This window comes from Eleutherodactylus coqui, chromosome 4 (genome assembly GCF_035609145.1).
Source record: "Eleutherodactylus coqui strain aEleCoq1 chromosome 4, aEleCoq1.hap1, whole genome shotgun sequence".
NCBI lineage: Eukaryota > Metazoa > Chordata > Amphibia > Anura > Eleutherodactylidae > Eleutherodactylus > Eleutherodactylus coqui.
This window is the reverse complement of record NC_089840.1, coordinates 97,075,616-97,363,973: the sequence shown is the minus strand read 5'-3', so window position 1 is coordinate 97,363,973 and position 288,358 is coordinate 97,075,616. Positions and strand designations below refer to the sequence as shown.

The window sequence follows — 288,358 nt, the reverse complement described above, 5'->3', positions numbered from 1 at the left end:
AGCGCCTTCCACTGAAGAGGTCCCACCCCTGTCAGTGACGTCACTGGGGGAAAAGGTAGCACCATGTCAGTGAGTGGGAGAGGCATTACGAGCCCCGAGGAAGGAAACCATGCCCCCTTTATGATGCAGGGGTGACACCATGCAGCAGAAGTGATTAGGGCTGCCATAAAAACACTTAAGCATAAGTTGCATATACAGACATAAAGGGGAGCAGCAATAGCAGTTGGGGGCCGATTGATAGAGACTGTAGTAGAGAGGCGAGAGATACCTGAGACTTATGTGTGCAGGGTGTGGGAGCATAGGGGAGGGAGACTCCTTCCCCACTATTTCCTGGACACCAAGAGACAGTATGTGTTGTCAAGGTCTGAGCAGCAACTGCTGTGCAAACAACAAGGAGTGGTGCACCAAGAGAGAGAGAGAATAATGGCAAACCAATAATAATGAAAAGTGAATAATGGCAAACCAAATGCAAAAGAGAAATAAGATGCTCTTGTGCATTACAGAGTGAGTCAAGTGAGAACGAGACAGATCTCCTGCATTTATGAGATATGCCGGGAACCAGCATGGACAAGTAGGTGAATACTCCAGTATGAAAGAGAGTTGCTATAGCCAGTAGTTGGTATGTGCATGCTGATATAGACACTGGGGATTGACTGAGATAACAGGAGAAATAGTGAGCAAGAGAGAGACTGGTATGAGCATGAAGAAAGCTTCTGTGAGGCAAAGCCAAGATGTGGGGAGCCAGTAGCCGAAACATAAGTGCTCCTATGTACAAGACTGGGAGAAAATCCATGTGTGCAAGCAGAGAAGAGCTGACAATCGAGAAAGAGGAAGCCAGAGAGAGAGTGGGCCAACCCAAAGAAAGTCGTAGGATGGAAGTGACAAGGAAGCTTCAGTCATTGATCTTTGCATCCCTAAGAGAATGGAGACCTTACTACAGATAGAGACTGTATTCGTCATTCTATGTACTATAAGGCTGCTTTCCCATGGCCAAGAAAATCACCAAGATTTGTGCATTGCAAGAGGCACAAATCTTACGCTCATATGCATGAGCGATTTTTTTTTTTCCCACATCGCATTGCAGTCCTGAAAAAAATCACAGCATGTCCTATCTTATTGCGTTCCCTCGGAACACCTCATCCATTGTTTTCAATGGGGTTGGGAAAAACATCATATAATGTGCAAGGTGCATGCGATGCAAGGATTCCCATTGAAAACAATGGGAACCACGCTGGAGGATCGCACCTTCCCTGAAGCGATGTGAGGCGTCTTTTACACAAAAATGCCTTGCATCTGCAGGGAAATCGCACATTCCCAAGCACGATATGGGGACCAGTTTCATGGCTGATATTGCGCTCACACACGTGAAATTAGCCTTATTGTGAATCTGAAGTTACACTAGGCCCACTAAATGTATTGAAAAAGAATGTGAGGTTTACAAATCACAAATAACAACTTACCTTCAGCCATCAGTAGAGCTTTAATTGATGCACAATCCTACCATATGTGTTTCATATCAGCATCTATATTGTTGCATCTCCAGCATAATGTATTGGAATCCTTATACATCTTTGCCAAGCTATATGGGGTAATGTACCATCTGTAGATTCATTTTCTAGAGTTCTCCAAATGATTTGAGCATCTGCAAAATTTACGGATTGTAGCAAAACTTACATTCCAGGTTTCATCTGGAATAGTGGTTTTAAAATCCACTTCCCATTTTTGCAAACAAGGGAAAAGAAGAGTTTTCTTCTATTAGCACATCTTTCCCTATGAATACAGAATAATTATTACCCATGTCTTAATAGCCACACATACTAAATTAGCTAAATATTGGAAAAACATCAATCTCCCTCCCCACCATTTCTGACATTTTTCCCTGTGTCAATGAAAACTTTATCTGAAAAAATTATTGCATACAGCTTGAATATCCTCCCAAAGTTTCTTAAAAATTGGAACATTTGTCTTAGTTCTGCTTATAAAAAGTACAGTATATCTCTGCAGATAAAACTCAGCATTACCTATTGGGTCTATCACCAATTATTAAAGAGCTTATGTGATATTCAGTTGTAGGATGATCAGTGTTTTGATGTAGAATACGTCTATAGCTTTGGAACTGTACTCGGGCCAGTGAGCGTTACAAAAACATGAAAGTTTTAAAATCAAAAAGATTTCTAGACAACATGTATGATGACAGTGTTAATTATCTCATTGTAAATAGGAAATACCAATGTACCTAGCAACAAGCGTCACCATCTTGAGGTACTAAAATCGATGTGCCGGCCAACTAAAAATAAGCTCTGGACTCTGGCATGCTGTCATATCATGTCATGTGTCGTTTGATTCGTCTCATTGAGTTCTACAATTATACAACAAAAAAAGCAAATAGTGAACATTTGAGAAAAATGTGGTGCAAATGAGTACAAAAAATATGCCTAAAAAATAGATTCAAAATGGCTGAAAATGCATTTGAGAGGATAGAGAGGCTCCTAAGAATTACAAAAAGTCTAAAATCATTAATGCTGAACATCAAAAGGCTTATCGCCTCAAAGTTAAAGTGGATGTGCTACTGGAGCCCCAGTGGGCACAACTAGCACCCCACTTTTGTGGCCAGAGTTGGAAAATGATTTAGAACTCATGAATGTGGATGCTAATCACCTTGGTGATGATAAAGAGGCTCTGGCATAGTTATCACGCACATATAAGAGACGCGGCGATTGCAGTAGAATTTGGCTATCGGTGAATACACATTTTAATGCAATGTTCTACAATCATAAAGTTAGAAATTCTTGCAACATTTGTCACTGAGTGTAGTTTGAGAAAGATGTGAAGAAGGCCACGGGCAAAGTGATTCCGTAGCTTCGCCAAGGGAAATGTTGAACTTTTCCAATTGTGCAATTACTGTCAGAGTAATTAGTCTGTGGGAAACATACCACCGTTGTGAAACTACATATATCGAATATACAGCCAAGCCAGATTTACCACCTTTGGAGGTGATTACAAATAGATTGATTTCACCACGACTACCATTTATGAAGTTGAGATGTCTCAGATATGAGGGACACACAATTGTTGGCCAAGTAATAAACGTGCTAGTTGATGTCAACCCTATGGTTACTTCTTTACTGACAAAGTTAAGTGATGATCATGCCTTTAATTTTAACATCAAGAAACAACTGAGTCATAAATCCACACATTTCAGCAGTTTGGTAAAGTAGAGAGTCGTTAAGCAATGGTCAAGGCTTCTTAGAAATCAGCCACTCTACAAGATGTACAATATCGTGATAGATTCGAGTCACTTGGACTAAAGATGCAGTGCTGCTCCTTCTTCTGATTCGACTTCTACAGCAACAAAACAGAGACGAACCAGCGAGAAGGGAGTAGAAGAAAAAGAAACTATGGAGATTGATGATTTAATTACAGAGGGCACATATATAGATTTAACTTTTGGCCGTAATATTGATGTTGATCTCTTACCATATGTATGTTAATTCTCACAGCACACACCCATTGTACATCTACTTTGTTTGGAAGACGTGGAAACTTGTTTAGAATTAAGAAATTAAATTTTTAAATTTGTAAAACTACAAACTTCTACGGACTAGATAATTAATTTCAACAATACCCATCACGCAGTTAATATTCTACAGGCCTAAAGAATTGCAGCCATGACCTGACCATAGTCTTGTATTATTTCTGATTCTAAATAAGCCCTATTATAATTGTTCCTTTATATATTCTTCACCATATGTTTGTGTTCCTCTATTTTTCTTCTGTTATATACAATGCATGTATATTGAATATGTCTATAATATTTATGCAAGTATGTTATATTGTCACCCCCATTTTTAAAATGTTGATAAAAATAATGTTCTAAATAGAAAAAGGCTGTGAGGTGGTCCTGGATGGGCTGTTCTGATTAAAGACTATTACATCACGTTTCAGAGTCAGCAGTGCTGGGATTGAGGAGTGATGAAAGGCACATCCTTTCGGGCGAATAGCCCAGTGTGCAAGACTGTGCCAGAGTAGGCATTAGGCCCACATGTTTTTAAGTTTAGTATTAGGAGTTTCGGACTGCATCATACAATGTAACGTAACATTTAAATACTGAGCCTTTCTATGGAGTGATGAACTGTAATTAAGATTCTGTTTAGCAAAAGGTTAATTTGCTGCTTTAAAATTTTTTCTGCATCTGTCTGTCATTACTGTTCTATCAAACACCATCCCACCTGTATTTTACACAAAAACCAAAAACTTGCTGCAGTCATAAATGCCAATACTGATTCAGTAATGAAGAAGTTAAAAGTAAGTTTATTCTTTTCTTTATGCATGTTTTATTACCTGATTATTTTATTACAGTTATTTTTTTAGTCGCAGGAAGAAACTTTAATTTTTCAATGTTATTTTTTAATATTCTGCACAGGAATATCTATATATGCATTCCAATGTGCAATGTTACTACATTGGTGTATACAATAAGGACTCCCCAGGACAGTCTTGGGGATTGGTGATAGAGCTTTCCTCCAACCCCTTAACCCATTAGTGACGAAGCCTGCTTGCACCGAATAACTCTGTAAAGGTTTTGCATATCCAAGTAATTCTGACATTGTTTTTTCGCCACATATTGTACTTCATTTAGGCCGCCTGCAGACGAGCGGAAATCCCGCCGCGGGATTTCCCGCGGGATTTCCGCCGCTGAAAGTCTGCATAGGAGTGCATTACAATACGCACTCCTATGCAGACGGCCGCGGTTTGGCCGCGCGAAATCTCGCGCGGCAAACAAACCGCGGCATGTTCTAATTTTCTGCGGGGCACGCACTCACCTGGCCGCCGGCTCCGGTCTGCGCATGCGCCGGCTGCGCGGCAGCCGGCACATCAAAGAGCCGGGGCCGCCAGGCGCGGGTGAGTACGCGCTCGTCCCTGCAGGCTCTGGGGTCGGATCGCGCGGCGAGATTTCTCGCTGCCGGATCCGACCCGCTCGTCTGCAGGCGGCCTTAGGCGGTAAAAATAGTCCGATAGAAATAGTGAATATTTGTTAAGATTGCAAAAAGTGGGGAAAGTTTGGAAAAAAATGTATTTTTTCACATTCTCAACTGTAATATCTCAAATATGTGCAAGCATACTGGACAAATTTTTGCAAAGATATATATTTTTATCTGTTTACCTTATTCTGGCGCACATTTGAAAAATGTGGATGTTTTTTTTTTTTTCAAACATTTAGAAGATGTACGAATTTAACATGACTTAAATCCACATTTAGGGCTTAAACACAAGGGGCGTGTTTTTGGACCCTTTTTGTTTGCATGAAAATCAATGGTTTCATTTTCACTATCAGGATTCTTGCGCGTCGATACTACACATGAGAACAGATAGGACTCGCCCTATCTTCACGCTTTTTTTTTCACCAGAGTTTGAATAGTCAAAAAAACCCCGGTTCACGTGTTAATAGCTGTAGCACAAGCATGTTAGCACATACGCCCGTCTGTTTAAGCCCTTGCGGATTTACGACGTATGGATTGCCAATTTTCCTCTGGGAAGCAGTGAATATGTCCAATGGGAAAGTACCTGTAGGGCTCCTTCCCATGAGCGTATGCGTAAATGTGCACACCTCAGCGCAATGTATTTGTGTGATGAATGCGTTGATTTGTGTGTGTGTCTGCGCATTGCACTGTAGTTTTTTGCACATACAGGGCCAGTTCATATGCGCACACAACATCCCCTGCCCTGATATAAAAGACTATTTAGCCTAATGAAGTCCACATCTGTTCTTTTCCCCGCAGGTGAGAAAAGATAAGACTTGTGCTCTGTTTTCCGTACGTAGTGAATACTGCATGCATTAAATATCGGGCGGCACCTATCTACCCGCAATTATTTTCAAATCTTGCTTTTTGATGCATGTTACCTTGCTTTAAATGGCTATTTAGCCTAATGTGTTCTGTTTCAATGGGATTACACAGTGTTGCACAGATAACATTGAATATCGCACACATTTGCGCACCCTCTGTAGTGCCCCAGAGTTTGGTACTACTGCCCTTCTGTGGTTGTACACAGGTTCATTTCATGTTTTTTGTCATGCATTATGCAGTTGGCGTTTTACCGTTGTAGTGATGTGTTTCATGCCTCACTGTGTGATGTTTTCTGGCAATGTTCTCTAGTACCTTAGCAGTACAGGTCACCAAGCAACAGCCACGGGAGTAGTTAGTGAGGGTTAGCCAGAATAGAGGGCCTGGGATTAGCAGTTTAGAACCCCTATGCAGGCTGGGTTAGAGTGGCAGTATAAAAAAAGAGGAGTGGGCAGAGCTAAGTAAGTCTAGCCAACTCAGAGGAGTCTGAATGAGACCGGGAAGTGATCGCAGAGCCAGCCGGTGCGGTGGGAAGGAAATAACATCTCAAGTGTGAGTACTCGAGAGTGAGAACTGTTTAGCCAAGAGCATCAGAGGAAAAGGAAAACAGTAGTTGTGAAGTGGAAAGGAAACTAAGTCAGCCAGCCATAGGCACAGCCAGGAAGAGAAGCTGGAAGGAACAGCAGAGTGTAGTAATGTTGCTTTCCTGTACCAATTCCCTGAGGAAAATGCAGAAGTGATTAATGCCTTCAAATGTAACTGTGTATCACAAAGTCAACTCATGTGAACTGTTGAAATCTGAGCTTTCATCTGCCCTTGCAGAATAAAGCTATTTTGGTTTACTTTGCAACCTGACTTCTGGAGTCCCTTTCCACTATCCTAACACCTGCACTGAGGTACCACACTATGTGCTCCATAGGAATAGAGGTTCTAACCCCGTTATATTGATTTCTCCATAATTTGTAAATTATTTTTGTTCAGAATGGGTCCCTACTAGAGATGAGTGAACGTGCTCGTTTAGGACAATTACTTGATCGAGTATCGCTTTTTTCGAGTAACTGCCGGGGGCGCCGGGGGTGAGCAGGGGGTTGCGGTGGGGAGTGGTGGGGGAAGAGAGAGGGAGAGAGCTACCCCCTGTTCCCCCCTGCTAACCCTTGCTCAACCCCGCCGCCCCCGGGCGCCCCCTGAATCTTTTCGCCCGAGTAGGCAGTTACTCGAAAAAAGCGATGCTCGATCGAGTAATTGTCCTAAACGAACACGTTTGCTCATCTCTAGTCCCTACCCATATAGCTACTGGAGTCATGACATGTTGCCCTACCTGACTCCACAGGTAGCACCCCGCTGGGGTATCACCTTCTTACCCTGCGTGCTGTGAAATATTACAGTATGTATGAGAGCACCCTCAGGCTTCCCCCTCACAGCTTCCCCCTCCCCCACACACATATAATTACCAGCAAAGGAAGCATTTATTTGTTACTAATGAACAGCGGGTGAGGGCATAACACAGAGATTAGAACCTCTTGATTTCAATGGGTTCATTTTCACTTTTTTTTTTTTTTTGCACCTGTTGCATTCGTGGGTGCAAAACAATAGGACCTGTCCTATCTTGCTCCCAAAGAGCCCCATAGAGGTCTATGAGAGGTGTGCAAACATGCACACCTGTCTGCGTAAGTATGCGCTAAACACAACGCATACCTGCCATCACCGGCACTGCATGACGGCTAAAATACATCTATATACATGAGTGTGAAAATCCTGCGTACATTACATGTAGAATAGAGCCCATTGATTTTTAATAGGTTCATTCTCACTTTTATTTGCGCCTGCAAACATGCACATCTGCCTGCTCAAGTATGCGCTAAACGCTGCGTATACCCGTGATCACCGAAACTGCATTAGGCTAATTAGTCATTTAAATCAGGGTGGGGTAACTCCCCAGTTCTTGTGATTGAGCGTTGCCTGTGTAAATACGCTCTGTATTTGCGCAGGCATTAGCACAGAATACACATGTTCTCTGCAAAAAAATTGATAGCATACTGCATATCACGCTCATCTATTTACGTCCTTAATGACACCATTGAATAGGTTATGGCAGAGCTGTATATATGTATACACACATGTAGTTCTATAAGTCTGTAGACATGTATTACATGGTCTGCTCCTGAATATGAATGTATATTATGTTTATTTTCCTTGTGGTTTGTTGAAAACACAGTATTATTATATATACAGATACAGTATACAGTTTGTAGACAAATCTTATATTATATATACAGATACAGTTTGTAGGCAGATCTAGTATTATATATACAGATACAGTGTCTGTATTTGCAGGCATGGTGCGTCTGCTCCTCCACGTTGTGTTATCCTGACTTCACCCCGCTTATTCCTCGTCTCTCCAGCTGTTGTACTTCTCTTGTTTCAGCCCGGTGCAAGTCATCAATATCCCAGAACTGCGTTGCAGCTGAGCTGATATGGCTTTATATTTAGTCACAGGGAAAAAAACTTCATAGAAAACACACAGCTGCTGTAGATTTTATATTTGCAGCCATTCACATGGCGCACATGGAGATTAGGAGATGAATAACACTCATTGTGTTGAATAAGCAAAATCAGAGACTATGACAAATAGCACAACTCATTAATTACTAATATTTACTTCCACCGCTTTCCATATCGCAACTTATTCTTATTCTAGATTTCCGGTGCGTCGTTAAAGGAAATGCTGCAGCAGCGAATTCTAATCACTTGCATTCGCTACATCATTTTCTCACCAAGTTTCTGTTGTTACTTTTTGTGTACGTTTACATGTGGCATAAAAATCTGCTATGAATAAATTGTAGATTTTTGATGTGGATTTGTGTCTGGATTGCACAGAAGTACTGCGGATTTTTTTTGCTTTTTGCATTGCAAATCCTGAAATCCACATTTGAGTAGAAAGCCGCACTGTTGACTTCAAATCTGCATTGCAGAAAGAATGAAGTTATCCAAACACAGATTACCCCCTTGTATCAGGCTAAAGCCCCATTTACATGGGATGAGTGCTGGGCAAATGATGCCTACAGTGCGTCCCAGTGAAGCTCACTCATGCGCTATCACACAGGAGTCTGAATTGCTGGCTTGGGGCGGGAGCTCAGTGCGCTAGCTCCCGTCCTGTCCCACCTCCTCCCCTTGCAGTGTATATCGGCCGGGCGTGAAAACCTGATCAATATACGCTGTCAGAATAAGCCCTTACACTGTGCAACTCTGTGAAAAGAGAACCCAACTGAACCTCAGGGCTCAGTCACACGGGCGCATCGGCACCCGTACACCGGCGCCGATGCGCCCGTGTGACTGTCAATTAGAAGACGGCCGTACCTGAAGACAGCCGTCTCTCTCCAGCGCTGATCATGGAACACATGACCGGCAATGGAGCCGGTCACATGTTCTTCCTCCCGGCGCTGCAGAGAGACGGCCGTCTTCAGGTACGTCCGTCTGCTGGCTGCAGTAACACGGGCGCCAATGCGCCCATGTGACTGAGCCCTGAATTGGTTGAATAGCCTTTTAAGTCATGGCGTAGGAGAGGGAGTAATGTCGCGTTCGCATGTGAACAGACCCTGCGTGCGCAAAAAGTATAGTATTAGCATCAATACGCAAGCAAATCTACATCATCAACATTGTTCACTGCGTAAATACGTTATGCCGAAGCATGCGCAGTTGTGGATACGGTCGTCTGAAGCCGCCCTAATTCACATGCAGCTCTCAAGTAACTGTCAATGCAAATTCATGGCTGAAATCCAAGGCTGAGGCTAGATGCTCCGGCTTCTCATGGATTTCAGTGCAGAAATGCTCTGGATATTATATCAACACCGCAGGTCAATTTACGCTGTGGACTTTGCGGATGAATGTGCGGATGAAATTTCTTCTGATGTCATACACATTGCTTGTACCGTTGAACGCTGTAGATTTTCCACAGCATTTACTCTATGTCTGGACATACCATAAGGCTTCCCTCAGACAGTTATTTTATGCCGTTACTTTTATATCGCTTGTAAAGCATGCCTTGAATTTCATGGATGTCATTTTTTATGCACATGCATTTTTTCTACATTCTTTTCCTATTAAGAGGTCTACAGAAAACCCCAAATCTTTTGAAAAAAGGACCCCCCAAAAAACGTGCACGAAAAGTAGGGAGAAATGACACAAAAATATTTGTAGTGCATTTTCTAATGTGTCGCTGACTACCTCTGCCATCTGGACATTACCTTTTTTTGGAAAAAAAGACCAAAATCCCCAGGAAAAAAGCTGCATTTTTCAGAAAGACAGTTTCTAAGAGGCGGCTCAAACCAACGTATTTGCGCCACAAATTGCACGCGTGGAATTAACACGCCAAACCCACAGAATAGAACCTATTGATGTCAATGGGGTCATTCTTATTAATGATTGTTTTGTACGTGTGCCAAAAAATAGGACCTGCTCTATTTTCCTGCATATGTATTTGCACGCCAAAGGGCCCCATAGAAATCTATGAGAGGTCCGAAAATGTGCGCACAATACTCAAGGACATGTGCAATATGCTACACAAAACTGCAGGAAGAAGAACACATCTGGACCTCATTAGGCTAGATAGCCTGTTAAATCGGGGAGGGGGGTTGTACGCGTATACGAACGATCCTGCATGCGCACAAACATAGAGTACTGTGCGCTGACACGCACACAAATCAACCTCATTCATTGTGTAAATACTTTGTGCTAAGCCGAGTCTATTTGCACATAGACTCGTTCGAAGCCACCCTAAGGCCACATTCACACAAATGTCATTTTAGCGTTCCGCTAAAAAATCACGTCTATCGGAGCACTGAATCACGTAAACGAAGAATAACTGAGACCAAGTCTCTGCGCATTCACACGGATGGCTTCAGTGTCTTACAGTTCACTGACACCGCAGCCCTGAAATCCCTGAGCCCCCAGAACCATGAAGGGTGTGCCACTGGGATTCCCTTCACTGTCCTGGCGGCCATGGAGATGAAGGAAATCCCAGTGGGGATTCATTGTTCTAGATGTATCATGGATACTGAATTTGTAAATAAATATAGTTCAAACTTAGTCTGGCCTAATTTTGAACTATATTTATTTACATATTCAGGTTGGATTCCGCATGCAGGAGCCTACAGCGGAATTCGACCCTATGCCCCGCCAGTATTCGCGCGTACCTGTAATTTTTCTCTTATTCCTGTACTGCAGATGGTTCACGTGGCAAACCATTGCACATGCACAGTACAGTTTTTTTTCTAATCCCTGCTTTTCCCATGCCATTGCTGGGCGATGACGCGGGTACCCGCAACCGTTCTGGAATGTCACTGCAGCACTCGATGAACCAATCACAGCCATTCAATGCGATGGCTGTGATTGGATCATCAAGCACTGCAGTGATTGGCAGAGCCACAGTGCTCGAGAATCAATCAGAGCCAGCACCTCCTGGAGTCAGGGTTTTCGAACCTTTGACCATGAAGCATTGACTGAAAACTACAAGCAAGTGTGCTGGATCTGCAGAGAAGAAGTGTGGTGGACTGGAAAGCATTTGATAGGTGATGTATTGTTTTTTTGTTTTTTTTTAAAGGCAGATGGGGCTTGTTTTCGGGTTAGGGATTATATTTCAAGCCTCCCAAAAATCCCGGCAAAAGAGTACCACAAAGCTCTGTGACTTTCTAGCAACAAAAAAAATCACAATATCACCACGAGAAAACACAGCATATTTGCACACAAAAAGTTTGCACAAATTAGGCAGAAAATAGAACCCATTGATTTCAATGGGTTTGTGCGCAAGCGTGTATTCGCATGTGCAATTGCATTATACACAAAAAAGCAGCATGATATATTTTCCTGTGCATTTGCACCAGAAGAGAACACATCTTGAACTCGTTAAACTAATAGGCCTATTCAATGGCTGGGAGCATAGGTATGTGGGTTTTTTTTGCATGTGCAAAAAATACATTAAAATACACTAAAACATGCGTAAAAAGGCAACAAACATTGTGCAAAAGCACCAGGCAAATGAGCATACAAATATGCATGCACTTGTGTAACACAGGCCTAACTAGTCTACCAGGTTATTAAAGTGAAAAAATGGTAGTCGTGGGACAACCCCTTTAATATGTAACTCTCATGATTATGGGGTCTATTTGATCCTTGTCCCATATGGGGCTTAAACATTATTTTTTACGATCAACTTGTGAAGAGTTATGAAATGATTGTGTACAAACTCTGACAGGTATCTCATGTGGGTGATTAGATGAGCACTATGTGACATTGTGGAGGGCGAATTGTACTAAGCTTACACCCTGAACTCTGCACCACCTTTGGGGAATGTATCTGAGCAAGCTCTGGTTTTGTCTTGTCTTGTCCTCTTTTGTGCAGAGGCTGGCACCTAATCAGTGCTGTACATCTGCCTTCTGGCTGCATTTTTATCTTTTGGAACTAGTATTCAAACAAATTATCCTTTAGTTTTTGGTCCTACAAAAGCACCGTGCCTTTAAATGATGGCACTCAGTTCATGTATAACCAGGGGTTAACCACTGCTTAATGTGCCCTGTGACAGAGCTATTAATAATCTGCCAGGTGGGCAGATGATTCTCATTGGTTGCCGGCAGATTGTACTCTGATTGGCTGCAAGAAAGTGGAGTGACAGTTGGGAGGCAGTTGATCGTGCAGGTCTGGGGAGTGAAGAGAGAGCGAGGTAAGAGAGGAGTCGTGTCATAGTTATAGTGAGAAGACAGTCGGTGAGATTTCAGTCAGATCAGAAAAGTAAAGTGCACAGAGAGTTTGTCAGTAAGTTGGCTGTTAAACAAGTAAACCATATAGTTAGTCAGTGTGGCCATGTGTGTAGTTGAGAGGAGTTAGTCAGACAAGTGAGAGAGTTAGATTGTAAAAATCTTCGGGTGTCCATCAGAGAGAGGGAGAGGGACAGTGTAAGGCTTCTTTCACATGAGCACATATCGGCCTATCATTTTCATGGCCAGCCGATATGCTCTGGCAATGAAAGATCACATGGGCATATTTCTGAGACGTAAAAACGCCTGGGCAAGCCAATATAGTGCTGGACGTTTTTATGTCGAGCCCAAAACATAGTCCTAGAACTATGTTTTAGGCTGAGAATACGTCTGCCGCTGCATGGGTTCCTATGGGAGCCCATGGCAGCAGCCAGAGGTGGGAGCGAGTTTAGCAGCATGGAGACACCCCATACTTCTACCACCTTAAGACTTAGTTTCCTGCTGGCTGTTATTTGGTTTGTTTTTTTAGTTTAATACCCAAGTAGGGAATCTCCTTCTACCACGAAAAGGGAAACTCTTTTCTTATCCAGACTTCTAATTGACTGGGGACATTTAGGGATAATATTTGGGTTTTTGCAGAGTTAAGTATATCATAGGAGATGTTAGAAAAGGATTTTATTAATTTTGTAACTTCTCTTAATGACTTGAGTGTATGAGATAATGTCAAAACCACATCATCCACAAAGAGGCCGATTTTGTGTCGTCGGAAAGAGATAGATATGCCCCGTATATTCATATTCCTCCTTACTGCTCTGCAAAGGGCTCCATTCTCAAAATAAACAACAAGGGGGTGGGCTGCCCTGCTGTCTTCCGTTTGTGATCAAGAACAAATTTGACAATACCCCATTAATACCCTAGCAGATGGGCTTGAGTACAGGGCCTGAATTGTATTTTACCTGTAAAGCCAAATTTTTGGCATAGCCCCAATAAATTTTGTTGAATGCCTTCTCTGCATCCAGGGTTAGGACCAGAGAAGGCGCTCGATTTTCTCCCCCTCTATGTAGTAAGGCCAGAGATCTTCTAATAGCATCTGATGTCTGCCTACCCTGCACAAATCCTGCCTGGTCACTGTGTACTGAGGATAGAATTATTTGGAGAAGGCATTGGGCTAGAGCTATCGCATAAAATTTGATGTCACTGCTAAGCAGTGAAATGGGCCTTAAGTTCTCTGGTGATATAAGTTTGTCTGGTTTCGGAATTGCGACCACCGTAGCCTGAAGCATCTTCCCTGGGATCTTCCCTTTTTTCATTATTTCATTAAAGGTCTTTGCTAAGCATACTACCGTATCACCTGCCAGTCAAACAACTGATAATTTTTGTTTGATAACCCATCTGGCACCAAGGCTTTGTCTTTTTTTTTGAGCTTTAAATAATTTTGGAAATTTCCTGTTTTGATATGGGTAGGTCTAGGAAATCTAGTTGTTCCTGCTTAAGGTAGGGTAGATTCTTGACAAGATCCTGTGGCTTGCTGAGTAAAAGGTGAATTCCTTAGAGCTGGCGTTTACATTTCTGAATGTGTCGTAGAGTTCTTTTCTGTTCATCCACAGAGTTAAAGTCAGTTTTGATAAGCGATACAGACTGTTTATATCCATATCATTATCCAGGATCATGTTGAAATCTCCACATATCATTAGATTGCCCTATTGCTTCTTCCTTATCACCTTATTCAAAAACTGAGTTTGCGCTTTGTTTGGACCATAGGTGTTGGCAATTGTTAGGAGGAATCTACTTAGCTTACATACTAGAATGACGTGTCTTCCTTCCTCATCCTCTATAGTCTCTAGTGGTTGGAAGTCTACAGTGCTTTTTATGGCTATCAAGACTCTTGCTTTTTTCTTGGGCGCATTGGCCATGAATATTTCCGGGAATTCCGGATGGGAAATTTAAGGACAGATGTTCTTTGCAAAGTGCGTTGCCTGTACACAAAGTATCTCTGCCTTCTGTAGAGAGGCTTCATTGCAAAGAGGTGCTCGTTTGACGGGAGAATTTAAACCCTTTGTGTTAATTGATGTGATGGTTACACTCATAGTGGATTCCAGGACATTTGGTTTGAAGTCGGTATGAAGAAATTATATGTCTTGCTTAAGAGTTGTACTAGAAAGTGTATGATATCACAATGGGCATGGCTAATGCATGGCTAATGCATGTTTGTTCTTTCTTGTGGGTAGTGGAAACTTCGAACTTTTGAACAAAAGTGTCAGAGAACTTGTAAACTGAACTTGTATCTAACAAGATAGGAAATGGGAAGATGTTGTTATGTTTCTTCGTCAGTGGGTAGCATCCTAGTCCACTGTGGAGGGACATTTTGTTAGGACAAAAAAGTCTGGCCTTCTTTTTAAATAGACCTCATTGCTGAGGGGATTGTTTATATGTTCCTGATTACTTGCGGATCATTCATCTTGGATGCATATATTTTGAATTTTTGTGCTAGCCACATTTTGACCATTGTGATGGGCTAAGTTGGAGGCTCTGTCCCTCTTCAGGACTATATATCACAGATATTAAAGATAATTAATTTGGTTGGGAATCCCCATTTGTAAAGGATTTTGTTAGCATTTAATGGTTTTGTAATGGGTTGGAATTTTTTATTTGCTAGCATAGTTGCTTGGGAGAGATCGGCAAAAAGCTTTATGTTTCTAAAGGGTACTGGGAGATTTCGTAATTTTCTTGCTGCGTTCATCATTGATTCCCTAATGTCGAAGAAATGTATACCCAGTATTACATCTCTTTGGAGGTTTTCCACAATGCTCCTCGGACGTGGCAACCTGTGTGCTTATTTCACTACCCGTGTCTCCAATTTAGAGGCCGGAAGAAGCATTTTAATTAGATGCTCCTCTAATGCTGGAAGCTCCTGTGGCGACAGATTCCGCAACTCCCCTCAGCTTGATGTTATTGCTTCTATTGCAGTCTTCTAGATCTGCAAGTTTGGCTTTTATTGCTTCCAGATCTTCTACAACATTATAGTATGCATCAATTAGCTCATCTTGGATTCTGTATGGTCCACCCTTTCTCCCAGCACGGTAGTTGAGGAGTTAACCATGGTGCTAAGAATCAACATATTTTTCTGAAGGGAACCCCTCAAAGCCATAACCACATCTCTAATGAAATTCTCAGAGGCAGCTTGATTGGAGCATGGCGTTATGAGTATTGGATCTACTTCTGTGTTTAAGCTGTGTACTTCTGCCTGAATAGTGTCTGCTTTCTGTGCATTGCTTTCCTTCCTGGGTCTGTTTTTCTGTGGGTTGCCACAAGGAGAGGTAGAGCTCTCAGTGTCCTGTGCTTGCAGCGGTGATGTGGATGAAGCCCTGTAGCCTCTACAGTATGGCTGCCATTTTCTTCCTCTCTTCCCACCATCTCCTCTTATCCTCTGCTTCTAACTAACGAGGGACAAGAGACTGTCCGCTTACCCTCACCTGCAGCCTAGAGTCTCCCCAATCCGCCACCTCCAGCGTCTCCTTCTCCTCTGCCGCTGGCTGTTCTGCAGCCTCCTTTCCCCCCCCCCCCGCCTACTCTTGTGGGGAAAAGAACTCCATGAGCCATCTGGGACCAGGTCTGATGGCTTTCCTCCATATCATTTTGTGTGTTAAGTCAGCTGTTGAGCCAATTTCCCACTTTCTCTGCTTTTTTTACATTACATGAGGTCTGATGCGAGAAGAGCTGCGTTACATGTGACTGCTCCCGCTCTCATCCAAGCCACACCCCTTAGGCAGGTGTAATTTCTTTCTTTTTCCTTTTCTTTTTTTTACGTGCTAGCTTTCTCTCTTCTCTCCTTTTTTTCCCTTTTTCTTCCCTTGAGCCACTCCTTCCACTTTTTTCCAACCTTTCCTCCACTTTTAGTTACGTTGGAGTATTCTTGGGTTATAGCTATTATACCTACAATAAAAAAGTCTGGAAGCTCTATGGTGAACACAAATTGTATATTTTGGGTCATGTTAGTCTTATTGCTTCACAGATTCTTTCTTAATATATGTACCTTAACATTGTTAATGCTTCCAAAAAAATATTTAAACCATAAATGCATTAAAACAATGACAAAAATGGTCGCAATAATGGACATTCCCTTTAACATATAAATATTCGCTGTGACCCAGAAATAAGCAGCAAACACCAAACTAGCTGGGCAATGTTCTTACTTATTTATTAAGAATACATTTGCCATGTGTTACAGTGAATTCTCATATTACTAAATTGATTTAGGAATGTTGCCATGATTTTTGTACACAAATATGCTTCCTGAAATCACTTCTTATGGAATACGCAGCCAGCAAATTAACCAAATGTCGTTTTAACCTTTTTTTTCTATTCCAAGAATTCTTGTTCTACATTAGTTGGCTGGATCACTAAGCATCCATTATCTCCCTCAGAAGACCTCGTTTTTATTGATCGTCCTTCAGTTGTGTTCTTTGGAAAATAATTATTGAAACTGAATCAGTAATTTGTAACTCTTCCTTAAGAAGCAAGATAAGAAGTGAAATAAGTAACAAACTCCATGATGTCTCTTTTTTCTCTTCTACTCAAGATGCCTTTTATTTAGTGAACAACATCCAACAACAGCAAAGAAAATGTCATTTTAGGAATCTGCTAATTTACTGTATTCTTATAGTTTCACACAGAGTAATAGATTAAAGGGGTTGTCTCGCGGCAGCAAGTGGGGTTATACACTTCTGTATGGCCATATTAATGCACTTTGTAATATACATCGTGCATTAAATATGAGCCATACAGAAGTTATTCACTTACCTGCTCCGTTGCTGGCGTCCCTGTCTCCATGGCTCCGTCTAATTTCGGTGTCTTCTTGCTTTTTTAGACGCGCTTGCGCAGATGGGTCTTTTCCCTTCGGCTCGGCAGGAGCGCCGTTCTGGCTCCGCCCCCTTGTACGCGTTATCGCGTAGCTCCGCCCCATCACGTGTGCCGCTTCCAGCCAATCAGGAGGCTGGAATCGGCACGTGACGGGGGCGGAGCTACGTGATGACGCGTACAAGGGGGCGGAGCCAAAACGCCGATGCTTCCGAGACCAGCCAAAGGGAGAAGATCCATCTGCGCAAGCGCGTCTAAAAAAGCAAGAAGACACCGAAGTTAGACGGCACCATGGCGACGAGGACGCCAGCAACGGAGCAGGTAAGTGAATAACTTCTGTATGGCTCATATTTAATGCACGATGTATATTACAAAGTGCATTAATATGGCCATACAGAAGTGTATAACCCCACTTGATTTCGCGAGACAACCCCTTTAAAGTGTCTCTCCAGACAATCCTCTGTTAAGACGGTGTCACAAGGGCACAAGCACATTCACGCATGTATTTGCATTATGGGCGTTGCACTTTTGCACATGTTTTACTAGATTTTTTAAAGACAGCTAAGGGGAGACCTAATAACTATTGAAGCAAGGGGCTTTCTTGCTTGCGGATCGCCGGGCTCTCCATCTGGGAAATGGCGCACCACATGTGAAGATAGATGCACCAGAGACAGCACTTTCTTATAAATTTGGCGCCTGCCAGCATTTATTTCAGTACAGCAAACAACAAAGTTCATGTACAGCATACAGAAAGTTCATATTCAAAGTCCAGGGTACACAACCCACTGGGTCACCGTCACCAACCCCCCCTGGGGCATCTGGAGGGTGTCAGAATGGGTGACAGTCCGAAACAGATCCATACAGGATCTCTCTGGTCCAAACGGGACCTCAGGTTTTTAGCCCTTCCAGCTCCACTGAGTTGTAACTCTCCCTTGAGTGTTGCAGGAAATGACACTTTTAACTTTAGCTTCTGCCATACCCCCAGATGTTAACCCTTTCTGCAGTATCAGAATGCCTGTCTCTAGCCCTCTGCAGGCCATCCTGTGTACTGCACTCCCACATTATGTATAAATATATAAGGGGACAATACAGAGATCTCTCCCATGATCTGTTTATATCCAGGACTGTAACTGTAACAAGGGGGCATCCTCTACATCTAGAGGACAGAAGGCTTCATTACCAACAAAGAAGGGGGTTCTTCACTGTAAGAGCAGTGAGACTATAAAACTCTTTGCCTGAGGACGAGGTGATGGCGAACTCAATAAAAGAATTTAAGAGAGATCTGGAGACCTTTCTTGAGTGGAACAATATTATATGTTATAGTCAGAAGGGTTGTTGATCCAGGGATTATTCTGATTGCCAGATTGGAGTCTCTTAAATGGGGAAAATTGGCTTGTACCTCACTGTTTCTTTTTTAATTTCCTCTGGATCAACACTTGGGGGTTAATAGACTGAACTGGGTGGACATGTGTCTATTTACAGCCTCACATACTATGTTACTGGATTGCAAGCAGGTTTTAAGCCATTTTAAAGTCTGAATCAAAATCTGCAAAAAGCCTGCGGATTTTGGTGTGGCGTTTACAGTGGCTTACGATGTGTTGTGCAGCCTATTCTGTCTCGTGTGAAAGGTCCCTCAAGAATGTGGTGCCACAACGACCAAGACACGAGTTCCACACTGAGGAGCTGGCGGGCTAGAGGTGTCACTTGTCATGGTGGCTCTACCAGACTCCTCCCCAGAAGGACACATGGAACCTCAGCCAAGTCATCGCTAGGCCTCTTCTAGGCAACGCTGGGACAGAGGTTACCTGTATAAGGGTGACTACCCACTACAGTCTTTTTTCACTGCGAAATTCGCAGCTTTTTTTTTCCTGCAGGGGTTTATGGGACTTGTAATGTTAAAATCGCAATTGCGCAAAATCACGATTTCGCGGTAAATTGCGATTTTGCGCGATCGCGATTTTAACATTACAAGTCCCATAGACACCTTCAGGAAAAAAAACACTGCGGATTTCGCAGTGAAAAAAAAACTGTAGTGGGTAGTCACCAAAAGTTTGGTGAACTTGAAGTTGTCAAGCGTGACACCATCGTTCCTTCACACCGTTGAGTATCCGTCGGTTGAATAAAGAAAGTCCACTGGGAACGGGCAATAGCCAGTGAACTTTATTGTATAATTGGCATACAATACAGCTTACTCGCACGTGCAGGAAAGACAGCTTATTGGTGATCGGTCAGGGAAGAGAACATAGGATGAAACGGGGCCTACAGCCTCAGTTATCTGCAGTGCTCCGCTCCTGGACACACACACTCCGGGACTCTGAATTACTCCGGAGGAGAAACATGACACTCCACTGACACTCACTCAGAACTCTTGAAGACGACTACACGGCGGACTCCTTACTCCTTTCTCTCCTCAGAGGTGGTTCCTGGCATGGAAGGACTCAAGGTACCTTTCCTCTTCTTCCATCATTTCACCACATGAGGGTTTAAGGTACCACCATGTGGCCAGCACTCCTACTCCACCCCCAACCATTGAAGATGATGAAAGACTACAAAGCTCTCAATCAATTATACGTATAGAACGTAGACATCACGTGACTAGACAGAATTGTTACTTTCCCAGGCATATCCCAGCCACTTTCAGACATTAACCTCTTGCATGCTGCAGCTGTGCAATATACATAAGAGCAGACAAGACACTTTGCACAGTGCATCCACATGGAAGACATGAAATGTATGACATTTATGGAGGGACCAGAAATAGGTGTTTCGGGCCACTACAGGGACCTATTACGTGGGTGGAATTGTTCAGTAGGATGCTGTGGACTTTGCCATTCTGCAGAAAATTCTGCTTCAAAATCCACAAGTCTAACATGCTGAATTTGATATGGAATTGAAAATGGTTTAATTCTGCATCAAAATCTGCATTCAGACTTTCGGATTTTGGTCAGGGTTGCCAACTGGAATTTTTTTTCGGGACATTTCATCTCAAAAAACAGGAACAGGCAACATTTTTTACAGACATATTAGAAAATCATAATCAATGATAAAGATTTGGCTGGTCTCACGTGAGCATATGCTACTGCATATTCTGCATGCTGTTTTGCACATGTAAAATGCAGTACCAATCTCCCATAGACTTTCAATTGTGCTGCTTGCACCATGCATGTGAAATGCACATGCAAAAAGAATCACGGTATTCTCTAAATTGACACATATTACGCGTGCTTACACGCCAGGATATTGTATAAGGATTGGCGGCACACAGCAAGTATGCGTGTAAAAATGGGCAATGTGACTCCAGCTTTATAAATCATGCTAGTAGGCCAAATACTGATGTGATCTCATTACCAGCATTTACTGTGACAATAATTAGAGTCATAATAACCTGTCAACAGTCTAAGAAAAGATTCTGGACGGTTGGCAACTCTGATTTTGGTGCGGAATTCTGAAGCTGCAAATTCTGCTGCATCCTGCAAAAATATTCAGTCCAGTGTGAACGGTCCCTTTAACTCCCCCAGTGTAGCTTTACCAGTATGTTTAGGGTAAATGCCCTGCGGGAATTTGAACCTGTACCCCAGTCTCACATCTCTGGTAAACTAAAACAGGTTTTCCTCAAGAACAGCCTTGTATTCAATAACATACAACTTTCCTTTAATAGTGACCAGTTTTCAAGTCCCTGCTGATAAAATGCATCCAGACAACATGATGCCGCCATCACCATGCTTGACTGGGGGAATGGTATTCTTGAGATGATGGAAAGTTGTGGTTTTTTTGCACAACACAAACTACCATGATAACCAAACATTTGACGAGAAAACCTTCTTCCATGTGTTTGCAAGGGTCTGCCACATGCTGTTTGGTGAACTCCAAACACATTTTCATTGTGTTTTTTCTTTAAGCAATGGCTTTTTTTTCTGGCCACTCTTCCATAAAGTTCCACTCTGTGGAGAGTATCACTTATAGTGGTCCCATTGACGGATAGACGGTGGAGATGGAAGTATCTTCGAAGTTCATTGATCGGTCTGTGATTTTAGTGTGTGATCTTCTATTCTTAGGTTTGTAGTTGAGCCATATTCTTTCTATTTTGCTATAATGGATTTAATGGTGCTCCGTAGGATGTTCAAACTTTGGGATACGTTTTTGTAACCCAACGTTAATCCGTACTTCACAACTTTGCCCCTGACCTGTTTGGAAAGCTCATTGGTTTTCATGATGCTTGCATGCTTACCCATGTCACAGACTCAGAATAAGTGTATTTATGTGACAACATGTGATAGATCATATGTCATTTCATTGCACACAGAAGGCACCTTATTCAACTATTCATGTTACTTCTGGAGTTAATTTGTTGGACGAGACCTTATCTAAGGGTTCCATAGCAAAAGGGGTGAGTTTACAGAGTTGAGTCACATTATGACCACCAGCTAATACACAGAGTAAGGCCGGCTTCACATGACCGGATTCCTATTGTGGAATCTGTGATCGGGGTTTGCACGGAGGATCCACAGCAAATCGCACACATTGAAAGGCGGGTAAAATAGTTTTTTTGCTCACACTCATGGATACGAATTGTGTATTGCGCGAACGGAGGAAAAAATTGCAGCATGCTCTATTTTGCTGTGGACTCCACACAGACAGACTCCCTTGACGTTAATTAACATTGCATATGGACTGCAGGTACCTGTGTCATGAATTAGGGATGGCGCGGGAAATACAGAATTACAGAATAATTAGATATGCAGGATTGCCTGCCGACTTCACAGCTAGAATCCACTGCGGGATCCCACATGCGAAATCCAACCTTGTCATATGAAACTGGCTTAACTGCTGTTTACCATACAGACAGCAGCTAGATGGGCTTGGAGTGATAAAGTGCTGGTGCCTTAGGTAGCTGAAGCCATGCTGACTGCAGTGCATCCAACAGTTGTTGGCGGGTGCATAGGATATGATCCATTTAGCAAACACGACCATCGAGGTGGTACCACAGACAAAGCGTAACTTGAAGCTCCTGGGCCCCAATGCAAAACCTGTAACAGGGCCCCCAACTGTAATGTTTTATTCATAGTACTGGGCTACCTATATGGAGAAGAGATGCCTTATGGGCCCCCTAAGCTCCTGGGCCCAGGTGCAATCATATCCCCTGCATCCCCTATAGTTACGCCAGTGACCACAAATGCTCAATTGGGTTCAAGTCTAGGGAATTATGGGCCTAGGAGAGTACTTGAAAGTCTTGTTTATGCTCTTCCAACCACTGTTGGAAATTTCTAGCCATGTGACATGTCATATTGTCTTGCTGGAAAATTCCATATGCTCCAAGGAAGACAAACAGCATGTATGGGTGTATGTGGTCTGTAGGATGGATTCATAACCAAATTGGTTCAGAGTGCCTTCCACATGGATGAGCAGGCTCAGAGAATGCTAAAAAGGAATTCCTCAGACTATAACACTCCCGCCATTCTTCCATCAAAGGTTGCAGAGTGTTTGTTCTCTGATGTTTGCCGCCAGAAACACCTGGAATGTCTATTTGTTCAATGAGGCAAAAACAGGACTTCTCACAAAAGGCAACCCTTTGCCGATTTGCAGTGGTCTCATTCCGATATTGACGTGCAAATTGAAATCTTTTCCTCCAATGCACCTTTATTAGTTTAAGTGTGGTAACCACCCATCTGCCGGAGTATCTGTGGAGTGACCCCTACCCCCTTCCTACTCTGGAGTGCTCCCAGTCCAGGAGCGGTGCCATGCAGATAACGTGGACTGTAGGACCGGTTTTCATCCTGTGTATCCTCCCTACCTCTAAACTCTTTTCTTCTGTCACTAAAAGAGAATTGTACCTGCATTGTCTGAATACCTATGTTGTAAAAGTTTATCCTTTAAGTAAAAGTTATAGCGGGCCCTAATTGTTCCTAGGGGCACGCAGTACTATGCACAAGTCTCTGTGTTCTTTTCTCCACCACATAGCATACCGGTGTGTGGGAATGGTGGCGTCACAAGTGATGACTACTACTACCCCCATAAACCTGTTTATTGTCATTCCCTATCCGAGGGGTGTCGAAGGTAGGCTGCGATCCTACTCTGGCCTTGGCTGCGTGATGTCTTTCAGGGACCAGAGCTTGGTAAGTGCCGCCGTGACAAAGCAACACTTATCCCTCCCAGCTCTGCACAGTAGTCAAGTGTCCAGGGTCATCCCTCTGGGGTGTTGCACATATGCATTAGGGTTTGCTGAACTGTTATTTTAGACACACTGCTGTGAAGGCGCAACACTCTAACCTAGTAGAAGATTAAGGTTCAATATGCGACATTGAAAGCACTTATTTTTTATTATTTAACAAAATAAAAACCAGCAAATGAAAGCGTGTTTTGGGGTCGAGCCCCTTAGTCAGTTCGGCTGGATTAACGCCTTAGTGACGAAGACTGTTTGCGCCTTAGTGACGGAGCCAAATTTTGAAAATCTGACATGTGTCACTTAACATAGCATAACTCCGTAAAGGCTTTACATATCCAAGTGATTCTGACACTGTTTTTTCGCCACATGTTGTACTTCATATAGCTGGAAAAAATAGACTGATAATATTTATGAATATTTATTAAAAGTGCCAATATTGGGAAAATTTTGTAAAAATTTTCATTTTTTTACATTTTCAACTGTAATTACGCAAATATGTGCAAACATACTGTACAAATTTGTGCTAAGGTATATATTTCCATCAGTTTACTTTATTCTGGATGCACATTTGAAAAACTCGTGTTTTTTTAACTATTTAGGAGACATACAAATTTAACATTACTTTTCCGCATTTTAAGGAACACTTTGTTTTCCTATACCCCCAAAAATGACCCTATTTTAAAAACTACACCCCTTAATGTATTGACTGAGGGGTGTCATGAGCATTTTGACCCCACAGTTTTTTTTCAGGAATTAATTCAAATTAGAGGAGAAAAAGTAAAATTTCATATTTTTGCAAATTTTAAAGACATTTTAAAGACATATTTTTTTCCTATAGTTTACATGAAAATGAGGATTTACACCCCAAAATGGATCCCCCTGTTTGTCCTGTGCTCATAAATATACCCATTGTGGCCCTAATCTTATATCTGAGTGCACAACGGGGCCCAAAATGAAAGGAGTAGTCAGTGGCTTTCAGAACATAGATTTTGCTTGAAGTCCTTTTAGGCCCCATAGCACACTTGTAGAGCTCTTGAGCGCCCAAAACCATAGAAAACCCCCACAAATGACCCCATTTTGAAAACTAGACCCCTTAACGAATTTATCTAGGGGTGTACTGTATATTTTGGCCCCACAGTTTTTGAATGAATTCAAGCAAAGCAAAAGGAAAAAAATTCTGATTTTTGTTTTTTTGGCAATTCTGTCATTTTAAAAACAGCTTTTTTTTGTACAACACACATATAAATGAAGACTTGCACCCCAAAATGGATACCCCTGTTTGTCCTGTTTTTAGAAATATACCCATTGTGGCCCTAATCTTATGTCTGGATGCACAACAGGGCCCAAAATGAAAGGAGTAATCGGTGGCTTTCAGAACATAGATTTTGCTTGAAGTCCTTTTAGGCCCCATTGCCCACTTGTAGAGTTCTTGAGCGGCCAAAACCATAGAGAACCCCCACAAATGACCCCATTTTGAAAACTAGACTCCTTAACAAATTTATCTAGGGGTGTACTGCGTATTTTGATCCCACAATTTTTGAATGAATTCAAGCAAATCAAAAGAAAAAAATTGGGATTTTCGTTTTTTTTTGGCAATTCTGTCATTTTAAAAACAGCTTTTTTTGTACAGCACACATATGAAGGAAGACTTACATCCCAAAATGGATACCCCTGTTTGTGCTGTTTTCAGAAACATACCCATTGTGGCCCTAACCTTATGTCCGCAAGCACAACAGGGCCCAAAATGAAAGGAGTTATCGGTGGGTTTTATAACATAAATTTAGCTTGAAGGCCTTTTATGCCCCATAGCCCACTTGTAGAGCTCTTGAGCGGCCAAAACTATAGACAGCCCCCACAAATGACCCCATTTTGAAAACTAGACCCCTTAACGCGTTCATCTAGGGGTGTACTGTGTATTTTAACCCTACATTTTTTGAATAGATCTAAGCAAAGCAGTAGGAAAAAAAATTACGATTCTCATTTTTTGGGCAATTTAGCCAATTTAAAAACAGGTTTTTTTTGTACAGCACACATATAAATGAAGACTTTCACCCCAAAATGGATACCCCTGTTTGTCCCGTGTTCTGAAACATACCCATTGTGGCCCTAATAGACTTACAGGACACATGGCTAGGCCTACAATGAAAGGAATACCCGTTGGATTTCAGGGTACAACTGAATAAATTCCAGACCCCATTGCCCACTTATAGAGCCATTGAGCGGCCAAAATGATAAGTAACCCCCTCAAATGACCCCGTTTTGAAAACTAGACCCCTTAACGAATTCATCTAGGGGTGTACTGCATATTTTGACCCCACAGTATTTGAATGAATCTAAGCAAAGCAGAAGGAAAAAAATTACAATTTTCAATTTTGTGGCAATTTTTTAAATTTACAAATAGATTTTTTGTACAGGGTACATAGGAATGAAGATGTTCACCCCAAAATGGATACCCCCATTTGTCCTGTGTTCAGAAACATACCCATTGTGGCCCTAATTTACTTACAGGACCCATGGCAAGGCCTATAAAGGAGGGAACACCCGTTGGATTGCGGGGCACAACTGAATAAATTCCAGGCCCCATTGCTCATTTGTACGTAATAAAAATTGACTCCCTAAAAATATTCCCCTCCCCCTATGCGCTCTTTTCGGTGCTCCCAAATCTTAGATAAAAGTAATAATGTGAACAGTGTGGTATTTCTGAAGACAGGGGTAATTACGGAGGCTGGTTGGAATGGGCCCATGTGGCCATAAAACTGGGTATCCACCATCCTCTCATGCTTTTTGGGGGTCATTTCTTGACCTCAGTGTTGGGTATGGGGTGTAAAAAGTGGCGTTCCGTGAGTCTTCGTAAGCTTGCGGAGGTGCGGCGGTCTCACACAGAAGGTGCTCAACAAGCTGCTCCTGGAACTGCATGAAAGCGAGCGTTCCCAGGGCTTCTTGTAAAATACGTATTACAGGTAGTGGTCTGAATAACGCCAGGTTCACAGGACCGGATGTGGAATTTGCTTGCAGAGGTCTGCGTACGGCCGCGTAATGTACTGCACGTAACTGCGTACTTTCACGGGGCGGTCATGCACAGTACACCTTTTTTTTGTTTGTATTTCACTTACCGATTCTCTGAAAGCCTCATTGGAAGATTGCAACCTCACCAAAGTGATGGGAGGCGTTTTTTACAGAAAAACGCCTCGCATATGCTGGTACTTTGCATGGGCACAAACTCGATATCGGACTGAGTTTCACTGCCCAAAATTGTGCTCAGCCTCAGTATTCAGGTTAAATTTTCCTGTTGTCATTTTTGCGATAAATAAGAGGGTTTTAGGTTGCAGTTTGGGCACTCGGTCTCTAAAAGGTTCACCAACACTGGGCTAGAATATCTACTATTTCTGCAGATGTGTCTACCCTTAAGGTGCATTTCCATAGGTGTCAGCAAGTCACGCCTCACATTCTCATGCTTAACTTGCATCGCACAGGACTTGGACACCCCACATCTGCATTTTGTTGTTATGTCCACCAGGCACACTAGGGCAACATGCCTAAACACGGATGCAAGGCAGCATTCACACAAACACCATAAGCACAGACAAAATGCATACTGAACACCAAGGTAGGACTGCGAACTGGTCTCATGGGCTGACATAACATATCCCTACTCTAACAGGACAACCACCATGTGAAACCTGCCTATAAGCAGGCAATCAGTCCGATAAGGATGACCCAGCGCTAGAACCTAGGCACCTACCTATCCCTGGATTGCAAACGATCCACAGCAGGACAGGACACAGCTGACACCAACTCACAGAACAGGACTGTTCACACCTGATGTCTGGAAACCTACACAGACACTGAACATGTCGCTGTTCTGATCAACACACCAGGGACTCGCATGCAAGATAGAACAGGACTTTTTATACAGCCTGTCTGGCACCTGCACAGACCCAATGAATATAACACTGTTCACACACATGTCCAGCCACCTGCATAGACACGCATCACACATCATGCATAAAGGCAAAGCTCTAGGGTGACAGAGAAACCCAACACAGAAACCCCATTCAGAGATTACATGCATGCAGATAACCCATTGCTAGCGCAAGTGTCCTTACACCAAGGGGAAAGAGTCAGACACCATACTGACATACAGGGAACAGTATCAGGTATCACCCACTTAACACACACATATGACATCAGACATCTGAAAGCCACATATGTAAGAGGGAAAGGAAGGGGGGTCTGCATATGATGCAGACGAGGGCTACGGGTGTCCAGACCATCCTCAGGCAAGGTGAGAGACACACTACAGACTAGAGATGTATAAAACTACAGAATGCATAAACATGATAAAATGACCAGCATTCTCTGGCAAAAGAAGCTGGTATTTATGTGCAGCAGACCAGGGGGATTGGTTGGAGAAAAAACATTGCGCCAGAAAAGATAGCACATATGCAAGCGAAATTATACGCTGCCCGAAAAGATAGACTACTATGGAAGCTGGGAAAAGGGAGGGGGAGGTAGTTTAGCAGCATCCAATGCAGGGAAATGCTTACTGGTGCCTCTATTTGGGCACTTGAAGTCATTCCTAGGATTTATGCCAAGTGAGGGCTTTCCGGGTTGTGGCGTTTTTTTTCGCTAATACATCGCACCTGGCCGTGTGAATGGGCGAGAAAATGCTAATTAAGCTTGGGCCTTCATCACGTCTTTTCTTCATCCATGCGATTTAACGGCACGTGTGGGTGACCATAAAAATGCATATGCTTGTGTGAAGAAGCCCTAACAGTTGTATTCTCGATCAAGACTCAATAGAACATGCTGTGACTTTTCCATCTCACAGCATCGCTGTGAGGGAAAAGTCGCCCACATAAGTACACCCATTGCAAATAACAAGTTGCATTTTTGTGTGAGTTTTGTGTGTCTCACAACACATGTAAATGCCCCCCTACCTAATCTCCAATTTGTTTAAGAACTACAGTTTCTCATGGAACCAATTAAACAAAATGTTGCAACATGCCTGACATCTCTGTATGTTGAGCGATAGATTAACAAGTCCTAGAGGTGCCATCTAGTGTGGTCCAAGGTATTGATTTTTTTTCGTAAAGAAACCGCAGTGAAGAAGCAAAACTGAACAGCAGATAACTGTAATACTGCACAGTGGAGTGCTGGTGGTGACATTTACAGCACGTCTGAACTATAATCTGCCAGTCCAAAGTATAACATAGCTCTGTTTCCAGGAGTGATCTTTGATGTTATTACTATCTGTCTAAAAATATAGTTATTAGCACCAGTAATGCATACTTAAAAGTTTTATTGCTCTTCAATGTGAACAAAAATTCCACCCAGATACAATGCGAACAATATTTCCTAGCAAATGTAATTAAATAGAGGAAAGTATGATACATTAAGACAGAACTTTAAATTGGTAAGAATATTAACAATGGGACTTTAAAAATTGATCCATTACTTATGAAAGACAGAAAAAGCCTGGAGAGGACATGGCGTTGACGCATGTATCTGATGGTTCATTACACTACATCGATCTCCATTTGCTGTCAGTGCAAATTTGCCTGAAGCAAAAAAGAAAACAGCAATTGTCCTGTGTCAGTTATGTGCACTGTGCCCATAGGAAGACCTCTATCAATTACAGATCAAGAGAATTAAATATGTACAGAAATATACAATGCGAAAACATTAACAAAAAACTCCCTACTAGCAATATGTTAGCATTTTATCTCTGAGTTAGTTCTTCCTAAATCATGGTTTTCAGTGAATATCCATGAATCAACAGAAAGCAACAGAGTATTATAAACTAATGAATAAATATGTAATTCACGTTAGATAATGCAATAAGATTCTGTGATCAGCGGCAGCAGTAGTTGATCCATTTCAATGGCTGTAGCTCAGTGGTTAGCACTGATGCCTTGCAGTGCTGGGGGGGTCTAGGTTCAAATCTGACCAAAGTCCTCTATCCACAGCATCTAGATAGAGTTATAGTTATGACAAATCTTCTTATTTAGCCATTCCTTAGTTATTCGTGAGCTTTCGGTCATTGTCTTGTTGCATCACCCATCGTCTCTTCCGCTTGAGGTCACAGATGGCTGCCTTTACTTTCATAAAGAGTCTAGAGGCTAAGCTTCAAAGCAGCCCGACATATTGTATGATACTTCCTCCACCACACCTCACAATTGGGATGAGATTTTGGTGTTGGTGTGCAGTGTTCTTTTTCCTCCAACCTACTGCACACTGATGAGGAGCAAACCCCCCCCCCCCCCCCCCCGAAATAGCTGTCTGTATATGGATTCTGACTTGGTTTTCAATTTCCAATCACTGCTCTACAGACCTGTATAAAGGGTCAAGCATTGGTTTGAAGGAATGCTGACATCCAATAGGTGGCGCTGCAGAGGTATTTTTCCATCTTCCTTATTTGTACTTTTTCCTTCAAACATAGTGTTATGCATTCGCATATGCTAAAAAAGTCCACTTTTGTCTCTTTTGTTCATGGAACAAGTCGACAGAGCCATTGCAGAACATCCAAATATATCCTGGCAAACTTGAGACTGGCCCTAATATTTTATGGGGACAGCTATTGCTATCTTCATGGAACACCATTCTTGTTCAGTGTTATTCAAGAGTGAATATATGAACTCAGGTTCTTGCAGAGTCTTCTGTAGGTCTTTTGCTGTAACCCTAGGGTACTTTCTCACTTTTTTTACAATTGCCCCTTTTTCTCTTGGATGGACCTTAACAGGACATCCACTCTTAAGAAGAGTAGCAACAGTCCCGAATGTTCTCCCTTTAAGATAATTTCTCTAACCTAGGATTGATTTACACCAAGTTATTTAGCAATACATTCACAACCCTTTACAGCTTTTTCTCTAAAACATATCTTCTGAGAGTTGTTTACATCAAAACTTTTACACCAACTTTCTAGGGAAGAACAGGTTTGTCAGTAGCCAGACTCTGATAGCCTTTCTTTAATGAGCAAAGCACTTGTAGAATCCCCACTTCCAATCTTCCAATCTCATCTCCTTAATTAAAACAGTCATTTACAAACAGGTTCGCTTACTTTTTCTTCCTGCACTTCTGGTTACTTATTTGATGCACCCATTGAAAGACTCAAACAGTACAACTGTTCATGTTTTATCAGTTTACTTAGATTGTTTTTTGTCTACAATTGTGAAGTGACTTGGATCGCAATCAGAACACATTTCACAAAATACTAAATATACATATATGCACTCAAATTTCCCTTTTCCTCTTCTTCCTCTTTGCATGTGCAAGTGCCACAGTACAGAAATTAGAGAGACACATTAAGAAAAAAAGCACAGAATGACACATCTGCATATGCCGCCTACTGTACACAACTTTCTACTCTGCCTATTACTTTTTCAGTCGAAATTGATTTGAATACTACACCTCTTTTTTTTTAGAATTGGAACTGATGTCACTCCTTACTAGATTCAGATAAACACATATGTGGCATTCAACAATAAGCCATCTGCTCATCAGCTCACATAATATGGACTACCAAGCACAGAATCACGAAAACATCTCAGTTTATGCCAGATTGGTTCTGTAAAAATATTCTACAGTTGGAATCCTCAGTGCAGCATTAGTTGTTACATTATGTAATTAAAAAGAATCTATCATTAATATTTTCCTAATTACATGTAGTATTTGACAAGTGTATTTCCATCTATCAGTTTTGTAGATTGATGATACAAAATATTTTTTCATTATACAGGGTGATTCTCTCATTAGGAAGCCCAAACATTCATCAACAACGTTTTATTTTTTGTCTGGTTCCCCATGAAAATTTATCTTTATTTACTTTATATGTTGCAAAACAAGGTCTACCTAGAGCAGTGGTGGCGAACCTAGGGCACGCATGCTAGAGGAGGCACGCAGGGCCCTCTCTGCTGGCACGCACCGCCAACGGCCGCTCACCACTAGTGAATACCTGGAGGGGCCGCAGCTCCCCGGTATTCTTGTATTATGTCGCCACCAGAAGTCAGGGGTGGTGACATAATACAGGGGTTTTACATGTTGTAACGCCCCCAGCTTCTGATAGGCTGGGGGCGTGTGGCCTTAGCAGAGGAAGCGTCGGCAGCAGATGGAGCAGAGGGGACGGCGAAGGAGCAGCAGCGGACCGAGGCAGAGAGATCAGTGGCGCTGTGTGGTGTCACTGGTACGCGGGGGGGGGGCGCTGTGGGGTGTCACTGGTACGCGGGGGGCCACTGTGGGGTGTCACTGGTACTCAGGGGGCTGCTGCGGGGTGTCACTGGTACGTGGGGGGGCGCTGTGGGGTGTCACTGGTATGCAGGGGGGCGCTGTGGGGTGTCACTATTACCACTGGGGTATGTTTACATGTGGCAGAAATGGGCAGGGGATTTTGCTTAATTTTGTTCTCTGTTTATACAGCCGAGGTAATTCTCTAACCTGAGGATTCCCCCTTGATGCTCTTCCGTGTTATTGAAAACTCCTTTATGGATTGGTGTATTGAATACACAACTTTACTCAAGGCCTACCTGGACTGGAGGTGTGGACGGCTGTCATCCGATAGCACTTATTTAGCACTATATGGGGCTATCTTCAGCTGCCAGAACGAGCAGAAACGACTAACAGAGCAGGAGAGCTTCCAAGTGAAAGTGCAAGTACTAGAGATGAGCGAACGTACTCGTCCGAGCTTGATGCTCGTTTGAGTATTAGCGTGTTCGAGATGCTCGTTACTAGAGGCGAGCACCACGTGATGTTCGAGTTACTTTCACTTTCATCTCTGAGACGTTAGCGCGCTTTTCTGGCCAATAGAAAGACAGGGAAGGCATTACAACTTCCCCCTGCGACGTTCAAGCCCTATATCACCCCCCTGCAGTGAGTGGCTGGCGAGATCAGGTGTCAACCGAGTATATAAATCGGCCCCTCCCGTGGCTCGCCACAGATGCATTCTGACATAGCTCAGGAAAAGTGCTGCTAATGCTGGAGCTGCTACAGGGAGAGTGTTAGGAGTGATTTTAGGCTTTAAGAACCCCAACGATCCTTCTTAGGGCCACATCTGACCATGTGCAGTACTGTTGAGGCTGCTTTTTGCAGTGTTGCAACTTTTTTTTTTTTTTTTGTATATCGGCCGTGCAGAGCATTGCGTCCTTAGTCTGCAGTAATTTTACATAGTATAGGGCCAGTAGTGCTGAGGCAGGGACAGTGAAAAACGTGAAAGACATATACTGTCTATATAGGCAGTGGGCTTTTCCAAAAACATTTGGGACAAAAAAAAATTGGGGGGCTGCCTGTGACCGTCCTGACTGTACTGTGTCTCTGCTGGGGGTAGTAGTCCTAATTAATACGCAGCCAGCTAAGTGTTACAGCAGGCTTGCGCAAAATTCTTTCCTGGCTCTGCTGTGCGTTCCGTAAGCGAAGTCAGCCTCCAACCACAGGCCAATAAGTGGCACATTTAATTACAGTGTTCTGTTTCTGCACTACTGGTAATACACCATGCTGAGGGGTAGGGGTAGGCCTAGAGGACGTGGACGCGGGCGAGGACGCGGAGGCCCAAGTCAGGGTGTGGGCACAGGCCGAGCTCCTGATCCAGGTGTATCGCAGCCGACTGCTGCGGGATTAGGAGAAAGGCACATTTCTGGCGTCCCCACATTCATCTCACAATTAATGGGTCCACGCGGTTGACCTTTATTAGAAAATGAGCAGCGTGAGCAGGTCCTGTCGTGGATGGCAGAAAGTGCATCCAGCAATCTATCGACCACCCAGAGTTCTGCGCCGTCCACTGCTGCAACTCTGAATCCTCTGGCTGCTGCTCCTTCTTCCTCCCAGCCTCCTCAATCCATTACAATGACACATTCTGAGGAGCAGGCAGACTCCCAGGAACTGTTCCCGGGCCCCTGCCCAGAATGGGCAGCAATGGTTCCTCTCCCACCGGAGGAGTTTGTCGTGACCGATGCCCAACCTTTTGAAAGTTCCCGGGGTTCCGGGGGATGAGGCTGGGGACTTCCGGCAACTGTCTCAAGAGTTTTCAGTGGGTGAGGAGGACGATGACGATGAGACACAGTTGTCTATCACTCAGGTAGTAGTAATTGAAGTAAGTCCGAGGGAGGAGCGCACAGAGAATTCGGAGGAAGAGCAGCAGGCGATGAGGTGACTGACCCCACCTGGTTTGCTAAGCCTACTGAGGACAGGTCTTCATAGGGGGAGGCAAGTGCAGCAGCAGGGCAGGTTGGAAGAGCCAGTGCGGTGGCCAGGGGTAGAGGCAGGGCCAGACCGAATAATCCACCAACTGTTTCCCAAAGCGCCCCCTCGCGCCATGCCACCCTGCAGAGGCCGAGGTGCTCAAAGGTCTGGCAGTTTTTCACTGAGAGTGCAGACGACCGACGAACAGTGGTGTGCAACCTTTGTCGCGCCAAGATCAGTCGGGGAGCCACCACCACCAGCCTCACCACCACCAGCATGTGCAGACATATGATGGCCAAGCACCCCACAAGGTGGGACGAAGGCCGTTCACCGCTTCCGGTTTGCACCACTGCCTCTCCCCCTGTGCCCCAAAATGCCACTGAGATCCAACCCCCCTCTCAGGACACAGGTACTACCGTCTCCTGGCCTGCACCCACATCCTCACCTCCGCTGTCCTCGGCCCCATCCACCAATGTCTCTCAGCGCAGCGTCCAGCCGTCGCTATCGCAAGTGTTTGAGCGCAAGCGCAAGTACGCCGCCACGCACCCGCACGCTCAAGCGTTAAAAGTGCACATAGCCAAATTGATCAACCTGGAGATGCTGCCGTATAGGCTTGTGGAAACGGAGGCTTTCAAAAGCATGATGGCGGCGGCGGCCCCGCGCTACTCGGTTCCCAGTCGCCACTACTTTTCCTGATGTGCCGTCCCAGCCCTGCACGACCACGTCTCCCGCAACATTGTACGCGCCCTCACCAACACGGTTACTGCCAAGGTCCACTTAACAACGGACACGTGGACAAGCACAGGCGGGCAGGGCCACTATATCTCCCTGATGGCACATTGGGTGAATTTAGTGGAGGCTGGGACAGAGTCAGAGCCTGGGACCGCTCACGTCCTACCCACCCCCAGAATTGCGGGCCCCAGCTCGGTGGTGGTATCTGCGGCGGTGTATGCTTCCTCCACTAAACCACCCTCCTCCTCCTCCTCCTCCTCCAACGCAACCTCTGTCTCGCAATCAAGATGTGTCAGCAGCAGCACGTCGCCAGCAGTCGGTGTCGCGCGGCGTGGCAGCACAGCGGTGGGCAAGCGTCAGCAGGCCGTGCTGAAACTACTCAGCTTAGGAGAGAAGAGGCACACGGCCCACGAACTGCTGCAGGGTCTGACAGAGCAGACCGACCGCTGGCTTGCGCCACTGAGCCTCCAACCGGGCATGGTCGTGTGTGACAACGGCCGTAACCTGGTGGCGGCTCTGCTGCTCGGCAGCCTCACGCACGTGCCATGCCTGGCCCACGTCTTTAATTTGGTGGTTCAGTGCTTTCTGAAAAGCTACCCACGCTTGTCAGACCTGCTCGGAAAGGTGAGCCGGCTCTGCGCACATTTCCGCAAGTCCCACACGGACGCTGCCACCCTGCGCACCCTGCAACATCGGTTTAACCTGCCAGTGCACCAACTGCTGTGCGACGTGCCCACACAGTGGAACTCTACGCTCCACATGTTGGCCAGGCTCTATGAGCAGCGTAGAGCTATAGTGGAATACCAACTCCAACATGGGCGGCGCAGTGGGAGTCAGCCTCATCAATTCTTAACAGAAGAGTGGGCCTGGTTGGCAGACATCTGCCAGGTCCTTGGAAACTTTGAGGAGTCTACCCAGATGGTGAGCGGCGATGCTGCAATCATTAGCGTCACCATTCCTCTGCTATGCCTCTTGAGAAGTTCCCTGCAAAGCATAAAGGCAGACGCTTTGCGCTTGGAAACGGAGGCGGGCGAAGACAGTATGTCGCTGGATAGTCAGAGCACCCTCATGTCTATATCTCAGCGTGTTGAGGAGGAGGAGGTGGAGGAGCATGAGGAGGAGGGGGAAGAGACAGCTTGGCCCACTGCTGAGGGTACCCATGCTGCTTGCCTGTCATCATTTCAGCGTGTATGGCCTGAGGAGGAGGATCCTGAAAGTGATCTTCCTAGTGAGGACAGCCATGTGTTGCGTACAGGTACCCTGGCACACATGGCTGACTTCATGTTAGGATGCCTTTCTCGTGACCCTCGCGTTACACGCATTCTGGCCACTACGGATTACTGGGTGTACACACTGCTCGACCCACGGTATAAGGAGAACCTTTCCACTCTCATACCCGAAGAGGAAAGGGGTTTGAGAGTGATGCTATACCACAGGACCCTGGCGGACAAGCTGATGGTAAAATTCCCATCCGACAGCGCTAGTGGCAGAAGGCGCAGTTCCGAGGGCCAGGTAGCAGGGGAGGCGTGGAAATCAGGCAGCATGTACAGCACAGGCAGGGGAACACTCTCTAAGGCCTTTGACAGCTTTCTGGCTCCCCAGCAAGACTGTGTCACCGCTCCCCAGTCAAGGCTGAGTCGGCAGGAGCACTGTAAGAGGATAGTGAGGGAGTACGTAGCCGATCGCACGACCGTCCTCCGTGACGCCTCTGCCCCCTACAACTACTGGGTGTCGAAGCTGGACACGTGGCCTGAACTCGCGCTGTATGCCCTGGAGGTGCTTGCTTGTCCTGCGGCTAGCGTCTTGTCAGAGAGGGTGTTTCGTGCGGCAGGGGGAATCATCACGGATAAGCGTACCCGCCTGTCAACCGACAGTGCCGACAGGCTTACACTCATAAAGATGAACAAAGCCTGGATTTCCCCAGACTTTTCTTCTCCACCAGCGGACAGCAGCGATACCTAAACAATACGTAGGCTGCACCCGCGGATGGAAGCATCGTTTTCTATCACCATAAAAAACGGGGACCTTTTAACTTCATCAATCTGTGTATTATATTCATCCTCCTCCTCCTGCTCCTCCTCCTGAAACCTCACGCAATCACGCCGAACGGGCAATTTTTCTTAGGCCCACAAGGCTCAGTCATATAATTTTTGTAAACAATTTTTATACGTTTCAATGCTCATTAAAGCGTTGAAACTTGCACCTGAACCAATTTTTATTTTAACTGGGCTGCCTCCAGGCCTAGTTACCAATTAAGCCACATTAACCAAAGCCATTAATGGGTTTCACCTGCCCTCTTGGTTGGGCATGGGCAATTTTTCTGAGGTACATTAGTACTGTTGGTACACCAATTTTTTGGGATCCTCGCCTACAGTGTAATCCAATTAATTTTTTGCCCACCTGCATTAAAGCTGACATTACATCAGCTGTGCTGAGCACTGCATTGGGATATATTTAGGTACCGCCGGTGGCTTCCTGGCACCCACCCATGCTGTCGGTCCACACGGAGTTGTAACTGCATGTGTCCACTTCTAAAGAACCCCAGTCTGACTGGGGTATGCAGTGTGGGCCGAAGCCCACCTGCATTTAACATGACATTACCTCAGCTGTGATGGGCAATGCAATGGGATATATTTATGTACCGCCGGTGGGTTCTAGGGAGCCACCCATGCTGTCGGTCCACACGGAGTTGTAACTGCATGTGTCCACTTCTAAAGAACCCCAGTCTGACTGGGGCATGCAGTGTGGGCCGAAGCCCACCTGCATTTAACATGACATTACCTCAGCTGTGATGGGCAATGCAATGGGATATATTTATGTACCGCCGGTGGGTTCCAGGGAGAGACCCACGCTGTTGGTCCACACGGAGTTGTAACTGCATGTGTCCACTTCTAAAGAACCCCAGTCTGACTGGAGCATGCAGTGTGGGCCGAAGCCCACCTGCATTAAACATGACATTACCTCAGCTGTGATGGACAATGCAATGGGATATATTTATGTACCGCCGGTGGCTTCCTGGCACCCACCCATGCTGGCCGTCCACACGGAGTTGTAACTGCATGTGTCTACTTATAAAGAACCCCAGTCTGACTAGGGCATGCAGTGTGGGCCGAAGCCCACCTGCATTTAATCTGACGTTAGCTCTGCTGTCCAGGGCACTGCAATGGGATACATTTATGTACAGCCGGTGGGTTCCAGGGAGCCACCCATGCTGTGGGTGCACACAGAATTCCCATTGCGGAGTTGTACCTGCCTGTGACTATTTATAAAAAAACGCGGTCTGACTGGGGCATGCAGACACCTTGACAGAATGAATAGTGTGTGGCACATAGGTTCCCCATTGCTATGCCCACGTGTACAGCTCCAGATGGAGGTGGCACAGGATTGGATTTCTCATTGCTTCTGTACAGCATTGTGGGCTATCGCCCCGCCCCTTTTAAAGTGGGCCGCTGCCTAGCCGTGCCAACCCTCTGCAGTGTGTGCCTGCGGTTCCTCCTTATGGCAGACGCACTTATAAATAGACATGAGGGTGGTGCGGCATTAGGGCAGCTGAAGGCTGCGCAGGGACAATTTGGTGTGCGCTGTGGACACTGGGTCGTGCAGGGGGGGGGGCGGTTGGACAGCATGTAACCCAGGAGAAGTGGCAGCGGAGTGTCATGCAGGCGGTGATTGTGCTTTGTTGGAGGTAGTGTGGTGCTTAGCTAAGGTATGCATTGCTAATGAGGGCTTTTCAGAAGTAAAAATTGTTGGGAGGGGGGGGCCCACTCTTGCCGCTATTGTGGCTTAATAGTGGGACCTGGGAACTTGAGATGCAGCCCAACATGTAAACATGTAGCCCCTCGCCTGCCCTATCCGTTTCTGTGTCGTTCCCATCACTTTCTTGAATTGCCCAGATTTTCACAAATGGAAACCTTAGCGAGCATCGGCGATATACAAAAATGCTCGGGTCGCCCATTGACTTCAATAGGGTTCGTTACTCAAAACGAACCCTCGAGCATCGCGAAAATTTCGTCCCGAGTAACGAGCACCCGAGCATTTTGGTGCTCGCTCATCTCTAGCAAGTACTCTTTAAGTGCTCAGTGTATTTTTTGTAGATTAGTTGAAGTGTGTTTCTTGACACTTCTTCCAGTACACAGTAGGAGCCGACCACTTTACCACCCTAAATTAATTGAAATGAGTTAGTGATTCTCCATGCCCCTTTACTAATTAAGGCCTGTAGGACAAGTGCATTTGCATTTTGACCTGTAATTCGCTGAACCCTACATAGTTTCCTGAGAGGAGCCATTCAACATCTTCGTTACTAGAAACACTAATTTAAATATTTTTGATGTATGGCACCTTGCGCCAAAGTATTATTATACGGTGATATATAAAGTATAACTCCATTAAAATGCATTAATACTATATCTGGAAATTATGTGATACAGATCCCAAATACACTTGTATGCATGAAGCCTTAAAGGGATTTTCCCAGAGAGAATACTATTGATGACCTATTCTCAAGACAAGTCATTAATAGTTGATCGGTTAAGGTCCGTCGCTTGGGACCCCGACCAATCAGCTGATTGTGCACCTGCTGACAGCACACATATTACACAGAGGTCGGAGTGGAAGCAGCGAAAGTCACTGCTCCGTCCTCTGTGAAGTGGCTGGTGCTTGTAACTGCAGGCACGGCTCACGTTGATTTCCGACAGAGCCGCATTTGCAGTTACAACCTCCAACCAGTACACAGAGGTTAGAGCAGAGACTTCCCCGCTCCGACTTCTGTGTAATTGCAGCACTGTCCGCGGATGCACAGTCAGCCGATCGGTCGGGGTTCCAACTGACAGGCTCCAGCCGATCAACTATTGATCAATAGTATTCTCACCGGAAAAACCTTGAAATCCTCAACTGCTATTAAAAATATCTATTTTAGAATTTTCCACAAAGCAAAGCTATAATACTAGAATAGTAATGTTCAACTTTTTATATGTAGAAGAACACTGATTCTTTTATATAAATGTCTATTCATGTATAAATTATATATATAGAAATTCTTAAGCATTTCTTATAATGATGTTCAGTAAGTAACTGTAATGTTATAAAAATGCAGAAAATTAATACTTCACAAGTGGAACTGGTATCACATGGTATAATAATGTATAATGAAGAGAAATTCAAGTACCTAGCAACGGGATAAATGCACTCCAAAGCAATTGATCTGCATTTATTATGTATTAAGTTTACAGTGACTATCCTAGTTCTGTGCATGTGCCAAGTTTCTGACATGTCTACTGAACAAGATTTATTTCTAGTCTCTAGAAAAATAATTCAAGTGTTCTAATGGTTGAATTGGAGTTGACAAACATATTTATTTATTCACAACCTGATTTATTGTAGACTCGCTTTCAGATCATTGTGATATATTATTTACTGTTTCTGAATGTGTCAGTCACAAAATAATGTGTAAATTAGATATGTCAGCCTTTTCCTTCATACATAATAATCTTACCAAAATGTTGGCTTGCCAAAAGTCAGCCGAAAACAAACACAATATATTCGATAAAAGCAAGAGATGTTATGATAAATCCCAAACAAAGAGCACATAGAAGAATTGTGGTGTCCTGCAGAAGGTCTTCTTGTGTGATTGACATTGTAAAAAAGTTTATTCATAGTTTATGTTTTTTACACATTATTGGGACCAAAAATAGAGGGCAAATGCTTGTGATGAATTAGAACATGGAGAAAAATATAGAGAATCCTTGGATCCAGAAGGAGTCTTGTCTTTGGAACAAAGAGTTTTGTCAGGGAGCTTTAATGGGTTTATAAAGTTACTTTTTGAAAATTAAATGTCAGGTGCAGATGTCCCCAAAAAATAATTGAAGCAATACTTACCTGTGCTTGGCCCTCGCGATCCAGTGCTGTAACCCCACTGTTAACCCAGTCTCTGTTGACAATGGAAGGCTGCCTACCCACTAGCGATAGGTTTTCTTGCGATGCGAGAGCAAACATTCAATGACTGCTGGATCCTGCCTCTGATTGGTCACAGCGCTCAGCCAATCAGAGGCAGCGCGTTCTGGGGGGCAGGGATTTTTCAATCCCCAGTATACAGAAGACAAAAGATGACTGCCGGGGACGGAGAGAAGAGCGGACTGTTGTTCTAGGTGATTAAAATTTTTTTTTACAGCTAAGGCTGATTTTCAGGGAAAGACTTATATTTCAAGCCCTTCCTCAAAAATCATTGCTGCGGGGGTTGCCTGCAACCCATTGCTTTCAATGGGGCCGCAGCATCGCCGGCCCCATTGAAAGCAATGGGACAGCATCGCGGTCTCCTGCCGCAGCTGTCACAGCTTTGGCAGAAGTCCGCAATGCACTCGCAATGTTTTCAATGGGGCTAGCGCTGTTGCCGCCGGCCCCACTGAATACAATGAGCAATATCACAGATTTTTCTTAGCGCTGTGAGGCACCATTGAAAATCATTGGCTTCATAATCGTGCGTTTTTGCTGGCTCTCGCATCGCCAGATAGCATATCGCTAGTGCTTAGGCGCCCGAAGTCAGTTAACCACTGCTTACCAATCAAAGGCCGCCGCATCACCGTTCGGAACTCTTGTCATCATGGCACCCAGAATATGAAAGTTGATGCTAGGTGTTCTGAATGGTGATGCTGCAGCCTTTGATTGGAAGGCAACGGTCATCTGGCTTCCACTGCCAACAAAGACCAGGTGAACAGCAGGGCTGCAGCGCTGGATCACAAGGGCTGAGGACAGGGAATATAGCTTGATTTATTATTTTATGCCATCTGCATCTGACATCTCATTTTCAAAAAGTAACTTTACAACCCATTTGCTGTTGAGGACTTCTCCCAAGCTGCAGCCATTCTGTGAAACTCACTGCCATGAACTAATATTTTTGCCCCGAGCATTCCCACCTTCAACTGTGTCTTAAAAACCTATTTATCTATAGAGTTCTATTTCATATAACCTTACTTCCTAGCTCATGCATAACCTAATCTGGTCTCCACTCCACCCTACTATATGTCCTCAACAAGCTACCCCTGCCACATCACTTTATATACATGTTGGGTCAGATACTGGTGGGGTGACGGGTTCATGCATAATTCTTTATATTCCCTTTGCCAATAAAAGGAGCAGGTCTGCTGAAAGAAATTAGCACCAGGAATCTATTATGTCATTCATCCTAGATTGTATTGGAATAGATTGTATAGATTGTATTGGAAAATACCTTTTGCTTTTTTGTCTCATTCTTAGGGCATTTAATTTGAATGTTTGATTACTTTTACTACTTTGTTACTTCCCTAATTCTAGGATTGCTGAATATTTTAGCAGTATATAAATAAAGATTATTCATTTTAATGGGGTTGGCCCAAAATCAACATTTGGAAGTTGACAAGAACAGTTGTCCTGTGTTACTTGTCTGAATGGAGTGGCGGTTAAGCATGTGCACTGTCACTCTATTCAAACTCTATGGAACTGACCAATATCAAATCAAAGTGCTCAACTATCTCCATTAATCGCATAGACTTTGAATGGAACAGTAGCACACATGCTTGACTATCAGTCTATTTAAATGGGGGACATGGCACCCCTGTTCTTATGATTGAAGGGGATCCAAGGATAGGTGATAAGTATTGATTATGGGCCAACCACTTTAAAGATAAGCATTGGTAATGCAGAAAATAAATACTGAAAAAAGTTTTCATTTTGTTTTCGGGTTCAATAATGCATATTTCATTATAAAGTTTTTTTCTTCTCAAGAAGATAAGAATGGTAGTTATAATATCTGCAATAACATTTACATAGTGTTAGAATGTGCGACTGGCAACTTAACCATTCCAACAGCCATAGCGCATATTCAGGTCCCCTTTCTGGCAGTATGTGCACTGACTATAAAAGCTGCCTGGAGACCATGCTCTTAAAGAGCCAGTGCACTCAAACAAAATGTTTTCCTGCCAATCACACCTGCCTATATCAGGCATTCTCCTGATCTTTTGGTCCGTACAAGGTGCTCTTACAAGTTTGTTTTAATTCTCCAGTTCTTGACATTTGGATTATACTAACTACTTTCCTGTCTCCACTCCTGACCCCAGCTACAATTCTGCCTGCCCTGATCTGGCCTATTTCACCATGCTAAACGTATTCTGTGTTATCTGACCTCCAGTTTATTCCTTCTACTTAAGTTTACCACCAGCCCGACTCAGGTTGTCTTACTATGCTCCTGTTCATACCCTCATCTAGGCCTCTAGTAGTGCCAGGTGTCACAGAACTGGGGCTACTTCCTGAGTAACAACCTCGAGATACCACAGTGAAGCCAACATCCCCACTGGTGGGGCTAAAGTGTGAAGACCAGAGTTTTTTAGGTGTCACTTTAGTATCTGGATCAAAACTAGACCAGTGTGGGGTTCAGTGGATCTACATCCACTGTGTCTGACATAGTTCTAGGTAAAAAATGACAATTCTGCTTTTTTCAGCGGACACACTAAACACTGTTTTTTAGTTTTAGTTTTCAACTTAGCATTGCATTGCTATCCTGTAGACACTGCCTAAAGAAAGAACCTGTCGGGCAAAAATATATTCTAAGTAACAAGGACAGTCTTACTGTTAAACTGTTTCACTGAATGGAAATTTTTGACTTCCTGTTTCTATTGATATCAAATTTATGTATCTGAGTGTCATTAAATGTGAGTTATAAGTGTTTCAAATCGGGAAGATCATTTGTAATAACCCAGTATATAGAATTTGACAATGTTATATCTACTTCTAATAAGGCATATGCATATCACGTCACCCCCCATGAAATTCCTTCCTATGTGCCAGCGCTGCTGTCATTTTAGTGCGCCTGATCATTCCATATTTTTCATTGACAGCCTTTCATTCGAAGAGCTGCATGTAATGCTACATTTCTTGTGTCGTGCTCACTACAGGGGAAATTGAAAGCTGGCAGAATCTTTGCCAGGGGTCTCAGCTGTAGCGGATCTCATTCTGAAGGGGATGTTTGTGATATCTGAAATGAGCCAACCTATTTAAGTGCACAGTGTTTTTGCTTAATAATACTTGATTTACACTTGTACAGTATATCATACAGTATATACCACTGTGCTTTATTTCTATATTTTTTCATAGTGTTGAAGTAAAACATTACATTCTAAAGCAAAATCAACCAAAAGGCCTACTGGCAGAGATACAGGAAAAATGGTAGAAAACTAAGTTTTCAGTCCACAGTAGAAGCAATAATGTTTTAATATAAAGCTAAGAACAGAGTACATTAAAATATTAGGCAAGATAAATAATTACTTTGCTACAATAGCTCTATTTAAATAAAAAATGCAGCCATAAAATTGACACTCCTAAACAGTGATGAGCAATCAGTTGAATAATCGATTTGTGTTGATTTGGATCGACCCGATTTAACCAAAATCGTTGTGAATCAGGACGGCCGATTCCGACTTCCACCAAAGCCAATGGGAGTAAAAATTGGTTTCATTATTTTACTCTACATAAGGGACCCAAAGCAGCCATAGCCTCGCAAATTGCATGGGAATACAGCCACACATCTGGGGGAACACTGTATTTCTCCCTAAAATTGGTCAAAATATTATACAGTGGTGTGGGAGTCAAAGTACTGGGATGTCACTGAAAACAAAAGATCATAAATTGCACCAAGGAAGCCAGCAGGTGTGCTGCTTGTTTTAAAAGCAATGTCATAAATTTTACAAGGCTAAATTCTGCCAGTTGAGCACAATACTTAAAGAGGCTCTGTCACTAAAAAAGTAAAATGCTATACGTATCTATTCCTCCCCATCAGTCTACTTACCAGATCTTCACCTCCCTTATCTTCTCCTGTCTCCTGCAGTCCAGGGGCTCACTTCAGCTCCACTTGCCTGATTCTGCTCCTTCCTGTGAGGTTACGTACATTAGGTTGGCAGTCTGCCAATGTACGTTATGTCACAGCTCACAGGCCAGCAGGAGGACTGCCTATCTTCTTCAGAGATTGCTCATGCGAGCTATCTCTGAAATAGATTACAATTCCTTCCTAGGCAGTGAAGCTACAGCACAGGGATGTGACCTTCACTGACCCAGCAGGAAGGAGTTTGTGATAAAGCAGCCTTCATAACAAGCTGGGCCCAGCCTGCAGTGAGCTGACCTTGGGCAATGGAGAAGCTCAACCAGGAGAAGATGTGATAAGAAGACAGACAGGGAAGGGATAGGGAAGTTTCGATTATTTTTTTTTTTATGACCAAACCCCTTTAAGCTTGGGCTTCCTCCTCCAAGGAAAAGCAGTAGAGTTACCAAAAATTAAGCCAGGGAGTTGGCAGGCTTTGTGCTTGTTTTAAAAGCAATGTTATAAAGTTTGCAAATTCTAAATTCTACCAGGTGAAATGAGTAGCCAAGCACGGGCCTGCAACAAAGGAAAGTTGTAGAGCTACAACTGTTACTTGTGCTTTAGAAAATGTTCATCTTGGGGCAAGCAAGAGAAAGAGTAGAGCAGCAGTATCACTACCACTACTAACAGCACCTTGAAGGCAGAGTGCGCTCTTCATCTGTTATGGATTACAAATTGTGGATCCACTGGACCAGCCAACCAAGCCTTGACCTGTCCTGGTGTGGTTGGCAGATGACTCCTCAGATAGGGGAACTGTTGCCAGGAAAAGGGAGACAGACCAGTGGTTGCAGAGCAGAAGCATAGCTTGAAGATTCAGGGCCCCGATGCAAAACCTGTAACAGGGCCCCCCAACTATAATGCTTTATTCATAGTATTGGGCTCTCTATATAGAGAAGAGAGGCCTTATGGGCCTCTTAAGACTCTTGGGCCCAGGTGCAATAACATCCCCTGTAGTTACACCCCTGCTGCAGGGGGAATGGAAGACCCCTACCTATAAGTAAGGCGATTGCCCAATTAAGGGCAACCCTGCGCTGGAACCTCAGGTCTGACTATCCCTGATGGAGTAGCAAACATAGGACCTGGCAGCAGACAGAGGAGCACACAGATGCAGGACAGAGCAAAGGCAAACCATAAACAAGAATGGGAACTGACAGAAAACAAATGTACAGACAGATGCAGAGCTCAGACAGCATAAACAGAATCCAGACACAAACTAACAAATACAGACAGAACTCAGACTGCAAACACAGAACTCAGAGAGCGGGACAGAACCGAGACAGCACAGACAAAACTCAGACTGACGTAGGTGACCAAAGAAAGCTGAGTGACCATAGCCACGCCAATGCACCAAATACTGAAGAGATCTCCTAACCGGGGAGAGTCCACTATACAACCTACCTTAACATGAACATCTCTATCCACCACGACCGGAGTTGGCGGAGAAGAACCATTGCCAGAGTCCACAAACTTTTTCAACAGTGGTTTATGAAATAACGTTATAAATTCTTATCGAGCTAGGAATCTCTAAATGAAAAGACACCAGATCAATTTTTTCCATAATTTTGAATGGACCGGTAAATCGTGGACCTAACTTGAGTGATTGTTGTTTGATTTTAAAGTTCCTAGTAGACAACCAAACCAAGACCCCCACCAAGAAATCAGTCCCCTCCAAAAGTCTGTTATCCACCACCCTCTTAAAATTTTTAGCCATCCTCTAAAGATTCTTCTGAATCTCTTCCCACACCGTCTCAATGTTAGAGGAAAACTCATTCTCCTCATGTAGTTCTGATACTCCCTTAGAAAAGGGACCAAAGCATGGGTGGAAACCATAATTACAAAAGAAGGCCGACGTCCCTGTCAAAGTCAACGGTCTATTGTTTGGCGCAAATTCCACTAGAGGCACGAACTAAGACCAATCCTCCTGTCTCTCTGAGACATAACACCGCAAGTATTGTTCCAAACTTTGGTTACATCTTTCCATCTGTCCATTAGTCTGAGGATGAAAGGCCGATGAAAACGAGAGCTCAATACCCAGGTGAGAGCAAACAAAACGTCAGAACTTGGACACAAATGGAACTCCCCGATCGGAGACAATGTTAGCTGGTAACCCCTGTAATCTCACGATATGAGTGACAAATAATTTGGACAAACTTTTAGCATTGGGAAGACCAGGAAGCGCCACAAAATGGCATATCTTGCCAAACCGATCCACCACTACCCAGATGACCGTATTACCTTCAAAAAGAAGCAAATCCGTAATGAAATCCATCGACAAGTGAGTCCAAGGTTTCCTGGGGATCAGTAAAGGCATTAATCTTCCCGCAGGAGACTAATGAGGCGACTTAATCTTGGCACAAACTTCACAAGATGAGACAAAACTGAACACATCGCATCACAAAGATGACCACCAAAACCTTCTTGCGAGTAACTTCTGGGTATTATTGATTCCTGGATTCCTAGCCAACACGGAATTGTGTACTTTTTTTAGTACTTGCAGCTTCAAATGAACAGGAACAAACAGCTTTCCCACCATCAACAAGTCCTGTGCATTACGGACCTGCTCCTCCAACTCCAGAGACATTGTGGATACCACTATCAGCTCCAAAAGAATGGGAATGAAACTCCTAGAAAGAACATCAGCCTTAAGGTTTTTACTGCCCGGACGATATGTAGCAAGAAAGTCGAAGAGCAAAAAAAACAATGACCACCGTGCTTGTCTCGGGTGAAGTCTCTTCGCTGACTCCAGGTAGATTAGGTTTTTATGTTCCCTAAAAAACACGTTACTTTATGCTGCATCCCTTCCAACAAGTGTCGCCACTCCTCAAATGCCCACCTAATCGCCAACAGTTCTCTGTCACCAATATCATAATTGTGCTTGGCCAAAGAAAACTTGCGAGTAAAAAAAGCACAAGGCTGAAGATCTTGCAATGTATTGGTACCTTGAGATAGCACCACACCTACCCCCACTTCCGAGGCATCCACCTCTACTACAAATGGTCTGGACAAGTTCGGTTGTACCAAAACCAGAGCCGTCACAAAACATCCTTTCAACGTCTGGAAGGATTGTAACGCGCTTGGGGACCATTTAGAAGGAAAACAGCCCTTCCTAGTCAAGGGTTTAACCAAAACCAAAAAACCTTTGATAAACTTTCGAAAATAATTTGCAAACCCCAAAAATCTCTGAAGCGCCTTCCCATTCTCGGGTAACACCCGCTCTTGTACTGCTCGGACCTTCTCCGGGTCCATCTTGAAACCTTTCAGAGTAATAATGTGTCCCAGAAAGGAGATCTCCTGAACGGAAAAAATACATTTTTCTCTTTTTGCAAACAAATTATTATTGCGTAAAGCCTGAAGGACCTGACAAACATGAACAATGAGTGTCTCAAAATCTGACGAAACGATTAAAATATTGTCAAGATATACTAGGACAAAGTGGCCAATTAATTCATACAGGACTTCATTAATGAAAGACTGAAACTCTGCAGGTGCATCAGTTAACCCAAACGACATCACCAAATTCTCAAAATGCCCCTCTGGAGTGTTAAATGCTGTTTTCCATTTGTCCCCCTCCTTGATCCGAATCAAGGTATATGCCCCTCGTATCTCTAACTTGGAAAACCAGTTGGCACCATTCAACTGAGCAAACAGATCAGGAATGAGAGGCAATGGGTACAGATTACGCTTAGTGATCTTGTTTAGCTCTCTGAAATCCAGACAGGGTCGCACACTTCCATCCTTTTTCTTAAAAAATAAAAGCCCAGCGGCTAACGGAGAATTTGAGGGATGAATGTGTCTTTTCTTTAGACTGTCCTGATTATAACCCTTTAAAGACTGTCTCTCTGGCATGTACATGCGACTCTTGGGAAATTTACTGTCCGGAATGAGTTCAATAGAACAGTCCCCTTTTCTGTGAGGCGGTAATTTGTCTGCCCCTTCTTGTGAAAACACATCAGCAAAGTCAGACAATATTCAGGTAACTCGGCTTGCACAGAAGACACTTCTACCGAAATACAACAATCATTACAGTAGGGGCTCCACTTAACAATGTCTCCCTTCTCCCAATCTATCACGGGATTATGCACCTGTGGACTCTTTGACACAAACAAATTTCATCCTATCTCCATAAAAATGATCCGGAAGGTTGATTTTCGGCTCCCTGATAGAAGCCCCTAGGATGGGTTGTTGCTGTTTGATTTCAGCAACCTCCAATATCAGCGCCTTCAGCTGACCAGTTAACACCTCAATGGGATTCATTCTAACATAGATAAACAATATCCCACCGAATAAGAACATCTGTGAACTCTGTTACATCTGCAAATGCTGTGCTGGAGCAGCACCTGCAATTATGCACGATTATAGCCCAAAGTGCAGCAACTGAAAAAAATAACACAAAATAAATGGGAAGTCTTTCCCAAAATACATGATGATGAGGGAGAGGGCCCTGCCTAGCTCGGCAGACTGATCGATATGATAGATGCAGGCCTGCACTCGTTCCTGGGACATAAGTAACCCTACTTGGCCAACAAAATAAAGGACAAAGCAAACCCCAAAAGGAAACACAAATGAAAAACCACAATTAGCTGGTGGTAAAGCCGCAGCACATGGAGCCGTCCTCTGTTCACGTCACAGCGGAGACTATGCTGTCCTGTCCACGGGAGCCACTTACTACCAGCTCAGACAGCGAGCAACTGGCAATTCACAGCACCTTAGCTCAGTATCCAGCCCAAGTAAATACCCAGCTAATTAATCAGAGAAGTGACTACATTACGTCACACCTACTGAGCTTGAAGGTGCAGAACCAAATCTAAAACCCGCACTAGACTTCATTAATCTGGCAGCAATCTCATAACTGCTGCAACAAAAGGTGATGGTATGGTTTTTATGTTTGTCTCACTGTCTGCCCATGTTGGGTGAAGCACCTCATTCCCTTCCACCTCCTCTTCATCGTCATCTAACTTTGTAGTTCACAGAAAACCACTGCAAGTTGCATAAGGCTGGCAAATGATTTGAAGTGGCCTGACTCATGACTGAATTATGTCTGAGGCAACTGACAAGCACTGAGTGTAATTGCTGTTTCCCTGTTTGTTTGTTTTTCGGTTTTATATAAACAGAAAAGCACTGCCAAATAAATAAGCCCCAATCCCTTGGTGGCGTGATATGTGAGAACTGAAGGCCACACAGTACAGCAGGTATATTTGTGCACTGTCCCTGTATGGAGTAGTGTAATTGTATTCCCCAAACTTCACTGCTGCGTAAGGCCTGCAAATAGTTTGCAGCTGAACAGTATAGCAGTGAATGTGGACCTATCTGAGGGCATGTTTGTCATATACGCAGAATGTTTTAGACCGAGCTCACGTGAGCGTGTCAGTATAGAATACTTCGCACAAATGTTTTGCACGTGGAATACGCTGTACCAATCTCTCATAGGTGGTCATGTTACTGCTGACTTGAATTGTGTGAAATACACGTGCAAGAAAAATCTCAGCATGTTCTATCTTGGCGCGTATTGTGTACGCATACATGCTAAGATAGTGCATGGCGACGGACAGCACGCAGCCAGTACACAATATCATTGCATACTGGCTGCATTCCATGTATATATCTCACAATCTGCATGCTGCCAGATACGGTCGCCTGAGCCTGTCCTTATACATAGCATGCAGGAAGATTGTGTTAGGAACAGTACTGTTCATAACCTCTTTCTGGCCTTCTGCATAATCTTTGACCTAGGTGGCCGAGGACAAACTCTTCTCAGATGATCTGCTTGACCTTGTTCAGCTATGCTGCACCAAACCTACAGGCAAATGAACAGGTAACCTCCTCTTGGTTCTAGACTCACATCAACTGACTTTCGTGCACTAATTTGTTCTTTATATATACCCTTCATGCAGAGGCGTAACTTAAAGCTCATGGGCCCCAATGCAAAACCTGGAACAGGGCCCCCAACTATAATGCTTTATTCATAGTACTGCCCCCCCTATATGGAGAAGAGAGGCCTTATGGGCCCCCCAAGGCTCCTGGGCCCGGATGCAACCGCATCCCCTGCATCCTCTATAGTTATGCCCCTGCCTTCATGTTCCCTTGGTTGTCCCTTGTTTGTCAGTGTGTTCTGGGTTTACCCTGGCTCCTTGCCTTACCTTGTTTTTTACCCTGTATCCAATTCTAGCATTGTCTTTTCTTTAAGAGATATATGAGATAGATAGATGAATAGATAGATAGTATATAGATAGCAGATAGATAGATAGTATATAGATAGATAGATAGATGAAAGAGGGAGACAGACAGACAGAGACACAGACACACACACACATATATATATATATATATATATATATATATATATATATATATATATATATATATATATATATATATATATATATATATATACTTACCCCAGGGCATGGTCCACTTCTCCTCCATGTGACAGCAGCAGGAGAGGCAAACTCAGAAGCTTCTCGTTCAGCAGGAAGCAGGGGACAGCACGTGATCACATGATCACTGTGCCCTGCCGTCCCATGTGACTTCCTCCCTCCTCCTCTGCCGGCCCATGTGAGTTCCTCCCTGCTCTGCTGGTCTTCCTCTCAGGCTGGCCGTTCTGGCTGCTGCATGATAGGAATTTTGCTGCAGACAGAACGGCTAGCCATTAATGCACTGAATGTGCATGTGGGTATGGCGGCGGGTGGCCTCGGGAGCCTCCTGAGCGCAGGGGCTGGGTCGCCATGGCGACCCCAGCAACCCCCGATGCTATGCCTATGCCTGCGGTCTTTTATGCCCCAGTAACGGGTTCAGTGCCTACAGCTGAGTTTTCTGAGAACCAAGCTGAAGTTATGGACTGGATCGCCACCCTGTACAGATTAAGAGCCTGGGTGGGAGATATACTCCATCCACAACCTCACCCTTTTACTACCTACAATATATATATATATATATATATATATATATATATATATATATATATATATATATATATATATATATATATATATATTTGTGTGTGTGTGTGTGTCTGTGTATTTGCAAGGTGCATGAGTGCAATATGTTGGCGCTATACAAATAAAGAAATAAAGAGTGTAGTCTATCTTCTTTCTTCTGCTTTCTGGGAGCCTGTTGGCACACAGACACCTTCAGTCTGTGAGCGGAGAGGATGGAAGAGGCAGAGAGGATGTTGTGTGTGTTCTAGGCCTCTATGCTGACCACCAAGAGAAACCGCAAGCCTGTGTGAGTTCACCGTGCAGCGCTGAATGCAGTTCCCAAACTGTGAGTGTGTACCGGTAGAGAGTTCTGAGAGTAAGAAGAGTGTCCGGGAACAGATCCCCGCAGATAACTAACCTGTGGATTCATCTCCTCTCCCTGTCACACCACAATCCTCCTGCACCAGTGTCCTGGCGGTGGCTATAAATTGTTTTGAACTGTTTCTACTTTGTACAAGTTGATTTCTCAAGTAAACGGCTTTACTGACCGTTCCCGGTTCAGCCTTTTAAAAATAACCTCTGTGTGCATGGACTCATTATTGTATCTTCTGGAATTCACCGCAGAGGACGGAACAGTGGCGTCACAAGTGACAAAAGACTAGGTAAACCGCAGTTAGGTTAACCTCCCTTTAAAAGTCTATCCTTGGCCCCTTGGACATGTCCCTGGTTACCCTCCGGGTGGCAGACTGTAGAGCCACCATGACAAAGCCCAAACTCTAACCCACTGTCTCCTAGGCTAGGGACAGCTCCTCGAAGAAATGCAGAAATAGAAAAACACTACTTAATAGAATTTATTGATTCATAAGTCAAGCAGGGTGATGGTGGTGGTTATAGAATGGTATGGGGCATGTTTTATGGTACAAACTCTAACATTTATCATTGACTTTAGATCCATTTTATTTCAAAGTTGTTTTATTTTTATGTAGGACAGGGTTATTAATTATTTGCACCAGAATTTAAAGTAATTTGCGCCATGAGCATAAGGGCGCCCACCCACTGGCGTTTTTTTTCCCTGCGAAATTCGCAGCATTTTTTTCTCTGCAGGGGTCTACGGGACTTGTAATGTTAAAATCGCGATCGCGCAAAATCGCGATTTCGCGGTAAATTGCGGTTTTGCGCGATCGCGATTTTAACATTACAAGTCCGATAGACCCCTGCAGAGAAAAAAATGCTGCGAATTTCGCAGGGAAAAAAAACGCCAGTGGGTGGGCGCCCTAATTCTGTAAAAGTGTGGTAAAACGTGGATATGGCTTGGCCAGGATTTAGACACACAAAAAATGCTACATCTCTACTTCCCAAGACACAAGCATAAAAAGGACTATAATTTCATCCAGTATGCATAGTTAATAGCATAAAAGTATGTTATGACATCTTTATCAAAGGAGAAACTGTATTTGTTCTTTAGTTGCAGCCATTTTATCATCACTTTTATGGATCATTTACTGACATGCACATACTTGAGGAAAATTACTTAATATGCTAATATGCCATGATAAATGATGTTCATGTTTAGACCTTATTTCCCTTTTCAGATTTAATCACTGTAACGGAATTTTAACTTGAAGTTGCTCCCCAGTGATTGTAACTAGTCAGAATTGAAAAGAGCCCCGTAGCACTTCTTCATAAGATTCAGCTTGTCCCTATAATTTTTAACAGTCTTGATATGTTGATAACTTGAAGTTAAAACCTGTTTAACATGCAGATTTTCGCCCACAAGAGCAATTAAGAGTTTTCCTTCATAAATATCAGTAAATGGCAGAGCAGCACAAACACCCACTGTCTTGCAGTTTCAGAATCTTCAGCATGAGCACGGAAGGAAGATTGGATGTATTACTCCGCAGCTTGGAATAGGATGACTCATATAACAGGTGTCCAGTTGTACTGCTCATGAAGGCTGCAAACAAATCCAAGACACGCAAGGTTAGCAACTGGAACACTTAAATATAGAATAATATATACAGTAGTTATTCATACAAAATAAGTACAACTCATTATAAAAAAAACAATCCCTCCCCTAGAAGGAGTTGTCAGAATCGAATGAAACTTTCTCTGTGTGATTGTACCGTGGATATAAGTGATTACAATATCAGAGCAAACGGATTATTGACTGAGGGAAACTAAATACTTGAATGGAGGCTCTATTACCCTGTTTTACCCCTTCTAGCTTGGATACAAGATGTTATACAGGGAGCATGGAGGCTCTAGTACCCTGTGGTACCACCTCTAGCTTGGATACAAGATGTGATGCAGACGGGCATGGAGGCTCTAGTACCCTGTTGTACCGCCTCTAGCTTGTATACAAGATGTGATGCAGGCGGGTATGGAGGCTCTAGTACCCTGTTGTACCGCCTCTAGCTTGGATGTAAGATGTGATACGGGGAGCATGGAGGCTCTAATACCCTGTTGTACCGCCTCTAGCTTGGATACAAGATGTGATATGGGTGGGCATGGAGGCTCTAATACCCTGTTGTACCGCCTCTAGCTTGGATACAAGATGTGATATGAGGGGCATGGAGGCTCTAGTACCCTGTTATACCGCCTCTAGCTTGGATACAAGATGTGATATGAGGGGCATGGAGGCTCTAATACCCTGTTGTACCGCCTCTAGCTTGGATACAAGATGTCATATGGGGAGCATGGAAGCTTTAGTAACCTGTTGTACCGCCTCTAGCTTAGATACAAGATGTGATACAGGGGTCATGGAGGCTCTAGTACCCTGTTGCACAGCCTCTAGCTTGGATGCAAGATGTGATACGGGGGGCATGGAGGCTCTAGTACCCTGTTGTACCGCCTTTAGCTTGGATACAAGATGTGATTCGGATGGGCATGGAGGCTCTAGCACCCTGTTGTACCACCTCTAGCTTGGACACAAGATGTGATACGGATGGGCATGGAGGCTCTAGCACCCTGTTGTATTGCCTCTTGCTTGGATAAAAAATATACTGGTGGGCATGGAGGCTCTAGTACCCTATTAGGTCGCCTTTATAATGATATACAAGTGTGCCTATTGTATCATCTGATCCCTAGATAGACTCTGATACCAAGTGTCTGGATAGAAAAAGACAGAGCAAAATATAGGAATCAGATTCTTCTATACTGTTTATAACAGAGACACAAATACTTGTGTCCCTACTAATATATAGGGATCAGGTAATGATGCATTCTGGTATGTGGCAGAAAGAAGGCGATTATTTTTTGTCAGCACTTGATATATTTAGTGTAGAGAGCTCCTATCTTTCTGATAGCCACCATGTACCCCAAGGTACAGAGCAGTGAACAATTCAACTAGGATAGCAACGTACTCCGTGTAGTAAGGGCTGATTACTAAGCTGATGAAACTACAAAGCCCAGTGCGGGCTATCACTACTGTGCTGACTGTAACTCTTGATTACTTGTTTAGGTGTAGGTATTCAGAAGGCATTTTGACAGAGAAAGAGCCTTAATACATCATTTCTTTGATAATGCAGATTGTCTTGTAAAGTTTTGCTCTTTGCCTGATTTGGTATAATACATGAGATTATGCCTTCTGACCCACAAGCCTTCACCTCAAAGCATAGAGACAATTCCAACAAGTTCCAGTTACAGAGAGCCCCAGTCCCTAGTCTGTATGACCCAGAGGCGTACCTAAGGGCTCAGGGGCCCGGGTGCAAAAGTTCAGCTCAGGGCCCCCCCTTGGGCCTCCACCCCACACTCCCCCGTACACATACCTACATCGTGCTACAACTATGATCTAGCCCCTTGGCGTAATCTTTCCAAACATGACGCATTTCCTGAACATGAAAATTTGTTTGTAGCCCCGCAGGCCACTCTCACACACACCCCTTTTTACCGCTATTAGCGCGGTGTCCCGAGCGCCGTACTAACCGCGGTACAACACTCCCATAGATTTTAATACGTTTACTCAAATCTGCGCTTGAACATGTTATTTCTAACGCTGTGATTTTCGAGAGCTGTCTGTTCTGTTCCTGCGTTTTCGTGGTTTTTAACACACCTCCTCACCTATCACAATGATGGGGTCCATTAAAAAGCGCTGTCAAATACTGTAACCTGTGTTCAAAAATGCTGCTCGAAATTCCGGTAAAAATGACACAATTTCAAGCTGCATTTTCTGAACAAGTGTGTGAGAGTGGCCTTAGGGGGGGTCATGTTTATGTTGTACTTTAGAACCACAATAAAGAAAAACACATAAAAAACCTGCATGCAGTATTTAAAGACCGCGTATGTTATTAAAGGGGTTGTCCCGCAAAAGCAAGTGGGTCTATACACTTCTGTATGGCCATATTAATGCACTTTGTAATGTACATTGTGCATTAATTATGAGCCATACAGAAGTTATCAGAAGTTATTCACTTACCTGTTCCGTTGCTGGCGTCCTCGTCTCCATGGTGCCGTCTAATTTTCAGCGTCTAATCGCTAGATTAGACGCGCTTGCGCAGTCCGGGTCTTCTGCTTTTCTCAATGGGGCCACTCATGCCGGAGAGCAGCTCCTTGTAGCTCCGCCCCGTCACGTGCCGATTCCAGCCAATCAGGAGGCTGGAATCGGCAATGGACCGCACAGAAGCCCTGCGGTCCACCGAGGGAGAAGATCCCGGCGGCCATCTTCAGCAGGTAAGTAAGAAGTCACCGGAGCGCGGGGATTCAGGTAAGCGCTGTCCGGTTTTCTTGTTTAACCCCTGCATCGGGGTTGTCTCGCGCTGAACGGGGGGGCTGTTGAAAAAAAACAAAAAAACGTTTCGGCGCGGGACAACCCCTTTAAGGAGCTGCAGACACTATTAACAACCGCATGTGGTTTAGATGCGTTTTTTAATTGTGTGTAAAGTGTGCAAATAAATACAGTAAATCCAGGGAGATGTATAGCTTATACCAGAGAGAAATAGATAGATAGATAGATAGATAGATAGATAGATAGATAGATAGATAGATAGATAGATAGATAGATAGATAGATAGATAGATAGATAGATAGATAGATAGATAGATAGGAGATAGATAGATAGATAGATAGATAGATAGATAGATATAGTATATAGAGAGATAGATAGATTAGTATATAGAGAGATAGTAGGTAGATAGATAGATAGTATATAGATAGATAGTTAGTATATAGATAGATGGATAGATAGAAAGACAGACAGATACACACACACGTATATATATATATATATATATATATATATATACACTTACCCCAGGGCCCGGTCCACTTCTCCTCCATGTGACAGCAGCAGGAGAGGCAAACTCAGAAGCTTCCCGTTCAGCAGGAAGCAGGAGGCAGCACATGATCACATGATCACTGTGCCCTGCCGTCCCATATGACTTCCTCCCTCCTCCCCTAGCAGCCCATGTAAGTTCCTCCCTGCTCTGCCGGGCTTAGTCTCAGGCTGGCCGTTCTGGATGCTGCATGATGGGAATCTTGCTGCAGACAGAACGGCCAGCCATTAATGCACTGAATGTGCATGTGGGTATTGCGGAGGGCGGCCTCGGGGGCCCCCTGAGCGCGGGGGCCGGGTCACCACGGCGACCTCAGCAACCCCTAACGCTATGCCTATAGTATGACCCTCTGGGAAGTCTCGCTCTGTCTGTCACTAACTTGTTTGCTGGTTAACCAGCCTAGTGACGCCCCCTGTAGCTGATTGGCTGCGCAGCTGGCTGGTGTGCAAGTCCTGGCAGGTCACTAAGGTTCTCCCACAGCAGGAGAATTGTCAGCACTGGCGGGGGCAGGGCATGCACAGCATCCAGAGGCAGCGTTGGCAGGGGAAGACAGCGGCTAACCTGTAAGTGGTCGAGCGCCGGCAGCACATGCACAGGATACAGAGGCAATGTTGGCAGGGAAGGACATCGGGAAACCTGGGAGTGGTGGCAGAGGATGCACAGGCTGCGCCGTCAGCGGTGCCAGCACAGGGACAGTCAGCGGTGGCAGGACATTGACAGTCAGTGGCGGCAGGAGTGGCACAGCCATCCAATGTCCCCAAAATGCTACGGATAGGAGCGGCTGTGGCGTCCCCAGGACACATACTGCCAGTGCCGCAAGCACAGCTGCAGCTGTGAGGCTGCGGAGGCAGTGTTGGCTACCGCTTGCACAGGGGAGATGCTAGGGGGACGGCTGCTCCGGGGACAATCCTAACAGCATTTGTATAGATTGTTGCGTGGGCTGCACGGTTAGGGTCAGGGGTTGGTGTTCAGGTTAGGCTTAGATTATTTATTCTAAATGCTTGCATGTTACCCCTGTTAGGGTGACCACCCACTACAGTTTTTTTCACTGCGAAATCCGCTGCATTTTTTTTTCTGCAGGGGTCTATGGGACTTGTAATGTTAAAATCGCGATTTCGCGGTAAATTGCGATTTTGCGCGATCGCGATTTTAACATTACAAGTCCCATAGACCCTTGCAGAAAAAAAAACCGCTGCGAGTTTCGCAGTGAAAAAAAACTGTAGTGGGTAGTCACCCTAACATGGAAGTATTTACAGCTAATAATCTAAGCCTAACCTGAACACGAACCCCTAACCCTAACCGTGCAGCCCACGCAACAATCTATACAGACGCTGCTGCTAGGACCTTATACAAGTCACCCAATCGGGAGCTGGGGGTGTGACAGGGGCGTTCCTCTATTCAAGCCCTGTCAAACCCCTAGCTTCCGGTGGTGACAACATACAATAATACTTAGCTAGACCAGAGAGGCAACATTGGAGCTGACTAGTTGATGATATGAGTCAGCCTATTAGACCTACTCTCACTGTCTTAAAGCTTGAGGTGGTAATAATAGTTTAACTAGAAAACAAAAGAGTTATGGCTCTCAGAATGCATATCTCTTAACAAAAAATTAATGAAAAAAAAAAGCCAATAAGTGATAAAATGTTAAGATTGAAAATGAGACTTGGATTTTAAAAATGTTAAAAGAAATATAATTGTCAGGATTCAAACCTGCAACCTCCTGCACTCAAGCAGTAACCATTCATGTTGAGCTATTCAGCATGCTGGATAGCTCCCCTGATTTCTAGTTCCATGTTCCTCATCCCTTGTCTCCTATTCCACGTTCTGGCTCCATGTTTGCCTGTGTAGTCCAACCCATGGTCTTGTACCTTCTCCAATTAACCTCCTATATAAACCTGGCTCTATTCCCTCCTTCCTTGTATGTTTATTGTGCCTTGTGCCCATAACCAAGCTGTCTTCCCACATACCTGCCCCTCTACAAACAGTTCATCCACTACTAATTAAACTCTTCGCTACTGCTTGAACCCTTTGTGCTGCACCAGCATCTTGTGAACCAGACCCCGGCTATTTCTTCCTAACTTCGCTACTGCTTGAACCCTTTGTGCTGCACCAGCGTCTTGTGTACCAGTCCCAGGCTATTTCTTCCTAACTTCGCTACTGCTTGAACCCTTTGTGCTGCACCACCATCTTGTGTACCAGACCCCGGCTATTTCTTCCTAACTTCGCTACTGCTTGAACCCTTTGTGCTGCACCAGCATCTTGTGTACCAGTCCCCGTTTATTAACAGCACCAGTTAATAAACACAACATGTTCGCTCTGTTCTGCTGTTTACATCTATAGTATGCCCAATGTGACAAATAAATACACTGTATATCTCTATGTAATAGAGGGACACTTAACAGCAAATTATATATATATATATATATATATATATATATAAGTTACGGAAGGGGGCTGTTGCATGGGAGCTTTAAAAATGAAGCAGGCGAGGGCGGTGACGGAAGGGGGGCAGTCACGTGAGGAGCGTCGGAGATGAAGCAGGCAAGGGCGGTTACAGAAAGAAGCAGTCGCATTGGGGCCTTCGAACAGGAAGCGGGCGAGTGAGGTTCCGGATGGGGGCTGATGCATGGGGAGCTTCAAAAATGAAGCAGGCGAGGACGGTTACAGAAGGGGGCAGTCGCGTGGGGAGCGTCGAAGATGAAGCTGGCGGATGAGGGTACGGAAGGGGGCTGTCGCTTGGGGAGCTTCAAAGATGAAGCGGGCGAGGGCGGTTACGAAAGTGGGCAGTCGCATGGGGAGCATCGATGATGAAGCGCGCGAGGGTGGTCATGAAAGAGACTTCCTTTTGCTTCAATTGTGTCAGGCTTGCTTTCCCTCTTCGGACAAAAACACAACACTGCAGACTGCGCTATTTTCCCATCCAAAAACAAAACCAGAAACCCTAATAGAACGGAAGCAAACGGAAGCCCTTCTATCTGCTTTCTGTTTTTCTGAAACCCCACTGAAATCAATGGGGGGAAACAGATGCGTTTTCTTTCAGTTTCTCTCCTCCAAAATCGGAGTAGAGAGACAGAAACTATCAGTAAGATTAGGGTACTTTTACATGAGATGATCTGTCAGTCAACAAATGCCTGACAGCTCCTCCCAGCGATAAGCATTCCTGTGCCTTTATGCAGCAACGAGTATCGCTGACTGAATAGTGATAGAGCGGGATTGGGGAATTGTTCCCACCCACTTCCATTCACAGTAAGCAGGCGCTTGTTTGTACATGAACAACTTGCAAACAAAAAGAATATCTTAGCAAACAACCTAATATCCCTGAAAGCTCGCAGTATCATGATGTATTTTTGTTAGCCATTAAAAGTTATCATATCTACAAGATTACTTGGTTTTTCTCACTGAGAACAATCACACTAGGGTTATCTCAACACATTAAGTGGTACCATATCACTAAGCTCACTATAGAATCGGTGGGATCAGACTACTGGCATCCCCACACGAGTTTCTAAGGCAATGGGTCTGTTGCATGGGCGACAATACTACTCATCCGGAGTAGGTGACTCAGGTCAGTATTGCCTGGCGACCTATTCTCCCAGTCAGAACCTCCGTCACCTACTCAGGAGCAGCATTGCCATCAGGCATACACGAGACCCATTCTCCAAGGAACTTCTGTAACTTTCTGTCGCAGGAGACGGAGACAGAACGATGCCAAACAGAGGTGTACATAGAATTTTGTGTAGGGGACAGGTTTACAGGGACAGTTTTGTCCCTTTTGCAGTCAGGCAGATGTAACAGTCCCTCATAAACCAGGACCGTTGACTGTTATGCGTGTGGCCACTCCACTTCCCAGGGCATTTTCTCTGCATCTTGCTAACATCACAGCTGCCTGTATTCATCAGTATACTCAGCGGTTTAGGTCGTCATTGGATATCTGGTTTTGTCACAGCCATTTCTCAGGATAATATAGATATGAACAGAAGAGAATCTAGGAAATAGTTATAAACTACAGATCACAACTTTGTAGACAGGAGAGACTTTATCTACATATATTGCAACGCAAGTAGAGCGGCATGTCGGTCCCGCTTTTCCAAACTGGTTAACTTGTGCTACAAATGACCAATTAGGCCCAATGTCCACGTGTGGATTTTATTTATAAAATCCGTGCGTGGCCCCCGCATGCGTGATCCGTGCTTCTTGCTGCCCATAGCATGCAGATAGGATTTCTTTCTGACGTGCGGGTCGCACGCCCAGGAAGATATCATAACATGCTCCATTTTTCTGCGAATCTGATGCAGGGACGGCTTCCGTTGAAGCCTATGGAAGCCGTCCGTATCCGCGGCACAGCCACAGCTGTTTTTGCAGTGTGCTGCAGAAACGCTGGAAAGCAGGAGATTTGAAAAAAAAGCTGTGCACGGTGCATGCGCATGGCACGCTGCCGGCGTGCCGAGCACATCCGCTGGCCAGGAGAAAGAAGAGGCCGCCTGCACAGAGGAGAGCCCCGCAGCATTCGGGGAGGTAAGAAAAATGTATTTTCCCTCTCCATGGCCGAGGGCACACATGGATACCACGGTGGGATTCAGCTGTGATATCTGTGCATGCAAGTGGACATGAGGCCTCAATAGTTTATGCAAAATGATCGCTCAAAAGCCATCTTTTGAGCGATCATCTTTGTGTCTAAATGCACTTTACTTAGCGCTGTCAGCGGTTTTGCACAGTCAACAAACTTTGCATAAATCAACAGCAAATGCAAATCTAATAAACTTGGTAGTAAATATATAATACACAATATATATCCTTCTTTCTCTGCTGATCGGGCTCCTTTCGGCCACCTGCACATGGGCAGATTTGCATTGTGGAATCCGTGACGGGCGTCCGCCTCCGGGAAAAGTGATTCTTCCTGCACACGAGCAAGAAACCAATTGCTGTTTCTGCTCACGGAGGAAAAATCGCAGCATGCTCCATTTTTGCGCAGATTCCGCATGGACAGCTTCCATTGAAGTCAATGGAAGCCGTCTGATCCGCAGCCCTTTCGCAATTGACATTACAGAAAGGTCATGGATTCCACGTCATTGCCAGGTGATAACGCGGAAAAAGCAGGAGTTTAAAAATAAATTGTACTGTGCATGTCCGATGGCGTGCTGTGCGGATCATCTGCAGTACAGATGAAGAGAGAATAATGCAGGTACGTGCGGAGGCAGCTGCTGCCAGGGCCGGATTCTGCATTGATTTTCATTGATCCATTCATACTTGCGAATATTCATTGCATGTAACATGCACGCAAAAAAACCCTAGCATGTTCTATTTTACCGTGCATTATGCGCAATAGAGCCCATTGTTCTACATGGGTGCGTAATCGATGCTGTACACACACAAATACATTGCGTATGTGCGTTTTTTAGACACACCATTGTGAAGTGACAGAACGGGAAATGTAAACAAAAAAAATAACCGGGTGAGATACGCTGTCATGCGCCGTCCAAAATCACTGCCATATGCAGCAATAGGCTGGTTCACCGCTTGGGCCAGAGCGGAAAAGCGTTTTACAGTTACGATCGTGTGAGCGCGGCCTTAGGCCTCCTGAACGCGACAGGGTCAGATCCTGCATGCGGGATGCCCAGCCGGTGACCCCGCTTACCTGTCCTGATCCTTCTTTTCTGTACTGCGGGAGCGCCTGCCGTCGCGTATGCGCAGTTCAGATAAAGCCGTGCCGTTGCTAGGTGATGAAATCTGCATAGAATGGAGCAAACTGTGATTCTTCTGCCACGAGCGGAATTTTTACGCTCATGTGCAGGAAGCAGTGGGTCTCCATAGGAGGCTATGGGCGGTATTTGCTGCCGAATCCGGGGGTAGCCGCCGGCCCTGGATTGTGCAAATCAAATCCGCCCGTGTGCAGGAGCCATTACATGCAGATTTTTTTGCAAATTACTCAGAAAATCGGCTGCAGTCTCCGCCCTCTTTCACACAAGCGTCATTTTGACGCAGAGTAGATGGTTTCCTATGGGGTTTTTCAGACAAACGTTTTTTGATGTGCCGAAAAAAAATCGTGTGTCAAAAGACAGGACATAGGCGCAACTTTTTTACACCAAGATTTCTCTCCACCATAGATAGGAGAAGTCCTACCTTTTGACGGCACTAGGCTGGAGTCCTATGGAGTCCATGGAGCTGGCTGGCAAAGGGAGGGGGAAGGAGTTTAGCACGCCGAGCACTAGAACAATGAAGGGAATCCCAGTGGGACTTAAAAATAGCGTCAAAAAAGTTAAGAAAGTTTAAAGAAAGAAAACTCCAGTAAAAAAACAAATCATATTTTTCCCCACAAAAAAAAAAAAACATTTAAAATGGATAAAATAGCATTTTTTAAATAGATGCAGCACATAATAGATATTACCGCGTTCGTACCTACACAGACTACGAAAATATTCAGTTTTTTTATCGCGCATGGTGAACGCCGGAAGAATAATTTTAAAAAGTAATACCAGAATTGCTATTTTTCTTTTGTTCACCTTCCAAAAAAAACATCTTAAAAAGCAATCCAGAAGTCACATGTTTTCATGCCCGGCCGATATACGCTGTCCCTTTCTGCAGGGGGAGGAGGCGGGCTGGGAGCAGTGCACTGAGCTCCCACCCCCTCTCCACTGTTTACAATGGGAGGGGCAGGATGGGGGCGGAGCGGAGTTCCACTCCATCCTGCCCCCTCCCATTGCAAATAGCGGAAAGGGGGTGGGAGCTCAGTGCACTGCTCCCGGCCCGCCTCCTCCCCCTGCAGAAAGGGACACCATATTTCGACCCGGCATGAAGACCTGGCCGATATACAGACGTGTGAATAAGCCCTTGAAATGCAGCGACGCAGATTCAATTTTTTTTTTATTAAATGGTGCTTTTATTGCATAAAAGAAATAAAAAACCTCTATAAACTTGGTCTTGCAGTAATCCAGCGGATCCAGATTAGAAAGTCATCTCAGTATTTTTGCTGAATGGTGAACGCTATAAAAACAAAATCAAAAAACAATGGCGTAATTTCTGTACATTTTTTCCATCTCACTCCAAAAAATGTAATAAAAGTTCAGCAGCACATTATATGTGCCCCAGAGTGCAGCCATCAAAATATACAACTCGTCCCCAAAAAAACAAGCCATCATACGACTATGACAGCGGGGTACGGCTCTTGTAATGCGATGATGAAAATAGTTGTAAGACACAAAATAGGCCGGTCGCTAAAGGGGTTAAAGTATGCCCAGTGGTGTAAATAATGCTGCTAGTGGGGGCTGCAGTGTACCATACCACCACAACAATAGCCCATCACGTGACGGGCTCACCTAGCAGGGCGTGTCTGAGACGGCACAGGTGCGAGCTTCACACCCGGTCATTCTCGGGATTGGTTAAACAATAGCCCCGCCCATTTCCCCCCTTCAGCGGCAGTCTGCGCGAACACAAACAAAGCGCAGGCGGCAGACTAGTAAGTGGGCGGGGCCTCGCCGTATAGCCACAGGACGTGGGCGTAACACTACAAGTGAAGAAAGAGCGGCAGCGGTGGGAGGGGTCAGCGGTGGGCGTATCTTTTGGGAAACATGACAAGGAAATGGGCGGGGTATACTCTTAGTGTCTGTTCCAATTTGGGTGTGTCTTGCAGGAGAGTGACGGGTAGTGGGTGGAGAATGAGGGTAGGCGGGAAGGTAATCGGACCAATCAAAGCAGCGTTAAAGAGCAATGTGCATGAGATTGACAGAGACACTCCCGGCTGCTTGAGAGAGTGGGCGTTGTCGTCGTGCAGGCCCCGCCCCTCCTGGCCGCTTTCCTTGTGTGAATAAGCTGCAGTTTGAATCTGCAGGGAAGGGGAGGAGTCAGCGGCAATGTGGTGAAACGGACACGGAAAGTGGCAGAAGCTCTCAGCACTCCGGGGATGAGCAGCGCCGCGGGCAGTGCCATTGTCTCGTAGGCATCAGACACAATGACGGCTGACAGGCTGCCGAGTGCTGGCAGTGCCACCTGCCCCTACCCGGGGCTGCTCCCGTCCGCACACTGAGTCACAAGCCGGCTCAAGTTGCCGCTACCTGCGCCGCCGCTCAGGTTACACCTGCCTGTGGAGTCCGATGGTGTCCGGCGCCCCCGAAGGAAAAGCTCGCTGATCGCACGGTCCACCGATGGAGGCAGCCGGGGCAGCCAGGAGTGCCGGCAAGGGCAGCGGGGATGGAGGGGGCCCCAGCCCCGGGTGCCCCGCGCTGACCGCCCATAGCCCGGAGCTGCAGCAGCAGTACAAGTTGGAGGACTTTGACACTGTGGCTACTGTGGGTGAGTCGGCACGATCTATTGTGTGCTGCTATCGCGATTGTGTGCGATGTGAACTTCATCTGTACAGATGTCACTCCAAGAAGCATGACATGTCGGGACAGTCCTTACTGCTGCAGCATCTGCTGCCTGTATATGCCGTATATATGTTGTACATCACCTGGATGGGGCAAACGATGCGCTAACTGGACCGTATGCCGCGTCTTTTGACCGTAGAAGATGATCCAGGTGTACGTATGCCTGTGGCGGGGGTGGGGTTCGCCAATCGGGGAAGGGGAATCCCCTGGATCCGTTATAGAACCGTCATAGAACCGAACAGCGCCGACCGGACACCGTTGACCTTTTTAACATTAGAGAGTTCTTTTGATTTTCGCACTAGAAAATCGCAAGCGGCAGCGATGTGTCTGCGAGAAAACGCTCAGAGATCACGGGAAAAAAGACGTGATTTTGCAGCAATTCTTCTCGTGGCGACGTCACGATCGCCTGTGTGACGGAAGTCTTAATGATTTGTGTGATTTCAGGCTGGGCTCACGCGGGCAAGACGCACAAAACCTCGCACGAACATGAACGCGGTTCTTTGGAACGGTCTTAGTCTAACTTCACTCGGTGTGATATCGCGCTCGCCAACATACGATATATTTTTCCCCGCGAATGTGAGGTGTTTTTATATTAAAACCACCTTGCGTCACTTCGGGGTAGTAGCGCTCCTCCGCCGTGATCGTCAGCGGCGCATCTTCTACTGTTTTTGCTGGGGCTGCCGCCGGCCCTGCTGGAGACCATGCCCGATGCGAGGGCACGCGCCACTTGTTTCCTGCATCGCACCGGCCAAAGAATGGGGTTTATATTCGTGCGTCTGACAACACACGAATGTCGCTGATCTTCGCGGCCGCGTGAGGGCGGCCTTATTCACATGAGCGGTTTTTTTTTCTTTTCCTTGCTGCAAGGAGTAAATTCGCCGCACGTTCTATCTCTGGGCGCGTAATCTGTTGTACCAAACTGCTATCGGCGGCCATGTTGTCGCTCACATGACTTGTGGGAAATACGTACACAATATGAATCGCAGCGTCTTCTATCGGCGTGTATCACCCATATACGCGAGTACGCCGTGTTATTTGATGGCTCTGTACCGCGCACGTATATCTCACAGTCTGCCTGCTGGTGTGAGCCCGCCGTCGCAGTAGTGCTGCCGTCTCTCCATTACCACCTGGAGCCCCTCACCGCAGCAGGTAGGTACACAACGAGCGCTAATTCTGGGTCAGACACATCGCACGCCGCGCGTCGCAACGGTTCTCATTGAAATCAATGGTAGACACTTACCGACCCTCTGCGGGTAAAACGAACACTGGCAAGCACGGATATGGCGCTCCCCCGCGTGCAGGTAGCCTTAGGCCCGGACGTGCCGGATTCTGCGTTGTCTACAAGATGTGTAGCTTCGTATCAGTTGGAAGACGTTGGGTTTCTCGGGTGGACTGTTGTGATGGCGGCACGTCCGCCGCATTGTGTGATGGCGGCACGTCCGCCGCATTGTGTGATGGCGGCACGTCCGCCGCATTGTGTCAGACTGGCAGATGACTATTTAATGTGTACAGCTGATCATGATTCTGTCCCGGCACGTTATGCCGTATTTTGGTGAACATTGGGGCTTATTTACTAATACTGTCTAGAAGTAAAGGCAGGCTCACAGGAGCGTAATTTAATAGCATATTACGCACATGATGTGCGCACGTATAATACGCGGGTAATGTAGTCAATGAAAGTACATTCATCTTCATTGATCCGTTCACACTTGCATATAATCCGTGAGTAAAAAAACAACGCAGCATCCTCTATTTTAGGGCTTATTTAGACGTCCATATTTTTGCACCTATTTTGGCGCGTAGAAAAAACCCATAAAAATGTGAGCATGCGAAGCATTGGATTTCGGTTGCTTCATTCAGACGAACAGTTTTTTTTTTTTTTTGCCGTGTAAAATAATTCTGTGGCAGCAGGAAGAAAGGGAGGGAGTTACCCTGCGTACAGCGCTGGGAGAAGAAGCCAGCTCGCCCTAATTGGGCATTAACTGGCATTCTGAGCATTGTATAGCGATCGTTTCCATCGCTTCTGTGTGTTCTTTTTTTCCGTACATGCAGCAGTGTCCGTGTGAATGGCGTGAAATACCCCAAAAAAGTTTGGGACTCAATTGTGTCAAACTTTCATTCATTATACGCTGTCATGCTCAGTTAAACATCGCACACAGCGGTTTACCATACGCTCGTGTGAATGAGCCCCTACAATGCACCAGACTTATCATTGACTAGTCCAAGTTTAGGCCGTGCTTCAACATTCACACAAACGTAAAGGTGCAGCACATTTTTGCGCATGTAATACACCGTGAATGGAGCCCATTTATTCACAGCGGTGTATTTTTCATGCGGCTTTCGGTCACGTGAAAGAAAACCGCAGCACGCTCTCTCGGTGCGTATGACTCACTAAAATAGCCCATTGAATTCAGTGGGTGTGCGTTAACAAAAAACGAAGGAAACCTTCGTATTCGCTGTGTAATTCCACACAATATCAATGAGATGGCGGGCGTTTTCGTATTCTATGTCGCTCTGTGAATACCCAGCGTGTTCACGGACCGGAATACGCAATACGGCCGTGTGAAAGAGTCCTAAGGCCTCATGTCCACGGGGAAAATCAGGCCCGCTACGGATTCTACATGGAGAATCTGCAGCGGGTCCCTCCTGCCCCGTGGACATGAGGGCTGAAAATAGGAATTTAAAAGAATTTACCCATCCGGAGCGGTTCGGGAAAGTCTTCTCTTCCTCACGGCCAGATCTTCTTTTTCGGCCGGCAGATGAACTTGTCACGGCTGCGGCACGTCGCCAACGTGCCGCGCGCATGTGCCGTGTACAACCGCCGAGCCGAAGCAAGAAAGATGCGGCCGTGAGGAAGAGAAGAGCTTCCCGGTCCACTCCGGATGAGTAAATTCTTTTAAATTCCTATTTTAGGTCTCCCGCGGATCCGGACGGCTTCCATAGGCTTCAATAGAAGCCCGCGGGAGCCGTCCCCGCGGGAGACCCGCATGAAAATGGAGCATGGTCCGGATTTTTTCATGCTCCATTTTTTTTAAAATCCCTTTTATTGACCATCCGCGGGTATTTATCTACCCTGCGGGTGGTCAATGCATCCCTATGGGGTGCGGATCCGCGGGCAGGAGAAGAGTTAAAATCTGCTGCGGATTTTAATTCTTATTTTGCCCGTGGACATGAGCCCTTAGGCCTCATGTCCACGGGGAAAATCAGGCCCGCTACGGATTCTACATGTAGAATCTGCAGCGGGTCCCTCCTGCCCCGCGGACATGAGCGCTGAAAATAGGAATTTAAAAGAATTTACCCATCCGTAGCGGGCGGGGAAAGTCTTCTCTTCCTCACGGCCGGATCTTCTTTTTCGGCCGGCGGAGGAACTCGTCACGCAGGCGGCACGTCGCCGACGTGCCACGCGCATGCGCCAGGCACATCCGCCGAGCCGAAGCAAGAAAGATCCGGCCATGAGGAAGAGAAGACCTTCCCGGCCCGCTCCGGATGAGTAAATTCTTTTAAATTCCTATTTTAGGTCTCCCGCGGATCCGGACGGCTTCCATAGGCTTCAATAGAAGCCCGCGGGAGCCGTCCCCGCGGGAGACCCGCACGAAAATGGAGCATGGTCCGGATTTTTTCATGCTCCATTTTTTTTTAAAATCACTTTTATTGACCATCCGCGGGTATTTATCTACCCGCGGGTGGTCAATGCATCCCTATGGGGTGCGGATCCGCGGGCAGGAGAAGAGTTAAAATCCGCTGCGGATTTTAATTCTTATTTTGCCCGTGGACATGAGCCCTTAAGGGTACTTTTGGCGGGGCGATTATTGCCTGAATTATCGCTGCAAAGAGCGAACTGTGGCGCTGGTCGTCGCATGTACACGCGGCCACTGTGAGGGCACAGCGAGAGATCGCCCACCTGTCGGAGAACTAAAGACCAAGAATGTCTGAGCAGCTCCTATTTAGGCACCTGCACTCTGTGGAGGCGGATTCCGCTCTGGCAGCTGCGGCGCTGCATGTACATACTCAGTCGGCTTCTTTTCTATACTGCGGATGGACCCGGGGGCTCACCGTCACAGATGCGCAGTACAGATTTTTTTTTTTTTTTCACGCACTGTCGCTAGGCGATAACGCAGAATCCGCAGCCCATCCGCAATGGAAGCCATCTATGTGGCATCCATGGAAAAATGGAGCATGCTGCGATTTTACCTCCATTAGCGGAAACTGCAATAGGCTTCCGCAAGTCAGGAGGATAAATCAATTTCACGTAGCATTCTATGGGCACTATTTGCTGCGGAACCGCCGTGCGGATTTCGTAGCAAACATCTGCCTGTTGGCAGGAGGCCTTATTGTGGATGCGGGCGATCCTGACCCACTCCACCTCCATTCTCTTGGATGACAATATCCCCTGGGTAAGCACGGGAGCGATTGTCGGGCTGCAGTCAGTGGGAATGGCCGTCGGGGACTTGTATGCCCGTTAGTCGTCCTGTTTAAAGGGGCATTAAACATTGTATCTTGGTGTTTTTCAGCTTTTGCTGAATTGCAAGGTAGCTGTTGTTCTTGTATGGACTTTACAGTTACAGAGTTAATGATAGCAAGTTGTGATAGCAACCCTAAAAACTAGGGCACTGCCATCACCATGTATCACCTGAACCCCCATGTATGCGCCAAATTCCGAGGTCTAATCCAGCTGGGAAACATGGCGACTACAGTAGAGGACTAGAAATACCATTCAGTATCACGACGGGCATGCTTGAACAAAGAGGGAGAGAGCGCAGACAAGTTTGGAGACGAGATGCCCATTGGATGGCTCAACAACAATTTGCATACAACACGGGAAGCGCGAAAAAGATCATCTATTGGGATTGGACTCTCCAGGGAACTAATAAAAGTGCAGTCCGTTCCATCCGTACATCCCACGTCTTAGGATAGGATTATTTTGAAGTGCGAGATTCAGTTGACAGATTTGCTTTAAGATTGGTCAGTCAATAATATATAAAAATTATTTTATCTTCTCAGATCTACAAATTTTACAACTCTAATTCCAAAATGGTTTGACCCTGTGTGAAATATAGAGAAGTCTAAAGAGAACATAATGCAATGGCTTCGAAATCTCATAGAACCATATTTTATTCACAATAGAACATATCAGAAGGGGAAGGCAGACATTTTTCCATGTAATAAAACACAAAAACAAAACAAAACATTTGGAAATTGATGGCAGCAACACATCTCAAAAAGTTGGGATAGGGTCAACAAAAGATTGGAAAAGTGGTATTAATGAAAAACAGCTGGAGGGTCAATTTTCTACTAAGGCTGCCTGCAGACGGCCGGGTCGGATCCGGCAGCGAGAATTCTCGCCGCGGGACCTAACCCGAGCCCCTGCAGAAAGCAGCGTGTACTCACCCGCTCCCTGCAGCTCCGAATCTTTCATGTGCCGGGTAGCCGACGCATGCGCAGACCAAAGCCGGCGGCGGGTGAGTGACGTTTCTGTGCAGGGCTCGCAAAGCCCCGCACAGAAATAGAACATGCCGCGGTTTGTTTGCCGCGTGAGATTTGTTAACACAATCCTATGCAGGCTTCCAGCAGCGGAAATCCCGCGGGAAATACCACTGCGGAATTTCCGCCTGTCTGCAGGCGGCCTTAGTCACATGATTGTGTATAAAGAGCATGTTAGAGAGGCAGAGTCTCTCAGAAGGAAAGATGGTCAGATCTGTGAAAAACTGTGTCTAAAAATTGTGGAACAATTTTCAGAAAAATGTTCCTCAACATAAGGGCTTATTCAGACGACCGTATATCGGCCGGGTATTTACGCCGCTCGATATACGGTGTCCCTCTCTGCAGGGGGAGGAGGCTGGAAGGGAAAATGTCTCCTTTTCCCTCCTGATGTGTTCTGCTGGGAATAAAATATGGCTATATGGAATTTTAAAATCATTGCATTCTTTATTTTTTTTTTCTTTACTTTTCTTTTAATTTTTACACAGCGGGGTTGTAGTTGGTAACTCGGATTATTAGACCTTCGCCTGAAGGTGATTGAACTGTGATGGCGGCTTTCCTGTGCTGGACATCTACTCAGGCATTTGTCACTTGCCCTCATCCTCTTCTAGTATTGGGTCATGACACGCTGCCTCTTGGTTCTCTTTCTAGATCAGTTAGACTACCTTCACACATTCGGTACTCGGGTGCCGATTCCATGATTATCCTTTGCAGAAAGTCAGCCGATCTGATTTCATTTCAAGTGAATAGCAAATTTCATACACCAGTCAAATGTAGCAGTAGGCGGCATGCTCTATTAGGCCCCCTGTTCACGGGCGAGGCAGAATATCGCTAGCGCCACCGCCCGGGAGCAGGGGAGCGAACTGTCAGTTCTCTGCTGTGAGCCAATCTGACAGTGTGTGTGGGGGCAGGGGTGGGGGGTGTTGCTTGAAATATGAGTCATGGCTAGCCAGTTCATAAATCCTGTCTCCACAATGCAGTGGCTGTTGATTGGCTGAGCCGTGGTGCTCAAAGTACCAATCAATGCAGCGCTGGATGAACCAATGCTATGGCTGTGATTGGATCATCGAGCGCTGCATTGTTTGGCCAGCTGAACCGCGGTCGGAGAACCCGTCGCTTCCTGGAGGCCGGCTTTATGAATCTCTCAACCAGGAAGTGATGTACGGGTGAATACGTGCCACAAGAAATTCCATTTCTCAGAACTTTGCAGCCAGTGTTTATTTTTTGTTTCCTTTGTTCTTTTTAATTTGTTGTAACCCATAAATCTAGTATCGGGACATCTCCTGTCGGTGTGCCACCTCGCCGTGTGAACGGCTGATTGTGTACAGTGAGGAGTACAGCTGGTTGGATGCCCAAGAGAGACAATAGAACTCCCCAGGGCACTACGGGAGGATCTAGGGCAGAGGTTGCACTACCGGAGGAGTAGTAATCCTCCTCCAAGCACTTTTGAGGTGTATTTTTAGTCAAGGAGTACGCAATTTGCAATACATATACATACCTAATGCTAAAAACTATTTAGGTAAGACAACCCAAGGACGTGACATTGCACAACTCTTCTGATATGATCTGCTGAGTTGTATGGAGGTTGTAATCTCTAACCATCCCTGAAGGAGGAAAGGGTTTATGGAGTGCTCAGACTTGTTTGGCCTATTAGTTTAAGGAGTTGCCCAATGGCGGGGATTAGTTATGTCCCAGGGTCTCCAGTCCTCCACGACCTCCATACTGCTACTGGGTAGAGAGGTCACATGCCATCTAAGGGTTCCTTTTTTAGGCCGGCCAACAATTTATCCCTTTTGTATCAAGCGCCAATTGCCAAAGCATGTTGATTAGTCTTCATTCACTACCGTGCTCACGGGGCACATGATCTGGAGTATGGGGGCGTGACGCCCGCCCACCTGCACAGAGGAGACGACGGACGACCAGCCCGCATGCGGACTGGTAAGTAATGTTCTCATGCCGCAGGCAGAGTGGGATCCCGCGTCAGGGCTCCTGTCCACGGATCCTGACCCGCCCGTGGACATGAGGCCTTATTCTGCATTTTTGATGTCGCCCCCACCAGTTTTCTATTCATGTTTGTCTGTAGCAAAGACATTGTTCACTTGGTGTGTTTAGGGTCGTTGTTGTGTTTGAAATGTCCATTTCAAGGGCATTTCTGCTTTGGCAAAGGACAACATGATCTCCTCAAGTATTTTTCTATATTCAAACTGATCCATGATCCCTCTTATGTGATGAATCGTTTTCTGATTGTAGCAGTTTTTACTGATAGGTTCAGATCTTCTTTGAGCTTTCTGGTGGTGATCGTTGGCTGGGTCTTCGGTCCATTCGATCAGTAGTTCCCCGCTTCCTTCCGCGTCTTTCAGGTTTGGGTTGCTACTTCAAGGGATTTCAGATCGTTTTAGCTGAGCATCCTATAATTTGGTGCACTTCTCTATATGTTTTTCCCCCTCTTATCAACTTCATCAGAAGTTGTCTGGAGTGACCCATTTTCACCAGTATTTCAAAAGGAAATGCACTATAACCAACAGGTGCAACATCTGCCGCCCTCCTACTTTTAAATAAGGGCCAACATTAATCACTGTTGTTTTACATAATTGGTAACTTCACCAATTTAACTCCCCACTGCTGTTATTTTCAAAACTCCCCTTTAAAGGGGTTCTGACATGAAAAAAAAATTTGTACTCGCCTTGCCTGGCCTGGCCCGATCGCCAGGCATGTCCCCTCCAGCCGGCATCTTCTTCTGTGCCTTTAAAGCAGAGCAGGAGCGGTCAAAAAGACCGCTTCCTGCTCTGGTCCGTCCGTCAGGCACTTCCGAGGTCAACGGACGGACCGCTCACAACAAGCACGTCACAAGCAGTGCTTGCTGTGGGCGGCCCGTCCGTCCTGCTGAACTCTGGAGTGCTGCACATGCGCAGTGGAGACGCAGCCCGTCCTGACTCCTGTCAGAGGGCACCTCTCCACTGCGCATGCGCGCGATCCCGGAGCGGTGCGGCTCGTGGAGGAAGAAGAGGATGACCCCCCCGATGACAACAACAGAAGAACAGGTAAGTATTATCTTTTTATGCTTTAGCAGCCATTAAACCATGGGTTCCCTGGGTCCATTAGGCACACCAGGGAACAATGGCTGCTAAAGCATAAAAATATTATTTGTGTCAGAACCCCTTTAAATTAATGATTCAATTAGTCTGAATGAGTGGTGCATCCTAATTGTTGGGGCTGTTCTTCTTTTCTTCTTCTTTTTAATTATTATTCTATTACTCCTATTACTTGCTACCTAGAAATATCCCATCCACCAATAAGTGCGTTTTTTTTTTTCAATCAAGTTAATGGTGTTGGACTGCTATTCTTTTGAGCACTACTTCCATTGATATGAACAACTCTTTTCTCACAATGTTGTCACATTTCCAGTAGCTTTCCTGGAGCCAAAGGATCTGCCCAATGGAAATCACAATAGTGAAGTCAACAACAAACCACCATTCATCTTCTGATATGTCCTACAGTAAATCCATGAGATCATTTGTGCTCTATGTGCCCTCTTTATAAAAAAATATATATATTTTTCACGATTGACAGTTTTGTATTCTATTGTGCGTTTTGCTGTTATTGAAAGATATTTGTTCTAAGAAATGGGTTTTGTGCAGTTTTTTTGTGTATTTCTTTAACAGTTCTGATCCGTTGCAGGGCACAAACTCCCTTTTTAAGGCATATTAAAGGGAATTGAACCTCTGCATATTCTGTATCTTCTTGAACTCTATACAAGTGATCGATGTCTTGCGGTGGCTTTGTAAATTGTAATCTCTGTATTGATGGGATGAAATAAGACTAGAGATGAGCGAGCATACTTGCTAAGGGCAATTACTCAATCGAGCATTGCCCTTAGCGTGTATCTCCCCGCTCGGAAGAAAAGGTTCGGCTGCCGGCGCGGGTGACAGGTGAGTTGCGGCGGTGAGCAGGGGGGAGAGGGAGATCTCCCCTCCGTTCCTCCCCGCTCTCCCCCGCCGCTCCCCGCCCGCCTCCGGCAGCAGAATCTTTGCTCCCGAGCGGGCAGGTACTCGCTAAGGGCAATGCTCGATTGAGTAATTGCCCTTAGCGAGTATGCTCGCTCATCTCTAAATAAGACCCAATGAGCAGTCATTAGTAATCTGTTCTATATGCTAGTTATTGCCTCCAGTCCAAATTGGCATTGGGTAGATCAGATGATTGCCAGAGTGATAAATGTGTGTACCGAAATATACTGCTACTTCTGCATATTTCCTTAGTAAACTTAAGGCCTTTCGGGGCTTTTTGGTGTTAGTTTATAAATTCAAGAGTGTGGCATGAAAGAGCATAAACGTCTTGATGTATGAAAGAAAGGCCAGAAGTGTTTTATGTGTCCTTTTATATCACATCATGCTAAAGTTCCTGGAAGTATTGCGCTCTCTAGAACCTTCAGTCTTCGGGAACCTATCACTTAATTTTCAAGGAATTGCCAAAATTGCCCTTTCCTTGATATAATTAGAGTTGTTTCCTGCGGCAGACCTCCACCAATCCGCTATTAATGATCTATCCCGAGGATAGGTCATCAATAGTTTAGTCCTGAAAACCCCTTTTTAACATGTTGGGTTCTTTTCTATTGATATGTTATTTTCCGGCTTTTACTGTGAATGTGTCATCGGAAAATAACCTAGTATATAAATCAACCTTTTCATGTCAAAGGACCAATTAAGCGAAAACAGATTTTTCCATCACCTGAAATCCGTTTTGAAATAACTATAATCTGTGGCAATTTTTTCCCACCCGTTTTATGCTCCATGTAACAGAATAGTAAAATTTAGGTATAAACCTTTTTTTGAAATGTTATCCCCAAGCAAAGTGTTCATGGACTGGAGCTTTTTGGAGAATTCTATAAACTCTTTTGACGGCAGGAGGACTAAAATATTATAGGTTGTAGGAATCTGACACATCCAAGAGCAACCCGAAAGTAGTCCAAAAATTTGGCCAGGAATCTTAATTAATTTTTTTTTCCTTTTGGCTTCTGGGATTGTTCAGCCCCACTGTATATGTGGGATCGGTGTGTGCATAGACAGTTTTCATAACCTTTCAGTCATGTGGAATAATCAGGTTATCTAGAATTTCTAATCGGTTACGCTAAACTAATCTTTTTTTGTCTTCAAGCTTGCAAAATTGTTTAATGTAGGTTTTATGTTGTGTATACACAAAGAGTAAATACATAATTGACTATTGGCTTCCATACCGATAAGACATGTTTGAGTAAAGCATGTGACGGTTTGTAAGTCGGAGATTTAGCATGGAGACGGTAAGCCTACGGTTGGAAACCACATGGCTCAGATTACACTGTTTGAATGGAATCTATACCCAAGGAAAAAATAGTCTCAATTGCTTCAACTGTGGGGATTATTTTAAGACTAATTCCTTGCATATTATTGAAGGCTCTGCAAGCCGATTTAGGCCGCGGTTTTTGTTTAATATGTTTCTATACTGTTTTTAAGATCTGCAAAGTAAAGGAAGGTCACAATAAACTTGACACTTCTTATAAGGCCCTGTGCCCACGGCCGTGTCAGGCTCTGCAAGCAGATTACCGCAGCGGAGTCCGTCATGGCGTCCCCCCAAAAGACCCCATACTTCTGGATCTGTGGCACGAAGTCCCGCATGACTCTCCGGAGCGCATGCGCAGTACAGCGCTTGGCGCGCCTGCAGTGTTATGACGCAGTGGGCAAGGCGCATGTTCACGCTATACTTCTGCTATGCTACATCAAAAAAGTATAGCGTGATGGGCGGCTTCCATTGACTGCAATGGAAGCTGTCCACGCGTACTCCCGCAGCAAATAGGACATGCCGTGGAATTCCGCAGCATTTACATTAAGCTATTGGGTTCAATAGAACCTAACAGCTGCAGTGAAACGCCGCGGTTTACGCGGCAGTCCCTTAGTGTTTACTCCCAAAGCATGCGAAAAATACAGGTACATCAAAGACAGTATAATTAATTTCAGCATAAACATGTGATGAGAAATGCTGAGTATTGCGATATATAGTATGAAATCGGGCCTGGACAAATGTTTTTGAAGTCTAGGAGTCACTATAAAAGTTAGGCGCTAGCAACCACATGATGTGCAACACCAGTCGGCTTTTGTAGTGTTTCCCTTATCGAATGCCGTTGAAGGCAAATGATATGAAGTAACTACGGTAGGAGAATCGTAAGGAAGTTACTGTTTATATTACACAATAATGCGGTCTCCTAATACATACAACCCCAATTCCAAAAAGTTGGTACGCTGCATAAAAAGGGAAAATTAAATGTTAAGAAAGAGAGAATACAATAAGTTTGAGATCTCGTATAACCATATTTTATTCCCAACAGAACATCCGGCACAAATCAGAATTGGAAAGTAAGAAATCTTTCTATTTCATTTTTTTTAACCCCCTTAAGGACTAAACGTAAATTTACCACTCTAGGTTCTGGGCTTTAATTCCGCCCGATTGCAGAAATATGGCACAGGATTAAAGCCTCTGCTCCAGCAATCAAGCAATAGCAGCTCAGGTCCTCAGCAGTTAGTCACAGCTGAGACTCCGGAGGAGACGTTGTTTTTAACTGCTTCTCCTTTCCCTAGTACATAGCGCTCAATGAGAACTATGTACTAGAAATGTTCTTCCGCTACACGACCCGGCCCCCCCTGTTGCAGCACAGCTGCAAGGTCCTAGAAGACCCGGATCAGCCCTGTTAGTGACTGATGTCACAACAGGGATCTGTTTTCCCCTATAACTGGGGCTCCTATGAATGCCCCGACTACAGTGGAAAAGTGTGTTGTTGTTATAAAAAGAAAATTGTGAATGACCCTCAGAGGTTTTATATCACATCACCGGGGACATAGATGGTAGTAAAATAGTTACATAAATAAGTAAAAAAACAAATTACTTTGGTGGATTTTCATTTCATAATGCACCAATTTATTTATTTTTTTTGTTGGTGGACAGTCTGGACTGCAGGCGGCCGGTTCAGCGCCCGGACTCTTCTTCTGTGAAGCCATATTTTTCCACTTCTCCTATAATTCGAAAACGGTTGGCGCTTATCGTTGCGTTACTAATGTTTAATAACTAAACGTAGAGTGGTTTACAAGCACAAACCTTCTGGATAACACATGCATACATGTTTTTGACCTGTGGATCTTACGAATAGGTGTCCCGTAGACCCTGTTTGTTCCAACAGAGGTGCCTATGCATTGCGGGCACTCCTATTATTCTCTATGGTGGTACAGAAGCGGCTTCAGTACGGGAAACTATTTGTATAAAAATTAATATCCTATCTGTCATAAGCAAAAAAACAAATCACTGATAGCCTAACAAATAGGAAGTTATGACCCAAATCGAGGTGAAAACGACTTAAATATTAAGTTGTTAACGGCGTTGAGCTTAGGATAAAATGGTTAAATAATGCTGTGCTTCCATCTAGTAGATGAGCTTGAGCTTTCACAGCAGACAGGACAATCCAACAGCCCTAAGTGACCAGAAAAGTGCCAACATTTTCACACTGCACTAATTATCTTTGCTGTGTGTATCACGAAGCAATATGTTTAAATATCTCTTGCCCTGAAAACTTGGCCTGCGAGTGACTCATGAGGACTGGATTTGGAGAACAGACATGTAACACATCATCTAGTATTTAAGCAGCAGATGCTGATCCTTATCTTTGTGTGCCATGTACCAGAACACTGAACCCAGTGCGGCGCTGGATACTAGAAACCAGGAATGGATTAGAAGTTCTACGCTGGCCGTCTGTTACACTTTATACATTCCTGTAAGATTAAATATTTCCAACAATCTAGGATATTAGTGTTTTAGGTAGTTTTTGGGTAAGGTCTGATATTGCATGGTTTTACTTCCAAAACAGTTTGACCGTTCACCACTATGGGTGGGTGCAGTTTGCCACACGCAGCTTCACACTTGGGTTCTTCTACACAGGATGGCTGTCGGACACTTAAAGGGGTTGTCTCGCGAAAGCAAGTGGGGTTCAGCACTTCTGTATGGCCATATTAATGCACTTTGTAATATACATCGTGCATTAAATATGAGCCAAACAGAAGTTATTCACTTACCTTTCCTGCGCTGGCGTCCCCGTCTCCATGGCTCCGTCTAACTTCAGCGTCTAATCGCCCGATTAGACGCGCTTGCGCAGAAGGGTCTTCTGCCTTCGGCTCGGTTCGGCAGCAGCGGCGTTCTGGCTCCGCCCCGGCTCCGCCCCCTTCTACGCGTCATCGCGTAGCTCCGCCCCATCACGTGTGCCGATTCCAGCCAATCAGGAGGCTGGAATCGGCACACATGATTGGGCGGAGCTACATGATGATGCGTAGAAGGGGGCAGAGCCAGAACGCTGCTGCTGCCGGGCAGACCCGAAGGCAGAAGACCCTTCTGCGCAAGCGCGTCTAATCGGGCGATTAGACGCTGATGTTAGACGGAGCCATGGAGACGGGGACGCCAGCGCAGGGAAGGTAAGTGAATAACTTCTGTTTGGCTCATATTTAATGCACGATGTATATTACAAAGTGCATTAATATGGCCATACAGAAGTGTATACCCCCACTTGCTTTCGCGGGACAACCCCTTTTAAGAGCTTGACAGGCCCCCAAGTAATTATTGTCCCCATTCAGAGTAAAACCCAAAGACTCCAACAAGTGAGCGACGCTCACTCCTTGCCCTGTTGGATCCTGTGTTTATATGGGACGCCACAATCGCCCATAATTGCTCTTTTGCGCGACCTATTTAGGGCCTATCTAAAAGTACCCTTAGAACTTGCATACCCTTCTAGAGCAAACCTAGGATGAGCTCTGGGCTTTCATTAAAGGAGGATTGTCTAGACCAGCCAGCAATAAGCTTTGGCTGTGACCAAGCTGAACTGTGTATTACATGGTAGGCCAATCATATGGGTTGGAGGGAATTGTGTTAGAGCTTTCATTAAAGGGGTTGTACCAGAATCACAAGTTATCCCCTATCCATACGAAGGGGGATTACTTGTTGATCAGTTAGGATCTCACTGATCTCAAATGGAGTAACGGTGTCCCCCATCTTTTTCACTGTGGGGTTACTGCAGCCCCCTCAGTGAGTAAAATGAATGTAGAACTAGCTGCAGTAGCGCTTCATTCACTGTTAAGATGGCTGAGCTGAGCTGGTGCCGCTCTGTTATTTCCGTGAGCCCCATTGAAATGAATTGAGCATTGACTGCGCATGCTTGCCCAGCGCCCCATTCACAATGATGTCACTGTGGAGGGGAGTGACAGGATAGCGGGACACGTTCTTGAGATCGGCAGGGATCTCAGTGGTGACATCCCCACCGATCAGCAAGTTATCCTCTATCCGATAGAATTGCCACATGAGCTTCTTTATAATAGCGATGCTTCTTCTGTCCAAAAGCCAGGCAGCTGGGTAGAAACCGAATGGACCCCATGATAGTCAATGGAGTCTTCCCGGCGCTGTTCGCTTCTGTCCTGAGATTAAGCCATTCGGCGCTGGGATTCCCTTTTCCCGCTTCCCAAATGGAGCAGGAACATGGAACCCTGAGAGCAGATGTGATGGAGGAGATATGATTGAACATTTTGCCAGGTCCTAAAGAAATGTGTTGTGTGCGGAGCTACAGACCAGTTATATATGACAGTGGTAACAAAGTAACAATGTTGACTTTGAACTGAAAGGTCTCTTGGCCACAAAACTTGGTGCTGTGTGGGATATTTATTTATTGCTGTTTTGGAAAACAGCGGTGATTCAGTCTTAATTATATTTCTTGCTTATTTCTGAATAGTATAGATTATACACTGATCAGTCCTAACATTAAGACCACTGATGGGTGTAGTTAATAACACAGATTATCTTGTGATAATGGCATCTGTCAAGCGCTGGGATATGTTAGGCAGCAAGTAAACAGTTTTTGAAGTTGATGTGTTGCTAACGGAAAAAAAGGCGAGCCTAAGGATCTCTGTGATTTTTGACAAGGGCCAAATTGTGATGGCTAAACAAACGGGTAAGGGCACCTCCAAAACAGCAGCTCTTGTAGGGTGTCCCTTGTATGCAGTGGTTAGTGTCTACCCAAAGTGGCCTAAAAGAGGGCAACTGCTGAAGTAGCAACACGCCTGTGATGACAATAAATGAGTGTATAATTAATAAAATAAGGCTAACTTGGTCTTATCTAATAGGCTCTTTACACCGGCTGAGATGTTCTATGGCAAGAACGAGGTGTGTGTGTGTGTGTGTTGGGGGGGGGCTCTCATCCTTGGATTGGGTGTCATATCTACCACCTAGAGCAGGTCAGACTGGTTTCAGAGGACGCTAGATGAAAATTGAGCAATCCTCGAAAAAAGAGAGATGGGCATCCGTCAGTCCAAGGTCAACCTCCCCCATTCTAGTTAGGGCGAATATAGGACAATTCCCTGTTTAATATTCTTTATATTCTCCCTTATTACCTCACTGTCCAATCCTAACTCGGGAATTTGTCTGAAGGAGTTGTCCGGCCACGCAGGGGGAAATTTCTTTATAATAATAATGCTTTCTTTTCACTAACCATTTAAAAACACAGCATACATGGGTTCAAAACGCCAGGCATATTACCTGTTCTTGCTTTGTAAACTGATGCTGAAAACAGATTTCAAAGATGGTGCCGTTGTGCTGCAAACCCACAATGCGACATTATGCATGGTAGTAATCCCCCCCCCCCCCCCCCCCCCCAACCCTCCTGTCACTTATCTGGTCTGGAGAACGCATTCGGAAGCACCATGGGACAAAGGCAAGCTGGCAGAGGCTGAGTAATGTTCTGGGGTCCTGGCATTCATGTGGGTATTACTTTGGCATGTAAACATTATTGCAGACCATGTACGTTCCGGTATTATTGTACTTTTGTCACCACCAGAATAATGGGTGGAGATCATAAGTGACAGCTTAGGGCTAGGGTACGCCCCCAAAGGTACAGATTGGCTGCCTATAGGAAGGTCCTAGCAGCGTGGGGAGTGAGTTTTGCCTTGGATGGAGGGTTGGTGTTAGTTTCAGTGTGAGGCTTACATTATTAGCTGTAAATGGTCCAGAATGGAAACATTTACAGCTAATAATTTAACCATAACACTTAAACCCTCACCCAAACCTTCCATCCAAGCCAAGGTTTAGTTCCTAGGCTGCTAGGACTTGCAATGTGTCGGCTACCCACTCTGCTGCGGCTCTCCGTCTTGGCACGGAGTGTCCCTGGTGGCCTCCCAGCAGCGCTGCAGGAAACAAATCATCAGTGCTGATGTGAAGTCGGCGCTGAGGAACTGCTGAGAGGCGGAGCAGCGTGGGGAAAAGGCAGACCGCCCGACAAGTGAAAGCAGCAGGCATGGAGACGGAGAGCAGAAGAGCACGTAGCAAGCGAAGCAGCGGGGAAGTGAGCTGAGGCCTGTAAAAAGGGAGACAGCCAGTGGGGAGCAAGGAACAGTAACTGCAGCATCGGGAAGGTTACATTTGGGCCGGGGAAGAAATGGACAGCGAAGAACCAGGGAGAGTGACAGCAGCAACGGGGAGGTGAAATCGGGGCCGGGCGCCTAGAATCAGAGCAGTGCTGAGTGACAGAGCAATGAGATCGGGGGAAGGTTAGTGGGCTTCCAGAACCTGCACAGGAGCCAGCTCTGCAGCCAATCAGGAACAGGGGGCGTCACCGGCCTGTCAATCTTGTCTCCACCAATACTTCCGGTGGTGACGAGATACAATAGTACCGTGCATTCCTCTGTGTTAACAGTATTACCTAACAGCAGAGGCCTCTTTCGGCTGGATAATACATCCTGCCATGCTACAAAATTCTTTAGCAATGGTTTGAGGAACATGACTGAGATCAAGATGTTGACTTGAGCCTACAATAAACCACATCTCAATCCAATTGAACATCAGTGGGTTGAGCTAGAAAAAGAAGTCTGATTCATGGAAGCCATACCTTCCAACTTACAGGACTTAAAAAGATCGCTTGCTAATATCTTGGTGCCAAATACCACATGACAATTTTTGAAGGTCTTGTGAAGTCCACAACTTTACACCTCAAAACCATTGCAATGGAACAAGCTGGACCTACAAAATATATTTGGCAGGTGGTTTTTAATGTTGTAGTTGTTCGGTCTAGATTAATCGATCAGTGAACACAAATTCTGGCCCAATCGCAAAACAGACGGCATCAAAGAGATTGGTTGGGGGTCCCAGCAGTGGAGCACCCCGTGATCCTACATTTATCGGCTATCTTGTGAGTAGATAATACATGGCTTTAGTGGAAAACCCTTGCCCCTTGTATTATTTTGAATGAGTCTTTCTTTAGCTTTTTGCAGCTGTTAAAGGCTGCAAAATGCACAGATGATAGTACTACCCACTGCTCACGTGAATGGGCCGTATTCCACATGTGGGAGGTCCGCAGAGGATTCCGCCTGGCCTCATTAAATTGTACTGCGGATGGCCATGGAAGCTCTCAAGTGGTCATGCACAGTACAGTTTTTTTTTTTTAATCTGTTTGAATTTCCCATGCCATCACTTAACGATGACGCCGATTCCCGAAGCCCACGCAGTGTTAATTGCACATGAGCTGCTGATCGTATGCTTCCATTGACCCTAATGGAGGCTGGCTGCGCGGATTCCGCAGGCAAAATGGAGTATTCTACGATTTTTCTTCTGCTCACAAAATACACAATTCATATTCACACGTGTGGAGGAAATATAGAAACTACATGCCTTTTCAAAGCCTGCATTTTGCCGTGGAAAGTCCTCACTGACTCAGATTGCGGAATCCGTAATGCACATCTGGTGGTGTGAGACTGGACTTAGAAATATACCAGCCTTTGTGTCTTGTGCTTCACTTCTGGTTTTCATGAACGTTTTATAAGCAAAGCTTTATAGCCTGAAGTGCGTTAGCATTCCAATGCTTGCACCTAGAGCTGGCCTGTCCTGGTCTTTCTACTAATGTTAATGTGAACTCTTGAGGTCCCCTCAGGACATGTTTTCTAGAAATACGGAAATTTGTTGAGGTACTTTTTTAAGCAGATCTCTCACTCATTTTATGTTTTGTAGGGAACAATAACTAGGAATCGCGGTCTTGTATTACAGCAGATTCAAAGATTGTAATGAATAAAGAAGCGAACGCAATAAGTAAAATAATATGAATTTACTTAGAATAACTGCGCTTTTAACAGGTCACAGAGACATGTCAAGAAATTTTGATCAGTGGGGTTTCCGCTGCTGCGACCCTGCTGATCACTAAAATGAAGGGTCGTAGCACTGAGTACTACTCCTGTTCGGTCACTTTTTTGTTACTTGCTGGCTACGCACCCGTCTTCAGCTGTCAGGAGGAACCAGCAAGTAATGAAGACGACCAAAGGGGAGTAAAGGCCCTTTTACACGCAACTATTATGGCTCAAAATTCGTCCAAATGGCTGAAAATTGGTGATAATCATTACATGTGAACGCGGGCATTGCACGCATTTCGTTTGAACGATGGATTTTAGTTCACTTAAAATCCATGTTTCACCTGCTGAAAAACTGAGCTAATAAATTCCATTTGAATGTATTTCAATCATCTTTCAAAAGACTGCACAATATTTTCCCCCGCAGCATGTTTATACTAGCTGCAAGGAGAATAATGCTGGGCTCTGCAAACAACTCCCAGAGGTCCTGTTACATGCAAATGATAGTGTTAATGGCCATTAATGCAATTAACACTTTATGCAAATAGATAGCTAAATCTTTCGATTAGTTTGACAGATTAGTTTAACATGTAAAAGGGCCTTAACATTCAGGAGAGTGCAGCAGGCCCCTCGTTCTAGCAATCAGCAGTCAGTGCTAAAAGTTGCATACACAAATGACCCAGGAATTCAATAAGAGAAGCAAAGTGTCTCGTTCCATTTTCTGCTCCTCTTTTCCCTCCAGTTAGTTCCCTCTTAAATTCCTTAAATTTACCCCTATCCTTCTCTGTGCTTTTTTAGCTAATCTTGCCTAAAATATCAAGATGACGAATAACAAGATGGGCAACAAGTTGTTTGATCAACTTCGCATGATTAAACAATTGTGCATTATTAAAAATTGGTGATCAGATTTGCATGACTAAACAATAAACGGTGATGCGCGCTTAAACGGGGTGTGAGGTCTGCATGATTAAAGAATAAACAGCGATTTGGAAATAAAGATGATTGAACTTCCATAAACTCGATCATGTTCGATACTAGTTGCCCATTAATTGGAGTGTTGAACCATAAAAAAAATCAATTCTTGGGACACTTTTCCACGGGCGCTTAAGTGGCTGATAGTTGGTGATATCACTCCTGCGCTTTCATACGGGAGCCATGATCGCTCAGTGAATAGAGGTGAAACGGCTGGATATCGCTTCGGCAGTAATCGGGCGGTCGTTCATAGATGACCAATGGCTTATTTACACGGGCCGATCGTTGTTGACATTTTTATGCCTGCACCAACTGAACGCCAAATGATAAACAAACAAATTATCATTCGTTCAGTTGCTGGTAGCGTTTACACGTTATGATTTTCGTGTAGATTCCCGCAATCCAGCGAGAATCTAAATGATGATGGTTTTGTGGACCTGTACCTGGCCTTCATAGGGATTGTATGCTTGAGACATGACTCTTGCAGAATTGTCAAACCACTAGAATACAACTTGACTTGTTTACATTACTTTCACGCTTAAAGGGGTTATCCAGGCAGCGACCGCCCGTTGCACTACTCCGACCCGTGTGGAATGGCCGGCGCACGAAATTGCTAGCACAGCTCTCGTTGCCATAAATGAGAGCTGCACCTGTAATTGCAGGAGGAGCTTCCATTGATTTCAGTGAGAGCTGGGCTTGCATTTACGAGTGCTCACCGCTATACGGGTCGGCACAGCGCTTCCAGTTCGAGCCTGGGATATCCCAGCGGGCACTGCCTAGGTAACCCCTTTTAAAGAGGTGATCGCCATCACTAACAGTCCCTTTTTTAATATGGTTTGACTCTTGAGATCCCCAGCAAATAACTGATTTACTTGGCTTGTAGGGTTATATTCAAATGCTCATAGAGAGGCTCCTAAACAGGGGGAACCAATGTCTATGATGTCCTGATAAAATATCAGGAATTGGAATATCAAGATGAAACTTTTTTTTTTCCTATTTGGTGTTCATTCTAATTATTAGGAATGTTAAATACAAACTTTAGAAAAGTTTTATAAAGTCCATTATTTTTTTTATTGTGACTTTCTATGTAATTTTATTGCTTTTCTACGTTTTCTGGTTATTTCTACTTTTTTTCCTTTCCATCTTGGGTTTGCAGCCTGGTTATCAGACTCGAGGACAGGACGCCTGTCAGCCTGTCTATTTGGGAGCGTTACGAGATTTTCCAGTTTATTGAAGCAGATCAACCAGCAACTCAATAACTTTCCTCTCTGCTGAATGTCCAGGGAAGGAGAAGTTCTCCATTACTGACAGAACGAGGTGTTAGTAATGTGGAGACACTTACCGATATTTTAGGCCTAATTCTTCGTAAAATAATCAATAGCCGTGTCCGGGGGCTTTGTCACAGGACTTCTGCAGCAGACAATCCAGCCTGGATTATATTGCAATGAATTTGTAGTAAAAGGCGCGGATTTCATCCTAGACGTTGCAAAGTGTGAAATCTGCGGCACAAATTCGCCGTCTGCTGTGGATTAAAAACCTGCAACACAGATCGATGTGCACAGCTTTTTTTTTTAGTATGTGGATGAGATTTAGGCCAGGGTCACGGAAGCGTACGTTTACGTGGTGTATGCACGTATATTACTCAGTAATTCGCAGGTAATCAAATACATTGCCTAAGGCTGGTGTCACACGACCAGATTTGAATTGCGGAGTCCGTGATAATCACCCGCACGGGCCATCTGTGGTATTACACACACACATTAAAAAAATTGGATCATTTGCATATCCGCTCAGATAAGCAGATGGTGATTGCGATTTTCGGCAAGCGGAAATAAAATTGCAGCATGTTCTATTTTTGTGCAGACTTTGCACGAATGACTTCCATTGAAGTAAAAAATGCGCAATTTATATATCTCGTGTGAACCTAATCTCTACAGCTGGCCATACACGTAAATGGCAGAGGTATTGGCCAACTGTCTATTGTGTGTGAGTGGCCAGTATGTCACTCCTGAAGTTTGCCATCAAAGTAGGCATCAGCATTTTAACATGCTTCTATGTTCCTGTGGAAATAAGTGGCACCACATAGGTTTATCCTAGAGGATATCCAGGCAGCACTCACTCGGATACATCGGAGTGGAAGCACTGCTCCGACCCCTGTGTAGTGGCCGGCGCTCGTAATTGAAGACGCAGCTCTCATTGAAATCAATACGAACAGTGCTTGTAAGTGCAGGCTTGGATCCCATTGATTTTAGTGAGAGCTGCGACTGCAACTTCGAGCGCCAGCCACTACACGGGTCGGAGTAGTGCTTTCACTCCGACCCTGGTGGATCCCGGCAGCCGCTGACTGGATAACCCCTTTAAATATGAAAGTAATGTAATTTAGCTCTGCCTGAAAAATCCCTTTAACCCTGCTGCAGTAAACGTGCACATTTGGCCAATCGCAGGGCTAAGGTATATACAGTTTATCGCCAGTATAGGGGCGTGTTCAGACAGCAAAGTCGCTGTTGGATTTTTTCTGCTCAGCCGCGGCTGAGCGCAGATTTCTGATGCAGTTTGGTACTTCAGTATACCGGGGATACACACATGGATTTACCCCTTTTCAGTGGGCAAATGCGCATACAGATCTCCTATCGCAGATTAAAGTGGAATCTGTGCCAAGGAATCCCGCGTCACTTTATTTCTTTTTGCACAATGCGGACTCCCATGGAAGGCAATGGGGTGCAGATCTGATGCAAAAAACAGCCATGTGAGCACACCCTAAAGGGATCACCCTACCTGGGAAATACATTGCCATATGCCCTCTGATTCATAGCAGTCCAGTATAATATTTAGCGCATACTGAAAGAAAGCAAAGGCAAGGAAATCCTGAGATTTACGTCTGCCTTCACAGTAGTGACTTCCATTCAACTCCATCAGATCGCTGAACAGCAAAAAATGAAGCGCCGAATCCGACACATGACTGGCACCGACGTCACCTGACTGATCTCATTAAGGCTGCCTGTCCACGGGCGTATTTTCATTGCATTCCTCGCGGAGATAATCCTGCCGCGGGGGACGTAGTGAAAGCTTTTCATAGCGTTGCTATGGAAAGCGCTTCCCCCCCCCCCCCCCCCCCCCTCCACTGTCCATGAGGGGAGAATCATAGTGATTCTCCGCTCTCGGGTGGCAATTCGCAGCATGCTGCGAATTACTGTGATTCTCTACGGTCAGCCTATCTGTCAGATAGGCTGACAGCGGAGATCCATCTGCCGGCTACTGCTCTCGGGCGGTGGTATCCCGCGGCAGATCTCCGCAACGCCTTACTAGAATAGCCATTGGAGTTCTTCGACTTCTCAAGCATTTTACTGGACAAAATAGGTCATCGTGCCGCGCTATCTGTCCGACGTCTTATGTGACTTGACTGGAACCGCTGACGCATGTGAACATGGTGTTAAATGTAAATGACCATAGCTGTGGTGCTGCAATCTGCTCGTATGTTTCTACACCATATGAATTACATGTACAGGGGGTGGACAAAATATGAAAGCCCCATACAAATGCATTGAATTTTAACCATTAGCACTGAGGTGCCCTTTTGACCCATGCTTGGCTGAGAGCTTTTCCGTCAAATTTGTGTTTACTTCACCTCTTGCCCTGCTCTGGGGGGTTTTGGGAGCCAGATGGTAACAACAGCTGAGTGGCTCAAACCCCTGACCAATAGAACCTTGTTACTCAGGCAGATGTTCACATCTTGTCGGCAGCATTTGTGTTATAGTACCGCCACTTAAATTACATAGGGTTCTAATAAGACATGTAGAGACTGATTTTGCATGCATTTCGTCCAGTGTTTCCATTTTTTTTCTCCACTCCCTGTATGTTCAGATATATATTAGGAGTTTCCTAATACAACTCCTAGTTCACTCGCAGGTATATGGGCCTTATTTTATCCGCATATACCGTGTATTAGTAACCTTTCACCGCTTGATATTCACTTTGTGTGTTCTACCCGATCTTTTATTATTTTTAGCCTATTCTGATATCTCACTGAAGGTTTGTCTGTTTTTGACCCTTTGTTGTGCTGCGTACCATTTGTTGTAGGAGTCATGTTTTCGCAATGGTTGCATTTGTACATCTGATTCACGGAGGAAGTACAGCAAGCCTTGTGATGAAAGCAGATGATAAAAGAGGTTCAGCAGCTGCACCACTTCCTCAACGGTAGTTTTAAGAACCCGATCCTGTATTTGTGAACTGGTTTCCAGAAGCCAATACACCGCTATTACACTTGTTACATGGCTTAAGAAACTATTAATTAGAACCTTGTTGATTGTTTTGCAACGTGAGTCAAGTTTCCTCCCACACTTTATTGTATCAAGAAAGATAATATTGTTGGGCTTTAGATGTTACAAAGAATCTATTCTTGTTTGTCTCAGTGTTGTTTTCAGGGTCACTTGCAAGGTGTAGAGGACACTCCCATCTCCAGCAGATGTATCGTGGTGAATAACAGTAAGGCCTCCTTCCCACGAACGGATTTACGCCGCGTAAATTCGCGGCAAAAATCTGCTGCGTTGCCCCCTGCTATTAGGTTCTATTGAACCTAATAGCACAATGCTCACGATGCGGAATTCCACCGCGGAATTTCGCACTGTGAAATCTCCCGTCCTCACCCGCAGCATGTTCTATTTGCCGCAGGTGTACGCGCTGACTGCTTCCATTGCAGTCAATGGAAGCCGTCCGTTCACGCTATCTCCCGCTGTAACACAGCGGAAGATAGCGTGAAAACGCTTCCCCGCCGCCGCATCATATGACGCGGCCGGCGCGTCACGTGACACGGCCGGCCGCGTCATGTGACGCGGTGGGCGTGTCACATGACGCGACGGCGGTGGGCGGGGAAGCGTCTTCACGCTATCTTCCGCTGGTAAGTATGGGGTCTCTGGGGGGCGCCGTGACGGGCTTCACTGCGAAATATTCTGCAGCGGAGCCCGTCACGCTCGTGTGAAGCCGGCCTAAATGCAGGGCTTATGGGGCTCTAGCCACTGGCAGTCCTACCGATCCCCAGAATGGGTGTAATATAAAATGTCCATCCAGTTCTGCCTATTACCCACCCAATGTTGATCCAGAGGAAGGAAAGAAAAAAACAACTTGCCCCATTGCTTATCAAAATACGGCAATGTGCCAACGGTTCCCGAAGCTTCTTCCTCATCCACTGTAATGGTCATTGGGAGAATAGACCACCATTTCTGTAATGGTTGAACCAAATAACGCGAACACAACAGCACTTGTGCGTACCTTATCACATAAGGGAGGCTCCTTTGGGTGTGTATTGCGAGCTCCCAAAAGGAGTCTGGATCCATGACTTCTATAAAGTCCAGCAAGAAATAATGTGTTGGAGCCGCAAAGCAGGGTACTCAAATACCTCAATGCATAGTTAAAAGAATTCCATCTTTATTGAAGCCATACAAGGGCTTTATGCCAACGTTTTGGCTGTCACCGCAGCCTTTGTCCTTTTTTTTTAGGTCTGTGGCTCCTTACGTGGTTTTATCATTAAGACATTTATCCCCAATCCACAGGATAAGGGGATAAATGTCTTATCACTGTGGGAGGAGCCATTGTGCAGTTTGGTAGAAAGTACTGTATACTTGATAAGCCTACAGCAGCCACTAGGACCTGTGGTGATGTCACCGTCATGTGTTTTAGCGCATACTCAAAGAAAGCAAAGGCAAGGAAATACTGAGATTTACATCTGGCTTCACAGTAGCGACTTCCATTGTTCAGCTCCGTCAGATCGCTGAACAGCAAAAGGAACTGCAGCGCCGAGTCTGCAGAGCTGGTGATGTCTGGAAATCTGTGTGTGTGTGTGTGTGTGTGTGTGTGTGTGTGTGTGTGGGGATCATAATGGATGTAGCACAGCTATGTGTGTGGATCATAATGGATGTAGCACAGCTATGTGTGTGGATCATAATGGATGTAGCACAGCTATGTGTGTGGATCATAATGGATGTAGCACAGCTATGTGTGGGGATCATAATGGATGTAGCACAGCTATGTGTGGGGATCATAATGGATGTAGCACAGCTATGTGTGGGGATCATAATGGATGTAGCACAGCTATGTGTGGGGATCATAATGGATGTAGCACAGCTATGTGTGGGGATCATAATGGATGTAGCACAGCTATGTGTGGGGATCATAATGGATGTAGCACAGCTATGTGTGGGGATCATAATGGATGTAGCACAGCTATGTGTGGGGATCATAATGGATGTACCATGTAGCACAGCTATGTGTGGGGATCATAATGGATGTACCATGTAGCACAGCTATGTGTGGGGATCATAATGGATGTACCATGTAGCACAGCTATGTGTGGGGATCATAATGGATGTAGCACAGCTATGTGTGGGGATCATAATGGATGTACCATGTAGCACAGCTATGTGTGGGGATCATAATGGATGTACCATGTAGCACAGCTATGTGTGGGGATCATAATGGATGTACCATGTAGCACAGCTATGTGTGGGGATCATAATGGATGTACCATGTAGCACAGCTATGTGTGGGGATCATAATGGATGTACCATGTAGCACAGCTATAATCCATACATAATGGGTGTGGCACATTGCACATTCAGAAACACTGGTGCTATAATTTCCTAATGATTACTAGTTATCTATATATTTCCTAGAGTCATTAATTTTATAGCCTTTATATATTTCATGGTAAAATAATAGTTGATAAGCGTCTATTTGAAGAGATCTGTCTACATTTTGCAATTGTAATGAATGGTGTTGTCCATAACAAAAGTTTAGCAGATTGACTGAAAATAATTAGTGCAGAATCTCTAACGTACGGCCAGCTTTAGGCTTTTCCGTATCAGATTAGCATACGCTGCCTGGTGTAAAAACTACACTTCCTAGATGGAATCACCAGGGCTCACTCTAGAGACATTATACCGGAAGTAATTTAGATTCTTGATCTGAAGCCAGTAGAATAATAGCTGGAGCTCTGGACTATAATACCCGCTCCAAGTCCAGATCAGCGTCATGTAAATACCCAGTAACTGCATTATATTTTTTTAGATTGTGATCATCTATCAGGGATTTTACTGTATTTCATTCTCTATTTAATGTACAATGTAATTGTCTACTCTGAGGGTTCCACCTTGATGTGGAAACTTGTGAAGACTCCTCCAGGGATTATTGTATTGGAGACTATAAGTTTGTTCAAGGCCTACTTGGACTGGCGGTTTGGGTGCCTGTCATCTGACAGGCATTGCACACCAGGTGGGTCCCCCTCTCAATTGTCTAATTGATACAAAACCCATTGATTGGAGCGCTAACCACAAACTAATTGCTGTCCCCTCGACTCATGTCAGATGCATTCCTGCACTGAGGACAAGTAAAGCCAATCAGCAGGTTGGTAATAATTACCTAAGGGGTACATTTTAAGTTCGCTAAGGCCCCCTTCACATGGGTGTATTTGCGCATACAAAATTTGTGCGCAGTATGCAGAGTACAGGACCCATGCACGTATTTACCTATGGATTTCGTTCACGTAAAAACACCCGCAGAAAACAGCATGCTCTATTTTCCTGCACATTTGAGCCCCCAAAGTCCCAATAGAAGTCAAATGCATGTAAAATACACTAGGAGATGCGTGAAATACTACACAATTGTGCAGAAAAAAGGGCACATCTGGAAGTCATTAGACTGATTAGCCCTTTCAATTGTTGAGTCTTTGTACGCAAATGAACGTACTTTGCAGGTGCATGAAGTACTGTAGAATATGCTGATTTGCACGCGAAAACCATCAGTCATTTTGCATATACGCAGCGTTCACGTATGGAGATACACACGCGCCCGTGTGAATGGGGCCTAAGGCATTGCATTACGTTACTTATACAGCACCGTCCCGTATGCCGTGGTGTCAGTGCCTGTTTGGGACTTTTAGACAGAATAGAGGAGCTGCAAAGAACCGCATTCCCTATGGAGAGCACGAAGCCGGCGGTCATTATGTGGTCGCGCATCCAATCGTTTCTCCTGAGAATAACAGCTGCTTTATTAGCACAGTTTTGGAATCCTGAACGGGTCTACAGTTGGTAAAGAGACTACCCTCGCGGGAGAACCTCTCACTTTTTTCTGCAGACTACGGCCTCCCTCACAAAGATGTTTTTGTACGGCGTTTAGCACTGCCTTTTTTAGCGCTGCACTAAACGCTGTACAACACTCCCATTCATTTCAATGGGACTGTTCACACAAGCATCAAAACGCAGTGTCTTTTGACAGTGATTCAAAGATGGATCTTTGTCTGTTTTCAGCCCTGTCGCCCATTGAAATGAATGGGCAGCGGTTTCAGCGTTGCTGAAAACTTCGTACCACGTTTTTGGAAGCACTAAACAAAAAAAACAAAAACGAGGAATACTCACCTAGCTGGTGCCGTCCGGGTCCCATGCCGCTGTGGTTTTCCGGAGCTCCGTGCAGGCTGCCCAGGGCATTGTTATGCCGACAAAGCATCTATTGCTAGTGATGGGCATTGAAATCCCCGCCTCCCAGCAAGAGGTTGCTCTGATTGGTTCACAAGCGCCGCCAATTAGAGCCACGAATGATGCACTAATCACAGCCATTTGATGAATGCCTGTGATTGGCTGAGCCTGCTGACATTCAGCGGACACAGTAAATCAGAGCAATCTTTTGTTGGAGGCGGGGATTCAAACCCAATCACTAGCAAAAGATCCTCTGTTGGCGATGAGCTCTGGAGAAGAGCGCCAGCAAGGTGGAATTGGCTGTTTTTTTTTTTTCTTCTTGAAAACTCCACTAAAACCGAACCGCAGTAAACGCCTGTGTGTAGGAGGCCGCCTTCAGTGCCTTTTAACCCCTTGAGTGGCACGCCCGGAAATTTTCCGGGACGAGCTCCACTGCTCATAGCGACATAGCCCGGAAGATTTCCGGGCTATGTATCACTATGGGAGCTGCAGAGCACAATGCCACAAGCTGTGACAGTGTGCTCTGCCTGCACAGTCCCACAGAGAACAAAGCAAGGGCTTTGAAAAACCAGCAGAAGATATTGCCGATATGCCGGCAATCTCCTGCTTTGTTCACAGGTTGCCATAGTGACCATCGGCTTGTCAGAAGCAAGCCGATGGTCTCTGTGGCAGGGAGAGCTGGTGCTTGGCTGTGAGAGGACAGCTTGGTACCAGCTCTTACAGCAGAGATCAGAGAAAACCTCCGATCTCTGCTGTGTTAACCCTTTACATGCTACGGTCTATGTGACTGCAGCATGTAAAGGGCTGTCACCATCGGACCCCCGGAATGTGATCAGGGGGTCGTGATGGGTCCCTGTGGAAGTCCCCTAAAGGGACAAAAAAATAAAAAATAAATAAAAAAAAAAAAAAAAAGTTTAAAAATTATAAAAAAAATTATAAAAACACTTGTCTCCCTTTTACTTTGTAAAAAATCAAAAATACAATCACATGGGGTATCCATGCGTCATAATGACCCAGAGAAGGAAGTTAATGCATTATTTAACCCCTTAATGACATGGCCCCTTTTTTTCTTTTTTTCCCCATTTCTTTTTTTCCTCCCCCCTGTTTAAAAAATCACAACTTGTCCCGCAAAAAACAAGCCCTCATATGGCCATGTCAATGGAAAAATGAAAAAGTTATGGCTCTTGAGACGCAACTGCAAAATTAGTTGAAATTCAATGATTAGACCATTTTAAAAAACCTGCCCTGGTGGACACGACAGGGTGGTAGGAAACCCGCCACTCAAGGGGTTATATGGTGTAAGCCTGCATTGTACGTACTTCATTGACGGACGGAGCTCATAGATGGGTTAGAAGTTGTACTTTATACTTGCGCATATGTTTTCAAGATTGTTCTAGTTCACTCAGAAGTAGATGCGATTCGGGAGGAAAATCTCCAGCAACTCCGAAACTTGTCGATAACCACAGGACGTTCCACCGTATTGGTCCAGGGTTTTCAGCCTATTTAAGAAGGGGATATCCTGTATGGCCTATACCGTGCAGACAACAGTTTTATCAGCTCATCCAATATTTATCAGACTGTACATTATCGGGCCAAGTGTAATGCCTATTAGATGTGCATTAGTAATAGCGCTCTGTGAGTGATGGACTGCAGTGTATCATATGGTAGATGGCTCGTCTTGGGGAAACCTTTATGCAGGCTTTCTGGCGTGTCTAAGTAAGAATTTATGGCATCCACGTCCAGCTATATTTCCCAGTTATCTATTGTTCTAAATGTGAAGATGTATGGCACCAATTCTAGGAGCAGACTGGATGGAGTGCCGGAGCGGCCATTATAGCCTGCTGATGCCATCATACACTTACTGCACATACAGCCCAGTAATTACTATTAATGGTCCCTAAAAGACATCCAATATAATCCAATGAGGCTGTTACTATTAATAAAGGCAGATGCGGTGGCCGAGGATTCTCCCTTCTCTTTAGATGTAATGACAATATTATGGGTTAGATTACGGATTATTCTGTGTATAAAGCTGGTTAGGACTATCCATTTGACTAAAACTTCTTTAGGGCTCCTTCACACGCAGTATGGTTACAGCGGGTTTTGCGTAGTAATACGCTGTGCTAATCTGCCATAGGCTCCCATGCTGCAGCTCATACATATTGCAATTAATAAAGATCATGTTCTATCTTGGCGCATATTATGTGCATATACACGCCAAGATAGTGCATGGCGATCGGCGCCACACAGTAAGTATGCGGTGTCATGGTATACATGCGGCTGTCTCATGCGGGTGGCACACAGCGGTTTACGCTCGTGGGAAGCTGCCCTTAATTACAGTTGGTTTAGATACATACAGTATGTTTTTCATAAAACTGAAAACGGACCATGTCCATGATCCGTCCCGGTCATCTCTGAGAAGTGGGACTGTGTTCTCTTCAGTCCCACCTCAATTGTGAGGTCTGAGAATGGGGACTATTGGACATATATAGAGATTAGAGAAGAGCGAGCACCAAAATGCTCGGGTGCTCGTTACTCGGGACGAAATTATCGCGATGCTCGAGGGTTTGTTTCGAGTAACGAACCCCATTGAAGTCAATGGGCGACTCGAGCATTTTTGTATATCGCCGATGCTCGCTAAGGCTTTCGTTTGTGAAAATCTGGGCAATTCAAGAAAGTGATGGGAACGACACAGCAACAGATAGGGCAGGCGAGGGGCTACATGTTGGGCTGCATCTCAAGTTCCCCGGTCCCACTATTAAGCCACAATAGCGGCAAGAGTGGGCGCCCCCTCCCAACAACTTTTACTTCTGAAAAGCCCTCATTAGCAATGCATACCTTAGCTAAGCACCACACTACCTCCAACAAAGCACAATCACTGCCTGCATGACACTCCGCTGCCACTTCTCCTGGGTTACATGCTGCCAACCCCCCCGCCCCCCACGCACAACGCAGTGTCCACAGCGCACACCAAAGTGTCCCTGCGCAGCCTTCAGCTGCACTCATGCCACACCACCCTCATGTCTATTTATAAGTGCGTCTGCCATGAGGAGGAACCGCAGGCACACACTGCAGAGGGTTGGCACGGCTAGGCAGCGACCCTCTTTAAAAGGGGCGGGGTGATAGCCCACAATGCTGTACAGAAGCAATGAGAAATATAATCCTGTGCCACCGCCATCAGGAACTGCAAACATGGGCATAGCAATGGGGAACCTATGTGCCACACACTATTCATTCTGTCAAGGTGTCTGCATGCCCCAGTCAGACCGCGGTTTTTATAAATAGTCACAGGCAGGTACAACTCCGCAATGGGAATTCCGTGTGCACCCACAGCATGGGTGGGTGCCAGAAAGCCACTGGCGGTACATAAATATATCCCATTGCATTGCCCATCACAGCTGAGGTAATGTCATGTTAAATGCAGGTGGGCTTCGGCCCACACTGCATGCCCCAGTCAGACTGGGGTTCTTTAGAAGTAGACACATGCAGTTACAACTCCGTGTGGACCGACAGCATGGGTGGGTGCCAGGAAGCCACCGGCGGTACATAAATATATCCCATTGCATTGCCCAGCACAGCTGATGTAACGTCAGCTTTAATGCAGGTGGGCAAAAAATTAATTGGATTACACTGTAGGCGAGGGCCCCAAAAAATTGGTGTACCAACAGTACTAATGTACGTCAGGAAAATTGCCCATGCCCAACCAAGAGGGCAGGTAAAACCCATTAATCGCTTTGGTTAATGTGGCTTAATTTGTAACTAGGCCTGGAGGCAGCCCAGTTAAAATAAAAATTGGTTCAGGTGCAAGTTTCAACGCTTTAATGAGCATTGAAACGTATAAAAATTGTTTACAAAAATTATATGACTGAGCCTTGTGGACCTAAGAAAAATTGCCCGTTCGGCGTGATTACGTCAGGTTTCAGGAGGAGGAGGATTAATATTATACACAGATTGATGAAGCTAAAAGGTCCACGTTTTTGATGGTGATAGAGAACAATGCTTCCATCCGCGGGTGCAGCCTACGTATTGTTTAGGTATCGCTGCTGTCCGCTGGTGGAGAAGAGAAGTCTGGGGAAATCCAGGCTTTGTTCATCTTGATGAGTGTTAGCCTGTCGGCACTGTCGGTTGACAGGCGGGTACGCTTATCTGTGATGATTCCCCCAGCCGCACTAAACACCCTCTCTGACAAGACGCTAGCCGCAGGACAAGCAAGCACCTCCAGGGCACACAGCGCGAGTTCAGGCCACGTGTCCAGCTTCGACACCCAGTAGTTGTAGGGGGCAGAGGCGTCACGGAGGACGGTCGTGCGATCGGCTACGTACTCCCTCACTATCCTCTTACAGTGCTCCTGCCGACTCAGCCTTGACTGGGGAGCGGTGACACAGTCTTGCTGGGAAGCCAGAAAGCTGTCAAAGGCCTTAGAGAGTGTTCCCCTGTCTGTGCTGTACATGCTGCCTGATCTCCACGCCTCCCCTGCTACCTGGCCCTCGGAACTGCGCCTTCTGCCACTAGCGCTGTCGGATGGGAATTTTACCATCAGTTTGTCCGCCAGGGTCCTGTGGTATAGCATCACTCTCGAACCCTTTCCTCTTCGGGTATGAGAGTGGAAAGGTTCTCCTTATACCGTGGGTCGAGCAGTGTGTACACCCAATAATCCGTAGTGGCCAGAATGCGTGTAACGCGAGGGTCACGAGAAAGGCATCCTAACATGAAGTCAGCCATGTGTGCCAGGGTACCTGTACGCAACACATGGCTGTCCTCACTAGGAAGATCACTTTCAGGATCCTCCTCCTCCTCCTCAGGCCATACACACTGAAAGGATGACAGGCAAGCAGCATGGGTACCCTCAGCAGTGGGCCAAGCTGTCTCTTCCCCCTCCTCCTCATCCTCCTCATGCTCCTCCTCCTCCTCAACGCGCTGAGATATAGACAGGAGGGTGCTCTGACTATCCAGCGACATACTGTCTTTCCACGCCTCTGTTTCCGAGCGCAAAGCGTCTGCCTTTATGCTTTGCAGGGAACTTCTCAAGAGGCATAGCAGAGGAATGGTGACGCTAATGATTGCAGCATCGCCGCTCACCATCTGGGTAGACTCCTCAAAGTTTCCAAGGACCTGGCAGATGTCTGCCAACCAGGCCCACTCTTCTGAAAAGAATTGAGGAGGCTGACTCCCACTGCGCCGCCCATGTTGGAGTTGGTATTCCACTATAGCTCTACGCTGCTCATAGAGCCTGGCCAACATGTGGAGCGTAGAGTTCCACCATGTGGGCACGTCGCACAGCAGTCGGTGCTCTGGCAGATGAAACCGATGTCGCAGGGTGGCAGCGTCCGTGTGGGACTTGCGGAAATGTGCGCAGAGCCGGCGCACCTTTCCGAGCAGGTCTGACAAGCGTGGGTAGCTTTTCAGAAAGCGCTGAACCACCAAATTAAAGACGTGGGCCAGGCATGGCACGTGCGTGAGGCTGCCGAGCTGCAGAGCCGCCACCAGGTTACGGCCGTTGTCACACACGACCATGCCCGGTTGGAGGCTCAGCGGCACAAGCCAGCGGTCGGTCTGCTCTGTCAGACCCTGCAGCAGTTGGTGGGCCATGTGCCTCTTCTCTCCTTAGCTGAATAGTTTCAGCACGGCCTGCTGACGCTTGCCCACCGCTGTGCTGCCACGACGCGCGACACCGACTGCTGGCGACGTGCTGCTGCTGACACATCTTGATTGCGAGACAGAGGTTGCGTAGGAGGAGGAGGAGGGGGGTGGTTTAGTGGAGGAAGCATACACCGCTGCAGATACCACCACCAAGCTGGGGCCCGCAATTCTGGGGGTGGGTAGGACGTGAGCGGTCCCAGGCTCTGACTCTGTCCCAGCCTCCACTAAATTCACCCAATGTGCCGTCAGGGAGATATAGTGGCCCTGCCTGCCTGTGCTTGTCCACGTGTCCGTTGTTAGGTGGACCTTGGCAGTAACCGCGTTGGTGAGGGAGCGTACAATGTTGCGGGAGACGTGGTCGTGTAGGGCTGGGACGGCACATCGGGAAATGTAGTGGCGACTGGGAACTGAGTAGCGCGGGGCCGCCGCCATCATACTTTTGAAAGCCTCCGTTTCCACAACCCTATATGGCAGCATCTCCAGGCTGATAAATTTGGCTATGTGCACGTTTAACGCTTGAGCGTGCGGGTGCGTGGCGGCGTACTTGCGCTTGCACTCCAACACTTGCGCTAGCGACGGCTGGACGGTGCGCTGAGAGACATTGGTGGATGGGGCCGAGCACAGCGGAGGTGAGGGTGTGGGTGCAGGCCATGAGATGGTAGTGCCTGTGTCCTGAGAGGGGGGTTGGATCTCAGTGGCAGGTTGGGGCACCGGGGGAGAGGCAGTGGTGCAAACCGGAGGCGGTGAACGGCCTTCGTCCCACATTGTGGGGTGCTTGGCCATCATATGTCTGCGCATGCTGGTGGTGGTGAGGCTGGTAGTGGTGGCTCCCCGGCTGATCTTGGCGCGACAAAGGTTGCACAGCACTGTTCGTCGGTCGTCTGCACTCTCAGTGAAAAACTGCTAGACCTTTGAGCACCTCGGCCTCTGCAGGGTGGCATGGTGCGAGGGGGCACTTTGGGAAACAGTTGGTGGATTATTCGGTCTGGCCCTGCCTCTACCCCTGGCCACCGCACTGCCTCTTCCAACCTGCCCTGCTGCTGCCCTTGCCTCCCCCTCTGAAGACCTGTCCTCAGTAGGCGTAGCAAACCAGGTGGGGTCAGTCACCTCATCGTCCTGCTGCTCTTCCTCCGAATCCTCTGTGCGCTCCTCCCTCGTACTTACTCCAATTACTACTACCTGAGTGATAGACAACTGTGTCTCATTGTCCTCCTCACCCACTGAAAGGTCTTGAGACAGTTCCCGGAAGTCCCCAGCCTCATCCCCCGGACCCCGGGAACTTTCCAAAGGTTGGGCATCGGTCACGACAAACTCCTCCAGTGGGAGAGGAACCATTGCTGGCCATTCTGGGCAGGGGCCCGACAACAGTTCCTGGGAGTCTGCCTGCTCCTCAGAATGTGTCATTGTAATGGAGTGAGAAGGCTGGGAGGAAGGAGGAGCAGCAGCCAGAGGATTCAGAGTTGCAGCAGTGGACGGCGCAGAATTCTGGGTGGTCGATAGATTGCCGGATGCACTTTCTGCCATCCACGACAGGACCTGCTCACACTGCTCATTTTCTAATAAAGGTCTACCGCGTGGACCCATTAATTGTGAGATGAATGTGCGGACGCCAGAAACGTGCCTCTCTTCTAATCCCGCAGCAGTCGGCTGCGATACACCTGGATCAGGAGCTCGGCCTGTGCCCACACCCTGACTTGGGCCTCCGCGTCCTCGCCCGCGTCCACGTCCTCTAGGCCTACCCCTACCCCTCAGCATGCTGTATTACCAGTAGTGCAGAAACAGAACGCTGTAATTAAATGTGCCGCTTATTGGCCTGTGGTTGGAGGCTGACTTCCCTTACGGAACGCACAGCAGAGCCAGGAAACAATTTTGCGCACGCCTGTAGTGAGACGTAGGTGCGTATGACTGAGCTAGTGGAATTCACAACGCAGAAGCAGTCAAGTGGCCAAAGGCCAGTAGTAGGCCTTAAGTATTTTGCTTCTATTTCTTTTAAATGCTGAACTGATACAGCAGACAGATACTGTAGGCAGCGTATAATATTATGTATACTGTTTCCCTCTGGCGAGATGACCGTGATCATGTAACAGAGACAGCAGATCCAGGAAACAATTTTGCGCAAGCCTGCTGTAACGCTTAGCTGCGTATTAATTAGGACTACTACCCCCAACAGATAGATACTGTAGGCAGCGTATAATATTATGTATACTGTTTCCCTCTGGCAGGATGACGGCGATCAATTTTTTGGAAAAAGCCCACTGCCTATATAGCCTGAATATCTCTTTCCCTGCCTCACCAGTACTGGCCCTATACTCTGTACAATGACTGCAGACTGCGGACGCAATGCTCTGCACGGCCGATATACAAAAAAAAAAAAAAATTGTGCAACACTGCTAAAAGCAGCCTCAACAGAAGGACCGTTGGCGTTCTTGAAGCCTAAAATAACTCCTAACGCTCTCCCTATAGCAGCTCCGGCACCAGCAGCACTGTCCCTGATCTCTGTCAGATCGCATCTGTGGCGAGCCGCGGGAGGGGCCGATTTATATACTCGGGTGACGCCTGATCTCGCCAGCCACTCACTGCAGGGGGGTGGTATAGGGCTTGAACATCACAGGGGGAAGTTGTAATGCCTTCCCTGTCTTTCTATTGGCCAGAAAAGCGCGCTAACGTCTCAGAGATGAAAGTGAAAGTAACTCGAACATCGCGTGGTACTCGTCTCGAGTAACGAGCATCTCGAACACGCTAATACTCGAACGAGTATCAAGCTCGGACGAGTACGTTTGCTCATCTCTAATAGAGATGTTTTTAGAGGTTTGTAGTTGCTGGTTCTTCCGCAGCCTTTTCACATTCTTTCCCTAAAGAACATGAACCGCTCACAACTGGGAATATTGCTCAGGTATTGGCTCTACTGCCAGAATCTCACCATTGGGGAGTAATGCAATGATGCCATAACTGTTCGCTGAGACAGCAGAGGAGTTTAGGCGTTGGGATCAATTATCCCAGAGCTGGTAGATGATTTGCAGTGGTGACCTCTTATCGTATGAACTACGGCAGCAGCTGCTCACATCACCGAACTTACAGCCCGAAATATTGAACGCCTTCTAAGACTTTCTGAAGGTAACCGCTTACCAGACAGAAAAGTTGCATCACTTTCTTCTCTCCTCCAAACTTAAGGGCTAATGCCCACAGCTGGATTTATGCCGCGTTCCCCACGGCGGAATAGCGCAGCTATTAGGTTCTGCTGAACCTAATAGCTCAGCGCTCACATGCATGATTCTGCCACATGAAAAAAATCCCCGCATGTTCTAATACACCGTGTTTTTCCGCCGTGGGAGGTCGTCATTACTATAGTATTAATGGAGACGTAGGGATTTCCATGGCGGAATTACGCGGGTGTATCCTGCTCCGTCCGTGGGCATGAGGCCTAAGGCTGCCTGTCTACGGGCATTATTGAATTGCATTCCACGCGGCGATAATCCGGCCGCGAGGAACGCAGTGTACGCTCTCCATAGCGTTGCTGTGGAGAGCGCAGCGCCCCCCCCCTTCCCCCGTGCATGAGCGGAGAATCATTGATTCTCTGCTCGCGGCCGGCAATTCGCAGCATGCTGCGAATTGCCGCGATTCTCTGCGGTCAGCCTATCTGTCAGATGGGCTGACAGCGGCGATCCGTCTGCACGCTCACGCTCCCAGGCGGCGGTGATCTCGTGCGGAATCTTGCAACACCCATGGACAGGCAGCCTAAGACGTGCGCTAAACCTATAGAACTGATTCCTTATCCTGTCAAGTTCATGGAGGTTGTGTATACCCAAGTGCCTATTAAGGAAGGTTAAAGGGGTATTTCCATCTTGGCCAATCATAACTGAAATGGTAAAACCCCTCTGTATGTGGAGGCTGGCATGGCTGCAAAAACAGAAACAGCCGTGCGGGCTATGCTACACTGTTTCCATAATGACCATTGAAGTTAGTGAGCTTCACTGTTGCGTAGCTCGGGCCCTGCGCTGCACGGTTTCCATGACTTGGGCGCTGCGCTCCCCTGTTTCCTTGACTTGGGCGCTGCGCTCCCCTGTTTCCTTGACTTGGGCGCTGCGCTCCCCTGTTTCCATGACTCGGGCGCGGCGCTCCCCTGTTTCCGTGACTCCTATTCATTTTTATCAGACTTATGGAAACCATACAAGACGGCCCGCTCTGCTGTTTCTGTCCTCTTGAACAGTCCAGCTGCTGCATATAGCTGGGCCGGGAGGTCAGAACTTGAAATAGTTGTAGGTTCCACCTTTGGGTCTTCGTCCTATTAGACTTTTCTAGTATATCCTATACATATGCCATAAAACATTGAGATGAGCATACCCGTTAAGGCCTGAAGCATAGAGCCTATATGAGAGAGCGAGGCACACAAACTTGTACTAGAGAGGTATAGGCACTCAGTGTGCCATCATATGGTGGTGGAAGCTGTGCATGGAGAAGACCAGATCTGTAAAACAAGCCGTTCAGGTGTATGCAATTTTTTTTCTGTTAGATTAATAAGGATTTTGCCAAACTAAAGATCCATATGCATAAGAAATCCAGAGGTATCGTAGGTTTCCTTAGCCTGCTGCTTGGCTTACTTCTCCATGTAATGAAAACCTAATACGGCTGTGTGTTGAATGAAGTGCCACTTTTATAGCACCATTTCTGGCGGTTTAAAAGTCTCTGGCTCCAGATATCTTACACAGAGGGGCGAGGGAGTTCATGTAGCAACCAACTGCGCCGAAAAGAAGAGCATTCCTCTAAAAGCCGTAAATCACTGCCACATCTGAGCTGTCCGAGAGGATTCTTAAGTGCTAATAAAGTATTTAACCACAGAGATGGGATTTGTGACCAGTTTATAAATGTGTCACATGTTCCATGAGGAATCTTTGGCAACTGCTTGGAACGGTTTTCATGCATGACTCCTTCACATGTTCAGCGACTTAGTAGCTAAAATTAACCTGTTTATGGTGAAGGGAAGTTTTGAAGTGTCCACTTCTGTAAGTTAAATATGCTCTGACTATTAGTAGCATCAGGTATGTGAAGAATGCCTTTTGGCCACACGCCCGTCGATTCTCCAAAAAACAAAGTCTATTGAAATGGCTTCTCAAGTACTTAATATTACAGCTGCTTTGATCACGCAAAGTATTTATAGTGGAGAACACTAAACTCCTAAAATGTCACACCGAGTCGGCACATTAGTTCCTAGCACAGAAATGGGGTTATTCGAATGTGTCAGAAAATAACTCTATTGTTGCGGATGTTCCTAATGCTAATATTGTGACCTATCAGACAATAGCTGCTGATATGTGTAAATATGAACAAATGAAGTACGTTCCACCCCGCGATGTAACTATGCAACTGTCTTGTTCCTATTATGGCCATCAAACTTCAGACAAAACTTAGCCAGGGCTAGATGCATTTTAGAAGCCAAAGTAACCAGTAATAAGGTTCAACTTTTCCATATGGTTTACGAGCCTTTCATTAAAGGGGTTGTCTAGTTATAAAGTACTGATGGCTTTTTCTCTGGGTAGATCATTAATGGTAGATTGGTGGGAATCAATCACTTGAGACCCCTGCTGATGAGCTGTTCACCAGCCTTTGGTACAGCGATGATGACTGCAGGAAGCAGAAAGCTCCGGTATTACCGCAGTAGCCAGGTTTGATATTGCTGGTTAAGTTCCTTTTAAAGTGGATGAGAACTGTGCTGCAATACCAAGCCTGGCCACTGCAGTAAGAACAGAGCTGTTTGCTTCCTGCCGTAATCTGCTCTGTGTACAAACACGCTAGCAAACCACTGATCGTGGGGATTACAGGTGACGGAGGATAGGTCCTCAATACTTGACAACTGGAAACCCATTTTAAAGGGGTATTTCTTTATCATAGGCTATCACTCGTGGCTGAGCAGGATTGCCTTCCAAGTATGGGGTCTTTGCGGTGGGTCCGTAGGTGACTATAGAGGCCTATTATTGATCCGCAGGTTCTTTAGCAGTGGGGACATCTGTTTCCAAATGGAAGACGTCCCGACAAAGGTTGGCTTGACGTGCTTTCCACTTGATAAGCTTCTCCCTTTCGCCCTCCATTCGTGGCTCTTCGAAACTCGCAGTGCTCTTAGTAATGGCTGACCATTGATAGTTCAGTGTGCCCTACCTTAAAAATATGAATCTTTCTAAATATCTTCAGTTTTACAAAATGCACTGATTTAGAACACACAATTTTCCTATGCCCTTGCTAGCTCACCCTGCGCATGCGTGGTCTGACCACTCTCACTGCAAAGGGTGAGCATGCGCAGTGAAGACAACTGTTCCTCTGCTCAGCCTCCATCCCTGGCGTTCATTATCTGCTGCTTGACCCATGGCTGTAGCCAAAAATATTCCATGAACCACCAGTGAGAAAAATACTAATGAGGGTCACAACTAAAGGGAGGCCTGTGTCCAGAGGACTTCAGGATGCTTAGTCACGTGAGCTGAACAACAGGACTACCGATCTTCTGTTTGAAGAAGGTAGCGGAAGTAAAGGGATCAAAGTGCATTGAAGGGAGGCACAGATATTGCTGTACAGGGTTTTGAGAATAAGACTTATTATGGGATAGCCCCCTATGTCTGAAGCTACAGTTTTTTTTTTCATACATCTTCCATGCAAATTTCAAACAGCTGAAAGTTTGTAAATTTGGTAAATAAACCTAATTTGCAACAGGAGTTGAATAATTTTGTCTGCAACTTTATATCTCCTCAGCATTATTAAATACAGTTAGACTGCGTATTGACAGCCGTCTTCCTATGAAAGTTATAGTGCATATTAGTACGGGATTCTAGTCTTCCTCTGGTGCAATGAGAGACATAGGAGCTTGAGACTTCATTATCACCTCCTAAAAAGTTGGACACAGAAAAAAACTGACCAGAGGAAGGTTGATGTTTTTGAACTTTGGTGCTGGAGGAAACTCCTACGAATTCCTTCACCGCCATGATCACGAACATAACAGTCCTAGACCGCGTCAAACCAATGTTTTCATTGGAGTTCAAAATTATGAAACAGACTCTCGTACTTTGGCCACATAATGCGAGCTAATTCAATAGAAACAATGATAATGCTTGAAGTGGCCAGCGGCAAAAGAAGATCTGGCCACCAAAGAACGCGCTGGTATGATACTATCAAAGCCGACGCCAGCATGCACATGATCGAACTGAAGGATAGGTTGGTCCATTGAATACAGTGAAGGAAATAAGCCATTGTCACATTTTCAGACTGAAGGGACCAGAATGGATCTTGTGTGGTTTACTTTGGGAATATTCTCTTTCGTAGTTGCATCTCGCTGCAGACAGTTGGTGCCATACAGCTGCATCATAATGGGACATCGGGGTAATGCATCAATGTAGGGTTGGACTAGTGGAAACCATAAACTGGCTGCCTCTCTACTATGGATCCACTGAAGACTCCTTCACACGACCGTGTTTTGCACGTGGAATATGCTGTACCAATCTGCCATACGCTCCCATGCTGCTGATCACACTTATTGCGCAAAATATGCACGCAGGAAACATCGTAGCATGTTCTATCTTGGAGCGTATTACATGGCAGTCGGCATAACCAAGCTTGGAGTTGGGTAGGGACTATCAAACAGTGATCCAGGGCTTATTCTGGCGGCCACTATGGAGTCTGGAAGGATTTTTTTTTCCCCCGAGGGGGCTAATTGGCTTCTGCTACATTTTTATTTGTTTGTTTACCTTCCTCTGGATCAACAAGGGGGGAGGAGAGTGGAAGCAGGCTGAACTAGATGGACATGGTCTTCTTTCAGCCTAACCTACTATGTTACTATATTGTGTTTTTGTGTGTTCTTGACTCTCTTACCTGACATACAACATGTCCAACACAAGCAGTTGTTGTTAATCACAGATGTAAGTTAGAAACCTGTCATTATTGTACTAATACTGATGATGCGGTTTTTTTTTTTTGGTTTTTTTTTTAATACCATTTTTATGCTTTTTTTAATGAATTTTAAATGGATGTGTGCCATTGACTACGAAGAACTTGTCATATTGATAACTAGATGTGACATATGGAGTTCCACAAAGTTCTGTGCTTACTAAGTACTCCGGATTGTACTCCTCCTCCTCCGCATCAAACAGCGTATGAAGCAGCCGAGGTCTAATAGACTTGGCTGGCACAGTAAAGGGGAAAGTGATAAGTCTTGGTGGGAGTAAGATATTTTCTTAATTCTGAAAAGGTCAACAGCTGTCCTTACATTTCACAACAATTAATACAAAATAATCTGTCATATCAAATGGATTGAGGTAGAAAGGAAAATGCAATCTGCTTCAGACTAATAGGCTAAGACTTATGGCACTAGTTATGGCACTAGTTTTAGCCACCTCTTTTATATTGCTGAACTGGTTGTGTATTACATATTTTCACGTTTTAGCTCTACACGCGTTAGGGAATGTTAGGCCATACTGGTACAGACGAATAGTGTTTGTATGTTAGCCAATTAGCAGTCTGTGATGCTTAAGTACATTATGGCGGATCCTGAAATAGCATTTAGCCTTTCGGAAAGTCACTTTAGTCTGCTTTGATCTAGATTGCTTTGATGGATTTTACAACAGTCTTGTCATTCCATTTTACTAGCATTGCTTAAAAAATCAGTTCGGCTTGTATCCAGCACTCTCATCTATTTGATATACCGATCACTTTTTTTCAAATCCAATGCACATGGTGTAATATTGATTGATGTGCATATAGTCCTTATCTTGCTGATTGATTCATGTTTGGCCGTACAGACGGAATGGGGTTTTGGGTGATTTTTGTGCACTGTCCTGATGGATTTGAAGTTTTTGATGGGCTCTCTGAATTTGTAGCTTCACAGGAAGGAACAGAATAACTCTAACACCATGCTACAGAGTATCCAAGTGGGGTAGGATTCTGAGTCACATTCTGTGACACTCGGTCATTGAGTTTTTTTCCACTTTTCCAATCGGATATCTATGCCGGGTCCAGCCTTGTGTGGTTTTTAGGACTTTTCTGCCACATGAGCCTATGCCATTTGTATAATCCAGCCCTTTTCTGGCTGGTGGGGTAATGGCTCTATGGAAAGTACATTTTTAGACATTTTATTTCTTATTTTTTCACACCATTTGAAACTAATTTTTTAGTGGTCAGAAATGCCTTTCAACTCTTGATTTCACTGGTCCACAATCTGTGCCTTGGGAACCGCATGTGGGTTCAACACTGCCACTGCTTGGTTTCTATGCTTGTATTTTTTTTCAAGGCACTGCAGATTGGAGGACTGACATGTTAGCAAACTCTGACTGCTACTTCTTAGCTGCTTCCCTAGCCTGCTCTCTTTGGGGAGAAGGAGCATGCTGTGAGGGGGGACCATTACACGGTGAGGGATTTGTGAAACGCAACCACTCAATTGTTTTCTGCGACAGGAAGAAGGCAGCACATTGTCATTTGTAAATGAGTCTTCTACACAGCGGAGTGCAGTCTATAGAAAACAATCAATACTATCCCATTGTCAAGTGGGCTTTCTCCACTGCCCAGTGTCCGTGTCAATGGCTGATGCAGCATTTGATTGACACTGGGCTGATGGCGAGAGAAAGCCTGTGAGCACTACGGAGATCGGTGGCACCATTCTTGCAGGCCCTTGTATCTGTTGGAAGCATTTGCAAACACTTAGCGCCCATTACTTGTTCTATGTTTGCTTTGGTGCCATGAATGACAAAAATGGACTGCTATGGAGTGTAACTGGGTTGCCTTAGTGATGAATCTAGGTTTAGCTTGGGTACGGACAACAGCCATGCCCATGTTTGGAGACCTAGCAGTGAGCTTGTCAATCCTGCCTTTGCTGTGGCGTGGCACGCTGGTGTGATAGTTTGGGGGGGCCATCGCATACAATAGTCGACCACCCTTAGTAGTGGAACGAGGGACAATGACAGCTCGGCAATATGTTCAGGACATCCTGCAGCCACATGTGTTCTTCTCATGGTGGCTTCCAAGAGGTGGTAAAACAGGGTACTAGAGCCTCCATGCCCACCCGTATCACATCTTGTATCCAAGCTAGAGATGGTACAACAGGGTACTGGAGCCTCCATGCCCAACCGTATCACATTTTGTATCCAAGGTAGAGGTGGTACACCAGGGTACTAAAGCCTCCATGCCCAACCGTATCACATTTTGTATCCAAGGTAGAGGTGGTACATCAGGGTACTAAAGCCTCCCTTTTAAATGTTAACTTTTCCGCAATAAGTTAACCTACTTTAATCACTTCCTTGTATCAATGTTACAATCACACACAAAGTTTTTCATTTGATTCCGACAACTAGGAGTGGGATGTTTTTCTGACAATGAGTGTGTGACCTTCAAGCTCAGCATTTGCCTCTCCTACTCATATAGGGAGTCATAAGAGACCTGACAGATCTGCTTCATCTTCCATGGTCATTAGACTTGCTGGTAAGTGTTTTGCTTTGGTGACAGGTCCACTTTATTTGCAGATGACAGCACTTCATATGCTTAAATGTGCGGAATGGAAAATACCATGTCGCTTGTGTATTATTTATAATGCCATTTTGACGCCTGACAGCAGACATCTCTCCACGCCCATGTGAACATTGTTGACATTCGCCACTTCAACACCTCCGTGCTCTGGGGAATGGCACTTAAAATTGCACTCTGGTTGCCACCTAGGGTCACAAATCAGATAAACTGCAGTGACAGAATTACATAGGCCTTCATACGTGAACCAGTGTTTGCAACGAAAATACTACTGTGGGGCTAGATTGTAGTATTTCCTATTAAATGTGGCAGAACAAATTCTAAGGGGTCACTGAAGGGGGGGGGGGGGGATCCCAAAAATGATCTGGCATTTGACTTTAACCCTTTGCCACAAGTGACTTGTGTGGGATGTTGGTATAAAATGACTTGCGTATAGGGAGGATTAACATTTTTAGCCCTAATGTTTCTGTGTATAGAAATCCTGTTACAATATCCTTTTACAATACTGTTATTTGTACTGATAGTATTTTGTGTTTGCATTCCATAAACCGGCTAAAGTAAACTTGTGTATTTTATCTTTGCCATCTCCATGCTTATTCATCACTGGCAAGGAAATGTAACATTTTAGTGCAGTTGCTACAAAGTGCCAGTATAGTATTATAAAAGCATCTTTTTTTTTTCTTTTATACAGTTAGTTTTGTGTAGTTTTTCCACTTTTTGCTTTCCTTACAACTGCGTCCGTCTCGTCGCCTGCATGTTGGGAGAGAGCGTTAGGCACACTAGCATGCCTTTCCTAATGGCAAATTAACAAGTGATGAAACTAATAGGCCATGGATACGGCGCTGCAGACTGGGTATTCCAATTTTAGATTAAATTCTCCATGGAATTACAAGAGGATTGCAATTATTTCAGTGACATAATTCACAAGTCTATCCTGTTTTCTGTTAACCCCTACTTTGCAAGAATGATTTTACAATACACAGCCGAGTCATCTTCAGGTATTTCCGTCATGAACAGTCATGATAATTTTAGTATTGTCCTACATAATAAAGGAAACCTACAAAGAAGGGTTGGGGGGGGGGGGGGTTCATACTCACTGGGTCCTCCATTCCAGAGCTGTGCCCCCGAGAAATCCGTGCCCATACAGCTTTTGTGAATGGTGAATCCTCCATTTATAGGTGTTGCCTTTCATTGTAATCCTACCTGTGATGAGGAGGGGATGACTGCTGAAAAGTTCTCTCTATAGAACAGGAAGTATCAAGCTATTAGGCTTACTGGCCAAAGGGAAAACTGCAAGATATTAAGATTTTCCTTTATATCTAGTGACCTGATTTTGAATCCATAGCCTGTTAACTCAGGCTATGGATCTTCTCTGTGGATCTCGCCTCTTCAAACGAGCAGGAAAGTCCACAACGAGTCCATAGCAAAACCTGCAACAAATCTATGTGACTTATCCACTGCTGAAATTACATGTAGATGTCCCCTCCAAAACCTCACATACTAATGAGGTTCCCTGCCTCTCTTGGATCTTCTGCTGTCGCGAGGGGGTCCACGTTAAAACTCTATTGCCCATACATATGGGAAAGCTGTCAACAAAAAACACTCATTCAGCCAACAGCTTTCTCTCCCCATATCCTCATGCACATGCATTCTTCACTCGTAGTGATGAATGGGATTAATTGCCAAATTGGTTTATTTAATATACCTTTATACGGGACAACTGTCAGGTGCAAAACTGTGCTTTCACATAGGAGTGATGGCCATTCAGTGAGTGGAGGTAGAGCGCGCCGGAGATCTCGCCTCCATTCATATTGAAAAGGCAGTCATTGAAAGATTGAACTGAGCGAGAAGTCGCTTTGTTTCAGTGAGCTGAAACGAAGCAACTAACGACTAGTAAGTAATTTCTTTCTCTGCCTTGGCCATATTGCTGTAAATTGCTGTTTCAGGCGATTATTCGAGCCACAGTCCCCCATGTAAAGGTGCCTTTTACCTGGATTGTTAGAACATGTAAACCGGATAACTTCATGGTAACCCTCCATTGTGAATGAGACTCTGTTATTGCCATGCACTATTGTAAGTTCATTCTTTCCGATACTGTAGGTGACGTGACTGGTGAGAGCCCAGTTAATGACACTTAACAGTCCTGGGAGAACGTTCAAATCACATGTGATCATCATTTGTCACATTTTAGGTTTTTCCACTTTTTTTCTCTTTTTATACTATATTCACAACTGTATTGAATATTTGATTAACTCTTTGGTAGTATTTCAGAGTTGCATTGAACTTTTTATTGTGACATATGATTGCGAGACTTGCCTACTTTATGGCTGGTGTTCACTGATAATGACCGGAATATCTACACCTTCTAAAAGCATAAAGGTGAAGCTCCTACTGCTTTGTCGTCACTCACTGCCTATGTACGTCATATGTCCGTCATGGTGTGATTTACTATGTCTAAGATTGTCATTCCTTTTGGATTGTTATGGAATTTATCAGATAACTAGATCCTTCAGCAAAACAGTAGTGAAGAGCAGTACGGAGAGAATCTGTCTTCTTTTGACACATTTAATGGTTAAAGGGGTTGTCCCGCGCCGAAACGTTTTTTTTTTTTTTTTCAAACCCCCCCCCCCCCCCCCCCCCCGTTCGGCGCGAGACAACCCCCGATGCAGGGGTTAAAAAAAGAACACCGGAGAGTGCTTACCTGAATCCCCGCGCTCCGGTGACTTCTTACTTACCTGATGAAGATGGCCGCGGGGATCTTCTCACTCGGTGGACCGCAGGGCTTCTGTGCGGTCCATTGCCGATTCCAGCCTCCTGATTGGCTGGAATCGGCACGTGACGAGGCGGAGCTACACGGAGCCCCATTCAGAAAAGAAAAAGACCCGGACTGCGCAAGCGCGGCTAATTTGGCCATTAGACGGCGAAAATTAGTCGGCTCCATGGAAACGAGGACGCTAGCAACGGAGCAGGTAAGTGAATAACTTCTTATAACTTCTGTATGGCTCATAATTAATGCACAATGTACATTACAAAGTGCATTAATATGGCCATACAGAAGTGTATACCCCCACTTGCTGCCGCGGGACAACCCCTTTAATATTGATTCTAATTTGAGGCATTAGGATGCTTGGAATTTTCTGTACAAAGGCCCTATGTATGATATATGCCATCTACTGTTGGTATACGCACTCCTGTGAAATCAATACATACTGATATGGGGCTGCTTTCATGAGCAAGGCACTAAATTACCATTTAATGTGAGTTTTCATTGAACAAAACCCAGTCATCCAGCTGGGCCCTGCGTAAAATAACAAATGAGTATAACCTCGGGGGTTCGGGATGCACCTGATAACCAGCGTAGGCATCACCGGTGACTTCCAGGTAGATGGGCAGAAGCAATTGACTGCTGTGGCCAATTACAGGCCACATCTCGCGTACCCAAACTCCTGGCATCAAGGAGGCTAGTTTATGAGCGCTGATGCTAGGAGTGCAGGCAGTGATGCTGCAGCCTCTGATTGGCTGTTGTGGTCACGTTTCCACCCAACTTGTCTACTGGGAAGTTAACAGTGATGTCGGCTGTCAGCTGCGTCCCGAGGAAGGTGAACATACCCTTGTTTGTTATTTTAGGCAGTGCCCAGCTAAGGGATTCTCTGACTTTTGTAACAATGGTGGCAGTCGGAGGACAAAATAGCCTTAAAAGAAAAAATGCTCATATGAATACCCCCTAATGCTGGAACATTGCAGTAGCTGGAGAGATCAGTACAATGTTCTCAATGCCAGGACTTCACCAGAGGTTGCAGAGTTCTCTTAACTGAAGAATAAGAACAGGATGCTGGAGTAAGGCCATTTTCCTGGTGTACACAGTTCAGTATGTTGTATAGAATGCTCTTAATGTAAAACAGATACTGGAATGTAATCCTAGTATATGATGGCACTGCTGAGGACTGTGTATATGGCGAAGACAAATGGGAAAACATTTAGCTTATTCCTGGCTTATACGAGTACTTCTATTCCGCACATTACATTGGTGACCGAGCGGAAGACATCCTGATTAAAAATGAGCAATATTTATTTTCTAGTGCATCACCACTTTATTGGTGTGATCTCACTCGGAGGCATAACCACAGATGTGTAAACCAGTGGATTAGTCAGTCATCTAATTATAGTTTACCAGAATATCTGGAACATTTAAAGGGAACCGGTCACGCCCCCACATCACTATAAACTAAGTTATGGTTCTGTTGGGGGACATGAAAGGGATTTGGGGATTGTAGTTTTTAATAATCACATTCTCTCTGGTTGGTGCAGTGCCCGCCGCTGGAGATGGCACTGACACTGCAAATCTGGCTCTCAGTGCCGTGCGTGCGCTTTCCCAATCAAGTTTATGGAAGAGAGTGCATGGCACTGTGAAAAGAATCTGATTTGAAATATCAGTGCTATCTGTAAAATATAAGGGAAAAAAGAGAATGCAATGATTTGGAAATCTCGTATAACCACATTTTATCCACAGTAGAATATAGAACATTTCAGAAGGGGAAAGGGAGACTTTTTGTTTCCAATTCATAAAAAAAAAAAAAATCCATTTAGAAATTGATGGCAGCAACACATCTCCCAAAAGTTGGAATAGGGCCGTGTTTACCATTATGTAGCATCACCTTTGTGATGTAAACATCTGGGAAATGAGAACAATTGCTGGTATTTTGGGAGAGGCATCTTGCCCCATTCTGGTCTGATGTAGGATTAGAGCTGCTCAGCAGTCCTGTGGGTCTTTGCTGGATTTTTCATTTCATAATGTGCCAAATGTTTTTAATTGGTGGACAGTCTGGACTGCAGGCGGCCAGTTTAGCCCCCGGACTCTTGCTCTGTGAAGCCATGCTGATGGGTGCAATATGTGGTTAAGCATTGTCTTGCTACAATATGCAAGGCCTTCCCTGAAAGCGACATTGTTTGGATGGGAGTATATGTCGTTCTAAAACCTCTATATACTACTCAGCATTGACAGTGCCTTTCAGGATGTGTAAAGTACTGTAAGTACTGATACAACTTCATACCATCAAAGATTTGGGCCTGTGGACTACTGTGGATCTTTATAGACCAAGAGTTTCTAAGACTGTCTTTTTACAGACCCAAACCGCCTCCGTATTCTGTAGCAAATACCACTCACGGAGCGCGATGAAGAAATGATGATTCCTGCACGCGAGCAGATACAAATTGCGGTTTTCACTCGCAGATGAAAAGTCACAGCATGCTCCGTTTCCCTGCGGTGTCCGCACGGACGGCTTCCATTGAAGTCAATAGAAGCCGCCCGACCCACGGCAATTGTGGAGGGGCTGCAGATTCCACTGGAAAGGCAGAAGTTAAAAAACAACTAACCTTGGTATTCACGGCTTGCTATCGCGCTCGCCTGTATGAAGTTAGCGTAAGACTGCTTTTTTCCATGAGTTCTGAGCATAGTTCTCAATCTCTTCTTTTGCCCCTGCCATATATCCATATGTTTCAGCACCACTTTTGGTCTGTATTGACCTGGAATGACCCACCACTGAATGTTTACAGGAAAGTAGGGAACTAGATGTCATCCCCTTCCATCGGAGCAGCGGCAAAAGTTGTTAGGTGGCCACCTAAACGTTCAATCGAAGGCTTTATGACTCCCCATTCATCTATTTACATAGGGGATTATGGTTTTTACTTGTATGTTAGTTCATAGAATGTTACTTCCTGGGGGGCAAGGTAAACCTCTTCCAATGTCAATGTAGTAATTTACAAATAAATTGTAGGTTCTTGATGGTGAAGAACTGTTTAAACCCAACTGAACCAAGTAGAAATAAGGCTGTGCTTAGCAGCCAGAGCAACGTCCGTGCTAATCGAGGGCAGCAGGGAAATAAATTTTCATGGACTCCTTTTCGACAGGTGTCCACTCATTTGAGCAGCTGCAAAGACCTCCCACCCCCCATGCCGTAAGTATATCCCTTCTCTTGGAGCTACCGTTTGGCAAGTTCAGGTGAAGATGAGACGAGCGGACAGGAGGCGCTGTGCTGAAGCATGATTGTAGAATACGCTTTGTATTTTACTCATGCCACCTTTTGGAATAACCGCTTCTCAATCCACATGTAAAAAGTTGCGCGTACAACTAGAATTGCATGGAAATTAATAAAAAGAAATAGTGTACCCCTTTCATGACCAGGGCTCCTGTATTCAGATCACATTCTGTGGTTCTGGCATTCCCACGTTCAAAAAAAAATCATAACTTTTCTATTTTTCCCTCAATAAGTCTGTATGAAGGCTCTTTTTTTTGTGGGTCGCTTGTAGTTTTCTATCGGAATCATTTTGAGGTTCATACAACTTTATCTCTCTTTATTCATTTTTTTTCACTTGGAGACGAGTTTACCAAAAAAAAGTGCAGTTATGGCACTAGGGGATTCAAAATATGATATTTTAATAAATTAAACCTTAATGGACGCAGCAATACCAATTTTACATTTTTTTTTATTTTATTTTTTTATGTGGCAATTGGAAGAGTTTTTTTTTTTTTTAATTAATTTATTTTTAATGTGAAAGAGCCCACAGGCAAATTTTAATGACCAATCATGGCAGGCCGTGGGGCCTTCAGAAGGCCCCAGGCTGCCATGACACCCAGACGGCAGCACCGCAATCTTATCATGGCAGGGGAGTTCAGGACAATTAAATCCTAGACGAAACCTTTAAATTCTGTCAGAATTGACAGCGGCATTTAACCCCTTGAGTGGCACGCCCGGAAAATTTCCGGGGACGAGCTCCACTGCTCATAGCAACATAGCCCGGAAGATTTCCGGGCTATGTATCACTATGGGAGCTGCAGAGCACAATGCCACAAGCTGTGACCGTGTGCTCTGCCTGCACAGACCCACACAGAGCAGTGCAAGGGCTTTGAAAAACCAGCAGAAGATATTGCCGACATGTCGGCAATGTCCTGCTTTGTTTACAAGTTGCCATAGAGACCTTCGGCTTGTCAGAAGCAAGCCGATGGTCTCTGTGGCAGGGAGAGCTGGTTGTTAGCTGTCAGAGGACAGCTAGGTACCAGCTCTTACAGCAGAGATCAGAGAAAACCTCCGATCTCTGCTGTGTTAACCCTTTACATGCTGCAGTCTATGTGACTGCAGCATGTAAAGGGTTGTCACTGCAGCATGTAAAGGGCTGTCACCATCGGACCCCCGAAATGTGATCAGGGGTCCTGATGGGTCCCAGTGGAAGTCCCCTAAAGGGACAAAAAAAAAATTTAAAAAATGTTTTTTAAAAAAAGTAAAAAAATAAAAAAACACTTGTCTCCCTTTACTTTGTAAAAAATCAAAAATACAATCACACATGTGGTATCCGTGTGCGTCGTAATGACCCAGAGAAGGAAGTTAATACATTATTTAACCCCTTAATGACATGGCCCCTTTTTTTCTTTTTTCCCCATTTCTTTTTTTCCTCCCCCCTGTTTAAAAAATCACAGCTTGTCCCGCAAAAAACAAGCCCTCACATGGCCATGTCAATGGAAAAATGAAAAAGTTATGGCGCTTGAGATGCAACTGCAAAACTAGTTGAAATTCAATGATTAGACCATTTTAAAAAACCTGCCCTGGTGGGCACGACAGGGTGGTAGGAAACCTGCCACTCAAGGGGTTAAGTGGTAACAGCCACGATCTGCGTTATTGCGGGCGTGTGTCAGCTGATACCCGCCGTAGATGGAGCATATATACATGTCCTAACCACAGCGGATATGTAAAAAATAAAAATCTATGGCCAAGAAGGAGTTGTCGAAATCGAATGACACTTTCTCTGTATAATTGTAATGTTAATATAAGTGATTACAATATCCAAGCAAAAGGTTAAGGTCTCATGTCAACGGGTGAGAGCCTGCAGCGGAACCCCACCCTGCCCACCACAAGAGGACATTATTTACCTGTCCGGTTCCTCTTCTTGGCTGCGTGGGTTTTCCATATTCTCCACTGCGGATGCGGGCGCGCCGTCACACACGTGCAGTGGAGTTTTTTAAATCTGCTGCATATCTGCGGCCCATCTGCAGTGTCAGCTGTGGGTGGGCTGTGGATTAAACAGCTTCCATTGTCTTTAATGGAGGCCGTCCGTGCGGGACCGTCCCATGATTGCCCTGCGTTGATTCGGCAATTCAATTTCACCCGTGGAAATTGGGCCTTATTTATTGTGGAAACTAAACCCTTGAAAGGAGGTTCTAGTACCCTGTTAAGTCGCCTCTAGCTTGGAAGTGAGATGTGAAACAGGCAGGCATGGAGGCATACAGGTTCTGTATGGCATCCTGCAGCATATCTGTCCACATTTTCTATAGTTAGGATTCTAGATTGTGCAAACTCGTAGGCCATCAAAGTTGGCACTCCACATGGCTCCATACATGTTCTATTGGAGATAAATCTGGCGACCAGACAGGCCACAGTAGTGTGACAATGTTGCTGATGCATTCCTGTGACTCCCCTGTGTGTCTGGTCGAGCATTATCCTGCTGCCTCTTGGAAGCCACCATGAGAGGAACACGTGGCTGCAGAATGTCCTGAACATATCACTGAGCTGTCATTGTCCCTCGTACCACTACTAGGGGGGACCGACTGTCGTATGCAATGGGCCTCCAGACAACCACACCAGCAGTGGGGCAGTGTGCCAAGAACATGGCCGTTGTCAGTGCCTAAACTAAATCTGGATTCATTGCTGAAGACAACCTGGTTGCAGCAGTCCAGTTTTGTCGTTCATGATGCCACTGCAAATGAAAGTGATGATTTGTGGGTGTCAAAGGCAGTACACATAACAGGCACCGTAGGACCAAATGTCCTTCAGGCAAGCACCTGGAAATGGTTCCGACAGACACAGTGGTGTAACGATGCCGCCACCTATCTCTGGATGACGGACAACAAAACAGTTGGAGCGGTTTGTGCTTGTTGGGTGATTAGACGATCCTCTCTACCGATGTCTCTTCACAGTGTCTGGACCCTGGTCTGCTTGTATGTGCGCCCTCACATATTTACTGTTCCCAACGCCTCCTAACAGTCTGGTTAGAGCACCTTAAGTAGTGGGCAATTTGTCGATACAACAATCCAGCTTCTTGCATTCCAATAGTGCGCCCCTCTCAAACTCTATTAAGGCCGCCTGCAGACGGGCGGAAATTCCACGGCGGGATTTCCGCCCGTGGAAGCTGCCATAGGATTGCGTTAGCAAACGCAATCCTATGCAGACGGCCGCGGTTTGTCTGCGCAAAATCCCGCGCAGCAAACCGCGGCATGTTCTAATTCTGTGCGGGGCAGCTGGCACATGAAAATAGCCAGAGCTGCGGGAGCAGGTAAGTCCGCGGTGCTCTCTGCAGGCGCTTGGGTCGGGTCCCGCTGCGAGAATTCTCACAGCCGGATCCGACTCGGCCGTCTGCAGGTGGCCTAACTGGGTGAAATCTTTTCAGTTGAATCGTACAGGTATGTCTAGTAGTCAACAAGCTTTACACAAGTGGAAAAAAAAGGTCACTACAAACAAATAGCCTCTGAGAGCCTTCTTATAGTCCAAGAGTGGAACCACTTTTAGGGCTCCTTCCCACGGACGGATTTCCGCTGCGTAATTCGCGGCGGAAATCCGCTGCGTTGCCCGCAGCTATTAGGTTCTATTGAATCACCCAACCTCACCCGCGGCATGCTCTATTTGCCGTGGGTGTACGCGTGGACGGCTTCCATTACAGTCAATGGAAACCGCCCGTCACGCTATCTTCCGCTGTAGCACAGCGGAAGATAGCGTGAAACCGCATCCCTGCCTACCGCCGCCGCGTCATATGACATGGCCGGCCGCATCATGTGACGCGGTGGGCGTGTCATGTGACGCGGTGGGCGTGTCATGTGACGCGGTGGGCGTGTCATGTGACGCGGTGGGCGTGTCATGTGACGCGGTGGGCGTGTCATGTGACGCGGCGGGCGTGTCACGCCGAAGCGTCGTGCAGGAGCGGGGACGCCGGATCGACGGAGCCCGTCACGGCCGTGTGCAGCCGGCCTTAGGCCCTTAGGCCCTCAGTTGGCAACACTGTTCACCTAATCACCACATCTCTAAACATTTTGCATATCTGCCTAAGATGTAACTGCATGCTGAATTTAGCAGCGAAACGACAGCTCCTTCTTGGTGCTTGATTTATTTGTTTATTTATTTTTTTCTTTCAACAATGAGTTTATATAGCTGTTTGTATGTCAGAAAGGGGTTAATATCTGTAATACATGACAAAAAATAAAAAGGTTAAATTTGCTTAACAAACTGCCCTATAAAAAATACGTGGAAAAATTCCTTCGGTATGTCGTAAAATTTTAGTATTTAGATCTTTTTTTTTTTCTTTTTTTTTAACTTTATTTATGAAATTTAGAGTGGGTGCAGAAAATAATAGGTGAGGGGAGGATATGGGGGTTATAAGAAACAACATTTCTCACATCATTAATGTTATATTTACACTTGAAATACGATTAATCAAAAAAGAAAAGTAAGAAGAGAAAATAACCAGGTGAACAATTCTGTGTCCAAACGGTGAATGAAGTGGCTGCCTTTTTCTGTCTCGCAGCGAGAAATCCCAGCACAATGTGAAGCACTAGCCAGTGAATTGCATCTGCCTACACATTGAGCTTTGTCTGTGTTTTTGAAGCTCTGGCTCCTAACACGCGAGATAACGGCCCTAGCCAACCCCTTCTGAAAAATACATTTTGTTAAAAATGACTGCATTATATGGGATTGCCCACAACCTACTTTACTGCAAGCTAGCCTAGAACTTCATTACTTTTGTGTTTACAACATCTGCTCCGCGTGGTTCTGAGATTTAGGGCTTTTTTTTTTTTTACATGTGACGACCTACCGGGTGCAGATGCCCCACAGTCATCCAACTGCTAATCACTCCCGTGCCTTTACACAGGAACGAGCATTGCTCGGTGAATGAAGGTGGAGCGCAACAGAGGTCTTTACAGCCCCCCACCGCCATTCACAGTAAGCAGGCCATCGTTCAGAAATGAACGGCTGCCTGTTTACATGGACCGATCCATCGTTCAGTTTTCTGCTTACTTTTTCAGCTGGACCAATCAGTACAGCAGCTCCTGACAGACTCATCAAGTTGGTGAGCTGCGAACTGAACGTTTTGCTTGCTTAACGTGTAATTTATGTGGGCAAGTCAAAGAGGAAGGAATTTAGTGTAATTGTTCCCTTTCCTATAGAGATCCTCCGGGCTCTCCCTTACTAAAGTTCCTTCCCCTCGGTATATGTGTCACAGTTAATGGATAATCATCATTTTTTTTTTCCCTTGCTGATGTTATAACATCTGTACTTCATTAGCATTCTATCTTTGATATACTAGAACTCCACTCTTTATGTGTTAAACAAAGGTTGTGCCTACCTGGACCAATATTGGGACACAGGGGTGTGTCTCAGACTACCTCATACTATGTAGATACTGTAGATAATCTGTAGTCATAGCTCTGCCTAATGAAACTCCACTAAAATACTGCCAATCAGTAAGATCTGAGAAAAATTAAATAACAGGTGATCATCACCTGAAGGTACTGACTTGCATATTCTATTTCACCTCTCTGAATAGTAGTTTTAATAAGTAGGAAAAATGACTCCATATATTAAAAGGACATGAACTTTCTCACTTATGCTCATCTAACAGCCTATGTGTTTATCGTAGATCCTGTAATATACTTACATTAAAGGGGTTGTCCCGTGAAAACAAGTGGGGTATACACTTCTATATGGCCATATTAATGCACTTTGTAATATACATCGTACATTAAATATGAGCCATACAGAAGTTATACACTTACCCACTCCGTTGCTGGCGTCCCCGTCTCCATGGCGTCAACTAAAGATGCTGCTTAGTCGCACGAACAGTCGAGCTTGCGCACCGCAGGATTCTTCTGTCTCCCTCCGGGCTCACGAGCTGCGTGTTGGCTCCTCCCTCTTCTCCGCGTCATCGTAGCTCCGCCTCCGTCACGTGTTGCCGATCAGCCAATGAGGTGGCTGTATCGGCAGTGGAACGCAAGACAGGAGAAGAAAATCCATGGTGCACCATGGGAGAAGACCCGCGGTGCACCATGGAAGAAAACCGCGGTGCACCATGGGAAAGGAGCGGTGGCCATCTTTAAAAGAAGAAAAGAAGAAGCTGCCCGAACGGGGATGCAGGTAAGCGATTTTTAAATAACACACGGATTGTTTTAAACGGGGCACAATGTGGGGGTATGTAAAAAAAAAAAAATAACATTTTAGCATTTCGCAGCGGGACAACCCCTTTAAATATTTTTTAGTTTTACGACTGAAAATCAAGTGGCTGCCACTAGGGGTCTCCCTTCTAGCAGCCTTCCAATCCACTGCTTGTCATTCATTAGGCATTTGGCTTTTCTAGTAACTGAAAGACTAGGACACTGCTAGTTAACTACATGCTAAAGAAAGGTGGGCATCCATATGCTGCCTTGTAGCTGATTGGAACAGGGCTTGGTAAGACAACATGGGAAGTGTGGGAGAGGAAGTCTTGGCTCATATAGTACTGGCAGATAATCGTAAAAAGGCCCTCTTTCAGAAATGCTGCTCTGAATTGCAAAAACAGGTACTGTATATTGTAGAGCTCAGCATCTCTCCCTCTGTTATATCAGAGATGGGAGAAGTTTTCACAGGGTGCTGGGTGTGGTATTTGAGGGCGTGGCTAACCTAGAGAGCTTGGTTACCTGGAGGGTGTGGCTAACCTACAGAGCTTTGTTACCTGGAGGGTGTGGCTAACCTAGAGAGCTTGGTTACCTGGAGGGTGTGGCTAACCTAGAGAGCTTGGTTACCTGGAGGGTGTGGCTAACCTAGAGAACTTGGTTACCTGGAGGGTATGGCCAACTTAGAGAAGGAGAGCGAAAGACAGATGGGTCATGTCCTATTGTATAATTGGGCTGCCAATGATACCTTGGCATACTTGCCACACCAAAGCATTATTGGCAGCCCATCGTGTGGTCTAAAGGTTTTTTTACTTTTGAAACTACAACTCCCAGTGTGATGTTAACAATGGTGGGGGCACACTAAGAGGTATAGTATAGCAAACTAGGTGCACAGTATCTAACTGTGGTAGACCTTACATGTGAATGTAATACAGCTGTGTTTGCAGTCAGAACCAGAGTACATAACGACAATGAGCGACTCACAGGTGACATTCTCTGGACTCCTTCCTGTTCGTCTCCGTCTGCTCCTAACTTTCCCCAGCTAATTCTTGCCTCTGCAGAGTTTGCAGCCCAAACATCGTTATCTCTTCAGGAAATAATAACCTCACATACTGTGTCACCAGAATACGTGCTACTCACTGTGCCCCCAGAAGTAATCTGTGTCCCAGGTAATAAATAACACACTGTGCCCCCATAAATAATCTACTGTGTCCCAGGTAATAAATAATAACACACTGTGCCCCCAGAAATAACCTGTCCCAGGTAATAAATAACACACTGTGCCCCCAGAAATAATCTACTGTGTCCCAGGTAATAAATAATAACACACTGTGCCCCCAGAAATAACCTGTCCCAGGTAATAAATAACACACTGTGCCCCCCAGAAATAATCTGTGTCTCCCAGGTAATAAATAATAACACACTGTGCCCCCAGAAATAATCTGTGTCTCCCAGGTAATAAATAATAACACACTGTGCCCCCAGAAATAATCTGTGTCTCCCAGGTAATAAATAATAACACACTGTGCCCCCAGAAATAATCTGTGTCTCCCAGGTAATAAATAACACACTGTGCCCCCAGAAATAATCTGTGTCTCCCAGGTAATAAATAATAACACACTGTGCCCCCAGAAATAAATTCTAATACACCGTTCCTCAATAATAACACTATGACTTCCTTATAATAACACTGTGCCTCCGAAATAAACTATAATACATACTGATCCCCAGAAATAATCTACTTTGTAACCCCAGACATAAATTTGTGACTACACTGTGCGCCAAAAATCTTTTCCACTCCATTTGTACTCGGACTGTCACGAAGCCATCTAGCCATAACTCGTTTCTATACACTTTCCTCATCCTGCCACTACTTCCAATACTCTCCGCAAAATAACGCTCCCTATTGTAGCCTCCACATCGATTTAGGTACCAATTGTGACCCCCTCCCCCACTACCCCCACTTCACAGTAGTTAGGCTTCCCTGTGGCCTCCCATAATAGTTGGGTCCCATGTCTGTGGCCCCGTCACTATGTAGTAACAGTAAAAAAAAAATAAAAATTATACTTTCCTCTGGGCTCCCCATTGTGGGCCGCTCCTGACACTGTCCCGCCTGTCTCTCCTCTTATCCAGCCGCCGGTCACATTGGCTGCAGTTTTCACATAGTTAAGGCAATCTACAGGGTCACATGGTGGTCAGATTATGTGACCACCCAAAGTCACCCGCATGTTCCTTACAGACCCCGGAATCCTGGCCATGCTCAGGAGAGACCACAGAATACCCGAATGCACTACAGGCTCCAGAATAACCCCTATGCTCTCTACAGATACTAGACTCTCTCACATCCTCTGTAGAGGGCACAGAGTTAAATCACTGTCACTATCCTGTGGCACCACATATCAAACCCTACTGTGCACCCCTCATATCCCACATATGACTTTGTGACCTGAAGTTATAGACCCTCCAATATGTAGCTCCCCCATGTTTTGCATTAAAGGGGTCATCCTGGGATTTTGTTAACTTTTTCTATTCATGATCGTCAGGGACCTGCTACCCGGATGCCCGTCGATAAATAATTCCTGGTGCTGCTATCGCTATGGTCAGTCAAAGAAGCAAAAAACGCAGACCATAGCAACACCAGCATCAGTTAGCAACTGATCGGTAGGCATCTGAACGGCAGGTTCCCGCTGATCATCTATTGATTGTCCCAGAATACCCCTCTAATCTGTTATCCCCTGTACTATACTGCACCCCATTCCGTATTATGGCATTGTTGTCTGGCTGCGCAGAGGGCTCCAACTTTACCACCCCAAATCTGCTGCTCCAGCGAGATTAATTCCCATGGGTGTGTGAGAGCCTGAAAGTAGTCATGTGACAGGAAAGTCACACCATCACTTCCCAGAAGCTTCCCAGAAGCTCTTACATTCGACCTGCTACTAGGATCAGAGGGAAGTAAATGAAGCTGCCAGCATAAGAGAGGCGAATATAGTATTTTTCCTTATTTTTTTTTTTCGACAACTGTAGGAAACCAGGTGACCAGGAGAAGGGGCAATAGACCCGGGTGTCTCCTAAGAAATCCGGAGACGCTGGGGTCTATTGCCCCGGGTCTAGTCGGAGAGCAGAATATATCATCAGATATGTATATTCACTATGGTTACTTTCACGGATTGACTATAAACCTCATGAAATATTGGAGATCCTCCACACTTCTGATAGTGCTGACAAGTTATCTGCAAAGACTGCTGGGATAGCTTTTTTTTTTTTTGTATGCATTTATATTGCCCCCATTGACTTTAATAGAAGCCGTATTAATATTGTATGTATGCAATGAGCTTCCCCGTTGGGAGCCAGCCAGAATTGTATAATTTATCTTATGTCAATGTGCAATGAATTGTTTATAGAGGGGGTCTCCGCCAGCTCGGGGACATGCCTCTTAAGATTTTTGTGTTCTCGTGGTCATCTTACTAATATAAAACTGCCATGGGAACAAATAATATAAACTACCAACACAAATGTGTACCTGATAGCTGACGTACTGCAGTCTATTGTAGGCCAGAAGTTGTAGACTCCTCCAATTCACCCAGTAACACAACTTTTTTTTTTCTTTGGAGAAGAAATGTAAATTTTGCACATAAACTCTGCAGGGGCGCCGTCCTAAGTGGCTGACTTTCAGTATCTATATAAGGAATACTGTGGTTCTGTTAGGAAATATGTGGAGAATGAAGCATGGCTCATTCCCGAGGTCCCCTATTATTACCTTTACGAGACCTAGTACTTTACTGTTCTCTCTTCTGAAGGTGAGACAAACCCCGTGTCATACAGAAATCAGACCGCTGAGCTAATAAAAGTTTAATAGCATCCTCGCGTTCGCTTCTCCGCTACAGTAAAAACAATGTTGTTTACAGGTTTAGTCATGTTAGGCTTCTGTGCTTGGGGACTTTATCACATGATTCATTTCTCTGGGGAGCTAACTAGTTCCAAATACCAAATGAATGAAGAAAAATATCTACCTTTCTCTTTTTTTTTTCTCCTCTTCAAAAAGACTCCTTATTCTGAAGCCTTACTTTATTTCCGACTCTGCACCATTTACAGAATTGGCAAATAATACTGAAATTGAATGGATATTATTATAAATGTTCATTATTCATTCCTCCTATTACTGAGGAATACCAAACTGTTTTATGATGTCCCCTGAGCGGATTATTAGGAGACTCTTGACTTTCCTCGTGATTTGTCCTCTTAGAACTTTTCCACTAATTTGACACATCCTACATGTTATAAAAAAAAAAAGTATACATTTAAAGGGATTCTGTCATCGGGTTCATGCTACCCAAGCCACGGGCAGCATGAGCCCAAGATAGGGATGCCTGTCACCACAGCTTCAGAATAAACACACTTCGAAGTTTGACTTGGAAGTGAGCTTTGAGTTACGGGGTAGGATGCGTCAGCTGCTCGCCACCCGCTGCATACAGAGTGACAGGTCTCTCCCTATACATGGCAGTGGAGACCACTGTCAGTCTTCATGCTGCGGGAGGGGAGAGCCCACCTACTAAACCAATGATCGTGTAGCTCCTCTCAGTGTTTCACAAAACTGACTAAGAGGACCGAGCCTGTACCACTGTCGCCAGCTATAGCTGCAACTGTAATTTACTTCCATACCAGACATATCCTAGTGAGCAGCGGAGCTGTGAATTGCCCATACAGTGCCATCCAGATCCTTTTTCCACTGACTACCAATGCTGCGGCATAAGAGGTTTCCTCTACATCACGGGTGCATAACAAGCAGACTGGTGGCCACATATGTCATTCTGTGCGGCCCCAATCAGCTGGACGCAGAATTATCTGTGTGGCTGTTCACGTATAGTTTCCATGTCAGGGTGAAGAGGACTGGCAACAGGAAGGGACAAGTACTACGGTGCACCGTATAGCCATGTCTGGCTCCACTAGATATTCGGACAAAGGTGCACTGTGTAGTCATGTCTGCGTCCCCTATATATTAGGAGAATAGTCTCTTGAGCCATTTGGCACTCCAGAAATGAGTGTGAGTTAGAGGCATTGTATATGCATGCGGCTCTTAAAGGGGTTGTCCCGCGAAACAAAGTTGGGGTATACACTTCTGTATGGCCATATTAATGCACTTTGTAATGTACACTGTGCATTAATTATGAGCGATACAGAAGTTATTCACTTACCTGCTCCGTTGCTAGCGTCCTCGTCTCCATGGTGCCGTCTACTTTTCAGCGTCTAATCGCCCGATTAGACGCGCTTGCGCAGTCCGGTCTTCTCCGTGTTGAATGGGGCTGCTCGTGCTGGAGAGCTGCTCCTCATAGCTCCGCCCTGTCACGTGTGCCGATTCCAGCCAATCAGGAGGCTGGAATCGGCAATGGACCGCACAGAAGACCTGCGGTCCACCGAGGGTGAAGATCCCGGCGGCCATCTTCACAAGGTAAGTAAGAAGTCACTGGAGCGCGGGGATTCGGGTAAGTACTATCCGTTTTTTTTTTTCAACACATGCATCGGGTTTGTCTCGCGCCGAACGGGGGGGCTATTGAAAAAAAAAAAAAAACCCGTTTCGGCGCGGGACAACCCCTTTAATAAATTGCCAGGCCGTTACCTTGACATTATAACATGAGCTCCTATCTATGAATAGAGAACATTCTACTGTGCAACACATGCCAGTCATCAGAGCAGTAACCGCTAGGAGGAGATAGCGGGGCTGGGCTGTGCTAGTGAGCATGCGGTATCCTCGTCTGTGCCTGCCCATAACGCTGGGTGATCTTCTGCTCCTGACTGCCCTCCCAGGTCATCAATATTAGGTCAGGATGGTCAGCACAGGAAGCGCCTGACCATGATGGTCATTACATCAGAGGAGTTCTCAAAATCAGGACAATAAGGGTCATGTGACACTCCCCGATCGAAGCACAGCACTCATTTAAGGTAAACGAAAGACATTGTTGAACACTTCACTGAGGCCGGCTGGGGTAAGAGGCTAGAAGTTTGCAAAGTCCTGGAATGCCCCTTTAATTCTGTACCCTGAGAAGTTGGAGTTCTTGACGAAAACTAAGAAAACTTGCGGGAGGACACAGGAAGAGGATTTAATTCTAAGCTGTGGCTCTCCATCATTGGTTATGAAGCCAAATATAGTCGGTGTTAGAGTATACAGTTTACATAGCGGACAAGATACACGACTCGGTACACAGGTGGAAATACTTCCCAGATACAAGACCGTTCTATATGCAAACAGTTATTATTGCCATGATGTTGTGGGGCTTCATTATTACTCTTATTCACATTTATTTGTGTACAGTACATGTTTACTGACTGCATTAAACACTCTTACAAGTATTCTGTATGTAGTCACCTGAAAAAGTAAGTGAACCCTTTGGAATTGCCTGTATTCTTGCATTGATTACTGCCTCAATATACTCAATAAAGGCCATTAACAGTGCAATGGCTTGTGTGATATTAGATTAGTAAGATTGTGTTTGCTATCCAACTCACAATTATAGACAATCGGACCACATTTATTTGTAATCCATGCAGAAAACCAGGTAATTTCCAAGGGGTTCACTTATTTTTCTTGTAACTACAGAAACCGCAAGCCTTGCCCATCCTAGCATTAATGAACACTAGTTGTTATTAGTACCGTGTAAGTCTTAGTGCATAGCTTGCTGTGGGCCAGATATAATAAATCACATTCACCCTTATAACGTAAATGACAACGTTCTACGCAGCCAGAGCGGTACGGCGGGCAGCGCCTTCTGAGTGTTGGTAATTTGCTCTTTAGTCCATTGTCCAGCTGACTTTCTTGCAGCTTCGGAGGCTTACATGTATACACCCAGCCCCTGCGAAGGACATTATTAGCTGGAATTGTGTAACCAATATTTGCACAAAGCATTTAGTGATACAATGGAGATTAGAAAACGCTCCTGTTCTGCTTCCTGCCATGTTACACTGCACTTGGGATAAGTATTGGATGCTTGGCTCATAGACAGTGCTTTAGAATAGTGGCGTTTGTTACATTTTGTCACGAGACATGAAACCAATAAAGCTGCACAGGCCTGATTTATACATTTGCCTTTTTTTAAAAAAAATATATTGTACCTTCACACCAGATGATTGTTGGGTGCATGAATGCCCACCATCTGTCCCACAGACTGCCGCCCACCATCTGTCCCACGGACTGCCGCCCACCATCTGTCCCATGGACTGCCGCCCACCATCTGTCCCACGGACCGCCGCCCAACATCTGTCCCACGGACCGCCGCCCAACATCACTCCTGGGCTTTCACAACCCCGATTCCAAAAATGTTGGGACCCTGTGTATAATGTAAATAACCATTTGTGATTGGCAGTTCTCTCAGTAACCGGTGTAATAGTTAAAAAGCGGCCAATCACAGATGTTGGGTAAGTCTAGCCGCAGCTCGTGAATAATCTGGACTCCTCTCTGACTGGGAGCTGCAGGCACAGGCTAGAACCTCCTAAAAAACATGCATATGGCTCAATGGGTGACCACTGAGGCAGCAAGATTGCCACTACTTTATTCGTCCCTCAGTGAGGGTGGCATAAAGGACACGACCGGCCTCTTTAGCTGAGAGTAGTTGTGCTCGGTTTTGCTTGTGTTTGTAGAGCTTCTTTTATATACCACATTTTTTTGTTTTCCCATCCTGGGGTGGGGGGTATAAAGGTGACTTTTAGAGCTCAGCCGTGAGTATGTCATATAAAGTTGACAGTGTGAAAGACAAGAGAGCATAAATCCACGTCTGCCACCCTCAAGATTTGTCCCTGTACTTTGTAGACAGTCATTGCAAAACAAATCCTTACTGGGAACTGCAAGTATTTAAACTGGGAGGGAATGTATATAGGGATACAATTGGTAGTCTTGGTATCAAGAACTTTTAGGGTGGTTTCACACCTGCGTTGGACCTCTGGCCGGAGGTTCAATCACAGATACGGCTGAAAATACCTCAATCTAAAAGCTTGGCGGCTGGGTAAAAAGCAGACGGAACCTATTATAGTCAATAGGGTCTGCCTGGCACTGTTCGGTACCATCTAGAAATAGAACAGATTTGACCATGGGGATTCAAGGCCTAAAATAGTGTTTGCCAACATATGATTTTCCCCATGGTTTTTATATCAAATCCGCCTTTGGGGAAGTTGCAATCCTGATAGCCATGGCAGAGAATTGCTGAGACACTCACACACACCTAGCATGTGGTGCGAAGCTGCCGCTGGCCCCATTGATAACAATGGGCAATTCAAGGGAACGTCCAAAGATAGGACATGCTGCGATGCAGGAAAAAATCAATCATGTGTATGACCCCAATCGAAAGAATGGGGTTCATATTCATGCGTCTCGCAACGCACAAATCTGGCACGATTTTCCCGGCTGTGTGAAAACTGCCTTGGATTCAGCGAGGTGCTATGCTGCTGTCGTAGCGCATCGTGTTAACTACAGCTGTACTTCCTTCACTTCCTATATTTATCTATGAACACTTCCTTCGGCATCTTCATTGATTTCTATGCAGGGGGGGAAGGGGGGGGAATATACATTTTTTTTAAATCTAAAAACTGAAACATTTTATCACATATGCAGTGTGTAAGCAAAAACCTTTTGTTTAAGTAGTCACTTTAATTTAGGTGATATCAAGGGGTATCCTGGCCTCATCAATTAGTTATGCCTTATTATGCAATGCATCGGAAAAGAGAACAATGAGAAACACTCAAGTGATGTTTCCAAGCTCTTCTGTTTTATTGTTCTAATGCAAGAGGTTATATAGTGTGGCATCCCCCCAACAAAGTAAACATATCAAAGTCTACAGCATGTGTGATACTTCTCTCAAAGTAAAACATTACAAAGGTTAATTATTACAAAGCTGCATGCTCAGCATCTGGAACCCTGTTAGTAAAACTACAATGTGTCTTTTGCACACATACTTCTTGCTCCTTCATATGGCACAAATGTTATGCACACGACACTACTACGTAAATTCAATACTTTCACAATATAATCCAATGCTTTTACAGTGTAAGCATATGCTTGAGTATGCAGTACGTTTTTGCAATCTTTGGGAGGTATACACCAGCATGTATTGTCATTGTATGGGGAAAAAAGTTATGAACAAAGACTAATGCTATAATGAAAGAAAATTAGTAGATCATTTATAAATGTTGGAATTTCTTTCTGAAGGTTCTCTACCTTTTGCAAACGAGTTACATGCCCATTTCTGCCACACATAGTTTGTCCGCCTCTAACAGAGTGCCAGTATTTTCTAATAACCTTAACATCACAGACCGTACAGATATGTCCAGGATACTTCATCCGCTGAGCACACTAAACTAGGTCACGCAGAGGTCTGCATTCTGTGTATGTACAAACATGTGCTTCCAGGCAAGATACTGTTGTAAGATAATGCTGTACAATAGAGTCTATGGAAGGTGCCAGGGATAGTGGGAATCTGGCCTGCAGGTCTCCATTTATACAAACATAATCTTAGTAATCCAGGCCAGGCTGCATGCCAGGAGTTTGAGACATCTAGAGACCTGATGCTGTTGTAGAGAGAAATGTCCACGCTGACACACTCATAAAATCTGGGAAACTGAGGCATTTCCATTTTAATTTGCTATTTAATTTTGGAGCACAACCTAAAAGCTTTCAGAAATTATTAGGACATTTTGAATATAAAGTTTGCTAATAATTTCATTAGGGGAACGTGGCATATTGCTTTCCTTCCAGCAGCTCATACTGCCATTTCTTCTGCCTGTGTAGGTATTGTGGCAGGCCAGGTTTACTCGCTTCTTGGATTGCTCACTTCTCTGTCAGGAAATGGGCACCACACGTGTAGAAATGCTCCAGAGACTCGTGATTTTTTTAAATCTAGCGCCTGCCAGTTTTTTTACACAGCAAACTTGTGGTACATACAATGTCCAGGGTTCATACCCCACAGGGTCTCCATCACTTACTGCCGGGGCGGCCTCCTCTGTCAAATAGGTGACGGGCCCAAACTGGTTTGTGCCAGACTTCAGGCTCCCAGTCCCGATGGCTGCTCCTACAGCCTCTGGCTAGCAGCCAGCTTTCTTCCCCCAGAGTGTGGTAGGAATTGATCCTTTTATCTCACCTCCTGCCACACCCACAGGTGTTGTGTCACTCTGCAGGTATCAGAATGCCTGTCTTATCACCCTCTGCAAGCCATTCTGCACTCCTACCGTGTATATGTGTATACATATGTGTGTGTGTGTGTGTGTGTGTGTGTGTGTGTATATATGCATATATATATAATATAATTTCTTTTTTCCTGTGTGTATGTAACTAAAGGGGTAGTTTGGGCTCTTTTCAACTAATAACCTACTTTCTGTATAGGAGAGGTTATATGGCTTTAAAATTGAGTTTATAGGTCTCTAAAATTGATTTTACCTATCCGCAGGATAGGTCATCAATAGCTGATTGGCAAAGGTCTGTCACCCACAACCCAGCTGGCCAGCTGTTCTCCAGGCCACTGTCAATCTGTACTGAGCAGGAAGCAGATAGCTCTGTACATTGTGCAATGGCCAGGTGTAGTATTGCAGCCACAGCTCTCATTCACTTTAGTGGGTGCTGAGCCTGCAGTACCACGCCTGGCCACTGCACAAAGTACAGAGCTATCCGCTTCTGTACAGACGGATAGCTGGCCTGGCGAACATCTTATTGGCTGGGGTCCTGGGTAGCGATCCCTTACCAATCAGCTGTTGATGACCGATACCATGGATAACAAAAGTGAAATCTAGAGTCACCATCTCCTTATGCCTCTCATTTGTTCAGTTTCCACAGCGCACAAAAACCAGCAATGTATTGCCTAAACAGACTTTCTAAAGTAGCCTGTTTGAAAAAGGATTTTAACAGAAATGTTGCAATTTTGAGTGCCATGGGAATTTAATAAACTAGTAGCATAAAGAGATGCTGACTCAGGATTATCTTTCAGATGAATGATGGTAACATGGGAGGCTCACCCCTGGTATGTGAGTCTATTTGACTGGAAGGATTCTTCCAAATACTCCAATTGGACCAACTGTTGCTGTCCCTACCTGTTAACGTATTCTATCCTGTAGGTAGGCCATCAGTTTTTAAGACCTGGAGAACCTGTTTTAGGATGGTTGCATTTGGCAAGTATTGCCTTACTTGTGAACAGCTGCCACATCTGACAGCCATTCATGTGGCGCAATCATAATGGGAATTCCTATCTCTCGCTGACTTCACATCTGTAGGGTTGTTGAGTCGTCTTCTAGTCCTGTCCGTGATATAGTGATGGAAATTGGTTAGGTAGAGGGACAGGACTGGATGTTGCAGTGAGTAGTTGGCACATCTGCTGTCCAACTCCCTTTGGTTGAAGCAGGGCATGCTCGGTATGCCCAGACGAAGTGGTTGGTGGAAGTGGCTGCAACTGGTAAGCCTAATGTGCTAATAATGTGGGTGTGCAGCATAGATCACAGAGGGACCAAGGAAAAATGTTGAATGTACCTTGGGGACTTTCGGGTTGGGCTTGGCAGTGGATGGCAACTGTTGTAAAAGTTAGGGGGGATCGGAAAAGGTAAACTTCATACTGGGAAATGGTGTCGCTGAAAAAGGACACAAAATATGAAGATTAGACTAAGTATCTTTCCAGTGCTTCTACAATACTTTAGGAAGTGATGTTTTTAGCTTTTCTCTCATATATTGCTACTAAACCTAAAACTGGCTAGATCATATCCCTACCACTCCTAGAACAAGGATCCCTACGATAATCTGCATATAGTGACGCTTATGTCGGACTAGAGGGTGGTGTCAACCGGGCGGATGAAGATACATCTTGTTACACACCGGTTTGGCCGGGGGATAACTGCTGTGGCAACACCTGGGGAAACCTCTCCAAGTGGGATACCTGCTTTGCTGCGGGGTCCCCAAGTCATTAAATACACACAGTCCTGGTTGTGTGACTGCTGACCCTGAACGGGGCCGAGGCGCAGTACCTGAAGGTCTGAACAGGTGCATGGTAGTAAGACAAGCTTGAGTCACAGGTGCATAAATGAGGTTCAGGTTATGAATTAGGGCAGGCAATAGCAAAGTCCAGAATATAGAGCGGAGGTCAAGGATGTCAGAAACAGAAGCACACGAATGGGGGCTTTGTCACAACAGTAAGAGACCACTTGCTTAGGCATTCTGCATAGAGAAGATGCCTGATATACCAGGTGGTTGCTGGTGATTGGTGAGGATGACCATGGGGAGTGGGAGCGTGTTCGCGCCCTGCGGGCAGAAGCCTGAGGGCGACCATGTGACAAGTCTGGCAGCAGATGAGCGGTAGCACAGTGCGTAACGAGCGGACAAACCTATTTTTCCCCATGTCACGGCCCTGTGATATCGGAATCCATTCTGCTCAAAACGAGCTATTCTACAGAACTGCAATAAAAGGTTGTCTCACACTAGTGTTAGTATAGCGTATTCCACACGCGGAATGTACTGTACCAATCGCCCATAGGCAGCCATGTTGCCACTCACAGTAAGTACGCATAAAAAAAATTGCAGCATAAACCATATTGGTGCGCATTACATGCTCATACACGCCAAAATAGTGCATGGCGATTGGCAACACGCAGCAAGTACGCAACATCATTGTGCGGAGCACGCAGTGAATTGCGTCCGTTTTAAGCCCAGCCTAACTCCTATACAAGTGTAAGTTCAACAAAGGTGCATCTAGAATGTATTTAGACATAAGTGCCTATTTTGTAATTCCCCGGTCTGTTTAAGAGATCCCATTGGCAATGCTACGTGCCAGGTCTGTAGATTCGGATTTGCTAATCACTCGCTTTATCTTCTTAGGTGCTGCATTTTTGTTTCTGTGTGTTGATGCTAAATGTGACACGGCTCTAACCCTGCTGGCTGGACACTTGCCTAATCTCCTGGGTAAATGATTGCACTGAACGCTTCCAGCAGGACCTTTGTTAGAAGTAGCTGTGAGCTTCCTATCATTCTCTCTGAATAATCTTTCCCCGGGGACAAAACTTAACTGGATATCATAAAGTTCAATGTCTGTTTTCATTAAAAGTGTCACTTCCGAGCAACTTTATACATTGTGGTTAGTTAGAAAAATAAATAAGGCTAAAAAAAGTATCCTTTTTTTTCGTAACGCAGTGGAGGCAGCCATTTGTATTGTTTCTCATGAGAAATTGGAGTAATCGTAATATTCACCACCGTGAACGTCTCTTAAAGGGGTTTTTCACTTAAAATAATATTGCCCTATCCTCAGAATTGGTCATCGATAGTTGATTGTCCAGGATCCGTCATTCTGGACCTCGGCTCATCAGCTGATTGTGCTGGGATACTCGGGTCAGAGCGGAAGCTGCTGCTCTGTCCTGTGTAGTGGCTGGTGCTTGTAACTGCAGGCGCAGCTCTCACTGATTTTAATGAGAGCTGCACCTGCAGTTACAAGAGTCAGCCACTACAGCAGCATTGGAGCAGTGGCTTCCGTTCTGACTCCTGTGTGTTGTGGCGTTGACAATGGTTACCCGATCAGCTGATCGTACGGGAGTCCAAGCAACAGACCCCAGCCGATCAGCTATTGATGACCTGTCCCGAGGATAGAGTAAAATTCATTTGGCATAAATAGTGCTTGGTAGGTGCAGCATTATCAAGTATTATGGTTTATAGGTGGTTCAAAAAAAAAAGTTGCTTGTAAGGCCCTGTGGGGAGTCCCCTCATCACTGAACACAGTGTTCAATGTGAATGGGACTCCCCGCGGGGATGAAAGAATCCCCTGCCACAGCTGTGGCAGAGGACCGCGATGCTATCCCATTGCTTTCAATGGGGAGAGGGGTGCTTGAAATATAATCCCTACCCCGAAAATCATCCCTAGCTGTAGAAAAAAAAATCTTAACTCTCCTACAAGCGCTGTCCGTCTCTTCTCCTCGTCCCTAGTGGTCATTTTCTTTCTGGTGGTCGGGGATTGAAAAATCCTCACCTCCTGAAAGCACTGGCTCTGGTTTGGCTGAGTGCTGTGACCAATCGGAGGCAGCGCTCAGCCATTCATTAAATGACAGCTGAGCGCTGGCTCTGATTGGTTCCTGCACTCAGCGAATCACAGCCATTCAATGATTGAATGGCTGTGATTGGTCCCTGCGCTCAGCCAATCAGAGCCAGCTCTTACAGGATGCTGGGATTTTAAAATCCCCGGCCAGAAGAAAATGATGCAGAACAGTGGCAGGGAGAAGACTCGTCGGAGCCCGGACAGCGTTGCTAGGGGAGTCAAGATTTTTTTTTATTTCAGCAGCTAGGTGTTATTTTCAGGGAAGGGCTTATATTCCAAGCCCTTCCCTGAAAATTCCTGTGGAGGTTGCCTTCATCCCACTCCTTCGAATGGGGCAGTAGCAGCAGCGGCCCCATTGAAAGCAATGGGATAGTATCGCAGTCCTCTGCCACAGCTGTGGCAGGGGATTCTTACATTCCCGCGGCATGTCCCCTCATCACTGAACACTGTGACAGTGCTGTCACAGTGTTCAATAATTAGGGGACCTTCGTGGAGCAGATGCTCCAGTGAAGGCAACGTTTCATGCGCAAACTTTGCCCGTCATGCGAGCAGCAAGGTTTTTTCGCACACATAGGTGTGCGAAAAACATGCTCGTCTGAATGAGGCCTAAGGGTGAAACCCCAGAAAATGTGTGTACTTTTTTGCAACCATTGCTCCAATGCATCCAAATACCGTATATTCCGGCGTATAAGGCGACGGGGCGTTAAAGACGACCCCCAACTGTCACCTTATACGCCGGGAATACAGCGGAGCAAAAAGAAAAAATCATTACTCACCTCCCCCGGCGTTCTGGGACGCTGCTGCAGGCTGTCGCTCCCTCCTGGTCCCCGGCAGAGCATTGCTTTCTGGACGCAAGGCCGTCAGCCAATCACAGCCATTCAATGACATCATTGAATGGCTGTGATTAGCTGACAGCGTGTGTTAGCCAATCACAGTATTAGCTTTCTGGAGGTGGGGATTTCAAGCCCTGTGTCCAGAAAGCAATGCTCTGCCGGGGACCAGGAGGGAGCGGCAGCCTGCAGCAGCACCGCAGATCGCCGGGGAAGGTGAGCAATGATTTTTTTTTTTGACACTTTCTTTTTTTTTTGTATTACCGGCGTATAAGACGACCCCCGACTTCAGAGCAGATTTTTCGGGGTTCAAAAGTCATCTTATACTCCGGTATATACGGTAATCATTTTTTTAAAATGCAGCAATTTTGCAGATTGCTACATCTGTAGAAGCACGGAAGAAGCAGCGGACAGTCACGTTCCCATTCATTGTGCACATGACCACTCAGCCAGCCACTTTCAGGCTTCATCAGCTGTAGGCGAAGCACCGCTGAAGCCTGTGTATGGTTGAGTGATCATGTGCACAAAGAACTGCATGAGACCTCTCACCACTTTTTCCGGGTTCCAGGCAGCGGGGCTGAAGCGCTCAATGGGGGGCTGCTGGGATAAGTGAGTATTTCTTTTTTTTGTTAGTTTTTTTTTTTGTTATTTTTAAGCCCTTTTAACTTTTTTTTTATTAAAGCCTCCAAACAAAACTTTAACACAACAAAAGCCCATGAGAAGTTATTGAAAGGGTGAACAAACTGTCACAGAACATTTTCTTAACAAGTTGTCAAGTTAAACTTTGCTCTATCTGAACCTTTTTGTACACATTCCCCTTGCAGACCAATGTATGTCCGTGACCATAGACTACCAAGAGACCACTGATGCTGCAGTCATATGTTGCTTCCTTCCATCTCACTTATTTTCTTGATTTAGCTATACACTGTAGATGAGGGTGGTGGTGGAGTGTCATGTTACTGCAAGATCAGACTATAGTGTTTGTAGTCTGTAACTATGGAAACACATAGGTGTGCTTAGGAGCTGTATACAAAAAATGGTGAGGCTGCTTTCTCCTCTGCGGCGGGGGTTCCGCTTTCCTTCTTTACCATGGGAGTAGTAAAGGCAAATCCTGTGGCCAAACAATTCCGTCTTATAACTGCACCATACGAACCAGATTAATTTTAATGGGGTCGTTTGATTTCCACTCAACTATATGTATGTATGTGTGTATGTGTACGTATATACATATAAATATAAAATAGAAAGAGACGGAGATAAGGTGGCTCAAAAAATATATACACACTGTAAAGGCCGATTTACACGCAGAGATAATCTTTCAAACTATTGAAATATTGCAAGTGTTAGCCATCATTTTCCATAAAGTACTAATGCCCATTAGTACTTTACCAGCTTCATCTGCGTGTAAATGAGCCTCCTGGAGCTGCTTGCAGAGCACAGCAGGTGGTCTGAGCTCTTTTAATTAGCTCCATTGTTCTGGCACAGGCTGCAGAGAGAATGCAATGATATCTCCTGCTTCCATGGAGAACACAGCATGCTGTCTAAACAATGGTTTTAAAGCTCACTTAAAAATCATTGTTCAGACGAAAAGTGCACGATGGTAGCATTTACACGCAACGATTATCGCTCATATGCCATCATGTTACGTATTTTGAGCGATAATCGTTGCGTGTAAATGGGCCTTAATAGCGGTTGTCTAAGTCCTTTTTTTAAAATCCAAATTAATTGAATTATGGCAGCAATACATAGTATTATCAGGTCGCTAAAGATGTCAGTAGTCGCACGATTGAGTCAGATAAAATAGCGGAGGCAGGCTTGACAATCCCTGTGGATGCTGTAACCAATGTTGTCTGTGCAGTAGTTCACTGAAATCCGAAGTGATTGGATGGTAATGGAGACCACTCTAGACACCTAATGTGATTGCAGAAGTCAAATACCGTGTTTTCCTGAAAAGAACACCCTGTCTTACATTAGGTTTTGCCCCAAAAGAGGCACTAGGTCTTATTTTCGGTGTTTGTCTTGTTATACTTACATAGTAGGCTTGGTCAGGTCCTCCCACTGGTCTTCGGAGCTCCAGCGCAGTTGCTTTAGTCCTTGGCCATTTATAGAAAATCACTTCCTGGTTATGGGATTCATTAATCCCGCCTCCAGGAAGCAATGCCTCTGATTGATTCTCGAGCGCTGCTCAGCCAATCGCAGCCATCAATTTGTGTAGGTGGAATTTTTATTACCTTTTAAAAAAAAAAAAAAAAAAAAAAAATGTAATGTAACTAGTGCTTATTTTCAGGGTAGGTCTTATATTTCGAGCCTCCCCAAAATCTGGGTAGGGCTTACTTTCGCGGAAACACGGTATGACTTACAGCTATTCTTTGATGTCTATAGAAATCTAATAATGAGATGTTTTTTATGTTGACGTGTTGATGTATTTTTTGGGGGGCAATGTATACGGTGGGTCCTAACGGACAGGCCGAAGATACTTTTTCATCCATACTGTACTCTACTGGTAAGGAGTAACTATACATTCCAGTACGTTCTTCTTATACCTGTCAGAAGAAGTTGTTTGTTGTGTGATCATTATCTCCTAGTCTCACTTGACATTGAAGCCCCTTCCTTAGCCCGGTAGTTTTGCATTTTCTCAGTGAGTTGCTGTGTATTATTCCGTCCGCCGGTGCGGAGAACAGTGCTGGAAGCTCGGCCGGCTATATTTATCTCCCATAACAAGCAGGTGAAGGTGTTGCGGCTATGTTTTTGATGACTTGCGTGTGATCTGAATGTAAATTCTGTTTCCCCGAAGTAAAATGATCTTGAAAGCTGATTCATGAAATAACTGACATTGATTTAGGAGTTTGCATCGTTTATTTTTTCTGAAAGTCAAATGTGTCAAAAATTTCCATCGGCTTTGAATAAAAATGTATTGTCTGCGAGTAGAATTAAGACGTACATTATGCGGGGAGGCGGTACGGCGTAGCGTGTGCTTATGACTATGCATTTGTTTCGTGGAGAGTGTAAATCCCAGAGTTGTAACCCGGTGAGTCAGAGCACAAGCGATGTCATTAACTTACATGTTCATTAATTTGGACTCATCAGACTTAATTGTCTTTTAGTCACAGAAATTAAAAAAAAGGTGTGGGTGCAGCATACTACAGGCCTAGCCAATTTCATTCTAGTTAAATGTGGGGTAGTGTCTGTAAAGGTAGGTTCACATGGGTGCAAATGTGAGTCAAGACGTGCACCATCGGTGCAGAAAAGCGCCCCCCGCACCTCCACATTCTTTGCGCTATGAGCGCAGCCTTTAGTGTGCACAGCGCCACTGGTCAAGCGATGGTTCTTCTGTATCACCTGACCAGCAGCGGTGATCAGCTGATTGCTTGGTCGGCTCACTTACAGAATTGGGTTATCTTCATGAGTCTACGCCTTTAAATAGAGTGAATGACTTGGACTGCTAGCTTTACTTTGGTTTTACTGTCTACTGTATGTAAAGATGTTGTCTTATATAACCTTTTTTTTATAAGAGGAAGAGCTGCACAATTTTCTAATATACTTTGTTTTGAGTCTTGATCACCCTTTTTGTTAGTGTATTGGTGTCCGTAAAGAGGTGTCGGTCTGGAGATCAGGTCAGGAGAGAGATCTGTGTAGCTGTGGTTCATACTTTGTATTAAGCCTTAGCTGAACTACATTGAGTGACCACTTTACTAAAACCACTAGCTCTTTCACGATTGGAACTTCCCTGTATGGAAGTTAGACAAGTAACCCCGGAGTGCAGCATAAAATCAAGTTTTCTGTGGATCAGTTTGTGTGAATCCACATTAGATGGGAAAATCGAACAATCTGAATGACTTCCTACTAGAGATGAGCGAGCATACTCGGTAAGGCGATATACTCAGAAGAGCATCGCCTTTTTCGAGTACCTGCTGGCTCGTCCCTGAAGATTCGGGGGGGCCGCGGTGGTGAGCGGAGGGGATCCGAGGGAGAGGGATCTCTCACTCTCCTCCCGGCGGCCCCCCCGAATCTTCAGGGACGTGCCAGCAGGTACTCAGAAAAGACGATGCCCTTTCGAGTATATCGCCTTACCGAGTACCCTCGCTCATCTCTACTTCCAACGATGCCTGATCATTGGTGCTAGACTAGCTGGGGCTGGGATTTAAAAAAACGACCAACCTTATAGGGTTTTCTTGTGCAACGGTATGGAAAGTATATGGTGAGATTGAGGAAAAACATACAAAAGGGGATCCTGTTGCAACTTGCTGACAAAACATTTGAGATGAAGATGTCAAGAGTCATTCCGATGAAGAAAATTGCAGCTGAATACAATGCTGGTGTACCAACTGAAATGTCCAAACAAACAACTTGTCATTCGTTAGTATGGATGGGCTAGAACAGCAGATGACTAGTTGGATTGCATTGGATGGCTAAGAGAAACAGAAAAGCAAGAAGTCAATGGGCAAGAGAGTGAAAAAATTGGATCACTGAGCAGTGGAAAAACATCTCCTGGTTAGATGAATCCAGATTTCTGTTGCACCATGGGGTGGAAATATGATGCAAGCAGCATGATTTGATGAACCCTTCCTGTCAAAGCATATCTGTACCTCTATCTAATTTGCGGCAACTGCAAGAAGCTTCCTGTTCGTAAGGGCCAGTATTCCCACAGAGCAATTTTAACACCTGGTGGAATCTATGTCACAATGAATTGCTGTTGCTCTGAAGACCAGTGGAAGTAAAATATGCAACTGGACTGATACAAAAAAAACCCTTGTCTAATATGCTGTAGGAAAACCTTTTGGCTGTCAGAACTTGGGATGGCATTCTCCAAATGTAAATTCGACCAGAAGTCAGAAACTGTGTAAAGGTTTGCTCATCCGACCAAATGACCTTTTTCTATTGCTCCATAGTCGAGGTTTTATGACATTTACACCACTGTCTTCTCTGAGTAGCATTTAGATCACTGATGATTGCATTTGGGAGCAAGCTGGTAACAGCAGATGAGTGGCTCAAGCCCCTGACCAATGGAACCTTGCTGCTCGGGCAGATGCTCACTTCTGCTTGGCAGCATCTGGGTCATATTACCCCCACTTAAAATCAGTCTCGGTATTGGTGCATCTTGTATCCACCAGAGTGATGGGTGGAGACATGGGCTGGCCGGCTGGAGCTAGAGGGATTGCCCAGAGCTACAGATTGGCTAGCGGATAGACATCTGAACTGAGGTGAGCTGGGACCCCGCTCTGCTAAGCTCCTGCAACTATTATCCTCCTGCTCCTGGCCCCATTGATGGTCTACTTCGGGCTGACTACTTAACCCCCGCTCTCCGGCATGTCTGCTCCCCGCTGTGGCCAACTTACCAACGTTCCTAGCCACTGGAGATTTTTAGCCCTACGTCTCAAACGAACCCAAACCCTCACCATCACCCTAAACCCTAACCAGCAGCAGCTTCTCCTGAATGCCAAAGCAGGACGCCTGTATCTGGCATCCCGGTGCCATGACAACGCACCAAGAGCTAGGGAAGGTGTGTATCCACTAGCCAATCCGGAGCTGTGGGTGTTCCCTCTAGCTGCAGCTGGCCAGCCCATGTCTCCACCCATAACGCTGGTGGAGACGAGATGCACCAGTACCATCAGTCTCTACATGTCTTATTGATATAGTTAAAATTTACTGTCAGTATTGTGAAATATGATTTATAATCCTATGGAACTTAAGGCATGCATTTCGTACGGCGTTTCCATATTTTTGTCCACCCCCTGCATATCTAATGAAGTGGCCATTCAATGTAGATCGGCACAGACTTTCAACCTCAGTAATAAACCACAATGTTTCTGCAAGCAGGAGAGCTGAAACACAGTATTCTAATAGAATATTGCAAAACTTTGTATTCTATTATCATTCCGTAAGGTTTGCTTTCATAAATTTGGAACCCCTATACATCAGACTGAGAATCTGAAATCCTCTTTGTAACAATCGTCCGCTGTAAGAAACCGCAAGCGAGAGAGAAGTGACACATTTAGTTGTGACTCTAAGGGTTACTGACAGCACTTGTAAATATAACCATACATTCTTCTATTAATAGTCTAACATCACATCAAAATGTGTCTCCCCCCTGGGGAGCGCTTCTGGTTAGCCTGACCTCAGAGTCCTCTCTGCAATGTACGGAGAAGATCCAGAATACCGCTACTGTAGTCAATGGGTTGCTTTCATATCTTCATCAAATGTTTAGTTTTATTCCGCACCGGCGCTGAGCATATAGTTATGTTGTAGCGGGATTACAGGAACGGGAACATCCAGTAGGTCTTTTTTTCTCACCATCTACTCTGATGTTATTGCTTGGTCCCAGCTGAGATGCCCTTGTCATTACTGGTTGCAGCATTACCGCTAAATAAAGAAACCAAATCATGTAAGGACACATTCTTGAGTTATTCTTGTCTGTCAGGTTGTGAAAAATGTTGAGCCGTATTGTTTCTAGTCCCTTCTGAGAAATGTGGGTGGTAACCCTTACGGCTGCTATTACAACCCTCGCATGTGTGGTCACCCACGCTGCTTAAGAATGTGCCTAGTTATGCAACAATGTACAGCCCCAATTCCAGAAAAGTTGGGCCGCTGTGTAACATGGAAAGAAAATAGAATGCAAGGAGTTGGAGATCTCCTACAAGGATATTTTATCCAGAATAGAACATGGAACACATCACAAGGGGAAAGGGAGAAAGTTTTCCATTTCATTAAAAAAAAATTAATTTTTTAGAAATTGTTGGCAGCAACACATCTCACAAAAGTTGTCTACCATTGTGTAGCATCTTTTTACAACAGTCTGTAAAGGTCTGGGAAGTGAGAAGACTAATTGCCAGAGTCTTTAAAAAGGAATATTGTCCCGTTTTTGTCTGATATAGGATTCTAGCTGCTTAATAGCCAATATTTTCTATTGGTGGACAGTCTCTATACTGCAGGCGGCCGGTTCAGCACCCGGACTCTTCTTCTGTGAAGCCATGCTGTAGTGATGGATGCAGTATGTGGTCTAGCATTGTCTTGCTCTAATATACAAGATCTTCCTTGAAAAAGATGACGTCTGGATGTGACCATATATTGTTCAAAAACCTCTATATACTACTCAGCATTGGCAGTGCCTTTCAGAATGCGTAAGTTGCCCATGCTGTAGGTACTGATGCAACCCCAAACCATCAGAGATGCAGGATTTTGAGCTGTGTGCTGACAACAAGCTTGATTGTTGTCCTCTCCTCTTGAGTCTGCAGGAGTCATCTGACCAGAGAATGGTTTTTCATTTTGCCTCACTCCATTTTAAATGAGCTTTGGCCCAAAGAAGAAGCCGGCGGTTCTGGATTGTTGGTATATAAGGCGGCTTCTTTGCATGATACCGCTTTAACTTGCATTTGTGGATTGCATGACAAACTGTATTTGCAGACAATGGTTTCTGGAAGTTTTCCCGGGCCCATGCAGTGATTTGCAATACAGAATCATGCCTGTTTTTAATGCAGTGATGCCTGATCGCCGGTATATCTCAAGCATCCGATATTGACCATCTGCCTTGTCCCTTGTGCACAATCTATTGATGATATGTACTGTAGATGGTGAACTATTCAGAGTCTTCACAATTCTACATTAAGGAACATTTTTCTGAAACTGTTCCACAATTTTTAGATGTAATTTCTCACAAGTGAACCTCTGACCATCTTTGCTTCCGAGAGACTCTGCCTCTCTAACGTACTCTTATTATACACAGTCATGTCACTCAGTAGAAAATTGACCCTCCAGCTTTTTTCATTAGTACCACTTACTTTTCTAGCTTTTTGTTACTCCTGGACTGACTTTTGTGAGATGTTTCTGCCATCAATTTCTAAATTGATTTTTTTATTGAAATGGAAAAATATCTCACTTTCTCCTTCTGATATGTTCTATGTACCATTGTGAATACAATAGTTATTTACATTTTACACAGTGTCCCAACTTTTTTGGGTTGTTAAAGTAGATGATGTATTAACACATTGGTCAGAAGTACCATTTTGCAGTGTGGGCATTACTTTGGGAGCCGTAATAGCGGCATTATTGGTTATAAACCATGTTTTCTAGAAGCTGAAATTCCAGACTCCCCGGCCATAGAAAGGGTATGGATGGGGACACAACTTGTATAAGAAGTGCTCTGTGGGTTGTGATCCTAATGCCTTTGTGTCTCTCTTTCAGGAACTGGAACATTTGGGAGGGTTCACTTAGTAAAAGAGAAAACGGCAAAGCACTATTTTGCACTAAAAGTCATGAGCATTCCCGATGTCATTCGTCTAAAGCAAGAGCAGCACGTACATAACGAGAAATCTGTCCTGAAGGAAGTGAACCATCCGTACTTAGTCAGACTGTAAGTATTGGAAACCTTTCTGTTATCAGTCATCTGCCACAAACCCGTCATAAAAATATCCATTAGCATTTTTCTACAATCCTGCCATATTAGTGATGTCTCATATATAAGACCACTATATTCATGAGCACAGCAGAGGAGGAGGCCAGGAAAAACACGGGAAACCTGCGTATATGCTGCGCATTTACGCACAAACTCAGTGCGGTTTTGTGTGTTTTTTAACAGGTTGGATGTAGCAGCACTTTTACTTTTTTCATCCATGCTAGCTAACAGCCTAAACCTTTTATTGGGTTACCATCACACGGGCGAGCGTGATATCGGGCCCAGAAATCTAGCCTGATGATATGCTCGTCAACGTGCGTTTTTTCCGTGGATGCGATGCGCTTTTCATGCAAAAACGCCTTGTATCATTTCTAGGCAATTCCGATCCTCCGGCGCTTGTTTCAGGCACATCGGAGGGTCGGCAAGTGTTTCACGTTGTTTTCATTTGGTAACATCACATCGCACTCGCGTTCACCTCGCACGGCATTTGATGTGTTTGACTTTCCCATTGAAAACAATGAGCGATGCGTTCCGAGTGACGCGAAAATATAGTACATGCATCGCTGTGAGGGAGAACAGCACTCGTGTGTGTGACTCCATTCAAACAAATGGAGTTCATATTCGCGTGTCTCGCAACGCACAAAACTTGGGCGACATTCACACACGTGTCAGTGTAGCCTTAGGCCTCCGCTTCAGCAGCAATAACCCTCCATAGCATGCTATGGAAAAGTGATTCCTCCTGCATACAATTGGTTTCCGCTTGCGGAGGAAAAATCGCAGCATGCTTCATTTTCCTGCGGTGTCCGCCCCCCAGGACCATCCTGAATTGACATTGCAGACGGGCCGTAGATTCTGAGGTAAAAGCAGGAGTTTTAAAAAAAATTGTATTGCGCATGACCAACGGTGAGCCATGCGGACCATCCGCAGTACAGAGAAGCATGGGGATGAACGGTACGCAGGGTCGCCGGCTGCGGTCAGGGACGGATTACGTCCAGGATTCCACAACCAGAATCTGGAGGTGCCATGTGCATGAGGCCTTAACCAGATAGTCGCTGCAGAGAATGGCTTGTCCGTGCATTCCAAAAATTACTTTCTGATTTCAGTGGACCGTGGAAAGTATTGTTTCAGGTAAAAAGACGACTACCTCGCTTGCTTAGGCGATGTTCACACTCTCGCTTGCTTAGGCGATGTTCACACTCGCATTCGGGAATTCCATTTTCCTGGCCAATCATGAGAACAGGAAAATGTAATGCTAGCTGGGAATGGATTTGTCTCATGATGTAAACTGGTGGCACCTACAGACCCTATTAACGCCACGTGCACACAGCCAGGTCGGATTCCGGATGCGGCGACCCCCTGCGTACCTGGCCATTTATTTCTCTTCTGTGCTGCGGATGTGCCAACCGTTACACATGCGCACTACAGAGTTGCCCACAATAACGCGGATCCTGCAACCCTTCTGCAGTGCTCGCTGCGGAAGCGCTGTGGGACGGACGGCTTCCATGAACTTCAATGGAAGCTGTCCGTGCGAGGCCTGCACTAGAATAGAGCACGCTGCGATACTTTTACCCCGAGAGCGGAAAATCACAATTGATTTCCGCTTGTGGGCAGAGAAAAGCGATTTTGCATAGCATGCGATGGCAGGTATTTGCTTTAAAATCTGCGGGCGGACGCCGGCCTCGGATTCCCCACTGCAAATACGGCCGTGTGTGTTGGGCCTAACTATAATGGAGTACACCAGGTTTCCGTAATGCTACCCAGCATTGTCTTGTACAAAATAGTGCAGCATGTTGTGCTATGGGGATTTTAATGTAGAAATAAAGCCGCTGGCACACATGTGAACAGAGTCCTAGTCAATCTGATCACCGAGGAGCTGAGAGCCCATTACAATCAGTGCATCCTTAGGGGGCCTGTCATCAGAAAATACGCTTTAAAGGGGTTGTCTCGCGAAAGCAAGTGGGGTTCAGCACTTCTGTATGGCCATATTAATGCACTTTGTAATATACATCGTGCATTAAATATGAGCCATACAGAAGTTATTCACTTACCTTCCCTGCGCTGGCGTCCCCATCTCCATGGCTCCGTCTAACTTCAGCGTCTAATCGCCCAATTAGACGCGCTTGCGCAGAAGGGTCTTCTGCCTTCGGCTCGGCAGCAGCGGCGTTCTGGCTCCGCCCCCTTGTACGCGTCATCACGTAGCTCCGCCCCGTCACGTGTGCCGATTCCAGCCAATCAGGAGGCTGGAATCGGCACACGTCATGGGGCGGAGCTACGCAATGACGCGTACAAGGGGGCGGAGCCAGAACGCTGCTGCTGCCGGACAGACCCGAAGGCAGAAGACCCTTCAGAAGGGACGCCCAGCACGTGTATGAGACCTCAATGCTGGGAGCTCTCACAGGGGGTGTCGGCGAGAGGGAGAAGAGGCTGGGCTTCATCTATGATATGTTGACTCGGAGGACTGATGGCGCTGCAGGACATACCGGGGCGTATTTACTCATACTGTCTAAGTTAAACTGTATTGACCTAGACAGTCTTAAAATGTGCCATGCATCTTATCAGACAAGTTGGAAAAACTGTCCAAAAGTGTCTATAAACACTTGATAAATGTCGCAACAGTTTATTGGCGTGATTTGCGACAAAAAAAATGGCACTTTTTGAATAGTAAATAAACCCCACTATGTAGTTATGATGATTTAATGGCATTGGATGTTATTGAGTGCAGAGCTGCATTCATCGCTGAGCACTTTGTTATGCAACTTGTCACCCAGCTTTTGGGCAGTGGCACAAGTGTCATACATCTGACCTTTTGTGTTGCCAGCGGCAGTGGATCTATGCCGGCTTACAAGATGATTAATCCGGTAGATTACTGAATACTGTGTAATAAAGGCCTGCACAGCACTTTTTCAGCAAAGGACAGGACACTGAAAAACAGAGGAAAATAACACTGAATTCTTGTTTTTAGAATCCACATTATTTCGCTACCTGCTGATCTATGGAGCAAATTTAGTTTAGCAGCCGTCCATATTTCAGCGGAACCTTTTAGAGGACACTTTTATACTGTCATTGCTTCTGTTCCCGCATAGAAGTTGGCACCTTCTTAGTACTAAAAGTGCAGTGCAGTGGTCTGACCGGGGAGAGGGCTATTAAAAGTTGACTGTTAAATTACATTTTTAATGAAAACAACAAAAGTAATAAAGAGAATCTTTCACCGGGTTTGTGGCGCTCTGAGAATAGTGTAGAGACCAAGGCTTTGATTACCGCAGTGTCACGTGTTAATATGCGGTAGTCGTTGTATAAAACCACAATTTATCAGGTGCCATGTAAGCCAAGCACAGATAAGCCGATGCCAGATGTGTCTGGCAGCAGCTTACGTGTCTCTGCCCACTAAAAACACATGGGCGCTCGTCTGAACTGCTCATTCATGTAGAGTTCCCATCAAAATGATTGCTAATTAGGTTTATTTGCCAAATGTACAAACTTTTAGCTGTCAAACAAGAACAGTTTAAATGGCTCAGCGCAAGTAATATAACAAGTGGTTTCTTCAAATTCAACACAAATTGCCACTTTTAATGACTACTGTAGTCTCAGAATTATTCAACCCCTGAACAGAAACCCTCATAAGAGCACACATTTGCAAATCCAACACAGGTTGGTCTCGAGCACACCTGATGCAACTAATCCAGGGCTTTGTTAGTTGCCTCAGGTGTGTTCGAGAAATACACATCAAATTTCTGGACTGACTACGTGTTTGTTGACTGTGATATTTGATTCCATGTTAGAAATATGGCTAAGACAAGAGTGGTTCCAAAAATTAAAGGGCCACTCCAGCAAAAGCACATGTTTTCCATGCCTTCCGTCCTCACCTTGATTGCCTGTCACACTCTGGGGGTCTTCTCTTTGAATTCTAGCCACTTCCATGCCTTTCTGATGCTTGTTTAGCACCATCTTGAGAGTTAAATTTTCTTTTTTTACTTGTCACTTTTATTCAATCCCATGATGCGTCAGCCCAGCCTTAGTTTTTGCCTGCAGGGTCAGACCATTTAGTTATGATTACCTTCTATAGTCACCTAAAAAAAACTACAGGCCATAAGTATGCAGTCAGAAGGTAGAACTGCCATTTCCTCTGCTATAACTGTGTGACTGGAGCTGTGTGATCATAATCAGTAACCGTTACAGGAATGACTGTGTCGACTGCAGGCAGTTACAGTAGTAGATCTATGTAATGGTATTAAACAGACTGAGAAATTGATAAGAAAGTGAATACATAACCCCAAGTAAAACTGAGCTGGTCAGAATTGAGATTAGAAGACCATCTGCAGAAAAAAAAGGCTGGCAAATTTATATAGAAAGGTAACACTAACTCACTTATACTGGAGGGATATACTGGATGTCCCTGGTGCAAGCACAGAGTCGTGACCATCCCCTAGGGTGACGACACATCGTGACGTTTTCTTGGCAGAATGTTTTTGCGGGGTGGTTTGCCATTGCCTTCCCCAGTCATCTTTACCCACCACCAAGCTGGGTACTCATTTTACCAACCTTGGAAGGATGGAAGGCTGAGTCCACCTTGAGCCGGCTCACTGAACCATGCGGGAATTGAACCCACAACCTTCAGGTCATGAGTGAGAGCTTAGGACTGCATACTGCTGCCTTAACACTTATCTATATAAAGGAAGTTGGTTCCCCTTGTTCAGAAATGAACCCATCTTTTCCTTAACTTATGTTAAGTAGTGAAGGTCTATATCAGGTACATCATTGACTCCACTGCATAAACCTTTGGACCTTGACCATAGCAGTGGCTGATTTTGAAAAACAAAGCAATACACACAATGGGGAAATTTCTATGGCAAATGCACCAGGATTCTGGTGTAAAATGCAACAAAAACTAGTACGCATGCTGTGCAGAAGATTTGTTACGTGTTTTGCCCCTTGCTAGACATATTTAAAATGTGTCTGCCAGGAGGTGTGGCTCAGTGGAGTCGTAGAATGTCACCAAATTTATCAATGTTGTATACCACAATTTTGGTGCAAATGCTAGTCTAAAACCAACCAAAAAGTGGCATAGTTAGAGAAAAGTGTCTAAAATGCCCATGAAGACTATCACACATGTGCCACTGGGGTGAATTTGGTAAATCTTCTGCTAGTATCCTATAGGTTTATGCTTTATTTTAGCCAATATTAATGGGCCACTATAGAGAAAACACATCTTTTCATCCGTGTACCCCTCACCTGATTTGTCTGTTCTACTCTGAGGGATCTTCTCTAAGCATTGCAGTCACTTCCGTGCAGCACAGCCTCCTGTCTGATGCTTGTCAGGCTTCATCTTGATGATGTTTTCATTTTCCCTATTCTGTTCCACCAACCCCATAATGCAGCGGCACAGCAGTAACTAGAGGCCCTGTTATCCCTGTCTGCAGGAGAAGACCGTTTACTTATTACTTTTTATGTTCTAGATAAGCTACAGACCATAAGCAGCATATAGTCAGAAGGATGAGTGGTGATCTCCTTCATTATAACTGTGTGACAGGAGCTGTGTGATCATCATCACTAATTGTGATAGAAGTGTCTGCGCGCCCCTCTGAAGATTTCAGGCTCCTTTTACATGGAGCTATAAATTGTACAAGCGAATGATGACAGAGTTCGCTCTTGTTCGCTCATGCAGTCTGTTTATACAGGCAGATAATTCACATAATTTAACGGTTATTTTCGAGTCTTTCTGTGTAAAAGGGCTATACGTGGGGTAGGGTCCAACACGGGGACTATACAAACTGAGAAACTGAGTAATTTGAGAACACATAACCCCAAGTAGACCTGATATGGTCAGAGTGAGCTCACATGACCACCTGAGGAAAAAGAGGCCAGGAGTATCAAATAGAAAGGGATAACGAACGAAGGTAACACTAGCCCACTTATATATATAACGGACGGATAGCTACATAATGCTTAAAAAAAAAATCACCAAGTCATTGTTTGTCCACCTGTTTGTCCACCCGTTCGCCGAGTTAGACTTATACTTAGGCTTAGAGAATAGCACTGGATTCCCTGCAATGTGTGGCGTATTCCTGTGAGCTGCTCACTAATGGATCCAGGAACTCTGACTCGCCTGTTTGTATATGCCATGTACGTTTTTGTTAAAACTCAATAAAACTTTGGATTTAAAAAAAAAAAAAAAAAATCACCAGAGTGGCCTCTTAATAAATCTGCCCCAATGTTTTTTAGAAGGTTTTTTTTTTTTCTTTTCTCCCTTTTGGTAATTGAAGTTCTTCTTTTTGCTTACCATTTATCTTTTTGTCCTCTTTATTCCTGTAGGTTTTGGACCTCACACGATGATCGCTTTTTATATATGCTGATGGAATATGTACCCGGAGGAGAACTTTTTAGCTACTTGCGTAACATGGGACGTTTTAACAACAGCAGCGGACTGTTTTACTCTACGGAGATTATATGTGCAATAGAATACTTGCACTCCAAAGAAATTGTTTACAGAGACTTGAAGCCTGAAAATATATTGCTGGATCGGGAAGGTCACATCAAACTTACAGATTTTGGATTTGCGAAAAAGCTTTCAGATAGGTATCCTTTACGTTCTAATCATTGCAAATGCTTCATTACTTGCCCTGCTGGGGATTTGGCTTTTATTTCAATGGGTAGTTTTCCTAGCAGGGGAAAAGCTATTTTCATGCCAATATAACGGTGATTATTAGAATATGTTGCAACAGTTCAATCATCAAGTTGTTTTTTTTTTTACTATTATGCCAAAATACTATTGTAGATTTCTGGTGGTTAATTTTCTGTTAATTTAATTTTCTGTTCACTGGCAATTTTGTTGGCTCAATCAGCCGATTACAATAGGATCAGTTGACAATATAATGTCTATTACACCTAGGAGATGATTCCCGACTTTAGCTGTTGTGGGAACAAGGATCCTGCAGGTGAAGGCCCTTTTACCCTGCTAGATAAATCAGAATGCACATGGGACCAACGGTATATCGTTCACTTGGCATGCTTGTAAAGTGAACCAGAATTGGGTAGTTTTGATCATTCATTGGGTCAAACCCATGGCTCTAGTCAACCCTTCTGCCACCGCAGCAAATCATTACGACGCCTTTTTATACTACAGGGTTTGCAGAAGACAAAAGATGATCTTTAGATCTGAACGAAAATTCCAATCAGCGCTGCACGCTTTTACACTTTACAATTATTGTGCGATTGATCTCATTAATCACACGGTTATCATGCAGTGTACAATGGTCTTTAGAAGAAGTGATCGCTGTCATCATAGTAATCATTCATCCAACAGATATCTATGACCTCTTTCCTCTTTGGCTTTCTTAATAGAATTCCTTGGGTTTATCCAAACCAATGACTCTAAAGTATTGTTGACCTAGAATGTTGGGACCCTTTCATTTTGTGTTTGAGAGATCCACTATCCCCTTAATTTTTTTTTAAGTTCTTATTAAAAGGAGTATTTGATCTCAACACAAAGGAGGGAAGAAACACTGTCTAAGGGAATGTTAGAAATGTTTCTCTTCTACGTTCTTCAAGACCCAGTTGAGTGGATCTTCTGAACTCGATGTGAAAGGGGCCTTATTTGGCTGGAGGTCATGAATGAGATCTTCATGCTTGCTTCCTCCACGGCACGTCATTCCATCTATAGTAACGTCATAAGCTGTCTGGTGTTCTGTAACATGGGGTAACCCCTCAGCTGATCTTGCATTATCTCACAAGGATGGTATTTCTGTTATGGGCTCATAGTCTATACTGAGCATTATAAGTGTACCTGGATGCAGGTCACTGGTTAATGTAGTCAGAACTTGGGCATACCGTAGCACCACACGGGAGAAACATACTTCAATGACACTCTGCAAACTTAAAGGGAGGAATTGCACTTACACAACAGAGGTTTGACAGCAGACTGGGTGAATGTAGAGAACAAAATATACACATTTCCTGCTGACCATTATGAGAGGTGTGCCTGTGTCCGTGTATTCAGGGGTCAGGAAGGGTATCGTTCCTACTTAAGGAGAGCATGTAGAAGGTGTGAGGAGACTTAGGCCTCCTTCCCACGAACGGATTTACGCCGCGTAAATCCGCGGCAAAAATCCGCTGCGTTGCCCCCTGCTATTAGGTTCTATTGAACCTAATAGCACAATGCTCACGATGCGTAATTCCACCGCGGAATTACGCACCATGAAATCTCCCGTTCTCACCAGCAGCATGCTCTATTTGCCGCGGGTGTACGCGCTGACGGCTTCCATTGCAGTCAATGGAAGCCGTCCGTTCACGCTATCTCCCGCTGCAACCAGCGGAAGATAGCGTGAAAAAACGCTTCCCCGCCTACCGCCGCGCGTCACGTGACACGGCCGGCCGCGTCACGTGGCGCGGTGGGCGTGTCACATGACACGACGGCGGTGGGCGGGGAAGCGTCTTCACGCTATCTTCCGCTGGTAAGTATGGGGTCTCTGGGGGGCGCCGTGACGGGCTTCACCGCGGAATATTACGCGGCGGAGCCCGTCACGCTCGTGGGAAGGAGGCCTTAGAAGGCCATCCATGCTCCTCTGGGAAATATGCAAATGAGAAGATACTCTACAATGCTTCTACTGCACAATGTATTGGAAGGCAGCATTCCTGCAAGTTAATGTCAGACCTTTTAACAAACCTTGTAACAATGACTGGGAATTATGAAGCAAGTCTATTTGCATATTTCCCAGAGAAGCATGAATGGCCTTATAAGTTGTCTCACGCTAGGTGGTCTCCCTTAGGAGACTCACCTCTATAGCCCTCTTGCTAGCCAAGCCAGACACCTAGTGCACACTGATGAGGGGCAATGACAGTGGTTCTCTCCTCCTTTTGGTGAAGACTTCTGGCTTTGGCTCATAATTACAAGTCCTATTTCATATCGTGCTCCACACTAGTAGTGACTACAGGGTAGCTTGACTGCTCCCCTGTTTTCCAGTATTCTTGGTGTAGGTCCATTAGGTCTAAGTACCACACACAAGGCTAGAAAGTTTTCGAAGTTACTTAACTAGATGGCAGTGGCGTTCCTTTTGTCTTCTGGGTATGTTGGACATTTGTGATTAGAAGTGGCTTTCTTCTCTAGCGTGCGCTCTCCAGTTACTATGACAGTTTTCGATTTCATCCCTTTGTTGTGCTAGTGTTTCTCACTGTAGTTTCACATCCGTTTACTTATTTATAGATCAGCTGGCTTCCTGGAGGAACAGATTAGTTGTTGCCTAGTAAAGGCGTGCAATTAGCTAGATGATGGTAAAACCTAAAATGAGCAAGTGTTATAAGACAAACCTATCTATTCTAAACCATCTCGCCAATTGTTCTGTAGACCAGTGTCCTATATGTGAGAGGATTCGTGAAATTCGATATTCACTATTTTCCCCCTATGGAATAAACACAAAGACTGTGAGGATCCTCCAAGAAATGTTAATGGTTACCCTTAGGTTTTTCAAGCTGACCCATTTTTATAACTTGACAGTATAAAAAACTGTGAGATTTTTGTAGGGACCATAAAACCCCTTTATAACATTGACTGGGCTCTTGATCATATTGGCATTGGACTTTCCACTGTCATGTTTAACGGAAAGAATAGTTCTGCATGCAGAGAGAGGGGGGTTTTTTGCTATGGAAATGACAAAAACCATGACTGACCCCATTATAAGTTAGTGGGGTCTGTTAGTAGGTGTCGAAAAATCCGACATTGAGTTTTGTTTACGTTATCAATGGAGGCCATAATGGAGGTGTGAATAGCTGCACGACGGACCACCTTCTGTAAGCAGGTGGTCCTCATCCTTAACCTTCCACCATTACATGTTTACTAGTGTAAAGCAGATCTGTCAGTTTATGACGTTTTTATGTTGCTATGCAAAAATGTCAACCTGCAAGAGGCTGCAACTATGTGATACTTGAGCAGTAGGTCGAGGCAAAAATGTGAGTGTCCTTCCTAAAGGGTGTGGCTTGTATAAAAGGGTGCTGCTAAATGTATTCAAACCCTCTCTGTTAACCCTTTCCAATCCAATTTGTATCCTGGTTTTCCTAGGGGGCTTACTCTTTATCTGTCATTATACAACATCGCTATCTGCTGGCTAAAGCCAGTACTGCATGGGGTGACACGTTGGATAGGCTCCAACAGCAGAAAGGCTGACAATATACAGTAAGAGAACCCCAACGGATGTCTTCTAACATCGGAGCTGTACAGTCCTAAAATCATAATGTCTTAAGACATCAGACAGTGGATTGGAAAGGGTTAATATTAAACCCTGATCGCAACCCTAAATTAATTTTGGACTTCCTTAGTATATTCAGGCTTCCTATAATATCAGACTAAGACTAAACGCCTTATAGTAATATCAGACCCCCTAAATATATTCATACTCCCTATATTTGTATCAGACTCCAGACCCCCTGAATATAATCAGACCCCAGATTAGGTTAAGGAAGAATGCAGTCCCCAGACATTACTATATACCTACACTCTGGCTCTGAGCAGGCACTGCTGCACTGTGTCGTGCCGGCTGTTGGATGCACCTCCACATACTATGTGCTGATCCTGCACGCCATCGGGAACCACGGCAGATGTGCCCAGAGTTGAACAAGAGCTGGGAGCAAGGAGGGTAGGTGTACTGGCTGCCATTTATTGGATGCATCCATTAGATAATGGTTAATTTGGGGGGGGTTTTGTTTGTTTTGTTATTTTTGTATTCCCTCTCTGGGAACAGATTGCCATCTATGTATCACTAGGTGACTGGGTGAGGGACGGGGTGGTTTCACACCTGTTTATGAGGGTTCAATTTTCTTGCTCCAAAACAGGAAAGGGGAATGGCTTCTTCTGAGGTATCCGAACAGTGTTGAACGGCCCCCATTGACTATAATGCGGTCCGTTCGGTTTCCCCTCAGCTGTCCGGCATTTTTCCGGAAGTATAAATCCTACGTTCAGCACTTTTTCTTTCAGTATTCTGTGCCGGATTTGCGACGAATCCTCTGAACAGAGGCTCTGGTGCAGATGGGAAACCACCCGCAATGGGTGACTCCCTGTAAAAGTGGGCGAGTTGACGTTCCCTATAATAGTAGAAAATTGTTATGAAAAAAATGTACAAAATAAAGGATCCCCAGGGCTCCTAAAAACCAAAATATTATAGTGGTTGTCGGACTTATTTTTTAAAACCCTTTTCATTTCCCCTGCGTCTGGCTGTATTTTGGCAATATACTTCACTAGGTCTTTTGGCCCAATGAGGTCCTGTGAACCTGTCACATGGGCTTCCAATATGTTTTTGGGACGTTACTGATGACATCCCATGTCGGGGCCTCCTATGGGTCACGTAAATAACCAACATTACCACTACAGACAAGGTAAACAGACCAACCATTGCCACCAATGTATGTGCATGTTGGAAAACCCCTTCAACTTATAGAAGGTAAACACTGAACCCCTAAAAGCTGCTCCCAGCCATACTTGGCGTATAACGGGTACGTCGTGCGGTGATGGTGAACGCAGATATAAAGTCTGCTTTAGTGTTACTATATGGTTACCAGAAAATGGGCTAAATTTTTTAAGTATTTTTGTTTTTAGCTTTACGGGCGAAAAGCGTTAAAATAAAATAACTGTTAGAAATGATTTTTTAATTTATTTTTTTTAAAAGCTGCAATGGTAAAAAAAAAAAACATCCAGAAAGCGAACGCATGCTGAGACAAACCTGTTAACTGGACGGCTGTACCTTAACTACAGGTTAAAGCATCCCATCCGTCAGATCCTGGTTTTATCGTACGTTTATAGCCCGTGGCGGTGGGGGATAAGTGGTGTCTGGCAGCTGCTTATTGGAACCCATCCTTCTATATAACGACCATCTGACTGAGCATGTACGGGGAAGAACATTGCAAGGGATCTGATATGTCAGACACCTGGGGGGGTCAGGGACCTCCATCCACAATGGAATTCCAGAACGAATGCTTCTACGGAACATATTAACCCCTTTGTTGCTGCTCAGAAACTTGTTAATGAAAATCTGACGCTAAGCGGCCTGTGCTCTGAATGGGGAGGAGGAGGATAAGGTATATCTAGCGGGGGCTTATCTCCCTTGAGAACAAAAGGATAAGAATCCGACATATCCAACCGTTGTTTCCCATGGCATCTGCGGGTAAAGGTGCTCATCGGTCAGACGACGAATGATAGTTGTTCACTTTTTATTCGACACTAGTTTTAGGCAGGAGTAAAAATCATTGTTGGCCTGTTCACTTCTAGTTAATACTGTGAATGACTGAACGATTTCTCGTTTGAAAGAGCCAACAATGTATCTGTCTGTGTAAACGGGCTGCCCGAGCGAATGCGCCGACTCTGACAACTTTCACTCATTTGCTCGTTCAAACAATAATCTGCTCATCTAGAAGAACTGTACGGGCTCCTTCACATACGGAGAGAATGGAGGTCATTGATTTCAATGAGTTTGCTCACATTCCCATGTTTTGCACATGTTCTACTTTTCTGTCCCCATGGAAGTCAATGGGGGTGCGCAAATGCGTGCAAAATACGTAAGGATATGCGTGATACACTGCTTAATTCTGCTGGAAAAAGGACCCATCTGGAAGTAGTGGGCCATTTTTAAGTGGTGTCTTGTTTGCCGCGCGCAAATAAATATGCCCTGTAGGCGGAAAAAGTGTAGTAAAATACACCGATGCACGCGCAAAAAAGCATAGTTTATTCTGCAAAAAAAATTTGCGTTAAGGCGCGTGCAAATACGCATGCGCTTAATTGAAAGGGCCCTAACTGCTGCGACACCCTCATGCATATTTGACGGCGGTCTTTACCCGCTGAATTCGGTGTGTTCATCTATTGTATGAGGCCATTTTTTCATCTATAAGAGACCTTTTCAAAAACCCCTTTTTATGACATCAATGGAATCTACAGCAACGTCATTCTAACGGGGGGTGGATATATTTTTAGAAGGGGACTGGCAGCTGAACTTTGGTTAGAGGCTTTAGGACTACTGAGTCATGGCCGTCCCATTAGTCCGGTCGCCTTTACCGGTTGTTGCTTTTTTCTGAGATTACATAGTAAGATTGAGAACGGAAACGCACGTCCATCTAGTTCGATGTACAGGTTACTATAGGAGAAATGGACACGTTTTATAGACCCCAAGGTATTCATGTAGCCAAAATACTTGCATACTTTTTAGTACGTCTTTAACCCCTTAGAGGGAACTTGTCATGTCCCCACGGCGCTATAAACTAAGTTTTGATGCTGTTGGGGGATGTATTTGTTATAATCACCCGCCCTGAGATCCCGCGCTGTCACCCGGTGAAGATCGCGAGGCGCAGGAGAAGCCGACTCTCTTCAGATTGCCTTGAGCATGCTCTTTTATAGGAGAGTACGCACACGGGGCTCTGAACAGAGTCCGGCTACTCTGTGCAATCTTCACAGGGTGGCAGCACGGGATTGGGCGAGTATAAAAAATACATATATATTGTGTATCTACCTGTGTTACGTTTTGCTTCTATAGAACGTTGAAAGTGTCTATTTCTTTTATAGTAACTCTGTATTATAATTCAGTGTTGATCCAGAAGAAGCCAAAACCACTTGTTGGAGGTGGCGTTGGTAAGCCAAAGTTCCAACCCTGATGGCTTTATTTGTCCATTTTCTGTGCAGATTTTAAAATATTTAAAATTTGGGGAAAAGTCGAGGTGGAAATTTGCCACCACATGGCGGATGGGATGCTAGACAACAAAAAAAAATCCTTTGTCCATAAGGCCAGAATGTCTTGATCCTTTAGGCGTCAACACTCTAGATATACAAAGATAATTACATAGATCTCTGTATGTACAGTATCCAATGTGAAATTTCAGAATGCTTTGGGAAGTCAATGTGCAGACGTCTACTGAAGGTCTACCTTAGGCTTGGTGCATACTAGCCATAATATCAGTTGTGCCCGAGAGGCTCAGGTCAACTCTCATCGGGCTGCATACAGATACCCTTTTGTGTGTCCGTATAATAACCATTCCAGGCTTTCCAACTGCACATGCGTGTATATAAGAACACCTTTTGACGAACCCTACAGGTAATAATAATATCTTTATTTGTATAGCGCCAACTTATTCCACAGCGCTTTCAAGGCACATGGGGAATGCAAACAATACGGAAATTACAGAAATTACAAAAGTTACATATGGTATTCAATTATTTGGAAACTAAAGGGGTGGGGCTGATACAGAAGGTACAGGGGCAGGCGGTGGAGCAAGGGGGAACACAGCAGTGCGACGATAGCATGTGATATATAGTTTTTAGGTCACAAACCGGGTGTGGGTAGTACAGGAGGTACGGGGCAAGAAGGGTACATAATAGGCAAAAGTTGAGAGCTATAGGGAGGGGCAGGGGGCATATTGTGGGGGTGGGGACTAGATCAGGAGGTTTGGTATGCTACTTTAAAGAGGTACTGTAAGTCTTTAAGGCGCATCTGATGTTCCGTGCGTCCGGAATTGTCCAGATGTTTTGGGGTAAGAGCGTTCTAGAGGATCGGTGCTACTCTAGAGAAGTCCTATAGGCAAGCATGTGAACTTCGTATTAGAGGGGTGTGTAGTCTGAGTGTGTTGGCTGAGTGGAGCACGCCGGTTGGGTAATGTATGGACAGGAGGGAAGCAAGCAATGTACATTGGCATGGCACCATGGAGAGCATTATGGGTGAGGGTGAGGAGTTCATGATAAATCTAAAGTTTGCTCTGGGTGAATGCAGCCTCACATTAAAGGGGTCTTTTTCACTACAGTAAGTCATATGTCTTGGCACTAGGGGATCGATTGGGGGACAACCTCTCGGGACAAGCTAATCTGCAAGCTATGGCGAATCCGATCACATGCATTGTGGAATATTCAGCCTCAAAATCTGTGCGGATTTTGGTTCAGGATTGAAAATGGCAGAATCCTGCCAGCAGTTCTGCATCAAAATCCGCAGTTAGGCCGGTCTCGCACACAGCATCGACAAAACACCCCGATTTTGATGCAGTCTTTTGATTTTACCGACGTTTTCAGTAAAAATATGACGTGATTTTCCGGCAGCATTTTTTAACGCACCCTATAGTTGTGTTGGGGGGTGGTTAAGTGCCTTAGAAAAAAAGGAAAACACAACAAAATAGAGCAGAGGGCGCTCGAAAATTGCAGCGCTAGAAAATGCTGCGTTCGAACGTATGTCTGCGAGGCCATTGAAATCAATGGGAACGTTAGACCGCGATTACCAATGTATTCTGAAAGCCGCGGTAATCGCAGTAAAAGTGCGTGTGTGGGAGTGGCCTTAGGATGGTTTCACACCTGCCTTGGGGGTTCTGCTTTCCTGCTCCGGTCAACGAGCAAGAATGGGGAATCCTCACGACCAAACTGCTCCATCTCTGGACGGAACGAACAGTGCTGGGCAGACCCCGTTGACTATAATGGATTCCGCCCGGCTGCCCGCACAGCATACAGCATTTTTTCTTCCGTTATTTTGAGCCGATCTGACATTGAACCTCCGTCCGGAGGTCCTGACTCAGATGTGAGACCGGCCATAGCAGTGCAGATTTTGGTGCCAAATTCAGGGATGGCATATTCTGCAACCCTGTGAGGGAGTTGAGATCTGTCCAGCAGAGCTTGCAATCTAACGTCCTGCACATGCACACACTTTCTAAGAGCAATCTTCATAATATGTTTGTAGAAGAAAACCTAGGGCTTCGAGGAAGCTGCAGTCATAACATTTATGTAGTACCGATACATTTCAGCATTAAACTGACAAAATTACAAATCATGAAAACAAAGCAATCTGCCCAGAAGAGCTTACAATCTAATTAACATGCTAATCACTATGAAGAAAAGCGACTTTATTTAGTTTACTATAGTGTGGTTTTTGGTTTATAAGGAACTGCCTAAAACTGCAGAACACCCCTTTTTTAGTGGGTCTTTCTCATCACGTCATATACATGATACATTTATAACACACCATTTCATGTGAACCATATTACCAGAATGTTGTCTCCTACCCCCACCTAGTGGTTGGAAGTGTTCACTACAATAAGCGGATTTTCGGTATTATCTGCTATTTTTATATTTAACTGCAAAGATGTTAAAAGAACTTCATCGTGTTCGGAAGTTCAGCCATTCTAAAATGTTTTATTCTTCTTTTTTTTTTTTCTTCTTTTTTTCCCCTATGGGCAGGTTTACGTAAAAAGTCAGCATGCTAGTTTTTATAGATGTAACCTATTCCTGTAGAAATATGTCTTATTTTACAGACCCTATTTAGAATTCGCTGACCAACTGCCATTACAATTAACCGTTTATTAAATATGCCTTTTAAATATCTGCATAAGCCAGATGTACTATATTGAACACCAGAACATACATGCAATTGTCGGTGAGAATGATAAAGGAAGTAGATATACTATCCCTATTGTCACCATAATACACGACCCTGCCTATAACACAGGGCTGCCGCCTTGACAAGAGCGATCCTGCATTGGATCTTCCTCACATACCCTGATCAAACCCTAATTAGTGTACAGGGGAATGATATTTCAAATTACCAGTGTGTCCTAAAAAGTCTGACTGTAATTCTCCATAATTGAACATACTACACAATAAGATGCACATAGATTATATATAAAACTAAATACAACAAAGCCAGGGTCCTAGATAATACAGCATCAACTAGAGGTCAAACTAGTAGTATTATTCTCAACCTTAAAGGGGTTATCCACTTACCGGACAACATTGCTGCTATACCACTACCTGTGTTAAAATAAAGCGAGCAGTACTTGCCCCCCCCCCCCCCCCCCCCCCCCAGCGCTGTAGCTCCTCTGTCCTCCCAGTGTATCATCATGGGAAGTCACCTGGCCACTGCAGCCAATCAGAGTTGCGTACATCTGCTATATTTTCAGGATTCTCCTAGTATATGCCCTGAGCCCACACTGTGAACAAAGCATTAATAGGGTTGTGCCCAGAACACAACCACCCGTACATATTGGGTCATAGAATGGTATCGACCACTTAGGGACCCCTCTTTGAGCTAAAATGAAGATCTTCTCTGTAAGAGCAGCCCATTTCATCTGAATGGCTGACCTATAATAATACTACGTTCCGCCTGCGGCCGTGGCTTCCCCTAGCGAAACTTAGTTATTGGCTGGGTCGGAACCTGGGGCGATCAACTGTTTGCTCTGGGCGCCGCATTCTAGAAGGCATTGTTTCTGATGACTCAACCCCTTGGACAGAGTCTAATGTGTATAAATGAATGGCAAAGTTGGATTTTCGCAATTTTATATTTATAATTATCCATTTTACAGGATGAAAGGAGTAGTGTTGCTTGTACAGAATGATAATGGTGTGTGTCTATATAATACGTATATTATCCTACCCAAAGTGATTAAACACTTGAGCAAGAATCAAAAGTAGCATTTATTATTTATTTCAATATAATAATATCTAGTGGGGCCTCCTTTGGCCCTAATGACATCAGATATCCTCCGTGGCATGCTTTCTGCTAATGTCTGATACATTTTAGCTGGTATTTCCCTACATTCATCCTGCAAATATCTGGTAAGTACTCTCAAAGGAGATGGATGCTATTCATATTTCCTGGCCCGATGTTCCAATTCATTCCAAAGATATTTAATGTGATGCATGTCGGGACTCTGCAAGACCGTCCAATCGTGGAACATCCATATCCTCAAACCAACATAAAGCAGTGTTGAATTTGTGTCAAGGCGTGTTGTCTTGTTAGAAGTATGGCTGACCACTCCCAGAGTATTGCCACATTGTCAGCAGCACATTATTGACTAGAATGTCAAGGTACACCTCTGTGTTCATGATTCTTGCCTCTACAACTAACGGACTCTGACCTTAGCGGAACCTCCACCGTACTTGACTATTGGTACAAAACACTCTGGCAAAAGGTCTTCCCCAGACATCCTCCACAACCAGGTACAGCCATCTGATTTGAAGATGTAGTAGAGTGATTCGTCACTCCGTAGAATGTTCTTCCACTGTTCATTTGTCCAATGACGACGCTCCATGCACCATCATAGACAGGTTGATGCATCTTCTTTGAGAGAACTCACCAGATGTTTGCAGGATGAATGTAGGGAAATACCAGCTGAATTGTATCAGACTACTTTTGATCTTGCTTAGGTATGCAATTACTTTTGGTAGGCTATATCGTGCCAATGCAATCTAATGTGTGTCTATGAAATGTTGGATGAAAGTACAAACGAGAGTAAATTCCTTCCTCTATACATTATATGTAATAAACCATTTTGAATGTTTCTCTTGAGGATATTTACTTTCCTTATAGTCGTCTTGTCGAGCCTTGACATGACTTTGTATATGAACAAAACATTTAAGATATCTGCAAATAGGATATTGCGCTCACGTGGCCTGGGCTCTACCCCAATGTTTCCAGTGTACACCCTAGTCCTAGTGTTCTTATGTACTGTTTGTATACTGCAACGTGTTCAACTACACGACCTGCTGGAAGCGTTGTACATACAAAGTGGCAGAACGCCTCCTAGCCCCGCTGCTTTTTTGCCTAGCAAGGAGTTGAGCCCCGCTATGTATTGAGATGACACCAAAAAGTTTGGTTAATGCCACAAAATAAGTTTGTTATTGGTACCAAACTTTATCTCAGCTACTATAGTTTCTGAATGTAAATTGTTTCTAAAGCATAAGGGATAACCGTACAAGGCTGAATTCTTCTCATCTGTTCTATTCAGGACATGGACACTGTGTGGCACACCAGAATACCTGGCACCTGAAGTCATTCAGAGCAAAGGACACGGGAGAGCGGTGGACTGGTGGGCACTAGGCATTCTAATATTTGAAATGTTGTCCGGGTAAGAATTGTCTTTTTTTTCTAACACATCTAGAGATCTTTACATACAATGATAGAAATAATTTAGAGTAAAATTCTTTTAATCTGGCACCCATGGGACGTTGGGGCTGGAAAAGACAATATTCTGCATTATAAAATGGTCATGGAAAAATACATGGAACTGCACTCATTGTCAAAAAAATCCCTCCCCTAGAAGTAGTTGTCGGAATCGAATTAAAGCTTCTCTGTGTGATTTGGAACGTTGCTATAAGTTAGTGATAACGATATCGGAGCAAAAGGAGGATTTATTGCAGAAAACTGACCCCTTGAATGGAGGCTCTAGTACTCTGTTGTACCGCCTCTAGCTTGGATACAAGATGTGATAGGAGCAGGCATGGAGACTCTAGTACCCTGTGGGACTGCCTTTATCTTGGATACAAGATGTGATACGGGTGATCATGGAGGCTCTAGTACCCTGTTGTACCGCCTCTAGCTTGGATACAAGATGTGATAGGAGCAGGCATGGAGACTCTAGTACCCTGTGGGACTGCCTTTATCTTGGATACAAGATGTGATACGGGTGATCATGGAGGCTCTAGTACCCTGTTGCACCACCTCTAGCTTGGATACAAGATGTGATTTGGGCAGGCATGGAGGCTCTAGTACCCTGTTGGACCGCCTCTAGCTTGGATGCAAGATTTGATACAGGCGGGCATGGAGGCGCTGGTATCCTATTGATCCGCCTCTAGCTTGGATAACAAGATGCGATACGAGCGGGCATGGAGGCTCTAGTATCCGGTTTTACCACCTCTAGCTTGGATACAAGATGTGATACGGGCGGGCATGGAGGCATAGAGGTTCTGTATGGTATCCTACAGTATATCGCTCCACATTTGTTGTAACTGAGCCTCTAGATTGTGCAAACTTGTAGGCTGTCGAAGTTGGCATCCTAGATAGTTCCATACATGTTTTCTTGGTGATTAAATCTAGCGACCGGGCAGCTACGGAAGTGTGACAATGTTGTGGAGGCTCCTGTGACCCCCTTGTGTGTGCGGCTGAGCATTATCCTGCTGGAAAATGCCTCTTGGAAGCCGCCATGAGAGGAACACGTCCCTGCAGGATGTCCTGAACATATCACTGTGCTGACACTGTCCCTCGTACCACTAATAGTGGTGACTGGCTGCCCAGACCATCACACCAAAGCAAAGGCAGGACTAAGGCGCTCACCCCTAGGTCTGCAAACACATACATGACCATCGTCCGTGCCAAAACTAAACCTAAATTTGTCACTGAAGAGAACCCAGCTGATTCCAGAGGGACGGTAGAAGCATGTAAAGTGGCAGCCTTATGACTCTGACCTGATGACGGATGTTGGGAAAGATAAGGATCGGGTAGTTGGATTTCACCTGCTCAGTCTTGGGAGATGAGAGGCATAGTAGTCGACCAGATGAGCATACTACTAACCGCTATCTAACATGTCTGGGTATCGGAAGTCTGCCTAACATCACCTAATAATGGAACTTCTATTCATTTCCATTCTTTGATTTCATGTCACATTTTCATGTCTTATGTTTCTATTACCATGACTGATTTTGCTTGTGTTATAGGTTCCCCCCATTTTTTGACGACAATCCTTTTGGAATATACCAGAAAATTTTGGCCGGAAAAATTGATTTTCCAAGACATTTAGATTTATATGTGAAGTAAGTTTTATTTAAGTTATTATATGTGTATCCAACGTGTAGAACTAGTATAAAATAGACATGTGTCTGACACCCCATAGACATTCGAGATATATTTTGTCAGATCCGGACAATGTTTGAGGGATCTGTAGAGAATATAATGTCTGTGGTAATATTTAAGCTTAAGATGGTCGCCTTTTGGAAATGGTTGTGAATGTAGAAATTCATGTTCCTACCACTGTTACTTTACAGTCAAGTCTATGTGTTCCGTTATGCAGCACGTAGACATTACTAATACTCCTGGGTACAGTTTTTGTACATGTAGTCTGTGTAATCTTCATGTAGTCTTTGTAAAGTTCAGGATACAATGCAGACGAAGGAGTTACAAAAGATACATAGTATTTATTCAGGAGCAAGAAACGTCAGAATAAATGTACTAATGACAAATGGTTGTCATGTAATGACCTGCAGCTAGCTTCAGTTAACTAACACTTAGAAGTGTTAACACTTTGGTTATAACACGAATTAACAATAGTGATGTCAATGAATTAAAAAGCTTACCGTTCATTTTTTTTACAAATTTGACAGTCAAAGGAAAATAACTGCTACTGAATTGTCAATAATGGTACCCCCTGATGCTTAACGTTGCCTGTTGGAAAAACTGAGGATGATGGAAGGCAAGAAGCAGGAAATTACATTGTATTCTCTCTGCAGCCCATGCGAGAAAACCGACCACAGGCAGCTGATTACATTGTATTCATGCCGGCGGCCCATGACGGCCCCTGTGAGAACAAAGAGCTCAGACCACCTGCTGAGTTCCGCAAACAGCTCCTGAAGGCTCATTTGCATGCAAATGAAGATGATAAAGTACCAATGGGCATTAGTGTCCATTAGTACTTTATGCTAAATGATCACTAAAGCTGTCAATCTTTCAAACGTTTTGAAAGATTGTCTTTGCGTGTAAATGAGACTTAAGGCAATCTTGCAACTATGTTTACATGAAGCATGTTGAGAACACTTCTCTGCATGTGGGGAGGCTTCTATGACCCGTGGGAATCTGAGGTTTCTAGTTGGTCATATATGAATATTTTATTCTTTAGAGGCTTACAAACACTTAAAGTGCTAATACAGTGAAGAAAAATTGAAACATTTGCTTTTTATTCCATTAGACCAAATTGCTGAGAAGTTTTGGTCATTGATATTTAGTCAGCATTTTGCAAGAGTCGTGGTGCAGCAGAACTAGCACAATGTCTGTACATTATGTAGTCTCCATGGAAAGTACTGCAAGCTCATTCCCAAGCCACTGAATAGGATTGATCCTGCAGTACTTTTCACTTGAAAGGTTACTGCGCAATGTACAGACATGGTGCTAGTTCTGCTGCACCATGACTCTTGCAAAAAGCTGGTCCATGGGTGTGCCAGAAGTCAGAGCCCCTCCGATCTGATATTGACCGCTCCCAAGTATTGATGACCCCTGTAAATCAAACTAGTGCTATGTAAAGAAGTCAGTCGTAAACGGCAAGCTTGTTCTGCAGACAGAGGCCGCTGGTAACGTGTTTAATTCTGACAATACAGCCTTTGGCAGTAATTCCCTACTATTTTCCGAAACGGGGTTTTGCACAAACTTGCAACTTTTGTGCGATGCGATTTGAAAGTCCCATTGAAAAAAAACGCAGCGATATCGCAGCGTTAGAAAAAAAAAAATGCTAGTGGGTAAAAGCCTTCATCCAGAAAAAATTTAGGTAGGAAGCTGAAACTGCAGTACTATTCTACATATTCCCCAGGATGTCAATGCACTGGTGACGTCTCTCCAGCAGCTTCTTAAGTCCCTGCAAATGGAATTCTTCCGACTACTGGTCAAAATGCCCATCTGCCCATCTGCAGCATTAGTTGCCTCCAAAACACTCCCAAACCATTGTCCCTTTAGGTGTTTTTTGAGATTGGGGAATAGATGGTAGTCAGATGGAGCCAGATCGGGCGAAAAGGGTCGATGGGGCATCAGTTCAAAGCCTAAGGAGGTCATTTTTGGAATACTGACACCTGCAGTATGTGACGGGGCATTGTCATGCAATAGAATACCACCTTTGGAGAGCTTTCCTCTTCTTTTTTTTTTTTCTTTTTTTTTAAATATTTTGTCTTTATCTTTGTTAATAACTAACAGTAATATGTTGCATTGATGGTTGAACCCTTTTGGAAGGTAGTCCATGAGCAGAATTCCCTGTTTATCTCAAAAAATGGTTGTCCCTTGCTTCTGCGCTGACCTTTGCACACAGAACTTCTTTGGCCTGGGGGAACCACAGTGCCTCCATTCTTTAGACTGTTCCTTTGACTCTGGATCATCACCAGTTACCAGTTTGTCCAGGAAATCTGACTAATTTCTTGCAAAATTCTCCAAAGCTACCGATTTCTGTACACATCTTCTCTTCTGTTCGCTTGTCAAAAGTTTCTGGATCCACTTGGCTGTAATCTTTCTCATTCCCAAGTCGTTGTGGATAATGGCACCAACTTTCTCACGTGATGTCTCCAGATATGTAGCAACTAGCTGATATACCCGGCTTCGTCTGAGTCAATTTGGTACAGGTGTTTACCTGTTGTTCACACTGAAAAGTTTCATGAAGTCATGGTTTACAGGAACCGAGGAATAAAATATGTATACGCATAGGAACATTAGATTCTCCTCAGACTGCATGTACTGATGTCCCTCTGCAGAATGTGCCGCCCCTCCCATTCTCCTAACTTTTTACCCTTAAAGGTAATGCCCCTTTTTTATTCAAATTTACCCCCAGACTGGAGGTTGCAGCCCTTTCTAAACCTTAAAGCCATGCACCATCCCTGCAGTCCATGGCTGCTTCCTTATGTATTTAACGGCCTTTCAGTATATATACATAGAGTTGAGGTAGATTCTCCTCAGTATATGCACATAGAGGTCAGTTAGATTGTTGTGCCAAATTTTTACGTTTGTACAACATCAGGAAGTTAGAGAATTAGTAGTCAGTCAGTGAGGGCTTTTGTGTGTGTATATATGTGTAATATATAATCTATCACATACATATACACACACTTTTGGCTGATATTCGGCAGTCCTCTATGATCATGCCATGGATGGCTTTCACATTTGCAGGCAAGGAGACAGAGACAGGGCTTCCACTGGCTTTCTCACTTTCAACACACTGTTGCATATGAAGGGCCACTGTCACCCAAAGTTTGTGACATTTCAACATGGATCTGCTCTGCACCTTTCCCTTGGAGAAACAGGAATTTTATTATGGTCTTGCGCTCTTCCCTACTGATTGTCTTTGGAGATGCTGCCATGTTCACTTTGGACCAGAAAAACAACAATAAGTTAAAATCATAAGTAGTTAATTTTTGCATCCTTGAATATAGACAAATAGACAAGTACACCCTACAGTTTACAGCTTCCTAGCTCATTTTCTTCTGGGTCAAGCTCAGTACTTCTCAGCACCCCCTCGTAGTACGTTGACATCCATAGGTGGCTGCGGAGTGGGTTTAATTTCTGAACCTCAGTTACAAATGACTGGCTCATAGAACACTTTAGATAACTGCAGGCAGCACAGTATGTGAAGAATAAATGAACGTTTCCAATGTAGCCCTGGACTAAACTGTACCGCAGATGTTAGCAGATTAAAATACAGCATTTCTATAAATATTCACCTGAAAAAAATGCACTGAATACTATTTAACACCTGTGCAGAACAGATTGTTCATAGACCATTTATTACACAGCCCCAGAGGATAAAATGAGCACAGACTCTGTATGGAAATGCACATTTCTGCAGTTGCCTAAAAATAATAGAACTTCACCAAAATGTCATGATGAATCCATTCCGGCTCATAGTAGACAACCCTTACGGCATATCTGAATTATTGACTTTTTAGTGTTAATATGTCACATACTTCGACCTGACAGTAATAATGGAGTTTATTTCCAACGTACATAATTTAGTACTCTACAGAGGTCTGTGGAGACCACCCTGATAGATGCTAGAGATCACATATTCCCATATTTCTGCAGAATAGTGTTTCTCAGAACTTGTAATACAGTATTTATAATAGATAAATTGTGCCTAAAGTGGAGCAATATAATATATATAAAATGTAATAGAAACAGGACATTCTGACCATAACAGCGGTCCTACCAATAATTGTGTACTACATGGGTGATATTCCATGATGGTATGTGGGCAAAGTATCACAACACTCTATATGTGACTATAACAATATGACTTGATAACAATTTGACTAAAGATACCAGATATCTGGCAGCCAGTATGGATTCAGCCTGCAGCAATATAAATCATGGGGTCACAGTGACACTCATCTTTGGCTCATATACACCTTCTGAAGGGAATGGAAATGGGTAGCTGTGGGACTCCCCTGGTAACAATTACCCTGAGAACATGGGTAGATGACTCCACAACTTCCCCGCTCTTCTTCTGCTACAATCGGCGGCTGGCAAGGTCATCTGGTGCCCATACATATCAGGGTACCAAAGAAGAACAGCAGAGTTACATGATGGCACAAACCTCCTGTAATAATATATTTTAGATGAATGGCCATTTGAAGTGGAACGTGACTAATCTGTTTGGTTTTTTTCCCCAGAGACCTCATAAAGAAATTGCTCGTTGTAGACCGCACTAGACGTCTAGGTAATATGAAGGTCAGTAAAAGTAATGTACTCTATATAAAGACAACCCTAGACTAATTAATTGACTGTGCAATAATGGAAACCTGTTGAGCAATAGATACAGGAGTTAATATAGTCATGAGAAAAACTTAAAGGGGTTGTCCTGCGCCGAAACGGGTTTTTTTTTTTTTTCAATTCCCCGCCCGTTCGGCGCGAGACAAACCCGATGCAGGGGTTAAACAAGAAAACCACACAGTGCTTACCTGAATCCCCGCGCTCCGGTGACTTCTTACTTACATGCTGAAGATGGCCGCCGGGATCTTCTCCCTCGGTGGACCGCAGGTCTTCTGTGCGGTCCATTGCCGATTCCAGCCTCCTGATTGGCTGGAATCGGCACGTGACGGGGCGGAGCTACAAGGAGCCGCTCTCCGGCACGAGCGGCCCCATTGAGAAAAGAAGACGACCGGACTGCGCAAGCGCGTCTAATCTGGAGATTAGACGCTGAAAATTAGACGGCACCATGGAGACGAGGACGCCAGCAACGGAACAGGTAAGTGAATAACTTCTGATAACTTCTGTATGGCTCATAATTAATGCACAATGTACATTACAAAGTGCATTAATATGGCCATACAGAAGTGTATAGACCCACTTGCTTTCGCGGGACAACCCCTTTAAGTACATCCTTTTTGAAGTCTATGGCTTTATGTATCAGGACATAAAACAAGCTGTTCTTTGAAAGACCTCAACCCTTTCCAATCCAATTTTGGATTCAGGGTTTCCTAAAAGGCTTTCTCTTTTTGCTGTTCTACAACGGTGCCATCTGCTGGCTAAAGCCAGTGTGTGTGCACCAGAGAGGGTCCAACAGTGGAGTGGCTGGCAATAGACGGTAAGAATACCCTGTCAGACGTCTTCCGGCATTGGAGCTGTAGAAGCTTCAATCAGCATGTAGTAAAACGTCAGACAGTGGAATCAAAAGGGTTAAAAATTGATAAATACAACCTCAGATAAGCAACAACACATGACAAATTGGACTGTTATTTATTCAACAAAAACTAGGCCAAACGTTGAACCAATGTATGAAAAATTACGTTAACGCTTGCCGCTTCCATGGGAATTAGGAGAGGGAGTAGCAGCCAGGAACTGCTAATCAAATTCCCTTAATTACTTGATAATCAGCACGTGTGACCACCTCTATAATGTCATAAGTTTGACAGTTTGCTGTCCTGGAGCATTCAGGTGTGTGTTAAGTGTTAAGGAGGAAAGATATCCTCAGTAATTTTAGAGAAACCATTATTGCTGACCATCAATCTGGGAAGGGTTAAAAGGCAATTCACAAACAATTTACATCCCATTTTTCTACAGTGAGAGAGATTATTCACAAGTAGAAAATATTTAAGACCGTTGACAATCTTCCCAGGAGTGGACACCCCAGATTATTCACCTCAAGGTCATGCCATGCAATGCTCCGAGAAGCTGTAAAGCGCTCAAGAGCTACATCTCAGACTCAAATTGCCTCAGTTAGCATGTTAAATGTTCAAGTTCATAACAGTACAATTAGAAAAAGATTGAACTTTAGAAGGGTTGTCAGGAGAAAGCCGCCTCTTCCTAAAAAGAGCATGGTAGCACAGCTAAAGTTTACAAGGTCACACCTGAACAGAGTGCCGGACTTCTAGAAGAATGTCCTTTGTACTGACCAAGATAAAGTGGCCATAATGCTCAGCACTACATTTGGCAAAACCAAATGCAAAATATCAGCGTATACCCCTCATACAAACTGTCAAGCACGGGGGTGGAAGGATGATGATTGGGACCTGTTCTGCAGCTACATGACCGGGGCACCTTGCAGTCATTCAGTTGTCCATGAACTTTTCTCTATACTAAAGTATTTTAATCTGAGTCAAATCTGAAGCCATCTACCCAAAAGCTAAAGCTTGGCCAAAACTGGGCCATGCCACTGGGCAATGGTCTCAAACACACAAGCAAATCTACGTCAGAATGACTGAAAAAGAAAAGCCGCAAGATTTGCAAAATCTCGTCCACATGGCTGGCTAATCCTGAGATTAGCAGCCGTGGGCGGATTTGCCGCACTCAGTTTCCGCGGCAAATTCATCCCGTGTGAACCCAGCCCAAGAGAACTGCATCCCCGAATGGCCACAAACCTCAATGAACTGAAGCAACAATGTAAAGAAGAGTGGGCCAGAATTCCTCCAGGACGATGCAAGAAACTGATAGTCCTATAGAAAATGCTTGCTTCGAGTTATTGCTGTTCCAAGAGTTCTACAAGCTACTTATTCATGGGGGGTACTTACTTTTTCATGCCCCGTTTTTGCATTTTAGCCTAGTTTTTGTTAAACACATGACAAATTACATTGTGTTATTATTTTTCATCTAAAGTTGTTTTGATCTCATTTTAAGACCCTTTAAAGTCCAGATGTTTTTACATTATGTCCTGATATGCCAAGTTCTACAATTCAAAGGTGGTGTATTTTTTGTCTCCTATAACCACAACTATGTGTGACAACTGGCAACTAATGGAAGCTTGTAGCTTTTTTCTCCATTTCGGTACAGCCTACTAAGGGCTCCTGTCCACGGGCGATTGTGCATTGCGTTACCTGTGGTGATAATCCAGCCCCCTGTCCACGAGCAAAGAACCATAGCGGTTCTCCGCATGCGGGACTTAAATCGCGGCATGCCGCAATTTGCCGCGGCTAGCCCATCTGTCAGATACATTCACCGCAGAGAACTGACAGTTCTCTCACCTTCTTCCGGGTGGCGGAATCGATATTCCACCTCGCCCGTGGACAGGGGGCCTAAGCCATCCAGGGTTCTGTCTGAGTGTTTTTGACATTTCATACGGAACCCCAGGATGGGAAGGCTGGGCGGGGGCACAAACTGTATATGAATGTAGCTTTACTAGAGAGTTTTTCTATTTGAGGCATTCAAAAATGGATAAACACAATGTATATTTAGATAGATTTACTCTCCAATGGTTAAACAATTCAAGCTTAGACTAGTCAGCCTTAAAATGTGCCAGATTTATCACACTGACTACTGAATGTGGAGTAGTTTTAGACTGTCTAATCTAGGGCCTCATGTCCATGGGCGGATTTGATTTGCGGAATCCGTGCGGAAAATCCACAGTTCAAGCCGCCCATAGGGAACCACTTAAATTCACACATGCAGATGTGATTTCCGGATTACACATGCAGAAAACATGCTCCATTTTAGTGCAGATTCCGTGCATTCGGCTTTTATTGAATGTCAGTTGTGGACGGGCCGTGGATTCCATGGCAAAGCAGAAGTTTGGGGCACACGTCCGCAGTACAGAAAAAAAAAAAACACTCAGACAGGTACGCAGGGTTCTCATCCACGGGCAGGGTCAGATTCCGTTGTAGGCTCCCTCATGCAGGATCTGACCCACCCGTGGACATCAGACTTTATACTACCTATTATTTGGGTTTACAGCAAAAAATTGCACTCAAATTTGTCACCCTTTTCAGGGCAATTTGGGGTGCAGTTTAACATTTAGGCCATCTCCCTTTTCACAAATGTATGCTCCTTTGTCGGGCAAGTCATAGAAAGTGTCAGGAAGTGTCTAAAAACACATGATATATGTGGCACACACTGTGGAAGGCTGTTGTCCCAAACAACTGTCACATTTTCTATAGTAAATCTGCCCTTAATGTTTTGTGTCCCCGTATAATATTTATATGTTGTATGTCCCAAGATATTGATGAAAAAGATGTCTTTTGCAGAATGGGGCAGAAGATGTCAAACGTCACCGGTGGTTTAGGTCTATAGACTGGGATGCTGTGCCGCAGCGGAAATTGAAGGTACAAAGATAATGGTCGTAAGATGTGCTGATAAAGTATAATTACACACAGTGTTTGCTGTATGCATAGGCCCCCATTCACCATGCAAATGCCGCAAGAGTTTCCCTTTGGCATATTTTTTTTTTTTTTAATTTTTCACCGCATAAAATGGCATACTAAACTACACTAATGCATAGAGGAATACAGAAGAAAGATGTATGGGTAACTTATGCTGAAAAGACCCAAAATTTAGTTTCAATTTAATGTTGTACCTTTGTCAGTGCTTTGGTTCTATGATAAAGTATTTGAAATGCCGTGCTTCCTTTTACTTGGCTTTGAAGTTAAACTATAGAATTCTGCCTGCATGCAGTCACCACTAGGGGGAGCCTACAGCATACAGAGTTTAGAGAGTAACTGCACTTTTTACAAACTTTTCACGTGCCAGAGCAAGATTTCAAAAGTCTTAATCAGTTGCGTTTGTTCTACTGAGACCCCCGCTGATCACTGAAAAAAGGTGGCTACAGCCGTGCTGTCCCTGCTCAGCTGTCGTTGCTACTTTTCATCTTCCTCGGCAGCCGAAGATGGGTGTATATAGAGGTGTAGGGAAAACGTCTATAGACCTCTATGCATCAATCTTCAGCTTCCAAGCCGATGCAACACTATATGAAGACAGCCGAGTGTGGACAGTCATCAGCGGGAGTCTTGGCATCAGGATCCTCGCTGATCAAAACTTTTGACATGTTGCTCTGAGATGTCAAAAGTTTGTACAAAGTGCAGTTACTCTTTAGACGGTTAATTCTATGGTTGTGTGAGATAAGCAGGGGATTTGGAGCTCTGTATCAGAAAAGCACATCTCTGACCCCTGTAAAAGTATATCATGGATGAACTTTGCACAACATTTTGGATCTGTAATGATAAAAAAAATGGTAGATACACTATAGGAAGAAATTAAATTTTTGGTGTAGTTTTTATTACCTAGTCTTTCTCATCATCTATCTTCTCCTCCTCAGCCTCCTATAATACCAAAAGTTTCCCACGAAGGTGACACATCGAATTTTGAAGCTTATCCTGAAGACGATTGGAACAAAGCACCGCCTGTACCTCCAAAGGACTTAGAAATGTTTAAAAATTTCTAAAGACGTGAGTTGTCTAACATTCACTTACGATCTACCAGAAACATAATAGTAGCCTTCATGAATGGGCCCCAACAGGTGACAAATTATCACATTTATCATGGACAATTGCAGCACTACTGTTAAACCGCTACCTGTACAGGCATCCTTAGTGACCAACACTGTATATTATAGGACTGACCGACGGACCGACCACTAATTCTCCAACTTCCTGATGTCGTAGAAACATGAAATTTGGCACAAGCGTAGATCACATACAGTCTGAGATAAATCTATCTCCTATCTGCCTATACACTGAGAGGAATCTATCTGATCTGTGTGTAATGAGCAGAGTGTGTGAGGTGGTACATTCTGTGGGCTGACATTTTCACATATAGTCCGAGATAAATCTCTATCCTATCTGCCTATACACTGAGAGGAATCTATCTGATCTGTGTGTAATGAGCAGAGTGTGTGAGGTGGTACATTCTGTGGGCTGACATTTTCACATATAGTCCGAGATAAATCTCTATCCTATCTGCCTATACACTGAGAGGAATCTATCTGATCTGTGTGTTATGAGCCGCATGTGAGAGGTGGACATTCTGTGTGGTGACCTTTTCACATACAGTCTGAGGAAAATCTCCCTTCTATCTGCCTATATACTGAGAAAAATCTAACTTACCTATGTGTAATAAACAGCGTGTGAGGGGTGGACATTTTGTGGAGGGAAATTTTTACATACAGTTTGAGAAAAATCTCTCTTCTATCTGCCTATAAACTGAAAGAATCTAACTGGCCTGTATGTAATAAAAAAAATATCTCTTCTATCTGCCCATGCACTGAAAATCGGCAAGAAATACGATTTATGAGAGAGTTTTTTTCCAAAAATATATAAAGCCTAGGAAAGTTCTTTTTGGCAGACACGCTACCTTTAGGCCTCATGTCCATGGGGAAAATCAAGCCCGCTACGGATTCTCCATGGAGAATCCGTAGCGGGTCCCTCCTGCGGACATGAGGGCTGAAAATAACAATTACTCACCTCTCCGCGTGCTCCGGATCTTCCCTTCTTCGCGACTTGATCTTCTCTCCGTCGTGGCCGGATCTTCTTTCTTCGGCCCGGCGGATGTGCTCGGCACGCCGGCTGTGTGCCGCGCGCATGCGCCAGGCACATCCACCGGCCGCGACGGAGAGAAGATCAAGCCGCAAAGAAGGGAAGATCCATACCGTCCGGAGCAGGTAAGTTTAATTCTGGTGCGGGTCTCCCGTGGATCCGGACGGCTTCCATAGGCTTCAATAGAAGCCTGTGGGAGCCGTCCCTGCGGGAGACCCGCACTAAAATGGAGCATGTCCGGATTTTTTCCTGCACGCGGGACCCACGCCTGCTGGGAAAAATGACATCCGCAGGTATTTAACTGCCTCCGGGTGTCTAATGCATCCCTATGGGGCGCGGATCCGTGTACAGGAAAAATGCTTCGGATTGTAAATGTTTGCCCGTGGACATGAGGCCTTAGGCCTTTAACTTCAGGTAATAGGCAGGGTTTTTTGAGAAATTCATTGTCCAACCGTGATAATTTACAATAAAATCGTGAATCTTGGGGAAAAAAATGTAATTTTTTTTCCCATTAAACTATTAAATCTATCTTATCTGAATTTATTTGTACTCTAAAGTAACCACGACTTCATAAGATTTTCCGTGTGAACACCAGATAAACACCAGTACCAAATTAACTCGGGCAAAGCCGGGTATATCAGCTAGTATATATATATAATTTTTTTACTAATTAAAATCAAATCGTGAACTCTATTCTATTTTTCTAATGTTTTTGTTACTTAAGGGGCTGGCATTGTGCATGAGGTACTGTTAACAGCATTTACAGATATGCTTCACAGCAGAACTTATGGGCTATAGGCATTATAAAGAAGAACAAACCCACTGACTTCTATGAGAGAGTGTTGTGACTTGTGCACAGCGGGGGGAGGTAGTGAGCTGTGACCATCATCTATTCTGAATGGTGGATCCTGTGTTACCATTCATTGTAATCCTGCCTGTGATGTTAGTGAGATGACTGCTGAAAAGTTGTCTATACAGAACAGGAAGTATCAGACTATAATTGTGCAGGGTGGTCAATATGAAAAATGTAAGATTTTAGGATTTTAAAAAAATATATATATATAATTCAAGAATTCAAAAAAAAAATCAAGACTGTTTAATGTAAAAACATTATTTTAAAGTCCTTTTCAAGTCTTATTAACTATTTTCATAATTGTTTTTGTTTTTTCCCTTCTAGAAAAAGCTGCAAAAAAACGGTCGGGACGTGCTGTTAAAAATGGTTATACATGAGTATCACTGAAGGCTGGAGCCTCAGTACAGACAGAAGATACCTCTGTTAGACATGATCAAAAGAACAAGCCATTGATCTTTCTATTAGCTTGTAGACGCTGCACAATTTCAGTGATTTCCTATGACGGGAACATTCCAGTACCCAGAGTCCTTTGCTACTAGAATATGTGATATTGATATTTGCGTGACCTTCGGCCATAGCGCAAGATCAACTTTGCACCTGCTAGCGAACAATACACAACGGTCGCGAACCATTTGGATATTTGGACTGCTTTATGATGGTACACAGCTGCAACAATTCTGCTACTACAGCTTTATTAGTAGATTTTACATTAATTAACTTGTGCTGAAAGGGAATGCATTTTGACTCTGGTATAGACAGTCTTGTGTAATATGCAAATCATCAGGTTTCTACTTGTAAAGTATATTCTTGGATTATCCTCCACCCCCCTCAGTTCTTGTTAAAATACACTGTTTGTCAAAAAACAATCCAGCCCTTAGAAGAAGTTGTCGTTTTGCTGCAAAATCTGGCATGCAGTTACATCTCAGGCAAATATGCAAATGATTAGAGTTGCGACTTGATTATGTGAAAGGTTTTGTCATCTGAAGCCCCAAAAGTGGTTCCACCCTTGGCCAAAAGACAGGCTCTCAGAGGCTCCTTGTGTGCAGTGTACTTCTTTTTGCGCTTGTGTAGAGCTTGTTGACAACTCGATGCCTCAACGACGCAATCAGAGAGATTTCACCCAGTTAACAGAATTTGAGAGGGGGACTATTAGAGGAGTGCGAGAAGCTAGATGGTCGTATTGATGGATTGCCCGCCACCTGGGCCGATCTGTCCAGACTGTTAGGAAGTGTTGGGACCAGTGGATGCGTAAGGGCATACACACAAGGCGACTGGGCTCAAGGTCCCCTCGACAAACCATCAGTAGAGAGGATTGTCCAACAAGCACAAACAGCTCCAACTGTTTCTTTGTTTGCCATCCAGAGACAGATGACACAATTGTTACAGGCACTTGGCTGAAGGACATTTGGTCTCACAACGCCCATTACATGTACTGATATTGACAGTCAAAGTTGCCTCTGTTTTTCCAGTGGTGTCGTAGACGACAAAACTGGACTGCAATGAAGTGGAACTCTGTTATCTTCAGGGACAAATCCAGGTTTAGTTTGGGCACTGACAATGGCCATGTGTTTGCTTGGAGACCTAGGGTTGAGTGTCTCAATCTTGCCTTTGCTGTGGAACGGCACACTGCCCCAATGATGGTCTGTGGGACCGTTGCATACATCAGTCAGTCACCCCTAGTAATGGTACGAGGGACAATGACAGCTCAGCAATATGTTCAGGACATCCTGCAGCCACATATGTTCCTCTCGTGGCGGCTTCCAAGAGACATTTTCCTACGGGATAATGCTTAGGAGCACACACAGGGGGGGTCACAGGCCTCCATGACATTGCCACACTTCTGTGGCCTGCCCGGTCACCAGAATTTTTGCTAGTAGAACATGTATGGGACCATCTGGGAAACCAACTTTGACAGCCTAAGAATTTGCAGTATCTAGAGGCTCAGTTACAACAAATGTGGACTGACATGCCGCAATATACCATACAAAACCTGTATACCTCCATGCCTGCCCATATTACATTTGCATAAAAGCTAGAGGCAGCCCAACAGGGTACCAGAGCATCCATGCCTGCTCTTATCACATCTTACATCCAAGCTAGAGGCGGTAAAACAGGGTACTAGAACCTCCATGCCCACCCGTGTCACATCTTGTATCCAAGCTAGAGACGGTACAACAGGGTACTAGAGCCTCTGTCTGCCTGTATCACATCTTGTATCTAAGCTAGAGGCAGTACAACAGGGTACTAGAGCCTCCATGCCCTCCCGCATCACATCTTGTATAAAAGCTAGAGGCGGTACAACAGCGTACTAGAGCCTCAATGCCCGCCCGTATCACATCTTGTATACAAGCTAGAGGCGGTGCAACAGGGTACTAGAGCCTCCATGCCTGCCTGTATAACATTTTGTATTCAGGCTAGAGACGGTATAATAGGGTACTAGAGCCTCCATGCCCGCCTGTATCACATCTTACATCAAAGCTAGAAGCTGTGCAACAGGGTACTAGGGCCTCCATGACCACCCATATCACATCTTGTAGCCAAGCTAGAGGTGGTACAGCAGGGTACTAGATCCTCCATGCCCCCAGTATCACATCTTGCATCCAAACTAGAGGCGGTACAACAGGGTACTAGAGCCTCGATTAAAGTGGTCACTTTTTTGCAATAAATGATCTTTTTGCTCTGATATTGTAATCACTTATATTAACGTTACAATCACATAAAAAGTTTCATCTGATTCCGACAACTTCTAGGGGAGGGATTGTTTTTTGACAATGAGTGTATAAAAGGAGGAAAAGGCACAATAATAAAGAAGAAAAGGCACATTCTGCATCAAGAGTCGGGCCATTAGTTAAAAGCATTGGAGAGGTTTAGGGCCTTCCCTTGGAACATTGTGAACTTGGATATTATAAATAGCTTTCATCTAGGAAAGGTATGACAAGTGCTAGTCTAAGCTGGGGATATGGAAACGGCATTATTTATTATGAAGATGGAATGATTGTTGTGAAATATATATTCACCTAAACTGTATGTTTTGGGTTCATTAAACAATCAGGGTGAAAACCTAGTTAAAAGTGAAGCCACATGTCATAGCTGATAGGCGTGATACAAGTAATGCCTCTTTTACACCCAACGAGAGTCAAGTGGTTCTCATTTGCCTGAGTGAACTAGCTAGTGACATCAGCACATCCAGGCTCGGGCAACCCATTTAGACTGCTCGGTCATCCACAGTTTCATACTCCTATGCAACGCACTGAACGATCAGTGTTTAAACTGCCTGAGAAGTAAATGAGATGGTGCTGATTACTCGTTTACGGTTCAGTCGTTGGCCATGTTTCAACTGAACGATTATCATTCGGTTTCGCTCGTTTGAATGATTGCCGCTTAGAAAATAATTTGGTCTAAACGCAGCATAATGCGGGGTGCTTATGTCCACCTTCCCATTGTCCCATTGTTACCGGCAGCTAATGGTTGTCACACAAAGTATGAAAGTGCCCAAAAGACCCTTTGCTTGCATGCCTCCATTGTTGTTGGATATTACAATACACAGTAGCTACTGACAAATAATGGGGCTTTTGCACAGCCTGACCATAGAAAAAAGTGAAACACTTCCTTGATAGTACATCTTATAACAGGAGCAAAATGATTGCCCACCTTGTCCACAACTCACAAGCCTATCATAAATCCCATGTGTATGCTACATTCACTAGAAAACTGCTCCTGACCGATCCAGGGCTTGACCTCCACAATGTACACAGACTAGTGTATGAGTTGGTTAACTGGATTGGGGTCTCCCCGGTGATCTTGAATGGTAGAGCAGGAACCAGGAGGCCAAGCTTCATGATTGAAAGTGCCAAGCCCAGCTTCTTCAGAGACACCATTGGGCCCTTATCCTTACACATGGGCAGGAAAGCTAATAATGGCTCCAGGCGTACTGGTTTGGGAGAGGGCCGGGTTTGGAAGTACACATTGTTGGTGGCTGTGGCATTGAGGCTCCGGGAATAGCTAACTTATGACTTGGGAGCCGACCTCTTTGCTCAACAAACTTTAATAAAGAATAAGAACTGAACGGTTCAAAATCCCATTCCTGGTGCAAACAAGTTTTTGCCTGAATAAACTAGACAGAGGACCCCGAATAGCAGTATGAATTCAAAGTACCTACCCATTTATTGGGGTAACTCTTCCTGTTTAGCAGGATATCTCTGCCCGTTCTCCAGGATCAGCAGCAATGCTTACCCAATCACCGGGAATATGAGTCTCTTCCACAACAAAATGATGTTCTCCTCCCTCCAGTCTGACAAGGAGGTGAGCGACTTTAAGACTTGCTCTGAGAGGGCTCACTCCCATGGGCGTATTTGTCCTGGGTACTACGTGCATAAAAAGCCATAGTTGCAGTGCAATATTGTAACAAAACACATATAATAATATATCCATTTTTACTGCGAATAAGACGTGTTTTGGAGCAAACACTCAATGCACCGATATACGCAACACCCAAGCAAGCTTATAAACTCTTGTGTCCTACGCTCTGTCATGGGTCACGTTACATAAAATCGCAGCATAATTCAAGAGTGCAATAAAGTATTTGATGATAAGTTGCTGATTATTAAGGTGTCATCACATTATTCACTACCTGGCACTATGCTGCTCTTGGCTTTCTCATGGCTTGATGGTGTACATCACACATATGACCACAGGCGTGTGTGCACGGAGATCAGACTCCATGTCATGCCGCTGGCGCAAGATGTGGAATGGCCAGCATTAAATTACCATAGAGACTTGCTAAGAAAATAGAGTGCACGTGTCTCTGCACCTTGTGTGCACTAAGGGTACTTTTACTCTTGCCGATTTGAGGTTTTTGCAAACTCAATCAAGGCTCATCCATCTCCATTTACATGGAGCGATCAGCTGTACTGTATGTGCCTAAAAGATCATTAGTATGGTCATTCAGGCACTTACAGTCCTGTTGGCAGCAGATCCCTAGTTACACGGTACCATGTGCTGCCAACAACTGATGATTTTTGATGCCATAAAAGATGGGATCAGATATTTGCTCATTTTGTAATTGATGGCACCTTCAGATGGTGAAGTGAATCGGGTGAACAAACTCTTGCACCCTGGCCAGCGGCCCATGTAACGTACACTTCTTGTGACACTATAGCTTCAGGTAATAAAGGGCCAGTGTGGACAGAAGCCCCAAGGTGTATTATGTGATGTGAATTCATGCGGATTAGTCCTCACTATTGTGACATTGATGAGGACTGGCTTTGGGTGCAGCAATCATGGCACTTCTCCAGATTTTACCTGTAGGACTGGATGTCTTGGAAGTGGTCCTCCAAACACAGACCAGCCCACAGGTTCTCTTCAGCACCCCACTCTGTGTCCCCAACAAGGTCCAACCTCCCAGATGTCATCAGATGTGTCCTACAGACTGAAATACAGTGATATGCTATTTTCATAATCTCACATTTCCCAATTTATGCATTAAGCACAAAGCCTAACCTTCCCCTGGGTTAAAGTAAGTGTGCGCTGGGGGGGCTTTTTCTACATTTTAATTGCATTTTGGAAAGCACACAGTATCTGTATATAAAATAATATAATGCGACCATGAGCACATACCCTGTGCGAAGATGTAAATGTTTCTACTTTGCAAAGTCTGAGTTTATTTTTTAATATTTTGTTTTCAAGACTATTAGTCAGGGATGGGCGATTTAATGCAGTTTTTTTATTTGTTTTACGGAAGTACATGTTGTTTATGCCTGTAAATATATAGTTTATACATAAGTGTGCCTGCTAAACATTAAAGGGCTTGTCCGGGATACGCAAACAGAGTCTGCTTGTACATGGTTTGTACTTTGTATTGGTCTTATTCACTTGAATGGAGTTAAAGGGGTTATCCAGGCAGTGTTCACCGGGATACACCAAAGTGGAAGCAACTGCTCCGACACCTGTGTAGTGGCCAGCACTTGTAATTGCAAGTGCTGCTCTCATTGAAATCATTGTGGATATAGCAGAAAAAGATGATGTGGAGCAATCCCAGCGTGAAAAGGTCTGAAATGAGCAACCTGGAGATGTTTTAGGAACCTCGTCCTACGAAGCATTATATCCACATGGTAAACGTATGGAATCGCAGAATAGGAAAGAAACTTTGTAGTTTTTGCCTAAAGAGATCTTAGTTTATTGGTAAGAACCAGCTTGTAAATGCGTTTCGTGGTATGTGAACCTCTTCCTCAGTCCTCGCTGGAAATGCATGTCCCCCCCCCCCCCCCCCCCTGGTATATATTTAGAGAAAGTTCTTTCAACACTGAAATAAACTAAGATCTCTTTTGGCAAAAACATAAATAAAAGCCATCTTTGTCTGAAGGTTGTGCCATATTCACCCCTCCAAAAGAATGCTCATTGAAATCAACGGTAGCTGGGCCTGTAATTGAAGACAGGGGTCCAATTGCTTTCAATAAGAGCTTCGCCTACAAATACGAGCGCCGGCCACGACACAAAGGTCGGAGCAGTGCTTCTACTCCGACCCTGGCTGGCGCAGCCTGAATAACACCTGTTAAGCTGCAATACCAGACACAGCCATGAACATAGGTGGAGCTGTTTCCGGAAAAAAAACAGACTCTCTTTTCTAATCCTGCACAACCCCTACTAAGGTGGCATATTTGAGCTAACTAGACTCCAGAGAAGGCACTTTACGGTTTGTTATTGCATTACAAAAATATCTGTTTTTATTAAGGTACTTTTAATTGATCACACAGTGGGACATCCTTGTGGAACGTCACTGTGCTTTTGAGTTAACTTTTATTCAAGTTCAAGATGGTTAAAGTGAGATTACAATCCAGATACTTGCATTGTCAAGTTTAGTAGCTACTTTGTATCAATCGATTTAATAAATTTGGTAAAACTTGTGACCGGTCCAAACTTTGTGTGCAAGCGGTGTAGAAACGGGATCTGCTGTTCAGTTTTCTGGTTGTATTCTACCACCTTGAGTTACTAATGATCCCCAGTATGTTTTCTTCTACCGAGATGCGGATCACTCTCCGTCACTTGACTGTTTTTGGGGTTTTTTTATCTTCACGTAATTTATTAAAATTTATAAACTGTCATCAATACAACTAAGGCGAATGATCTCACTGCGCTGATTATCATAATTACTTTCTGGAAGATAAAGTGATATCACAATGTTACACGCTGCTAATTATAGTTCATGTCCAAAAAACTCAATTTAAGGGCTCCCTCACGTGGGTGTATGAGAGCTTTGGATTACGTGCTCATAGAAGCCAATGGGAATGCGCAAAAATGTGTAGACTATGCTAGGAGATGCGTGAAACACTGCGTAATTACGCAGATGCACATAACTTGCAGACACAAAAAGTACAGTAAAATACGCCAATGTGTGCAAGAAAGCATAGTTCATTCCACAAATATGCGGTGCTCGGACGCGTTGAAATACACATATGCTCATGTGAAGGGGGCCTAAATACAAATGTTGCATCCGTATTTAACTGTGTACTGCATATTACGTGCATGGAAAATTTTTGCAGCCCCCATAACACGTGTGAGTGTGCTCTAAGGGGAATAAGAGGACAATTATTCACCCATGCAACGTGTTTTCTAGTTGCTGAATCTGAACATTGCAGTTGAAACAATGTCCAAAGTGTTAAATTCCATAGTATTGGTTACAATTTTTTTCTGCAAGTTTTTAAAAATGCAGCGGCTGCAAATGTGATAACAAATGTTTAAAAGAAAATTGACCTTTTAAATCCGCAACCACTTTGGTGCTACTGCTTCAGTAGTTCCTTTCTGGTCTGTTTTTTACCTGAAGCGATTACCTCTCCAGTCAATCATTGACTGAAGCAGTCCAGCAAGTATTCATGTCAAAACGGCACTTAAAGAAATGCAATATCTAATTAAAATTTCATAACTCTTATATATACTAACCACATAAAAATACAAACTCCTATTTTGATCAAAACAGATGGGCCCATCCGCCACATTCAGGCGATCATTGCTTTCGAATGAGTTCTAAGCAGACTGCTCTCTTTGTGCCAAAGCCTCCAATTGAATTCAAGAAAAGTAGGATATCAGGCTATGTGGGCTAATTAAATATACTTGGGAAAGATGGGTTTCCTACCTTTCTTTGGACCTAAGCCTCTCCTGATGAATTCAAGGAAAGTAAGATGACAGGTTGTATAGTTTAATTAGAAAGGTTTGAGACAGATGCAACCAGAAGCAACATTTAGCACTTCCAACAAATAGATCTGCAAGTCCATGGACAAATACATAGATGAAGATAGATTATTAAGCCCAAAGGGGACAAAGCCCAATATAAAGTGCTGCATAATTTGTATTATCTTTCCAAATTTTTTTACTTGGACCACTTATCCTAATATCTCACTTCCCTGAATTCATCTGGAGGCTTCAGCCCAAAGAAAGAACTCTGTTAGTGAAGAAAAATAGGAGTGGAGAGGAGCTGCTACCGTTAAAAAAAAAATAAAAATTCAGAGCTGTTGACAAAGGCTACTATAGCCGAAACGCGTTTAGCGCGGACCTGTGAGCTGTATGCCTTTTACTCAATAAAGAATGAAATTTTTTTAACAGAAGCAGCACCTCGCCACTTCTATTTTTCTTTATATGGAGTTTAGCCGTCTGTGGTCGGCTGTTTGAGGACGGAGCGCCTGTTGAATCTCAGATCTCCCTGCAACATTGGAAGATACTGCTGGTGAGGTGAGCCCATATTTCTTTTTTGGCTTATTCTCTGTTAGTGAACTCTGTTAGTGTCAGAACTTATCCAAAGGCAATGGTCCCCTTAAAATGATGAATAGGCCCACATATTTTGACCAAAATAGGCACTAAGAACTTTGCATTACTCTTGTATATACTAACCACATAAAAATGCCATTTGAATCAGATCTTAAATGTCATGTGGTTTTGCTTGTACTATATAGTCGAAGCCATGGCCTACATGCACCTGCGCATTTATGTGTGGTAAGTACTGACTTGGTTCTTCACATGTGACTGATATAACCAATTGCTGGCTGCAGAAGATACGTCGTATGTGACCACTGAGGCAAGTGATTGCCAGGAGTGGAGATTGGGGGAGCACTGAACTGATGTAATTGGAGTGGCAGGGGATTTAAAGGTGAATCTGAACACTTTTACTGGGTTTTGCATCACTTTTGCAGCTGCCATTTTACTACCATTTAATTAGCGACTTGATTGTGGTCCCTGTGGCTTGAAGCCCCTTCCTGTTTGGTGGCTTTCCTACACTTCAAAGGGTAAGTGTGAGTTCTGATGAAGCCCCCATCTGTACAATTAAGGGGCTCTTTACGTCACGTCTCCGCCATCTGGCAACCATGTATGTTTTAATACAAAAAACCATGTTAAAACATTGCTGGACGCACACTGACTATAATTAGGGAGGCTTGCATACCTTTGACCACCCTTACATTTGTGAACCACAGAAATAGTGGAGAAATGTTATATATATATATAACATTTTTTTTTTTTTTTTTACGTTAGTCAATGGAAAACCTGGTTATATGTTTCCAGATGTTTAACATATATATTATTTTCTTTATGCCATTTGATAATTGTTTACCTACACTTTATTAAGCGAAAAGTGTTTGCAGTGCAAAATGTATATGTTTGCTCAACGGGGAAAAAAAGACTCAAACATACAAAAACATTGCTAGATTGCTGGGTTCAAATCTGAGCAAGGACAACATTTTAAATAGGGTTTTTTTAAGTCATGCAGATGTTGACCTTGATGAGATTTAATCATGGGATCCCAGCACTTAAAGGAGTTTTCCAGGGAGAATACTATTGATGACCTATCCTCAAGATAGGCCATCAATAGTTGATCAGCTGGGGTCTGTTGCTCGGGACCCTGACCGATCAGTTGAGTGGGTGCATGCTGTCGGTGCCGCAAATACACAGAAGTGGGAGCAGAAGTATTGGAAGTCTCCGCGACGACTTCTCTGTAGTGGCCGTTGCTTGTAACTGCAGGCACGGCTCGCGTTCATTTTAATGAGACCTGAATATTTCATTAATTGTTCAAAACTATTTCTAACCTTCCACCCTGCTCCTCATATTGTATTCCTGTCTAATAGGGAGGTTTGTGTTAGAATATAGTAGTCAAGGCGAGATGAAGACAAGTTTGTTAAGCTGGGTGCACATCAGTCATAAATGTGAATTGTGCCTCAAGGGCTGCTTTCAAATTATCATAGCATCTCTATTCTTTCATCTCTCTGGCGTTGAACATCCCCCTGCAAGTGAAAAGTATGTTAAAAACAAGTAGAACTATAACCTTCCTACCTTCTGTATTCAAGTTTGCTGCAATGCTTGTTAGCGTCCACTAGATGGCACCTGCACATTTCTCATTTTGGCTCTCATTGAGGAAACCCAGCTGGTGTACGGAGTCTTGCGGGAATAATTTGCATAACTATTGAGAGCTAAAGAAATTATGATATAGTTATACATTTATCTTCTCCGTATCATCAATACAGTGACACATTTAGGGCATGACGACATGAGTCGTATTCGCTGCAGCGAAGATTCAGCTAATCTGCAGCTATTGCTGTGGATTTTTCATGGATGTCACCCATGCAAAGAATGAAACGCACACTCAAATCTGCAGCAAGTAGTTGACATTCTGTTGCAGATTTCGTATTGAATATCTGCGCACCATGCAGACACTATTTCTAAAATCTCATTGCCATGCCTCGTACTTCAAAGACTATGGATTTTCCGTGGGAGGTTCTACGGCATTTACGCCCCATGTGAACATACCCCTTTATTTTTTGTAGTTCTTTTGTTCCATGATGAAACAGAAAAATAGAAATATTAAGCAGAAATGTACAGAGTGCATGAGCCATTTAATGATGGAAACCAGCAGCGCCTCACATAACCCATTGACCACAATGGCTTTCGCCACATTTCCATCAGGGTGGCCATCATTTTTACCGGAAAAATAGCACAGCAGCATTTACAACAGAAACCTTGAACAGAGCCCCGAAAGGAAATGTGATTAGAGCCTTGTATGGTTTTACTAACTTACATTAAAGAGACGCCTGCCTTATTTTAGACCGTTACCTAGGGGGTGACGGCCTAAGATAATAATAGATCCATCACCAGTTAGGCTGGCTGCCCACAGTAGAACCTCAACTAACGTTATTAATCCGTCCGGAAGCAGTGGACTTTAGTAGAAATCAATGTTAGCTGAGGACATTATTTCCATAGGAATTAATGTAAATCCAATTAATTGGTTCTAGACGTTCCAAAAAACACACCAAACCCCATTTAATAGAGAATAACTCTGGTCTTTAATACCAAAAACAATAACAATACTGAATGAATATAAAACACAACTGTAAAGAATAAATTAACATTGCAAGGACATCATTATAGCAGTATGTATCACTGTTATCTGTGCTTTGACATAGGACTGCAGGGACATCATTATAGCAGTACGTATCACTGTGTTATCTGTTTGACATAGGACTGCAGGGACATCATTATAGCAGTATGTATCACTGTGTTATCTGTGGTTTGACATAGGACTGCAGGGACATCATTATAGCAGTACATATCACTGTGTTTTCTGTGCTTTGACATAGGACTGCAGTATTTGCAAACGTTTCTTTACTGTACTGTACTCATCTGTACAGTACTTACATTTTGCAGTACAGTGGGAATTCAGGAAGCAGGCAGCGTTCAGCCGGCACTTTGGGGATTCAGCTGCTGCACTGTATCAGGAGGCAGGCAGACACAGCAACGTTCAGCCGGCACTGTGGAGAGGGAAGGGGGAGGAGTAGGCGCGCGCTAATGCAGGAGAAGCAGTAAGTGACCGGCATCAGCTGCCCGCCGGCTCACTGAGTGGCACCCGGGGTCATGGCGCGGTCTGCGCCCTTATCTGAGGAATGCAACTTTATTTGAGGGACCGCCGCTGCCCTGACACATCGACTTAAGTTGAAAACCGCTTTACTTAAGAGCAATGCTACTCAAGGGTTTACTGTATTTGCATTGCGGAATTTGGGGCAGGCGTCCGCCCCTTGGTTCCACAACAAAAACCACCCATAGCATGCTATGGAAAAGTGATTCTTCTGCACACAAGCAGAAGTCAATTGCACTTTCCGCTCGCGGAGGAAAAAAATCGCACCAAGCTCTATTTTTCTCCGGATTCTGTGCGGACGGCTTCCATTTCATTCAATAGAAGCTGTCCGACCCACAGCTCTTCCGCAATTAACATTGTGGAAAGGTCGTGGATTCTGCGTCATCGCCTAGCAACAGGGAGCTGTCCGGACCATCCACAGTACAGGAAAAGAAGACAACTGACAGGTGCGCAAAGTCGCTGGTCATGGTCAGAGCTGGATTCTACTGCGGAATTCTGCATGTGGAATCTCGCTCTGCCATATGCAGGCAGCCTTGAAGTGAACCTGTCAGCAGGTTCATGCTGTGTGAACCATGGTCAGAATGTACCCCGGACAGATGAACATTTGAATGAAACATTTCAGAAACGTTATACTTAGATGCTTGACTGTACCCGCCTGCATCATCAAGACTGACAGCCTCCTCCCTATACACAAGCAGTAATAGAAGTTGTCACTCTTGATGCTGCAGATGGGAAGAGCCCGGTGCGGCCCACCCCTTCGACTCGAGAGCTCAGAGTCCATCTTCTAGAGTGTGTCCTGCGTTCATGCTGTCCATGTGGTACATTCCCTTTAATAATAACATCTTTATTTGTATGGCGCCAACATATTCCGCAGCGCTTACATAGACGGGGAATACAGAAAGACAAAAGTACAAAAAATTACAGAACCACGGTTACATAGTAATCAGTTGATGGAAACAATAGGGGTGAGGGTCCTGCTCCAGCAAGCTTACATACTACAAGTAATAGGGTAATACAGAAGGTAAAGGGGCTGGAGATGTGCACGGTATGGCGAGGTGGAGAGTGAGGGATGCTATACAGACAATGGTCAGACATTTAGCCGTGTGACGGCAAAATGGTTATGACTGCTAGCAGGGATTGCAGTCAGTAGGTCAGGGAGCATGTTATGAGGCGGCGTACAGAGGGATTTGTTTAGGGAATGCGGTATGCCTCCCTGAAGAGGTGCATTTTTAGAGCACGCCTGAAGTTTTTTGGGTAGCCTTTGGTAGTGCATTCTAGAGGACCGGTGCTGCTCTGGATAAGTCTTGGAGGCGGGAGTGAGAAGTTCGAATTAGAGGGGTGCGCAGTCTAGTTTCGTTAGCAGAGCGGAGAGCCCGGGCTGGGTGATGGATAGAGATGAGGGAGGCAATGTAGGGTAGCACTGCACTGTGGTGGGCTTTGTGGATGAAGGTACTGAGTTTAAATTGAATTCTGTATTTAAGGGGCAGCCAGTGCAGTGACTGGCACCGGGCAGAGGCGTCTGAGTAGCGGCTGGACAGGAAGATGAGCCTGGCTGCTGCATTCACGATGGATTGGAGAGGGTAGAGTCTGGTGCAGGGGAGGCCGATCAGCAACGAGTTGCAATAATCGAGCCGAGAGTGGATGAGGGCAACAATAAGCGGTTTTAGCGTGTCCACGGTGAGAAAAGAGCGGATTCTTGCGATGTTCTTGAGGTGCAGCTGACATGTTCGTGCAAGAGATTAGATGTAGGGGGTAAAGGAGAGATCAGAGTCGAATATGACCCCAAGGCAGCCGGCATGTTGTCTAGGAGTTATGGTGGCACCACACAGTGAGATGGAGATGTTAGGATGAGGTCGGTTAGTGGAGGGTGGAAATACCAGTAAGTCAGTTTTAGAGAGGTTTAGTTTTAGGTAGAGAGAGGACATAGTGTTACAGACAGCGGACAGACAGCCGGAGATGTTTTGGAGGAAAGGTGCAGAGATGTCATGGGAAGAGGTGTATAACTGGGTGTCGTCAGCATAGAGGTGGTATTGGAGGCCAAATCTCTTGATCGTTTGTCCAATAGGGGCTGTGTAGATAGAAAAGAGGAGGGGGCCGAGGACCGAGCCTTGGGGGACCCCAACAGCAAGGGGAAGAGACTACTTGCTGCTATATCAGGTTGGCATTCGTTATGACCACTGTTGCAAAGCACTAACCTCAGCAAGCAGGCAGTGATTGATTAAACAGGTAATGGTTCTTCTATTTTCATATGTCACCTTTCCCCTAGTTTTTATTTTTTAAACCCACAGAGCCTCTTCAACCAAAACCAGCATTTTAGATGACCTAATGTTCCACTTAGTGTTTCTTTCACTAGATGGCAGCACATTCACATTATAAGTTTGGATAAAGATCAAATCGCAGAATGTCTTTCTTCACATCTAAGACCATGTGAAGATAAAGCGATTTATTTGAATATCTAAATAGTTATAAATTGACTTGGCATATGTTCAATAAATTTTATTTTAGTTAAATTATTGCAATTTCTGCTTTCATCAGTTTTTAAAGGGGTATTCCCATCTCAGGAATCCTATTTCAGTGTGTGTTGAAATGGTAAAACAATGCTCTCACCCATAAGATGCTTATTTCCCAAATGCTCCATGCTCCACATATTGCAACTATTGATTCCTCTGCCCTCTGGTTGTTTACTTCTCGTTGCCAGGGAAACAGATCACCTCCTCTCTTATCAAGACCCTTCTCCCATGTTTACTTAGTTTGGTGGCCGACCAACCAAACTGTCTTCCATTTCAGCATTATGGAGACTGCTGGGCTCTTGGGAACTTTTAGTGCAGCAGCAATTATTTTGTTACCTTCTCCAGATCTGTGCCTCTACACAATCCTGTCTCTGAGCTCTACAAGCAGTTTTTTCCTCAGCATGACTTTGTTTTGACTCTGATATGCATTGTGAGCTGTGAGACCTTGTATAGACAGAGGAGGGCGTATCTTTTAAAATTCTGTCCAATCATCTGAATTTTCCACAGGTGGACTCTATCTTTAAGATGTTTCTACACCTCGATTGATCAGGAGAAATGGAAGCCCCTAGAGCTAAATTAAGTGTCATACTAAAAGACTCTGAATAATAATATCAATTGTGGCAACCTGTGGGTTGAGCGCTGTCTGGGATCGCCATCTTCTCCATTCAGGATGGCTGGTATCACATGCATAAAGGCTCAGGACCAACGGAATACTTCAAATTCTGGCTTCCAGCAGTTTTATTTCACACACTGCAAACATGTACTGGAACATAACACCATTTCAGTTTTTTTTTTTATTTCCCATGTTTCCCCATGGAGCCTCCTTTTTATCGCATCGCAAAGCATAAACTTGCTTTTCTTTGTGTGATTAGTTTTTAATATTGATGATCTGTTCAGTCACTCTATGGATCAATTTTCTCTACGCATTTCTGTCTTTCACCACTTCTTTCAGCTTGGCGATTGACATGTTGGTGGTGGCCTTGATTGCATCTAGCCATCTTGTTCTCTTTCCATTGACTTTGCGAAGCATCAATACGGTTTCCAGTTTTTAACACTAGAAAGCCCTAATGACTTTCATGCAAAAAAAAAATCGCATCAAAATCGCATGAAAAAAAATGTAAGTGGCAGCGAAGTTTTTGCAAGAAAAAGCAGCGCTGATGCTCAAAAATCATGGGGAAAAAGTCACAATTTTCTTGTGGCGATATCGCAATTGCCAGTGTGAAGGAGCCCTTGAGGTACCTTTTACACGGGTCGATAGTCGCTGGAATATTTACTTAAATAAGTGATTTGAGGCAACTGTTACCCCATGTGCATACAGCCAGCGACAGGGCACTCGCTGAAAAGAAACAACTGCTGAGCGGCTTCTCGCTCCATGTAAACAAGTTGTTACGTGTGCTGCTGAGACATGTAGTACTATTGTGATTCCAGCAGCACAGCACTCTCAGGGTTAATGATTGAGCTGGCTGGGTTTGGTCCTGTCTGCTAGCCAACCCCCTGGATCTGTGCTCACATATAAACCCAGCCCCTGGTCAGTCACTGCATGGCCCCTCAGGTGAGTAGTCATGAATGCTTGTCTGGTGAGGTTTTCAGTGTGACTTGGTTCATGTCCCTTTGTACGTTTAAATTCTGTCAGTTTTGTGTTAGTTTGCTGTGTGTCCTGCAATCTGTGCCCTGTCCTGTTGCAGCGTGCGGTGTGAACGGTGTCCGGTTCTGCTGGACTCCTGGTTAGTGTAGGGACTAGCAGTATAACCAGGAGCCGTGAAGTGGCCTGCTAGCTTTCACATATTGTACAACATGTCAACTAATACCTGGTATTTATATTCAGCTTCCAATCTGTTACTAGTGGTTGCATGTTGTATGCGGTGTATTCTGGGTCTGTCATGTGGCATGTGAATGCATCCCGTTCTGGTGCGTGGCTCCTAGGAGCAGCTAGGGCCCAGATCCGAAGACCGCTGGGCTGCCCTTATTGGGGCAATGTCCCCGTTCAGGTAGGGCCACTCTTATTCCTCCTTGTAGCACAGGGTCAGTTGCCTGAAACCGGTGTGAGTCCTGTGTGACCCTGGTGATACCCGTGTGCATCCCCTTTGGTCACGATCGTGTGGGTCCCGTGCTTTGCCTGCCCACACGATCGTAACACAAGTGTCATTCAACATATGAGCGACTGCCTGTTCACAGTGAATGGAGGCCAGCAGGCCAAAATGAACCTCAGCCCGCTCTGCGTCCATTAACTTGAACAGCGGCCGCTCCTGTGTATCGCCTGATAGTCGTACCATGTAAAGGTACGTTAACTGTCTGTGGCACACACAAATTATACCACCAGGGAGGACACTTGAGCAATACTGAGTAATATAGAGAAGAGTCCAGTAACTACTTTAAACCACCACTATTAACTGCTGGCATCCCTCCAGCAGCTCTCTATAGACGTCTATGAGCAGCATTAGTGATCTTCCTCCCTCACTTCCTATTCTCAGTTTTGTTATCTCTGTTACTAGAGACTAACATCACTGCACAACAGGCGGTAGACAACAAGTTAGAAGGGAGACCCCCAATAGTCCGCACTTTAGATGGATTTTCCAGCAAAAAAAAGTGATTTTAGGTAAATGAACTTATTTCAACCTTTGCTGGTTATCACATTGACTATCACATAAGCTCAAGTTGTTAGAAAAGTCAGTGACCAATTAAGTTCATTGGTGAGTCTTGACAGATCTAATTCCTATTGGAACTAGATCTACGGTGTATAAGAGGATAATAGTTGAGTGCAGTAAATTCTCCTAACTGTAGCAGTCTAGTTTTCTGCCTGTTGCTCTTCAGTATAGCAGTGGTTTGCAATATTTGGTGTGATGTTGTAAATCATTCTTCAGCTCCCAAATTAATTAGTTGAGGCTGGAAATGTGAAACTCCAAGGTACTGAGCAGCAATGAAACAGAGTCCGTGCCAACGTTTATAAAGCCATATCAAATGTGTGTAATTAATTTGCTGTACTTGCTAAGTGCAAATAAAGCCATGATTCCAGCCATGATTCCTATGGTGCACACAGAAGGTGTTGGGATGTAAATATGTAGAAAGTCTGTAAAAATACAAAAATCTTATTAAAACATTAATTCTACCAACCATCCGCAGATGTTTTTTTTTTTTTTTTTTTCTAAAGGATCAATAGTAGATGCTGGAAAGCAGAAACACATTTAATGCATTTACAGAAATTGGCGGTTTTCCTTTACAAATACAGGATGTTTACCTTAATTACTGTAATTACTAATAAACATAGGAAACTCACACCAGCAAACAGACTGCTTTAAAGGAAGTCCAAACATAAAGTAGTACAAATCTTCTGTATACTATATACAGTACAGAGATGGATACCAAATCCATGCTATCCCATCAAAAGAAATCAGGGAAACTTTGAGAAACTTTTCCTTACATTCTTCCAGTACGGTAGTCTCCCAATTTTGGTAATGAATACTGTATATATTGGCCAGTGTAGAAAACAAAATTTCATATACCCAACGCAGGAAACAGGAGTTAGTAGAAAAGGGCTTGATTCACATGGAGAGTAGTTACAAAGAGCATCTCTTGCGCTGGGGGATCTGCTTGTCCTGCATCATACTAAACCTATTGATTTGAATGGGCATTGTGTAATGCTTTATTTGCCCTGTGGTGGTGCTGCTGGGGAGGTGAACACTTACTGAACACACTGCCAGGTTAACCCTGTAGGGATACCTTTGTGGTTTGCTTACTGCCAATGGGCTTTTATAACCTATAGGGATTATCCTACACCTTTTTAAAGTGAATGTTCACCCTTAACACTTTCCCAAGGGTCACTAATGCTTCTGTGTTGCATTCTGCAGTTCTAACGTTTCCACTTTTTTATTCTTCCGGTGACCTGGCTGGAGGGCTTTTTTTTTCAGTGCCAGTTGTATTTTTTAATAGTGCCATATAATATACAGTACCATATAATGTATTGGAAGACTTTTAAAAATTTCTAAGTGGGGCAAGACTGGGAAAAAATATTTTTCTAATTTTTATTTTAGGTCTCACAGGGAGTTTGAACTTGATCATTTGATTGCTTATACAGTATAATGCAATACTATGGTATTGCATTATACTTATTTTTTTTTTCTTTTAACAGGCTTTCTGTTAAAGGCAAGCAAGCCACAGGCATCTCTTTAGAAAAAATCATGGCAGTGCTCGGGGGGCCTTCAGAAGATCGCAGGCTGCTATGAAATCTGGAGTACACCCCTGCAATCTTATTGCAGCATGGCCATGTGGGAGATTTAAATACCATTTGATCGGAACATTTAAATGCTGCTGTTACAGGCAAATGTATGCTGTTAAAGAATGCAGAGCCTGCTCTATATGCAGCATATGCTGTGGACGTCTATAGAAGGCTAAGTCTATGGGGCATGTTCAGGTGGGATGTATATAGCTGCATGGCTGATAGGGTTAAACACAGCACCTGCCTGAGGCTGCATAGTGCCCTGTGCAAAATTGCCCTTTGGTGCCCCCACAAGTGCTAGGCCCCTTCAATCAGCTGATTGGGGGGGTATTCTGGGTGGCAAACCCCCACCAATCAGATAGTGATGGCCAATACTGATGATAGGCCATCAATCTTTAAAGTCTGCTTAGCCCATGTATATCCTTAATGACTGGTCCACTTTAGGCCTTAAAAGCCAACTAACTTTTCAGTTTTTTGCATTTTTTTTGCCTAGAGCTAAAAATTTTATTTTTCCATTAACTTTGCCAAATAAGGACTTGTTTTGCAGGATAAACTGCAATTTTTATTGGCATAATTTTGGGGTACCTAATAATATATTGTTGTTGTTAGCAGTCTAGTCATTCATGACCCTAAAGGCGAGCTCCCTCCATGTTGTTCAGTTTTACACTGCTTCTTTCAGTTGTGTGATATTCATGCCAGTATTAGCTTTGACAGTATCAGCCATCGTGTCCTTTGGCAGCCGGGTCTTTTTTTTTTTTTGCCACAGATCTGTCCAAGCATTATAGATTTCTTTAGCGACTCAGCTCGCCTTAAATGGCCAAAATATGTGAGCCTGAGTCTGGTCATCTTCCCCTCCTGTGATATATCTGGTCTTGTACGATTCAGGACTTCTGTTTGTCCAGGGCATACGCAGCAGCTTTCGCCAGCTCAAATGCATCAATCCTCCTATCAGCTTTTTTCACAGTCCAGCTTTCACATCCATACATGGCTATGGGGATAATGGTGGTTTGCACTATCCTGCATTTAGTTGTGATACTAATATCCCTATTTTTCCATATTTTGTCCATGTTTAACATTGCGCTTCGCCCCAATGCTACCCTACCTTTTATCTCTGGCATAGATTCTTCAGTCTGGTCAACTTTTGAGCCAAGGAAGATGAAGTCTCTTACATATTCTGTGACCTCATTTTGATTTGAATTTGGTCATTACAATTGCATCAATACCAAATTTTCTTTTCTCTTTTTGTTACTTTTTCACATTTAATAACAAAAAGTTGTTTTTCCCTATTGCCACAGTCACATCACAAATTATGCACTTGTCATAATTTTAGTCTTCTTTACATGTATTGTATAACTTACTAATTTGTTTTGGGAGTGGGGGGGGGTGAAGAAAAAATTCAGCAATTTTTTTTGGATGTGTTTTTTTTTTTTTTTTTTTTTACTGCGTTCAGCATGCAGAATAAATAATGTCATAGCATTATTTTCTGGGTCAGCATGATTCCAGCGATACTGCAGTATTTTTATGTTTTACTTTTCTGTCGCCACATTCCCAGAGCCATAGTGTTTTGATTTTTACATCAACCGATATGTATGACAACTCGTTTTTCTAGTCTTCATTGATTCCATTTTTGGGAACATAACATTTTTATCACTTTGTATTACATTTGTCTCTAGAGGGAAGATTAACAAAATCTGCAATTCTGGCTTTTTCTTTTCAAACCGTATTCAACATGTGATATAAATATATTAAATTAATTCTGCGGATCACTACCATTGCATCAATACCAAATTTTCTTTTCTCTTTTTGTTACTTTTTCACATTTAATAACAAAAAGTTGTTTTTCCCTATTGCTACAGTCACATCACACATTGTCAGCACCACAAATCACAGCATCTAGGGTGGAAGCTGCTGCTCTGACCCGGTGTAGTGGCTGATGCTTGTAACTACAGGCACAGCTCTCATTAAAATCAATGGGAGCTCCACCTGCAGTTACAAGCACTGGCCACTACACCGGGTCAGAGCAGCAACTTCCCCTTTATTTCCCTGTATATTGTATTGCTGATAGCGGGCACCTGATCAGCTGAAGTCCCAAGCGGTGGACTCCAGCGATCAACTCTTGATGACTTATCCTGAAGACCGGTCATCAAAAATATTTCACAGGGAAACCCCTTTAAATAATGGCAATCATATTATACTGTAGCTCATGCCACATTCCTTAATTTCAGCACTTCATCCTCTGCACCTCCTGAATTTTTCTATCCTCCTCTTCCTTCTTATCCAATTGCCCCTGCTGCTCTCTTTACTAAACTACCATGCTTACCTCCTCTCTCTGTGCTCTTGCTCCAATCCTTTTCCTTCTGGTACTGCCGCTTCTTCATCCCTCGCTTCTAAAGGGCTAAAGCGATGTTAAGTCAGCCGCTTTCTCCGCTAGCTATATGCGCCAATCCAAATGTCAGCAAGGGTGCTGGTCAAGATGGGAATCCTCAGCTAGCAGCGGCTCTGTATATGCATTATATGTATGGTGCTGCGCTTTAGATATGTGTGCGTATAATGTCATAGAGGGAGTAAAAAATACTCATAAAAACACAGTAAAGCAAAAACAATAAAATAAGACCGATTAAACAGACATGTACAAGGATTGCAACATTAAAGGGGTTGTCTCGCGGCAGCAAGTGGGGTCATACACTTCTGTATGGCCATATTAATGCACTTTGTAATATACATCGTGCATTAATTATGAGCCATACAGAAGTTCTTCACTTACCTGCTCCGTTGCTAGCATCCCCGTCGCCATGGTGCCGTCTAAATTCGCTGTCTTCTGGCGTTTTTAGACGCGCTTGCGCAGTCCGGTCTTCTGCCTGGTGCATGGGGCCGCTTGTGCCGGAGAGCTGGTCCCGCGTCATCATCGTAGCTCCGCCCCGTCACGTGTGCCGATTCCAGCCAATCAGGAGGCTGGAATCGGCAATGGACCGCACAGAGCCCACGGTGCACCATGGGAGAAGACCTGCGGTGCATCGTGGGTGAAGATCCCGGCGGCCATCTTGGAGAAGGAAGAAAAAAGTCGTCGCAGAGCGGGGATTCGGGTAAGTAATATATATATATATTTTTTTAACCCATCCCTTGGGTTTGTCTCGTGCCGAACGGGGGGCCTATTGGAAAAAAAAAACCCGTTTCGGCGCGAGACAACCCCTTTAATGAGATATCTGCATGCATCATTGCACGTGGATAGATTTTTGCAACATTTTAATCATATTAAATGTCCAGAAATTTTTGTTAACACGTATAGAACTATACAACTTTTATGTTTGTATAGGAAGAAAACTGCTGAGATTTGAACTAATATTTGCAAACACATACAAACTACACATCAATGTTGGATACGTACCCAGATCTCCACCCTTAAAAATACATCAGCAGTAAGCAGCGTTCCCCCTGCAGATCCAACCAGGTGTTAAACCCAGGTCTTCTCAAGGTTTATTATAGTAAATATAAATTATTACACTCTCGTTTTAACCTTTACAATGAGACATTATAGTAAATGTACGGGCCAACAGGATGATATCCAGATTACAGATCAATATGCTTTACACATACGAACGGAACAATGTGAACCCTCTGCTCCGAGCTGTAAACATGGGTGAGTCTGTTTATCACCTCCTATTAATATGGAGACATATTGTCTTTTGCGGGTTTGTGCATTCATGTTTTGCTCATCTGATGGACTATTTAAGAGTTGGACTTTTTACAGGTGACTTAAAAGGGTTTTTCAAGACTAAAGTATGGATAACCTATCCTCAGCATAGGTTAATACAAGATCGGTGGGTGTCCGCTGGCCAGGATCTCCACCATTACCCTATTCGGCCTTAAGAGGCTTCTTCTTAGACCAGTGAAGTCATATTCATTTGTCATGTAAAATAAATGTTAAAAGCTACTATTCTTGAAGTGGAAATCCCAAAAAGCCTTTATTATAAGAAGTGCTACATAAAAAGGGTCAGATGCTACATAGACCATGACAGGTCTGAACTCCAAGTACTGTAGATTGCATTGCTTATGGGTTCTGTGAGCACTGACATATATGTGCATACTATGGAAACCATATTAGCCAGAATGTAACAATATGGATTATTCAGTTGGGTCATGGCTGATGCAGAGACACAGAAGAGGGCTGGCGTAGTTAATAAGATGAGCAGAACAGCCATCCTCCAGCAATGACATGACTGCACAAAGAGAGTCCACACTATGGGACACAGTGCCAAAACGTGGCCAAAAGCAACACCACAGGTCTGGCTAAGGATTCCACCTCCCTAGACAACCCCTTTAAGTTTAAATCCAGAAAATTGCTTTAAAGGTAGAGCAAATGTATGCATGCACCTTTTTAATAAGTTTAGTGCATTTTTAGTCCAATGTCCTTGAAATGCCAGTCTTAGTAAATCTCCCTCATAGTCCTTTATGAAGGGAAGGATAGAAGAATCAGTGGGTTACAAAAAAAATGACCTCATAATATACACTGTACAAAATATGCATTTTGAAGCCAAGATAATGTTTAGTTGTAACGAGTAGTAAAAGGTCACTTTATGCTTATGTGTGAAAACAATATAATGCATACATTTCAATAACCAGATAAACATCTGCTGATGGTTAAACATGAGTGCTATTCCAATAACTATTCCATGAACAACAGTAATCTCTTGCTCAATGTATGTGTCTTTATTGAGTTATGGTCAAAGGCTCCCCACCCATCCACAAGGGAATTTTCATATGCAACTCACTTAAAGCCGCAGACTACCTCACTCACCCGCAACATCAAAAGACACAGTGACTATTATAAGCTCCAGTGAGTTCATCTGTCATCCCTACAAACAGCCATCATGACTATGTGCCCATCTGTTAAAATAGCCAAGCCGGATTGATTATCTAAAATCACTGCTTAAATGGGCTAGAACTCAATGAAAGTAATATATGATTGTTTTGGCACGTCAGCGAGAAGCCAAACGCCCTCTGATCCTTAGACTTTACCATTGCCAACCAGTAATGAAAACTGGCCACATGTGGATGATCACTTTCCATAGGAACACATGAAATTACAAACTTCACAGTTGGAGGTGAATTACTCATTACAATAGAAAGTTACAACAAATGTGTGCCTATTTTCATTAATAGTCATCATGGGCCTACTCTAAGTCACCACTGTGATAAAGTACTCTTTTACACACAGCGATTATTGCTCAAAATTTGCTCAAAAGCCATCTTTTGAGCGATAATCGTGTGTAAATGTGCGCCCATTATGCACTTTTCGTCCATCGCTGACTTCAGGTCCACATGAAATCCTCGTCCCTGATAAGACAGACTGTACGCTGAGTTCCCCGCAGACAACGCTGATAACCGCTGGAGAACAATAGCGATGTATTTAGAGAACAGACCACCCACTGCACGCACCACGTATCTCGGATCATGTGAACGGGCTATTTCAAGTAGCTTGAATTAGCCTGTTCATGTGATCTTTAGAGCAGTGTAGCCGCGAGCTATGCACGTGGCTACACTGCGGGCGGACAGCGTCCATGTGAAAGAGACCTTAAATGGCAGCACAATGGCTCAGTGGTTAGCACTGTTGCCTTGCACTGCTGGTGTCTTAGGTTAAAATCTGAATAAGGACAACATCTGTATGGAGTTTGTATGTTCTTCCTGTATTTGTGTGGTTTCTTCTGGGTATTCTGGTTTCTTTGTCCAGAAACATACTAATTGGTGAATTTAGTATGTGAGTCCCGTGGGACTCGTATACTAAATGTGGAATATGTGTACGGTACTATCTATAGTGTATGTGCTATCTAAGGGCTCAATCAGATGAGCGGTTTTTTTTTGTGCCTATGTGCGCAAAAAAAAAAAAGCGCCCCACGGGTTTGCAAAATGTGCGTGACTAAAGCTCTGTGCTGTTTTTAACATGTGTGTGGAGCAGCTGTGCTTGTAGAAGCACAGCTGCTCCACAAAGGTCCCCTCATCACTGAACACTGTGACCGCACTGTCACAATGTTTAGTGATGCGGGGTCTACAGTGGGGATGAAAGAATCCCCTGTCACAGCTGTGGCAGAGGACTGTAAAACTATCACATTGCTTTCAATGGGGCCGACATTGCTGCTGCCTCATTGTAAGTAATGAGATGAAGGCAATCCCTGCAGTCATGATTTTCAGGGAAGAAGGGGGGGGGGGGGCAGCTTGAAATATAAGCCTTAACCAGAAAATCACCCCTAGCTGTTAAAAAAAAAAAAAAAATTAAAAATTTAACTCACCGAGAAGTGCTGTCCTGCTCTTCTCCATGTTCCCGATAGCCCACATCTGTATTCTAGTGGCCGGGGACTGAAAAATCCCCACCTCCAGAATGCACTGCCTCTGATTGGCTGAGCGCTGTGACCAATCACAGGCAGCGCTTAGCTGTCATTCAATGAATGGATGAGCACTGCCTCTAATTGGTCACAGCACTCAGCCAATCAGAGGCAGCGCTTTCTGGAGGCAGGAAGAATACCAGGAACGGGGAGAAGTGCCAGACAGCGCTACTGGGTCAGTTAGTTTTTTTTATTAGTTTTTTAACAGCTAGGGATGATTTTCAGGGTAGGGCTTATATTTCAAGCCCCCCCCCCCCACCTTTCCCCAAAAATCATTGCTGCAGGGGTTGCCTTCATTCGATTGCTTTCAATGAGGTAGCAGCAGCACCAGCCCCATTGAAAGCAATGGGATATTATTGCAGTCCTCTGTGACAGGGGATTCTTTTTAGTCCCTGCTGCAGACCCTTCATCACCGAACACTGTGACAGTGCTGTCACAATGTTCAGTTATGAGGGGACTCCCCGCAGGGATTGACGGAACCCTCCGAGAGTTCCCTCATCCCCTGTCACCTCTGTCTTTACACGCAGCACAGACCCTACAGGCACGCATATCCTATCTTTTGCAAGTGTGAGTATTTTGCTCCTCTAAAAAACGGACATCTGAACACTTCATAGGGAAACAATGGTTCTAATAGACGCATTTTTTTTGTTTGTTTTGCGTACATAGACACGTAAAAAAAAAATCACTCGCCTGACCGCAGCCTAAGGGTGACTAACCACTAGCATTTTTTTTCTGCTGCGAATTTGCTGTTCATTTTTTTTCCAATTGTCAATGGGACTTTCTTATGTTAAAAACGCAACGCAACTTGCGTTTTTGGTACGTTGCGTTTTTAACATTAGAAAGTCCCATTGACAATTGGAAAAAAAACAGCGAATTTGCAGCAGAAAATAAACGCTAGTGGGTAGTCACCCTAAAGAAGTAAAATAAAGAATAATATGCTGGTTGTCGAATGCGTAGTTATGTTACTATGTTCCTGGTATAATCCGTATACATTACATTCCCTAGCAGTGACTGCAGACAGCTAAAGTGTGACAATTTAACTCTATGGTGGGGAGGTGATGCGAAGTGTCAATCTATAACATTCCACTGTATCTGAGGCCTCGTTCACACGGGCGGGGTTTCAGTGCATTATAGGCACGTGAAAAGATCATGGCTATACTGCACTAAAAATAGCGCGAACGGGCGAATTCCAGCTATTAAGTCTTGGGATTAATTAGCAGTGAAATTGCCGTTCACATGATCGGGACCTGCGTGTTATCCAACTCCCATATAGGAGTCTATGGAAACTCACGTGTATCACGCACCAAAGATGGGTCAGCTCCTATCTTTTCTCACAGCACGGACCTTAGATGGGAGTTTTGCACACGCTAGTCCTAGCTTTGATAGGCTGCTTTCACACAAGCTACAAAATCGCACGTTTTTGTAGCGATGCGACAGTACTACAAATCGCATGTATGTGAAGCCCATGGTTTCCAGTTGGTTCTTTCACATTAGCGATGTTTTGTAGGCTGCTACATTGCAAGATTACAAAATCGCAGCATGCTCTACAAAGACGCGATTTGCAATTTTATTTTGGTAGCCCATGTTTCCTTATGGAGCCTCCATCTTTATCGCATCGCATAGTAAAAAAGTGAGATGCGATTTTAAATTAGAAAGTCCTATTAACTTTCTGGTGATTAAATCGTGCGAGAAAATCGTGGGTAGCAGCGACGCAAAGCAAGATTTTTTCACAAGAAAAAGCATCGCTGACGCTACAAAATCGTGTGTACATCGGAGCATTTTTGTAGTGCCGATATCACTGTTGCCCATGTGAAAGAGGCCTTAAAGGGGTTCTGTCAGTAAAATAAAAAAAAAATGCATACTCACCCACATCCTGCCCTTTATCTCTTAAGAGTTAAACCTGTAAAAAGAAAAGACTCACCTAATCCCATTGTTGTTCCCCCACTGCTGTTCACCTGCCGCGTGCAGGGTCAGCTCCAGCGGCTCCTGCGCGCTGTCGCCGTCCTGGCTGCGTCTCACCTATGCAATCCACGATTGACGACAAGTTGACAAGTGCGCATGCGCGCTGGGAAGGGGGACGCATGCGCACTCGCTCTTGACTCTCCGAGGACGGCAGAGGTTAGATGCGGCCAGGCTAATCAGTGGCCGATGCGTCACTTGTGATGCGCCGACCACTGATCCGGGCGGCAGTACTTGCCGCCCAGCATGATCAGAGCAGGGGCGGAAGCTGGCACTTTGCCAGCTTCTACCCTGCGATCGCATAGCTGGCGGAGATGAAGAGGAGGAGCAGCAGTCTCCCGGGTACCGGCCCTGACCGCACAGGTGAGGAGGTTTTTTTTTGTTTTTTTTCCTGACAGAACCCCTTTAAGTGCAAATTTTTTGCGCGTCTGAATATCCTTCACTTAAACGCTTGGAAACCATTGGTTCTATTAGATGTGATATTTTCACGCGCCTATCATGCGCTAAAATCACAATCATGTGAACGAGGCCTTCTACATGAGAACAGCTACTTGGCACTGGTTCCCAAGTGATAGTCATCATCACACTACTTAAACTACTTAATCACAAAGAATGTTCACCGCTTCACTAGAAATTGCAACTGGATCCCAAGGAATGTTCACAAATTATCAAAAATCCACACTGAAACATTGTTTTACTAAGGATTAGCAGTGGATCAAAGTCATCGAAAGCTGAGCCAACAAATTTATCATGGGTCAATGCAAATTATTGATAATGGATTTAAGTAGACCTGTGCAGAGATGAGCAGGAGCAAGTAGCCACTTTAGCATAGCTGCTGTGGATTCAGGTTCCTTTTGGAGAAGTCGGGTAACCACTGCAACCAATCAGAGGCCGCAGTGTCACTGTTCTGAACTCCTGGCCATCGCGGCCTCTGGTTGGTTGCAATGGTCATCTAAATTTGCTGTCAACACAGAGCAGGATTGTCACCAGAGCCGTTGCACTGGGAACAAGAGAGGTGAGTATTGTTTGTATTGTTATTTTATAGCATGGCCAGATGAACTTCTTTATTTTTTTTTTAAAGTCTGACAATCCCTATAAACCTGTCACAAAGTTCCCGCAGCAGTTTTTTTTGTACCTTGGGTATGTTTCCCAAACTTGGACCTTGTTAGAAACTCCTTTACTTTTGGCATACAAGTATATGCATTGATTTTGTTTGTTTTGATTGCTTTTAGGTAGCATTATGTATTTGTATTTATTGTGTTAGTACATAACTTTTTTCATAAGGCTGTCTTGATTAGCTGGTGTTCTATTTGTTTGTTTTACAGGTTAATAATTGCCAAATAGCGCACTAAAAGGTTAATAAAACCTTCAGATGGGTCTAGTAGAGGCATATTTTAGTAATATTTCAGACTATAGCCACATGAAAATGTATTATGCAGTTTCAGAAACCTTATATTGTAACCACGACCATTAGAGTTCTGTCTACAGTTTGTATGTTGAATTTTCCCACCATTATGGTCACTGTTATGTCAGTTTTCATAACATTCAGATTTCTTTTCGAGGATTAATAATGTTACTATAGAAAAGACAAAGCGGTATAGATGTCATGCAACGACTCCAGCTTGGATGGTGCATTGGTGATGTAACACAGCTGACTGGAGGTATGTAGAATTTGACACCAGATAAAAGGACTATGTTTATCTTCTCAACACTTTCTCATTTCTTCCTTCAATCTTCAAAAACTTTTTGATTGGATTTATATATAGCCGCAGACTGGAAGTTCAGACTGTTGATGTATGACATAATGAGAAGTTACAGTACATGCTGTCAGGAAGAATCAAAGGACATGTTCCAGCAGCAACAAATAACACTGTATGGATGTAGATTTCTGAGTCTAGTAAGTGAATAACAATGGAAAGAAAATACGATGCTGGAAGTCTTAAAGGGGTTGTCCCGCGCCGAAACGTTTTTTTTTTTTTTTAACCCCCCCCCCCCCCATTCGGCGCGAGACAACCCCGATGCAGGGGTTAAAAAAAACAAACAGAGTGCTTACCTGAATCCCGGCGGTCCGGCGTCTTCATACTTACATGCTGAAGATGGCCGCCGGGGTCTGCTCCCTCCGTGGACCGCAGCTCTTCTGTGCGGTCCATTGCCGATTCCAGCCTCCTGATTGGCTGGAATCGGCACGTGACGGGGCGGAGCTACACGGAGTCGGCATTCTGCACGAGCGGCTCCATTGAAGAGAGCAGAAGACCCGGACTGCGCAAGCGCGGCTAATTTGGCCATCGGAGGGCGAAAATTAGTCGGCTCCATGGGAACGAGGACGCTAGCAACGGAGCAGGTAAGTAAAAAACTTTTTATAACTTCTGTATGGCTCATAATTAATGCACAATGTACATTACAAAGTGCATTAATATGGCCATACAGAAGTGTATAGACCCACTTGCTGCCGCGGGAAAACCCCTTTAAGTTTTGTTACATTTTGTAAGGAAATACAAAGAGGCTTCTTATACGACAAAGAACAAAGGAAAAGTTTGTACAATACATTGTTCACATGGAAGATATATGTCTTTTATTCTAAGGGAATCTATCACCATACAGAACCTTTTCCTAAGGAGCATCTATGACAGGGGTGTTAAACTTATTTTCCCTGAGGGTCATATAAGTTTTATAGTTGCCTTCAAAGAGTCAATTGTAATTTTATAGTAAGGGCTTGTTCACATGAGCGTATTTGTGCAGTGTATTGCGTGCACAATTTTTGTGCGCGTAATACACTGTGCATAGAACCCCTTGAGTTCAATAGGTTCATTCACATGGGTGTATTTTTTCACGCAATGACCAATCGTGTGAAAAAATATGCAGCATGACCTACTAATAAAGCATTATATTTGGGGGACCTGTTACAAATTTTGCATTGGGGCCCAGGAGCTTCAAGTTATGCCTCTGGTGACACCCATAGTAGCCATATTATTAACAGTGTCCCCCATAGTGGCCCTAGTCGTAATAGTGACCTTAGTAGTAATAATGTTCCCCATAGTGCCCCCTATAGTGGCCACAGTAGTAATAGTGACTCGCATAGTAGTCCCAGGGATGCTACCTGGCAACCCCCCTACTGATCTCTGGCCAGCTAGCATCCCTATGGGTTTTATACTCACCCAGCCTGCAGCTCAGCAGTGGCAACCATTGCTGAGTCTGTAACCACTGACCTCTCACATCGGTGCAGACGCTGGTGGGGAGAGGGCAACAGTCAGAGATTTTGTACTGTGCTGAGGTGGGAGGTCAGAGTCACAGACTCTGCAACGACTGCCACCTGACAGGAGCTGCGGGTTGGGGGAGTATAATTCCTGTTATTTTAATGCACAGCTGGTGGCCCACATAAAATGAGGTCGTCGGGCCGGATTCAGCCCACGAGCCTTGTGCTTGACGTGTGATCTATGAGATGGCCTAATAATATGGCTTAGCTAGAACAGCTTCACCAGCTATAGTTTTAGGCAACTCTTGGCCTGATTGGCTGATAGGCGTCACAATGGTGGCGAAAACTCATTTCATAAAGAGGCCACAACCACGGTGACTCACTGTCCTCACTGTCAATTATGTTGGAAAGCATCATCGTTAGAATACAAAGTATGCTTTTAAATGGAGACCCTAATGGAATCCGTTTAAGAACAACCTGAATGATTTCTGGATTTGCAGTCATTATGGAGTAAAAAAAAATGCAATAATTTTGGAGATCAAAGGTGAATTTTCAAATAGTGTGAAAATGGTGCTGTTGAACCGGTTTTCAAATATGCTCCAAAATCTGGATGCTGTTGTAAACTTTTTTTTATTGCAATGAATGAAATATGCAATGAAAATCTACTGACTTTTTTGACCGGTAAGGCATGCTGTGAATTTAAAAGTCTGCAGCATCAGTGGGGTTTGTTTCACCCTATGCACTCACATTGTACACTACATTACTTTTACTTTGTTGTAAAATTTCAGAGCATATCAATATAGTGCATATATAATCAGAACTCCCATAAAGCCCACATACCTACCCAATGCAGTGCATATGTAATGCCAATTTTAGAGCCCACTTAAGGAGGGTGCCAGGTAGCTTAATAAAATGGGGGAATGCGCCAAAATAATCAATTAGAACTTACCTGCTTCCAGTGCTGCTACTCCATTCATTTTGACATTGACTGCAGCAGTAACATGGCTGTGGACCAATGTCACTGCTGCAGCTAATAGAGTACAAGACACACACACACACACACACACAAAACAGGACATTACCAGTGTATTGGCCGCTAGTGCATAGCCCATGTGATCTGTGCAAACCATTGGCCTACTTCCGCTATATTAGACTGGAAAGTGACTTTCTGGCCTCCTGCTCCAGCAAACCACTGGCCTTCTTCTGCTACATTGATGACATCATAATCATCTGGAGCAACACTGAACAAGAATTAATAAAATTCCATGAAAGATTCAATGCATTCCACCTCACCATAAACCTCACATTAAGCTACTTGTATACAGAAATCAACTTTTTGGACACCACCATAAAGATTTCAAACAACTCAATACAGACATCCCTATACCGAAAACTGATTGATCGGCCTACATACCTCGGGTGGGACATCTTCCACCCTAAACATATCAACATGTCAATTGTCTACAGCCAGGCCATCAGATACAACTGGATCTGCTCCTACCCAACAGAAAGATTGGGACATCTATACCATCTTAAAAGGACACTTTTAAATCAGTGCTACCATCCCACCTCAATTGATGACCAAATCACCAGAGCCACCAGGATACCCAGGAATCAACTACTCCAATACAAGAAGGAAAGAAACAATCGTGTACCTCTAGTAGTGACCTACAATCTGCAACTAGAGAAACTAAGGAAAACCGCAAAGAAACACCACCATACCCTACACAAGGATGACCGTCTGAAAACCATATTCCCGAAGCCTCCGCTCCTGTGTTATAAGCAACCTCCAAATTTGAGGAACTTTATAATCAGGAGTGCATTGCCCTCTGACTCAAAAGGAACTTATCCCTGCAATGTAAGAAGCAGCAAGACCTGCTCACATGTACTGACCGTGGAAAGGATACATATCCCCAACACACAGCAGGACTATAAGATCCTGGGGATGTGCAATGTTGTGTACCTGATCATGTGCAGTAAATGTCCTGTTGAGGGGCTTTATGTCAGAGAAACAGGACAGAAACTGAAAGCAAGGATGAGATCTCATCGCCATACAATGAATCACAGAGAGAATTGCCTGTGGCCGAACACTTTTCTAAACATGGACATGACATAGGCGATATGAGAGTTTTGATATTGAAGGGTGGTTTCAAGTCACAAAACCATAGAAGAATTTGGGAATATAAATTGATAACAACTTTGGACATGCTGAACAGTGGGTTAAATTATTCACGAGGATTTATGGGTGAATGGGAGGTATAAGACATCTATAACACAGATAAGACTGCTGGCCTGGTGAAAACCCCCATCAACAGTAATTCAGGGACAATAAACTTTCACTCCCTTATCAGTGTCTAGTTAAAATGTTTGTGTACCTCTTGCAGCATTCCTGGCCTGACGACCCCTCCTCCCCCCAACAGTAATTCAGGGACCATAAAACTTTCACTCCCTTATCAGTGTCTAGTTAAAAATGTTTGTCTGTTGCAGTATTCCTTTTAAGTGCAAACCAATCACATAAATGTGTGGAAATATTCATGCCTCTTTAGATCTATTCTATTTTAGCCTATAACATCATGTATTTTTGTTAGCCATTAAAAGGTATCATAACTACAAGATTACGTGGTTTCTCTTGCTGGGAACAATCACATTTTGCTCTACTGGCTAACACTATACCAAACCTTTGTTTTCATTATACCGTATAGGAGGTAATCATTAGAAAATTATAGTATCAGTGTTTCTGGTGGTGCAATGTGCCATTCCGCTATGCTACATGCCCATCACATACACACAGCTGTGCTACATGACATGCGTGTCACAGACACAGCTCTGCTACATGACATGCACAGCACAGACACAGCTCTGCTACATGACATGCTTTTCACAGACACAGCTCTGCTACATGACATGCACAGCACAGACACAGCTCTGCTACATGACATGCACAGCACAGACTCAGCTCTGCTACGTGACATGCGCAGCACAGACACAGCTCTGCTACGTGACATGCACAGCACAGACCCAGCTCTGCTACATCACATGCACCGCACAGACTCAGCTCTCTTATTTTACATGTGTGGCGCAGACTCAGCTCTGCTACTTGACATACACGTCAGACACAGGTCTGCTACATGACATGCGCATCAGACACAGGTCTGCTACTTGACATGCGCATCAGACACAGGTCTGCTACTTGACATGCGCATCAGACACAGGTCTGCTACTTGACATGCACATCAGACACAGGTCTGCTACTTGACATGCACATCAGACACAGGTCTGCTACATGTCATGCGTGGCACAGATACAGCTCTGCTACATGACATGCGTGGCACAAACACAGCTCTTCTATGTGATAAGGGTGTCACAGACACGGCTCTTCTACATGACATGCGCATCAGACACAGCTCTACTACGGGACATGTGCGGTGTCAGACACAGCTCTCTTACATGATATGTGCGGCATCAGACACAGCTCTTCTACATGACATGCCCTGAGGCTGGTCACATGATTGTGCTCATCAAAGGTCCTGTGAGCACATGGCTGCTGTCATGCTCTGCATGTTTCATGCTGTGGGACCTGCGATGACATCACCAGCATGTGATCAGGGGCGGAGCATGAGAAGCACCCACACACATACTAACGAACAAGTGGTCGTTGGTAGTTTGACAGCAGTGGGCCAGGAGGATGTGGTAAAATCACAGTCCTCAGTGTGGAAATCAAACACATTGTAAAGGGGTAGCACTGACAGTGCTCCCTCTTACAGAGGAATGGCTTGCAGCCCCTTTCAGAAGCGGCCTGTGAGCTATATGTAGACCTTTTCTCTTCTGGCCTGGCCTGAGCGGGGAGGGGGAGCAAGGAGATGATGGACCGGCCATGCAATACTGACAAGTAATGAAGATGTGCACATGCAGCATCGGTTCAAGCCTCCGCTCCTCTGCCATACTAGAGGCAGGGAGCATGGAGGTGCAGGGCTGCACATGGCGCCATTTAGGTGAAGCCTTGTGAGAGGCTGAAGAGGGTGTTCCATCCCCTAGATGATACCACCACACCATGCCCACTAGCAGTACCACTATATAGTGTTATCAGAACATAGGGGGTACAGGGGTATAGAAGAGAGGAAAATGCAGCTTGATTAACTGAAATTTAGTGGAAAAATAATTCCATATAAACTTTTTCCCATCTTGTGATGAAATGTGTTGGGCTTTCTTCCTAATCCAGATGCCCTTTATTCTAGCAATTTGTAATTGAGCAGAGTGAAGACAAGTAAAGAGACTCTATCACCTGAACCTGGCTATCTTTTTATTTTAAAAATCACTGTCCCCCTTCCAGTCAGCTCAGATAAATCTCAGTGTTTCAAAGATATGTTGGGTATGTTGTGTATCTGCGCTTTCAATACCTGTGAAGATACCTGTGAAGAAAAATGCTGATATTTGTTTTTTTTTATTGGGGGGAGGGGGGGGGGGGGGATTTCACACTTTGCCTTAGACACCATAATGGCTTGGGACACTCTTGACTGAGAACCTAGTTATATAAGGAACTAGCTGATATACCTGGCCTCGCCCGAGTTAATTTGATATAGGTATTTACATGTCGTTTGCACGAAAAAATGTATGAAGTCAAGGTTACTTTGACTTCAGCGGTATAATATACTAGCGTACCCGTCGCGCGTTGCTGCGAAGACAGACATACATACATACTTCGTTTTTATATATCTAGATGACGGCAGCAGCGACCACTGAGGTTTTGTAGGCCGCTGCTTCCCCCTTCCAGGCTGAATAAAATAGCCGTTGTGTGAGAATCGCTGGGGGGGGAGACATTCTTACTGCTGGGAGAATTGCTGGGGGGGGGAGGGGGAGACATTCTTACTGCTGGGAGAATTGCTGGGGGGGGGGGGGGAGACATTCTTACTGCTGGGAGAATTGCTGGGGGGGGGGGATGGGAGACATTCTGACTGCTGGGATAATCGCTGGGGGGGATGGGAGACATTCTGACTGCTGGGAGAATCGCTGGGGGGGGGATGGGAGACATTCTGACTGCTGGGAGAATCGCTGGGGGGGGGATGGGAGACATTCTGACTGCTGGGAGGATCGCTGGGGGGGGGATGGGAGACATTCTGACTGCTGGGAGAATCGCTGGCGGGGGAGCGGAGGCATGACTGCTGGGAGAATCGTTGGGGGGAGGGGGGCATGGTGACTGCCAAGAAAATCTCTGTGGGGGAAGGGGGGCATGATGACTGCCAGGAGAACCGCTGGGGGGGAGCCATTATGACTGCTGGGGGAACCACTTGGGGGGAGGGGGGCATTATTATTGCTGGCGGACAGCTGGGGGTGGCATTGTGACTGCTGGTGGACCACTGGGGGGGGGGGTATTATGACTGCTGGGGGAACCGCTGGGGGGGGGGAGCGGGCATTATTACTGCTGGGGGACCGCTGGGGTATGTCACTCTTATTACTAATGGGGGGAGTGTCACTATTATTACTGCTGTGGGATGTCACTATTATCGCTGGGGTGAAGGTGTCACGATTACCGCTGGGGTATGTGTACATGTGGCAGAAATGGGCAGGGCTCTTTCAGAATAGACCGGGTGCAGATTCTGACTGCTTTTTGGACGCGGAAATACTGCAGAATGTCCTCAGCGGAGATTTCTGTGGAAAATTCTGCAGCATTTCCGCATCTAAAAAGCAGTCAAAATCTGCACCCGGTCTATTCTGAAACAGCCTTGTCCTTTTTAGAACGACGGGGGTAAAATCATACGTTGTGATAAGCCCCGCCCCCTGACGTGTTGGCACTTTGCGATACATAAGTGGGTTTTGGGTTGTAGTTTGGGCACTCGGTCCCTAAAAGGTTCGCCATCACTGGCCGAGTACATGTTTGCCCACTTTCAACTCCAATGGAGACTGACTGTAAATGGCTGGCGTGCTCTAGTATTTATGGTTTCAAGCTGTACGTGTCATTGCATACAGTCTATCTATCTATCTATCTATCTATCTATCTATCTATCTATCTATCTATCTATCCATGACATCAGGAAATGAGAGAATTAGATTTTGTAGGCCGCTGCTTCCCCCTTGCGGGCTGAATAAAATAGCCGTTGGGTGGAGCATACAATTTATCCGGCTGCTGTGGCTTCTTAGGAAGATATCCTAGTACTTGTTTACCCACTTCCAACTCCAATGGTAATTGGCTGGCGTGCTCTAGTGGTTCCAAGCTGTACGTGTCATAATAGAGCCTTAATGACATCACAATGCAGCTTTATAGAACATGTTGGGGCATGTTCAAGGGCGTCCGATGTTGATGACATCAGTGATGACATCACAATAGCAGGTGGCTTACTTATTCAATCTACGTGGGGGGGGGCGTAACTTTCGACGACGCTCGCGCGCCATTTATCGTAGGATATTTGTACTATGCCTATAATCTTCCCAGGAGTGTACTCAACAACTTCCCAAAGTTTCATGGCGATCGGATGAATGGTGTAGTAGCGCATAAAGGACAAACAGACACGCAGACAGACACGCACACAGACATACATTCAATTTTATATATATAGATAACAACCAATCGCAGCACAGCTTTCATGTTACCTCAGTGGTATAATATATAACAGCCAATCACAGTGCAGCTTTCTTGTTACCTCAATGGTTTAATATATAACAACCAATTACAGAGCAGCTTTCATTTTATCTTAGCGGTATAAATATATAACAACCAATCGCAGTGCAGCTTTCATGTTGACTCAGCGGTATAATGTATAGCAACTAGAGATGAGCGAACGTACTCATCCGAGCTTGATACTCGCTCGAGTATTAGGGTGTTCGAGATGCTCGTTACTCGAGACGAGTACCACGCGATGTTCGAGTTACTTTCACTTTCATCTCTGAGACGTTAGCGCGCTTTTCTGGCCAATAGAAAGACAGGGAAGGCATTACAACTTCCCCCTGCGACGTTCAAGCCCTATACCACCCCCCTGCAGTGAGTGGCTGGCGAGATCAGGTGTCACCCGAGTATTAAAATCTGCCCGCCCGCGGCTCGCCACAGATGCATTCTGACATAGTTCAGGGAAAGTGCTGTTGATGCCGGAGCTGCTATAGGGAGAGCGTTAGGAGTGATTTTAAGCTTCAAGAACCCCAACGGTCCTTCTTAGGCCATAGAAATCGCAGATCGCACCGATCTGCGATTCCTGTTCTCTGCTCTATATGCGCTCAATGGGGCCAGCGGCAGCAGCGCCGACCCCATTGAGAACATATAGAAGACAAATCATTCTTCTCTGCCACAGCTGTAACAGCTGTGGCAGAGAAGAACGATGTTTGCCCATTGAATTCAATGGAGCCGGCAATACAGCAGGTTCCACTGAAAGCAATGGGCTGCCGGCGTGCGTGGGATGAATTGTCGGGAAGGGGTTAAATATATAAGCCCTTCCCTGCAATTCATCCAGAAATGTGTTAAAATAAAAAAAAAAAATATATATATATATATATACTTACCTTGTCCCGGCAGACGGAGTTCAGCCGCGGCGGCCGGCAGGGGGTGTGAGTCAGACTCAGCGCTGAGCCAATCAGGGGGCAGGTCTGACTCACACCCCCTTCACACCCACTGTAGGCCGGCCGCGCTGAACTCGGTCTGCCGGGACAAGGTAAGTATATACCGTATATACTGGCGTATAAGACGACTTTTGAACCCTGAAAAATCTGTTCTGAAGTCGGGGGTCGTCTTATACGCCGGTAATACAAAAAAAAGAAAGTGTCAAAGAAAAAAAATCATTACTCACCTACCCCGGCGTTCTGCGGCGCTGCTGCAGGCTGTCGCTCCCTCCTGGTCCCTGGCAGAGCATTGCTTTCTGGACGCAGGGCTTGAAATCCCCGCCTCCAGAAAGCTACTGTGATTAGCTAACACACGCCGTCAGCCAATCACAGCCATTCAATGACATCATTGTCATTGGCTGTGATTGGCTGAAGGCACGTGTGTTTTCTAGAGGCGGGGATTTCAAGCCCTGCGTCCAGAAAGCAATGCTCTGCCGGGGACCAGGAGGGAGCGACATCCTGCAGCAGCGCCGCAGAACACCGGGGGAAGTGAGTAATGATTTTTATTTTTTGCTCCGCTGTATTCCCGGCGTATAAGGTGACAGTTGGGGGGTCGCCTTATACGCCGGTATATACGGTATATTTTTTTTATTTTTACCCATTTCTGGATGAATTGCAGGGAAGTGCATCTATATTTAAGCCCTCCCCGACAATTCATCCCGCGATCGCCGGCAGCCCATTGCTTTCAGAGGAACCTGCTGTATTGCCGGCTCCATTGAATTCAATGGGCTAACATCGTTCTTCTCTGCCACAGCTGTTACTGCTGTGGCAGAGGAGAACGATCTTTATGCTGACAGTGCGGGGGGAAGGGGGCACTCTTGCCGCTATTGTGGCTTAATAGTGGGACCTGGGAACTTTAGATGCAGCCCAACATGTAGCCCCTCGCCTGCCCTATCCGTTGCTATGTCGTTCCCATCACTTTCTTGAATTGCCCAGATTTTCACAAATGAAAACCTTAGCGAGCATCGGCGATATACAAAAATGCTCGGGTCGCCCATTGACTTCAATGGGGTTCGTTACTCGAAACGAACCCTCGAGCATCGCGATAATTTCGGCCCGAGTAACGAGCACCCGAGCATTTTGGTGTTTGCTCATCTCTAATAGCAACCGATCACAGCACAACTTTAATGTTACCTCAGCGGTATAATATATAACCACCAATTGCAGTGCAGCTTTCATGTTACCTAAGCGGTATAATATATAACAACTAGAGATGAGCGAGCACCAAAATGCTCGGGTGTTCGTTACTCGGGACGAAATTATCGCGATGCTCGAGGGTTCGTTTCGAGTAACGAACCCCATTGAAGTCAATGGGCGACTCGAGCATTTTTGTATATCGCCGATGCTCACTAAGGTTTCCATTTGTGAAACTCTGGGCAATTCAAGAAAGTGATGGGAACGACACAGCAGGCGAGGGGCTACATGTTGGGCTGCATCTCAAGTTCCCAGGTCCCACTATTAAGCCACAATAGCGGCAAGAGTGGCCCCCCCCCAACAACTTTTACTTCTGAAAAGCCCTCATTAGCAATGCGTACCCTAGCTAAGCACCACACTACCTCCAACAAAGCACAATCACTGCCTGCATGACACTCCGCTGCCACTTCTCCTGGGTTACATGCTGCACAACCCCCCCCCCCCCCCCCCCGCACGACCCAGTGTCCACAGCGCACACCAAAGTGTCCCTGCGCAGCCTTCAGCTGCACTCATGCCACATGCTGGCCTCATAGCCACACCACCCTCATGTCTATTTATAAGTGCGTCTGCCATGAGGAGGAACCGCAGGCGCACACTGTAGAGGGTTGGCACGGCTAGGCAGCGACCCTCTTTAAAAGGGGTGGGGCGATAGCCCACAATGCTGTACAGAAGCAATGAGAAATATAATCCTGTGCCACCGCCATCAGGAGCTGTGCCACACACTATTCATTCTGTCAAGGTGTCTGCATGCCCCAGTCAGACCGCGTTTTTTTATAAATAGTCACAGGCAGGTACAACTCCGCAATGGGAATTCCGTGTGCACGCACAGCATGGGTGGCTCCCTGGAACCCACCGGCTGTACATAAATGTATCCCATTGCAGTGCCCATCACAGCTGAGGTAACGTCCGTTAAATGCAGGTGGGCTTCGGCCCACACTGCATGCCCCGGTCAGACTGGGGTTCTTTAGAAGTGGACACATGCAGTTACAACTCCCTGTGGACCCACAGCATGGGTGGGTGCCAGGAAGCCACCGGCGGTACATAAATATATCCCATTGCATTGCCCATCACAGCTGATGTAACGTCAGCTTTAATGCAGGTTGGCAAAAAATTAATTGGATTAATCTGTAGGCGAGGGCCCCAAAAAATTGGTGTACCAACAGTACTAATGTACCTCATAAAAATTGCCCATGCCCAACCAAGAGGGCAGGTGAAACCCATTAATCGCTTTGGTTAATGTGGCTTAATTGGTAACTAGGCCCGGAGGCAGCCCAGTTAAAATAAAAATTGGTTCAGGTGAAAGTTTCAACGCTTTAATGAGCATTGAAACGTATAAAAATTGTTTACAAAAATTATATGACTGAGCCTTGTGGGCCTAAGAATAATTGCCCGTTCGACGTGATTACGTGAGGTTTCAGGAGGAGGAGCAGGAGGATGAATAGAATACACAGATTGATGAAGCAAAAAGGTCCCCGTTTTTGATGGTGATAGAGAACGATGCTTCCATCCGCGGGTGCAGCCTACGTATTGCTTAGGTATCGCTGCTGTCCGCTGGTGGAGAAGAGAAGTCTGGGGAAATCCAGGCTTTGTTCATCTTGATGAGTGTAAGCCTGTCGGCACTGTTGGTTGACAGGCGTGTACGCTTATCCGTGATGATTCCCCCAGCCGCACTAAACACCCTCTCTGACAAGACGCTAGCCACAGGACAAGCAAGCACCTCCAGGGCATACAGCACGAGTTCAGGCCACGTGTCCAGCTTCGACACCCAGTAGTTGTAGGGGGCAGAGGCGTCACCGAGGACGGTCATGCGATCGGCTACGTACTCCCTCACCATCCTTTTACAGTGCTCCCACCAACTCAGCCTTGACTGGGGAGCCATAAAGCTGCCAAAGACCTTGGAGAATGTTCCCCTGCCTGCGCTGTACATGCTGCCTGATCTCTGCGCCTCCACTGCTACCTGGCCCTCAGAACTGCACCTTCTGCCACTAGCGCTGTCGGATGGGAATGTTACCATCAGTTTTTCCGCCAGGGTCCTGTGGTATAGCATCACTCTCGAACCCCTTTCCTCTTCGGGTATGAGAGTGGAAAGGTTCTCCTTATACCGTGGGTCAAGCAGTGTGTACACCCAGTAATCCGTAGTGGCCAGAATGCGTGTAATGCGAGGGTCTCGAGAAAGGCATCCTAACATGAAGTCAGCCATGTGTGCCAGGGTACCTGTACGCAACACATGGCTGTCCTCACTAGGAAGATCACTTTCAGGATCCTCCTCCTCCTCCTCCTCCTCCTCCTCCTCCTCCGGCCATACACGCTGAAAGGATGACAGGCAAGCAGCATGGGTACCCTCAGCAGTGGGCCAAGCTGTCTCTTCCCCCTCCTCCTCATGCTCCTCCCCCTCCTCCTCAACGCGCTGAGATATAGACATGAGGATGCTCTGACTATCCAGCGACATACTGTCTTCCCCCGCCTCCGTTTCCAAGCGCAAAGCATCTGCCTTTATGCTTTGCAGGGAACTTCTCAAGAGGCATAGCAGAGGAATGGTGACGCTAATGATTGCAGCATCCCTACTCACCATCTGGGTAGACTCCTCAAAGTTTCCAAGGACTCGGCAGATGGCTGCCAACCAGGCCCACTCTTCTGTAAAGAATTGAGGAGGCTTACTCCCACTACGCCTCCCATGTTGGAGTTGGTATTCCACTATAGCTCTACGCTGCTCATAGAGTCTGGCCAACATGTGGAGCGTAGAGTTCCACCATGTGGGCACGTCACACAGCAGTCGGTGCACTGGCAGATTAAACCGATGTTGCAGGGTGGCAGCGTCCGTCTTGGACTTGCGGAAATGTGCGCTGACCCGGCGCACCTTTCCGAGCAGGTATGACAAGTGTGGGTAGCTTTTCAGAAAGCGCTGAACCACCAAATTAAAGACATGGGCCAGGCATGGCACGTGCGTGAGGCTGCCGAGCTGCAGAGCCGCCACCAGGTTACGGCCGTTGTCACACACGACCATGCCCGGTTGGAGGCTCAGCGGCGCAAGCCAGCGGTCGGTCTGCTCTGTCAGACCCTGCAGCAGTTCGTGGGCCGTGTGCCTCTTCTCTCCTAAGCTGAGTAGTTTCAGCACGGCCTGCTGACGCTTGCCCACCGCTTGCCCACCGCTGTGCTGCCACGCCACGCCGCGCGACACCGACTGCTGGCGACGTGCTGCTGCTGACACATCTTGATTGCGAGACAGAGGTTGCATTGGAGGAGGAGGAGGAGGGTGGTTTAGTGGAGGAAGCATACACCGCCGCAGATACCAGCACCGAGCTGGGGCCCGCAATTCTGGGGGTGGGTAGGACGTGAGCGGTCCCAGGCTCTGACTCTGTCCCAGCCTCCACTAAATTCACCCAATGTGCCGTCAGGGAGATATAGTGGCCCTGCCCGCCTGTGCTTGTCCACGTGTCCGTTGTTAAGTGGACCTTGGCAGTAACCGCGTTGGTGAGGGCGCGTACAATGTTGTGGGAGACGTGGTCGTGCAGGCCTGGGACGGCACATCGGGAAAAGTAGTGGCGACTGGTAACTGAGTAGCGCGGGGCCACCGCCGCCATCATGCTTTTGAAAGCCTCCGTTTCCACAAGCCTATACGGCAGCATCTCCAGGCTGATCAATTTGGCTATGTGCACGTTTAACGCTTGAGCGTGCGGGTGCGTGGCGGCGTACTTGCGCTTGCGCTCAAACAGTTGCGCTAGCGACGTCTGGACGCTGCGCTGAGAGACATTGCTGGATGGGGCCGAGGACAGCGGAGGTGAGGGTGTGGGTGCAGGCCGGTAGGCACTCGTGCCTGTGTCCTCAGAGGGGGGTTGGATCTCAGTGGCAGGTTGGGGCACAGGGGGAGAGGCAGTGGTGCAAATCGGAGGCGGTGAACGGCCTTCGTCCCACCTTGTGGGGTGCTTGGCCATCATATGCCTGCGCATGCTGGTGGTGGTGGCTCCCCAGCTGATCTTGGCGCGACAAAGGTTGCACACCACTGTTCGTCGGTCGTCAGGCGTCTCTGTGAAAAACTGGCACACCTTAGAGCACCTTGGCCTCTGCAGGGTGGCATGGCACGAGGGGGCACTTTGGGAAACAGTTGGTGGATTATTCGGTCTGGCCCTGCCTCTACCCCTGGCCACCGCACTGGCTCGGCCTGTGCCCACACCCTGACTTTGGCCTCTGCGTCCTCGCCCGCATCCACGTCCTCTAGGCCTACCCCTACCCCTCAGCATGCTGTATTACCAGTAGTGCAGAAATAGAACGCTGTAATTAAATGTGCCGCTTATTGGCCTGTGGTTGGAGGCTGACTTCGCTTACGGAACGCACAGCAGAGGCAGGAAAGAATTTTGCGCAAGACTGCTGTAACACTTAGCTGGCTGCATATGAATTAGAACAACTACCCCCAGCAGAGACCCAGTACACTTGTGGACAGGAATACAGCGGTGATGTAAGAGGCAACACAGAGGCAGGAAGGAATTTTGCGCAAGCCTGCTGTAACACTTAGCTGGCTGCGTATGAATTAGGACAACTACCCCCAGCAGAGACCCAGTACACTTGTGGACAGGAATACAGCAGTGATGTAAGAGGCAACACAGAGGCAGGAAAGAATTTTGCGCAAGCCTGCTGTAACACTTATCTGGCTGCGTATGAATTAGGACAACTACCCCCAGCAGAGACCCAGTACACTTGTGGACAGAAATACAGCGGTGATGTAAGAGGCAACACAGAGGCAGGAAAGAGTTTTACGCAAGCCTGCTGTAACACTTAGCTGGCTGCGTATGAATTAGGACAACTACCCCCAGCAGAGACCCAGTACACTTGAGGACAGGAATACAGCGGTGATGTAAGAGGCAACACAGAGGCAGGAAAGAATTTTGCGCAAGCCTGCTGTAACACTTAGCTGGCTGCGTATGAATTAGGACAACTACCCCCAGCACAGACCCAGTACACTGAGGACGGTCACAGGCAGCCCAAATAGATTTTTTTTCCCAAATGTTTTTGGAAAGGCCCACTGCCTATATACACTAAACATGTCTTCTGTCCCTGCCTCACCACTACTGGCCCTGGACAATGTAAAATTACTGCAGGACGCAATGCTCTGCACGGCCGATATACAAAAAAAAAGTGCAACACTGCAAAAAGCAGCCTCCATACTACTGCACACGGTTAGATGTGGCCCTAAGAAGGACCGTTGGGGTTCTTGAAGCCTAAAATCACTCCTAACGCTCTCCCTATAGCAGCTCCGGCATCAACAGCACTGTCCCTGATCTCTGTCAGAATGCATCTGTGGCGAGCCGCGGGAGGGGCCGATTTATATACTCGGGTGACACCTGATCTCGCCAGCCACTCACTGCAGGGGGGTGGTATAGGGCTTGAACGTCGCAGGGGGAAGTTGTAATGCCTTCCCTGTCTTTCTATTGGCCAGAAAAGCGCGCTAACGTCTCAGAGATGAAAGTGAAAGTAACTCGAACATCGCGTGGTACTCGTCTCGAGTAACGAGCATCTCGAACACGCTAATACTCGAACGAGTATCAAGTTCGGACGAGTACGTTCGCTCATCTCTAATAACAACCAATCACAGCACAGCTTTCAGGTTACCTCAGCGGTATATTATATAATCACCAATCACAGCACCGCTTTCATGCTACCTCAGCGGTAGAATATATAACAACCAATCACAGTGCAGCTTTCATGTTTGTGCGACATCGTGAAGTTAGAGATTTATATTTTGTACATTACACTGGGGTGCCAAGACTTTGGCACATCGCATTGAATAATTTAGGACTTACAGAATGCTGCTGCCAAATTTCATGTTTGTACCACATTGGGAAGTTAGAGAATTAGCAGCGAGTCAGTCAGTCAGTGAGGGCTTTCACACACACACACATACACACACATATATATATATATATATATATATATATATGTGTGTGTGTGTGTGTGTGTGTGTGTGTGTGTGTGTGTATGTATGTATGTATGTATATATGTAGCACCCGACTGGCTCTTTAAAAATGTATTCACAAAACATTTCCATAAGCTAACAGCCCATGGCCCATATAATTCCAGCCATAGTTCCCACATAATGAAATGCATAAATCTCTTATCACACCAGCCAATTGAGGCTATGTAAGGGGGTAATGCTGCAGTGTTCTCCCTTACAAAGCAGTGGAATGTGGCTGCTGTAAGATATGACTAGGGAGCTGCAGTGTTAGGCCTGTCCCCTCCCAATCCAGGAAGTGGCCGGTAGAGAGACATAGGGAGCAGAGAGCGGCACTTGCCAACACTGGTGAAAGACTCCTCCACTGGCCGATTGCTATGGCTTGGGAGGGAGGAGAGGCACTTGTGTAAATCCAGCTCACTTGCCAGAGATCAGCGGCATGGAGCAGGAAAATACAGATGGGTGCCAACTTGTTGTAGCCTCTCGGAGGCTGTAAAGAGGGGTTTTGCCCACCTAGTCATGACCGTGTCACCACCCAGCAGATTTAGGCAGAGTAGGCAGAATGTGCTAGAGGGAGGGAGGTCCCACCTCTCCCATCTGGAAAACTCTTGGCGCTTCTAGGCACATATAAGGTAAAGGAGCTGCATCACTGCGGAAGACTGCAACAGGAGATGCAGGAGAGAGCAGCAGAACGTGGCAGCTGTCATCCAAGAGGGGCTGCGCAGTGGGCAGTTTCCCCATGTAGGGGAGCTGCCCAGAGATAGAAAGCGACCACCGAAAAAGGACCTGAGGACTGAGGGACTGAAAATGGAGAACCAGCCGAACCTTGGGATGAAGCACCCCACAGTGCATGGAAGTAGAGGGAGTCTCCCTACCTGCAGTATTGGACACAGTGATGGTGATGCAGAAGAATATGCATAAGGGATGCTTGGAATGTCTGCATGATGGATATGATGCAGGCAAAGGTGAAAGCGATCTTCTGGATGTAATTTTGTGCAAGCTTGAGTGTAATAAATCCCTGGGACTGAGTAATATGAAATCCCTGGCCTGGGTGGGTGTGATGGACTTATGGGGACTGTGTGTACAGATTAAATATATGCAAGGCCTTGCAGGTTAATTGCTGAGTAGCAATGTTATCTGGTTGTAGTGTGATGTAATGCCATGTATACTGATGGGTGTTTATGACTGTTAACCCTTTCCAATCCACTGTCTGACCTCTGAAGACATGATTTAAGGCTGTACAGCTCCGATGTTGGAAGACGTCCGTCAGGGTTGTCTTACTGTATATAGGCAGCCTCTCTGCTGTTGGAGCCTATTCAACATGTCACCTCATGCAGTACTGGCTTTAGCCAGCATACAGCGCCGTTGTATAATGGCAGAAAAAGAGTAAGCCCCCTAGGAAAACCAGGATACAAATTGGATTGGAAAGGGTTAATAGGATTGTGATGATGCAGCAGGTAAAATGTGGAGTCGTATCTAACACGGGAGTTAAGCCGTGATTATTGTGATGTGACGACCTCTGTTAGAAGTGATGTCTATACCGTGCATCGCGTTCTGTGTGTAAGGATGCAGCTCCTATGGAGCCTATGGCTGAGGATGATGTATGTAAAGCTTATGTCACAGATGAGCATGTTGATATCAAGTGAAGTCATATGCCTTCTGCTGCCAATAGAAAGGAGAAGAAGATGTATCTGTCAGTGAGAGACGCAGTGTAAGGGCTCCCACCCACTAGCGTTTTTTTACTGCGAAATTCGCAGCGGTTTTTTTTTTCTGCAGGGGTCTTTGGGCTATGGGAGTTGTAAAGCTAAAATCGCGATTGCGCAAAATCGCGATTTCGCGCGATCGCGATTTTAGCTTTACAAGTCCCATAGACCCCCTGTAGAAAAAAAAACGTGCGAATTTCGCAGTGAAAAAAAACGCCAGTGGGTGGGAGCCCTCAGGCTGGGTTCACACTTGGCGTATTCCCGTCGGAAATCTCGCGGTTTGGCCGCAGCAAAAACCGCGAGATTTCCGCCGGGAGAAGCGGCCCGGCCGCTTGCTTTTCCGTTGTGGCCGGTGCTCCATAGAGGAGAGCGCGGCCGCGACGAAAATAAACAGCGGTTTCAACCGGATTTACCGCAGCAGATTAGCCGTCCCGTGTGGACGAGATTTCTGAGAAATCTCGTCCACATGGCTGGCTAATCCCGAGATTAGTGGCCGCGGGCGGATTTGCCGTGGGCGGATCTGCCGCGGCAAATCCGCCCTGTGTGAACCCAGCCTAAAGAGAAAGTAAACTTTGTGTCACAGTCGATATATAGAGTACTGGCACTTTAAACAGTTTATTTGGTTGTTATGCAACATTAAACTACACAAAAACCCTCCTATGGAGCGAAATGTTTAATGTTCAGTAAAGCATATTTTTGTAAAAATGTGCCACCTCTGTTTCCATCCGTCAGCTGCTGCGCCATCCTGAAGGGATACTAATTTTGGTCGCCTTTAGTGTCACAATACATGCAGCGTATTTTTTGTTTTACACCCACCACATCATGCTATACTAATATATTGTAGCATACCTAGTGCAATAAAACTCACACATTGCTGGCAAACACCGCACATGGCAGCTGTTAAACTGGCATCTGTTACATTCCTATCTCATAGTGTACAGTCTTGTTACGTTGTAATAACACAGTTTTTATGTCTTTCATGATGTACTCTATCTATAGTCATAGCTGACAGCCAGTCAATGGCGTACAATATACACACTCATTTAAATAAAAAAAAATCAAGCACCTTGAAGGCATTGTAAAAATCAAATATAGGTTTATAAGTGTGATTGTGATGCTGATCTAAGTAAGCGAGGATAATTAAGGGCGAAGTTAGACGAGCGTTTTTTTGCACATGCCTATGATATTTTTGCACGCACCTCCAAAAGATAGGACACCCATGCAGCGGCAAGGTCTGTGCTGCGCGTAAAATATCCCGGCAGGGTGTCCCCTCATCACTGAACACTGTGACAGCACTGTCACAGTGTTCAGTTACAAGGGGACTCCCCACAGGGATGAAGGAATCCCCTGCCACAGCTGTTGCAAAGGATCGCGATCTTCTCCCATTGCTTTCAATGGTGCTGGCGCTGCAGCTAGCCCCATAGAAAGCAATTGGATGCAGGCAACTCCCGCAGTAATTTTCAGGGAATGGCTTGAAATATAAGCCCTTCCCTGAAAATCATACCTAGCTGGTGTAAAAAATAAAAAAATATATACTTATCTCTCCGCCACTGTCAGGCCTCTGGTGCATCCTGTTGCTTGGTCCCTGGCAGTGTTATGAAGCTCTTTCAGCAGGTGGGGGTTTAAAAATCCCCACCTCCTCAAAGGGCTGTGTCTGACTGGCTGAGCGCTCTGCCAATCACAGGCAGCTCTCAGCCATTCATTGAATGATAGCTGAGCGCTGCCTGTGATTGGTCACAGTGCTCAGCCAGTCAGGGGATTTTTAAAGCCAATGGCGGAGAGGTGAGTATATATTTTTTTTACACCAGCTATGGATGCGCAAAAAAAATGCTCATCTGACTGAGCCCTAAAAGGATAATTTATTGCGCAAAACTAACCTCTTGAATGGAGGCTCTAGTACCGTTTTGTACTACCCCCAGCTTGGATACAAGATGTCATACGAATGGGCATGGAAGCTCTTGTACCCTGGTGTACCACCTCTAGCTTGGATACAAGATGTGATACGGGCAGGCATAGAGGCATACAAGTTCTGTATGTTATCCTTCAGCATATCGGTCCACATTTGCTGTAATTGAGCATTTAGATCATGCAAATTCGTAGGCTGTTGAAGTTGGCATCGCAGATTGCCCCACACATGTTCTATTGGAGATAAATCTGGTAGCAATAGGAATTGTGATCTTGTACAGGAGTAACAACATCATGCTGAATATTCTTGATAGGCATGTGATATGGATATCTGGCTGTCAAAAGATTAGGAATTGACTATAAATATCAGGTTTGGCTTAAAACAAGATTTAGGTTTCTTTATGAATTCCAGATCTTTTGTTACACAGCACAGCATCTCTAGAAAGTTCCAGGAAACCACATAAGCAATTTAATTATAGAGGAACCCGCTCTGCCCAGGGGATGTTCACTGATGCATTTTATATTTCACACTTGTTTTGTAAGTGTCAAGGGCAATGAAGAACTATGTAGTGTTTTATGCCAGTGATTAAGCCGTCTTATATAAGAGGTTTTGGGCTGTAAACTATATCATTAGCGTATTTAACTATTTGGACTTGCCTATTCTCTTCTGCAACTCTACTTTCTTACTTGTGTCCTTGTCTTATTTTTCTTCTTGTAAAAATCTAAATCGCCTAGAAATGTAAGTTATAATGTTGTCCATTTATATGATGTATTTTCATATTTGTTTCAGCTGTTTCTGATTTCTCCTGGCCTCCTATACAAAATACATACTGGGTGATAAACACTAATGGCAACCATTACATTACCGAAAAAGCTTGTTCTGGAGCTTTCCATAGACTCTTAAAGTCATTATATGCCATTCAAAGCTTTTGGCTACTCCTATGTATTCTGTACTAGTTGAGAGTAGTGATTATTCAACAGTATTGCTTACATTAAACACACTAAATGCAATATTACAACTTCACATGGAGAGAGGGTCAGTTGAGAGTAGAAAAAAATTTACCTATGTTAGTATTTTTTACCACTATTAAAAAGCAGTACAACAAAGCATGAGGTCACAGCTTGGTAGTTCATAACTAGAGATGAGCAAGCACGCTCGGATAAGTCAGTTACTCGAGCGAACCTTGCTCTTCTCGAGTAACTGATCGGGTTAATCCAACTGATTTTTGGCAAAAATCACAAGAAAATAGCATTTCCCATAAAGCCTGCTGCAGAGGTCAGCGTGCAGCCATTTAGCAGCCAGGTCACCTTGTGGATGTCACCAAATTTGTCCTCCATCTTGCATATGTGCAGCGGTTTCATTGGACGCCTGCATCACATGACCTATTGTTAATAGGGACAGATATTCTACAGAGGATATATTATTGCTGGGTGTGAAAACTTGTATATCAGCAGAGAAATTAAATGGAGTTCTATTGGAGAGAGCAGAGAAAGTTGCTGCATCACATTTATATGCCTATACGAAATGTGGTCTGTACATTGGGAGAGGGTATATTTTTGCTGCTGTGAATATATATAGCACCAAGGTAGTCTGACAAAATACACTTTGATGTGAGAAATATTGCAGTTTTCTGTTTGTGGCCTCAGACTTCGTGTAAAGTTGCCAGTCCAACCACTACAAATTATTTGCAGATCTTACGCAGCTAGCAGGGAGGATTCTGGCTTATTTATATTTATAATATAAAGCAAAAAAAACAGGGAAACAGGAGATAGACACAATGTGTGTCAGCAGCCTCAGTCTGCCCACTGCGAATAGGTTGCAGGCCTTAGACAGCTAGCAGTGGTTTTCTGGAAACTACAAAGTTAGTTGATAAGTTACATAAAACTACACTAAAAAGTTAACCTAAAAAACTAAGTAAAAAAAATTAAAACATGACGAAAGCAGGGGGGGGGGGGGGGGGGGGACGTGTTAGTGGGAAAGTTGGTAGAGGACAGGCAAAGTTGGCACTTAAAGCATCTCCCACTAAAGCAACAGCTCCACTTTCTGCAGGAGGCGAGGCAAACTTGCTGCCATTGCTTAGAAGTGGTTCTGCCTGTGGGTTACATCTGCACCACTCAAAACCGGTCATAGGGTGGATGATACAGCATGACTCAAGTATCACCACCTCCTCTTCCTCTCAGTCGCAGGCACACAGCAGTCAGTCTGCACCAGTCAGTCATAACCATCCACCCTCTACTTCACCCTATGCAAACTCCCCGCATGCTCTGAAGCAGTTCTCATGGAACAGTTTGATCATTCAGTGGCATGGATGTCAACTTTGCAGTCCAAACAACCAGAGGGAGAAGACCAAGACATTGAATGCACTGATTCGCAAACATTTTTTCTCCGAAGAACATTCATCTGTGTCTATCCCCTTCTTTTTCTCTTCCTCCAACTCTTCAGTCCACCTTCCAACACCTTCCACATCGGCACAGATATTTGTATGTGAAAAAATCTGACCTCCATAGACAGGTTAAAGGGGTTGTCCCACGAAAGCAAGTGGGGTTATACACTTCTGTATGGCCATATTAATGCACTTTGTAATGTACATCATGCATTAATTATGAGCCATACAGAAGTTATTCACTTACCTGTTCCGTTGCTAGCGTCCTCGTCTCCATGGTGCCGTCTAATTTCAGCGTCTAATCGCCCGATTAAACGCGCTTGCGCAGTCCGGTCTTCTCCCTGGTGAATGGGGCCGCTCGTGCCGGAGAGCTGGTCCTCGTAGCTTCGCCCCATCACGTGTGCCGATTCCAGCCAATCAGGAGGCTGGAATCGGCAATGGACCGCACAGAGCCCACGGTGCACCATGGGAGAAGACCCGCGGTGCATCGTGGGTGAAGATCCCGGCGGCCATCTTGCTAAGGTAAGGAAGAAGTCGCCGCAGCGCGGGGATTCGGGTAAGTACTAAACGTTTTTTTTTTTTTAACACATGCATTGGGTTTGTCTCGCGCCGAACGGGGGGCCTATTGAATAAAAAAAAAACCCCTTTGGCGCGGGACAACCCCTTTAACCTGCTGGCAGGCCTTTTCTTCAGCAATCTCACACATGTATCTTGCCTTGCCCATATGGTGAACCTGTAAGTGCAGCGCTTCTTAAACAATTACCCAGGTTTACATCCACTACTGAAAAAGGCTAGCAAACTGTGCTCACACTTATGTCATTCACACCCAGTTGCTTCTTATCTGGCAGAAGTGCAGCAACAGTTTAAGCTAAAACTCAACTGTCTCATCTGTAATGTGCATACATGGTGGAATTCCACTTTGCATACGGAGCTTGTGCAGTGGCTGCAGATCAAAGATTTGTGTGCTGTTTTATCCCATTTTGAGGAAGGAACTAAAATGGTCAGTCGTGATGACTCAGTGATCATTATGACTATTCCTGTTGTCTGCCTGCTGGTACAAACCTTACTGGGTCTCAAGGACAATGACATGGTGTTGTTATAGGAGAAAGGGATACCACTCTCCCAACTGGCTGGCAAGTTCGCCATTCCTCAACACCGCAGGGGGGGGGGGGTGGCTTCTCCAACATGTTTCTACAGCAATGGGAGAATAATAGAGGAGACAGAAGAGGAGGGGATAATATAATACCAAAGGCAGGGAGGGGGCTATGCAATTTTCCTTCCTTCCATCACTAATCCCAGCTATTTTATGTGGATGGCGGTACCCGCCGGTGGACAATCTTAGCCCTGACCCCGAGGAATGTGGGCCATCACCTGTAGGCACTTTAAGGTATACGAGTGCTTTTATGCTGCCGTGCTTGCAGAAGGACAGTCACATAGCCCACATCAAAACATCAGATCATTACTGGGTGGACATCTGTCACGTCCACCCAGGCCACGCTGGATCTGTAACCTGCAGATCTCACACAAATAAACACTAAAAAGTGTCAAAAAATACAGACAACCACAACAAGGAAAACACTGTCCCTAAATAACCTAACCCAGGAAAGGGACCTGCCTAAATGCAGGTAACCCAGAGAAGGGCGAATCTGACCATGTACCTTGGCCACTAGCAGCCTCTATGTGGGATAGGAGGAAACAAACAAACAAGATGAAAAGATAAAACACTGTACTTAGCGTTAGAAAACACAGGCTAACAGGACCTCCAACTCCCAGCTCTGCCAACACACCCAAAGCCAGGGAGAGACTGAGAATAACCAGCTCAGAGCTAAGCACAAGACCAGGCTAAATAGATCTGACAAATACCCACAGGTGAGACCAAGCAGGTCTCGCCTAACACCACTGCCACCAGGCCAAAAGACAGAGAAACACACACACAACCTGCACCAGACCACTTAGAAAGAACCTCCGCAACACCATCGTTTTTGATACCCACTACAAGGCCAGAATGATAAATCTCATTTGGGAAATGGAAAGGGATCTCAAAATGTGGCACTATCAGGACAGACTGTTAAGCAGCTTGAGCACAGCATTTCCTCATGTCTGTGGGGATGCATCCGCAATGGATCACAGCTCTGCAGCTCATGGTGGACAAGCAGGAAGCCACTGCAGCAGCACCACCACTGGAGGCAGTGGAAGGCTAATAGAGGTGTGGCATAGTTTTTTCAGCCTGCAGAAAAAAAAAAAGGGTAGAACTGACAGTCACAGGCAACACTTATCTATGGTAGTCTGAGAGTATGTCAGCTCCTGCGTAGATGTACTCATTTCTCAGGCATGGCATTGGCTCCTTTGACTTCTGGGTGTCTAAGCTGAGCGAGTGGCTGGAGCATCCACAGCATGCTTTACAAGTGCTTGCCGGACCCACTGCCAGTGTGCTATCAGAAAGGGTGTTCAGCACAGCTGGAGGTGAGATAGCTGACAAATGCATCCACTTCTACACAAACAATGTGGATTGCTTGACATCTAGAAAAATTAATATCAGGTATGGATTTGACCTGACTTCTGCAACCCTGCTGGCAATTTTTACTCACATATGATTGAGCATATATCTACTGTATATAAAAGATTGCACTCTGCCCTCAAGGTGCTGTTGCTGGTGGTGGTGTTGCTCCTGCTCTCCTCCTGCTTCTGCCATGTTTCCTCATACTCCCCCCCCCCCCCCCCCCCCCAAATAAAAGATATGTCAATATGGAAATGCAAAGCTACAGTTCTCATTTTTCCATGAGGAGCACACATTGCCCTCAAGGTGCTGTTGCTGGTGGTGATGGTGAAACTGCTGCTGCTCTCCTCCTGCTTCTGCCAAGTATCCTCCTCCTTCTCCCAAAATGAAAACTTTCTAAACCACAAGAAACATCTGTAGTTCAACCACTTTTCCTTGGAGGAGGTCTGTGTTTGGCTGTTCTGTTCTCCTGGTAGAATTTGTGTTTTGCAAATTCATGACACTGCTTTTAAAACAAGCAGCACATCTGCTGTATTTAGCGAAATTTGTGGCACCTCTACAGCTGTTCCTTGGAGCAGACCAGCGCTTGAGTGTTGTGTTCACCTTACATAATTTCTTCTTGTAAAAAGTATGACATTACTTTTAAAACAAGCAGCACACCTGTTGTCTCCCTTGGTGCAAGCTTTGATCTAGCAGACCCTATGTGGGTCTTCTTTAGTTTTCAGTGACACCCCTGTGCTATGATTGATCACTATACCACTTTACACTATTTTGACCAATTTTTGGGAGAAGCAGTGTTCTCCAGATTTGTGGCTGTATTCCCATGCAGTTTGGCTGCATTGGGGACCTTCTAGGGGACAAATTATTTAACCTGATCTTTACTCCAACTGATTTTAAGAGGAGTCGGAATCAACTGTCAAGATTTACAATGACTTTCGTGAAATTTGTCGGATACGGACATTAATCGATTATTCCACTAATCGCTCATCACTACTAGACACACTGTATTTTAACCTTCAAATCTTCATATTTGGCCATTTTCTGTTCTTCTTGTTCTCATTGATGCTTTTGCAATTGTCTCTCTTTCAGTAACTCTACAGAACTAGGCCCTGATTGCCCAGCTATAGATTCTGAGTCCTGTAGCAGACTTGTTGACAGGTGCCCAGGAACTCCAACACCTGATGCAGTTCTTGTTGAGCCGGGTGGCAACTGATGTGGTATTGGACATTTTATTCTTTTGTTTCATGATTGCAGTATATTATTATTGTATTTATATATACTACTGCTCATAACTTTCAATACAACACCCAAATCATCAATTCTTTGGAAATGAACTAAAGATGCTACTGCACTGTCACAGGAGAGGACTCCTTTAAAATATAACCTTTATTAGATACAATTTAAAAACTTTAAATATGTTTTATTAGGACCAGTAGCAAAAGACAAACAAACATGTATTAAGTGAGGCTGATGCGAAAACAATGCATCAGCAACGTGTATATACACTAGCAGTAAGCTATGTACTATCTTGAGCACATACAATAAAGGTGCTGATAACAGCCTGCAGAGCTCTCACCTTCACCTATGTAATAATGACTACGGTGCCAGTGTGAACTTGTTTCTGGCAACATAAAAGAGGTGGTAATCAATGTATATATGTCTCCACCTCTCTAAAAGTACAGTTTCATGAGTAACCACCCTGCTGGGTAAAAAACGGCGAAGTGGGAGGATGTTACTCAGCAATCGTCTATAGAGATTGCACGACTCATCATAGGTATGAGGTGTTGCAATGCTTAAATAGGGGCATTGGAGGTCTGGTAGATAACCCCCTTTGTTTAAGAATGTTCAAGACTGGGTATACCGACAAAAGTGTGGGGTCAGTATATAACACGACCCCAAGCCATTTAGCCCCTAATCTGAGAAGCCAACTCCAAATGGAGATAAGGATGGCGAATCGAATTCTGGTTCAAACTCAACATGGATATTGGGTTCAGTGAGCTGGACCAGCAAGTTGGTTTGCTAAAGGTTCAAATTTAGTTACAAAATTTAATTCATATTCAGATCTTGGTTCAGTTCGTGGTTCTACGCGTTTCATCGCGACTCATCAGGAACCCATGAAAAAATAGAACCTTTGGAAAGTTTTACAAATGGCTTGAAAGGAGGATGTTTAGAATACTAGTTGTCTAAAAATGAAAAGAGACACTTGTGAGCCTCCAGAACAACTGTAAGTAACAACTGTATTGGACATTTTATTCTTTTGTTTCATCATTGCAGTATATTATTATTTTATTTATATATACTACTGCTCATTAATTTCAATACAGCACCCAAATCATCAATTTTTTGGAAATGAACTAAAGATGCTACTTCAGTTTCTGATGACTATGGATTTATTATGTAGATAAATAAACATGCTTTGTATGCATACTTATTATTTATAAATGAATTGTGCCTTCATTTCTTTAAATTTAGTATCCACTTTTAGCAGTGATCACAGCACTGCAAATACAAGGCATTCTGCTGGTTAACTTGTTTAACGTTTCAGATCCAGTTGCAGCCCCTTCTCTTGTAGCAACTCTCAAAGGAGATTTTGGCTTGTAACTTGCACATCAGCTCTGTATGATTCCAAAGAAGTTCAATGGATTGCAATGAGGACTCTGGGGTGGCCAAACCATGTTCCTCCTCACCTGTTTTCGTACTTTAGACTGAGCACACTTTTGGTAAAGTATGTTTTGATCATTATTTTGTTGTAGTGTGAAACCATGACCACTAAAATGGGTGCCTGCAGGGGTAACATGGTGCACCAGGATGTGTAGCAATATGGTCCAGCATATCCACTTAATGTTACGGTATACTAGGCTTGATACGCCAGCCCAGGGACCCTAGATCTCACCCACAACCCCTGTCCCAGCCTGCTTGCCTCCACTCCTGGCTAACCCCAGGCAGGCAACTGGGTGGCGGTCCCTACTCTAACTAGGGACCGAAAAAGGGACGCTGGCGTACCTAGATTGTAAGGGTAGAATACCGACAGGAAAGGCAGATGGAATTACCAACACGAACAATGCTTGAGCAGAGCAGAGGCAGATGAAAAAAGCTGGCTGATAACAGCAAAGAATAGCAGACAAGCTGACAGAGGCAGGAGACCAACAGAGGCAGACTAGCTAGCACACTGAGGGAAACCAATAACTGGCAGTGATTGCAAGTCTCTGCCTGACCTTTAAACAAAAGCCTCCGCCCAGGGGCGGAGGGAGGGAGACAGTCAACTCCCAACAAAACACAGTAAAAAGGGAGCTCATGCACAGCAGCTGCACTCACAGGTGCGCGCACGGCACCACATGCCACCCGCACCACGCCGCCCACGAGGGCCAGGCACGCGCGCCCCCGGCAACCGGACAACAAGTCGGGGGGACGCACCCCAACCGTGGGACCCCGCACACCGCCGCCCCAGGAGGACCAGCAACCACCGCATGGTAACACTTAAATAGGTTGCAGTGGTCCAACAAATCACTTTGCTTGGTAAAGTCTTTGGGACTTTGGGTCTTCTCCCTTGTTCTCCTCATGGGGAGTCAAATTTGGCTACAAGGAGCCCTCTGGTTATGTCTACAGAGCGACTACTGAGCAGACTGAAATAATATGACCAGAAGATCACAGGATGCCGGAAAACAAACTAAGGTTCTGTGCTGAGTAGTCAGAGGGAAACACCAAAGCCAAGGGAGATGCAGATGGCGACACAAGTACTAAGCAGGGTTGAATGGGACAGACAACAAGACACAGCACAGTGGACAAAAATCCGAGCCCGAAGCAGGTTGGATGAAGAACACAGGAAGACAAGCAGAGTAGCTGCAACATTATCTTGCACCAAAGGTCTAGAACAGCAAAGCTACAAAGCCGCATAGATTAGCAAAGGTTATACAGCTGATTAATTGAGAGCAATGAGCAAAATTAACCCCAATAACCGGAAACCACTAGGTATTGTAACACTGTTGATCTAGTAGAGCTGAACAGGTAATGACAGAAGAAAACCTCACATCATATGCACTGACCAGACCAATGACTCATGACAGGATGTTGTTGGAGTCCATGGTTGATGTTGTTGCACTTGGAGTGCATTATTCCTTCGATTCTTAGTAAATCACCATCTGCACCACCTCTGAAACATCCCCAGACTGTCAGGGCTCGAACCGAGGAACTGCTGTGCTCCAGGTGGCAGCTCTCCCTGCAGAGCTATCCAGCTGTCTGAACAGCTCCCCTGCTGGACTTAGCCATGTTCCTGTACTCCTGCTCTGGTTCCCTGTCCTGGCCTTGCCCTGCTCCCGATTGGGCAAACTATAAAAGCCTGGCCTTTCCACTGCGTGAATAGTGTGCTCCTGATGATAGTCTAGCTCCTCTCTCCTGTACCTACAAGCTGTTACTGACTTCTGGCTAATCCTCTGACCATGTTACCTGCCTGCTCTCTTTGTACTGCAACCGATAAAAGCAGTAACAGACCTCTGTCTTTCCTCTGACCCGTTACCTGCCTGCTCCCTGTGTACTGCAAACAGTGATCCACCATTACCGACCCTTGGCTAATCCTGGCTATCTGTCTGCTCGGGTTACAACACTGAGACTCCAAACAAGATTCAGACCGCTAAGGCCCATTTAGACCCAATGATTCTTGCTCAAAAATCGCTCAAAGCCGTCTTTTGAGCGAGAATTGTTGGGTCTAACTGCATGGATATCGTGCAGTTTTCGTTAACGAGTCGCTGATCGTTCTCTTTCAGCAAGCTGAAAGAGAACGATCAGTCTTATCAGGACCACCCGCTGAGTTCTTAGCGGGATACAGCTTATACTATTGTTTCAGCTGGTATCCCACTCCATGAACACAGCCAGAGTATGAAGACAGCGGTCCAGCTGTGTTCTGCATACCCCGCAGGGAGCAGCCCTGCAGTGATTTTCGGGGAAGGGCTTTAAACTAGAACTAAGTAATGAAAGCAATAATGGAATAGTCCAACTTGTATATAAGGGTGTATATATAGAGGACTGTTATTAAACCATCAAAGTAATAGTAAATTCAGCACTTCCGGGTAGATTAAAAGATCTTTTTTTATTGAAGTTGAATCTTGCCTGTATATTCACATGCAGGGGTGTAGCTAAAGGCTCATGGGCCCGGGTGTAAAAGTTTATCTTGGGGCCTCCCAACTTCTCTTAACCCCTTAATGCAGATTCATAACTTGAAGCTCCTGGGCCCCAATGCAAAACCTGTAACTAGGCCCCCAATTATAATGCTTTATTCATAGTACTGGGCTCCTTATATGGAGAAGAGAGGCCTTATGAGCCCCCTAAGGCTCCTGGGCCCGGTTGCAACCGCATCCCCTACATCTCCTATAATTACACCATTGTTCACATGATTCTGAAAGGATAATATAATGCTTAGGGCTTTGAACTGTATGATTTTTGTTCAAAGCATAAAAACACACCACCCAGAGGCTCTAGAATGCAAAAGAATTGACCCCAGAACGTATACATGTTATAAATACATGCATCCTTAATTGTATAAGACTCAATATATGTGTAACACACCTTAGTCTGTATTCACATATTTTATATTTATACCTGCACAAGACAGATGAATAAAATTTAACAAATCACTTTTATAATTTATTCTTGATCAATTTATTTTATTCATCTGTATTGAGTTACAGGCTAAGGTGTATTATGCCCATTGTAGGCATGCAGTGCATAGAATGGCCTGTTGGGGCTGCTAGACAGAGCCATTCTGATGCTTGCAGAGAGAAAACACCTGAGTGGGGCCAGAAATGAAATAAAAGAATCAGATCCTGCCAGACTCAGGGGGAGGTTATAGCTCAGTGTAGCTAGAAGGGCTGCTAGCCTGAGGTCCAGTTTAGAGTAGTGAGGGCCCGTACAGACCAGTTGGGGAAACCGTCATGCATCTGACGGAGGAAGACGCCCTCTAGACACCTCGAGCGCGGGACAGTGACGGTGGCCCTATGGGCTGTGAACCCTAAATTACGGACTATTGTATGCTGTGTATACTGTGCATGCTGGTTGCTGTGTGCAATAAAACACTCTGAAGGAGTCTGTTTAATTACTACATATTTGCTCTCTAAACGTACCGTACTCTGTTATTTTTAAAAATGCTGATTAACCTAATTAAACAGACCACGTCTCTGGACTTTCATGTGTGTGTGTGTATACAAATATATATTTTTTTATCAAGAGTCAGAAAGTAATGCCTCATGTCTGTGGCTTGAGTTCTTGTGACTGGCTACGAAGTATGTTATATAGGTGTCCTTTACTCCCTCTCTCTACGAATGTAACAATGTATACTTTTCTTCTTTAAACTGAGTGATTAGAACCATGAATTTGAAGTTTTTCACGGGCCAAATTTTTTTTTTACAAAAGTGCTAACATTTAGGCAACTACAAAAAATTGAACCGTTATGATCCCATTTGAGACATTGGTATGTAAAAGGTTGAAACAAAGAGCAGTAATAGATGCTGTAATAGACAAGTTTCAAGCAAACCAAAATTGCATATAAGCCAAAGAGTGCCTATCCATCAACATCAGGGTGACTACACACTAGCGTTTGCGAATTTGCAGCATTTTTTTTTCCAGGTGTCTATGGGGCTTTGTAATGTTAAAAACGCATCACGGCAAAATCACAATTTACTGCGAAATTGCAATTTTAACATTAACAAGTCCCATAGACCCCTGGAGAGGAAAAACGCTGCGAATTTCGCAGTGAAAAAGAACTGCAGTGGGTAGTAGCCCTCAGTCACTGATGAGAACCAATAATGTGCTGATGAGTTGATTCGAGGCTACAGACTCAGCACAGTTCAGGATGTTGCTGATGCATTGCATGTGTCCCCATCAACATTTGTCAGCCGATTATGTATTTTCTTAGGCGCATACCCTTTTTTTGCCAGAAATTTAATGACAGCTCTTTGTTTTAGCCTCAGATAGTTGTAATCACTCGGTCTGAAAAATAATAACATATAATGAACTCAATTGAAATTCACCTGCTGCACGAGTCATTATTACAGACAGAGTAGCCACCACTGTGACACAGTTACAAAGGGCACAACCACTTGGGCTACCCTTCTGTCAACTTCAGCTCACTGCATAGCTTTAAGGGGTTAATATACCTCCATAAATCTCTAAGTTGTACAAAGCCTAAATATGGTACACATGGGGCTTATTGTTACCCTGTATGTTTATGTACAATTTGTGGCATGTGCCAGTGGATGCGCTATAATAGAAGTATTCAGCTCTAGTATTATTGCTTCTGGAGGAAAGCACGGTATGACAGCACATGGAGTTGTGGCTCTGCCATGACATGATGCAGATAGTTAGTACCCAATTTTAAACTTGATAGCCAAGTTGAACTTAATGATTTCAATGAATTGCTGGTCCTAAGGGCAACAAATGGTATACAAATACGTTCCATATTGTCCATGGCTCTATAGTTGAACTCTGCAGGCTCACGTAATCCACCAGTGTCATGTGAACATATGAATCATAGCTTTTATATATTAATCAATGATATCATAGAAAAAAAATTCTTTATTTCAACTTTACGGCCAACACGTGTGAATGGACAAAGTCCAAGTCCAAACAAAACTCCAGGTGCAGGTATTGTATCAAGTATCCATCTTTACAGTGTAATATGCAGAAGTATGGAGTTGAAATATTGAAAGCCTCGATTAAAGTAAATCAAAGTAACAGAAATAGTAATTTTCCGTGATATACCATTCTATAGTATTTGTAATTTGAAATGTGTTTTCACTTTCTACATCTAGAATCATAAGTACATTTTCACTGAACTGTATGGTCTTCATTCACTCTTTGACATTAAATGGGCTTAGGTCTCAGCGGGAGCACTTTAAGATTAGGGTGAGGGTTTGGGGGAAATATGGTTGTGGCTAGGCACTTGGATCCTGTAAGATGTGTAAGAAAACAGTCTAATGCCATCACTTAGAGACAGTTCTGGAGATTCTTAAATCTTTCCATGTTGTAGTATTAGATTTGCAACCATTAGCAATTCAAGTAGTAAAACTGCCCCTTTGTGACAATTTAAGGCATTACCTTGTATATGATATTAGGATCTTTTAAGCTGTAAACAATTGGAGAAAAATGTTGTTTCTATGCCTATTCGTGTCGTTAGGTGTTGGCATTTCATTGGTTGAAAAGGGACACAATTTCCAATCAATAAGCAAATGGCTTTGGGCAAGACCACCATATATGTATACCAATCAACCATAACATTATAACATTGATTATCTTGTCATTATGGCACCAATAAAGGGATGGGGTATAGTAGACAGGACATGAACAGTCAGTTCTTGAAGTTGATGGGTTGGAAGCTGGAAAAATGTTCAAGAGTTGGAAACTGAGTAATTTTAACATGGGACAAATTGTGATTGCTAGATGACAGGGTCAGAGCATCTCCAAAATGGCAGGCTTTTTGTGTGTGTTCCCAGGGTGTATTGGTTAGTAACTAGAGATGAGCGAACGTACTCGTCCGAGCTTGATACTCGTTCGAGTATTAGCATGTTCGAGGTGCTCGTTACTCGTGACGAGTACCACGCGATGTTCGGGTTACTTTCACTTTCATCTCTGAGACGTTAGCGCGCTTTTCTGGCCAATAGAAAGACAGGGAAGGCATTACAACTTCCCCCTGTGACGTTCAAGCCCTATACCACCCCCCTGCAGTGAGTGGCTGGCGAGATCAGGTGTCACCCGAGTATAAAAATCGGCCCCTCCCGCGGCTCGCTCAGATGCGTTGTGACATAGCTGAGGGACAGTGCTATCGTGTTGGAGCTGCTGTAGGGAGAGCGTTAGGAGTTATTGTAGGCTTCAAGAAACCCAACGGTCCTTCTTAGGGCCACATCTAACCGTGTGCAGTAGTGTGGAGGCTGCTTTTTGCAGTGTTGCACTTTTTTTTTTTTTTTTTCTGGTATATCGGCCGTGCAGAGCATTGCGCCCTGCAGTAATACTCCAGGGACAGAATTGTGTAGGCAGGGCCAGAAGACATATATTATTGATTGAATATACGCAGTGGTCCTTTTCCAAAAAATATTGGGCAAAAAATCTATTTGGCCTGCCTGTCACTGTGCTCAGTGTTCTGGGTCTGTGTGTGCTGGGTGTAGTAGTTCTACAAATAAATACGCAGCCAGCTAAGTGTTACAGCAGGCGTGCGCCAAATTATTTCCTGGCTGTGAAATCACCGCTCTGTTGCAGTTAATAACAGTGCAACACTCTGCAGTTCTGTGACACACTCCAGGGACAGAATTGTGGAGGCAGGGCCAGAAGACATATATTATTGATTGAATATACGCAGTGGTCCTTTTCAAAAAAATATTGGGCAAAAAATCTATTTCCACTGCCTGTCACTGTGCTCAGTGTTCTGGGTCTGTGTGTGCTGGGTGTAGTAGTTCTACAACAAAATCATACGCAGCCAGCTAAGTGTTACAGCAGGCTTGCGCCAAATTATTTCCTGGCGTTCCGTAAGCGAAGTCAGCCTCCAACCACAGGCCAATAAGCGGCACATTTAATTACAGCGTTCTGTTTCTGCATTAGTGGTAATACAGCATGCTGAGGGGTAGGGGTAGGCCTAGGGGACGTGGGCGCGGCCGAGGACGCGGAGGCCCTAGTCCGGGTGTGGGCACAGGCCGAGCTCCTGATCCAGGTGTATCGCAGCCGACTGCTGCGGGATTAGGAGAGAGGCACGTTTCTGGCGTCCCCACATTCATAGCACATTTAATGGGTCCACGCGGTAGACCTTTATTAGAAAATGAGCAGTGTGAGCAGGTCCTGTCGTGGATGGCAGAAAGTGCTTCCAGCAACCAATCGTCCACCCACAGTTCTGCGCCGTCCACTGCTGCAACTCAGAATCCTCTGGCTGCTGCTCCTCCTTCCTCCCAGCCTCCTCACTCCATTACAATGACACATTCTGAGGAGCGGGCAGACTCCCAGGAACTGTTCCCGGGCCCCTGCTCAGATTGGGCAGCAATGGTTCCTCTCCCACCAGAGGAGTTTATCGTGACTGATGCCCAACCATTGCAAAGTTCCCGGGGTCCGGGGGATGAGGCTGGGGACTTCCGGCAACTGTCTCAAGACCTTTCAGTGGGTGAGGAGGCCGATGACGATGAGATACAGTTGTCTATCAGTGAGATAGTAGTAAGGGCATTAAGTCCGAGGGAGGAGCGCATCGAGGATTCTGAGGAAGAGCAGCAGGACAATGAGGTGACTGACCCCACCTGGTTTGCTACGCCTACTGAGGACAGGTCTTCAGAGGGGGGGGCAAGGGCAGCAGCAGGGCAGGTTGCAAGAGGCAGTGCGGTGTCCAGGGGTAGAGGCAGGGCCAGACCGAATAATCCACCAACTGTTTCCCAACGCGCCCCCTCGCGCCATGCCACCCTGCAGAGGCCGAGGTGCTCAAAGGTCTGGCAGTTTTTCACTGAGAGTGCAGACGACCGACGAACAGTGGTGTGCAACCTTTGTCGCGCCAAGATCAGCCGGGAAGCCACCACCACCAGCCTCACCACCACCAGCATGCGCAGACATATGATGGCCAAGCACCCCACAAGGTGGGACAAAGGCCGTTTACCGCCTCCGGTTTGCACCGCTGCCTCCCCCCCTGTGCCCCAACCTGCCACTGAGATCCAACCCCGCTCTGAGGACACAGGCACTACCGTCTCCTGGCCTGCACCCACACCCTCACCTCCGCTGTCCTCGGCCCCATCCAGCAATGTCTGTCAGCGCAGCGTCCAGCCGTCGCTAGCGCAAGTGTTTGAGCGCAAGCGCAAGTACGCCGCCACGCACCCGCACACTCAAGCGTTAAACATGCACGTAGCCAAATTTATCAGCCTGGAGATGCTGCCGTATAGGGTTGTGGAAACGGGGTCCTTCAAAAGTATGATGGCGGCGGCGGCCCCGCGCTACTCAGTTCCCAGTCGCCACTATTTTTCCCGATGTGCCGTCCCAGCCCTGCACGACCACGTCTCCCGCAACATTGTACGCGCCCTCACCAACGCGGTTACTGCCAAGGTCCACTTAACAACGGACACGTGGACAAGCACAGGCGGGCAGGGCCACTATATCTCCCTGACGGCACATTGGGTGAATTTAGTGGAGGCTGGGACAGAGTCAGAGCCTGGGACCGCTCACGTCCTACCCACCCCCAGAATTGCGGGCCACAGCTCGGTGGTGGTATCTGCGGCGGTGTATGCTTCCTCCACTAAAGCACCTTCCTCCTCCTCCTCCTCCAATGCAACCTCTGTCTCGCAATCAAGATGTGTCAGCAGCAGCACGTCGCCAGCAGTCGGTGTCGCGCGGCGTGGCAGCACAGCGGTGGGCAAGCGTCAGCAGGCCGTGCTGAAACTACTCAGCTTAGGAGAGAAAAGGCACACGGCCCACGAACTGCTGCAGGGTCTGACAGAGCAGACCGACCGCTGGCTTTCGCCGCTGAGCCTCCAACCGGGCATGGTCGTGTGTGACAACGGCCGTAACCTGGTGGCGGCTCTGCAGCTCGGCAGCCTCATGCACGTGCCATGCCTGGCCCACGTCTTTAATTTGGTGGTTCAGCGCTTTCTGAAAAGCTACCCACGCTTGTCAGACCTGCTCAGAAACGTGCGCCGGCTCTGCACACATTTCCGCAAGTCCCACACGGACGCTGCCACCCTGCGCACCCTGCAACATCGGTTTCATCTGCCAGTGCACCGACTGCTGTGCGACGTGCCCACACGGTGGAACTCTATGCTCCACATGTTGGCCAGGCTCTACGAGCAGCGTAGAGCTATAGTGGAATACCAACTCCAACATGGGCGGCGCAGTGGGAGTCAGCCTTCTCAATTCTTTACAGAAGAGTGGGCCTGGTTGGCAGACATCTGCCAGGTCCTTGGAAAGTTTGAGGAGTCTACCCAGGTGGTGAGCGGTGATGCTGCAATCATTAGCGTCACCATTCCTCTGCTATGCCTCTTGAGAAGTTCCCTGCAAAGCATAAAGGCAGATGCTTTGCGCTCGGAAACAGAGCCGGGGGAAGACAGTATGTCGCTGGATAGTCAGAGCACCCTCCTGTCTGTATCTCAGCGCGGTGAGGAGGAGGAGGAGGAGGAAGATGAGGAGGAGGGGGAAGAGACAGCTTGGCCCACTGGTGAGGGTACACATGCTGCTGGCCAGTCATCCTTTCAGCGTGTATGGCCTGAGGAGGAGGAGGAGGATCCTATAAGTGATCTTCCTAGTGAGGACAGCCATGTGTTGCGTACAGGTACCCTGGCACACATGGCTGACTTCATGTTAGGATGCCTTTCTCGTGACCCTCGCGTTACACGCATTCTGGCCACTACGGATTACTGGGTGTACACACTGCTTGACCCACGGTATAAGGAGAACCTTTCCACTCTCATACCCGAAGAGGAAAGGGGTTCGAGAGTGTTGCTATACCACAGGACACTGGCGGACAAGCTGATGGTAAAATTCCCATACGACAGCGCTAGTGGCCGAAGGCGCAGTTCCGAGGGCCAGGTAGCAGGGGAGGCGCGGAGATCAGGCAGCATGTACAGCACAGGCAGGGCAACACTCTTTAAGGCCCTTGACTGCTTTATGGCTCCCCAGCAAGACTGTGTCACCGCTCCCCAGTCACGGCTGAGTCGGCGGGAGCACTGTAAAAGGATGGTGAGGGAGTACGTAGCCGATCGCGCGACCGTCCTCCGTGACTCCTCTGCCCCCTACAACTACTGGGTGTCGAAGCTGGACATGTGGCCTGAACTCGCGCTGTATGCCCTGGAGGTGCTTGCTTGTCCTGCGGCTAGCGTCTTGTCAGAGAGGGTGTTTAGTGCGGCTGGGGGAATCATCACAGATAAGCATTACCCGCCTGTCAACCGACAGTGCCGACAGGCTAACACTCATCAAGATGAACAAAGCCTGGATTTCCCCAGACTTCTCTTCTCCACCAGCGGACAGCAGCGATACCTAAGCAATACGTAGGCTGCACCCGCGGATGGAAGCATCGTTCTGTATCCCCATCAAAAACGGGGACCTTTTCGCTTCATCAATCTGTGTATAATATTCCTCCTCCTCCTCCTCCTCCTCCTGAAACCTCACATAATCACGCCGAACGGGCAATTTTTCTTAGGCCCACAAGGCTCAGTCATATAATTTTTCTAAACAATTTTTATAAGTTTCAATGCTCATTAAAGCGTTGAAACTTTCACCTCAACAAATTTTTATTTTAACTGGGCTGCCTCCTGGCCTAGTTACCAATTAAGCCACATTAACCAAAGCGATTAATGGGTTTCACCTGCCCTCTTGGTTGGGCATGGGCAATTTTTTTGATGTACATTAGTACTGTTGATACACCAATTTTTGGGGGCCCTCGCCTACAGTGTAATCAAATTAATTTTTAGCCCACCTGCATTACAGCTGACGTTACATCAGCTGTGTTGGGCACTGCAATGGGATGTATTTATGTACCGCCGGTGGGTTCCAGGGAGCCACCCATGCTGTGGGTCCACAGGGAGTTGTAAATGCATCTGTGTCCACTTCTAAAGAACCCCAGTCTGACTGGGGCATGCAGTGTGGGCCGAAGCCCACCTGCATTAAACATGACATTATTACCTCAGCTGTGATGGGCAATGCAATGGGATATTTTTATGTACCGCCGGTGGGTTCCAGGGAGCCACACATGCTGTAGGTCCACAGGGAGTTGTAAATGCATCTGTGTCCACTTCTAAAGAACCCCAGTCTGACTGGGGCATGCAGTGTGGGCCGAAGCCCACCTGCATTAAACATGACATTATTACCTCAGCTGTGATGGGCAATGCAATGGGATATTTTTATGTACCGCCGGTGGGTTCCAGGGAGCCACCCATGCTGTGGGTCCACAGGGAGTTGTACATGCATCTGTGTCCACTTCTAAAGAACCCCAGTCTGACTGGGGCATGCAGTGTGGGCCGAAGCCCACCTGCATTAAACATGACATTATTACCTCAGCTGTGATGGGCAATGCAATGGGATATTTTTATGTACCGCCGGTGGGTTCCAGGGAGCCACCCATGCTGTGGGTCCACAGGGAGTTGTAAATGCATCTGTGTTCACTTCTAAAGAACCCCAGTCTGACTGGGGCATGCAGTGTGGGCCGAAGCCCACCTGCATTAAGCACGACGTTACTTCAGCTGTGATGGGCAATGCAATGGGATATATTTATGTACCGCCGGTGGCTTCCTGGCACCCAGCCATGCTGTCGGTCCACACCGAGTTGTAACTGCATGTGTCCACTTCTAAAGAACCCCAGTCTGACTGGGGCGTGCAGTGTGGGCCGAAGCCCACCTGCATTAAGCACGACGTTACCTCAGCTGTGATGGGCAATGCAATGGGATACATTAATGTACAGCCGGTGGGTTCCAGGGAGCCACCCATGCTGTGGGTGCACACGGAATTCCCATTGTGGAGTTGTACCTGCCTGTGACTATTTATAAAAAACCGCGGTCTGACTGGGGCATGCAGACACCTTGACAGAATGAATAGTGTGTGGCACATAGGTTCCCCATTGCTATGCCCACGTGTGCAGCTCCAGATGGAGGTGGCACAGGATTGGATTTCTCATTGCTTCTGTACAGCATTGTGGGCTATCGCCCCGCCCCTTTTAAAGAGGGTCGCTGCCTAGCCGTGCCAACCCTCTGCAGTGTGTGCCTGCGGTTCCTCTGGCAGACGCACTTATAAATAGACATGAGGGTGGCGTGGCATGAGGGCAGCTGAAGGCTGTGCAGGGACAATTTGGTGTGCGCTGTGGACACTGGGTCGTGCAGGGGGGGTTGGGCAGCATGTAACCCTGGAGAAGTGGCAGCGGAGTGTCATGCAGGCAGTGATTGTGCTTTGTTGGAGGTAGTGTGGTGCTTAGCTAAGGTATCCATTGCTAATGAGGGCTTTTCAGAAGTAAAAGTTGTTGGGGGGGGGGCGCTCTTGCCGCTATTGTGGCTTAATAGTGGGACCTGTGAACTTGAGATGCAGCCCAACATGTAGCCCCTCGCCTGCCCTATCCGTTTCTGTGTCGTTCCCATCACTTTCTTGAATTGCCCAGGTTTTCACAAATGAAAACCTTAGCGAGCATCGGCGATATACAAAAATGCTCGGGTCGCCCATTGACTTCAATGGGGTTCGTTACTCGAAACGAACCTTCGAGCATCGCGAAAAGTTCGTCTCGAGTAACGAGCACCCGAGCATTTTGGTGCTCGCTCATCTCTATTAGTAACTACTAAAAGTGGTTCATAGAAGGAAAACCGATGAAGCGATGAACCCGATGACAGGGACATGGGCACCCAAGGCTCAGTAATGTTCATTGGAAGTGATGAGTAGACATCTGGTTTGATCCTACAGAATAGCTACTGTAGTACAAGTTGCTGAAAATAATAATGCTGGCTATGATAGAAAGTCTTTGGAACACATAGTGCATCATAGATTGCTGGGTATGGGGCTGTTTAGCCGCAGGATAGTCAGAGTGCCCTACTTATCCTCTTTCAGCAGGATACTGCTCTCTCCCGCAAAGCACAAACCATTCAGGAATTATTTGAGAAATACGAAAAAGAGTTCAAGCTGTAGACTTAATCTTTGTGAGAAGTGCTGGAAAAAAATCCAATCCATGAAGGACCCATCTTTCAATTTACAGGACTTAAAAACGATCTGCTATTAACGTCTTGGTGCCAGATACCACAGGACACCTTCAGAGGTTTTGTGGAGTTCATACCCCAATGGGTCCAGTCTGTTCTGCAGCACAAGGTTGGCTTACACAATATTAGGTGGATGGGTTTAACCCCTTAACGACGGCCCCATCGGGAAACTACGTCCTCAGAAAGTGGGCCTTAATCCTAGAGGACGTAGTTTTATGCATCCTCTTTGGATTGATGCCCACTGGCCTGAGGACGTGACAGCTCCATGCTGTCGGTGCCCGCAGGTAGCCGACAGCATGGAGCTGTCATCCCAGGATGCGGGCAGTCCCCCCCGGCATTGCGATCGGCGCTATAAAATGAATAGCGCCGATCGCAAAAAAGTAAATAAAACAGTGAAAAAAAGTAGTAATTCAGCTGCTATGATGGATCGGATCCATCACGGCAGCTGAAAATACTCACACGGCTTGTCGGCGGTGTCCCCCGGAGATCTGGTCCTCCCGGACCCGCCGGCGGCCTTCTGCGCATGCGCGCCTGACGATGACGTCACGCGCACGCGCAGAAGCCCGGGTGTCCCCGGCAAATTTAAAATCTCCTGGCTCCCGGCTCCTGAAGGTAGCCGGGAACCAGGAGGTGTTACCGGGGACCACTGTGAGCGGTCCCCGGGCCCGCGATCACCGCTATCCATTGCGATAGCGGTGATCGCGAAAAAGTTTAAAAAGTAAAACAAAAGTAAAGTTTCACCTCCCCTCATGGATCGGATCCATGAGGGGAGGTGAAGATACTCACCCCCGCTCCTCTGCGATGTCCCGATGTCCCGGGACCCGAAATCCCTGTCTGCGCATGCGCGCCCGATCATTGACATCGGGCGCGTGCACAGAGGGGCTCGAGCCCCGGGAAATTCAAAATTGCTCTGCTCCTGGCTGCCATGTGTAGCCAAGAGCAGAGGGATGTCACCAGGGACATGATCACTGTCATCCAATGGATGACAGTGATCATGTAAAGTAAAAAAAAAGTGCAAAAAGTAAAAAAATAAAAATAAAAAAAGGGGTAAAAGGTAAAAAAAAAAAAGTGCAAAAAGTAAAAAAAAAGTTTTAAAAAGTTAAAAAAAAGCTTGCGTTTCATCTCCCCCCACGGATCATATCCGTGAGGGAGGATGAAATGACGTACCTAAGACCTGCGGATTTATCTGCGGACCTCACCCCAGCTTCTGCGCACGCGCCCGTTGCCAATGTGGCAGGCGCATGCGCAAAAGCTGTGGTTTTTTAAAATCTCCCTGCTCCTGGCTACAAAACTTAGCCGAGAGCCTGGAGATTTCACGGAGGGCCGCGGTGAGCGGTTCCTGATCACGTGTTCGCCGTTATCCAAAGAATAATGGCGATCACGAAAAAGTTAAAAAAAGGTGAAGCTTCATCTCCCCTCACTGATGCGATCGGTGAGAGGAGAGAAAATTTTTACCGGAGGCCTCCATATTTGCACCCCGACGCAATCTTCTTCCGTGAACTTTCCCGTATTCTGCGCATGCGACCGCTGGCAAAACACCGGACACATGTGCAGGAGTCGGGGAGCCCAGGAAACGTAATATCTCCTTGCTCCCAGCGACCACCGGTCACCGAGAGCCTGGAGCAGTGACAGGTGGCCTCGTTGAGCGGTCCCCGGTCACGTGAAAAAATGGTAGCGATCTACCTTAGGCCGGTCTCACATGACCGGATAGGAATTACGGATTCCGCATGCGTTTGATTAGCGGTAATACGCAGATCAATCGCATTGGATTACACAATTCTGCTCCCATTAGCGGGTTGGAATTGCGTAATCCACTCGCAGAAAAGAGAACGCAGCAGGTTCTATTTTACCGCGGATATCCGCAACATAGAGCCCATTGTGCTCCATGGTCGCGGATATACCCGCAGCCCATACGCAACTACGTTGTATACGGGCTGCGGGTACCCGCGTCATCGCTAAGCGACGGTGCGGGAAATACAAACAAAAAAAAAAAAAAAGTGTACTGCGCATGACCGCCCGTGTAAGTACGCAGTTATGCGCAGTACATTACGCGGCCGTACGCAGGGTCACAGCCGGGCTCACAGCTGGGATCCACTGCGGGCCTCCACAATTGGATTCCACCTACGGCCGTGTGAGCCCGGCGTTATTCAGACCGCTACCTGTAATACGCAATTTACAAGAAGCCCCGGGAACGCTCGCCTTCCTGCAGTTCCAGGAGCAGATTGTTGAGCGCCTTCTGTGTGAGACCGCTGCACCTCAGCAAGCTTACGGAGACTCACAGAGCGCCACTTTTTACACCCCATCCCCGCCACTGAGGTCAAAAAATGACTCCCAAAAAGCATGAAAGGAGGGGGGATACCCGGTTTTATTGCCCCATGTGCCCATCCCAACCAGCCTCCATAATTACCCGTCTTTGGAAATACTACACAGTTCACATTATTACTTTTATCTAAGATTTGGGGAACGCCGAAAAGGGCGCAGAGTGGGGGGGGGGGATTTTAGGGAGTCAATTTTTATTCCGTACAAATGAGCAATGGGGCCTGGAATTTATTCAGTTGTGCCCTGCAATCCTGCTGGTGTTCCCTCCATTACAGGCCTTGCCATGTTTCCTGTAAGTAGATTAGGGCCACAATGGGTATGTTTTTGAACACGGGACAAACGGGGGTATCCATTTGGGGGTGAACGTCTTCATTCCTATGTAAACTGTACAAAAAAAAAAGTTTTTAAATTGACAAAATTGCCAAAAAAATGAAAATTGTAATTTTTTTCTTCTGCTTTGCTGAAATTTATTCAAATACTGTGTGGTCAAAATACGCAGTACACCCCTAGATGAATTCGTTAAGGGGTCTAGTTTTTAAAATGGGGATATTTGTGGGGGTCTTTATAGTTTTGGACGCTCAATGACTCTATAAGTGGGCAATGGGGCCTGGAATTTACTCCGTTGTACCCTAAAATCCAACGGGTGCTCCTTCCATTATAGGCCTAGCCATGCGTCCTTTAAGTAGATTAGGGCCACAAGGGGTATGGTTCTGAACACGGGACAAACAGGGGTATCCATTTTGGGGTGAAAGTCTTCATTCCTATGTGTGCTGTACAAAAAAAAACAGTTTTTAAATTGATACAACTGCCAAAAAAATGAAAATTGTAATTTTTTTCCTACTGCTTTGCTTAGATTTATTCAAATATTGTAGGGTAAAAATACACAGTACACCCCTAGATAAATTCGTTAGGGGGTCTAGTTTTCAAAATGGGATCATTTGTGGGGGTTCTCTGTCGTTTTGGCCGCTCAAGGGCTCTACAAGTGTGCAATGGGGTCTAAATCACCTTCATGCTAAATTTCTGTTCTGAAAGCCACCGACTACTCCTTTCATTTTGGGCCCCGTTGTGCATCCAGACAAAAGATTAGGGCCACAATGGGTATGTCTCTGAACACGGGACAAACAGGGGTATCCACTTTGGGGTGCAAGTCTTCATTCATGTGTGTGCTGTACCAAAAAAGCAGTTTTTAAAACGACAGAATTGCCAAGAAAACGAAAATCACAATTTTTTCCTTTTGCTTTGCTTCAATTAATTCAAAAACTGTGGGCTCAAAATACGCAGTACACCCCTAGATAAATTCATTCAGGGGTCTAGTTTTCAAAATGGGGTCACTTGTGGGGGTTCTCTTTGATTTTGGCCGCTCAAGAGCTCTACAAAAGTGCTATGGGCCTAAAACTCCTTCAAGGAAAATCTATGTTCTTAAAGCCACCGACTACTCCTTTCGTTTTGGGCCCCATTGTGCATCCAGACATAAGATTAGGGCCACAATGGGTATGTCTCTGAACACGGGAGAAACAGGGGTATCCATTTTGGGATGAAAGGCTTCATTCATGCGTGTGCTGTACAAAAAAAGCTGTTTTTAAAATGACAGAATTGACAAAAAAATTAAAATCACAATTTTTTCCTTTTGCTTGGCTTGAATTCATTCAAAATCTGTGGGGTCAAAATGGTCAGTACACCCCTAGATAAATTCGTTAAGGGGTCTAGTTTTCAAAATGGGGTCACTTGTGGGAGTTCTCTTTGGTTTTGGCCACTCAAGAGCTCTACAAAAGTGCTATGGGGCCTAAATCGTCTTCAAGCAAAATTTATGTTCTGAAAGACACCGACTACTCCTTTCATTTTGGCTCCCGTTATGCATCCAGACATAAGATTAGGGCCACAATGGGTATGTTTCTGAACACGGGAGAAACGGGGGTATCCATTTTGGTGTGTAAATCCTCATTTTCATGGGCTCTATAGGAAAAAAATATGTCTTTAAAATGACATATTTGCAAAAATATGAAATTTTATTTTTTGTCCCCTAAATTGAACTAATTCCTGAAAAGAACTGGTGGGGTCAAAATACTCATGACACCCCTCAGTGAATACAATAAGGGGTGTAGTTTTTAAAATTGGGTCATTTGTGGGTGTATCTATTATTCTGACACTTATGAGCCTCTGCAAACTTGGCTTGGTGCAGGAAAACAAAGTGCTCCTCAAAATGCTGAAAAGTAATGTTAAATTTGTACGTCCTCTAAATGGTTAAAAAAAACACAAAAGTTTTTCAAGTGTGCATTCAGAATAAAGTAAACAGATGGAAATACATATCTTATCAAAAATTTGTACAGTATGTTTGGACATATTTGAGATATTACGGTTGAAAATGTGAAAAAATGACAATTTTTTCAAAATTTTTCCAATATTGGTACTTTTAATAAATATACACAAATTATATCGGTCTCTTTTTACAATCTAAATGAAGTACTACATGTGGCGAAAAAACAATGTCAGAATCACTGGGATATGTAAAGCCTTTACGGAGTTATGCCACGTTGAACGACGCATGTCAGATTTCCAAAATTTGGCTCCGTCACTAAGGCGCAAACAGGCTTCGTCACTAAGGGGTTAATTCTATGGCTGATCAGTGTATCTAGTGATTTTTCTATATCCAGCATGCACTGAGTATTTTAATTTTTTTTATTTAATGTTTTTCATTTTATTTTCCTTTTTATTATTTGTTATGGGAGATATGTGATGGACCATGATAATTGTAAAGAACTTTGAGTTTGTAACCTGTTAAGGTCTTTTTCTTGCAGTTGCGATACTACAGGGACAATGTAATATTACACAATACATTTAATACATAGACCGTTTGGTTCTTTAAGAGCAATAAGTTTATTTATACTTTATTTTTATTTAATGGGGCAAAATGTATTTATTTTTATAACAGCTTTTTGATCTCTTAAGCTGCTGCTGCTTTTCATTGATCTAATTGTTCTCAAAATTATTTCTTTCTTCTGCTATGCACTGATTGATATTACTTCCAATTGACACTCCTTTAGGGTATGTTCATATGTAGCAGAAATTGAGAGGATCTTCTGCAGCAGAAAAGCAGCACCAAAATCTGTGAGTGATGCTATTTTCCAAAATATAGTGGATATAAAAAGTCTACAACTCCTATTAAAATGCCATGTTTTTGTTGTGTTAAAAAAATCTGACAAAGATGAATCATTTTAGGTTTATTTACACCTCACTGTGGCCCGTTATCTGTACAATCTCATTGAAAAAGAAACCAAAATCATTTAGGGTGAAAAAATATATTTTTCAAAAATGTGGTTATATAAGTGTGGACACACTCATATTTGGGGATGTGTTTGTCTTCAGTATTAGCCAATCACATTTACACTCATATTAAATGGTAGTCAGTACTCCGCTGCCATGATTTGAAGTGCTTCTGATTTACCCCATATAAGGTTCAGCTCTTCTAGCAAGATTTTCTTGACATTTTCTTGGTTGCATATTTCAGCAAAAGCCATAAATCTGATTGTAGAAAGGTATCAGTCAGGAGAAGGGGAACAAAAAATTTCCAATTCATTACATATAACATGGAACACAGTGAAGATGGTCATCAAGACGTTTTGCACAACAGTAATATAATGAAGAATGGGACGTCCCTCAAAAATTGATGAAAAGACCAGAAGAAAACTGGTCCAGGAAACTGGCAAAAGGCCTACAGCAATATTAAAGGAGCTGCAGGAATTTCTGGGAAGTACTGTTTGTGTAGAGCATGTGACAACCATCTCCCATATTCTTCATATGTCTGAGCTGTGGTGTCGGGTGGCAAGATGGAAGCCTTTTCTAACAAAAAAAGCATCTAAGCCCAGTTATGTTTTGCCAAAATTTACATCAAGTCTTCCACAAGGATGTGGGAGAACGTGTTATGGTCTGGTGAGAACAAGGTGGAACCTTTTGGCCATTATTGAAAAGGTATCTTTGGTGCAAAGCCAACACTGTGCATCACCAAAAGAACACTGTGAAGATGGTGGAGGCAGTACTATGCTTTGAGGATGTTTTTTCTTCTGCTGGAACTGGGGCTTTAGTCAATGTGGAGTGAAGTATGAACAGTTCCAAATATCAGTCCATTTTAACACAAAACTAGAGACTTTTTATCTCCACTGTATCTATGATATTATGTGACACATCTCTGGATGAAATTCTCATTTTTAATTATGAAATGGGTAGATTTCTGCAAGACCATAAAATGTGTCATGCAATTAGACAAAAGGCTTCTTTCCATACTAGAACAATGCAAAGTTATGAATTAGTCTTTGATTTGCAATAAACTGAAATATGTGTGCTCTAAGTTCATTCTGCAGCTCTGGCCTTTCCTGTACTAATCCACAGCTGGGATGAATATTCATGAACGGTATGATGTATATATTAGTAAGTAGGTGGGGGTAATAAAACTGAAGCCTGTCTCTTGGAATATCCAACTTTTCTTCTCAGGGGAAAATAATTTTCTTTCACAATGAGAAAAAATACTTATTTACTTCTTGTAACTGCTAAATTCCTACAGGTTCCCTTACCCAATATCACAAGCCAACTGCAAATATTTACACGTCAACATTTGTAAAAAATCATTGATTTGTAAGCCAGGGGATGAAATTACTTACGCAGCCACTTTCAGTTTTGGCTCTATCTGTGCAGCCATTTGCAGCTGCTTCTCTCCTAGCATTCTTGGCACAGTTTGGCGGCAGTGGTGTTCTTACTGTGGGGCTATTACAATTTCATTTTGGAAGCTTGCACCACAGTTTTGGCTTAAATAGTATAGTACTACAAGGAAGAGAAAATATCCATTTGATGCGTAGAAATACATAGATAGAAGGGAGTAGATAAATGGATAGATATAAATGTTGTTGTATTTAATAAAAAATGGACATCAAATTGGCAGAGTTCAAGTGTTTTATGAAATTTTTTATATGATTATTAGAGATGAGCGAACGTGTTCTTCCGAGCTTGATATTCGTGCGAATATTAGGGTGTTCGGGATGTTCGTTATTCGTAACGAACACCATGCGGTGTTCTGGTTATTTTCACTTCCTTCCCTGAGACGTTAGCGCGCTTTTCTGGCCAATTGAAAGACAGGGAAGGCATTACAACTTCCCCCTGTGACGTTCAAGCCCTATACCACCCCCCTGCTGTGAGTGGCTGGGAAGATCAGGTGTCACCCGAACATAAAAGTCGGCCCCTCCCGCGGTTCGCCTCAGATGCGGTGTGAGTTAGATGAGGGACAGTGCTGTTTGTACCGGAGCTGCTGTAGGGAAAGAATTGGTAGTTAGTGTAGGCTTCAAGACCCCCCAAAGGTCCTTATTAGGGCCACTGATAGCTGTGTGTTGGCTGCTGTTAGCAGTGGCAAATTTTTTTTCCTCAAAATCGCCTCTGCAGACCGTTGCACCTGGCATTAGGGACAGAAGTGCTGCATAGGCAGGGAGAGTGTTAGGAGTGAGTGTAGCCTTCAAGAACCTCAACGGTCCTTTCTAGGGCCATATTTATCCGTGTGCAGTACTGTCCAGGCTGCTGTTAGCTGTGCTGCATTTTTTTTTGCTTCTCAAAATCGCCTCTGCAGACCATTGCACCCTCCATTGATACTGCAGGGAAAGAATTGTATAGGCAGGGCGACAACACAGTTGTTATTCATTGAATATACGCAGTGCTGCCTTTTGGTGCCAAAAAACTGAAAACAAATCTATTTGTCCAGCCTCTGTCCGTCCTAAGGACTGTGGACACGTGTGAGCTGCGTGAAAAACATTGCTAAATCATACGCACCCAGCTACGCTTTACTGCTGGCTTCGCCATTTGCTTTCCTTAATTGGGAAAAAAATACCTGCTCTCCAAGAGTTATAATAACTCTGCTACCCTCACGTTCTGTGACACATAAGCAGGGACACAGCACAGTTATTAAACTTCTCATGTTCATTGAATATACGCAGTGCTGCCTTTTGGTGGAAAAAAACTGAAAACAAATCTATTTGTCCAGCCTCTGTCCGTCCTAAGGGCGGTGGAGACGTGTGAGCTGCGTGAACAACATTGCTAAATCAGACGCACCCAGCTACGCTTTACTGCTGGCTTCGCCATTTGCTTTCCTTAATTGAGAAAAAAATACCTGCTCTCCAAGAGTTATAATAACTCTGCTACCCTCACGTTCTGTGACACATAAGCAGGGACACAGCACAGTTATTAAACTTCTCATGTTCATTGAATATATGCAGTGCTGCCTTTTGGTGGAAAAAAACTGAAAACAAATCTATTTGTCCAGCCTCTGTCCGTCCTAAGGGCGGTGGACACGTGTGAGCTGCGTGAACAACATTGCTAAATCAGACGCACCCAGCTACGCTTTACTGCTGGCTTCGCCATTTGCTTACCTTAATTGGGAAAAAAATACCTGCTCTCCAAGAGTTATAATAACTCTGCTACCTTCACGTTCTGTGACACATTAGCAGGGACACAGCACAGTTATTAAACTTAGATAATTCATTCACTAGAGGCAGTGGGGCCTTTCGTTTTCCAAAAAGGGCAAAAATTATCTTTGGCCTGCAGTCTTGCGCCAATTTATTTCCTGCCTGTGAAATCAAATCACTGGTAATACAGCATGCTGAGGGGTAGGGGTAGGCCTAGAGGACGTGGACGCGGCCGAGGACGCGGAGGGCCAAGTCAGGGTGTGGGCACAGCCCGAGCTCCTGATCCCGGTGTGTCGCAGCCGACTGCTGCGTGATTAGGAGAGAGGCACGTTTCTGGCGTCCCCACATTCATCGCCCAATTAATGGGTCCACGCGGGAGACGGTTATTAGAAAATGAGCAGTGTGAGCAGGTCCTGTCCTGGATGGCAGAAAGTGCTTCGAGCAACCTATCGTCTACCCGCAGTTCTGCGCCGTCCACTGCTGCCAATCCGAATCCTCTGTCTGCTGCTCCTCCTTCCTCCCAGCCTCCTCACTCCACTACAATAACACCTGCTCAGGAGCGGGAACACTCCCAGGAACTGTTCTCGGGCCCCTGCTTAGATTGGGCAGCAGCGGTTCCTCTCCCACCAGAGGAGTTTATCGTCACTGATGCCCAACCATTCGAAAGTTCCCGGGGTCCGAGGGAAGAGGCTGGGGACTTCCGCCAACTGTCTCAACAACTTTCTGTGGGTGAGGAGGACGATGACGATCAGACACAGTTGTCTTGCAGTGAGGTAGTAGTAAGGGCAGTAAGTCCGAGGGAGCAGCGCACAGAGGATTCGGAGGAAGAGCAGCAGGACGATGAGGTGACTGACCCCACCTGGTGTGCAACGCTTACTCAGGAGGACAGGTCTTCAGAGGGGGAGTCAAGGGCATCAGCAGGGCAGGTTGCAAGAGGCAGTGCGGTGGCCAGGGGTAGAGGCAGGGCCAGACCGAATAATCCACCGAGTGTTTCCCAAAGTGCCCCCTCGCGCCATGCCACCCTGCAGAGGCCGAGGTGCTCTAAGGTCTGGCAGTTTTTCACAGAGACGCCTGACGACCGACGAACAGTGGTGTGCAACCTTTGTTGCACAAAGCTCAGCCGGGGAGCCAACACCAACAGCCTCACCACCACCACCATGCGCAGACATATGATGGCCAAGCACCCCACAAGGTGGGACGAAGGCCGTTCACCGCCTCCGGTTTGCACCCCTGCCTCTCCCCCTGTGCCCCAACCTGCCACTGAGATGCAACCCCCCTCTCAGGACACAGGCACTACCGCCTCATGGCCTGCACCCACACCCTCATCTCCGCTGTCCTTGGCCCCATCCAGCAGTGTAGTTCAGCGCACCGTTCAGCCGTCGCTTGCGCAAGTGTTCGAGCGCAAGCGCAAGTACGCCGCCACGCACCCGCACGCTCAAACGTTAACCGTCCGCACAGCAAAATTCATCAGCCTTGAGATGCTGCCGTATAGGGTTGTGGAAACTGAGTCCTTCAAAAGTATCATGGAGGCGGCGGCCCCGCGCTACTCAGTTCCCAGTCGCCACTACTTTTCCCGATGTGCCGTCCCAGCCCTGCACGACCACGTCTCCCGCAACATTGTGCGCGCCCTCACCAACGCGGTTACTGCCATGGTCCACTTAACTATGGACACGTGGACAAGCACAGGTGGGCAGGGCCACTACATCTCCCTGACGGCACATTGGGTGAATTTAGTGGAGGCTGGGACAGAGTCAGAGCCTGGGACCGCTCACGTCCTACCCACCCCCAGAATTGCGGGCCCCAGCTCGGTGCTGGTATCTGCGGAGGTGTATGCTTCCTCCACTAAAGCACCCTCCTCCTCCTCCTCCTCCTCTGTCTCGCAATCAAGATGTGTTAGCAGCAGCATGTCGCCAGCAGTCGGTGTCGCGCGGTGTGGCAGCACAGCGGTGGGCAAGCGTCAGCAGGCCGTGCTGAAACTACTCAGCTTAGGCGATAAGAGGCACACGGCCCACGAACTGCTGCAGGGTCTGACACAGCAGACCGACCGCTGGCTTGCGCCGCTGAGCCTCCAACCGGGCATGGTCGTGTGTGACAACAGGCGTAACCTGGTGGCGGCTCTGCAGCTCGGCAGCCTCACGCACGTGCCATGCCTGGCCCACGTCTTTAATTTGGTGGTTCAGCGGTTTCTGAAAAGCTACCCACGCTTGTCAGACCTGCTCGTAAAGGCGCGCCGGCTCTGCGCACATTTCCGCAAGTCCCACACGGACGCTGCCACCCTGCGCACCCTGCAACATCACTTTAAGCTGCCAGTGCACCGACTGCTGTGCGACGTGCCCACACGGTGGAACTCTACGCTCCACATGTTGGCCAGGCTCTATGAACAACGTAGAGCTATAGTCGAATACCAACTCCAACATGGGCGGCGCAGTGGGAGTCAGCCTCCTCAATTCCTTTCAGAAGAGTGGGCCTGGTTGGCAGACATCTGCCATGTCCTTGGTAATTTTGAGGAGTCTACCCAGGTGGTGAGCGGCGATGCTACAATCATTAGCGTCACCATTCCTCTGCTATGCATCTTGAGAAATTCCCTGCAAACCATAAAGGCAGCTGCTTTGCGCTCGGAAACGGGGGCGGGGGAAGACAGTATGCCGCTGGATAGTCAGGGCACCCTCCTGTCTATTTCTCAGCGCGTACAGGAGGAGGAGGAGGAGCATGAGGAGGATGAGGAGGAGGGGGAAGAGACAGCTTGGCCCGCTGCTGACGGTACACCGGCTGATTGCCTGTCATCCTTTCAGCGTGTATGGCCTGAGGAGGAGGAGGAGGAGGATCCTGATAGTGATCTTCCTAGTGAAGACAGCCATGTGTTGCGTACAGGTACCCTGGCACACATGGCTGACTTCATGTTAGGATGCCTTTCTCGTGACCCTCGCGTTGCACGCATTCTGGCCACGACGGATTACTGGGTGTACACACTGCTCGATCCACGGTATAAGGAGAACCTGCCCACTCTGATTCCCGAAGAGGAAAGGGGTTCGAGAGTGTTGCTATACCACAGGACCCTTGCGGACAAGCTGATGGTAAAATTCCCAGCTGACAGCGCTAGTGGCAGAAGGCGCAGTACCGAGGGCAAGGTAGCAGGGGATGTGCGTAGATCGAGCAGCATGTACATCCCAGGCAGTGCAACAGTCTTTAAGGGCCTGGCCAGCTTTATGGCTCCCCACCAAGACTGTGTCACCGCTCCCCAGTCACGGCTGAGTCGGCGGGAGCACTGTAAAAGGATGGTGAGGGAGTACGTAGCGGATCGCACGACCATCCTTGGTGACGCCTCTGCCCCCTACAACTACTGGGTGTCGAAGCTGGACATGTGGCCTGAACTAGCGCTGTATGCCCTGGAGGTGCTTGCTTGTCCTGCGGCTAGCGTCTTGTCGGAGAGGGTGTTTAGTGCGGCTGGGGGAATCATCACAGATAAGCGTAGCCGCTTGTCAACCGACAGTGCCGACAGGCTAACACTCATCAAGATGAACAAAGGCTGGATTTCCCCAGACTTCTGTTCTCCACCAGCGGACAGCAGCGATACGTAAGCAATACGTAGGCTGCACCCGCGGATGGAAGCTACGTTCTCTCTCACCATCCAAAACGGGGACATTTCTGCTTCATCAATCTGTGTCTAATATTCCTCCTCCTCCTCCTCCTGCTCCTCCTCCTGAAACCTCACGTAATCACGCTGAACGGGCAATTTTTCTTAGGGCCACAAGGCTCACTCAAATAATTTTTCAGAACAATTTTTATAAGTTTCAATGCGCTTAAAAGCATTGGAACTTTAACTTGAACCAATTTTTCGTTACACTGGGCTGCCTCCAGGCCTAGTTACCACTTAAGCCACATTAACCAAAGCGATTAATGGGTTTCACCTGCACTCTTGGCTGGCCATGGCCAATTTTTGGGATGTACATTAGTACTGTTGATACAGCAATTTTTGTGGGCCCTCGCCTACAGTGTAATCAAATTAATTTTTAGCCCACCTGCATTACAGCTGACGTTACCTCAGCTGTGTTGGGCAATGCAATGGGATATTTTTATGTACCGCCGGTGGGTTCCAGGGAGCCACCCATGCTGTAGGTGCACACTGAGTTTTTAATACATCTGTATACTTCTAAAGAACCCGTCTGACTGGGGCATGCAGTGTGGGCCGAAGCCCACCTGTATTACGCACGACATTACTACCTCAGCTGTGTTGGGCAATGCAATGGGATATTTCTATGTACCGCCGGTGGCTTCCTGGCACCCACCCAGGCAGTGGGTCCACAGGGAGTTTAACCTACATGTGTCCACTTGTAAAGAACCCCAGTCTGACTGGGGCATGCAGTGTGGGCCGAAGCCCACCTGCATTAAGCACGACATTACTACCTCAGCTGTGTTGGGCAATGCAATGGGATATTTTTATGTACCGCCGGTGGGTTCCAGGGAGCCACCCATGCTGTAGGTGCACACTGAGTTTTTAATACATCTGTACACTTCTAAAGAACCCGTCTGACTGGGGCATGCAGTGTGGGCCGAAGGCCACCTGCATTAAGCACGACATTACTACCTCAGCTGTGTTGGGCAATGCAATGGGATATTTCTATGTACCGCCGGTGGCTTCCTGGCACCCACCCAGGCAGTGGGTCCACAGGGAGTTTAACCTACATGTGTCCACTTGTAAAGAACCCCAGTCTGACTGGGGCATGCAGTGTGGGCCGAAACCCACCTGCATTAACCCTTTCCAGTCCACTGTGTGACCTGTGAAGACATTAGGGTTTAAGGCTGTACAGCTCCGTTGTTGGTAGACGTCCGTCGGGGTTCTCTTACTGTATATTGCCAGCCTCTCTGCTGTCGGAGCCTATCCTACGTGTCAGCTCATGCAGTACTGGCTTTAGCCAGCATATAGCGCCGTTGTATAACAGCAGAAAAAGAGTAAGCCCCCTAGGAAAACCATATACAAATTGGATTGGAAAGGGTTAAGCACAACATTACTACCTCAGCTGTGTTGGGCAATGCAATGGGATATTTCTATGTACCGCCGGTGGCTTCCTGGCACCCACCCATGCTGTAGGTGCACACGGAGTTTTTACTACATCTGTACACTTATAAAGAACCCCAGTCAGACTGGGGCATGCAGTGTGGGCCGAAGCCCACCTGCATTAAGCACGACATTACTACCTCAGCTGTGTTGGGCAATGCAATGGGATATTTCTGTGTACCGCCGGTGGGTTCCAGGGAGCCACCCATGCTGTGGGTCGACAGGGACTTCACAATAGGGAGTTGTACCTGCCTGTGTCTATGAATTAAAAAGCCCGGTCTGACTGGGGCATGCAGACACCTTGACAGAATGAATAGTGTGTGGCACATAGGTTCCCCATTGCTATGCCCACGTGTGCAGCTCCTGATGGCGGTGGCACAGGATTCTATTTCTCATTGCTTCTGTACAGCATTGTGGGCTATCGCTCCGCCACTTTTAAAGAGGGTCGCTGCCTAGCCGTGCCAACCTCTGCAGTGTGTGCCTGCGGTCCCTCGTCATGGCAGACGCAATTCTAAATAGACATGAGCGTGGTGTGGCATGAGGGCAGCTGAAGGCTGCCCAGGGACACTTTGGTGTGCGCTGTGGGGGGGGAGGGGGGGGCGGTTGGGCAGCATGTAACCCAGGAGAAGTGTCAGTGGAGTGTCATGCAGGCAGTGATTGTGCTTTGTTGGAGGTAGTGTGGTGCTTAGCAAAGGTATGCCATGCTAATGAGGGCTTTTCAGAAGTAAAAGTTGTTGGGAGGGGGGGGGGGCCACTCTTGCCGGTATTGTGGCTTAATAGTGGGACCTGGGAACTTGAGATGCAGCCCAACATGTAGCCCCTCGCCTGCCCTATCCGTTTCTGTGTCATTCCCATCACTTTCTTGAATTGCCCAGATTTTCACACATGAAAACCTTAGCGAGCATCGGCGAAATACAAAAATGCTCTGGTCGCCCATTGACTTCAATGGGGTTCGTTGTTCGAAACGAACCCTCGAGCATCCCAGGAAGTTCGTTCCGAATAACGAACACCCGAACATTTTGGTGTTCGCTCATCTCTAATGATTATAGGATTAGAAGTAATGAAATACATTGTGCTGTGTTTTGGGATATTGGAATATAATGTGGTCTCAATGAATGTTAAAAGCCATGTACACCTTTGCACGTTTTTTTTCTTTAACCCCCTAAGGCTCAAGCACTGCAAATTTACAGCGCTTGGTCCTAGGATTTAAACCCAGACGATAGTAACTATACAAATATAGTATATATATAAATCGAAATGTCCAAAACAAAATGAGGAACCCATTCCCATGCTTTATTTTACCATATTCAAATTTAAAAAATAAACTAAACATTCAAAAAAAATGTTTTTTTTACCATTTTACCCCAATGAAATTAAAAACTGAAAAAAGTAAGTGAAAAAGATAAAAAAAATAGCCCTATATGTCACAAAAAAAAATGCAGCAAAAATAATTATGGTAGTTGAAGTAAAAAAAAAAGTGTGCAGTAAAACCACCAGATGGGTAAAATCCCTAAAAAGTGTCTGGTCCTTTAGGAACAAAACACCCTGATCTTTAAGCGGTCAATAAATGTGCCTTTGGAAATTAGGATTTTGAGTCATTTGGTTTTCAGTAAAAATTTCTGATTGTTTGGTTTTCATGTCTGTATTGTTTTCCAAGGCACTGCAGATGGGAAGACTACCATTTTTACGAAATCTGTATGTGAGAGTAAACTTCGCAGCCCCTCCCCCAGCCTGCAGAAAGATCATGCTGTGAGGGTGTACATTACACAGGGGCTTTCTGCAGTGACAGGAAGAAGGCAGCACATAGTAAGTTGTAAGGTCTTGCACACAGGGAAGTGCAGTCTGGCATTAGTGTAAAGCAAGTGCATGGGGCAGGAGTTGGCCGGAGTAGCTCGAGTGGGTGCTCTAGCGTTAACCTGGTCACGGTGGTGGCTAGTTTAGAGTGTAGCAGACAGATTAAACAAGTGTTGTCAGCTAGAACAATGATGTAGATTCAGTGTGACACCAGTACCTTTGACTATAATGCCATGCTGGAATAAAGAGACCAGTCCAAATAAGTTGCAGTAAAACAAAGGCAAACAGTTTACTGAAGATCAGAGATTTGGTACAAAAGTTCAATTCAGTAATCCATGACTCTAACTCTTTCTCCACCACTTCCAATTACATGTATTGATTCCTTCAACCTTCCTAGTAATGAGACTGTCCGACTACGCTAACTGGTTGCGGCTGTGGGTGGTTATTTGTGGAGAAATGGAGGGAGTAATACAGGCTCTCCTGTGGACGCACTGACCTCTGGATAATCAGGGATACAGTCAACTCACAGTTACAATGCCTGATTTCCTTCCAGCTGCGCGGTGTTTGCCCTGACTTAGATGAGTTCTGGTAGGGTGAAAAAAAGACTCTCCTGTGGCCAGCTCCGCAACTTGAATTCACCAGGTTCTACAAGACTTGATACAAACTAGGTTAAGCTGAATTTGACATGAGCCCAGACTTGACTTGAGCTCAGGTTTAACTAGGTAACAGTGAGGCTTGGCTTGACCTCTTCCTTGGCTCTCTCTTAGCCTCCATCTTGGATTCTCTCTTCTTCTCCTTCTTCTCTCCCCTTTTCTTCCCAAACGCTGACCTTTATATCTCCCCACTAGCCAATCCTGAGCTAGAGGAAATCTGCCTTACCCAATCCCAGGTCTAGCTAGGGGTGACTGACAAGACACAGAGCAGGTTAGGGTGAATTATGCTCAGTCATGCACATGTTAGGCCCCATTTATACACAACAATTATCGCTCAAAATTCACTCAAATGATGGCTTTTGAGCAATAATTGTTGCATGTAAATGGTACCATTGTTTGTTTTTCGTCCGAATGATGATTTTTAGTTGAGTTTAAAATCCAGCATTCAGACAGAGAGCTGACCGCACGCTGTGATTCTCCATGGGTGCACTCATAAGATTGTTCTTAGCTGTAGTCCAGTGGCAGAACAAAGGGGCTGTATGCAGATAACAGACCACCTGTTGTTCTCTGCATAGTATGTATGGAGGCTTATTTACATGCAAATAAAGCTAATAAGCTGCTAATGGGCATTAGTGCCCATTAGCAGCTTATTGAAAATGATCGCTCAAACTGTAATTCTCCCTATCTTTTGAGCAAATTTTGAGTGATCACCTTTGCGTGTAAATAAGGCTTTAGTTAAGACACCTTTCAGTGACCTGTCCAATACTAGACCAAGTTAACACCAAAGACAATACACCCGCACACACAGACGCACCACATGAAGTAGCTAGATAAGAGCTGTGGGGCCCAACTCTGGGCCACTATACAAGTTCTCCAATTCTCAGTGTCTACTGGACTCAGAATCTTCTTTTACCAGAAAAGAGTTGTCTCACATGCAGGTTATTTGTGGCAGTTTTTGAACCAAACCCAGAAGTGGATCCAGCAGGAAGAAGTGGAGGTTTTTCCTTTATATTCCTCAGTCCTCTTGAAACCACATCTGGCTTTGGCTCAAAAAACGATATCAAGGATTGCTACAAAAAAATGTGTGAACCCTAAAAATACAATAATTCTAAAGAAAACAAGAATGCACATACTCATATGCTGTAATAATGATAAAAGAAAAATAAAGTTCTATTTGTCATGGAAAAGAGACCCCAAATCACTAGTAGCATACAAAAATGCCGTGCACCATATATTATGGGGATTATTGATAATAATAGACTTGGGAACAAAGATTTTCAGAAATATATGATAAATAGAGATGAGCGAACGTACTCGTCCGAGCTTGATATTCGTGCGAATATTAGGGTGTTCGGGATGCTCGTTACTCTTAACGAGCACCACGCGGTGTTCGGGTTACTTTCACTTTCCTGTCTGAGACTTTAGCGCGCTTTTCTGGCCAATTGAAAGACAGGGAAGGCATTACAACTTCCCCCTGCAACGTTTAAGCCCTATACCACCCCCCTGCTGTGAGTGGCTGTGGAGATAAGGTGTCACCCGAGTATTGAAATCTGCCCTTCCCGCGGCTCGCTACGGATGTATTCTGACATTAGTTCAGGGAAAGTGGTATCGTGTTGGAGCTGCTATAGGGAGAGTGTTAGGTGTATTGTAGGCTTCAAGAACCCCAACGGTCCTTCTAAAGGCCATAAATCGTCTCTATATGCGCTCAGTGGGGCCGGCGGCAGCAGCGCCGACCCCATTGAGAACATATAGAAGACAAATCCTTCTTTTCTGCCACAGCTGTAACAGCTGTAGCAGAGAAGAACGATGTTAGCCCATTGAATTCAATGGAACCAGCAATACAACAGGTTCCACTGAATGCAATGGGCTGCCGGCGATCGCAGGATGAATGGTCGGGAAGGGGTTAAATATATAACCCCTTCCCTGCAATTCATCCAGAAATGTGTTACAATAAAAATATATACCGGCGTATAAGGCGACGGGGCGTATAAGACGACCCCCCAACTGTCACCTTATACGCCGGCAATACAGTGGAGCAAAGAATAAAAAGCATTACTCACTTCTTCAGACGATCTGCGCCGCTCCTGTAGACTGTCACTCCTTCCTGGTGTTCTGCGGTGCTCCTGCAGGCTGTCGCTCCCTCCTGGTTCCCGGCAGAGCATTGCTTTCTCTACGAAAGGCTTTAAATCCACGCCTCCAGAAGGGGTTATATATTTAACCCCTTCCCGACCATTCATCCTGCGATCGCCGGCAGCCCATTGCATTCAGTGGAACCTGCTGTATTGCTGGTTCCATTGAATTCAATGGGCAAACATCGTTCTTCTCTGCTACAGCTGTTACAGCTGTGCCAGAGGAGAACGATCTTTACGCTGACAGTGCGGGGGGGGGGGGGCACTCTTGCCGCTATTGTGGCTTAATAGTGGGACCTGTGAACTTGAGATGCAGCCCAACATGTAGCCCCTCGCCTGCCCTATCCGTTGCTGTGTCGTTCCCATCACTTTCTTGAATTGCCCAGATTTTCACACATGAAAACCTTAGCGAGCATCGGCGAAATACAAAAATGCTCCGGTCGCCCATTGACTTCAATGGGGTTCATTACTCGAAACGAACCCTCGAGCATTGCGAAAATTTCGTGCCGAGTAACGAGCACCCGAGCATTTTGGTGTTCGCTCATCTCTAATGATAAACTATTTTTTACTTTACTAAAGTTGTATAGAACAAAACTTAGCTCAAATGGTAGATAAAGTGAGTAGTCGCTTACAAAAGTATGATTTTCCCACGTTTGGCACTTAACTTTAGCACACTGTGACTTAATTTGCAGAATGAGCTCTTTCCTTAAAATTATAGTAAAGTAAAGCAGCTAAACTGCATTGTAAAATGTCAAAATACTCCACCATTGTGTTGTGTGTGTATAACATGTCTCCCTGAATAGTGCCATGTGCCATTTTAGGCTAAAGTCTTTCTGAAGTGCTTGCAATAAATAAAACATTTTCTGTTTTGTATTTAAATAAAGCTTAAAGGGTTATCCCCATCACAGCAGGTCACCCCCTATTCATAGGAGAACTTGCTGATCAGTGGGGGTCCAACCTCCATTAACTGTGCTATCTCCAGTGGTCCTAGTGATGTGAATGGAGCAGATGCACACATGCATGGCCTCTGCTGCTAGTACTTTGGGAATGCGCTGTGGCTGAAATGTCTAGATTAAGGGGGTCCCAGTGGTTGGACTCCCATGGATCAGCAAGTTAGCATGTCTATAGTGGATAACTTGCTCTGATGGGAATACCCATTTAAAAGGAACCTATCATCATTTTTTTTAACCTATTCAACCCCTTACACCATTTAAACAATCTTGTTATGGTCATTTTCAAAGTCATTTTACAGGCGAGCAGTCCGGTAGGTGGGCCAGCACTCCAGTGGGTGGGCTGGACTGCCTCTGGTGGCCTGCATATCTCTCCAAACACCACCCCTTTCTGCGCCAGTGACATCACCATTGCGTGCTAAATCTTGTGCATTCCCGTGATGAGATTTCCCCCTCTTGTCCCAATGATAATAGGAGCAGAAGCCAGGGATTATTGGCACATGTGCAGTTCGATTGGAGGAATCTGCCCACAGCAGGGCGGATGAATAGCACATGCATCGGCCCCAGAGCTTATGTGCGAGATTTAATGGTGATGATATGGAGGATGTCTCCATGTCACTGGCACAGCGAGGGGTAGTTTGGGAGGTACACAGGCCACCACAGACAGTCTGGCTAGCCCATCAAGGACAGTTTGGCCCACCTTCCGGACCAATCGCCTGTAATTTGCGTGCAGCAGAGAAGAATTAAAAACATTTCCTGTATGCTGTGCACAGGATTTAAAAAAAAGAAATGACTATGAAAATGCCAATTACATAATCTTTGAAACAGTGTAGGGTGTTTAATAGGTGAAAACCTGATGACAGGTTCCCTTTAATTATTATTTTTAAGATCTCTGCTTGCTGGCAGTGAAGAGGACATTCTTGTTTACACTCTGCATGCAGTGCATGGAAATATAAACTAATAGAGAATAACTACTTTTCTCAGTTAAGAGGCTGATGCAATTGTATCTGATCCTGACAATCATTTGTGAGCTGAAAACATCAGCAGTCTACATTTCTCTCTTGTCATGTGTGCAGCGGTATAACCCATACAATAGTCTGCTGTTCTCGTCACAAACTATTTCCAACATTTCCAAGGGTCTGCATCTTATGTAGCATGGTTTAGGACACGTGACATGCTCATAAGACATGATCCATTCTACTGATAAATCTGTCCAAACCCTTTTGGTAGGATACTGTATATCATGCATAATAACCACAGAGCCAGGTATTGCACTGGCCACAAGGTAGACTCCAAGAGTAGTCAATAAAAAAACAAGCGTGGCTGACTATATTGCTTCATGAGCTGCAGATGATTGCGGTGCTACTGACTGCAGGAAGCATGGCTGGTTCACTGAGCAGAGAAGTAAGGAGAGCAACAGATACGGTAGTTTGTGTTGAGGACACCAATAGGCACCATAGGAGATGGAGGGAAGCAACTAACACAAGGGAGGAAGACAGTGGGGAAGGTGCAAAGTGGATGCACTTATCGGTGGAGGGTTGTATTGTTAGTTTACAGCAGTGAGATACTTAATTTGGAATTTTAGACATGGGGACTGCTGAACAGCTAATCAGCAGGGGTCTGAGGCATCTGATCCACACTGATATACTCTTCATGGCTTGTCCAAAGGATAGGCAATCAATATTTTACAACTGGACAACCCCTTTAATGGTCTAATACCAGCCTAATGGTCTGAATCTAAAATCTAAATCCAGTGGTATTACAATCTGAATTCCAAAAAAGTTGGCCCACTGTGTGAAATGTAAATAAATATAAAGAAAAAAAGGAATGTAATGATTTGGAAATCTCAGAAGGTGACAGGAAGACATTTTTCCATTTAACTCATTTAGAAATTGATGGCAGCAACACAACTCAAAAAATGTTGGGACGGGGCCATATCTACCATTATGTAGCATCACCTCTCCCTATTACAACAGTCTGTAAACAGCTTTGAGGCAAAGAGACCAATTGCCAGAGTTTTGGGAGAGGATTGTTGTCCCATTCTTGTCTGATGTAGGATTCCAGCTGCTTAATAGTCTTGGATCTTCTTGGCCAGAATTTTTGTTTCCCAATACGCCAAATGTTTTCTATTAGTGAAAGGTCTGGACTGCAGGTGGCTAGTTCAGGACCTGGACTCTTCTTCAAAACCATTTTGTTGTGATGGATGCAGTATGTAGTTTAGCATTGTCTTGTTGAAACATGCAAAGCCTTACCTGAAAGAGATGCAGTCTGGATGGGACCGTATGGTGTTCTAAAACCTTTATATACTGCTAGGCATTGATAGTGCCGTTCAAGATGTGTGCCATAGAGCAATCCCATATTATCAAAGATGAAGGCTTTTGAACCCTGCACTAATAACAAACTGTTTGGTTCCTCTCCTCTTGAGTCTGCAGGACATGGTGTTTGTGGTTTCCAAAACGAATTACCAATTTTGAGTCATCTGACCAAAGAATAGTTTTACATTTTTCCTCAGTTCATTTTAAATGAGCTTTGGCCCAGAGAAGCTGCTGGTATTTCTGGATTGTGTTGATATATGGCTTCTTCTTTGCATTTTAGCTTTCTAGTTAAAGCATTCTAGCTTTAACTTGCATTTGTGGATTGCACAGTGAACTGTTTTTGTAGACAATGGTTTCTGGAAGGGTTTCTGAGCCCATGCAGTGATTTGCATTAGGGAATTATACTTGCTTTTAATGCAGTGATGCCTGAGGTTCTGTAGATCTTGAGCATCCAACATACTGACCATTGGCCTTGGTCCTTGCGCATATGAATTTCTCCAGATAATCTGAATCTATTGATAAAATTATGTGCCGTAGATGGTGGGATATAGAAAGTCTGAAATTGTTTCACAATTTTTAGACAGATTTTTCACAGATTAGTAAACAGATTTTTTACAGTTTTTTTCAGATTGGTTAACCTCTGACTATCTTTGCTTCTGAGAGACTCTGCCTCTCTAACATACTCTTCTTATACACCGTCATGTGACTCAGTAGAAAATTGACCCTCCAGCTGTATTTCATTAGTACCAATTACTTTTCAGCCTTTAGTTACTCCTGTACCAACTTTTGTGAGATGTGTTGTGACTACCAATTTCTAAATTAGTTTTTTTTTAATAAAATGGAAAAATGTCTCACTTTCCCCTTCTCATATGTTCTACTGTGAATAAAATATATGAGATTTCCAAATCATTGCATTCTTTTTTTCTTTACATCTATTTAGTTTTTACTCAGTGACCCAACCATTTTGTAATTGAGGTTGTAAAAGTGATAGAAATGAAAAGATTAAATGAAGGGGTTTTCCAGATGTTTAAACTAGTGAATGTGTCATTTTTTACATCATGTGTATTTTCAGCTGTATCTATAAGCCCACAGAATCTTGAAGTAGACTAAATTTCTAGGAGCAGTTCCAAAGATTGGGAAATGCATTTCTTGTGTTTCCAAATGACCTCTAATTGGGTAATGATAGCCATAACAAAATATTGTAAGATATTGCATTGGGTTCTCTTATGTATTTTCCTTAGTTTGCTTTTGAGTAAACTACACAATCTTTCTAGCATAAGGATGATCAATTATTGTATTTTTTTCTCTCTTATGCAAGCAGTTGATCTAAGTTCATGAGGCAGTAAAAACCAAATTGAAGTGTACCACCATGTTCATCACATATCATATCATATGACATGCATATAACATTGGGGGATTTCTGCAGATTAGACTCAATTTATAACACTCAGAGCTGGATTGAGGTTGTTACATAGGTACCAAGGAATAGTTGGGGCTTCAAAACCAAGCAAAACAATGGTTATGTGGTTCATACTGGAATAATCCAAGCAACTACTAACATGTAATTATGCTATTAGGAATCTGTACATGTTTTATTGCATTTGGTAATGTGGTGATAACTGTGCAGTGTCAGACTGGGTATATTGGGCCCACAAAGTAAATTATTCTCTTCATCTGTATAGAACCTGTGTGCATCCACTTTTAATTGCATTCCTAGGCCTCTTTCACATGAGCGATGCGTTTTAATGCAGGGCGCATTGCATCAACGTTGCATTGATGCAATCTGATTCCAAAAGGAATTAGCGTTCTCTCATCACACATCACGTGAAAAGGCAGAATGGCTCTTTGTAGCTTAAGTAGCTAAATAGAGCTAGCTGTCTTCTTCAATGAGCGCTCGACCCAGGTAAACTCTCTCCCCCTTCCTTTTTTTTCAGCTCCCATAGGAATCTATGGGAGCTCCCTGCAATTTTCGTCAAAAGATAGGCCATGGCCTATCTTTTGACGCTGCAAGGATTTTTTCTTCCAGCTCAAAATCGCCCATGTAAATGAATGTATTGGAATCCAATGCTTTACATGGTCGCGATTTACCGGCAACATTTTCTCACAGCTAATAACTGAGAAACGCTCGTCTGAATGAGGATTTAATGTTGTTGTTACTATTGCACACACAAGACATGTCATCAATAAGGTCTAAGAGGGTATTTGTGGATCATTCTTTAGGACATAGGCAAGAGTGACAAGTTGCTCCAAACTAAGGTCTAAATTGTGTCAACTTCTGCTGATTCTTTCTCAGAGCCTAGGCCCACTGGAGGATCCACTGGTACATTGTGTTTGTGAATATTTTTAATCTTTTGTAAGGAAAATTGGATTTTAATGAAGTATTATAGTTGTAGAATTCTTACAATATAATTATACTTGGCTATAGCATATAGTGGTGCACTATGCAGAGTCATTTACGGAAATTATTACTTTCATCTCTAGTTTGGCTATAATTTAATCAGTTTTTAAAAAGCTTATATTGAAGTCCATCCATTATTATACCAATAGTAGAAGTAGAATTTTTGAACTTATATGCTTATGCTTCACAATGGATTATTCATGTTAGTGTCAGGATTCATACTGTAAGGTAACATGTTTTAGAAGGAGCAGGATGAAGTCATTTACAGGAACTAGAGGTCACATCCAATTTTGAAGAGATCTTAATGCGATGAATAACTTTGACCTTTGACATTGTGGTCATTACTGGCTTATTGAAAGAATATTGGTCATCATGACCTTAAATGGAGAACATGACTTCACTAAATTCTTAACACACATCTTGAATTTTACCGTAAATGTCATCCACATTTCACCAGCATGAAACATTTTCTAATACAGCTTTATTGTCTCCTTAAAAGCTTATCATATAATTTAAAGGGATATTCCCATCTGCCTGATTTACCTCATTTGCAGTGTCCATGGCTTGCTATTTCCTGTTTTTTTCCTGGGTGGGACTTCATCTCCTGATTGACAGCTATCCATGTCCTCCTGCTATGTAATTTGTAGGCATAATATGCCTTGGCATTGTCAGCATAGAAACCTATAAGCAGAGTGCAACCAGCTATAGTAGTGGTTGCCTCTTCCCCCTTGTTCTCCCCATCTTCAGTCCTCAATGCTGTCCACCTACCTCCTTTGACCAACCTGTATATCTCCCTACTACAGTGCCAAAATACACACACTAGCTGTACCTGTGGCTCCATGATAGAATAATTGTATGCAATGGCAACTATTAGTACTAATTTTATGTTCTACATATAGATTAGCCCGTGACTCTGTCAGTATTAAAATTGAATTTAATAGAAAGTAGCTGTGCTTAGAGTTTTGAAGATATAGAGATACAGGTCACTTTTAGAGCTTACCTGTTAGCAAGCCACATAAAGTTGACCATGCAAAAAACATGGTCTGTGCAAATCCACGCCTGCCGCACTCAGTTTCTGGGCTTTGTTAATAGTCATTGCAAAACAAAGCCTCACTGAAAACTGCAACCGGTTAAAGCGGAAGGGAATATCTGTAGGGATAATCAATATTCTTGATATGAAGACCTTTTAGAGCCTTGTGTGTTGGGAGTCCTAAGCTCTCGCTCACGACCTAAAGGTTGCAAGTTCAATCCCTGCGTGATTCAGGTAGCCGGCTCAAGGTTGACTCAGCCTTCCATCCTTTCGAGGTCGGTAAAATGAGTACCCAGCTTGGTGGGAGGTAAAAAAATAAATGACCTGAAAACGCTGCGGAATAAGTTGGCACAATACAAATAACAAGAGTTATTTTTATTTTTACTCCACTGCTGCAACCAGTAAAAACTGTTGCTTCTATAAGGTTGTTTTGTAGATTATTAGCTTACAGGTGGGCATCGTTGCATAATTTTGGTAGATTTATGTTTCTTAGTAAAATTATCAGCGCTTGGTCATATTAGAGGCCAGCAGAAAGTCACAATGGCAGTTCTGTTTCCCTCAAAATGCCATGGTGTACTCAATCGCTGTAGAGACAATTTTGTCTCTCTGTATTAGATTCTTGTGAGTGTTGAAGTGTGCAGAATTCTATCAGCACTGAGACATAGTTCTTCCCCCTCAGAAGATTCTTCAACCTCAGCAATTAAACAGACGTCTGTCTGTTGGGTCAGTTCAAGTTCTTAACGTTCCAGGTCTGAATCTATAGAAAGATGGCCAGTCTTCCCTGTGTGAAAAAGACACAATTTTAGTCATACAATGTTAGAAATATTCCCTTCTCTACTTATGGAGTCAAAGAAAAGGACTTATGAGTACCTGCATGACTCCTCAACAGTTCTGTGTTAGACTTTCAAGTCACCGTATCAGCAACATAAAACATCGGTAGCCAAGACGTTCAATAAGATTCAATGTTTAATATCGGCTTGAAAAAGGCCCATCATAGAAGAAACGTTGTCTGTTTTACAAAATGCCTCAATGTATGCTAAGTAGAGATGAGTGAGCGTACTCGCTAAGGCAAATTACTCAAGCGAGTATTGCCATTTTCAAGTACATGCCCACTCGTGACAAAAGATTTTGGGGCCGGCGGGGCTGAGCTGTGAGTTGCGGGAGTGAGCATGGGGGAGAGGGGGGGGAGAGAGAGAGAGTTTGCCCCCCGAATCTTTTGGCACGAGCGGGAATGTACTCGAAAATGGCAATACTCACTCGAGTAATTTGCCTTAGCGAGTACGCTCGCTCATCTCTAATGCTAAGCTATATTGCATTTCTTGTGCCTTAGTGGAAAGGAAATGCCATACGTGCCACAGAATGTTCACCGGAGAAGTTGCCTTTAGCCATCTAAAGGACTGAAGTTATAATCAGGTGGTGATATGACCTTAAGTGTATTTGTGAAATTCCAATGTACATAAACTTGACATTGAATGGTTTGCATTTGTAGTTGTGCAGATAATAGCGTTAGGGTGCTTAGAAAGAATAACTAAAATTACCTAAGAAGGAGTAAATATAATTAATATTTCTCCATTTCTGCAGTGCTGAACCTTCAGTCTTTATTATAAAGCTGAATTTAAGTGTAAAAACTAGAAGAAGTTGATTTTCCTGTGACTAATAAGACAACATTGCGATTAAAGAGAGTTGTCACAACATCCAGGCAGCGAACATGGAAACCTCTGGTTTCCACAGGCGACATTCTGTATCTTTTCCAGATAAGCTGCGATTTTACTGGCTATTCCAAATGCTTGAACCTGCACTACCCATTATATCTAAAACTGTCTGCACAGGAAGAAGACAAGACTCGTGTGCAGTAGCCCACTGTGACCTATCAAGTTGCACTGGAAGCCGATGATGAATTAATCCAAATTCTTTAAAAGCGGACAGAAAAAATGTGCATCTTTCTGTCTTGAAGCAATGTCTAACAGCTAATGAGTTCAGGCACTGGAGCAATATATACTGTAAGCCATACATAATGAATGTGTACTTACAAGCATTAATACAGTCAGTATCTGGTAGAGCCACATCTTACTTATACGTATGCTTAGAATTTCATGGCTCAGTTGCAAATGCTAAGGACAAAACAGACAAAAATTATTATAATAAAGAACTTGATCCAATGGAAGCTGACTCATTACATATACAAGACATTTTCTCCAAGTAGTTTTGAATGTATACCTGAATATCTACGGTGAACCATTGATCAATTAAACACTGGTTTATATTTTATATGGGACATAGCTGTATAGTGTTTCTTCTATTTACAGGACAACAGCAGGTCAGCTGCATTCTGTACATTTATGACTATGTCAATGTAGGATGAGAAAACATGGTGGAAGCAGCAGGACAGCAGCAGCACCATCTCCCCCACCACCACCAGCACCTCGATGGCACAGTGTGCTTCTCATGAAAGCATGAGAGCTGTAGCTCATTTTACTTCGAGGGAAGTAGGAAAAGGAAACATGGTGGAAGCAGGAGGGAGACAGCACCACCACCAGCGCAACAACACCTTGAGGGCTCACAGTGGTCATATAAATCAATGCTCAGTTATGTGTGCCAGCATGCTAACGAATCAGTGGAATCTTCCATGGTGGCTGCCGAATTCAGGTAAAATGTATGGCAGGTTCATTTTTAAACAAATGTCAAGTCAATCATCCAGATAGATACCCAGAAGTCAAAGAGGCTAATGCGATGTCTGAGTACATCCATGTGGGACAGGAGGTGACATAATCTTGGACCATTATGGATAAGTGCTGTCTGTGACTGTGAGTCTTACCCTATTCTGTTGTTGCAGTCTGCGAAGGGCTGAAAAACTGATTCCTCACCTTTTTCAGACTTCCCCTACCACGGGTGGTGGTGCTTCTGTAGCAACTTCCTGATTGTCCCCCATGAGTTACAGAGTTGCAATACCATGGCCAATAAAAAAAAAAGCTCTGTTCCAGCTGTTTAACAGTCTGTCCTGATACTTTTTACATTTTCATATGAACCTGTAATCTCTATATAAAGATAAACTTTATTTTTGCCACACATGGTTCCCCTAAATACTGTATAACAGTGTAACTCACAGCGCCCCTAAGTAAACGATAACAAGCCACACTGTCCCCCTGTAGTAATATATAGCTATATTCTCCACCTGTAGTTATAAATAGTTGGACTATCCCCCTGTAGAAATAGATACCCATACTCTCCCCCTATAGTGATAAATAGCCATGTTGTTCTCCTGCAGTAATAAATAGCCATACTTTCCCCCTGCAGTAATACATACTCATACTGCCACCCTGTAGTAATATATAGTCATATTGCCCTCTAGAGTAACACATAGCCAAAATATGCCCCTATAGTCATACTACATAGTAATATATGGCCATAATTTACATTTTATTGGAGTTTTTTCCCCCTAATTATTTATAGAATAATATCAGAATGAATTTCAGTAACTTTTGACAAAGTAAATCATCACTCTGTAACAACAGAATTCACACAAACGGAACGTTTTTCTCTGATATTATCCCATTGGCATGGTTGATAAAGGAGATGTACAGTATTTTACTTTTGCTGATTGCTTGTTTTTACCAGTTATAACAGTTATTGACGAACTCTGTTAAAAGTCTGGCATACCCTCATGAAGTAAAACTCAGACATTCATATGCCAGTAAGTCTGTGTCACATATGGTCCATTTAAATAGCTGTGCCGTCTTGTCATAAAACAACAGTAAAATATTTACTGCTTTTTGTAGACCTCATTTTAGTGACGAAAATGTAAAGAAATGTTTCTATGTTGATGTAATGTATATTGATAAGACACATCTCAACATGAAAGTCAGCCATATCAATGAACAATGATACAAAGTAAATATTAACATGTTACTTGTAGAATATAGCACAGCCATATTTACTTAAAATTTTTAAATCATATGTCCGCTCTGATCACTGGACATTCTCTTATTGGGAAGCCCACCATTTACAAGAATGGAGGTCCCATGTCCCCGTTCCCTGCTCTCTAAATTCCTGCAGTGAGAAGCTTGAATGGCGCATGTGTGCTGCTCCTGCGACTTAAATCTATTTGGCTACCAGAAATAGTAGAGCTCTGTATTTGACTTTGCTGTGGAAGCTGCAGTTTGGAAGAAAGGATGGCATGGGGTCTATATTCTTATGATCCAGGGGGATCCAGCAATGGTATCCCCAGTGATCAAAAATTAGGTGCTTATCCTATGAATTCCTGAACCTTCTGCTTTGTATAGCCCCAATGTCTCATGGGTCTTCCTAAATTTAGTGTTTCTTTGGGGCCTTCCTCAACACTTACCCTGAGCAGGGGAGTGAGCGTCCAGAATTTTTATACTGCCTTATTTCATACAGCGATTAGTGATGAACTGGCCTCTCCTCTCACACAGGCATTAGTGATGTGCTAGCCACATCTAGACCAAAATGGTATGGACCATAAAGTTGGGAATAATGCACAACCTTTTAATAGACAGGAATATACATAGATGTTCTCATTTGTGTTTCTCGGTTTTAATTGGTAAAACCAGCTTTTTATTTTAAAAAAACATGTTTCGAAGCAATGCAATGTGTCTTCTTCAGTCTTGCTGGGGACACAAGCTAGTTAATAACAGGATTGGGGTTGGGCACATTTTTTGAAGCTGGTTCTACCAAATAAAAACGAAGACATTTTAATGACAACATCTGTGTATGTGCATGTCTATTTAAGGGTTGAGCCTTATTTCACAGCCTTTTAGTCCATACCATTTTGTTATGCATACGGCTACCCATAGGTTGAACGTTTTATGGGTTGGCTGCACCCATGCATATACCATTCTTGCTACTTCACCATCAAGATGCCTAATTAGAACAAGGACCTACTCACCACCACTGTGCCTGATCTCCACTGAGGTAGCTCTATTCCTTCTTCTATATTACATCATCTAGCGCTAACCACATAACCAGGGGGCCAGCACTTTGTCTATAAGGTCCCAACCACGAGCAGGTGATGCACTTCTTGCATTACCACCACTTCATCAATGGGGCAGAGCTTCTATCTCATGAAGCGATGCTTTATTGTGCTGCAGAGGAAGAGGTGAGCTCCTCCACTCCCTTAAAAAAAAAATCACCATTGAAGTATAGTATGGGCTCACAGATTTATATATTACATATTCATACAACATAACTTTTTAATATACAGTACATATAGGCATGAGGCCTTAAAGAGGACCTGGGATAAAATGAGTAGGGCTGAATGCATGGTTGTGCAGGTGTGGCCCTACTGACTCTATCCCTATTTTTTTCCATACTCCCCTTCTATCATAAAGAAGGGCTCTTCTTAGGTCTGACTTCTGACACTATCAATGTGTCAAATGGGCAGATCTCACCACTCACAATGGGTAATGTTAGTCCAACATCATCCGTTGAAACTCAGCAGTGGGCATTGCCCACTGGACACATTTACAGGGCTTTAAGCTTAATCTAAAGAGTCCATTTGGGCAAAAGAAGATGAGATTGAAAAAAATTAGGATAAAGTCAGCAATGCCGAAGCTGCAGAACCATGCAGTGAGACCCGATGATTCTCTCCTATGATAGGTCCTCTTTAATCCAGCGCAGTCAGGAAACATATATGAGTTTCCTTGCAACTATTTGCTCTCTTTTCAGATTAGTAAGAGTTTTTTTTGAATGGCCAAGTTTCAAAATTCTACTTTTCTCAGTCTCTATAGTATTTCATATATTTGTGTATATTTGTAGTCTATACCTTTACCAGAAAAGTTTGTTTTTATTAAAAATTTAGCAGTTTCTATATTCTTATCTCACCATTGTTAAATTTAAAGATTTTAAATAACTTCACATGCATGAAAATCCCATCCCCCATATAAAACTGTCTGCTTAGCTTCCCAGACATTACAAATTCTAAAGGATTGTTGCACTTTTTGCAGAAAGAGACACCTGTGCAGAGCCGTCGCACTCCAGTACCAAACTTCATTCCACAAAAATGATGTGGGAGGAATTATATTAACATGGAGTCAGCTCAGGCAAGAGACGAGAAGACGAGAACTTTCATCTATTGCACACATGCCTGGGAGATTATTTTTTGCCAGAAGAAATCACTTCATTGAATTATATGTCTGGAAAAAATGATGCTAGAGTAGACATTTGCTTCTGGTAGAATCCCCGGTGGACTCTACATTTTGAAGTCATCTGTGTTTCTAGCCAACAAATGTTAACACAGTAAGTACAACAGATTTATATCACTCCATTACTCCTGAGTTATTTCCTTTTACACTCTTTGTGTAGATAATTCCAGTAGTAGAAAATAGCTTGATTGTGGTAAAAATATCTTCTTTCCTTTTTTCTGATACATGAAAATTCATCCCTTAAAACGTTAATCTCACTTAAAGAGTAAAAAAGTAAAGTAAAAAATAACCGTGTGTTCTTTTCCATCATACTGCTTCCAGTGAAATTTGTTTTAATGGCATCTCATAGATCCGTTTTAAGACTTACATTTACTGTAAGTTATCACGCCGTATAAGCGGCCATTAGAAGAAATGTATACTACAGTATTACTAACGATGTGAAAAAGTATTTTAGTACCTTGTCTAAGCAATCAAATGATAGCAAGTTTAAGTCCTCTAGTGGGAACTAAAACAAATAGGTTTAGTTAAGTCTTTTAAAATGTTTTAAATAATATATAGCAAGAGTTTAAAAATCTTTTATATTATGCTGATGCATAAAAAATCATCACAAAAAAGTAATATAATCAGTATCGCCACATCTGTGAAAGTCCAATTATTTAATTATTAAAATACTGCATTATTTATTTAGCATTTTGAACACTGACAGAAAATAAGGTGATGCCAGAATTGCACTTTATTGGTCATCACTAGAGATGAGCGAGCACCAAAATGCTCGGGTGCTCGTTACTCGGGACGAAATTTTCGCGATGCTCGAGGGTTCGTTTCGAATAACGAACCCCATTGAAGTCAATGGGCGACCCGAGCATTTTTGTATATCGCCGATGCTCGCTAAGGTTTTCATTTGTGAAAATCTGGGCAATTCAAGAAAGTGATGGGAACGACACAGCAACGGATAGGGCAGGCGAGGGGCTACATGTTGGGCTGTATCTCAAGTTCCCAGGTCCCACTATTAAGCCACAATAGCGGCAAGAAAGGGCCCCCCCCCCTCCCAACAATTTTTACTTCTGAAAAGCCCTCATTAGCAATGCATACCTTAGCTAAGCACCACACTACCTCCAACAAAGCACAATCACTGCCTGCATGACACTCCGCTGCCACTTCTCCTGGGTTACATGCTGACCAACCCCCCCTGCACGACCCAGTGTCCACAGCGCACACCAAAGTGTCCCTGCGCAGCCTTCAGCTGCCCTCATGCCACGCCACCCTCATGTCTATTTATAAGTGCGTCTGCCATGAGGAGGAACCGCAGGCACACACTGCAGAGGGTTGGCACGGCTAGGCAGTGACCCTCTTTAAAAGGGACAGGACGATAGCCCACAATGCTGTACAGAAGCAATGAGAAATATAATCCTGTGCCACCACCATCAGGAGCTGCACACGTGGGCATAGCAATGGGGAACCTATGTGCCACACACTATTCATTCTGTCAAGGTGTCTGCATGCCCCAGTCAGACCGCGGTTTTTTATAAATAGTCACAGGCAGGTACAACTCCGCAATGGGAATTCCGTGTGCACCCACAGCATGGGTGGCTCCCTGGAACCCACCGGCTGTACATAAATGTATCCTATTGCAGTGCCCTGGACAGAAGAGCTAACGTCAGATTAAATGCAGGTGGGCTTCGGCCCACACTGCATGCCCCAACCTGACCGGGGTTTTTAATTCATAGACACAGGCAGGTACAACTCCCTCTTGTGAAGTCCCTGTGGACCGACAGCATGGGTGGGTGCCAGGAAGCCACCGGCGGTACATAAATATATCCCATTGCAGTGCCCTGGACATCAAAACTAATGTCATGTTTAATGCAGGTGGGCTTCGGCCCACACTGCATGCCCCAGTCAGACTGGGGTTCTTTAGAATTGGACACATGCAGTTACAACTCCGTGTGGACCGACAGCATGGGTGGGTGCCAGGAAGCCACCGGCGGTACATAAATATATCCCATTGCATTGCCCATCACAGCTGAGGTAATGTCATGTTTAATGCAGGTGGGCTTCGGCCCACACTGCATGCCCCAGTCAGACTGGGGTTTTTTAGAAGTGGACACATGCAGTTACAACTCCGTGTGGACTGACAGCATGGGTGGCTCCCTGGAACCCACCGGCGGTACATAAATATATCCCATTGCAGTGCCCAGCACAGCTGATGTAACGTCAGCTTTAATGCAGGTGTGCAAAAAATTAATTGGATTACACTGTAGGCGAGGGCCCCAAAAAATTGATGTACCAACAGTACTAATGTACATCAGAAAAATTGCCCATGCCCAACCAAGAGGGCAGGTGAAACCCATTAATCGCTTTTGTTAATGTGGCTTAATTTGTAACTAGGCCTGGAGGCAGCCCAGTTAAAATAAAAATTGGTTCAGGTGCAAGTTTCAACGCTTTAATGAGCATTGAAACGTATAAAAATGGTTTACAAAAATTATATGACTGAGCCTTGTGGGCCTAAGAAAAATTGCCCGTTCGGCGTGATTACGTGAGTTTTCAGGAGGAGGAGCAGGAGGAGGAGGATGAATATTATACACAGATTGATGAAGCTAAAAGGTCCACGTTTTTGATGGTGATAGAGAACAATGCTTCCATCCGCGGGTGCAGCCTACGTATTGCTTAGGTATCGCTGCTGTCCGCTGGTGGAGAAGAGAAGTCTGGGGAAATCCAGGCTTTGTTCATCTTGATGAGTGTAAGCCTGTCGGCACTGTCGGTTGACAGGCGGGTACGCTTATCCGTGATGATTCCCCCAGCCGCACTAAACACCCTCTCTGACAAGACGCTAGCCGCAGGACAAGCAAGCACCTCCAGGGCATACAGCGGGAGTTCAGGCCACGTGTCCAGCTTCGACACCCAGTAGTTGTGGGGGGCAGAGGCGTCACGGAGGACGGGCGTGCGATCGGCTACGTACTCCCTCACCATCCTTTTACAGTGCTCCCGCCAACTCAGACTTGACTGGGGAGCGGTGACACAGTCTTGCTGGGGAGCCATAAAGCTGTCAAAGGCCTTAGAGAGTGTTCCCCTGCCTGTGCTGTACATGCTGCCTGATCTCCGCGCCTTCCCTGCTACCTGGCCCTCGGAACTGCGCCTTCTGCCACTAGCGCTGTCGGATGGGAATTTTACCATCAGCTTGTCCGCCAGGGTCCTGTGGTATAGCATCACTCTTGAACCCCTTTCCTCTTCGGGTATGAGAGTGCAAAGGTTCCCCTTATACCGTGGGTCGAGCAGTGTGTACACCCAGTAATCCGTAGTGGCCAGAATGCGTGTAACGCGAGGGTCACGAGAAAGGCATCCTAACATGAAGTCAGCCATGTGTGTCAGGGTACCTGTACGCAACACATGGCTGTCCTCACTAGGAAGATCACTTTCAGGATCCTCCTCCTCAGGCCATACACGCTGAAAGGATGACAGGCAAACAGCATGGGTACCCTCAGCAGTGGGCCAAGCTGTCTCTTCCCCCTCCTCCTCATCCTCCTCATCCTCCTCCTCAACGCGCTGAGATATAGACAGGAGGGTGCTCTGACTATCCAGCGACATACTGTCTTCCCCCGCCTCTATTTCCGAGCGCAAAGCATCTGCCTTTATGCTTTGCAGGGAACTTCTCAAGAGGCATAGCAGAGGAATGGTGACGCTAATGATTGCAGCATCGCCGCTCACCATCTGGGTAGACTCCTCAAACTTTGCAAGGACCTGGCAGATGTCTGCCAACCAGGCCCACTCTCCTGTAAAGAATTGAGGGGGCTGACTTCCACTACGCCGCCCATGTTGGAGTTGGTATTCCACTATAGCTCTACGCTGCTCATAGAGCCTGGCCAACATGTGGAGCGTAGAGTTCCACCGTGTGGGCACGTCGCACAGCAGTCGGTGCACTGGCAGATTAAACCGATGTTGCAGGGTGCGCAGGGTGGCAGCGTCCGTGTGGGACTTGCGGAAATGTGCGCAGAGCTGGCGCACCTTTCCGAGCAGGTCTGTCAAGCATGGGTAGCTTTTCAGAAAGCGCTGAACCACCATATTAAAGACGTGGGCCAGGCATGGCACGTGCGTGAGGCTGCCGTGCTGCAGAGCCGCCACCAGGTTACGGCCGTTGTCACACACGACCATGCCCGGTTGGAGGCTTAGCGGCGCAAGCCAGCGGTCGGTCTGCTCTGTCAGACCCTGCAGCAGTTCGTGGGCCGTGTGCCTCTTCTCTCCTAAGCTGAGTAGTTTCAGCACGGCCTGCTGACGCTTGCCCACCGCTGTGCTGCCACGCTGCGCGACACCGACTGCTGCCGACGTGCTGCTGCTGACACATTTTGATTGCGAGACAGAGGTTGCGGAGGAGGAGGAGGAGGGTGGTTTAGTGGAGGAAGCATACACCGCCGCAGATACCACCACCGAGCTGGGGCCCGCAATTCTGGGGGTGGGTAGGACGTGAGCGGTCCCAGGCTCTGACTCTGTCCCAGCCTCCACTAAATTCACCCAATGTGCCGTCAGGGAGATATAGTGGCCCTGCTCGCCTGTGCTTGTCCACGTGTCCGTTGTTAAGTGGACCTTGGCAGTAACCGCGTTGGTGAGGGCGCGTACAATGTTGCGGGAGACGTGGTCGTGCAGGGCTGGGGCGGCACATCGGGAAAAGTAGTGGCGACTGGGAACTGAGTAGCGCGGGGCCGCCGCCGCCATCATACCTTTGAAAGCCTCCGTTTCCACAACCCTATACGGCAGCATCTCCAGGCTGATAAATTTGGCTATGTGCACGTTTAACACTTGAGCGTGCGGGTGCGTGGCGGCGTACTTGCGCTTGCGCTCCAACACTTGCGCTAGCGACGGCTGGACGTTGCGCTGACAGACATTGGTGGATGGGGCCGAGGACAGCGGATGTGAGGGTGTGGGTGCAGGCCGGGAGACGGTAGTGCCTGTGTCCTGAGAGGGGGGTTGGATCTCAGTGGCAGGTTGGGGCACAGGGGGAGAGGCAGCGGTGCAAACTGGAGGCGGTGAACGGCCTTTGTCCCACCTTGTGGTGTGCTTGGCCATCATATGTCTGCGCATGCTGGTGGTGGTGAGGCTGGTGGTGGTGGCTTCCCGGCTGATCTTGGCACGACACAGGTTGCACACCACTGTTCGTCGGTCGTCTGCGCACTCAGTGAAAAACTGCTAGACCTTTGAGCACCTCGGCCTCTGCAGGTGGCATGGCGCGAGGCGGCACTTTGGGAAACAGTTGGTGGATTATTCGGTCTGGCCCTGCCTCTACCCCTGGCCACCGCACTGCCTCTTCCAACCTGCCCTGCTGCTGCACTTGCCTCCCCCTCTGAAGAGCTGTCCTCAGTAGGCGTAGCAGACCAGGTGGGGTCAGTCACCTCATCGTCCTGCTGCTCTTCCTCCGAATCCTCTGTGCGCTCCTCCCTCGGACTTACTGCCCTTACTACTACCTCACTGATAGACAACTGTGTCTCATCGTCATCGTCCTCCTCACCCACTGAAAGCTCTTGAGACAGTTGCCGGACGTCCCCAGCCTCATCCCCCGGACCCCGGGAACTTTCAAAAGGTTGGGCATCGGTCACGACAAACTCCTCCGGTGGGAGATGATTCGGAACCATTGCTGCCCATTCTGGGCAGGGGCCCGAGAACAGTTCCTGGGAGTCTGCCTGCTCCTCAGAATGTGTCATTTTCATGGAGTGAGGAGGCTGGGAGGAAGGAGGAGCAGTAGCCAGAGGATTCAGAGTTGCAGCAGTGGATGGCGCAGAACTCTTGGTGGTCGATAGATTGCTGGATGCACTTTCTGCCATCCACGACAGGACCTGCTCACACTGTTCATTTTCTAATAAAGGTCTACCGCGTGGACCCATTAATTGTGAGATGAATGTATGGACGCCAGAAACGTGACTCTCTCCTAATCCCGCAGCAGTCGGCTGCGATACACCTTACTGCTTTAAACGTGGCCTTATCAGTATCACTAGGCGTACGTTTCCAGTGCCGGTAAACGGCAATAGATTACTCAATCAGTGGCCATATCTTCGGGCATTTTGGGCTCGAACAAACGGCCATTAGTGGTAATCTCCTCTTTTGGCCTCTAAGCCAATACTTACCTTCATTAACATTGGAGGATAGTATGTCCCTGTAAACAAATTGCTTAATCCATGTAGGTGTTTTTTGTTTTTTGTGTCTGTTTTGGGTCATGCCCATCCTGTAAATTCAGAGGTGGTTTTTAATTTTTCTAATCAATAAAGGTTATATTTTAGTTTTAGGCCTTTCCAGTGAAAAGATGAAGTAAATTAACATGTAATTTTTACAAGACCGTGAATGATGTAAAAACGAAACCTCCTCAAAAACGGTGCAGTTAAATTTTTTTCCATTTTTCAGCACTTAGACATTTTTAAAAGATTTTCAATATCTTATATAGTACAATGCATTTAATCGTACCATTAAATACAACACTGTTACATTCATGTGCAGGTCTTATTCATCTTGCCAACACGAATACAATATAATAAAGGCTAAACAGGAAAGGTATAAAGGGATATACACACACAATTGGACATTGTTCACATCCAACATAAACAGAACGTTCACGCAACAAAGGAAGAAAAGGGACATAGACCGTACACCAACATCAGGTGGCCAAATACTTACCAAAGTAGTAAAATAATAAGCAGATGGGAATATAAATAAGTCCCAGGTATTAGTTAGTATTTTGGCAAAAGTACATAAGCTCACAAGAACACATCAAGAGTCCTCATTGTCTTGTGAGTCCCTACACTAACAAGATAACTAAACCCAGAAAAGGGAACCCGACATACAAGCAGGTTGATTATCCTAATAAGGACAGCTCCACACTTGAAACCTAAGGGCCACATAATTCAACCTAGTTAGGAACACCAGACGAGGAAATAGTACACACCAAATGTCTGCACACTAACAAACAGACAGACACTGAACAAGACCTTGTTCACACGAGGTGTCTGCACACCTACAGACAGAAACTAAACTAGACATTGTTCAAACCAGGTGTCTGCACACCTACAGACAGACACTGAACAAGACATTTTTTACACCAGGTGTCTGCACACCAGCAAACAGACACTAAACAAGACATTGTTCACACCAGGTGTCTGCACTCCAGCAAACAGACACTGAACAAGACATTGTTCACACGAGGTGTCTGCATACCAACTAACAGACAATGAACAGGACATTGTTCACACCAGCGGACTGCACACCAGCAGACAACAGGTAAATCCTACCCAAAATTTTATGCATACATACACCAAACAGACACAGTTTAAATGTCCACGAACACACATAAGGGGCAGAGTGTCAGACATCACACATCTGATAAGAAAGGGACAAGGTGTCAGACATCACCTAAAAGCGTAAAGGATATCTGATGTCTGGAAATACACCAGACTAAAGGGTAAAGGTGCAGGGGGCCCGCAAACTATGCGAACAGGGGAATCAGGTGTCGAAACCATCTTCAGGGAAAGTGTGGGAGAATGACTCAGAATAGCCATACAGCATGTAGGATTTCAAACAGCAAAGTTCTGAGAGGGAATGATGAGAAATTGATAATGACTAGAGATGGGCAAGCACACTCGTCGGAGCTTGATGCTCATTCGAGTATTAGGGTACTCGAGACGCTTGTTACTCGAGACGAACACCACGTGGCACTTGAGTCAATTGCATTTCCCTTCCCCGCATGTGTAGCGCCATTTTCTAGCCAATAGACATGCGGGGTAGGCATTACCACATCCTGCTGTGACGTGCCAGCCCTCTGCCTGCCAACAGCAGTGAGTGGATGGGCCAATCGGGTGACCGCCGAGTACTTAAAGTGGTCCTGCCCACGGCTCGCCTCAGGCGCATGCTGGAAGTGGCTAGGGAAAGTGTTGATGCTTATACAAGGATAGTGTTAGAGTAGGATCCTGTCATCAAGAACCCCAAGGTCCTTCTTAGGGCTACTCCTCATAGTGTGCATTACTGTTGTGGCTGGCTGGGAGCAGTAGTGCACCAATTTTCTTTTTAAGCATCTAGGGCTGTGCAGGACATTTCAGCTATACTGTTCTGTGTGTGCAGTGCATAAGGCAGAGTGTAGGGACACAGTTACTTATATAGGGAAAGTTTTAGAGTCCTCCTGATCCTCTGTACAAGACCCCAACGGTCCTCCTTAGGGCTACATCTCACCGTGTGCATTATAGTTGTGGCTGGCTGGGAGAAGTAGTGCACCAACTTTTGTATTACGCATCTAGGCCTGTTCCCAGCCTTTCAGTTATCGCGTTCTCAGCCTGTAGTGCATTACACCGAGGTAATTTAACACCAAACTATTTCAGTTCTGCCACTGTGCAGAACGTCTCACAAAACCCTTTCCTTGGGGGCGTTGAGATAGCCACTGTTACCAGCACTATCTACTGGCTTTAGAGTCTTCTCCGACTCCATACAGCCTCTCTTATCTACAAGTCTTTGTGAGTGAAAAATTACCCCTAAGTATCAGCGCAAGTCACAGCATAGAGCCTCCACTATCTACAAGTCTCTGTGTGTGAATAATTAGCCACAGTTGTCAGCGCTGTACAGTGGGGTAATTTATTTGGGCCCTGCTCTATCCTTAATCCGCCATAATGAGGAGTAGGGGTAGACCTTTATTACAAACAGAGCAGTGCGAGCAGGTCCTGTCGTGGATGGCAGAAAATGCGTTCAGCAATGTATCGACCACCCAGTCTTCTACGCAGTCCCCTACTCCAGGCCTAGGGACTGCAACTCTGAATCCTCTGGCTGCTCCTCCTTCCTCCCAGCCTCCTCACTCCATGAAAATGACATATTCTGAGCAGGCAGTCTCCCAGGAACTGTTCTCGGGTCCCTGCCCTGAGTGGGAAAAAACAGTTCCTCTCTCACCTGAGGAGTTTGTCGTGACCGATGTCCAACCTTTGGAAAGTTCCCGGAGTCCGGGTGATGAGGCTGGGGACTACCAGCAACTGTCTCAAGAGCTTTTTGTGGATGAGGATGATGAGACACAGTTGTCTGTCAGTGGGGTAGTAGTAAGGGCAGTAAGTCCGAGGGAGGAGCGCACAGAGGATTCGGAGGAAGAGCAGCAGGACGATGAGGTGACTGACCCCACCTGGTTTGCTAAGCCTACTGAGGACAGGGCTTCAGAGGGGGAGGCAAGTGCTGCAGCAGGACAGGTTGGAAGAGGCAGTGGAGTGGCCAGGGGTAGAGGCAGGGCCAGAGCAGAGGGCTAGGTGTTCAAAGGTGTGGATGTTTTTTAGTGAGCGCGGACGACCGACGAACAGTGTTGTGCAACCTGTGTCGCACCAAGATCAGCCAGGGAGCCACCACCACCAGCCTCACCACCACCAGCATGCGCAGGCATATGATGGCCAAGCACCCCACAAGGTAGGACAAAGGCCATTGACCGCCTCCGGGTCACACCACTGCCTCTTCCCCTGTGCCACAACCTGGCACACAGATCCAATACCCCTCCCAGGACGCAGGCACGAGTGCCTCCTGGCCTGCACCCACACCCTCACCTTCACCGTCCTGCACTTCATCTACCAATGTCTCTCAGCGAAGCGTTCAACTGTCGCTAACACAAGCGTTGGAGCGAAAGCCACCCACCCACATGCACAAGCATTAAACGTGCATATTGCCAAATTAATCAGCCTGGAGATGCTGTGGTACAGGCTTGGGGAAATGGAGGCTTTCAGAAACATGATGGCTGCAGCGGTCCCGCACTACTCGGTCCCCAGTCACCACTATTTTTCCTGGTGTGCCGTCCCCGCCCTACACCAATACGTCTCCCGCAACATAAATCGGGACCTCACCAACGCAGTTACTGGGAAGGTCCACTTAACCACGGACACATAGACAAGTACTGGCGGGCATGGCCACTATATCTCCCTGATGGCAAATTGGGTGAACTTGGTGGAGGCTGGGACCGAGTCAGAGCCTGGCACCTCTCACGTCCTACCCACACCCAGAATAGCGGGTCCTACCTCAGTGCTGGTATGTGCAGCGTTTTATGCCACCTCCTCCAAACCCTCCCCCTCCTCCTCCTCCGCCACCTCTACCTCTCAATTAAGAAGTGTGAGCACGTCGCCAGCAGGCAGTAGCATGCGACGCGGCAGCACAGCAGTGGGCAAGCGTCAGTAAGCCGTGCTGAAACTAATCTGCTTAGGTGACAAGAGGCACACGGCCCCCGAGCTGTTGCAGAGTTTGAAAGAGCAGATCAACCTCTGGCAGCCTCACACACATGCCATGCCTGGCCAACGTCTTCAATCTGGTGGTTCATTGGTTTCTGAAAAACTACCCCCACTTGTCTGACCTGCTCGGCAAGGTGTGCCGCGTCTGCGCACATTTCCGCAAGTCCACCACGGACACTGCCACCCTGAGGACCCTGCAACGTTGATTTCAGCTGCCAGAGCACCGACTGCTGTCCGACGCGCCCACACGCTGGAATTCTATGCTGCACTTGTTGGCCAGGCTGTACGAGCAATAGTGGAATACCAGCTGCAACATGGGCGGCGGAGTGGTAGTCAGCCTCCGCAATTCTTTACTGAGGAGTGGGCATGGATGGCAGACATCTGTCAGGTCCTCGGAAACTTTGAGGAGTCTATCCAAGTGGTGAGTGGCGATGCGGCCATCATTACCATCCCGCTGCTTTGCCTGCTGAGAACTTCGCTGCTAAGCATAAAGGCCAACGCTTTACGGTTAGAACAGGAGATAGGGGATGACAGTATGTCACTTGATAGCCAGACCACCCTCATGTCTATATCTCAGCGCGTTTTGGAGAAGGATGAGGAGAGGGAGGAGGAGGAGGGGGAAGAGACAGCTGGCCACACTGCAGAGGGTACCCATGCTGCTTGCCTCTTATCTGTTTAGCGTGTATGGGCTAAAGCGGAGGAAGAGGATCCTGAAAGTAATCCTCCTAGTGAGGACAGTGAAGTGTTGCGTACTGGGACCCTTGCACACATGGCCGACTTCATGTTAGGCTGCCTTTCTCATGACCCTCGTGTTAGACGCATACTGGCCAACATGGATTACTGGGTGTACACTCTTCTCAACCCATGGTATAAGGAGAACCTGTCCACTCTCATTCCAGAGGAGGAAAGAGGTACGAGAGTGATGCAATACCACAGGGCCCTGGTGGAAAAAGTGATGCTAAAGTTCCCATCTGACACCGCTAGTGGCAGAAGACGCAGTTCCGAGGGCCAACTAGCAGGGGAGGCGTGGAGATCAGGCAGCATGTCCAGCGCAGGCAGGGAAACATTCTCCAAGGCCTTTGCCAGTTTTATGGCTCCCCAACAAGACTGTGTCCTCACTCCCCAGTCAAGGCTGAGTGAGAGGGAGAACTGTAAAAAGATGGTGAGGGAGTACGTAGCCGATCGTACCACCGTCCTCCCTGATGCCTCTGCTCTATACAACTATTGGGTGTTAAAGCTGGACACGTGGCACGTGCTTGCACTGTACGCCCTGGAAGTACTGGCCTGCC

The 288,358-nt window shown here is 45.1% G+C and overlaps 1 protein-coding gene across 1 annotated transcript; it reads left to right on the top strand.

The window, feature by feature from the left end:
• Nucleotides 1-64,397: 64,397 nt before the first annotated feature.
• Nucleotides 64,398-179,689, top strand: PRKX (protein kinase cAMP-dependent X-linked catalytic subunit). The gene is made up of 9 exons (XM_066599912.1): nucleotides 64,398-64,864; nucleotides 144,364-144,532; nucleotides 150,884-151,147; nucleotides 163,295-163,414; nucleotides 165,000-165,095; nucleotides 169,695-169,752; nucleotides 173,478-173,555; nucleotides 174,545-174,674; nucleotides 176,938-179,689. The coding sequence occupies exons 1-8, from the start codon at nucleotides 64,717-64,719 to the stop codon at nucleotides 174,668-174,670; spliced, it is 1,059 nt and encodes a 352-aa protein (XP_066456009.1). The 5' UTR covers nucleotides 64,398-64,716; the 3' UTR covers nucleotides 174,671-174,674; nucleotides 176,938-179,689.
• Nucleotides 179,690-288,358: the final 108,669 nt, after the last annotated feature.

What these genes read in the sequence shown, in the direction of transcription:
- PRKX (XM_066599912.1), top strand. Translation starts at nt 64,717, where the DNA reads ATGGAGGCAGCCGGGGCAGCCAGGAGTGCCGGCAAGGGCAGCGGGGAT. An exon ending in CATCCGTACTTAGTCAGACT is followed by an intron (nt 144,533 to 150,883) that starts GTAAGTATTGGA and finishes TTATTCCTGTAG; the next exon opens with GTTTTGGACCTCACACGATG. An exon ending in ATATTTGAAATGTTGTCCGG is followed by an intron (nt 163,415 to 164,999) that starts GTAAGAATTGTC and finishes CTTGTGTTATAG; the next exon opens with GTTCCCCCCATTTTTTGACG.